The 288,358-nt window shown below is 34.7% G+C and overlaps 2 long non-coding RNA genes across 2 annotated transcripts in view; one reads left to right on the top strand and one right to left on the bottom strand.

Moving 5' to 3' along the window:
- On the top strand, positions 23,213 to 156,680 carry LOC110255493. The gene is made up of 3 exons (XR_002335879.1): positions 23,213 to 23,459; positions 51,637 to 51,688; positions 153,874 to 156,680. It is a non-coding gene; the product is annotated as an uncharacterized LOC110255493 (long non-coding RNA).
- The window catches only part of LOC106504978, a 122,677-nt gene continuing 52,080 nt past the window's right edge, over positions 217,762 to 288,358 (bottom strand). The window contains exons 2-3 of the long non-coding RNA XR_001298990.2: positions 238,352 to 238,471; positions 217,762 to 217,867 (exon numbers count right to left, since the gene is read on the bottom strand). This is a non-coding gene — a long non-coding RNA (uncharacterized LOC106504978). The remainder of the gene's footprint in view (positions 217,868 to 238,351; positions 238,472 to 288,358) is intronic.

Consider the following 288,358-nt stretch of genomic DNA (forward strand, 5'->3'; position numbering starts at 1 on the left):
AGCCTTATACTTAATATATTTTCCATATGTCTTATTTTGTCAACTGTTTTTGAATATTAGCATTCATAAGTCATTTAGGATGGATAAGCACTGAGGTCCTATTGCATAGCACAAGGAACTATATCCAATCACTTGTGATAGAAGAGGATATGAGAAAAGAATGTATGTATATGTATAACTGGGTCATTTTGATGTACAGCAGAAGTTGACAGAACATTGTAAATAAACTATAATAAAAATAAAAGTCATTTAGGGGTATTGATTAAAAATTCAGATTCCTAGTCGCCAACCTGGAGACCCCAAGGGAAGGAATCTAGACATCTATGGCATTTTTTTTTTTTTTTTTGTCTTTTTAGGGCCACATTGCAGCATATGGAAGTTCCCAGGCTAGGGGTTGAATTGGAGCTGCAGCTGCTGGGCCTACACCACAGCCACAGCAACTTGGGATCTAAGCCGCATTGGCAGCCTACACCACAGCTCATGGCAATGCTGGATACTTAACCCACAAGTGAGGCCAGGGCTGGAATCTGCATCCTCATGGATCCTAGTTGGGTTCATTAACTGTAGAGCCATGAAGGGAACTCCCTGCAACTTTTAAACAAACTTTAAAACTTTTAAACTTCATTGCCTATTCTGTTGTAAAAAATTCTGGCTCTCACTTGAGGAATTGTTCATTTCATTGTGTTTACTTTCAGATGTTTTGGGACCATGATGTACACTTCTCAGGTGTTTGGAAGAGAGTTGACTGGCTTTTGCTTTCATCCCCTTCTGTAGGTCCAGAGCTGCCCTTAATTAGGAGTCGTTCATCACTTGTACCCCGTTAATTTTAGGGCAATGTAAACTTTGTCTCTTTCCCTAAGCATTATACTTCTTCCCTTTGTCTCTGTACTTTATATCCAAAAGGTAAAGCCTTTAATGTTAATGAGAATGAAGGCTTAAACTAGAAATATCCATGAGAAAAAAGCATCATACTGAAGTGTAAATGAAAGGAATCTTTTCTGGAAAAAAGAATTGTTATGGAAAAAGAAATGTAAGGGTGTAAGGGCATAACACAGGACATTGAGAAGGGATGGGGCTGCCTAGAGATAGGTAAAATGGCTCAGTAAGCAAAGTCTACTGATACTGAAAAAACAGAGCCTCCAACACATGTACTCTGTGTTTGAGCTCCTTATTTCTAAGTTCTGGAGAACAAGGTCTATGTTATACCTTGAATTGTTCTGATCCTATTTTTTGTGTTTGACACTTAAAAGGAAGACAACATTTACCTGATTTTAAATGGTAAAGCCTTTGGGTCACTTCAAACTTCCTTCTCTCCTTCATACTCCCTACCTTTAAGCTGACACCATGTTGTTCTTTCTCCTAATGATTTTATTGTGATATCCCACTACCATTTCCTTATTTAGTGCTTTAGTCATTTCCTGCCTAGTCTCCCTAATTGAGCCATTTTTTTTTTTATTCTCAGATTTGTCTTCCATATCAAAAGCAGAGTTACCCTCCATGGCTTCCAATAGCTTTCCTTCAACTTTGTTCCCTGAGGACACTTATTTCCAGAAAGTGGAACTCCATTTGAATTTGCCTATTTAATTAAGTTTGAAAAATGGTTTCTTTTCATCATGATCTCTTAGAGCCATTATTCGCAGCGTAGTCTCCAAGGAGATGTGCTAGTCAGCACTTCCCAAGCTTATTTGACCAGCAATCCATCTTTGTGGAGCATTTCTTGGCCTAAAAGAAGAATTTTACATTTCTTACCATGGTGCACAAGCCCTTCCAAGACCTTCCCACTGCACTGTGGTGTCTGTGCTGTTTCCCCACTTTCTCTCAGATGTTCCACAAACAGCAAAACTGACATTCCTTTAATTTCTGAGACAGGCTGTACTCATGTGCCTGTCCATGATTTGCAAACTCCGGTTGCTCTGCCTGGCATGTTATCTGCCTTTAGCTATCACACCAACATTTTCTCTTCTTTTATGTCTTAATGTTTTTACTGCTTATGAGAAGATTATATGTATTATGTCATCTATATTATCCTTCCTTTTTCACCACATTTTCATTACACCTGCAATGCACCTTCATTAGAGCACACAACACAATCTGTTTTTTATGAATACTCGATCTTTTTAGGGTGAGCATCCTAAAGCCAGCAACATTTATCTTGCATCTTCCAAGAAATGGTCCTCAATATGATACACCAAATTGATAAAATAATGAACAAATAAATTTTTAGCTGAGCTGAAATTTCTTCACGGACCAGAAATCCTGAATTAAAGTGAAGTTTGCCTTTATGAAACCTCCAAATTCCATTCGCATCCAGATTAATATGAATAGGAAGTTTGATTCCAAGTTATTTATACCATCCACTTGTCTCAACCACTGTCATCTCCTGGGCAGTCCTGGAGTTCCCACTATGTTCCCCCTGCATATAGATAATCTTGGAAGAGTGTGCTGTGTTTGAGAACAAATTGTCCTCTAGAGGATGCTGAAGTGGAACACTGTAAGGTTATTAGGAAGCTTTCCTTCCTCTTTTACGGTTTGGTTTCTGAAGAACAATACCCATCTCAGAGAGTTCTTAACCTCTTTATTTTATTCTTATTTAACAAACATGTATGGTATATACTATGTACTAGAGTCTAAGCAACCTAGAGATACTAACTCATTTAATTTTTATAAAAGCTCTATGAGGTAGATACCTTTGTCCATGTTTCACAGATGAGGAAACAGAGGCACGAGAGGTAAATTGCTAGTGTGATATCATTAAGAAGTAAAAATAGGGAGTTCCCATCATGGCTCAGCTGAAACAAATCTGACTAGTATCCATAAGGATGCAGGTTCGATTCCTGGCTTCTCTCAGTAGGTTAAGGACCCAGCGTTGCTGTGAGCTATGGTGTAGATCGCAGACACGGCTCAGATCTGGTGTTGCTCTGGCTGTGGTATAGGCCAGCAGCTACAGCTCTGATTTGACCCCTAGCGTGGAAACCTCCATATGCCACAGGTGTGGCCCTAAAAAGACCCCCTTTCCCCCCCGCCAAAAAAAAAAAAAAAGAAGTAAGAGTAAAATTTGATCCCAAGCAGGCTGGCTCCAAGGGTTGGCACGCTTGAGCACTCAGCCATGCTGCCTCTCACTGTGCTCAAAGTTTGCAATATTTTTCAACTTTGTGCCAAAGAATCACCGAGCAGGTCTTATGAGCTCATATCATTTTACTGAAATTGCTTAAATGTTCTGTGAAAAAAGTATTTTTTAAGTTTAGATAGTTTCTAAAAAAGGATATAAATCCATAAAGAAATGTAGGGGTTATTAATAGGATCGAACTTAAATTTCCAAATGTAATCATATGGATTTCTAATGTCAAGAAAGTAAACAGATTTTAAAATGTGGATATTTCAAGTCAGTTATAACATTTATTTAAAGATTTGAAAAAATATAGCTGGTTTTGCTATATTAATATGTTTTATCTGAGATCAGTAATCTTAAAGAGATTAAGCCAAGGCCAGAAACCCTTTCATGAAGAAGATGGACCGCTCTGCTGGCTACAGACTATTTCTATGCTCAATAAATCTTTCAAATGATAAAATAATCAAGGCAGTACAACCGCAAAAATTCAGAGTACCCTGGTGGTGAGGAAGAATGGCAGAAAGTAAAGCAGTAGAAGGAGGGGAGAGAATTATATGCCCTAAGAGTACTGGGTTCCTTCTGCTCATTCACCTCTTGTCTATGTAATAGCAGTCTCTCTGTAAGAACAAATAGTTGCAGTACAGCATATATATGTCTTGAAAGAATGCTTAAAGGGGAAATGGAATAAATTGATGTAAAAAAGAGGACAACAGGAGAACTGGCGTGGAGAATGTCAATGTAGGGAAGAAGGTAAAGAATGGATAGTAAAAGCAGCTGCAATCATAAAACATGAAGTATCAATGAAGAACTTTAAGTTATCAGCTCATTTAATTACTACCATTACCTGTGGGGTAGATGCTATTATCACATGTTACTACTTATGGAAGTCAGAACAATGGCTCACATTTATACATTGGGCTTCAGGGTCACTGCTGTTAACCACAATGCTCTCTTACCTCTGAGAGGAAGGAGCTTAAGAGGCAACCATATGTGAGTAGAAGCCAAATGACGGCATCTGTCTTGATGTTCGTTATTGTACTAGTTACTAATTACTTCAAAACATAACGGCTTAAATCATAAAATATTTGGTATCCCACAGAATCCATGGGTTAGGAATCTAGACATGGTTTAGCTAGGACACCTCAGGGTGTCACGGGAGGTTGCAGTCAAGCTGTTAACCAGGACTGAACCCATCTCAGTTCCCAGCTGGAGCTAGAACCCTCACCACACACACTTCCATGGCTGCTATACACTTCCTTCAGAATATCTTTTCCCAGTTCACTCCTGTGGGCACTGGTGGACTTCACTGCAGTGCTCACCCGGTGGGCCTCTATACAGGCTACCTGAATATCCACAACAGGGTGACTGGTGACTCAGAAGAGACATAGGGCAAGACTGTGCCCAGGAGGGAAGCCACCTTCTTTTTTCAGCCTGTTCTTGGAAGTAACATTTCCTCACAATTGCAAGTTTTATTTGCTAGAGTAAGTTGATAGGCTACTCCACAGTCAAGGTCAGGGAAGTGCCCAAGAGAGAGGATTCCAGGAGGTGGAAATCACTGGGGACCACCTTAGTGTTTGTTGACCAAAATTGTATTGGGTTTATTAGATATTGTTAGTTCTTCCTTGATCATGTTTCTGGTACCTTCAGGATTCTGATAGAGGCTGCTAGGAGTTGAAAGGGTTAAAGTTTATTACATCGAAGTTAATTACTTTTAAAACTAGAGAAGTATTCAGTGTGGTTTTTCTCCGTGGTGTCATTTTTAACTTTTGTCACAATAAAAGAATGTAAGGATTTGTCAGGTATCTCAAGATTAAAAATAGGATAAGAAGATTACAAAAACCTGGATGTACTATTCTGTGAGGCTGACAGGTTTTAAAAAAAACAGAAAAAAAAAAATCATGTGTCTTTTGGTTAGTACAAAGAAGCCACTTGCACCAAATAATTTACTGAGTTCCTTTTCATAAAGAAAATTAGCACAAAATCAAAGCTGGAAACCTAGGAATATTTATGTAGGATGAGTCATATAGTTTGGAATTTGGGTAAAGTATGGTGAACTCAATCACCTTAGGAGATCCTTGATCTTTTTTTTTGAGGCCCTTTTGTGTATAAGGCACTGTGGAAATGTCAATGAGATCACCAAACCCTCACAGGTTACAATTCTTACATTCATATTTACTCATCAAGATACTAGTAGAGAGCCTACTATGTGTGCAGTATTATCTGCTGTAGTCATGGTAAGGTGGACAAAGATGTTTAAAATTCATCAGACTAGAAGGCAATCTGTTCTGCCTTCCAGGATTCCACGCTCTCAGACTTCAGTCTGAGTCATCTTTGTATATTTTATAGCTCAGTGGCTGCACTTTGTTCCTGGTGGAATTTTGATACATCCATGCTGAATTATCTAATAAGCTTCTTTTAATTCATTAATATGTCATAATCTGAGTACTTTGTCCCACCCTTCTGGTAGATGCCTACTTTCAATTTTGTGTTTAGAATTCATTTCCTCTGGGAAGTCTTCTCTGTCCACTTCAGGCTATTGCCCTTCCGTGCTCTGCTAACTGGATGGACTTGTTCTTACGCTGTTCAGTGCCCATTTGCTTTTCAGATTCATGAATCTCCTTCTTCTTGTCATTCTCATCTTGTTATCACTGCATCCCCACCTACTCAACAATATTTATTTAGTGTCTGTCAGAGGCCAAGCTCATCTCTAGGCACTGGGGATGTAGCAGTGAACAGCACATAGATCCTACTTTCATGGGGTTTATGCTCAGTGAAATGAGACGGACAATAAATATACGTTTATTAATTTGAGTAGCTCTAAGTGCTCTGAGGACAAGGGTAAGTGGATAAAGGGGTGGATTTAAGGGAAGGCAGGGCTCTCCTGGATAAATGGGTTAGATATACTCTTTGAGGTGATAATGAGAACTAGAGGAAAGGATGGTGGAAGACATGGGCAGAGTCTTCCTGGAAGAGGGAGAGTGAGTACAAAGGCCCTGAGCTGGGAGTGCATGGAGGTACTGACAGAGCAGCAAGTTAGCCTTTGTGCCTGCAGCTGAGTGTTTGTGGGTAGATAGGGCAGAAATTGTTAAGACGTGAGGTCAGAAAGATTTCCAGATATCAGGTCACATAGGACCTTGCAGGCCAGGGCACCCCCAGTACACAGGATTGGTATTGAATGAGCATATACTGAATATTGTTAGCTTAAGGTTGGAGTATAGGGGCTGTATTCTAATTATGTATTGTTACATTTACTCTCATTATTCAATCAGTGGATTGAAACTTTGTTGCATGTTAGAATCACCTAGGGATTTTTTAAAAAAGCTGATTCTACGTCACAGGGCAGGCACATGACATCAGGATTTCTCTGGGTGGCATCTGCATTTTTAGAACTTATTTACAGAACAGAGATAGACACACAGATATAGAAGGCAGACTTATGGTAACCAAATAGGAAGAGGGGAGGGATAAATTAGGAGGTTGGGATTAACACATACACACTACTACATATAAAATAAATAGGGACCTAGTGTTTAGCACAAGGAACTCTACTCAATTACTTGTAATAAATTAGAAAAGAATCTGAAAAAGAAATATATATTATATATATTTTTTTTCAAATTGCATTCATGCACACTTTTAATTAAATTCTCCCAAACATTCCAGTAAGTGAATCAGAGGTTTCCCAGAGACAGCATTAATACGTTGTATTCCAAAACATCTAGAAGCCAGGAGCAGAAGGGAGTGGGAACTCTCTTTGCCTTGTTATATATATAAAACAGATATTATAGATATATATCTGAACCACTGTGTCGAACACCTGAAACTAACACAATGTTGCAAACCAACTATTCTTCAATAAAAATTTTTTAAAATAAGATAATATTCCTTAGGTAATTTCAGATAAGCACAAGAATCAGGAACTTAGATCAATGGTTCTCAAAGTGGGCCCACCAGCCAGCAGCATTGGATAAATCAGTCTTCAGCCCCATCTCAAACCTAGTGAATCAGAAACTCTGAAGTGACTAGGCAATCTATGTTTTAAGAAGTCTTCCAAGTGCCTTGGCTATATGCTGAAATTAGAGGACAGTAGTCTTAGAGCAATGAGCCACATGTAGGCAAAGACAAATCAGAGGATAGCCTGTGATGCTGACTGTAGAAGGCTATGTTTCCATAATAGGTGTGCCCTGGCAAAAATGCCTAAAATTTTTACCATTTGAGAATTATTTCTTTGGATTAAACTTTCTCTCATAGCCCTTGGAGGAAACCATTCCTCTGGTTTACTTCAAGCCATGGTTAGTTAGTAGCACTTTCATGTAAATGAGCATATTAGAATGATTGAGCTGACAAAATGAGCCATTTGAATATAAGAATGGCTGTAGCTAGAAAAGGTTTCTAGAAAAGGTTTCTGGAAAAGGATGGAGACAGGATGATGGCATAAACAATTTTCCTGTAGTCTCAAAAGTATGATTGGTAATCTGTATTTCATAAGATTCAGAAAGTGTTTAATAAGATTAAGAAATAATCTAAATATAATTTTCTAGTATTTTCTCAGGGATCTTTTAAGAAAAGTATTTACCTCTCTTTTATCTGGTTGTGCATCTAATTCTATATTACCTAAGTCTGGAAATGATGTTGTAGAGATTTGCCAATTTGAAATAACACCAATGCTTGTAATAATTTAAGAAGAGAAGATTTGCCTGGATGCTTTTTTTTTTTCTTCCCTTGAAGAAATCAGAGTCTTGCTGCCTACGTTTCTCGCTGTCTTCACTCTTCAAGAGATTTCCATATGGAAAATCTCATCATCATTCATCCAGAGAAAGTTACATTTTCTTTCAAAAAACTCCAATTTTAATATGTACATTAGAGTTTCTTCTCCCTTTCTTTTTATCTGAGAATGAGAGGAAGTGAATTATATAGCTCTGGGGCACTGCTGAAAGGGGGGTTTGAGCAAAATGCTAATTCTCGTTCTCCTGTTCTTATCAATCCAGCAGGTTCATTCAGATTTAAGAGTGTGGTGGTGAAAGTCTTTTGTCGTCTTGCTACACAAGTTTTCTCTTTTATAGAAATAACTGCTTTTTCGTAAAGGCTTAACCAGAGGCGATACCACATATCGTCAGCAAAGTGCAAGCAATATATCTTTGAAGCACTTGAATAATATTAGTATCTTGGTTGAGAACAGGAGAAAAAAATAATCTGTAAAAAGAAGGATAATGTAATTTTAAAAGAGAACCTTCACATGCCAGAGGATGTCATTCAGCTTGATAACAAAGGACTCTGGCTATTAAGGAGTGCCTGAGTTGGAGAAAATGTAAATTCACAAAGTATGTCTTGATATTTCCAGTTTGTGTCCTTATATGTTCCTTGACCGATCAAGACATTGCTGAGATCTGCAAACGCATATCAAAAACTGTTTCCAGGATTTTTAAATGAACAGTTCCCCTCGGTATCATTCAGCTAAGCAATGCGTGTTCTTAATTTTCCCTCAACTATCATTATTTTGTTAAGAAATCAGCACCCTTGCTGGGGAGATGAATGTAGCCTTTGCAATGTTACCTTGTCCTCCTGGGAATCCTCCTCTGACAAAACAATGTTCCCTTAAATGTCAAATTCCTCTTGTCTACTGCTTTTGCATCAGAAACCAAATCTAGCAAAACTGGAGTCTTTTTTTTCTTCCTGTAATTCTTTTCAGCCCACTTAAAGCAGTGTCATTTAGCATAGCACGCTATAGTTTGATGACTTAAATCTGAATTCTACCACTATAAGCAGCATAAAACTGTCAAATTTCTTTTCTCCTTGGCACATTTAAATGCTGTTACTACATTTTATCACTCTGGCATTTATTAGAAGCCATCACTGGCCTCATACTCTTCATTATTAGATCATAATGGATGGACGCAAATGTGTCTCCATACTAATAATTCCTCCCAAAGTTAATGTAAGCTTTCCTCCACACCATATAAAGGTAATTTATAAAAAAAATAAAAACCAAAATAATGCAAAAAATAAAAGCATTGTACAATTGATTGGAACTACAGTTAATGAAATAGTGAAACAGCTATATTAATTCATAATCCACAATTATTTATCTGCACTTCCTATGTAAGACTAGACCACACATTCTTGCAGACTGCATAGAACATAACATGATACACCTACACAGAAACACACATTTTTTTTCTCATTTTTTCCTCTTTCTTTCATACACATTGTGGATAAAATGCATCAGTGCTTAATATCTGTTACATATTATCCAGATACATACTCATCATTATTTTTTTGTTTGGCAAGTATTTATTGAAGACACAGTTCTATGCTGTGGATATAGATGTCTGTGCATATAGATAAGGTCCATGTGTTCAAGGAGTCTATTTTTTAGTGGATAAGGCAGAAAATAACCAAGTAAACAAATAGATAAACAAGATAACAAGAAGTGCATAAGTGTTAGGTAGAAAATAACAGAATAATGTAATAGAGATGGGTTGTGGCTGCTACATTTTATTAATAGATACACACAGTCTATAAATGGCAGGACAATTGAGGTAAGACCTAAATGATGACAATGAACCAGTGAGGAAAAAGCTCTGAGAAGAGGGAACACATTCAAAGTCTGTAGTGGGGAAGCGACAGGCATATTCAAGGCAAAGAAAGAAGGCCACTGTGGTCAGGGTGTCATGATCACTGTGGGAAATTCTCGGAGATGATGATGAAGAGGTAGCAGGAGCCAGATCCTCCGAGCCTTGTGGGTCCAATAGGATTCTGGGTTTTATTCTATGAGCAACAATGATTATTTACAGGGACCTATTAACTGGCCTGGTGATGGAAGGTAAAGGCTTGAAAAAGAATTTTGAAAACAAACATACCAAAGCTATATTTTAAAGATAGAATAATATTGACTTCAACAGTTCTCATATTGATTTACTTAATTATTCCTTTTAGGTATGGTAAACATAGCACAAACGGTGTTTCTTTTGGATATCTAAAATATTACCTTGGGACAAAGATGACTTAACCCTCAAGGAAGTCTTTTTGAGAAAATCACTTATTTAATAAAGATAGTAGGAAATGGGACAAATATACTTTAAGAACAGATATTTCACATACACTTATTAAGTTTAGTGTCCTGTATCATGGTAGAGGTTAAATATTGCATCAGGCAAGATACAATTTCTCTCTCTCTCTCACACACACACACACATACACACATATACCTGTGTTTTATATCTACCTCATCTTTATAAAGGGAAGCATTATCACTTGGCATTTTGGCAATATCAGGAAGTGCTATATTTACCTTGGCTATGGACTGAATATTTGTGCCCCCCAAAATTCATGGTGAGATTCTAAGTAAGCCAGAAAGAAAAAGACAAATACTATATGATATCATTTATTTGTGGAATGTAAAATATGGACCAGATGATCCTATCTGAAAGTAAAACAAACAAACAAACAACAGCAAAAAACAGAAACAGATCATAGCCAAGAAGAACAGATTTGGAATTGCCAAGGGGGAAAGGGGAGGGAGTGGGGTGGATGGGAATTTTGGGGTGTTTTTGGACGCAAACTGTTATATTTGGAATGGATAGGCAATGTGATCCTACTGTACAGCACAGGGAAATGTGTGTGATTGGGTCATTTTATTGTACAACAATGAATATTTAGAGGGACCTATTAACTCTCTGCTTTTATTCATTGTAAATCAACTATACATTAATAATAAAAAAAGAAAAAGCAAAGGTCAATTTTTAACTGAACATATATTAAAGCAGTTATCAGTTTTATAAAAAAAAAGACAGTGATTCTTTTAAAAAAAGCAGGAAATTCTAACTCCCATGATGATGGCATTAGCAAATTATTTCTTTGAGAGATGATTTAAAGTCTTCTAAAAAACAAAGGTCCAGGACCAGATGGCTTCATAGGTGAATTCTACCAAACATTTAGAGAAAACACCACTTTTACTGAAACTCTTCTAAAAAATCACAGAGGAAGGAATATTCCCAAGCTCATTCTATGAGGCCTCCATCACCCTGATACCAAAACCAGACAAAAACATCACAAAAACGAAGAAGGCCAATATCACTGATGAACAAAAATGCAGAAATCCTCAACAAAATACAAGCGACCAAATTCAACAATACATTAAAAGGATCATACACCACGATCAAGTGGATTTGTCCCAGGGATGCAAGACTTCTTCAATATCCACAAGTCATTCAGTGTGAGATACCACTTCAACAAACTGAAGAATAAAAACCATATGGTCATCTCAATAGATGCAGAAAATTCTTTTGACACAATTCAACACCAATTTTGATAAAAACTATGCAGAAAGTGAGTATAGAGGGAATCTGTCTCAACATAATAAAGGCCATATATGATAACCCACAGCTAATATCATTCTTTTTTTTTTTTCCCACTGTACAGCAGGGGGGTCAGGTTATCCTTACATGTATACATTGCAATTACAGTTTTTCCCCCACATTTTCTTCTGTTGCAACATGAGTATCTAGACATAGTTCTCAATGCTATTCAGCAGGATCTCCTTGTAAATCTATTCTAGGTTGTGTCTGATAAGCCCAAGCTCCCGATCCCTCCCACTCCCTCCCCCTCCCATCAGGCAACCACAAGTCTTTCCTCCAAGTCCATGATTTTCTTTTCTGAGGAGATGTTCATTTGTGCTGGATATTAGATTCCAGTTATAAGTGATATCATATGGTATTTGCCTTTGTCTTTCTGGCTCATTTCACTCAGGATGAGATTCTCTAGTTCCATCCATGTTGCTGCAAATGGCATTATGTCATCCTTTTTTATGGCTGAGTAGTATTCCATTGTGTATATATACCACCTCTTCCGAATCCAATCCTCTGTCCATGGACATTTGGAATGTTTCCATGTCCTGGCTATTGTGAATAGTGCTGCAATGAACATGCGGGTGCACGTGTCTCTTTTAAGTAGAGATTTGTCCGGATAGATGCCCAAGAGTGGGATTGCAGGGTCATATGGAAGTTCTATGTATAGATGTCTGAGGTATCTCCAAACTGTTCTCCATAGTGGCTGTACCTGTTTACATTCCCACCAACAGTGCAGGAGGGTTCCCTTTTCTCCACAGCCCCTCCAGCACTTGTTATTTGTGGATTTATTAATGATGGCCATTCTGACTGGTGTGAGATGGTATCTCATGGTAGTTTTGATTTGCATTTCTCTTATAATCAGCGATGTTGAGCATTTTTTCATGTGTTTGCTGGCCATCTGTATATCTTCTTTGGAGAAATGTCTATTCAGGTCTTTTACCCATTTTTCCATTGATTGATTGGTTTTTTTGCTGTTGGGTTGTATAAGTTGTTTATATATTCTCGAGATTAAGCCCTTGTCCGTTGCATCATTTGAAACTATTTTCTCCCATTCTGTAAGTTGTCTTTTTGTTTTCTTTTGGGTTTCCTTTGCTGTGCAAAAGCTTTTCAGTTTGATGAGGTCCCATGGGTTTATTTTTGCTCTACTTTCTATTGCTTTGGGAGACTGACCTGAGAAAATATTCATGATGTTGATATCAGAGAGTGTTTTGCCTATGTTCTCTTCTAGGAGTTTGATGGTGTCCTGTCGTATATTTAAGTCTTTCAGCCATTTTGAGTTTATTTTTGTGCATGGTGTGAGGGTGTGTTCTAGTTTCTTTGCTTTGCATGCAGCTGTCCAGGTTTCCCAGCAATGCTTGCTGAATAGACTTTCTTTTTCCCATTTTATGATCTTGCCTCCCTTGTCAAAGATTAATTGACCATAGGTGTTAGGGTTTATTTCTGGGTTCTCCATTCTGTTCCATTGGTCTGTCTGTCTGTTTTGGTACCAGTACCACACTGTTTTGATGACTGTGGCTTTGTAGTATTTCTTGAAGTCTGGGAGAGTTATGCCTCCTGCTTGGTTTTTGTTTCTCAGGATTGCTTTGGCGATTCTGGGTCTTTTGTGGTTCCATATAAATGTTTGGATTGTTTGTTCTAGTTCTGTGAAAAATGTCATGGGTAATTTGATAGGGATTGCTTGAATCTGTAGATTGCTTTGGGTAGGATGGCCGTTTTCACAATATTGATTTTCCCAATCCAGGAACATGGAATATCTTTCCATTTCTTTACATCTTCTTTGATTTCTTTGATTAAAGTTTTATAGTTCTCGGCATATAGGTCCTTTACCTCCTTGGTCAGGTGTATTCCGAGGTATTTGATTTTGTGAAGTACAATTTTAAAAGGTATCGTATTTTTGTATTCCTTTTCTAATGTTTCATTGCTGGTATACAGAAATGCAACTGACTTCTGAATGTTAATCTTATATCCTGCTACTTTGCTGAATTTTTTAATCAGTTCAAGGAGTTTTGGGGTTGAATCCTTAGGGTTTTCTAGGTATAGCATCATGTCATCTGCATACAGTGACAGTTTGATCTCTTCTCTTCCTATATGGATGCCTTTTATTTCTTTTGTTTGTCTAATTGCTGTGGCTAGGACTTCCAAAACTATGTTGAAGAGCAGTGGTGAGAGTGGGCATCCCTGTCTTGTTCCAGATTTGAGTGAGAAGGCTTTCAGTTTTTCCCCATTGAGGATTATATTTGCTGTGGGTTTATCATAAATGGCTTTGATTAGCTAATATCATTCTTAATGGTGAGAAGATGAAAGCATTTTCTCTAAGATCAGGAACAAGACAAGGATGTCCACCCTCTCTGCTTTTATTCAACCAAGTTTTGGAAGTCCTAGCCATAGAAATCAAAGAAGAAAAAGAAATACAAGGAATCCAAATTGGAAAAAAAGTAAAACTGTTATTGTTTGCAGATGACATTATACGATACATAGAAAATCCTAACGATGCTATCAGAAAAACTACTAGAGTTCATCAATGAATTTGGAAAAGTTGTAGGATACAAAATTAATACACAGAAGTCTCTTGTATTCCTATATACTAGCAATAAAATATCACAAAGAGAAATTAAGGAAACAATCTCATTTACCATCACATCAAAAAGAATAAAATACCTAGGAATAAACTATCCAAAGAAGCAAAAGACCTGTACTCTGCAAACTACAAGGCACAGACGATAGAAATCAAAGATGACACAAACAGGTAGAAAGATATACTACACACTTGGATTGGAAGAATCAATATTGTGGTTTCAACTTTTGAAAGTTGTTGATAACAGCACATATCTAAACTAACATGGAGATGTGAGAAAAATCATACATGTCATTGCCCAAGGGTGACAGGCTTGTATTACATCCAAATGATCTCCTGGGAACACTGGCTTTGATTGACAGTTCAGGAAGAAGTATACTAGGTGAAAGTAAAGGAAACACAACTAGTTGTATTAATTTGATAAATAAATATGACTGAAAAGAAAAAAAAGGATAATGTGAAATAGATGAGCACACTGGATTTGGGCTCAAACAAACCCGAGTTTTATTCCTGATTCAACAACCTACCTACTGACTGTGTGGTTTTAAGCAGGTTGCTTTACCTCTTTAAGCATCAGGTAGGTTATTATACCCTAAAACTGTGGGAGAAAAAGAGTACACAAAATTGCTAGCAAAGTTTAGGTGAAATATCTTCCAGATGACCTTTTATAAGGTTGTAATTCCTTCACCTCTCGCAGTGTTCTCGTTCCACCTCACCTTGTTCTACTATCTCTTTTTTTTTCCAATATAGCACCTTATCACCTTTTAATACGCAATCCATTTATTTACACGTTGTATTCATTGTGTATTTTATCTCCCCTGATACTGTAAGCTTCACAGGAGAAGGGATCTTTTTTCGTTTTATTCACTCTATATTCCAAGACTCTGGAACAATGCCTCACACATCATAAATGCAAGCGGATATATTTGATAAACATAATAAAGTATAGCTAATAAATAATAATCAGTGTTGACTTTGAATTCTACTCTCTTGGATTCTCACTCTTCTCACACAAAGAATCCAACTCCCTGTACAGGAGGAAGAGTGAAAGGAGAAAAACTAAAGCAGGGAGTTCCTGTTGAGGTGCAGTGGAAATGAATCTGACTAGTAACCTTGAGGACATGGGTTTAATCCCTGGCCTCGCTCAGTGGGTTAAGGATCTGGCATTGCCATGAGCTGTGGTGTAGGTCGCAGGTACGGCTGGTATCCCACATTTCTGTAGCAGCTGTAGGCCAGAAGCTGTAGCCCGGATTTGACACCTAGCCTGGGAACTTCCATATGCCACGGGTGAGGCCCTAAAAAGCAATCAATCAATCAATCATCAGTGGTTCTCAGTGGTACTACTGTAACTAATAATAAGGGAAATGTGATTTGCTGAAATTCATGTTGTCAGTGGTAGGATAATAGCTATAGTATAAGCCTTTTGTTGAAAGACAAAATGATGTATTTAATTCCACGTCCATAAATTGTAACATCAAATATTAGATGCAGCATTTTACCTAGTTCCTATCTCTTCATCATTACCATCATTAGTAAGGTATATCACCAGAACCAAGTGTGACAAAGATTGACTATGTTCACCAAACCAGATTCTTCCTTGTGAGCCTGTAGATTACATTTCCCAAATAGATTTGATATTAATAAGCCCACATGACTAAGTTCTAGCCAATAAGATGTGAAGAAAAGTGATGCAATTTCCAGGGTTCACCCATAAAAACTCCAACACACAGTTCATTCTCTTTGCCCATTCCTTAGCCAAATGCATAGGACTCTGAAGCCCAAGAAGAGAGAGAAGCCATAGGATAAAGGCTCTAAAGTATGACTCCTTGGAAGGATGGCCACCAATCAAGGGATATATGTTTGGACTTTCTGAGAGCAAGGAATAAGCTTCTGTTATGTAAAGCCACTGAGATTTGGAGGTTTTTTTTTTAAATTACATTCACTTGTCAAAGAAATTAATATTTATAAAAATATATTTTATTCCAAGGAGTTCCCTGGTGGTGTGGTAAATTAATGATCCAACATTGTCACTGCTGTGGTGAGGGTTCGATCCCTGCCTGGGAACTTCCACATGCCACAGCTGCAACCAAAAAAAAAGGAATGTATTTTATTCCCAATAATGGTTACACATTTTTAAGAAGGCTCAGTGGAGCTTAACGATAAAAGCAGTCCCTTCCCTAGATTTCTTATATTACACTATTCTCTAACATTTTACTATTCTGTTATTTCTTTTTCCCCCTACTCTTCAATTCTCAATGGAGACAATCTCCAGAGAAATCCATGGTTGTCTGTTCTTTTTTTTTTTTTTGCTATTTCTTGGGCCACTCCCGCGGCATATGGAGGTTCCCAGGCTAGGGGTCGAATTGGAGCTGTAGCTGCCAGCCTACATCAGAGCCATAGCAACGCGGGATCCGAGCTGCATCTGCAAACTACACCACAGCTCACAGTAACACCGGATTGTTAACTCACTGAGCAAGGGCAGGGATCAAACCCGCAACCTCATGGTTCCTGGTCAGATTCATTAACCACTGCACCACGACAGGAACTCCAACCTCTTCAAGATTCAAGAACTCAAGTAATCTTTCTACTAATGCTTCACAAATCTACTGTGTCTAGCCAACCACTCAGCCAAGATTTATTCACATGTTTTGAACTGCCTGCAGATAACACCCACTTGGGTATTCCTTAATTATATTATATGTTATCTTTGAATTCTGGTTATAATCTGCTCCCAATATTTTTCTAAAACCGCTCCCCTTCTTATGCCTCAAATTTACTTAATGGCATTTTTTTTTTTCTGTATTCTTACAGTGCTGAAAATTTGGAATCAAATTTAACTCATATCTCCTTTATAAATATCCAGTTTTTCATCTATGTATCATTAAATTATACTATTTTTTCAGTCAAAATACATTTCAGATTTGCCCTTTACTCTCAAATCCTATCACTACCATCTTAATGAAAGCTCCTATCACTGTACAAATGAATACATACATTTCTTAACCCACTAACTCTCATCTCTTCTCCCATTCGTTTATTAATTAACTGGGATGCAATTCAATTTTTTTGCATGCTTTACTCAAGAACTCTCACATTTATTAACTTTACATTAATTTCAGAATTTAACTGCCTGAAATAATTCTTACATAATTTTATGATTAAAAAAATTGGGGGGGTTCAGTTTGTTTGGGCACTGCATTTGCTCATGTTTCTCCCTGCTCTCTCCTCTTCTACAACTATGCAAATTTTATTTTATTATCAGAGGTACACATTTTATACATTCTTCTAAGTTTCAGCTCATGTTCCAATTTCTCCTTTAGTAACTTTTTTTCAATATAGTCAGTACTTACTGTGAATAAATCATGAAATTTTCTCCATCTAGATAGATCTCCGAGGGCAGGGGCTCAGTGTTACAGTTTTTTGGTTAATAGAAAGTACAAACACATACACATAATAGAAGTAACAACACTAAAAGTCTAACTGCTTTGATATCTTTCCTTCCTCAAAAGCTTTCATCTAATTCTCAAGGTCTATATTTTCTTTCTCAGAACAGCCCCTGAATTGATATGCTCTGCATCTTGAGTGTAACTTGATCTTGAAGTCATCAAATACTGGTTTCTTCGGTGTATACAATAAAAATACTTATAAATTAAATTGATTACACTTTACTTTCAGCAGTATATTTCACAAATAATACTAAATTGTATTAGTTTTTCATAAATCTCTAGACTATAAATATTTTCTACTCTTATCCCTTCTTGAAGTCTCTGTGGGAAACTGGATTTTTTACTTCCTAGTTATAACTTTGAAATATTTTTTTTGAGAATAAACCTCAATCTCTGCAATTAAAACTAATGTAAGTTTTATTTCCTTATGAGCTCACAGAACTAAAATAAATGGATTTCCTAATGCTCTTCTGAAGTTATGTGGTGCCAAAACATCAGTTTCCTTAGAATCATTTATCTAATTTAAAAGCTATATCAGTCTCTTTCTAGATTATATTGGACAGAGTTAGCATGGCTCTGAGCTTAAGATAATTATCAAAACACGTATTTGTAAGGTACTCTTCTGGATAAACATATCCTTCGCTTTGACTTCATGAATTTTGAAAGAATTTGTTCAGTGGAAGAGGTGAAGAGTTTGTAGTGTGAGGAGTTTATTTTAAAAGTTTTGTAATTAAGGGCATGACCTCAGCTAAGGATCAATAGTAGTTAAGCAAAAAATTAAGTTGCCTTTAGTATGTTATCAATTAATGCCTGTTGAGGATAAAAGTATAATCGAAAAACTAGAGAAGTAATTTTCAGTCAGTTCTGTTTCATCAGCTTTTGGTGCTACTGAGGCAAGATCCTGGGTTGATCCTTGTATGGGACTCATGAGCTCTACAAACCAAGAAGATGTCCCCAACTAAAGTTTATTCTTTAAAACACTTTTAGTAATAAGGAGATTCTGATGGAAGGGCTATTTACTAAGCTCAAATTCGTCACAAAGACTGGACAATCAAATGAAGTCCATTGGGTCTCTAGCATAGTACCTATCCTTTAAGAGGCCCTCAAAATGCTTCATTATTTGTGAATTCATTATAGAATGTCAGTAGCTTGATCACCTCAAATAAAAAACATAGCTCAAAGTAGGAAACACTGGCTGAATAAAACCTCCCTTTAGTAGTGTGTTAAAAAAATCTGTTTTAGCAAATCTGGAAACTAGATACAGAGATTCACGTTAGGTAAATGGGTATGAATTTTTTTTTAATTGAGCTTCTTCCTACATTATTATATTATTATTTATTTGCTTACATATTCTTTCACTGAAAAGGGTGCTGAAATAATCATGCGTGTCACACTGAGTGCTGGACAAATAATTATTTGAGCCTCAAAATTGGAACACTGCCTTGCAGTGACATATAAGGCTCAGATTAAGGTCATTGCAGACTTTATGTGATGGGAACTAGACCCCAGTGACACTAGAGGAATTTGATGGATGCTTTATTATTGAAAGACATAACGAGAAGCTAAAGGAAAGCAAACTAAGAACAAGACATTCACATTGAGGAGAAAATAATTTATGGACAGGTGAAATGGAAGTGCAGTTTAGAGACCTTGCTAATTTGACATTTCTTTTTAATTAGTGTCCAGCTTCCATGAAATTTATACCAGAGTTTTTCTGAATGTTGCATAGGTTGATTTCATGGTTCAGCTTTAATTCCTGAAAGCATATTAACTGTACCTTCACTTTCTGCTGTGTCTAACAAAAAAATATGCAGAGAAAAAAATACCTAAAACATGCAAAGTTACACTAGGTTAAAAAGATGTATTATCTTTCTCCTCAGTGTGTAAAATTTTTGGTTTATTAGATAATTATGACTGACCCCCACTTTTCCTTGTCTATTGAAAGTGGAATTCATTTCAGAGTTCCTCTTGTGGCTCTGTGGGTGAAAAATCCAACATAGTGTCTGTGAGGATGTGGGTTCCATCCCTGGCCTCAGTCAGTGTGTTAAGGATCTGGCATTGCTGCAGCTGCAGCACCAATTCGACCCCTAAACTGGGAACTTTCATATGCTACAGGTGCAGCCCTAAAAGAAAAAAAAAAAAGGAATTCTTCATTTTGTTTTAATAATACTGAACAAAGCACTTACTAGAATATCGGGACACTTAAAAGATAAGTGAGACACAAACTCTGTCCTCTAGGAGTTGACAGTTTAGTGGGAGCTGAAAATCACTCCTCAAATTGAATGATATATACTGTGCTTGTCAAAAGGGGAGGTTGTACAAGATTGTATGGGTGGGGAGACTGTTCAGATGATGGGGGATCAGCCTGAAGGGGGCAGTAACATTTAAGATACATCTTGAAAGAGTAAGTGAAAAGCCAAATGAGGGAGAGAGAGGTCAAGGCAAAATGTCTTGGTAAACACTAGCTATACAAAGGAAATCGTTCTGTTTTAGAAGATAGCCTGAAATACAGAGTCTCATGTTTATTTTAAAAATATGAAAAAAAATATTTATGGGTTTTATTTTGCTTGTTTGTTTTAAATATTGAAGTAAGTATGGACTCACAGGAAATACACAGTACAAAATCTCACATACACATCACTCTGTTTCCCCCAGTGGTGATGTCTGTTAAAGAGGTCATAGAGAGGATGTGACCAGTGGTTGATCTATGAAATGGATCTGGGCATTCGGAGCCTCCTCACTTCCCTGTCCTTGGAATGTGCCCCACCTACTGTCCCCACAGTGGGAGCTGTTCCAAGAACAGTCTTGCAGTTGCCTAAAACAAACCTTGTCAGTGCATACCCTTGCTCATTAAACCTGCCACCTACCCACCTAGAGGGGTCTGCTTGTTTCTTTTGTTTCTCCTTGTCATGTGTGTACAGGACCTAGTTTGTGAAACTACAACATGTTATACAGATACAGTTTAATGTCAAAACCAGAAAATTGACTTTGGTACATTACTGCGAACTAGAATACAGACCTTATTCAATTTTTACTATTTTTTTTTAACTTGCATTCCTTTGTGTGTGTGTGTGTGTGTGTGTGTGTGTGTGTGTGTAGTGTAGTATAGTGTTTTTACTTTTTAATCAGGGGAATAGTATACAGTTGACCCTTTAATAATGCAGCGTTTAGGGGTGCTGACCTTCCCTGCAGTCCAAAATCTGAGTGTAATTTGTAATTGGGGAGTTCCCGTTGTGGCACAGTGGAAATAAATCCTACTAGGAACCATGAGGTTGTAGGTTCAATCCCTGGCCACACTCAGGGGGTTAAGGATCCAGCATTGCCATGAGCTGTGGTGTAGGTCACAGCTGTGGCTTGGAACCCACGATGCTGTGGCTGTGGTATAGCCCGGCAGCTACAGCTATGATTCCATTCCTAGCCTGGGAATCTCCATATGCCACGGCCCTAAAAAGATAAAAAAAAAATTGTAGTTCTTCATATCTGCACATCATGGTTGTACATCCCTGATTCAGTCAACCACAAACCCTATATACTGTAGTATTTAATATTGATAAAAATGTTATTGTAGGTAGACCCTTGCAGTTCAGTCCTGTGTTGTCCAAGGCTCAAGTTTAACTGGAGTTAGATTTAAGAAAATTGTCTGGCAACAGTATACAGGCAAGCTGGGAAGCAAGAAGACCGAATCAGAAATAATCACACTGAAACAGAAGAGGAAGAATGGGACCCTGTAATAGATGATGCCTGGCACAGTGTCAGATACAGAAGTGCTCAGTGGGTTAGTAAAGAGTTATATTTTCAGACTGCAGTTTTCAGATGTAAGAAAACAATGTGACCCCTTTTCAATTTGACATGGTGTGTGCACAGGCAGGAGTCAGACATAGAGATAACACATAGTCAGAACCCAGGGTGGCTTTCAGTCCAGCACAGTCAATAATATACTGCACAAGTCAAATATAAGGAGACTGGAAAACCAAGACAGTTCTCAAGTGGAATGAGGTGAATAGTGCAAGTTAGAAAGAGATCAGAGCAAGAATCCCAAGTCGTGGAGTTCTCATCGTGGCTCAGTGGTTAACAAATCCAAGTAGGAACCATGAGGTTGCGGGTTCGACCCCTGACCTCGCTCATTGGGTTAAGGATCCAGTGTTGCTGTGAGCTGTGCCGTAGGTTGCAGACGCGGCTCGGATCCCGCGTTGCTGTGGCTCTGGCATAGGCCGGGGGCTGCAGCTCCAACTGGACCCCTAGCAGAGGAACCTCCATATGCCCCAGGAGCGGTCCTAGAAATGGCAAAAAACCCCGCAAAAACCAAAAAAGAACCCCAAGTTTTAAATTGGCAACTATAGTGATATTTTGAGAAAAACGTAAAGGTATGTGTTTCCTGCCCTAATTGCTAGCAGACTGGTCATCATTTTTTCTATCTTAGCTTGCTAATAGCTTGTGGAAATTTTAAGATAAAAAAATCTTCTTTTTAAATGCAACACCTCTAAAGATCATACTTCCAGTTAAAGGTGCAGCTGGGATTTAATGTAGGGGGTTGGGCTACAGAGCCTGGTGATACCACTCTACGTTGTATGTCACTTCTTAGATCGACAAAAAAGCCCTGAACAGTATTTTTTGAGTTAAGCAGCAGGCAGTGGTTGAACATTTTCTTGGCAACCCTCAATAATTTGAATGGACTTCTGACTTTAAGCACTATAAGTTTTTCAAGTACTATATGTTCCACATTTACTTGCTGTGCAAGAAGGTAGATTTCTCCTGAGAAGTTGGAGAAAAAAAGAGTTTATATCTTTGTGAGTTTTCTAGGAAATATGGACCTGGTTTTCATGATTTTTTCAGCTATGGCCTGTCTTCAACAGTATACATTTATAAAGCAGAATGATTTAATTCTGTTTATGCCATTAAGTTGTTATATGATTTTGTGTAAACAATTCAGTCCTCAGATATTAGTATGAGAAAACCAAGTTTTTATTTAATAAAATAGTTGTATTTTGGGAGTGCTCTAGCTGTCTTTTTCTCTTTCTCCTCAAAGAATGGGTAAATTATACTATATGGACCATTTGGTTCTTAATGGTATGTAATAGAATACTGAGTAGTTTGTCTTGAATTTGGATTTAAGTAATTGGCATAGCCTGCATTCAACAGATAGCTTAATTGTAAAACAGTTTTTAATAAAGCATCTGAGTAAAGAAAACAAGTACCATTACATTCACTTTCCCCCCTAGAACATTAAATCCCAAAAGCCTTACCTAGAAAAATAATTCCTTGGGCTTTTAATATTGCTCCAAAAAATTTGAAATGCTGGTTAAATAAGGTTGATCTGATTTCTCTATTACAGAACTTTGTACTGTCTTTAGCATCGAATGTATTTAATTAAATGCTTTCCAAATCTAATTTTACCATTATTGAACATCATGGGCATCATTTTTCATGGAACCATGATAACAACTGAGATCAGTAGTCCTCAAAGGAAGCTGGACATTAGAATCACTTAGTGAGTTTGTGAAGCATATCCCTGCCAAGAGCAATTAACTCTGGGTCTTTGGAGGGTGAAAGGCTGCAGTAAGCAGAATAATGACCTCCCAAAGATGTTTATGTCCTGATTCCTGGAACCTATGAAATTCCTTACATGGCAAAGAGGAATTAAGGTAACAGATGGGATCAATGTTGTTAATTGGCTGACCTTAAATTAGATTATTACAGAATATCCATGTGAGCCCAATGTAATCAGAGGGGTCTTTAAATGTGGTTGCAAGGAAGCAAATGAGTCAGTCTTAGAGTGGCACAGTGGGAGGAAGGCTCAACCCTTTCCAGCTTCCCAGAGCGGAGAAGGTGGCTACCAGCCAAAACAATCGAGGCAGCCTCTGGAAGCAAGAGAAGACAAGAGAAGGAATTGTCCCTTAGAGAGTCTAGAAAGGAGCAAGACCATTTGAACATTTTGAGGTTTATCCAGTGAGGCTCATTTTGGACTTCTGACTTTAAGAACTGTAAGTAATAAATTTGTGTTGCTTTGAGCTGCTGAATTTGTGAAATTTGTTACAGCAGCAATGGGCAAGGAATACAGGGTCCAAGTACTGGTGATTTTTTTAATGTTCGTAACTAGTGTTTATTAAGGAGGTATTATAGTGGATACCGTTATCTAAATTTCCTTTACAACTCAAACTTAGAACTGTGTGGAAAATAATATTTCCATTTTACAGAGGAGAAAACTATGATTCAGAGAGACAAAGTTTTCTTGATATAAACCCATCTACTATTATTTTTATAATTTTTGTCCTTCATTTTCTTTATTTTTTCCCTAAAATTCCACTGATCTTAATATATATATTTGGCCACACCTGTGGCATATGAAAGTCCCTGGGCCAGGGATTGAATCCAATCAGCTGCTGCGAGAAAAGCTGGATCCTCAACCTGCTGCACCACCACGGGAACTCCCCATCTTAATATTTTCTTTTATGCATTGATTCAATTTGTCACATTTTTGATCACTTTTTCACCTCTTTAGCTCTAAGTGTTGGGAAATTTCTTTGGCTTTGTCTTTCAGACTCTTCTTTAAGCTTCTTATATGGTTAGCCATGTTACTAATTCCCAAGAGCTTCTTTTTTCCTGATGTTCGTAATCTTTCAGAGGTACCAGGTGATCCTCATGTGCAGCCAGGTTAAGGGAACTGAGTTAGAGGGATTATTGGTCATTGGAATCACCAAAGAAGTCTTTTATTAAACACTAATATCTGGCATCCACTACAAGGGATTCAATGAACATGCAAAATATTTATTTAATTTCCATAACATCTTCATAGGATCAGAAACATTATCAGAAGCAGAGATTTTTTTTTTTTTTTTGGTCTAATATTAGCCAGTTGGTGGATTTCAAACCAAGATGCAGGATGGATCCCAAAACCTCCATCATGAACTTAAACTCTTGTGAAGAGCCTGGTTAGTCCTCTTTGAAACATCATCATTAAACTTACTGGGCTATTTTCTGAGTTTCTTTTTCACAGAAAAAGCAGGAAGTTAGAAACAAAGGTGCTAATAAGAATAAAAACATAGATGGCAATAAATGAATGATTGAATGATCAGCAAACTAAGAGTGATGGCCGAGAATAAAGAATATAAAACCCTTCAGGGTTTAAAAGCATAAAAACATGAGGGTTTTTTGGTGTAAATGTTAGTAAATGCAGCTATATTTAGTGCTACCTGAAGTATTATTCCTTTGGAGTAGAATTCACTTTAATAACTGATTTAATAAGAAATCCATTTTTGTTCCATATATTTCATTCATGAGAAGAGGTATATATTTAACATTTCCTAATAGTAATATAAATAAATAAATGTTAATACTGGGAGAGAGAAGCATCAGTTGAGTATTTAATAGGTCAGTCAGGAGTTTTCAGAAATTCAATAAAATGTAGTACGGTGTGCATACATGTTAGGTAGCATATGGAAAGGATGCCTGTGTGCATACCAGACCTATTCAATTTGTAAAAAGTTAATGGCCATTCAAAATCAGATGAAATGTCAACGTACTTTGACATTTTGGTGACAGATTTAGGAGAAGCACAAAGACACCCAAACAAAGCTATAAAATCCAGTGGAAGATTTATTTATAAAGCTTGCTGATTTTAACAGCGAGAAAGGCAAAGATAAACAGCAAAACCAATTCCCTAGTGATCAGGTCCTTTCCATTTCTCTTCTTCCCCATTAAAGACCATAATCCTAGCATATGTTAAATCTTGAAAAATTTCAGCTCTCTGTTCCTCTGAGTGTTGTAATGAAAAGAGCACTGAACTAAAGGCAAAACACTAGCTACTTGTGTGACACTGAGTATAAACCATTACAGCAGAGCAATTTCTCCTACCTATAAACTGAGTATTTCACTTGTGTTCTCCATCACAAAGGATTGTAAAAAATAATGCATGGGAAGGTGATTTTTGAAAATAGTAAACCAACATGTAAATAAATATTTGATTCAATGATTTATAGTCAGTCTGGTTATCTATCCCTGAATAAAAAGTGACCCCAAAACATAGCTGCTTCAAACAACAGCATTGTGATAGCATCTTAGGGTAGAAATCTGCACACAGCTTCATTCAGTCTTCTGCTTCAGGGTCTCATAAGTGTGGTCCCAAGGGTCTGCTGTGGTTATGATCATCTCAGGGTTCAACTAGGGAAGGATCTGCGTCCAAGCTCACTCACACTGTTGTTGGAAGGATTCAGTTCCTTTCAGCTTATTCTCAGTTTCTTATCTGCTGTTGGCGTTAGGCTGGCCACAGTTACTTAGTACATGGACCTCTCCAATATGGCATTTTGCTTCATCAATATTTACAAGCCTAGAAGACAATAGAAAGAATACAGAAAGATGGAAGTTAAAGTCATTTATAGCCAAACTGTGGGAATGACATCTCATCTCTTTTGCCTTACTCTATTACTTAGAAACAAGCTACTAGGTCTATCTTACATTCAAGGCTTTGTAACCATATTATAGTGCAAACATTAGGAGGTGAGGGTCATCTGAAAGCTGCCTCTCAAGTGAACTATTTCCTATTCCTTAAACATAACCTGGGCTTGGCTCTCCCTGAGTTTCTTTCTTTCCTTAAAAAAAACCCTCAAACCCAGCTCAACCTTCAAGGTCCAACTCAATTATGATCTCTCTTGTGGGTGGGTGTGTGAATTCTCTTGACTCTTCAGTTAGATGGGGGTCTTTCCAATAACTAAATTCTCAAAGCATTTGGCCTTCAACTCCTGCTTATCTCACATACTTGCTCTTGATTTCTGTAACACAGTTGTAGCTTTCAGACCTATCTATTTATAAAGGCACTAAAGGCCTTATAAATCAGGCCTTAGACATCTTTGTATTCTCCCATGGGGTAAAGGACAATCAAGACTGCAAAATGAATCATCCTTACATATTTATTTAATTAAGGTCCTTTTTTTAGTGAAAAGATTAAAATCAGCCGTGTTTTGATCTTCTTTCTGATAAGGGGCTTACACAAAGCCACCAAGAGTCAATCAGTAATATCATTTCTAAAATAGCTGAAGTCCAGGGATTCCTGATACTTTTTTTTTCCTCCAAAGGAACTGTGGTCTGCCCTTCTAATGGCTTCATTCTTTGAGCATGAACCTGAAGAAAATCACGGGACCAACTGACCTCAACAGGATAGTCCTAGATTTTGGGTGCTTGTTCATGATATGTGCACACTTTTGTTCTAAGAGTTTTTCTATGGCTCCATACTTCCAGTTACTAAAATATTCTGTAACAAGCTTAATTTTCAGGCAGTCTTTCCCCTGAGTAAGACGTTGTAATAAGAAATTTTTCTTTTATATTAACTTATTAAAAAAACTTATTATATGGGTAATATTTTTTAACTATACCCTGTTTGTACATAAATAGACCTACACTCCAAAGAAATCACTTAGATAATAGCCTGGGTAAAAGTGTGTCTGAGGAGCCATAAAGTTAAATTGGTACAGTAGAGTCTAAGTCAAGATTTGTACTTCTATGGGATATTTATTTTTATAAAGTTTGGTCCAACATTCTTAACATTATTATAAGCTAATGGAAATTAATTAATTTCAGTTCAAAAGATTTCAAAAGTTTCACTGGCTTTTACTCCAGAACACTTAAGTGGCTTGATAATCTGTTGATACTGGCCCCCTGGGGTTTTGGTTTAGACTCAATCTACTTTGAGCTCTCTTTTCTAAACTTAATCCAAAAAAGGCTTGGAAATAGCATATTTCAAGGCAACTCAAATGTTAAACTCTCTACAAATCCCTTCTTCAGCATCTCTCACCACACTTGCTGCTTGTCATTACCATTTATTATAGGGGAGAATTCCAGAAGGTCTGGACTGAGTTTGGCTTTTCTCCAAGGCTTTTCCCCATCAACAGTCCCTGTGTAGGAAATGGCCAATGTTCAGAGTTAAATTTTTGGCTAAGTAACTAGGACTTCATCCATTTGTTCAGTGGTCCATGTACTCTAAAGCATCATGGGGTTTGATTCAGTATGCTGAGCGCCAAGTCACAGGAAGAATCTATCTTTCCTGTGATATTTCACTGCATTTTATGCTTCATTGTGTGGGAGAGAGGAATTGTGAATTGATGGAAAAATAAAATTGGACAAAAAATTGGGAGATAGGGTTTTAGTTCATGCCACTTTCATTATACCATTGGTGAAGTTATTATCCTTTCATTCATCTGACAAAAGATATTTGCACATGACTGAGTCTGGCACCATTGTAGGCAATGAGATTAAGTAGTGAACCAAAAATGTTCTAGCTCTCATAGATCTTATATTTAGTCTGGAAGTAGGTAATGAACAAATAATCAAGCAGACCTACATTATGCCAGATGATGATAAGTGCTATGCTAAATAAATAAATAAATCTTATAAAGCACTAAAGAGTAGAATAAAAATTGGAGGTGGGTGTGTATGCTGGCATAGATAGGACAGCATATGAGCAGTGACGTGAAGAAAGTGAAAGAGGTAGTTTATGCATTTTTGGAAGGAGGAAGTTCTGAAAGCATAGAAAATATGTAGACACTAAGGTAGGAAAATTGTGTGTGTTTGAAGAAAGTCAAAAATGTAGGGTAGAGATGGAGAGAAGAGTACGAAATGAAATGGGGGGGTTGGGTGTGGTCCTATTGGAATAAGTAGGCCATTATAGTCAAAATCTTTGATTTAGATTTTGAATGAGAAAGGAAGTCATTAGAGAGTCTTAAACAAAGAGGCGCTTTGTCTATTATTTTAAAAAGGATCCATCTGCTTGTCATATTGAGAACAGACTTGGGAACAGAGAAGGAAGAAATCAAGAGGCTATAGTAATAAAGTAGGGGAAATCATGGTGTCTCTTGTATCAGGAAATAGCGATTGGGATGGGCCAAAGAGTCACATTATTGCTCTAGTCCCTGGTGTCAAGTGATAGGACTTCTGGCTGGTTCAGACGTAGGGCGTTAAGAAAAAGTGAAGAGTTAAGGATGGCCCAAATGCCATAGTTGCAAGTATGACATTGCCATTTGTGTAGGTGGTTAGACTCTGGGAGGGACAAATAGTGGGGATAGATAGGGGGATCTGTTTTATACATTTTCATTATGAGATATGTTATTAAATTGGAGATAAATTCATAGTTAAGTATACAAGTCTGAGTATATGAATTTCAGGGACTGGTTGAAATCATCTAAGAAACAAGTCTATCAATAAAAAAGAAGATGAAAGACTGAGCTCTGAGGCATGCAAACATTTAGAGATAAAGTATGTATGGAAGTCTCCATGAAATAGGGGAAATGAGACAATGTGTAAAGAATTTTGAAAAATTTATTGAAACTAATATATATAGTAGGTACTGTGATAGATACTGTGATTCAGTGATGAATAAAATAGTTTCTGCCCTTGAGGATTTCACAGTTTACTGGAGCTTTAATAGCTATTTATATAGAGAGCTATATAGAATGGCCTCTGGGCTCAGGGAAGACTGAGCTGCTATCTCTGCCTTTGAACATTGGAAATGCTTCAGAAAAGAGGTGACATTTGAGCTGGCAGAAAAACATGAGATTGCATTTTCCAGATAGATAAGGGAGTGAAGGATAATCCAGGTATGAGGAATGGTGTATACGAAGGTGCAGATTTGGACCATGTATGTGTAGGTGTGTACAAAGAAGAGGCATGAGAGGCATAGTCGTAGAAATAAACACAGACATTGGAATTACAGTGAACTGGCATCTGCCCCCCAGTGGCTGTGTCATTTGGGGCAACTTATTTACCTGCATGATTTTTTGGTTCCTTATTTATAAATCATGGGAATACTGTCTTCCTTGCATGATTGTTATGAGGAGTAGGAGTCAGTGTCTCTAGCCCTCACCTCCATGATTACAGTACAGTAGCTGCACAGTATTGGGTACTAGACAAGGTTATTACTGCATTTCCCAGGCCCCAGAAGAGTTACCTTGAGAGCTAAGACTGAAGGAGTTGGACATTTATTTTCACTTCGCTGGGAAGAATTTGAAAAATTTAAACCATGGTTCTTATGTGCCTTTGTTATGTGAAAACAACTGTTACAACTGAAAAGAAAGGATTAGAAGGGAAAGGAGGAAAAATGAGAAGAATAGAGGAAGGGAGAAAGAGGGAAAAAAGAAATAGTCAAGGAAAGGAAATAGTGAAAAGGGAGTGGAAGGAAGGGAGAGAGGCACAAAAGAGAGTAAAAGGAAAAGAATATTAAAATGGTTTTGATATGCCACCATCCATTATGCAAAGTATCTTAACAGACATTACCAGTTATTCCGGACAATCATACTTGAATACTAGACTGGATCGTGATGATATCAGCCATTTGATAAAACTGGGAAGAATGTTGAGGAAAGTGGCAACTTAAAAAAAACAAACTATTTTTGATGGCCCAAGATGACTAATTTACATCAATTTGGTCAACTAGGCTTTTTGTCTATTAGCTCCATTAAAAATCTGATATCTGGACCCCTGGAATTTTGAGTTAGACTGTAAAATGCAGAATGCTTTTTCTTCAATTTACTTACAACTGAAAAGACTCAGAGCCCCTGGAGTTTATTTAAAACTCTGCAATGTCTCAGAATTAGTCTTTGAAAGCAAGTTTCCCCCTTTCGCACCCCTCCACACAACCAAAAATAGAAGCTGTACCCAAAGGTAGTTCTCTCCAGGAAAAGAGGGCACAGAAATTTAAATTCTGAGGATTAGCAGGATGCGAGGGAAGATAAGGCTTAAGCAATAAAGTGATTACAATAATTAAAACCAAAAGGCAATTTAAAGTTTCTGAAGCTTGAAGTTGGAAATTTTCCTACAAAGCTGAAGTTTTAATGCTCAGACCCCTCTCCTGAGTTTCAGCCCTGAATATCTTTCTATTGGGAACCTCTATGTGAATGATCCCCAGGAAGCCTGCATGCCTCAGAGGTGTTTAAGCTCAAAGTGTTCAAAAGTGAATTCATTATAGTTTTGGTAAGATTTCTCCCTTTTTTATCCCAAAAGCAGTGAAAGGTAGCAAGATCAAGGCAGGTCAAAAGCCTTCAATTGTTCCTTGATGGTTCCATTTGCCTTAACTTCATTTTCCACATCCAATCAGCTGTCAAGGTCAGATTCTAGTTTTCCTAGCACATGCTTAGCTTTCCTAATTTATCCAATTCAGGACGAACCCCTGTTCTCCACCCTCATCTTGAGAATGCTGGTCACCTGTGTCCACGAGTGATCTATAGAGTCTACATTGTGTTTGTGTGTGATGGGGGTGGGGTGAGGTGGACCCTCACATATTTTGTGTGTACCCTACTTAGGAGAAGAGCTATTACTGTTTGAAGATAAATAGGTTTCTTATAAATCCACTTTGTTCTTTCCATAAACTGTGGGAAAGAAATTGAGGTGATCTTTAGGGTTAACTGGAAAAAAAGGAAAGGCCCTTAGATGCTTATCTTTTTTCTTCTGTTAAAAAAAGAAATTATTGGAGTAGAGTTGACTTGCAATCTTGCATTTTTTTCCAAGTGTACAGCAAAGTGAATCAGTTATACATTTACCTAAATCCATTCTTTTTTCCCCTATAAGGTTTTACAGATCATTGAGTTGACCTCCCTGTGCTATACATAGGTCCTTGTTAGTTTTCTCTCTTATATACAGTAGTGTATATGTATTAATCTCATCCTCCCAATTTATCCTTCCCTCCTCATGGTTTCCACTTGGGTAACCCTAAGTTTGATTTTGAAATCTGTGTGTTTGTTTCTGTTTTATAAATAAGTTCTTTTGTGTTATTTTTTATTAGCTTCTACATATAGGTGATCTTATGCAATATTTCTTTCTCTGTCTTACATACTTCCTTAGTATGATAATCTCTAGGTCCATCCATGTTGCTGCAAATGGCATTATTTCATTCTTTTTTTCTGACTGAGTAATATTCCATTATAATATATACATACCACATCTGCTTTATCCATTCCTTTGTCCATGGACATTTAGGTTGCCTCCATGCCTTGGTTATTGTAAATAGTGCTGCAGTGAACATTGGGGGTACATGCATATTTTTGAAATAGGGTTTTCTCTGGATATATGGCCAGGAGTGGGATTATTGGATTATGTGGTAGTTTGATACTTAGGATTTTAAGGAACATCCATACTATTCTCCATAGTGGTAGCACCAATTTATATTCCCACAAATAGTGTAGGAATGTTCCCTTTTTTCCACACCCTCTCCAGCATTTATGTTTGTAGACATTTTGATGATGGCCATTCTGACTAGTGTGAGGTGATACCTCACTGTAGTGTTGATGAACATTTTTCTAATAATTAGTGATGTTGAGCATCTTTTATGTGTTTTTGGGCTATCTGTAAATCTTCTTTGAAGAAATGTCTATTTAGATCTCCTGCCCATTTTGTGATTGGGTTGTTTACTTTTTTGTGATACAAAGCTTCTTGAGCTGTTTGTTTATTTTGTAGATGAGTCCTTTGTCAGTTGATTCATTTGCAAAGATTTTCTCCCACTCTGTGTGTTGTCTTTTGTTTTCTTTAATGGTTTCCTTTGCTGGGAAAAAGCTTTTTTTTTCCCTTCATTTTTTTAAAGTATTATTGAATTATAGTTGAATTATTATTGAATTATAGTCACAATGTTGTGACTGTCTTTTCTCCATTGCATATTCTTTGCTCCTTTGTCATAAATTAGTTGACCATAAGTACATGGATTTATCTGTGGGCTTTCTATCCTGTTCTCCTGATGTATATTTCTGTTTTTGTGACAGTACTATACTGTTTTGATGATGGTGGCTTTATAGTATAGTGTGAAATAGGGGCCCTGATGCCTCCAGTTTGGTTTTGTGTATGTATGTGTATGTTTTCAATATTGCTTTTGCTCTTTGGGGTCTTTTGCGTTTCCGTATGAATTGTAAAATTTGTTGTTCTAGTTCTGGGAAAAATGCCACTGGTAATTTTATGGGGATTACATTGAATCTGTAGATTGCCTTGGGTAGTAGAGCCATTTTGCCAATTTTGATTCTTCTAATCCAATATCATGGCATTCATGGCATATCTTTTCATCTGTTTGTGTCATTTTTTATATCTTTCATCAGAGTACAGGTCTTTTGCCTCTTTAGGTTAAGTTTATTCCTAGGTACTTTGTGAAGCAATGGTAAATGCTTTTATAATTCTTCCAGGCTACTCAGAGTTTCTGAGATATGAAGTGATTTTTATGCACAGTCATGCATTAAAATACTATATTTGGCTTTTTATTAATTGATTATTATTACTAATGTAATATTTGTTATAGACTCACCAAAGTAGCTAGAATTACACTTTTAAGGTCTGGGTTCTCTTTGTTCCAAGGGAAGTAAAAACAACTTTTGGAATTTCTGAGACAGAGGAGTTTTCCATATCATGTATGGGAAAATCAGGCAGATACTTGATCCATGTATTCTTTTGCTTAGATGGTATGAAGCATTCGTCCCTTAAGCAAGATGTTTGAATTTTAAGAGGGAGAGATGAAGGAAAGATTTCTCTGTGCTTTAAGGTTTAGAGGGAAAAGTTGCCTGTTGCCAACAACTGGAATTCCTGAAACTGGAATATGGGAGATGGGAGAGGTAGAACCTTCTGAAATTTTGAGAATTGACTCTTGAATCATGGAAGCATCCCTGAACTGACAGAATCTTGAGGCTGATAGCTGTGTGGGTCTCTGAGGAGACTGACATTATTCAGGAGCCTTTGAAAAGCTCCATGGTAAGAGCTGAAACTGACCTGAGGACTGTAGAACCCCTGGCTCCTCATCATCCCTCAGACCTGAGTAGCAGCTAAAGTCTCCAATTAATGACGTGGAGGAGCATGGGGGAAGAGGCTGTGGAGAAGGGCTTCCTTTACCCAAACTGTGGAAATGTCAATATTGTCCTCTGATCAGTAGTTGGGAGCAAGGATTGAACATGGATTGATAATGGCTTTGTCAACTCTAATGACTGGCAGCTAGAATTAAGTTTTGATTTGATGGAAAAAAAGGAAATGTGAAGTGTCTGGCACTCTGAATGTTGTGAACTAATTCATGTTTTTACACACAAATTCATAGTGATCCTTAGTTCAGCTGAAATTTGATATCTAGAAAAATAAATGACTCATTTTAAATATTGATGAGATATTTAAAAATATGATCTCTTGAATGGTGGTAGCACCTAAGATTGTTTTACAGCTTGCAGAATAGTGAGTGCAAGTTTATGATGCTAGAAAACAGTTAATCCCGGATATTGGATACTGAATTCTTTCCAATTTTACTTCATTTTTGAACCTCCATAAATCAGTTTCATCAGTGCAGATGAATCGGTTTTCCTACTTTATGCTCATGGCTGAAAATTCCAAGTACTATCTCTTAAAGGTACCTCTTTCCAGAGGCAGTTAATAGAATAGAAAACCAATAATTTGCTTTACCTCATCTTGGAAATGAGGAAATAATTTAGTTCAGTTACACAAATATATATTGAGTGCCTACTATATGTATTTAACAGACAAGGCAGTGGGATCCAGTGGAAATAGCATGAGAGCGAAATATATTGGAAATGATAGTATCTTGTTTTATAATCTGAGCCCAAATATCTACTAGATGAGTGTCTTTCTGAAAGTCATTTGACTTTATCCCCTTTATCCCATGTCTGCCTCACAATGTTATGACAATTGTCAAAGTGTAATTGTGGCTGCTTATTTGTTCAGTCTACAGAATGAGGAAAAATTATCACCTCTACTAGTCCCTATAAATTTTGTGATGCCCAAAAAAAGAAAATCCTTTGAAAATTCAAGAAAGAGGTAGTTCTGAGAACAATTTATTCAGGAGATAGAGTCCTTTCAATGAAAGTATGTTTAAGCTTAACTCATTGCATATGAGAGTTATAATGATAATCTAGAAAAAATGTAATGGTTGTAAATGGAGATATTAACAAGTAAATAATTTGTTTAAAATCATAAAAAAGTTCACAAAGGCAAGATTGAATTCATTATATCATGACCTACATAAGGCCAAGGGTCTCCTCTGTTACCATGTTTTCAAAATAGTAAGCATTTGATAAATTTTATTAAGTGAATCCTCAATTTTAAACTTATTTTCAGAATCAATCAAACATTATCTTCTGTGTGATTCTGCATCACCTGGAATGGCCTGTTAAAGTACAGATTTCTGGGCCTGTCAGAGAATTTCTGATTCAGCTGGTCTGATTATTTGCATTCCTAGCAAGCTACCAGGTGATGCTGTCCATGCTGCTCTGAGGAGCACAACTGAGAAGCAGTTCTCCTGAAACACCAGTTCATGCACTGGGGAGATAGGTAGGAATTACTTAGGAAGCCATTAAAATAGATTCTAGGCCTTAACCTCAGATTCTCTTTCTGCAGGTCTTGGCTGGGACCAAGGCATCTATGTATTGTAAAAGCTTCCAGGTCATATTAGTAATCTGGGTTTGGAAAACCCCTTCTCTATATAGAGCTAAAGGCTTCCTGAGTTGTTACACTATACCTGGGCTTTTCTTAGGTTTGAAGTTTCAGAATAAATCTAATAAAAATAATCAAACATTGTTCTGATATAATGGGAGCAAGAAATAAACAAGAGCTAGATTCTATTTAGAGCAATACTGGTTTATTTGTTTTTGATTAAATTTAAGCATTTATATAGAATATAAATTTCCTTCAAAAAGATGATGACATTGCTTTGGGTTTTATGTCTTTAAAAGCATTTGGAAGCTAGGTTGCACATATATATGTATATAGATATAGTGATATGCATGGTATAATAGCTCATATGATTCTTTCATCTTTTTTAAAACTTTTTAAATGGAGTTATTGCAGAAGGTATTTTGTTGATTCTAAATTTATCAAAGTTATCTGCTGAACAGTACGAGAGATGAGCCAGTGAACTCTCAAATAAGATTTTAGTGATGGATGGTACTTACCTACCTGCTAAAGAGTGTCACACTTATTCATTTTTCATGGCACTTTCAGCCTTTGCTGTTTATACTTCTCCATATCAAATGTCTCATCTATATGTGAAGGTAATTTTTTTATATAACCAGTAATTTTGTAAACCCCCATGGCAAACTTAAGCATCAACCTTTATCTTCCATAGAAGATCCTTGGAGAAGAATTCTAAGCCAGGATTTAGTTGCAAGCTTGGCAGACGATGAAAGAAAAATCTAAGCTGACGCTTCATCACTATTTCGGTTATGTAATACAGAAATGAGTAAATATTTATTTTAGTCTATTAAGCGAGCAGGTGTGGCTTGAAGATAGGCCAGGGTGAGCTAAATTAAGTAAGAGGTGGTAATTTTACAAAATTACTTTCCTGACCACCATGAAAACTTATATTGCACCTTTGAGATTAAAGGTTTTTCACAAATTGAAGTCTAATCCAGGGAAATTTATTTTCCAAATAAAGTATATATACTTTCCAGTTTTATTTTTCATTTCACATATTCAGGTAGGATGAAACTTGAAACGATGTTTAAAATCTCTTTAGATTTTCTTTTACAATCAGTCTAAAAAATTCTAGCACTATTCAAGATAGCATTCCTTCTAAGACCAAAGATCCCAATTTGCTCTGTATTTGCCATAATGTACTTTAATCATATAAAAACACTGAAAAATCTGATTTATGAAGCATTAGGAGACCATGCCTGGAAAAATACTCAGTAAATGCTTCCTTAATTTTTATAAAGTAATTGTGCTAAATTAGAAATGAAACAACCCTTCTAAAGGGTCACACATATCAGTACACACAAGACATCAATAAATTTTTTTATCGGCTAGAGGCACAGTAAATGCTGAAGCAATACAAAGATGCAAAGGTAAAATCCTTGCCTTTAATGAACTTAGCTTCTAGAAAGTAAGGCAGGTGTGCAAAATGTCAGAATGGGATCAGCTATATGACCAAGTGCCAAGTGTCAAATGGACTAGGAGTTGTGCAGGCTTCATGGAGACATAATTATCAAGTTAAAACATGTATGAATACTCAGTGCAGACAAGATGAGTGAGGAAATTATATACCAGAAGAATTCATAAGAAAGTCTGGTGCATTTGGGTTACAACTTGTTCTTTATGAAGGCCTACGGTGGCGGGTAAGATGGAGAAAAAGGCCTCTGGTGGGGGTAAATTGGACAGTGGCCAGGGAGAGATCAGATCGTGAAGGGAGTTGTCTATATATCAAATATAGGAGGTTTGTGTTTATCTTTTAAAATCTGGGTAATTTAATTTTCACTTGGTAGGAAGTGATTTGCCAAGATTTTGCTGGCCATTCCCAGCATCACTGTTTTCTCTGCAGATGTAGGCAAAATGAACACATGTAAATGCTGCCAAGTCACGTGTGAGAAAGTAACCGCTAGGTGGCAGAACTGTACCATAATCTGCTGCCAGGACCAAAATGCTGATCCCAGAACACCTTCCTCCTACTCCATTTTCAAAACCAGGGTTGGCTCCACACTGAAGCTAGGAGTCTAGGTCTGTCTAGAAGCTTCACTGGATATTAAACAGCTAATTATAAGGCGCTCTTGTCACCACAGACAACCTGCAGCCCCCAGCCCAGCTCCTTTGTCCTCCCTGTGGTCATCAGTTGTTGTTTGAATGCAGAGTGGAAATATTCTTTAATTATTTCTTTGATTTAAAAACAAAATCAAGGCTCATATATCAGCAGACACACCATATTTCACATATAATTAGCTCAAAACTAAATTTAGCATTGTGCAAAAATAAAATGTCAATCTAATAGCTTTTCTAAAAATTTTCCTGCTGCCAACATAGAATAAATCCATTGCCATATGACCCATCAATGCAGCAGAAAACATGGGGTCTCATGGTATTTTGTTAGCAAACTCTTGTAATTGATTTATTTTTCTAGACTACCGGCTGGGTTATTGTGTGTTTTTAGTTATACTATCAGTAGATATATTGAACTACTTTGTTGTTGTTGTTGTTTGTATTTTGAAGAATAGGCATTCTGAGTTTAAATATTCTCCAATTTAGATCTGCCACTTTAGAATGGGAGAATGCTAACATGTTGACAGTATTAAATATCTTAATATACCTCTTCAATATAATGTAAACATTTGTCTAAATTTAGTTATGGATCCAGTGTTGCCATGAGCTGTGGTGGGGGTCTCAGACATGGCTCAGATCCCGCATTGCTGTGGCTCTGGTGTAGGCCAGGGGCTACAGCTCCAATTGGACTTCTAGCCTGGGAACCTCCATATGTTGCGGGTGCGGCCCTGGAAAAAGACAAAAAGACAAAAATGAAAAAAGAAACCAGCCTAAGATCATGACTATATCATCAAAGGAACATGCTGATGGATTAACCAAATTAAAAATTTGATTAATGGAATTAATGAATAAAGTTAATCAATGTACCATTAACTAAAAAATAATACATACAGATCATCCATGACTAATTATTGTCTAAACTCATGGCAACACTGGATCCATAACCCACTGAGCAAGGCTAGGGATCGAACCCGCAATCTCATGGTTCCTAGTCGGATTTGTTAACCACTGAGCCATACAGGGAACTCCTTAGGCTGGTTTTCTATTAACTGACTAATGTGGAGGTAAATAATCCCCTGAAAAAGTAATTAATTACCTCCTGCTTCTCCAAGTAATATTCAATTTAGTTTTATATCTACGATACAAAACTGTGTATAGGCCTTTCTAGCGTAGGAAGGGGATTATGGAAGCGTGAGCTTATTTTGTGTGTGTGTATATAGGCATATAGGTGTGGGACGTTCAAGTATTCTTCTTGAGGTGAGACAGATGTTAATATTTTAAATACATCTTAACAATAAATTCTGTAAAAACCATAATCTAATTAGACTTTATGGATGGAGAGACTTCTAGATTCTGAACAAAGACAGTTAATTTGTAGTAACCATTTAAAAAAGCCCACATATGCATGCATACCAATCACATACATTTTAAGTACAATATTCCCCAAATCTTCAGGGCCAACCAGGAATTCCCAATGCAGACTTTCAAATTACATTTGTTTCTAAAAAGGACTAGAATGTGTCATTGAAATATAAAACTCATTACAACATTTATTCTGTTGCTTACTACACCTGAATCTATTTTTCAGGGGCTCATTATGTGTAGTTAGAAATAATTACACAAAGCTTAGGTATTTCTCCATTTATGAGAGAACTAGTGAAGGTCAAACTGCAGGTCAGCATGATCTCCTATAATAACCTTTTACTTCTTTCTTTGCCTTTTTCTATCACTTGCGTCTCCCCTTTCTACTTTTATTTTCTACTTTTTACAATAAAAAAAAAAATGAAGAACTCAATTGGAAAATATACGCATTCCAAGTTTTTTCCCCCTTTACCCCTAGATAAAATACGCTGAAAGTTTTATACGTTATTAACAAGAAAACTAGTTATTTTAAACTTATTTTAATAAATGCTATGTGAAAAACTAATCTTGTAAGGCCGTAAAATAACAAAATTTCATGAATTCAGAGTCTTTATAGGCTGGAATTTTGGTCAGCTGAACAAAACTATAGGCCTAAATGATTTTAATAATAATGTATTTCTAGTTGACTGTGAAGACTTTTTTTTCACCTCTTTTTTTGATCCTATACCAAGTAATAAAAATTGGCATGTTATTTTAGGGAAGATAGAAACACATTTGTACACATCCAACTGACTTTAAAATAAAGTAGAATGCAATACCAAGTCTCCAGTATTGGCTAGCTTCAAATTTCTCCATATCACTTTAGGGAAAAAGAAAGCTACATATAACATGTTTCTGGAGGATCAAACACAATTTAGCTGTAGATCTGAAGTTGCTTGGGTAATACAGTCTGAATGGAAACATTTGAGTTTTAGCTTTATTAATTGTGCAAGTTCTTCTCCTCTCAGCATTTTCAGTGTTCACAACCTGGTTTTGTATCTTTCCACTTACATTATACATGACCTTGTCTGTATCTGGTGAGATTCTGATTGGGTTTTTAAATGCTTTCAGTGCATACAAGTGCTCTATGCTCCTGCTCACAGCCAATAACACACACCATATTTCTCAGTCACCTTTCATTGCCCCTGGAGTCAAAACGAGAAATTTAGGTTTACAGGGTAAAACCTACATGTGGGATAGATAAGAAAGAACCTTAATGCTCTGAGGATCTTGACAGTCTATCTGCATGGAGCTCTGCTATGCATGTGTACACATTTTTGGAAAAAGATTTTTAAATTTTTTCATCCTATGAAATATATATCATATACAAATGTAGAGGAATAAGGCTGTTGTACCATCTCCAGTGCATAAAATCTTGGATTTCAAAGACATCAACATATTTAATGTCTTTATCCCATAGTACATTTAGTGACGGTTAGGTTATTCATTTCTCTACATAGCATAATAATAAAAATTAATGTTGCTCCTAAAAATATAGTTAGGAGTTCCTGCCATGGTGCAGTGGGTGAAGAAATCTGGGCGCAGTGGCTGGGGTCACTGTGGAGGTGCCATTTGTTTCCCCGGCCTGGTGCAGTGAGTTAAAGGATCCAGCATTGCCGCGCCCACAGCTTGGAATAAATCCTTGGCCCAGGAATTTCCATATGCAGTGAGTGTGGCCATAAAATGAAAAAAGTGAAAATCATTTAAGCATTTAAGATGTTTCTAGACACCCTCTCCTTTTTTATTTTGTTTTGTTTTTTTTTTTTTGGCTGAGAGTATGTCCCATTTGGGATGTATAAAAACGTAACTTGGAATAGTTTCTTTGGGTTTTATGCCATCAACTTAATATATAGTTAGGTTATTTATTTCATTGCACATCCAAGTTTTTGAGATTATTTAAATTTTTTATCTTGAAATTATGTAAAATATTTAGAGTTTCCATATTAAAGTCTATAAAATAATGTATATTTAGAGAAGACTAGCTTTTGTGACTATCTGGCATACCCTATTCTTTGCCTCTATTTTTAATTCAAAAGTATAGTTTAACCTACTATAAAATTTAAATGTATATATACATGTGTATCCTACTTTCTTAAATACTAAATTTTCTCCATCTTTTTTTTCCACATAAATATGTATCTTGGAGATCATTCAAACATAAAGGAGATATGCCTTACTTATTTTTATTTTATAGCTGCATAGTCCTGCACTCTGAGAACAAAACAATAGTTCGTTCAACTAGTCCCCATTGTATGAAAATCCTTGAACATAAGCTTCTTAAAAATCGTTGCCAGCATACCTTTAGGGCTGATTCCTAGAACTGCTGGATTATAGGGTCGATGTATTAACCAACCACATTCATTTGTCCCACATGCACAAGCCAAACTCTGAGATGCTGAGGTTTTCAGCAGGAAATGATTTATTAATAAGGCAGGTGAATGAGGAAGTAAGAGAACAAATCTCAACTCTGCTTCCCAGAGGTGAGAGGCTCAGGAATCTTATGGAATAAAACTGAGGCATGGGGAGCCTGGAGAGCCATGATTGGAGATAAGAAGAATGTGACTATGGAGAACAGTATGGAGGTACCTTAGAAATCTATACATAGAACTACCATATGACCTAGCAATCCCACTCTTGGGCTTATATCCAGACAAAACTTTCCTTAAAAAAGACACATGCACTTGCATGTTCACTGCAGCTCTGTTCACAATAGCCAAGAGTGGGAAACAACCCAAATGTCCATCGACAGACGATTGGATTAGGAAGATGTGGTATGTATACACAATGGAATACCACTCAGCCATAAAAAAGAATGACGTAATGCCATTTGCAGCAACAGGGATGGAACTAGAGACCCTCATACTGAGTGAAATAAGTCAGAAAGAGAAAGATAAATACCATACGATATCACTCATATCTGGAATCTAATATACAGACAAATGAATGTTTCCACAGAAAAGAATATCATAGACTTAGAGAATAGACTTGTGGTTGCCCGGGGGAGAGGGAAGGAGTGGGAGGAATTGGGAGCTTGGGGTTAATGGATGCAAACTATTGCTCTTGAAATGGATTTACAATGAGATCCTGCTGTGTAGCATTGAGAACTATGTCTAGATACTTGCATCGCAACACCATAGTGGGAGGAAAAATTATGTATACATGTATGTGTAACTTGGTCCCCATGCAGTACAGCAGAAAAAAAAAAAAGAATGTGAGGTAATTGTCTCTCTGCACAGGTGTGACTAAGCTACAGGCTTCTTCCTGGGACATGTGTTCCAAAAATGGATGGTGTTAGCATGTGGTAATTGTGCAGTTTGGGACCCTCTGACTTCAAAAGGGCATTGAGTGGACACTCACACATGCCCAGTGGAGGCTCTGTGGTCTTAAGCAGTCTTAACCCACTGGAACTAGGACTAGTCTAGCTGACTCTAGAACAACTTGGGTGAATGTCTTTACTGCTTAGGCAAACATGGAAGATGACAAAGTGTTATGTATTAATTGCAAACTGATGAGTACCCTTGGTTTCAAATGCTTACGTTATTTTGCTAGGCCTCATCAAATACTTTATCAATATGAGATTTCCTACTTTGCATCCTTACCAGCACAAGCTGAGAATGACTATTTAACCAACCCTGCCAATAAAGCATAATATCAAAAGTTTTGATAATTTTACAATCTGTAAGTGAAAAATGTAAATTCAATTAGGATGAACCAGGTTGAGTATCTTCTTATATAGTTAAGGGATATTTATATTTCCTTATCTGTGAGCTATCCTTACACTTTACTATTTTTTTTTTATTTTTAGAAGCTTATACGTTTTAATGACTTCAGTATTTTATACAAAGTTGGACATATGTTATTATGTAATTGTAGTGTTTTATTTCATACACCACTATGGTGGGCTTTTTTTTGATATGAAACTTACTTTTACATAATATATTTTTCAAATTTAACAATTTTTTCTGTTGTGCATCTGGATTTGAGTCTTTGGGAAGTATTCCCATTGCTAAAGTTACAGAGGAATCTACCCATGTTTTTGATTAATGTTTATATACTTTGCTTTTTTTCCTATTTAAATTTCTGATCCCTTTGGGATTTATCCTTCTGAGTGGTATAAAGAATAGATCTTCATTACTTAATGAGTATAGCAATATTAATTAATCTTTGTATGCTAAATTTACATATAAAATTGGATCCATTTAATTTTAATCAAATAAAAGTTGTAAGATAAAGTGTACAAAGTAATGCTTTAATATATGTATTCATTGCAAAATGATTCCCCATTGGGTTAATTAACTTATCCATCACCTCGCGTTCTTCCCTCCTCCTTTTACTCTGTATTAATATTTAGGTTCTACCCTCTTAATTCTCTTTGAATAGTCTATTTATGCATGTGCTAATACAGTTTTGATTATGGTGGTGGATTCATATTTATTAATAATAGGTAGAGCTACTCATCTATGATTGTTTTAATGGGGTTTATCTCAGGAAGATAAATATTTAAATTTTTATTATTTTTAACTCATGATACATATTTTCAACTCCAAATCCTAGCCACTCTTAACACACAATGAAATCCTTTAATGGAGGTGTTTATAGTTCAAGGTGTGCAGTTCTAGTGGTTTCTTCTAGCTTTTTTACTCTTGCATGTTTGAAGAAATAAATTTTTCTTGCTAGTTCTCTGCTTTAGGCTTTTTCACGTATTTGGAAATATGTCATGGAGAGTTAAAAGATCTGGATTTCAGAATTGGGTCATTAATTAAGAGTGGAAGGAGGAGTTTCTATGTGGCTCAGTGGGTTAAAGATCCAGTGTTATCACTGCTGTGGCTTGGGTTGCTGCTGTAGGTTCGATCCTTGGCCCTGGAACTTGTGCATGCTGCAGACATGACCAAAAAAAAAAAAAAAAAAAAAAAAGAAAGAATAAATAAGAATTAGAGGTGTAATATCCAACAAGATAAACATAACTAAATACTTACGTATGTTATATATGAGCGTAAATCCTAAGAGTTCTCACCACAAGGAAAACATTTTTTTCTATTTCTTTAATTTTGTATCTATATGAAATGATGGATGTTTACTAAACTTCTTGTGGTAATCATTTCATAATGAATGTTGAATCATTATGCTATACATATTAAATTTGTACAGTGGAGTATGTCAATTATATCTCAATAAACCTGGAAGGAAAAATAATGTAGAGGGAGAACTTATTGAAGGAAATCACTTAACTTCCCTTACTTCTATTCTCTAATCTATAAAAAGAAATTTTGTGGAGAGAGAACATCATCATTTAGGAATAAGTTCAGTGGTCCATAAAATTCATTTTAATCCAAGAAAGTATTTTTTTGCATAACAAAGAATTCAGATTTAGAAAATACAGGGTTGACTTGGTAGCTCCAGGAAGACATCAGGGCTCACTTTCTGCTCTACCAACCATAGAGTTGTTTTTATGCTTTTGGTCTTATCTTTTGTTTGTTTGTTTGTTTGTTTTTTGTCTTTTTGTCTTTTCTAGGGCCTCACCTGTGGCATATGGAGATTCCCAGGCTAGGAGTCTAACCGGAGTTGTAGCCACCAGAGCCACAGCAATGCAGGATCCGAGCCGCATCTGCGACCTACAACACAGCTCACAACAACGCCGGATTCTTAACCCACTGAGCAAGGCCAGGGATCAAACCCACAACCTCATGGTTCCTAGTTGGATTCATTAACCACTGAGCCACGATGGGAACTCCGGGTCTTATCTTTTAACCTGTGTTTGCAAGATGCTTTCACTGACTCTTCTGTGTTTCTATTTAAAGGAAGGGGAAGAGCATAGCATAAAAATCATATCCAATCTTCATTAGCCTTTATTAAACATTTTTTTATAAGCTCTGCTCAGTCATTCCTACTTACATTTAACTGACCAAAGCTGTGCACTGTGGCCATTCTTCATTTCAAGGGAGGTTATTGTATTTGTTAATGTGTTAGATTTTCAACTGAGAGCCATGACATCAAGCAGAATTATGATTCTATACATAGAGAGAAGACGGAAAAACAGAACAGTTTGCCACAATGGACTACATGAAAACTAAAAGCCCCTCTATAGATATCAAAATAAATATAAACAAACTATTTTCCTATTTTTTCTCTCCCTCTAATATGTCTTATCTCATTTATAAAAGTTATTTCCTTTTTGTTTGTGTTTGTTTTTGTTTTTTTTGTCTTTTTGCCATTTCTTGGGCCACTCCCACGGCATATGGAGGTTCCCAGGCTAGGGGTCCAATCAGAGCTGTAGCTGCCAGCCTACACCAGAGTCACAGCAATGAGGGATCTGAGCCATGTCTGCAACCTACACCACAGCTCACGGCAACGCCGGATCCTTAACCCACTGAGCAAGGGCAGGGATCGAACCCGCAACCTCATGATTCCTAGTCAGATTCGTTAACCACTGAGCCAAGACACCAACTCTGATTTTCATTAGATTCTAAATATAAATGATATCATGATACTTGTCTTTGAGTTACTTCTCTTAGTACAATAATCACTAGGTCCGTCCATATTGCTGGAAATGACATTACTTCATTATTTTATATGGCTGGGTAATAGTCCATTTTATATATGTAACACACCTTTTTTAATCCATTTCTCTGTCAATGGACATTGCTTGGCTATTGTAAATAGTGCTGCTGTGAATGTTGGAGTGTATGTATATTTTCAAATTATGCTTTTCTTGTGATAGATGCCCAGGAGTGGAATTGCTAGGCCATGTGGTAGTTCTAGTTTTAGTCTTTTAAGGAATCTTCATACCATTCTCTATAGTGGCTGCACCAATTTACATTTCCACCGACAGTGTAGGAGGGTTCCCTTTTCTCGACACCCTCTTCAGGTTTTATTGTTTGTAGACTTTTGCTGATGGCCATACTGGCTGGTGTGAAGTGATACCTGATTATGGTTTTGATTTACATTTCTGTAATAATTAGTGATGTTGAGCATATTTTCTTTTTCTTTTTCTTTTTTTTAAGTCTTCTGTCTTCTTTGGAGAAATATCTATTTAGATCTCCCCAGTTTTGATTGGGGTTTTTTTAAATATAAAGTTGCATGAGATGTTGTATATTTTGGAGATTAAATCCCTCGTTGATGGATTTGTTTGTAAAGATTTTCTCCCATTCTGTGGATTGTCTTTTCATTGTTATTTATGTGTATGTGGTTTTATCTCTGGGCTATCTATTGTGTTCCACTGATCTATATTTCTGTTTTTTTGTGCCAGTACCACACTATTTTGATGGTGTAGCTTTGTGGTATTTTTGAAGTCAAAGAGCATAATTCCTCTGGTTCTGTTTTTCTTTTTCATGATTGCTTTTGCTATTAAGGATCTTTTGTGTTTCCATATAAAGTAAAAAACAAACAAACAAACAAAAAACTAGTAACAAATGCTGGAGAGGGTATGGAGAAAAGGGAACCCTCCTGCACTGTTGGTGGGAATGAAAATTGGTACAACCACTATGGAAAACAGTATGGAGGTACCTTAGAAAACTATACATAGAATGTGATATGACCCAGCAATCCCACTCTCAGGCATATATCCAGATAAAACTTTCCTTGAAAAAGACACATGTATCCACATGTTCATTACAGCACTATTCACAATAGTCAAGACATGTAAACAACCTAAATGTCCATTGACAGATGATTGGATTAGGAAGATGTGGTATAAATATACACAATGGAATACTAGTCAGCCATAAAAAAGAACAAAATAATGTCATTTGCAGCAACATGGATGGAACTAGAGACTCTCATACTAAATGAAATAGTCAGAAAGAGAAAGACAAATATATATGATATCACTTATATCTGGAATCTAATATACAGCTCAAATGAACCTTTCCACATGGAGAACACACTTGGAGTTTCCAAAGGGGAGGGGGAGGGAGTGGGATGGATAGGGAATTTGGGGCTAACAGATACACATTAATGCCTTTGGAATGGATGAGCTATGAGATCCTGCTGTATAGCACTGGGAACTGTATCTAGTCACTTAAGATGAAGCATGATGATGTGAGAAAAAAGAAGGTATACATGTATGTGTAACTGGGTCACTTTGCTGTACAGTAGAAATTGACAGAACACTGTAAACCACCTATAATGGAAAAAATAAAAATCATTATAAAATTATAAAATTCAAAAAAACTTCTAGTTCTGTGAGGAATGCCATTGGTAATTTGATAGAGATTGTATTGAATATGTAGACTGCCTTGTGTTAGTATAGTAATTTTGACAATATTGAGTCTTCCAATCTAAGAGTATGGAATATCTTTCTTCAGTTATGTCATCTGTGATTTCTTTCATCAGTGGCTTACAGTTTTCAGAGTACAGGTCTTTTGCCACTTAGGTAGGTTTATTCCCAGGTCTACCCTGAATACTCCTGATTTCTTCTGTCCATGCTGTTGTTGTATCAGTGGTCCAATCATTTTATATTGTCTAATACGATTACACTGTACACACAAAAAAGCCACAGTTGTTTTTTTCTGCTTATATATTAATGGACACTTGGATTCTTTTCCATTTTGAGCTGTCATATTTAAGTTGTTATGAACGTTCACATTCATTTTTGTGTGGACATATTTTTTCATTGTTAGATAAATGTGATTGTTAGGTCATATGGTAATTGGACACAACAATTTCTGATGCTGACAAATTCTTTTCCAAAAGAGCAGGACAATTTCTCCAGGAATGTATGGGGTTCTAGTTGTACTACATTGTCACCAGTGCCTAGTATTGCCAGTCTTTTACATTTTAGTGACATAGTATTTAGTAGAATGTTCTGAGTTATAAAGGCAGTATACTTACAGTTCTCTCCTGAAGATCTGTCTTTCAAGAGCAGCTTCCTCTTGTCTCTACCTAACTTCCCACCATGCTTCATGAGCTCTTCCCTATGAGTGAGGAATTTTGTTGTTGGTCAGTGACTGGGCGGTGTTTATACTTAGATTGTTGAGCTCATTCCCTCAATTCTCTTGCTTTCAGTATTTCTTCAAATTTCCACCTATTCCTACAGCCCTGAACTGCATTAACTGGCATCTTGAATTGGTGAGGCTGAGGTTTCCCACCTCTCCTTTTCTTACCTGTAGCTGTGATGGTTGAGGGGACTTCTTTTGTCCTTATCTTTGTAAACGACTTGGAATTTTAACATTTACCCAGTTTGTTTTGAAGCTATGCTCATTTTTCTCCATTCCAGTTGCAGTTTATAAGCTCTTCTCTAGCTTCTGCCAACTAAAAAAAAAATATTTTCTAGTGACTTCAAATAGACATTAAGTACACATTCCCAGAAATGTCTCCATAATTAGGTTTGAAAGCAGTGTCCAGAAAGAAGCTTGATAAACTGATAAAAAATGTAACAAAAAATAAAGGATTCACTTAAATATCTAATCCAAGTTCTGAGGGCCATGCAGTTGAGAATAAAATTATAAAAGAAGAGTTTCTTTACTTTCTCAGGTCAGGGATGATCCAAAGAGATAGTTAAAATTTAAGCAAAACTTAACAGTGGTACTTTATTTTCCTTTCTGCTTCTTTCTCCTACTGTGCTATTACATACCCATGGAAACTATTCTGTCACTCTGTGTCTTCATTAAACCCATGTTTAGGTCTGACTTGCCTCCTTGAATTATTCTTACTTTCTTACTTAAAATTTTTCTTACTTAAAAGTTACTTACTCCTACCCTGCTTTGATGAGAATTCCAATTCTCCGGTGCAGTTCTTCTGCTGAAAGTTGAGCTGGTAAGTTTCTTTACTATCTTAGAGGCTTTTTCACTTTGTAGAAGTAGATGTTTAATATCTCAAATTTTGAATTGTGAACATTTAGAGGATATAACAGGATATAGTAAATTGCTCAGTTTGCAGGACACAATGTATTGGGGGCAGAGGGCAAACTTGTAGGCAGTTCCTGAATGGGGATATTTTCTAATGGTCAGCAATTCTGGAATATTTTAAATTTTTTAACCTGTTTTTAACCTATTTTCATCTTTAAATCTAGAGATTTGTTTGAAGCCTCTTACATTTGGTGTGCGTTTGATTTCAAGTAGCAGCCCATGGCACTGACTCTAGGGATTCATGGGTGGTGGATGGCAGGTAGCCAGAGAAGTGAAGACTTTTTTTTTTTTTTTTTAATAGATAAGCAGTTGTCTCTGCAATTTTCCTATATTCTACTCTGTTCCCTTTCTGCAGTCTTCATACCTTTCTCTCCAGGTTCTCTGTGGATTGATTTCTCCTCATTGAAATGAGTTTTAACAACTATACTTCTACGTGATCACATCTCAACATTTCTGGGGAAAGGGTCTCTTTCCAAGTTTAGTTTGGTTCTTCAAAATTGTACTCTCCAGTGTCTCGTGCAGTTAAATCAAGTTAAAACAGAGCTATGAGCTCAATCATATTCTTTGTCTATAATAATTTCTAACTTTTGCCTAAATTACTTTTGCTTTTCAGACAGCTTCTAGATCATTGTATTTGATCATTGCCATCCACCGTTTCTAATCTATTGAGCAATTTTTTCATTAAGTATGATTTTATTTTCTAAGTTCTTATGGTATGTTACCCTCTTTGGTTCTGAGATGTCATTTTTAATTTACATTCTGCCCTAAGTGCTCTAGCCTTTTCTTTTGCAGTTCCCCACTTTATGCAGCTGGTGGATTCTACCTGCTTTGAGAACTTAGCTATTTAGTCACAAGAAGATTGAATGCCATGCCAAACACATGCTCTCCTTGTAGCTTCATATAAATCCTATTTTCTCATATCTTAAAGAATACGGTGACAACGAATCCCTTATTGCCACATATGATACAACAAAATATCATGTTTCACGACAAATAAATGAATTACAAGGATATTTCATATATAATAGAATGTGATGGGCGTCCTTTTATACACTTAGTATCCATTGCTTATTTAATCATATGTGTAATTAGGTGGTTACTATAATTATTCCTTTCTTCTGCAATAGAAACCTAAGCAAGAGAGGCAAGTGAATTAATGGGATCCACAAAGCCACGAGTTAACAGAGAGAGATTCAAGTTCAGGAACTTTGGCTTTGGAACTTGACCCTTAACTCTTAAACTACTTGGTATAGATGAAGCTCATGGATCTAGACAACTACCCAATGAGATGTTGGTATTAACACCATTTGTACTCGAGGAAGTAGCTACAAAGTGAGGTTAATATTACTTCCTGTTGTGTGACTAAAGTACACAAACAGGACTAGAATGTGAGGCATTAATACCTTTGGAAAAGCCTATTACTGCCAAGAATTCATGTTGCTTCTCTCTCTAAATATCCTGCAGGAGACAAGAGAGACAATAACATCAAACCAAGGTTTTCTTGTTTTAAGCCGTGGAAGCAACAACATTTAAAGGGTACAGAAAGAAAATTAGAAACATGACAAATGCATTTATTAAGGACTGAACCAAATTCCCTCCGCAAACACTGTTTTACCAAGTGTTAGAGCAACTGCTTCAAAGCCTGCCAGTAACAATCACTGAAAAAAAATATACTGTGTAGCATAATGCCTAGTTGTCTGTTTGGACTAAATATCTTTGACTATTTGAAAGCCATGACCTGCTGAATGAAGCAAGTGGGGCATTCAGCCCCAGTGTACTCTCTCAGAAAAGTGCTGCTTAGCGTAGAAATGTTACCTTAGAAAATCCTTCATTAATTAAGGATGTTTTCTCCTGCGTAAATATGGGCACTCCTTGGAGGGAAAGTATATTAAGTCTCACTCATTATTCAGGCTCTGATGGAACTAGTTAATTCAATCCAGTTGCTAGCCAACTGAAAGTAAGTCTGGATAAGGAGGCAGAGGGGGAGTCAGTGCACTGCACTGAAAAAATACATGCTTTAAAGTCAGATAGAAATAATCTGAATCCAGACCTCTCACTTACACGCTGGTTAACAACGAATAAGTTTGGAAACCTCAGCTTCCTAATCTGTGAAATGGGTATGATGGCAATCAGAAAATTATTGTGATTACATAAAATAGCATACATAACACATCTAGTGGATAATATCTACTAAATGTCACAATAAATATCTATTAAATATAATATCTACTAAAATGTTAGCTCTATTTTCTGCTAGTGCTTCTCTGGAACAGAGGTCTCCCTCCTCTGTCTCTAATTCTCCTATCATTTTTTTCCTTTGTATAATTCTCTATTCAAAAACAGTACATCAAGTCAGGATCCCCACAAAATTATTCTCAAAAGTTCAGCTTCTTATTTGCTTTATCACTAGTATTTTGCTATTATAGAGATACAAGCTAAACCCTATTCATGAAGTTGTATTTACAGGAATGGTTAGTTGAGTTCCTTCCTTTTGGAAGGAAAACTTTTGTGTGTATGTGTGAAGGGGATGGAAACTATTTTAAGTAAAAAATTGTAGGTAAAAATTTGTGGCATTCTGTTTCAAGTTCTGGAAATGGTTGAAGGTTATATATATTGGACTTGTAATGCTTATTTACTATGAAATTCTCACACCTATCACCTTTTAAAACAGACATGATTGCTGTAAAGAACAAAACAAATGAAAAATCCATATGTATCCCTAGCACTTTCTTGATTGTTTGACTTTTGAGAAAGGAAAGAGAATAAATGTCAATGCATTGTGAATATTAGAAGTGGTCTTTTTTGGAGAACAGGCTTGTAGTTGCCAAGGGGAGGGGGAGGGAGTGGGATGGATTGGGAGTCTGGGGTTAATAGACACACATTATTGAATCTGGATAAGCAGTGAGATCCTGCACAGAGGACTATATCCAGTCACTCTTGATGGAACATGATGGAGGATAATGTGAGAAAAAGAATATATTAATATATGTATTACTGGGTCACTTTGCTATATAGTAGAAAGTGACAGAACATTGTTAATCAACTCTAATGGAAAAATAAAAATCATAAAGTGGGCTTTTAAGTGTCTTTAGCCATTGTATTTTATAATTAATCCTCCCAGTTTTTCTTGTTGATTCCTTCCTCTTCCATAAATAAAATTAATCAGTCAAATTAGGGTCACAGTTTCTCCAGAGTATTCACTACTATGGACAGGAGAAGAGACTAATAGGAATGAAAATAATAGCTGCCACAGATGAGGATTATCGAAATGATGGGGAATTTTGCATCAGGGCTTCTATGAAATTCCCATCAAAAAGGCAGCAGTCATTTGCTCCTGTGTGTGCTTTGTGACTGGTTCTTTAACAGTTGACTCACTGCTGCTTCTGTTTCAACTTTCCTTTCCCTCTGTGATTCTCTGAAATTTCCTTTCCCCTAGGAAGCTGAGCAACTGCATAGAGAGCCAGGTCTTCCCAGAGGATTTCTTGAAGGTAAAACTTCTGATTACATTTAGGAATTTAAATGTTAAGTTGACATAAATGATATCCAGTCTAAATGTTATTTTTCTTTGATTTTTGAACCTTACTATATTTACGACTTGAGTTGTATTTTTGACAAATATTTCTGATACTGTTTCATTTAACTGAAGAAAAGCCGCTAAGATAAGTTCTTTAGAGAAATGGGCAGTGCAGTTTTGGAGACTTTCTTGAACAGCTCCTGAGGCAATCAGGGTCAGGTTTCATTAGTGCTATTGGGAAGATACTCCAGTGATGTTAAAATGATAATAAGTGTTGGAGAAGACAACCTCTCAAATGGTGCCCAAGCCTAACCTACTCCACAAATACATATCAAAACAGACATTGTATGCCTGGTTCCCCAGATAGATGGGTCAACTCAGAGACATTGAAGATGTCACACAGAAGGAATATTTTACTGGGTGATAAAGTGATGCATTTGTAAGTTTGCTCCTTGTGATTTTTAGGATTGTTAGAATGACTTAAATGGATTTTTTCTTTTTTTTGGCGGGGAAGAGATAAAATAAGGTTTACCAATTCAGTCGAAAAGGCTTACATTGAAAAAATTCTAACTGAAATGTGGTAAATTTACAGGAAGGTAGCCAACTATTACTCATTCAAGAATGACATGAGCATCTTCCATGTGGCAGGTTGTGTTCTGGGGCTGGGATGCAGGGATGGATAGAGCAGATGTCTTCTCCTTCCCACAAGCTGATACTATTGGGGGAGAGAGGAGCAGAAACTAACCAGCTAACAAGGACAGAAACGATAGCATTACAGATAAAGGGACTTAAAAACAAGAAAAATGACAACAACATGAAACCTAAAGAAAGTAAAGGATGAAGTAACCTCTCCCTGGAGGGGGGGAGCTACTATTTTAAATTGGGTCATTAGAAAAGGTTTCTCTGAGAAGATAAACAGAGAAGCTACATATAAGGAAAGTGTCACAAAGAATTGTTCAACTTTACAAAATACAGGGCAACATTGTTATCATTTATATGAATTACTTAAGCAGTTATTTTGAATTGATCTTGATACAGGAAGATAATACTTTTTGGACCATTTTAAAATGAATTTCTTAGACATTTGCCTGCAATCTCTGAATTCATTACATAGCTGTTGTATGCAGTGTTCTCTGGCCTTCTTCTGTGCAGACCTCAGACTGCTACATCCCAAGTAGAAAAGGTTGTGGAATACTGCTATGGGTACCAAATTATCAGCCTTCTAGAGTGTCTACATGTTGTGGTTGTGTTTTAATTGGGCAGAAAAATAGAAAAGCAAGCTAGGGGTTTAGAACTTAGCTTTTCAAAATCACTGTCAAGTAGATTCTGCATCTGGGATGCTTTTCTGACTTTGGCTACTTCTTTTTTTATACCAGGTGATAAGAATTTTTCACCATTTTATACCTTCTATTGTTCTCCTTGAGTTGATATCTGAAAAAGACTCTCTGATCTCTTACATGCTCTATTTAGTTGACCTAGCCATTAAAATACTCATCTTAAAATAGCTGCCTGGTCTCTCTTTATGTTAATTATTGCAAAAACTAGAGAATAATTTGCACAAAAGATTAAAGACATTATAGATGGCATGGCTAGTATAGTAACAAATATAAATTCACACAATGTTGTGCTAAGTGATAAAAGGCAGTGAACTGGAACTTTCTCATTCAGGTTAAATTCCACTGAGACTTCTTAGTATCAATTGTAATGGCGTATTTTCTTTATGTGGACACTTACCTGCTATTTTAGATGGAGGCTACTGATGCATTACACACAGGCTGTGGGGGAGCTGTGCATAAGTGCTTACTTTTTCTCCCAACTAGTAATTGGTCAAATGGTTCCTGCAAGTCCGAAGCTATTTCAGAGACTAGATTAAGATGGTGGCATAGAAGGACTAGAGCTTAACTTCTCTCCTGAAAACAACAAAATTGCAGCCAAATGCTGAGCAGTCTTCAACCAAATGGACTGGAAACTTTCAAAAAGATATCCTACCCCAGAAAACAAAGAGGAGACCTAATCGAGAGGTATGAGGGGTGATTATGCCATATAAGCAACCCCATACCTCCCAGAGAAGCCCCACAGACTGGAAAATAACTGTATCACAGAGACTCACCTCCAAGAGTGAGATTGCTGAGCCCCACTTCAAGTACAAATGCCTGGGGATCTGGCATTGGGAGAAAGAATCCCCGGAGCATCTGGCATTGAAGGCCAGTGGGGCTTGTGTGCAGGAGCTCCACAGGACTGGGGGAAATGGAGACACCATTCTTAAAAGGTGCACACAGACTTTCACATGCACTGGGTCCCAGGGCAAAGCAAAGTCCCCAAAGGAATCTGGGTCAAACCAGACTGCAGTTCTTGGAGGATTTCCTGAGAAAACAGGGGGTGACTGTGGCTTGTTTTGGGGGAAGGGTATTGGAAGCAAAGCTCTTGGGAATATTCAATCAGGAGGCATTTCTCCGGAGGTGGCCATTTTTGGAAAATCTGCCCAACCCATCAGGGCTGAGAAACCCCAGACCAAACAACAATCCTGGTGGGATCATAGCCTCACCCATAAGTAAACAGGCTGCCTGAAGATGCCTCAGGCACACAGCCACTGCTAATCTCACCCAGAGACAAAGCCTCACCCACCAGAGGGGTAGGAATCAGCTCCACCTACCTTTGGGCAGGCATCAGCCCCTCCTCCCATCAGGAAGCCTACAGCAAGCCCCCATACCAACTTCAGCCACAAGGGAGACAGACACCAAAAGCAAGAGAGGCTACAACTCTATTATCTGTAAAAAGGTCACCCCACCAAAAACCTATAAAAATGAAGAGACAGAGAACTATAACTCAGATAAGGGAGAAAGGAAAAACCTCCAAAAAAACAGCTAAGTGATCAGGAGACTCTCAGACTCCAGGAAAAAGACTTTAGACTGTTGATGCTGAAGATGATGCAAAACATTGGAAATGAACTGGAGGCAAAGATGGATAATTACAGGAAACACTGAGCAAAGAAATACAAGATATAAAACTTAAGCAAGAAGAGACACAAAATACAATAACTGAAATAAAAATTCATTAGAAGCAGCCAAAAGCAAATATAGGAGTCAGGAGAACAAATAAGCAAGGTGGAGGACAGATTAGTGGAAATCACAGATGTAGAACAGAAAAGAGAAAAAAGATAGAAATCAAACGAAGAGAGTCTCAGAGAACAAAGAATCTCTGGGACAACGCTAAATGCAAAAGCTCTGTGATGTCTGCAAATGTTTCCTTACGGGTAATGAAGCTTTCTGATCTGAAAGAGAAATTAGGGAAGCAATCCCATTTACCATTGCATCCAAAGTATAAAATACCTAGGAGTAAACCTCCCTAAAGAGACAAAAAGACCTGAACTGTGAAAACTATAAGACACTGATTAAAGAAATCAAAGATGACACAAATAGATGGAAAGACATACCACACTCTTGGATTGGAAGAGGCAATATTATCAAAATGACTATACTACCCAAGACAATCAACAGATTCAATGCAATCCCTATCAAATTACCAAGGATATTTTTCACAGAACTTCAACAAAATATTTTAAAGTTTGTTTGGAAGCACAAAAGACCCAGAATAGCCAAAGACATCCTGAAGAAGAAAAATGGAGCTGGAGGAATCAGGCTCCTGGGCTTCAGACTATACTACAAAGCAACAATCATCAAAACAGTATGGTACTGACACAAAGACTGACATATAGATCAGTGGAACAGGATAGAAAGCCCAGAATTAAACACATGCACCTAAAGTTAACTAATCTATGACAAAGGAGGTAAGAATATACAATGGAGAAAATACAGCCTGTTCAATAAATGGTGCTAGGAAAACTGGATGGCCACATGTAAAAGAATGAAATTAGAACACTTCCTAACACCACATACAAAAATAAACTCCAAATGGATTAAAGACCTAGATATAAGACTAGACACTATAAAACTCTTAGAGGAAAACATAGGCCAAACCCTCTTCGACATAAACAACAGCAACATCTTCTCAGATCCATCTCTTAGAGTAATGACAGTAAAAACAAAAATAAACAAATGGGATGTAAAAGATTCTTCACAGCAAAGAAAACCACAAAAAAAATGAAAAGACAACACACAGAGTGGGAGAAAATCTTTGCAACTGAATTGACTGATAAGGGATTAATCTCTAAAATTTATAAAAATCTTTTGTAGCTCAATACCAAAAAAACCGAAAAATCCCATCAAAAAATGGGTAGAAGATCTAAACAGACAATTCTCTAAAGAACACATATGGGTGGCCAAAATAAATGCAAAGATGTTCAACATTACTCATTATTAGAAAAATGCAAATCAAAACCACAATGAGGTACCACCTTATACCAGCCAGAACGGCCATCATCAAAAAGGCCACAAAACAATAAGTGCTGGAGAGGTTGTGGAGAAAAAGGAACCCTATTACACTGTTGGTGTGATTGTAAATTGGTGCAACCACTATGGAAAACAGTATGGAGATTCCTCAGAAAACCAAAAATATAACTACCATTTGATCCAGCAATCCTACTCCTGGGCATCTATCCGAGAAAGTGACTTGCAAAGACACATGTACTTAGATGTTCATTGCAGTGCTATTTGCAATAGCCAAGACATGGAAACAACCTAAATGTCCATCGACAGAGGAATGGTTCAAGAAGATGTGGTATATATACACGATGGAATATTACTCAGCCATTAAAAGGAACCAAATACCAACAATTTTAGCAACATGGATGGACCTAGAAATTATCATGCTAAGTGAAGTCAGTCAAACTATGAGACACCAACATCAAATGCTATCACTTACATGTGGAATCTGAAAAAAGGACGGAATGAACTTCTTTTCAGAGCAGGTACTGACTCACAGACTTTGAAAAACTTACGTTTTCCAAAGGAGAGAGGTTGGGCAGTGGAGGGATGCTGGAGGTTTGGGATGGAATATAAAATTGAGTTGTGATGATCATTGTACAACTATAAATGTTATAAATTCATTGAGTAATATAAAAACAATCAAACAAAAAAACCACAAAACTGTTTCATCTGTTTCTGCAGCTGAGTAACAAGAATAAATTAAAGTGATGCAGCAGGAATAAAGGGAAAAAATCAGATTTGTAAAGTTCGATGAAAACTAAAACTTAAGCATCAGAAGCATTGGTGTTTTTTTTTTTTTTTTTTGTTGATTTTTTTTTTTTTTTTTTTTTTTTGCAGTGTTTGGAGTGTCTTAACATTAATCAGAGCATAAAAAAATGTGCTTATTTTCCCCTGGTGGTAGGAACATGTTTTTGTTATTGTTGTTGTTTTAATACAAATCAGTGATTGAAGGGGAATAGAAAATGCTTTAAGAATGTTGTCATCCACTTGATTGTGGAACTTGTTTAAGCATTCATATAGCAAGGATTTTTGATGTAAATATGTACACATAGTTCTTAATGAAAAGATATGCAAAATTGTTGCAAAAGCAGTGGATTCTGGGGCTTTTTACAAAAATTTATATTACATATCTAAGAAAATAAAGTCCAGATTAGTAGAAAAATTCAGCACAATATCTCAAAAACATAATACCAAACCTAAGTGCTTGTAACAAAGCATGCTCCAATCTAAAAATCCAAGGTCATAAGGTATTCTTCTAATACAGTTTTAACTATTTCTTAGGCAAAAGGAATGTTCAAATTCTCTAGAAACTTGGTATAAGGAAAGATAGTTTTAATTAGAAATAATGTTGAGCTCTTAGAAATCATATTCCTCCAAAGTGATATATCATAGCTAGCTTTTAATTTTATTTTATTTTTTGGATTGTAAATAGATTCATAATTATACATAGAGAATATCTTTTGCTAGGGCGACCATGTGCTTTGTAATCAACATGTAACAAACTAATTCAGAAAACATATAACATACTGGGGCTGGATCCTGATTTGTTAGGTCAGCTTAGCAAAGGGAAAATTAATTTCAAAGGAATTAGGTGACTCTGGTAGGGAAAGCTCATCTACACCCACAAATATCACAGTTTGGGAACAAAAAATAAAAATATGAATAAATGATATTACCTCTTTGTGCCTCTCCTTGCTTCTGTTTCTTTCAAAGATTTATTGTGGCTTGTAGGAAAAAAAAAATATATATATATATTTGCATGGTTTATACATTGTACAGCCCTTCACATCATTCAAATATGACTGTATATTATTCAGGCTTTTTAAAGTCAGTGCATTTTGTGTTATCACATGATTTTGTCAGAGATTCTTGGTGAAATTGTATTAAAAATCCTGTTTTGAAATGCAGGTTGGAATATGATACATGCAGCTCTGCTTCATTTCCATGAGAACAATCTCATGGTTTTTTGGTCTTGTTTTCTTAGGAAATCAACAGATGTGCTTTATAAAAGGTCATCTTTTATGTACCATCCCACTAATATCAAGTCTGTAGCATACTTCTACTTCTTAGCACTAGTCTCATTTGAAACTCGTTGTGACAAACTGTAACTTTTTCCCCATACTCCTCTTCCTCCACCAGCAAAATACTACTGTTTCTCCGACTCCATTTCTAGCTAGCATTCCACTGTCTGAGATCTCCCCTCTCTTAAAAAGAATTACCTTTTCTTCCTGTTTTTAAAGCTTTATTGAAGTATGGTTATTTACAATATTGTAATAATTTCTGCTGTACAACAAAGTGATTCAATTATACATATACACATATCCATTCTTTTTCAGATTCTTTTCCCACAAAGATTTTCACAGAATATTGGGCAGTGTTCCCAGTGCTGTACAATAAGTATACAACCTCCTTGGTCAGGTTTATTCCTGGGTGTGTGTGTGTGTGTGTGTGTGTGTGTGTGTGTGTGTGATTTTTAAAAGGGATTTTTTTTATTCCTTTTCTGATATTTCATTGTTAATATACAAAAATACAATTTATGAATATTTAATCTTGTATCCTGCAACTTTGCTGAATTCATTTATTAGATTGAGTAGTTTTTTTTTTTTATCTTTTTGTCTTTTTAGGGCTGCCCCCATGGTATGTGGAGGTTCCCAGGCTAGGGGATGAATTGGAGCTACAGCTGCCAGCCTACAGATACAGCCACAGGAGCACAGGATCCAAGCTGTGTCTGTGAACTACACCATAGCTCACAGCAACGCCAGATCCTTAACCCACTGAACAAGGCCAGGGATCAAACAAGTATCCTCATGGATATTAGTTGGGTTCATTAACCACTGAGGCACGACAGAAACTCTTAAGATCTTTTGTGTGGAGTCCTAAAGGATTTTCTGTATAGTATAATGTTATCTGCAAATAGTGACAATTTTACCTCTTTCCCTCCAATTTGGATAACTTTTTATTTCTCTCTCTGGTTTGATTTCTGTGGCTGTGACTTCCAAAACTATGTTGAATAAAGGTGGTGAGAGTGAGCATCCTCATCTTGTTCCAGATTTTAGCGGAAAGGCTTTCAGCTTTTCTCTGTTGAATATTATAATGGGAGGAAATATTTGCAAATGGTACACCTGACAAGGGCTTAGTCTCCAAAATATACAAAGAACTCATACAATTCAGCAACAAAAAAGCAGACAAATCAATTGAAAAATGGACAGAATACATAAATAGACATTTCTCCAAAGAAGACATATGGATGGCCAGTAGGCATATGAAAAGATGCTCAACATTGCTAATTATTAGAGAAATGAAAATCAAAACTACAGTGAGGTACTACCTCACATTGGTCAGAATGGCTATCATTAATAAGTCTACAGATAAATGCTGGAGAGGGTGCAGAAAAAAGAGAACCTTCCTACACTGTTGGTGGGAATATAAGTTAGTACAACCACTATGGAAAACAGTATGAAGGTTCCTCAGAAAACTAAATATAGAACTACCATATGAGCCAACAATCCCACTCTTGGACATATATTTAGACAAAGATATAATTCAAAAGAAATACATGTACCCCTACATTGATAGCAGTACTGTTCATGATAGCCAAGATGTGGAAACAACCTAAATGTTCATCAACAGAAAAATGGATAAAGATGTGATACATACATGTAAAATGGAATACTACTAATCCATAAAAAAGAATGAAATAATGGCTTTTGCAGTGACATGGATGCAACTAGAGATTATCATACTCTAGTAATAAAGACAAATACCATATGATATCACTTATATGTGGAATCTGAAATATAGCACAAATGAACCTATCTGCAAAACAAAAGCAGACTCAGACATAGAGAACAGACTTGGGGTTGCTAAGGAAGAAGGAGGAGAGTGAGATGCACTGGAGGTTGGGGTTAGTAGGTGCAAAGTATTACATTTAGAATATGAATAAATAACAAGGTCCTACTGTATAGCACAAGGAAGTATATCTAGTCTCCTGGGATAGACTATGATGGAAAATAATGTAGAAAAAATAATGCACATATATATGTATATATATGTATACATATATATATGCATGACTGAATCAATTATGCTGTACAGCAGAAATTAACCCAGCATTGTAAATCTACTATACTTTAATAAAATATTTAAAATTGCAGTGGTATGGGATTAAAATTGTTATTAAAGGTTTCTTGCAGAAAAATCATTTTGCAAGATGCATTACCATAGGCAAATGTAAGGAAAAGTGCAATGAGAATGGCTTAATGCAGAGTTTGAATACACTCTGAAATGTAGGTAAAAGTAAGTTCTAAATTTCTTCTGGTAGTTAAAACAAATATTTTCATAGAAAACTTAATGATAAAGTTCTCATACTTTACACCTGTTGAAGTCTTTGTAACTGGGGTTGTTCTTTGTTCCTCTTACTTCAGGCAAAATGCAAACTCCCCAAGACAGAGGTAACTTTTTAGATACTGAATTTTATGAAATATGATGTTCATTTCTTTAGCATGTGAATAAAGTACTCATCATTGTTCTATTGTGAAGAGTTGGGCAAACTTCCAGAACTGAGACCTGAATTTGCTATTAATAAAAGAACAGTGAAACATTAGGTGCTGGGGGTGGTTCTGTTTTATTCTGAAATTAAATGTGTAATTACAAATCAAGATTTTAGATTTTAGTAAATCGAAGCTCTCTGAAATGCTAATTTGCCCTAGGTAACTCTGTGGAGTCATGATAAATTAACTCATGAATTAACTATTTGTTCATCAAAAACGGTATTGAGTCTGTGGATAGAAGATATAAGGCCTCCCCTTCATGGAACTTATATTAAACTTAGGGAAACATGTCAGTTCAGTAGCCCCTCCCTTATCTAAGATTTTACTTTACTTGGTTTCACTTAACCACGGTCAACCATGGTCTCAAAATATTAAATGGGAAATTCCTGCAGCAAATATTTCCTAAACCTTAAATTGTGGTCCATTCTGAGCAGCATGATAAAATCTCTCAGTGTCTCTCTCCATTCTGCCAGGGGTGTCAGTTGTCCCTTTTCCCAGAAGATCTTGCCCATTAATCACTTAGCAGCCTTCCTAGTTGTCTTGTCAGCTGTTTCAGTATTGCCGTTCTTGTGTTCCAAGTAACCCTTATTTTACTTAATCATGGCCCCAAAGTGCACTGATGCTGGCTGGCAATATGGATATTCTCATGCTGTGATAAATTTATAAATTAAACTTCATCATAGGTATGTATATACATGAAGTAACATAGTGTATATAGAGTGTTTTTTACTCTCCATGGTTTAAAGCATCCACTGGGGGACTTGGAACCTACCCCCATTCATTTATAATAGATAAGAGACATTATTATAAATGAATGTACAATTAATAAATATATTAGTGCTAAGTGTCAGGAAGAAGATTTTCTAAAAGACTAGTTGACCTGTTCTGGTCTCTTTAAGAAAATGATCGAATGGACAGTAGAGGGATAAATATGCATCAGTAGGTCAAAAGGACAGGGACAATGTGTGGGTGAGGGAGCTTTCTGGAAGGAGAGAATCATAATAATGAAAGTGAAGAAAGCTCAGTTGCCTGGGGGATCTGAAAATGTTCAGTCTATGAGAGAAGTGGGGGAAGATGTTCACCAGCCTGTGTTGTACTTTATCTACTGATCCTGAAGGGCCTTGTAGTTCGTGACGGTGATCTTGGATTTTATTCCAGGGGCCTTGAAAGTCTTTTTTTATAAAACAAAAGAGAGACATATTCAGTTTGGTGTTTCACTAGCTTATTCTGATGGCTGTGGGGAGAAAGAATTAAGGAGAAGTTGAAGTGGCCATGGCATTTACTGCAGTTCAGGTAAAGGATTGCCATGGCTGGGGATGAGAATGGAAAGACAGGGATGAAGTACAGAGGTACTTCAAAAACAAAGGCCAAAGGGATTCATGGTTGATTAGATAAATGCAGAAAGCAAAGTTGTAGATAGATCTAAGATGAATGCAAGATGTTTGGCTTATATAACTGTAGGGTTTAGAATAACCATTCACTGTGGAAGAATTTTGGAGGCAGACCTGGTTTATGAGAGAATATTTTGATTCTGTACAGTTGATATATATGCAAAGGCATTGCTATTATAGGCACTGGCCTTGGGTAAGTGCCAGTTCCATTCAGCTCAGAAGCAAGATCTAGAGACTGTCTATTTTTTTTCTAAGATCAAATTTTCAGAATCTTAAGGAAAATCAACTAATTATGAAGGTCCATTTTATAAGATCAAGGTACCCATTCTTGGCCTATTTTTATACAGAAAATACTTAAAGGCAATATTCCAATTGATTAGGCCATTTGGCTTTTAGGAATAAACCATTTAGTACTAAGCATTTTTTGTAGCCAATCACCTGTAAATTTATCCGAGGCACACAGTAAGGATGATGATGATATTTAGTAGTCATTGAGTCCTTACTATGTGCCACATGCTGTTCTATGTGCTTTATGTATATTAGTTCATTTGTCTTCCACCACCTTAGGGACTGTTACTGCCACTATTTTACAGGTGAAGAAAATGAGGCTTAAAATTCTTCCATACTTGCCTCTTAACTAGTACATGAAAGAACTAAGATTTGAATACAGACAGTACAGTCATGCAGTATAAGCTCTTAGACACCTCATTATATAATTGGCCGGTTGTGAATTCTAGGTCTCAGAGGCCATAAGAATTTGACGGAAAAAGGCAAAGTTTGGAGGGGAATGGAGTTGTGATTTGGGGACAAACTGCTTTTAAAAAAGCCAGAACTTTCTTATAAAGTATAATCCTAGGTCCCTTAGTCAAGCTGATGTTTCCCAGAGTGAGTGACCCTGGGTGAGAGGTTGGTGATCCTTATTCCCTGGGAGTCAGAAAGAGTCCAGTCCCTCAGGGATCTCTACACTAGGGATTATGTGAAAACTATATCATATTCATTACTGTATTTGCAATGTCCAATAGAGGGCTTGATGAATGACACATATTAAGTGTCTAGGGGATACACCAATGAATCAATTATTTGTTCTAATAATTAGAAGTAGTTCCCAGGTATCTTTTTTTCTTTCCTGGTAAAGTGTTGAGGAAGAAGATAAACTGTGTTAGGCTGAAGACTGAGTCTTTAATTCTCACGAGATAGAAAGTTAAGAAAAAGGAAAAAACAAACAATAGCAAAACATCAGGTTATGATGAGCTTGCGGTGGATTCCAAATAGAGTTACTAATTTCTTAATGACATGTAAAGATAAAATTCGCTTTTGGAAAATTACAACATTTTTGTAATTATTTATACATAATTCACCCCTAAATTCTTCACTTAAGCCTTCTGTCATCTGCAGAGGAAGCTGAGGTTATCAGCGATTTATAAAGGAGGTAAACAGAACAAGCAGAGAAGCGATTTGCTCACTTGGTGAACTGAATGAAGTGGAGTGGAATTCCTTAATCTCATGACCTTTTATCAGTGTTTTAAATTCCTAGTTGACCATGCTGAATCTTGAGTAAAAGACACTTCCCACTGTCATGCACTATAAGAAAGCTATTATAGTGCTCAGTTTGGTGTAACTTGTCACTTTCATTTTTAAGTGCTTCAGGCCTGTTCATTTCTCGCTTTACTAGCTCTACTCAGTATGCCATAGATTCCGGGGACTGTTGGACAGTGCCTTCTGAGTGAACAGACACTTTGAATTTTGTGAGTTGGCCAGCCTTCATATTAGGGACTACGTATTTTGAAGTACAGTCTTACAGTATCAGTTTGGTATTTTAAATATAAGAATTCCATAGTATTTATCTAGTGTGAGATTATTACTTAACTGGAATTTGTAATAAGACCAAAAGTAAAAATATTTCTTCAAATATACCTTATCTTGTTCCAAATCTTGTAATTGCTAAAGAATTTTACCAAAGTTACCAGGTTTAGTTTCATGTATTACTCTGTGAGCCTTTTAAATACTTTACTTTTCAATGAAGTCACATAATGCAGCTAGAGTACTTATTTGATCTTACTTGGGAAACAGCTTTGTCTTTCTGCTGATGCAGATTTATTGCTGTATCTTACTTTAAATTTAATCAATTTTAAATTCAGTTACTTATAGATTTCCTATTGAAAGCTTTCTACAGGACTGGTGCACTGCTTTGTTTGAGGCCCTAAAAGAAATATTACACCTATAGGCAGACAGAAATAGAGGAAGAGAGAAGAGAAAATCAAAAGACAAACAGGAAGTAAAGTATATTTTCCTAAATGTAATTTACCTAAATACACATTAAATGATAGATTTCATTGTATATCATGTTACAAAGTATAAATTTGTTTAAGTTTAAAGAAATTTTCTTAAGTTCAAACCTGCATGTGTTGGATGTTGACTTATAAATTGAGGCAATTAGGATATGATTAATTTATCATACACTCAAGTTGTTTTTATGTTTTTTAAAAATGACATAGCAGTTACATCTGCAGAGGGAACAATATATGCATTTTTACAGAAAAATGGAAGATGAATTCTTTAATCGACATTAGGATTTTCTGATCATTAGCATGGAGGTGATATGAGGGATAAATTGGAGAAAAAGGTGAGTTAAGGTGATAGAGACTGATTCAAAATATCGATACCGTAATATACCATTTGTAGTGAAATTGATTTCTTGGTCTAGTATATTTTGCTTATACACCTCATATTGATGTGTGAAGAAGCATCCTGCATTCTGTGACTATAATTTCTTACTCAAAAACTTTAATAAATAGAAAAATATATCTTGTGACCCATTTCTAGTTTTCCCAATTACTTTAAAATACCTGGTTTAGGAGACAACGAGAATATTGTTTCTTTGCTCAGGAAGCAATCCTTTTGAAACTATGGGGAAAAAAATGAAAGGAAAAACTAAACCATTACCTGAGATCTGTGAATTTTCATAGTGTTAAGCAAACTTTAAGAAAGAAAACTGAGAGGTTTGGGAAATAAAGACCAATTTAACAAGAGAATTTTTACCTGGCAGTACTGTTTATTTCACCGATATAATGGCCCAGTTAGAGTTTTATTTTAATAGCCTATTTATTTTAGCAGTACTTATACCCTGAATGGATTTGAAAAATGAGTACATAGATTTTTTTAGAAATTCTAAAAGTACGTAAAGATTTAATGATGTGTTAAAAAGTCAAAGAGTCTTTATAATTCACAAAAGTCTGTTCACAGTTGAAAAGGGAGGAAGGCCTCACTACCTCTACATTTGTTAAATTATAAGAAAACCTGTACATTAATCTTTGGAGCAATTTTGGAGGAACAAGGAAACTGCAATTTATAGTGGTACACTTATATACCAAGAGATGCTATGTGGGACTTTACTAAAAGGTGTATGGTTTTGTTTTAAATCGAACAGTAATTTTCTGGTTGTTTTCCCTTTTAACACTCAGCTCTACTAAGGAGTCAGATTGTGTTCTGTCTATGATGAGGTGGTAGGGGAATGGGATAATTTTATTCAGAGATGGATATTTGCTCCTGACAAAATGATCTTTTTTAGCATGTATCAATGTACTCTGAAAATTGAGTATTAGATTGCATGAGCACTGCTTCCAATATATTTTTTTAAATAAGAGTATGCGAGAATTGCAAACAAACAAAAAACTTAGAACTTTGGTATAAAGTGGCCTGAAGAATGAAAGCTAGAGAATTTCAAACAGGTTTTTGAAAATGAGGTTAGGATCAGGGGTATCATTATAGTTTAGGGTTGGCTGGAAGCACATACTAAAATGGACTTTCTCAAGCAAGTGGTTGGATAGGAAGTACTCTCGGGACTAACATCTGTGAGGGAATGAGAGGAACAGGGCTGGGCAGGGAGAGGGGTTGAACTGTTGAGATAGTTGCAGCAGAAGCTTCATCTGGCACAAGTGAAACTCTGGGTCTGGGATAAACACTTCAGAGATGTCCCTGATTGAGGTAAGGTGGTGCATGCTGCTCCTTAAAAGAAGGTGTAAACTTGGGTCAGGCAGAGACCTTCTTCAGAGGGCAATTTGGCCAAGACCTCAGCCCTTGATCTTTTAAATACTGAACTAATTCTTGAGATACAATTGAGGTATTTAATATCTTGGCTGGGAGTTTCAGAGGCTCCCATTTGGCTTTCCCCACTGTGATAGCTCTTGCCTCACAAACTATGGAACCCATGTGGGAATTCTGACAACTGTACTGTATATCCACTCCAATAGTACATTTAGGGACCAAGGAAGTCACCACTGAAGCCAGCCAGGCCAGGATATTACTTCCTGGCTTCCACATTCCCTCATTATAACAGCGCTGGAGACAGGGAGGAGACATGCTGATATTTTAGTTTCCTTGGTGTAGGTGTCAACTCAAGCACTGTGTTAAGAATCATAAAAAACAAAACAGAACAATAACAGACAACTACCTCTTCCTTTTCTCTGTGCTTGCTTTAGTAAATGGTCACAGGTTCCTTTGGTAAGGAGTTGGAGGAAACTTTACAATATACCCATTTCTCTAGTTAAAAAAAAAAAAAAAGAATCCTTCTTCTTGGGGACCTGATTTGTCCTTTAGTCAAGGGATCCTGAATCTACAAATTGTCTCAGATCTGGGTACTCTACAGGGGATTATGAGTTTTACCAGGGTAGCCACTCCACCTCCTGATAATCCATCCTTCATTTCTTTGTCTGTGTTGATGGACACTGTATTCTGTTAACCATTTCCAAGGCATTAGGAGTCAGGCCACCCATATTGCCAATTCAACCTTGCTGCTTACTAGGATAATTTCTCCAAAATTGCCTCTGATGTTTAGGTGACACCTCTCGCCTTTACTATTTGGGCAACGATGTCATCTTCATTGCTATCAGGGAACTCATTTATGTAGGAGCAAATCCTACTGTTATGCTTATCTGACAGGAGACAGCCCCTACTGAGCTTCCTAATAATGTTGGTGCCCTGATCACAAACACATTTCCTATCACTGATAAACAGAGGGTCCTCCATATCTTCTCTGTGCAACATTGTTATCTTGTGGGTTTTTTGACTTTCCTGACTTTGTGTAGTATACTTCCTCTAGCATATCCAATCCCTGAGTCTTTTGAACTACTCTACAATTTTCCATGGAGTTTTTGTCATTTTTTACTTCCCTAAGAATAGGCCATTGTTTTCTCCTGATTCTATGAGCCATCCTAATAGAATGTTAGCATCTGTCTCTGAAGGTGCTTGCTAGGAATGGAAATATTACATCATAAATAATGCCCCCATTTAAATAAATTCTAGGTTTATGTTCTGGAAAGTAGAAGGAGCACCAGCCATTAACAAAGAACAGTGAGCCACTTTTGCAGGACTAGAGGGGTCAGGAGCATGTGGGGATTTGAGGCTGTAGAGGCAGATTTTCCAAACTTAGGTTCTCACTTTTTCCCAATAATGAATCTGACCTTGGCCTAGTAGACTTGCTGAAAGTGAGAATTCAGTCCTTCTTGGGAGCTTTTCTGCTCTGAAGTTCTGAGGATGATCCTCAGCCTTTACTACCTTCAAGATGCAGGAGATAAGATACTTGTATATTTTACCGCGAGGATCTTCTAGCTTTCATACCTTGCCTTGAATTAGTAATTAATCATCCTCTAATTTTTTTAATATTTTTCTCCAAAACATCAATAGCATCCAGCAAGAGCCCTTTGATTCTATAGGGATTATAATGGTAGCTTCCCTGAAGTTCTGGGAATGTGTGAGAAAGTGCACTCACCAGAGCATTCCCTTCTGTGAGATCCTATCCTAGTTCACTGGTGGAGAAAACCACATGCCATAGTCTAATTGGTTGTATCTAACACCACTGATGCATGATATGTGGACAGTAGATTGTGTAGTTCCAAAATCTCATTTTCATGCCCATTTTCTAGCACTAATTTTTGTGGGCCATTTCCCCAAGAAAACAGATTCCAAGATAGACATTTACATGCTGCTTACTAGGATTGAAAATGCCAGAAATTCCTGTAAGAGAGTCAGGGAAGTGGGGGTGGGCAGAGGGGGAGTTGGAAAAGTGTTGTATTTTCAGCACAGGCATCACCAGACCCTGGTGGAAGTCTGACACTAGTCTTTTGAGGGTATTTAAAATTATGGCAAGGAGGTTGAATCTTCTTAATGCAAAGGGCAAAAAGTCCTTGCATCTGAGTGATGAATGCTTCAGCCCTAAAGAGAAGATCGAGGTGGCACAGCAGATTACTTTCTCTGGTATCTGAAAAAATCTATTCATACAGACATTATGGTACAATCACAGAATTTTATATTTTCCAAATTATAAGTGAGAGCAATTTCTCTAATAGTGAGCCTGTAAACATTTCAAGACTAGACTTTGAAATAGGCATTATATTTCAGTACACTGCCATTTTTCAAAGGAAAATACCCAAGGAAGTCATTATTGTATATATATTCAAACTGTCATGAGGTTTTTATTTCTAGAACATCAATATATTGAAGTAATAATTTATATACATAAAAATAAAAACAATAAACTATTAGGGACTAATCATTGCTATGTAGTAATTTAAACATTTCTGGGAAAGTATCTATTAACATTGTTTAAAGGCAAATTATAAAAAAACTATGTGAACAAGACAGGTGAAAATTTTATAATATCAGGATAATACAATTTACATATATAATTTATTTAATGTTTTATGGTAATTAAGATTCTACTGGCTATTTTCCTTCATCTTTGAAATAGAGGTCTCCTGCACTATTCAGAGAATCCAGTAACAGCAAAAGAAAAAATAATCAAGTGTCATGATAGCCAGAATATTTCAATGAATAACTGATAATGAAATGCTAAGGATACCTCATTAAAATTATAGATGTCACATTTGTCTAAAGAAGTCAAACATGGATAAAATTAAATTAAGCACAAATGGATCTTTTTTTATATATACCACATTTCCAGTGTGTCCAAAAAACTTTCTGCGCTGTTCCAATGTGCCTTTTTGATGTTGATTGAACATCACTAATTTGTTCTGCCAAGTAACACTGTTATCAAACATAACACATGCCACTATGAGTTTTCAATTTCCAAGGGTAAATTCAGGCCAGTTTTTATGCTTTCAGCAGGTATGGCTGTCCTTTAGCAGTAACTACTGTGAGTGCAACTCTTGTAAAAATGCTTGGGTTCTCAGGAGCAGTTTATTTTTAGTATTGAAAAAACCTGAGAAATAGCTTTTGTAGCTGGTTATTAAAAACAGACTACTTCTTTTAATGGAAAATTCCAACTAGTGTTAAATGTTTAAGAAAAATCTATTCAGAATTTTGGAGCACATGATATGCTTTTCACAAAACTAATGAACATATTGACCATACTTAAATCCCATTTAAGAGAGTCTCAATATAAAAGTAAAAATGAGTCTCGCTCTCTATCATGAGAAATATCCCTGTCTCGATGTTACTGTTTTCATGAATTATCTTTATTTGTTCCTTTATTTAGTCTTTATACAGCCCTTCCTTTAACACTCTCCATAGTTTTTAACTTTATCTGACTTTCCAAATGTAGTAGCTTCCTCAATTCTATTTTGCTACCACACATGTTCCTTGTTAAATTTGATGATATTGGGTATGAAGTTACCAATTGGAAATGAGCTGAGTTAATGGGCTTAGGGGTGGGTGTCCTCTGTTACACGTGAAATCTTACACCCTCCATATTTCCATGTGGCAGAGGTTTTGCTGTTAACACTCAATCTGAAAGTCACTCTTCCCAACAAAAGAAGTAGGATAAAAAAGTTTTTTTCCCCTCCATCTCTGCTGTGTAGGCAGAACCCAGAGACAGATGGCTAGAGAACACAATGTCCTAAGATTAGAGACAGAAAAATCCAGGTCCCCCCAAATAGAAAGAAGTCAGTCCACAGTACCAAGAATGCAGGCCTGGCACTTTGTAGAGCAAAAAAGAGAGGAACAAAACTAGCTTAACCATCACTTTGATTTAAACAAACAAACAAAAAAAACCCCTTAAAGTGACCTTAAAGCAGAGTCTGGAAGAGTTGTGCAATGCAAAGATGCAAACACTCAGCACAGGATGGTATAGCATGAGGACAAAGTACAAGAGAACAGTAAAGCCCAGAGCAGAGACATTCCCTTAGAACATGAAAGATTATTAATGTTAATAATCCATGAACAAGGCATTTCTCAATTCTTCATCAACTGGGAATATTCTGTTCTTCTTGATGCATGATTATGAAATGATAGTTCGGTTGATTTTATATAGCACTTACTGTAAAGTATGAATCCAGTCATCCTTAATATATCCATTTATTATCTCTATAAAGTGCTGAGGTAAGGGAGGGTCATGTGGATTGAACAGACTCTCTTGATACTTTAAAGTACTCAGAAAGGACAAAGCTGGGTGGCAGTAGCCATTGCACCACACTGTCTGAACCATCTTCATATTGACTGGCATGTACTCTGCTTTCCTCCCTATGACTGGGTTCAGGGTGTGTCATTCCCTGGAACAATCTGTCTGCCATTTATGCAAGTCATTACCTTGCCTGTCTTTTTAAAGCCTATTCAGATGTCATATATTTATTTTCATCCTTGAGATGTTCACTGAATACCTCTTATATGCTTAGGAATCAAATGATAAGGACCATAGAGAAATAAGGGAACATAGGTAAAGGCAGAGGTCATTTTAAAAATAAACTACATATGAAGCAAAAAGAAAAAAAAAATCCAGGGTTTATATTGCGTATGAATCAGGAGGGGAGGAAAAGGAATCAGAGAAGAGTTTTATTTTCTGCAGGAGATGACACCTGATCTTTGTCTTAAGAGATAATATTAATTATTTGGAGGGAATAGAAAGTATAAATGAGTAAAGAAAACAGGAAGAGACATTGGAAATAGCCTGATGTTTGTAGAGAACTACCAACAATTGAGTGTGAGCAAAAAGTGTGAATGAAGAAATGGTGAAAGCTGAAACTGGAGAGGTAGACAACATTTATTATGTGGAAGTCCTGGAAGATAGAATTCAAACTCCGTAATACTAACTTGTAAGTTACTGGGATTCACTGAAGTATTTAAGCAAGAGAATGGAAATGTTGACTTCTCATGGACAATTGCTCTTATGGCTAAAGCAGAGAAAAAATGAGTATGCTAGACAGTAGTGGATAAGTGAGAGTCAGTTCTGTACCTACTAAGGTAAGATATAGGAGGAGAAAAAGTAAGAGAGGAAGATGACGAGTTATGGTTGAACAGGTGGATTTATTGTCTATCCTACAAAATATGGATGGATATCTCAAGTAAGTAGACTTACATCATTTGAAAGGAAGGATTTTCTGGAAGATACTTATTTAGAAGTTAACAGTTTAAAGATAGAAGTTAAAATAATGACAGTCAATGAGATCACTGAGGCTGAACAAAAAATAAAAATTTAAAGTAATTGTGGAAGATGTTCCTAATCAGTTAAAACATTTACATTCAAGAATGCCAATAGGAGTTCCCGTCGTGGCTCAGTGGTTAACAAATCCGACTAGGAACCATGAGGTTGCGGGTTTGATCCCTGGCCTTGCTCGGTTGGTTAAGGATCCGGTGTAGCCGTGAGCTGTGGTATAGGTTGCAGATGTGGCTCGGACCCTGCGTTGCTGTGGTTCTGGCGTAGGCCGGCGGCTACAGCTCTGATTCAACCCCTAGCCTGGGTACCTCCATATGCCGCAGGAGCAGCCCAAGAAAATGGCAAAAAGACAAAAAAAAAAAAAAAAAAAAAAAAAAAAAAGAATGCCAATAGCATTTTGTCAGGGAATAAAGGACCCTGCCACAGGTCATATGGCTGGTAAAAATGAAAGTGAAGTTCAAATACAAGACTTGACATTGCCAACATTTATGGTCCCTCTTGTGTATCCATGCACATACTAGAATCATAGGAAAATTCAAATAAAATTATTTTTAACTAGAATATTTTTGGAAAGATAATTACAACTTTTTATTTTACATTTAATTTCCTAGTGTAGAGAAAGTCAAACATCAGGACTTAAGGAAAAATTTAACATTCTAACCTTGGTTCTGAATTCAGAGCCATACTGTTTATTTCATGTTGCATAATATTTTTATTCTTTTCAAATCACAATAGTCATTTGAATGACCCTGAAAAGATAATAGATCTTGTTTGCTTCAATTTAAAAAATGTAAATGGTTAATTGGATCACAAGTGTTATATTTATTTTAAAAAATCAGCATGATAGAAAGATGCGGTTGAAAAAAATACATGTAAATTGTGGGGAGAGATGTTCTCCATGTGTTGATAGTAAGATCATATTATTAAATTGATTTTGTTCATAGTTTATTAAAGTTTGAAGGAATCATGGAGTAGAGTGAATATGTGGATTGATAAAGATAAAAGATACTTATTACCCATTGGATTTATATACTTACCAAAGAGAATGATATATTAAGATAATGCTGTTTCTGTGTGTGTCTGTGTGTATTTGTTTGTGTGTTTCAGTTTAGCTTTAAGTTTTTCAGTGATGATTGGGTCATCTATTAAAAAACTCCATACAAGGCACATAAAAATATCATGCCTGCAGTGGAAATGAATCCTAATAGGAACCATGAGGTTGTGGGTTCAATCCCTGGCCTCACTCAGTGGGTTAAGGATCTGGCCTTGCTGTGAGCTGTGGTGTAGGTTGCAGGTGCGGCTCAGATCTGGGCTTGCTGTGGCCATGGTGTAGGCCAGCGGCTACAGCTCCTACTCGACTCCTAGCCTGCGAACCTCCATATGCTGAGAGTGAGGCTCTAAAAAGCAAACAAAACAAAACAAAACAAAAAAACATGCCTGGTAGTAGGATATTTTGAGCATGTCCTCAAAGAATTTGTCAACTATTTAAATACGTAAACTATATAGAGGAAATAACTGTATCCCTTGTTAAGACAGCAGATGTGCTCTGTTGATTCAGATCAAAATACAATCCTATAGCTCAATTTGGCTATCAGAAAAGATAAAGTACTATTACCTGAAATTCATTAATTAAAAAAAAATTGTTCTAAGACAGTACCAATAATATGTCATGCACTGCTCTGTCAAGATCTGCAGTGCTGGGTTTGTTTTGAGTTCATGTGTTATTAAAACAAAAAAACATTTACACAACAAAGATAAAAGACTGGAATTGGAAAGAATTAAATGTAATGCTAACTCTACTATTTGAATTTTGGGGAAAGAATTAGTGATATGTGGTTAGAATTGACAAGACTACTGAAGAGCTGATATTTCTATCTACCAATAGTGAAATGGATTTTACTTAGAAGATATTATACCTTTTCTTTATCATCCTGGAATCTAGATCCAAAGGCTAAGAGTAAATGTTTCACCCTAGAGTTAAGCAAAGATCTTTTTAATTCCAACACTGACACAAATTCAGATTAGCTTTTCTAGAATGTATTTAGGGGCTAACCCCTTGTACCTGCTTCTGGATACATGCACCTCTTTGCATTTTGTGTAGATTCACTTTTGACATTTTGTCCCTGTAAGTCCACCTTGGCTATTTTCCCTTTTCATAGCTGGATTACTTTTTTGCCTCTATGCCCTTGAACTTTTCTGTCTGATCAGAAGCAGCAGATACAGTTCTTTCAGATTCCTATAGAGAGGACTTTGTGAAGATGTATTTTACTTTTCTCTGTATCAGATAAATATGTCATGTGACCCTAAGAGAGAGTTGAAGGTTGAATTTCTGTTCCTAAATCATTAATAAAAATCTGATATTGTTACCTCAAATTCTGGTTTAATAACATTAGCTTCAGATATCTTACATTCAGCCTTAAATAAATTGTAGGTGAAACTGGAAGGCATCAACCTCAATGGCACTTGAAGGGAAGGTCTATGTAGCTGAGTAACAAATTCTGGTTTACTTATTAGACAGTCATTGTTTAGATAAGAAGGAATATTAGTGTCTATATAAATTACTGGAAAATTTAAGTCAGTATTTTTCATCGAATCATTATTAGGTAAATAGATGAAAATTCAACTTAACACGGGTAAAGAACTTTGCAGTAGTATTAAAGTACTTGATGTACTTTATTGAATGAATTTTGCCCTGTAACTCTTAAACTTTAAATACTTGCTAGGGGGAAATCCTTTGTTAGAACATTGGTTTTAAATGATGGGGTTCTTACACTTATAAACATTTCTTTTTGTCACAAGATGCTTATTTTATAATCCAAACTTAATGAACTATTTCTGGCTTCATTAGCCAGCTCTAACTAATCCAACTCATATAAAGGGGTACTCTTAAAATAGAAAGATGAAAAAATTATAAATAAAAACATTTTGCTTGTGCAACTAAATACTACTTTAAAAGATTTCAGTGGATTTACTTTAAAATACAAATGGGAATCTCAGTTTTCCCCAACAGAGGATTTATTTTTCTGTCTTTTAACCAGGAATACAGAGTTTTTATTTGTACACCAAAATAAAATATCAGTGATCATTTTACATGCAAATGATTTACTCATTTCCTTAAACTAAAGAAGGTAACAGTAGCTATTGCTTTCTTTTGATGATCATATGTCTGGGTCATAAGATAGGTGAGAGGAAATTTTTGTATTAACATATAGATTAAATTTCAGGTCTTGAAAAAATACGTTAATTTCTGTCTTTGTGATGAGCAGGGATTCACAAGAGCATTATTTTGTCTTAGAAAAAATGGACAAAATAGAATATATGTGGAAAAAAATTAAATTTTAAGACAATAACAAACTAAACAGTGAGAGTATGGAAAATATAAAAGTAAACAGTAAAATATACCTCATGGAATGGTATTACCACAGCAATATATCTTGAACATTTGGATAAAGTAATCTAGAAAAGTGACTACTGAGAAGGATTTTAATGCCAACCAATATGCTGAGTAAGACTGGATAACTCCTAGAGCTTTGATTTACTGAATTATTTTTACCCAGTACTATTTTAGTTACCAGATATCATCATTATTTTAGCAACAACTTGCTTTTCCCACTTGGATAAACACAAAATAAATTAGGCATCTGAGAGTTCCAAGCTGTACCATCCAGACTATTCTGATTGGTTAAACCGCCTTTTCAACTAAAGAAGTTCTATGATTTCCAAATGAGGACACCTTGAAATTTATCTTGAGAATCTGATTCACTTTGAATTGAGTAACTTGTTGAGAAAAAATTGTATTTCCACAAAATGTGCAAAAAGATATTTTATTTAACTTCCAGTAAAGAGAATGAATTGAAATAGCATTTCCTAGCTTTTGTCATCAGTGTAGATAGCTGTATTTTTTTGGAAGCTGGAGACTTACAAAGGTGTAGAAGGGTCAGCATAAAAGTTTTCTTTAAATTTAACAGCCTGTAAGGTGGGGTTTTTTTTGTATATTTTTTTAAGCAGTTGGCTTTTAAAATCTAAATTAACCAAAATCCTTTTTAAACATTTGGATTTTATATTTTATTTCTCCTCATGGTTTAAATAAAGGTCTCTTGCTCAAATTGTAAGACCCAGTTTTAGATCCTAAATGTGAAGAAATGTTCTATCATGTTAGTCTATATCTACACCCCTTGACACATTCACAATCACACAGTTTAAATTCACACTTAGACTTGTGAATCCCTCATACTTATTTAATAGCACAAAATATTTTAGTCTATCCACATATATTAATCATCAATATAGTTCTGAAATTCCTGAATAATTTGTGTGCAGATTCAAACCACCATGTTGCTTTTCAGTACTCCAGTCTAATTGTTTAGAACTTCAAATTATGACCCACAATTTATAGCCTAGTATACCTCAAATTTTACAATTGTTATCCCAGTTAAATTATTGGAAAATGTATGATGCCAGGTAATTGAAAACTACAATTTTGAAATCATATAATTCTTCCTCAGGCATCATTTTTCCTTTAATTTAGCTATACTTTTGCCTAAAGTCTAAAGATTTTATGTTGTTAATGCCAAACGTTAGCACAGAGTTGGATATTCCAAAGACTTAAGATAATAAGTATTGAGTATTTATGAGTCTTCAAATGGCTTAAAGCATTATTTTCATTTTAATTTTTATTTAATTTTTTTTATTAGAGTATAGTTGCTTTACACTGTTGTGTCAATTTCCACTGTACAGCATAGTGACCCAGTCATACATATATATTCTTTTTTTCATACCATCTTCCTTTGTGTTCTGTCCCAAGAGATTGGACAAAGTTCCCTGTGCTGTGAAGTAATACCCCATTGCTTATCCATTACAAATGCAATAGTTTGCACGTACCATTCCCAAACTCCTCATCCATCCTACTTTCTCCCTCCTCTCCCCTGGCAGTCACAAGTCTGCTTTCCCTGTCTGTGATTTGTTTCTGTTTTGTAGGTAGGATTTAAATTTTAACTAATACTAGTTTACAACTTTACATAAAGTCCATGAAAGCATAGAATGACATTTTATTGCAACTCACAGCTATATGGAGTACTAAGGAATCATGAAGAAATTGAGATGAGTAGTAGGCAGGGCTGTTTTTCCAGGACCTAAATAATTTTGCTATGTCAATATTGCTAAATTCTTTAGATAACTTTTCATACTCAAATATTATTTGCCTGTATTGGTCTTGATTTTTGGATAGAAAAATCTGAACCCCTTTGGAACCAAACAAAATTACTGTACCAGAACTTCTCACTACATAAAGTAAGAAACACTTTTCTCTGTTCAGTTTGAAGATTTACTAAGGGTTTAGGAACTCTAGTATAATGTCTGATAATATTATTGAATAAAGAGTGTTGTGTTGCCTTAATGCTGAAAAGAGAGCCTAACTGTATTGTGGTTGATAATGGTTCAATAAAAATGCAGGTCAGTAATCTCTCTTAGGAGTTTACTTTTCCACCAGAGAAGCAACTCATCATTCCAGTGTACTAAATATACTGTGGATATGAATAAATACCTTTAAGTCAAAATCCAATCCAATTATGAAGAATATTCTTGACAGAGTAGATAGTCAATCTCAGCCACAGGCAAATATATCACATCCTGAGGCCTTGGTCCCTGGTCTTGACAATATTCTACATGATCCTCTGTGGTAGAAACTCATTGAAGGATGACGTTTTAACAATGTCTTCTCTTTCTCTTTACTGCTGTTTCTCTCCATACCCTCATGCTTCTCCTCTACATTCACCTTAGAATGAAAATGGGCTATTGTGAATTGATTATCTTTTACTTCATATAGATCAATAGAGCAGTCTGCATGTTTTTCCTCTACCGAATTACTTCTCTTAGACTTCCAGGAGAAGAGATTTGTATTTTACTACAATAGAAGTGATACTGTTTCAATGTATACTTTTACCTATTTTTGGTACTTCAGTAAACTCTCCAGTTAGGAAGCACCTGCCCTCTTCAATTTCTGCCTCAGAGCAGGAATTTGTTTTTATAAAGTCCCATGTTCATCAACTTCGGCCACTGTTTTTCACCTTAACTTATGAAACAACTCAGGGATGACTTGAACTTGCCTTAGAAATTTAAACTACTCAAGTCACTGGAGACAAAAGGGAGCCTGAACTCTCATGTTTGAGACCATATTTTAGGAATTGTGTGAAGAGTTTAGAAGGTACTCATTATTATTCAAAGTCTACCTTGATTACTACATGTGGATAGAAAATTATAACTTCATTTTTAAAAAGACTCATTATAAAGCTTGCAGTTACTTCTGGTGCTAATTTGTGTCTCCAGAATAAAAAGTCTTCTTTTATTTTGAAATGGTACTAAAGTTTGTCTAACCTTAAAATCTTTATGTATTATTAGACTAAGTTTTACATAATCTCTACCACTCCCAACTGTACATTTTAATTAAGGATTTCAAAGAGTGTTGAAAAATAGCATCATACCTCTTCTTTCTCAAGGGGAAACACATATGTTAGGTTAGGCATGCACCGAAACATCCCCTAATGCAATTTCTAACCAATTAGGGGCAAGTCAGGAGATGAACTCAAGATTTCAGACTGTGTGCCCTATTTATATAATTATGCCCTGGGCTGTTATCAAAATTCAGGGCCCCATTCCATTTTCCTAGTCCCTAACGAGGATTGGAGAATAGGAAAAAGAAAGAAGACTCATTGCCATGGATTATCATTGTGTTTTTTAATTTAAAACTGCAAGTTCACATTCTCCTTTGAATATCCTCCACCACAGAGTTTTCACACAGACACTTGGGGAGTTTAAAATGCTGGCTATGCTTTTCTAAAACACAGTGTACTGAAATAAACATTGGGACAAATTGTAAGGACTTGGTGATGAGAAACTAATAAATTCTTTCATTTTCAGCAAACGCACAGAAGATTGAAAGTTAAGACTAATCTATAATAACATTATTCAGTCAAAGTGGGTTCCTAACATTGTGATAAACTATAGAATGAAAGGAAAATACATCACTGAATATGTGAAATTCAGAATGTGAAGTTTTTTTGTTTTGCTTTTTTTTTTTTTTTTTTTTTTACAGATTTTGAGATTATCAGCCTGTCAGAGTAGTTTTTAGATAAGAAAGAAGGATTCAACATCTTAAAGATGTATAAAATTATTTTAAGATCTATATAATGTTACTTTTATTTGTATACTTCAGAGACATTTTTGAACAGATATCTCCACATATGCAATCTCAAAGTGTAAAGTGCTTTACAAAATAAATTTTAGTCTCATCCATTTTAATTATTTACTTCTACAGGTGTGGAAGTCTTTATTGTTTGCTCATAATTTGTTGGTAAAATAGAAAAGTTGAATTAGGAGGAAATTAATCATATTTTAATACTAAAAAATGCCTTTTTGCCAAAAATGAATAATGCTTTTTAACAGTCTTGGTATACAGGATATTCTAGATTACTTTAAAAGTTTCTCATAAAAGAAAGCAAAATATAATGTTTCTCCATTATGTTAGTTACTAACTGTTCATGTGCCGAATATAACTTTTCATACATTTAGGACTGGAGAAACTTGGCTAGAAGTCAGGAATTTTGTGTCAACATGTTTATTATTAAATGAACAATACGAGATTCCAATAATTATGATGTACTCTACTGGGCAAGCAAGTGTTTCCAGCTCTGTCCCAAGCTTGTGACCCCATATCAAGCCAATGTATATTTTAAATTTTAAAAACTAATGGACAATAAACACAAGTGCCAAAGCAACCATGACCAAGCATAATGTCCAATCAAATGTGGGTTTATCTAATCAGTTTGCAATGCAGTAAAAAAAAAAAAAGCACAATTGCAGATTGAATTGCAATCTGATGTTTGCAGAAACAACTGGACTTTTCAAAAATATATGAATGTATTAATGCTGCTGTCTAGTCACTGGAAGATAGATAACAATAAACTTCCTAGTATAATCTTTTGCTTAATTAAATGAGAGCCTCTATGTCATGATGATAAAGAGTCTTGGCATCAAAATCAGACCACAAGATCCATAGCACATACAGTAAAACTCACTGACTGTGACCTTGGCAATGACTCAGTGACTTGTTAAGGGCATTAAATGAGATGATATATATTTTTGGTTTTGTACAAAGCCTGATCCCTATATAGGGCTCAATGTATGTGCTTTTAAGATGTCTATCCACCTCAAAAGTAGGGTGTAGTTCCCTACCTTGAATCTGGGCTAACTTACTAGGGACTTTTCACCAGTAGACGAAAGCAGAAGTGATGCTATATGTCTTACCCACTTGGGCTATTGTAACAAAAATACCACTGACAGAGAGGCTTGTGAATATCATTTATCACTCACAATCCTGGAGGCTATGAAATCCAAGATCAGGGTGCCAGCAAGGTTGGATTCTAGTAAAAGCCCACTTCCTGACTCATAGATTGCCCTTTTTTCACCGTACACTCACATAGTGGGAGGTGCCTGGGAGCAATCCAGGGTCTCTTTTATAAGGGCACTAGGTGCTAATCACATTCATAAAGGCAATGCATTCATGACCCAATTATTTCCCAAAGGCTCTGCCTCTAAATACCATCACACAGAGCATTACAATTTAGTATACATTCTGGGGGAAAGGAACACCCAGTGGATAGCATTATGCTAGTTTCATGCCCAGCCTTTTAGAGGACCAGCATCTGTTACCTTAATCTCTTGGAGCACTGACCAACCAAAAAGGAAATCCAAGTACCTTCTAAAGATAGAGGTCACAGGACGTGGCACTTTGTGGCCAGGAATATGAGTGAAGACGTCACATGCATACACCTATTGGTTGAATATTGAGATAACTCTAGCCCAAATTTTATCTCATGTTAGCACTGGAGACCCCCAAGCACCACAGCACTATTCCAGGGATTTAGCTGGAAATAAAACAAAATTGCTCCCCTCATGAAGGTTGCAGTCTGGTTGGGGTCACAGCAACATGAGAACTCTCTCTGTTTAATATTGTATTATAGAAAGACTTGACTATGATAATAAGTTTATTTATTCTTGGATGGAGATTCAGGGTAGAATGTGAAGGTGATATGTCAAAGGTCAGCTAATCCCTGAATACTACAGGTGATTCAGCTATAGAACAATAGAAAAAAAAATAAATGAATCTTATGTTGATATGCTGTTGAAAGATAGTTCACCTTTATATTTTCAATTATATTTATGTACAAAAGACTTCTCATTAATTATACTTTTAGTAAGAAAAGTATTCAGTACTCTTAAAGTGACATGAAAAATACAGTTTTAAGAGTGGGAACCAATCCTCTTGGTGAAAAAACTGAATGTGTTCTACTAAGTTAATATAGGGTGGACAATAAGCTCTTGAAGAAGCAAGGTGGGAAAACATAGGAAAGATACATAAATACTAAGAAGTAAATGTAATTCAGCGGTAGAGGTAAGTGAATGAGAAAAAGGGGAAACAAATAGGAGAAGAAAGCTCAGCCAAGGGGTAAGGAGATGAACTTGAGGAAAAGGATGCCCACTATGGATAGGCAAGAGGGGTGTAGAAATGCAGTATATATTGTTCTAAGTTCTTTCATCTCTGGAGTGTATCCCTCTGTTGCTTATGTTACTCATTTCAAATAATTTTTTGGTATAGGGATCAACACAGAGTTGAGAGAACCACATGATAGCAGACAGTGAAATGCAAGGGAACTTGAGAGTTCACTGAAGCAGAAACTAGCATCCAGACATAACCATGAATGTAAGCTTTTGGGAACTGGCAGAAATTTTAGAGAGGGCATTGGATTTTACATAGAACATGATAGAGGAAATTGAGGTAATTTTATCTAAATATCCAGTCAGCATGTAATTAGCTGATACCTGTCATATATCAAATAATCAAAATATAATCCTCAAAAGAAAAGTTTGGTATTAGGGGTAGGAGTGGTGGTCAGGAAACTAGTATTTATTGAACACCACCAGGTACTAAGCTCTGTGTTAGATGCTTTGCATATTTTTATCATTTGAATTTAACAGTGACTCTATATGTAAATTGTGGTAATCTCCACATGGCACGTAGGAGCTAAGAGACTGTGCCATTGCTAGTAAGTGATAAAAATTGGAGTGTTTGCCTTCAAATCTTGTGCTTTATCATACCTCATTCAATAAGTAAGAATGTGACTGCCATTCCATGAGGCCTCTGAATGAAGACTCACCTAATTCTAGAAGAGTATTCTAAAGTTTATCCTTTGATCAGATGCAGTATCAGATAACAAATAGTGATATTACTGGTATTTTTTCATGGCAAAATCTGTAGTGACTCTTAAGTAAGTGGGCTTACTGCCTGGCTGGATGTCCTCCTTGTGTTCCTCTCTCTAATGCCCTCAACAGAAGCCTTAAAGAGACTGCCATGAGCAAAAAAACACAGTGGATATAATTTTATTAGGTTTTTTTTTCCTTCAAAATCTTCACATCTCCTCAGGAATGTACTTTCTTCTTTATCCACTACTCCAGTAGTGCTCTCACCATCACACTTTATCATAGTCTGCCCTAACATGAGTGGACCGAATGTGGCATTTCAGTCATCCTACGGTGCTCTGGGATATTGGGGTGATCAGGCCTCTATGTGGTGCACACACAGTCCAGTTTAGAATTACCAAAAATGATTAAGTGGAAATTAAATTATAAGTGCTAGAACAATAGGGAAGAGAGAATATTCATTAAAACATAGACAGCACAAATATGGAAATAGAGGTTAGTCATTTTGCTGTTGATATTCTCTTTGTTTTCATCATAAATTTTAGGAGTATTCTCAGAAAGGCTTCAGTGACACAGTATAAAAATGAACAATAGACCACATTACAGGAAATGGAGTGTGTGTTTCTCTGAGCATCTGGCACAGGCATCTGTTGGAGATGGGACACCAGCTCATTGCTCTTTTCCTGTGTGGAAGGTCTAATTAAGTAGCAAGACAATCCAAGAAGCCCTAGAGTGTAGTTCAAAGCAGTATCCAAAGGTTTACATGTGTTCACAGACCTTTTAGATCAGTAATACTGAAGTGTGAATCTCAGCAAAACCAGCTCTGACTTTCATGCCTAGAATATGCACAAGTTGAAAGAACTTTTATGAGGTACTAGCTCCAAGACATGATAGAGAATGGCTAAGACAGAAGGAACTTCAGTAAGTCAAGTTCCAGCTCAGGGTGCTATTTAAGTACATTTAAACTGGCTCAGAAAGAAAGCTGTTTATGCTTTAGAAGAATTCCCAGTGACTGAGATTTTGCACTAACATCTCAAAATTTTTAGAATTGAAGAGCTTTTATCTGTTTACTCAATTCCCTTCCTGTCTTTGCAATATCACTTTATCTGCTGTCTTGTCCTCTCTTTCTTCTCCATTCTTTTTTCCCTTCCTCCCTCCACTTCTCCCTCTCCACATCCTTCCCCTCTTTTCCTTCCTTCCTGTTTCCTTCCCTCCCTCCTTCCTTCTTCCCTCCTTTTGTCCCATACTTCCTCCACCTCTCCCTCTCTTCAGTCTTTTCTCCTTTATTTTCCCCTCTCTCTTTCATTTTTTCTTCCTTTTTTCCTCTTTCCCTCCCTCCTTCCCTGTCTCACTCCTTTCACCCTCCCTCCCTTCTACTTCCCTCCACCCTTCCTCCCTCCTTTTCCTCCTTTTTCCCATTCTCCACCCCTCCCTCTCTTCATCCTTCTCTCCTTTATTCCCCCTCCCTCTCTTTCCTTTTTTCTTCCTCTCTCTTTCCCTCCTTCCCTTCTTTCCTTCCTTTATTCCTCCACTGATACTGAATTGCTATTTAGAGAAATGTATATTTGACTTCGTATCTCCAATCGTCCTTTTCTCAGCCCTCACTATTAGCTCATCTCTTGTCTAAGGAGTTTGTTTTCAGAGGTTTCAATCCTAAGGTCAACTTTCCTAATCTATTTGTTCTTTTTTGGGTAGAGACTCATCTGGTCTGTCTCCTACTTATCTATGAGACACAAGACCTATTATACCTAGACAGATACTTTAATGTTCAGAGTTAAATCTTCTGTCTGCTCTTTCTTCCCAAACTATCACTCTCTTAGAAATTGGCTTGAAAATTATTTTTATTTTATGTTTTATTTTTTGTCTTTTTAGGGCCGCACCCATGGCATATGGAGGTTCCCAGGCTAGGGGTCAAATTGGAACTGTAGCTGCTGGTCTATGCCACAACCACATAATGCAGGATCTCAGCCACATCTACAATCTACACCATAGCTCCTGGCAACACAGGATCCTTAACCCACTGAGTAAGACCAGGGATAAAATACACATCCTCATGGAAACTCATTGGGTTCATTAGTGCTGAGCCACAGCAGGAACTGCCTAAATCCCTATTTCTTAACTTAGAGTAAGCCTGTTTCTTAACTTAGAGTTTGGGGAGGTTAAGGTGATGGAGGTAATTTCAAAATTACCACACAGAGAAGGATGTGCAGGAAATGAGAGGAGAAGGCAAGAAATGATAAAACAAAGAAACAAACCTCTTCTTTTTTTAGAGGGAATTTCTGTAAACCAAAATTCTAATACTTACAAAGACCAACGGTCTAAGGATATTAACATAGATATTTTAATTTTATAAATTAATATGGAGGGAAAGATGAAGAAAGAGCATACTAAGTAAAACAAAATCAGTAACCAAAAGATAAATTTTGGAACATGTTGAGAATGTTCAAAACATATAATAAATCACATCTATAGAATAAATTGTAAAGCAAATAAAAATGAAACAAGAAAAGGTGGGTAGGAGAGCAAACAAAATAAGTATTTCAAAATGAAACCAATACATTCATTAAAATAAAAAATTTAAGAGGCAAGAAAATATCTAAACTGAATATAAAACAGGAAATAGGAAAATGTTCCTGATGGATTCACCCCAGAACACATCACTGATAAAGGGGCAAATGGAAAATGAGAATCATGAGAACTATATCAAGATTCTAAGAGATCCATAAATAGAAACTGAGAAAATGACAGTGTTTGAAGAGGCAAGAGCTGGGCTTTTTCAAATATTAAAAAGGCTAGATCTTCAATTTAATATATTTCCTAGAGTTCTGAATAAGATAAAAATTAAAAACATAGAAACAAACACAGCTGAGGTACATCATAGTTGAACTGCCAACTATAAAGATTAAAGAGAATATTTCAGAAGCAGCCAGATGACTGACAAGATAAATGAGAGTTAAACAGACAACAAAATTCTCTTCAGCAACAGAGAGATGATGGAATGCAGTAAGACAGTATTTTCAAAGTTTTGAGGAAATATAACCTAGAAATACATGCCCAGCTAAATTATCATTCAAGAATAAGAATAAAGACATACTGAGAAATACTATGATATTCTAATAACCATAAAACCTTGTTAAAGAATTGTTTTAAAATATACTACAGTGAAAAGGAAAATGAAGATGGAAGGAAGATGTAGTATATACAAAATATCAGAGTAACATGATATTTAACATTTTTTTGTGAATTTATCCTTGACTATAAAAATACATTGTCTGTAAAAGATAAAGCTAAAACTAAGAAAAAAAAAAAAAAGTGAGAATATTCAGTGATTGGCCCAAAAAAGCAAATATTTTGATGTCAAAGAAGAAAATAGTTTGATTTTTTGGGGGGCAGGGATACCTATAGAATGTGGAAGTTCCTAGGCCAGGGATTGAACTCGTACCACACTAGTGACCCAAACCACGTCAGTGACAATGCCAGATACTTAATTTTTAGGCCACTATGGAACTCCCCATGACTCTAAACAAACAAACAAACAAACAAACAAAAAAACAACCAGAATCCCATATACTCCCCACTGTAACAGCAGGGCCAAAATGGCACTTTGCTTATCGGGATATTAATATCAACTTACATCTTTTTTCCAATATTCCTTGAAATATGTGGATGTTTTGTTTTTCCTGAATGACCAAGTGTAGGTCTGGGCTAGGACTAAGGAAATATTAGCATGTATTGTTATGGTTTTGCAGGATCTTTCTTCTGAGGAAGATACAAAGTTTTCCAGGTGTGAGAAGGTTTCAGCTCAAGCAAAGAGTTGTAGGTATAAAAAACAATTTGGGTCTGTAGACTGGGTCAAGTGTCAGGACTTCTTACGGGAGTGACTGGTCTCAGGTTCTCTTTCGTTCTTGTTCAAGATGAGTACTCCTCTGGTTGGATGCCCATCCATTTTGCCCCTGGGAATGCTGTGGTTTTGTTAGCCTACTCAATAAATTTCTAGATGGCAGGCTTCTTTGTCTGCAACTGTACTCTTATCAATCAACTGGACACTTGCTTACAGCATTCAAAGATAGCTCCTTAGCTTCTACTGTTCCAGTGTCTGTAATCCTGCTCACCATCAGCAAGCCAAGTTCTGTAATGGCCTCTCTTACCTTCAGCTTGTGTCTATAGAAAAGAACTACCAATGAATTCCTGAGTTAACTTTGTAATGCCTTTCTCCAGCAGCATTTCTTTCGGCCGTTGGTCTTCCTATAGAAGAAAAATCATCTGGTGGGTGTTCTGAACACATATAGTATATCTATTCAAAAATGCCCAGTTATCTGAGCCTTTTAATTTTTCTTTCACCATCTGCCATGGCAATTCAACTTTGTTTAACATAGACCTTCTCTTTACTTTTTTCAATGTTATGAGGAACTGTTTCATGAAGTCTTTGCTTAAAATCCTCTATCTTAGGAGAGTGCTAAGGATTCCCATGCATGTTCCTTCAATTTCTGCAGGTACATGCTAAATGGGTCTTGTGGTTCTTTTGGGATATATGATTTTTCTTTCTTTAACAGAACTGGTAAGTTTCCAGCTAGTCTATGCTGTGACTTAGGTCTAGCTATGTGGCTAACTAGTCAGGAAGGAAGATGGGATAAATCCTTAAGGAGAGACAACTATTTCCTCGATGGGAAAGCCTCTGCATGGCAGGCCAGCATGAGGGAACTGCTAGCTCTTAATAGGGGCCAGTCACTACTGTAGGCACAGAAGGTTCAGTGAAATGTGGAGTACCTATAATCATAGAGGATTTATCCCAGATTTCTCCATTCTGTATGTCAGACTCCTAGATTTTCCCAATCAGGCCTCTGATCTTTACCTAAAAGTCTTTCTTGTCTAGAATATTTACTCTTTTGAAGCTGAGCCACTCAAACTATTTTTTTCCTGGGCTTGGTCTTTTGCCCAGGACACAATATTTTGTCTGTATTTATGATGTAGCAAATAGGGCTTTGTATGCTACCAAAAAGATCCTCTGGCTTTCATATCTGGGTTTCTAAATGCTTGATGACTGCCTTCAGCAATTCATTATCTTTCTCTACGGCATCAATGCAGTTTAGCAATAACCACACAGTCCCACTGCCCTTGTAATGATTCCCTCTCTGTTTCACATGCCAGCTAAGGCATTCCTTTGACCAGTATTCTAGCCCTGTTCACCCTAGGTGAAGTTTAACACTGAGAACACCAGGAGCTGTTGGGGCTCTACCCATGATGTGGAGGGGAAGGGGAGACTCCTTATATAGGCAGAGAGTGATCCAACCTCAAAATATTTATTTATTATCTACTCTTTTGAACAAATCCTAGAACTCAGCTTCAAGGAGCTTAGGCACTTGAAAAGAGTTTTCTCTGTCACAGACATTTTGAAAGATTCATTTAATTTTACAAAACATTTTTGCCTTTGAAATTTGGTTCTTCCTGGCCATGGGGATAAATACTCAGTCTGGAAATTCTGAAGAAAAGAGCAGTGGGATCTTCACGGAAGCCAAGCCTAAGTCCTGTATCCATCCTTCCTGTTGATGTTCTAGAAGGAACATCATGCTTTAAAGAGGGGTTTTGCTATTCCATTTGTTTGCTACCCTGACTGCCTCCTGTACCAAAGGTGATGATCAGAAACAGTCATTTTATGGTTCAAAATCTAGATATTGTTGAGAAAGCTCTGAAGATTGCCAGCAGACACATGATATGTCTCAAGTGAAATTTAAAAAAAAGGACATTTGAAAGTATTTTAGATGTTCTGGCTGAATTACAACTTTCAAACAGCAGGTGATCTTTGCTACAGCTGACAGAAGGTCTTTAAATGGGTTCTGGAGTTTTATTTTCTTCATCTTGCATGTGGATGATTGAACTGCAGTTTGCTAACTGAGACAACACTAGTTGGTGTCATGTGTACCATTCTGACATTTTAAAGGCATCTTGGGTTTCTTTAGCCACTGAAAAATAGGATACTAAACTGAGAAGTTTTCCAGAAAGTGTATTTTTAGGCTGACAAAATATTACATCTTCCGGGAAGAGAAATAAGCCTCTTTAAAGCTCTTCAGTGTTCTGCAAATCAGTTTTCTCTTTTATTTCTCTAGAGTCTTGATGATATGCTCAAAAGCCTTGTTTTTATTTTAATAGTAATATGGCAATAGTAACAATTTATTGAACACATACCGTAGTCCATACTCCATACCCCATGCATTCGTTAGAATAGGATATCTCATTTAATCTTGTACTAGAGGAAACTGCAGCTTTGACAATTTGAATATTAGGCCTATGATCATTTAGGAGGGCAGGGGTGGTAATGGATGGTGAACCCAGGTCAGCATGCAGTAAATCCAGTGCTCTCAACTGTTGTGCTAAAGTATTCCACATTGATTCTATTGCCTTTTTAAATTATTAGCTGCTAGCACAATATCTGACACTTAGGGAATACTCAATAAAGTAGAAAATAGATGTTCATAAAATTAAGCGGTATCTTAATTATGAGGAATGGCCATTACTGTGTGTAATGTATGAAAGGAATTATTTGGTGACCTTGAGCCTGTTCTAAGGAACTTTTCTTCTACTTATCTCAAAACTGTTTTTTTTTAAATGTTTTTTCCCCAATTTTTATTGAGTAAAATTGACATATAATACATCAAACATATTAAATAGCATCATTTAATAAACTTTGGCCTATGTGTACACTCATGAAACTATGACTACATAGTTTCAAAAAGTGGACCAAACTGGAAAGTTCATCTGGACTAATTTATAAACCATCTATCCCACCCCTCCCCACCCCAAATGGCCAATGATCTGACGTTTGTTACTAGATTAATCTGTATATCTAAAACTTTGTACAAATTGTATAATATAACAAATTCTTTTTGGTTTAGGTTCTTTTACTCATCACGGTAATGTGGAGATCCATCCATGTTGCTGCATATATCAATTTATTTCTTTTTGTTGCTGAATAGTATTTTATTGTATTAATATGCCACAATTTCTTTATCCACTTACCTGCTTATGGACACATGGACTGTTTTTGATGTTGGCTATTACAACTCAAGCTGCTATAAACATCACTGCACACATGTTTGTGTGGATATGTGTGTTCCTTTTCTCTTGGGTGTATCCCTAGAGCTAGAAGGAATAGATGATATGATGTGATATGATACCTGCATATTCAACTTTTAAGGAAACTGCCAGGTTGTTTTCCAAAAAGTTGTACCATTTACATCTAGAGCAAATATGTTGAGAGTTCCCATTCCTCCATAGCTTCAACAGCACTTGACATACTTAGGCATTAAATTTTAGACATTCTCATAGCTACACAGTGTTATATAGTGTTTTTTTTTGTTTTTTGTTTTTGTTTTTTTTTTGGCTTTTTCTAGGGCCACACTCACGGCATATAGAGATTCCCAGGCTAGGAGTCTAATCGGAGCTGTAGCCACTGGCCTACGTCACAGACACAGCAATGTGGGATCCGAGCTGCATCTGCGATCTACACCACAGCTCACAGCAACACCAGATCCTTATCCCATTGAGCGAGGCCAGGTGTCAAACCCGCAACCTCATGGTTTCTAGTTGGATTTGTTAACCACTGAGCCACAACGGGAACTCCTAAAGTGGTTTTAACTTATATTTTCTAATAAACTATGTGAATAACTTACATTTTGTAATATGTATGTGGGTCTTTTCATAAGCTTATTTGCTGCTATAAAATACCTTTGGTTTTTGAAGTCCATTTTAAAAAGTTTGACTGTTTTAAAAACCTTGTCGTTTCTTGTTATTGAATTTTGAGAGTTCTCTATACATTCTGAATACAAGTCCATCCAATACATGCTTCTCAAATATTTTCTCCCAGTATGTGTCTTCTCCGTTTATTCTTTTAATAGTATCTGTCAGAGTACAAAAGTTTCTAAGTTTAATAAATTTCCACATAACAATTAGTTCTTATGTGGAATGTACTTTTTAAGGTCACAACTAAGAAATCTTTCTCTCACCCAAGGAAACAAATATTTTATCCTGTGTTTTCTGCCAGAAGTTACATAGTTTTAGGCTTTACCCAATACCTATGAAATAGTTTGACTTAACTTTTGAATATATAATAACATTTTATTTTTATGTGTATAGATATCCAGTTTTTCCCCATCATTTTTTGAAAAGACTACTGTTTGCAACTCCATTACCACTGCATGTTTGTTGAAGGTCAGTTGTTCTTATAAATACAGGCCTATTTCTGGATTCTTCTTCCTGCTGTATTGATCTCTTTATCTACGTCAATACAGTGTTGTCTTTATTATATATCTTTATACTAAGTCTTATTTTTTTGTCCCATGGCATGAATAGGTTCCCAGGCCAGGGACTAAACCTACTTCACAGCGGAGACTTGAGCCACAGCAGTGACATCACCAGATCCTTAACCCACTGAGCCACATGGGAACTCCAAGCCTTTAATATATAGTGTAATTTCTCTATTTATTTTTCTAATTAATTTCTAATTTATTTTTCTATTTAAAATTGTTTAGGCTACTCTAGGTCTTTATATTTCCATGTGGATTACTAAATAATTTTATCAGTTTCTTCAAAAACTAGGATTGTATCAAATCTATAGAAGGATTTGGGAGAATTGAGATCTTAATAACAGTAAGTTTTCTGGCCCATAAAGGTATGAATGATCTCTCCATTTATTTAGGTATTTAAATTCTCTTAACAATATATTCTAGTGTTCAGCAGAGGTTTCACATTCTCATTTAGATTTATCCCCAAGTATTTTGTATAATGATATTATTACAAATGGGATTGTTTGTTATTTTCAACTCGTAATTGTTTGTTGCTAGTAAATAGAACTACAACTGATTAATGTATATTGATAATTATATTTTGCAAATGTGGTCAATTTATTAGATTTAGTGGTTTCTATATATAGTATCATGTCATGTGTTTAAAGACAGTTTTCCTTCTTCGTTTTCAACCTAGATGCATTTTAAAACCTCCACTAAATGTTATGTCAGAATGGTGAAAGCAGACATCATAATCTTGTTCCTGAACTTAGGGGAAAGCATTCAATCTTTCACAGTTAAATATGATGTCAACAGTAGGATTTTGTAAATGCCCCTAATCAGGTTGATGAAGTTCTCCCCTCTTCCATGTTTTCTGAGAGATTTTATCAGCAACAGATTTGGATTTTATCAATGCTTCATAATTTCCTATTGATAGGATTATGTGATTCTTCTTCTTCAGCTTGAGTTAATTGCTTTAATTTTTGAAAAGATGAACTACATTTCAGACATTATATGTTATGCAATTCAATGGGTTTTGACAAGTGCTTATAATGTTACATATCCAGCATTATAGTATCATACAGAATAGTTTCAATGCCCTAAAAATCCACCGTGCTCCTTCCACATATCCATCCCTCCTCCCCTCTTTCTGACCTCTGGCAACGACTGATCTTTCTACTACCCCATAATTTTGCCTTTTCCAGAATGGTGTATATTTGGAATCATATTGCTTATGGCCTTTTTGAACTCATTTAATCTAGTAAAAATGCATTTAATGTTTCCCCATATGTTACTAAGGGTATATAGCTCATTTCTTTTTGTCATTGAATAATATTACAGTATTTGAACTACAGAGTCCTGCAGTTGATTTATCCATTCACTCACTGAAGGATATCTTGGCTGTAAGGACATCTTACAAGTTTTAGAAAATAAATACAGCTACTATAAACATTTGCGAGCAAGATTTTGTGGCTATCACCTTTGTACTTACTTGGGTAAATACTTAAGAGTGTAATTGCTAGATTATATGGTAAGATTATGTTTAGCTTTTTAAGAATCTGTCAAACTGTCCTCTAAAATGCTGTACCACTTTGCATTCCCACTGATAATAAGTGAGAATTCCTGTGCTTCATATCCTAGTCATCATTTGATAGCATTACTTTTTTTTAGGGGGGGATTTCAGTCATCCTATTATGTTATCTAATTGTTTTAACCTGCAATTCTCTAATGATATATGATGTTGGACATTTTTTTTCATAAGTTTATTTGCCATCTGGGTATCTGCTTTGGTGAGGTGTGTGTTCAGATCTTTTGCACTGTTTAAGGCTGGCTTGTTTTCTTATTGTTGAGCTTCAAGAGTTTTTTTATGTTTTAAATACAAGTCAGTTACTGGATATGTGCTTTATTTTTTTTTTCAGTCTACAGTTAGTCTTTTCATCCTCTTAACAGTGTCTTCACAGAGGAGAAAATTTTAATTTTAATAAGGTCCAAATTGTCATTTTTTTTCTTTCATGGATGATGCTTTTGTGTTGTATTTAAAAACTCATCCCCAAACCTAAGCTCACTCAGATCTTCTTTTAAGTCTTATCTTGATAGAATTTTTATAGATTTACATGTAGTTCTATAATCTATTTTGAGTTAGTTTTAGTGGAAAATATAGCTATGTGATAGTTATTTTTGGCATGTGAATGTTCACTTGTTCTGGCACCATTTGTTGGAAAAACTAACCTTTTTCCATTGAATTGCTTTTTCATTTTCATTTTTTTTTGCATACTTATCGCATTTTATTTTTTAATGATTTTTATTTTTTTCCATTATAGCTAGTTTACAGCGTTCTGTCGATTTTCTATTGTACAGTATGGGGACCCAGTTACACATACATGTGTACATTCTTTTTTCTCACATTATCATGCTCCATCATAAATGATCAGACATAGTTTCCAGTGCTATGCAGCAGGATTTTCATTTTTGTTAAAGATCTGCTGACTACTTGTGTTGCTATATTTCTGGCTTCTCTGTTTGATTTATCTATTTGTCTGTTCTTTTGCCATTACTACATTGTCTTGATACCTGTAAGCTTGCAATAAATCTTCAAGTTAGCTAGTGTCAGTCTTCCCACTATGTTCTTCTGAATTGTTTTGCCTCTTCTGGGTCTTTTGCATCTCCACATAAACTTTAGAATCATTTTATTGACATATACCAATAACTTGCTGGAATTTTGATTGAGATTGTGTTGAACCTATAGATCAAATGGGAAGAGCTGACAGGTTAAAAATAGTGAGTCTTCCTGGTTTTGAATATAGAATGTCTTTCCATTTATTTAGATGGTTGATTTCTTTCATTTTATCATTTTGCAATTTTATCATATAGCTCTTGTACCTGAAACTGACAACACTAATATGAAGAACCTAGTCGGAACACAGATTGGGACTTGAACTCATGTGTCAGGACTTGAATCCACTACCCAGATTTGGGACTTGAATCCACAGTTTTAAATTAGAACCACTCACCTGGTGTCGGGACTCACTAAGGTTCAGGTTCTTCATGCCTCCATGCAGAAGGAATTCAGCCAGAGACAGTGATAGGCAAGAAATAGATATATTAAGATAGAAAGCTTGTGGGAAACACAAGTTGGCAGGCAAGGAGGCTCTGCCCTGAGGATTATATGGGCTACAGTTTTATCATCCAAGGAGAGCGGGAGTGGGAAAAGACTGCCTCTTCTTTTCCAGGAGTAGTAAAGAGTAGTAGCAGCTCTTTCTTGGTATCCAGTATTCAAGTCAGCAGAGGGGTGGTCTTTAAACTCTGGCCTTTGGTCTGAACCTGAATGCAGGCCTCATCCCAACCCTCACCCAATAACCTGAGGCAAATCTTGTGCATCCACTAGTCTAGCAAGCCTGCCTTGTTCTGATAGCTTTCTTGAGCAATTATTAACTTACAGTGATCTCCCAAAGTTCCCTAGGTTTCTCTCTCTGTGGTCCCTTATTGGGACTTCTACAACTAGCTGTGCCTATTCCATCCCTATCATACCTCCTTTGTTAGATTTATACCTTGTCCCTGTTACTTCATTTTAGCCAGAAGTAGAAACCAAGAGATTGGTTCTTTAATGAGGGAACTTACAGCAGCTTTTGAAGAACTCGTGGAGTTTTAAATCTGAGTCTAGGTCAAACATCAACATGATTTCATTCTGGCTGCTATGATTATTAATTGACTCATTCATTTACTCATTCAGGCTTTTAGTAAATATTTGAGTTTCTATTATAAACTAGGCCTTTAGCTACACCTTGGTGATTCAGCAATGATACATCATCATTAAATTATATAATTTGATTATTAGTTGGATTACATAAATGGCAAAAAAAAGTCACCTTCAGGAAAAATAATATATTTAGAATGTTTATCTTTGTGTCCATCCAATTAAATGATTTTTGGCTTTCATTCAGATAAATTATTGTGTGGCTCATTCCTGAGAGTATATTAAATGGATGCTTTCAAAGGGAGTCTATAAATTGTACTGAATTTGGCTGTCAACTCTCAGGGAGGTGAACGGCACAATCTGAGATTTGAATATATTCAGAGAAATAGGAAGAATTTTACCAAAGCTTTTAAAATAAAACTGTAATGGCTAGCTAATAAAATAAAAGCTCTCTGCCATGCAAGTGAGTTATGCAGGCACACTGAAAAAATTCAGCATTAAAGGAAGAAAATAGGAGTGACTTCTGTGAAGTCAACTACTTGTATTTACAATGTCTCCTTGATGCTTTACATAAAGTAATCTCCTTGAAATAATCTTCAATAATCTTAGGTACCCAAGTTTGACTGGCAAGTAACAGTTACCATCTGGAATAACTATTCCCCTTTAAGTCCAGAACATAATTCAGAAGAGTCATCTGTGGTGTCTAGGAAAGGTGGCAGCACAATAAAGGCAGACGTTGATCTGATGATTGCATTGACAGCTTCATTAAACATTTCAGTCCACACCACTGACTAGCAGCTAATTTCCTCTGAGGTTGGAAGGTACCATTGGACTTTGATAAAAAGAAACTTGATCTTCTGCCCAGCTCTCTACATGCTGCTTCTACCCTGTATGCTGCCACTTAACATGGAGATTAGAATTGCCTTGAAACATTTTGCTAGGAAGAGTTAACTTCAGCCCAGGAAGTGAGGAAAATGTTGGCAATTATATTTCAGGAACTTCTAAAACTCAGAAGTATCTGTATCAACAACCATATTGTAGGTGCATAGGCTAACTTAGAGCCAAAGTGTCTGCCTAGCACTCCAGTTTTAAATGGATTCCTTGTGGCTCTGCCAAGAACCACCATCCATACCAACCCTGTTTTCTTCTTGAAGGGTCTGGCTACTGTTGATCCTTTTCACAATTTTTGCTAACTCATTAATGCCTGGGATTCAGGGAGGTCACAATGTATGGCTGCCCAGTTGCCCTGGAATTGTGTCAAGTGGCATCCTTCCTGTGCTCTACTGTGTTCTATGTGAAAGGAGCCTGCCTCACCCTCTGTTTGTGTTGCACTCTCAGAAACAGGTACATGCCGATGTGTCTTTGTGATCACAGCCTCCCAGGGTTACTAATGAAAAAGACATTTCCGATTTTTCTTTCTTGCAGCCCTAATTTTAAAAGGAAGATAGGCTAAACCTAAGCCCGAGAAACTTTACTGCATGAGTCCTAACATACTTTCGAATTTATTTTTTCATTTTGTATATTCCTTCTTAGAAGCTTCTTAGTCCTTTATTGAATGTCTAAAGGATAGGGTTGACATTATTCACCTATATAGTTACTGTCTCTGATGATGGATATTGGCAACCATAATGTGCAGTTCAGAGTAATTGTTCATTGTTGCATCCTTCTGAATGATGTGATTTAGGAGTGCAGCTTCAGTGATTAGAAGTGATAGCAGAGTTCTTTGACTTGGCCTGTGGATTAGCCATTGTACTTGGTATAGAGATAGTGCTAGTTTATCTTTTAACATTTGACCATATTCTCCAAGAGGTCAAATAAAATAGAAAACCAGAATGGTAACAACACCAGTGTCAGTGTGACCAAGGCACCAGTGAAAAAGAAAGCTAAATAACTATGTTATTTTAATGACAGACTGTCAGACATATACATAACTAGGTTAGGGAGAACAAAAACAGAACATTTGTGATTGGACATGGTGCAAAAGGAGAGGTGATAGCACATGTGGAGACAGATTTATCACAAGCCTTGGATAAGACAGGCAAATACATCTAAATAAATAAATGTTTTGTCTCTCCCAAAGACACCAATGCTCAGTTGAAAATCACGGCTATTGAACTGCTTGGAAATACCCTGCTAATGAACATGCTGTATCCTACTGTTCCCTGGATTCTAAGAGTATCTTGGAAACTCTGTGAAGTTACATTTCCTGATTAAGAAACTGGAACTGAAATGCTCTGGGGAAAAACAAAAAGGCGAATTTCTAATCATAGATAGGTTACCCCTTCACATGATAAATTTCATTCTGTCAACTCTTACTAGCTAGTTTCCTTTTTAACACTGAGAATATAATGATCATGTTTTTCTTTCTTTAGTTGATTTACAATGTTTTATCAATTTCTGTTATACAGCAAAGTGACCCAGTAATACATGTATATACACTCTTTTTCTCATATTCCATCAAGTTCTATCACAAGTGATTGGATATAGTTTCCTCTGCCGTACACCAGGACATCATTGCTTATCCATTCTAAATGTAGCACTTTCCATCTATTAACCCCCAAACTCCCAGTCCGTCCCACTCTCTATCCTTCCCCTTGGAAGCAAAAAGTCTGCTCGCCATTTTTTTTTCTTTCGTTTTTTTTTTTTTTTTTTTTTTTTTTTTTGGTCTTTTTAGGGCTGCACATGTGGCAACTGGAGTTTCCCAAGCTAGGGGCTGAATTAGAGCTGTAGCTGCCAGCCTATGCCACAGCCACAGCAACACCAGATCTGAGCCGCATCTGCAACCTGCACCACACTCACGGCACCATGGGATCCTTAACCCACTGAGTGAGGCCAGGGATTGAACCTACATCTTCATGAATACTAGAATAAGAGTCAGATTTGTTTTCACTGAGCCACAACAGGAACTCCCTGCTCTGCATTTCTGTGAGTCTGTTTCTGTTCAGTAGATAGGTTCATCTGCGCCATGTTTTGGATTCCACATATAATTTCATATGGTATCTGTCTTTCTGACTTGCTTCACTTGATATGAGAATCTCTAGTTCCATCTATGTTGCTGTAAATGAGTAGTATTTCATTATATATATGTACCACATCTTAATCCATTCACCTGTTGATGGACATTTAGGTTGTTTCCATGTCTTTGCTATTGTGAACAGTGCTGCAATGAACATATGAGTGCATGTATCTTTTTGAATGAAAGTTTTGCTGGAATATGCCCAGGAGTAGGATTGCTAGATCATCCAGTAACTCTATTTTTAGCTTTTTGAGGAATCTCAGTACTGTTTTCCATTGTGGCTGCACCAATTTAAATTCCCACCAACAGTGTAGGAGGGTTCCCTTTCATCTGCACCCTCTCCAGCATTTGTTATTTTTGGCCTTATTAATAATAGCCATTCTGACCAGTGTGAGGTGGTATCTCATTGTAGTTTTGATTTGCGTTTCTCTAATAATTCAGATGTTCAGCATTTTTTTGTATGCCTTTTAGCCATTCGTATGTCTTCTTTGGAGAAATGTCTATTTTTCAGTTGTATTGTTTGTTTTTCTTGCTGTTGAGTTATATGAGTTGTTTGTATATTCTGGACATTAAGCCTTGTCTGGGTTTATTTCTGGGCTCTCTATTCTGTTCCCTTGGCCCATACGTCTTTTTTTGTACAAGTACCACACTGACTTGATTACTGTACCTTTGCAATATTTCCTGAAATCTGGGAGAGTTATGTCTCCTCCTTGGTTTTTTCCCCTCAGGTTTGCCTGGGCAATTCTAGGACTTTTATGGTTCCATATACATTTTTGAATGGTTTGTTCTAATTCTTTGAAAAATGTCATGGGTACTTTAGTAGGGATTGCATTAAAGTTGTAGATTGCTTTAGGTAGTATGGGCATTTATTTTTTATTTTTTATTTTTTTAGGGCCACACGGATATGGAAGTTCCCAGGCTAGGGTTGATAGGAGCTGCAGCTGCTGGCCTATGCCACAGCCATAGCAATGTCAGATCCAAGCTGTGTCTGCAACCTACACTGCAACTCAGAGCCAAGACAGGGATCAAACCCGAGTCTTCATGGATACTAGTTGGGTTTTTTACCACTGAGCCACAATGGGAATTCCAGTATGGCCGTTTAAATATTAATTCTTCTAATCCGGAAGCATAGTATACCTTTCCATTTATTTGAATCCTCTTTAATTTCCTTCATTAATGTTTTATATTTCTCAGCATAGAAATCTTTCACCTCTTGGTCACGTTTATTCATAGGTATTTAATTTTGGGGGGTGCAATTTTAAAAGGTATTGTTTTTTCTATCCTTTTTCTAATATTTCATTGTTAGCATATAGAAATGCAACTGATTTCTGAATGTTAATTTGTATCCTGCTACTTTGCTGAATTCCTTGATCAGTTTGAATAATTTTTTGGTGGAATCCTTAGGGTTTTCTATAAACAGTATCATGTCATCTGCATACCGTAACAATTTTACTTCTTCTCTTCCAATTTTAATACCTTTAATTTCTTTTGTTTGTGGGGTTGCTGTGGGTAGGAATAGTATGTTGAATAAAAGTGGTGAGAGTGGGCATCCTTTTCTTGTTCCAGGTTTTAGTGGGAAGGCTTTTAGCTTTTCTCCATTGAGCATTATATTGGCTGTGGGTTTGTCATAAATGGATTTTATTGTGTTGATATGTTCTCTCTATACCCACTTTAGTAAGAGTTTTATCATGAATGGATGCTGGATTTTGTCAGATGCTTTTTCTGCATCTATTAAGATGATCATGTGGGTTTTGGCTTTTGTTACTGTGGTGTATCAGGTTGATTTATTTGCATATGTTGACCCATCCTTGTGAACTTGGGATGAATCCTACTTGGTAATGGTGTATGCTCTTTTAACTGTGTTGCTGGATTCTTTTTTTTTTATTTTTCCACTGTACAGCAAGGGGATCAAGTTATCCTTACATGTATACATTACAATTACATTTTTTTCCCCACCCTTTGTTCTGTTGCAATATGAGTATCTAGGCATAGTTCTCAATGCTATTCAGCAGGATCTCCTTGTAAATCTACTCTAAGTTGTGTCTGATAAGCCCAAGCTCCCAATCGCTCCCAATCCCTCCCACTCCCTCCCCCTCCCATCAGGCAGCTACAAGTCTTTTCTCCAAGTCTATGATTTTCTTTTCTGAGGAGATGTTCATTTGTGCTGGATATTAGATTCCAGTTATAAGTGATATCATATGGTATTTGTCTTTGTCTCTCTGGCTCATTTCACTCAGGATGAGATTCTCTAGTTCCATCCATGTTGCTGCAAATGGCATTATGTCGTTCTTTTTTATGGCTGAGTAGTATTCCATTGTGTATATATATCACCTCTTCCGAATCCAATCATCTGTTGATGGACATTTGGGTTGTTTCCATGTCCTGGCTATTGTGAATAGTGCTGCAATGAACATGCGGGTGCATGTGTCTCTTTTAAGTAGAGTTTTGTCCGGATAGATGCCCAAGAGTGGGATTGCGGGGTCATATGGAAGTTCTATGTATAGATTTCTAAGGTATCTCCAAACTGTCCTCCATAGTGGCTGTACCAGTTTACATTCCCACCAGCAGTGCAGGAGGGTTCCCTTTTCTCCACAGCCCCTCCAGCACTTGTTATTTGTGGATTTATTAATGATGGCCATTCTGACTGGTGTGAGGTGGTATCTCATGGTAGTTTTGGTTGATTATAAGAGAAATGCTGTTGGATTCTGTTGGCTAAAATTTTGTTGAGAATTTTTGCATCTATATTCATCAAATTTGGTCTATAGTTTTCTTTTTTGGTAGTGTCTTTGCTTTTGGTACTTGGGTGATGGTGGTTTCAGAGAATGTCTTTAGGTATGTACCTTCTTTAATCTTTTGGAAAAGTTTAAGGATGGGTATAAGTTCTTCTTTGTATGTTTGTTTAAATTCATCTTTTGAAGCCATCTGGTCCTGGACTTTTGTTCACAGGGAGTGTTTTTATTACATAACTTAATTTATTGTGTTTGGCCTGTTCAAATTATCCATTTCTTCTTGATTCGGTTTTGGTGAGCTGTCTCTGGAAAGTTGTCCATTTCTTCTAGGTTTTCAAATTTGTTGGTATATAATTGTTCATAGTATTCCCTTATGTTTGTTAATTTGTTTTGTATTTCTGCAGTATCCATTGAGATTTCTCCTTTTTCATTTCTTGTTTTGTTTATTTGGCTTCTTTCTCTCTTGGTGAGTCTGACCAGAGATTGGTCAATTTTGTTTACCTTTTCAAAGAACAGGCTCTTGGTTCTATTGATTTTTTCTATTGCTTTCTGAATCTCTATTTTACTGATTACCTCTCTGATCTTTATGATTTCCTTCCTTATGCTTACTTTAGGTTTTGTTTGTTGTTCTTTTTCTAATTCTTTTAGGTGGTAGGTTAAGTTGTTGATATGAGATATTTTTCTTATTTTTTGAGGAAGGCCTGTATTGCTAGGAACTTCCCTCTAAGAACTGCTTTTGCAGCATCCCATAGATTTTGAATGGTTATGTTTTCATTGTCATTTCTCTCAAGGTATTTTTTAAATTTCCCTTTTGGTTTCCTCATTGACCCATTAATTTTTTAGTAGCATGTTGTTTAGTCTCCATATAGTCAGTTTTTTTCCCTCATTTCTTTTCCTGTGGTTGATTTCTAATTACATATCATTGTGGTCAGAGAAGATCCTTGAAATAATTTCCATACTCTTAAATTTGTTGAGGTTGATTTTGTGCCCCAGTATGTGGTATGACCATGTTTTTGACATGCATGTATGAGCCAAATCAAAAATATTTTTCTCTTACACTGAAGAGATTAAGTTCATTTTCATTTATTTTTAGGACTGATTGATTTAGTTTCAATGGCATTTTAATTTGTAATTTTGTGCTTTTGGTTGTATTTTCTGTTAATCTACATGATGTGCCTGTTCTGTTCGTTCATATAAAAAACTGGATATTGTATAAGCTTGAATGGTTTGTTCAGGGGCTACCTTGGTAGTTATATATCCTCTAGTGACTTTAGTTCCCTGTTTTCTTAGTTAACATTTTTACTATGTGCTTTATCATTTTTGGGGTGGGGTGTCATCCTTCATCCTTAAACACCTATTAATTATGTACAAAAAATGAGCTTTTTGTGTTTTTATTATTTCCTCTGCCTTCTCCCAATTTTTAGTTATATTATTTCTGTTATAAAATATATAGCATAAAAGTAATCAAAAGGTACAAGCTTCCATTTATGAAGTAAATAATTCTAGAGATTTAATGTATGGCATGGTGACAGTAGTTAACACTGTATTGTATATTTGAAAGCTGCTGTGAGTAAATTTTGGAAGCTCTCACACAATGAAAAAATGTAACTCTGTGGTGTTGGATGTTAGCTAATCTAATAGTGGGGATTATTTCATAATATATGCATATGTTGAATCATTACATTGTATACCTGAAACTCACTCAGTGGGTTAAGGATCCAGCATTGACATGAGCTGTAGTGTAGGTCACAATGTGGCTCAGATCCTGTGTTGCTGTGGCTGTGGTGTAGGCCAGCAACTTTAGCTCTGTTTCAACCTCTAGCCTGGGAATTTCCATGTGAACAGGTGTGGCCCTAAAAAAACCTACATATATATAGTATTTATACAATCATCTCCCACTCATCTCTCTCCATTTGTGGATATATTTGTACATTTTAAAAAATACTTGCTTTCTATCATTATTTAAAAATTTAAGTTACAATTTAGTTGGGTGAAGCCTGTGCTTTTTAAAAAATACCATTTTGATTTTTAGTTCTTGATTTCTGATCCATAGTGGCTTTTCATATGTTCAAATGCTTGTTTCAGTATTTTTAATTCTATTCAGTGTGTAGATTTATATGCTTCTTTAGGCTAATGCTGGTTTTGTATATGTGGGAGTGGAAGGGAGTTCCTTATTTAAGTTTCATATAATTTTTTAAACAGATTTTCTGTAATAGATTTTTGTGGAATTTACTTTTCTTGTTTCATTTTGAATGATATCCAGATATTTTGAATGATTCTTACTTTCATGGCACCATTTTCTCTTAGTCAAGTGAAGAACAGTAACTTAGCAGAGTTCTTTGTTGTTGGGGTAGGGTTGTGAAGGAGAGGTTGACAGCCTTTAATCTTGCAGAACTCTACATTTTCCACTTTCTCTTGCTCTTTTCCCTTTCACCACCCAATTGCTGGAGCTCACTCTTTCCTTTTTAAACTTTTCCTCTTTAGAAGCCATGTGTTTGGAAGACTGTTTTTTGTTTGTATTGTTTTCATTTTTATTCAAAATGTGGTTTTTTTTGTCTCATCCCTGCTTCCCCCAAGCCTCGGATGAGACAAGAAAACACAAATAAATTAAAAAAATACTTTGTCTCCCCCAAAGACATCAGTGCTCAGTTAAAAATAGTGGTTGCTGAACTAGTTTGGGAATACCCCACTAATGAACAGACACTATCATGTTGTTCCCTTGATTATCCCATGAAATTTGGTAAAGTCATATTAGCTGATTAGGAAACGTGGCCCACTAAACAACTTAGCTTTTTAAACTGGATGCCTGAAATAGAGTCCCACTCTTTAAATCCTTTAAATTCCCTTTAAAGTGTTTGGCTCTTTAAGAGCAACTGTTTTGAGCAACCCCTTCCCTGAGGTTTGTAGTATGATCTGCTTTTTGCTTTTTCTCCTTAGGACCTCCAAATTTAGTGTAGATTTCATCTTTCTTTGGTTGCTTCAGCTCACCTTCAGGCCCCTCAGCTCATATCCCTCCTCTATGTTTCTTGTGATTTTTGTCTTCCTTGACTTGCCACAAGGCACTGTGGTGCATGGAGACATTTAGGAGAATTTGGTGCTTCGTTACAGATCACCGTGTGCTCTTTCTCTTTTTATCCAAAGTAAGTTTGAGTTCTTTGTCTTCAGGTAACATTAAATGTATGATTTTGCATAGACTTTTTATAGGTGAACAGTGCAGGTAATCATGCCCTCTAGGAAAAGATTCGGAGTGATTTTTACTACATAGTCTAAATCGTTTGTAGATACTCCAAAGCTTTCTTCATAATCTCCTTGGCAATACAGAACCCTTAAAATTTAGTTAGCTCTTAAGCTTGTGTTTCCAGCTAGTTCAAGTTTGCTTTTTGGTCCCCTCATCCTCCTTTAACCTAGCAATGGCCCTAAAGATGCGGATATGAAGGCCACACTTTTACTCTGGTTTTGTGATCCCTGATTTCCTTTATTCAAGTGAGGATGTTTCTTATTCTTGATTGTTCAAAGCCATTTTAAATTTAGTCTGTTTGGTTAGAATCTGAAAATATTCAACTTTTCCAGTTCTTCAGATCTGTGATATTTTTCCTTTTTACTTGCTGAATGACCATTCTTTATTTTTTGTGTGTGGCTCTTCTCAGTATTAGCGAGCACAACCTTAGTGCTAGGATTTTAAAATAACTTATGGTAGATCTCCTAACACACTAGATACATGGTTACCTTTCAATATCATGGTGGCACCAGTTTGGCTGGATGCTTTGCTGCTTTATAACAGGGATCACAACATCTCCAGCCTTGATTAACAGCTTCCTTTTCACACCGTAAGCCAAGGTTCAGCAAATAAATACCTGTGGGCCAAATGTGGCCTTTGGCTTGTTTTCGTAAATAAACTGGTATTGGAACACAACCATGTTCATTCATTTACGTATTATCCATGACTGAATACAGGGTGGTTGAGCGGTTACAACAGAGACCATTATAAGCTTCAAAGCCTAAAATATTTATAAGTTGGCCCTTTGCAAAATTTGTTAACCACTGCCACCTACATTATGGTTTTGTTACAGAAGAACATCGCTTCAAAATACAAATTTCTGGATTATTTCGAGTGAATGAATCATTCTTCTGTAACAAATAAACTCTGAAATCTCAGGGGCTTAACATCATAAACATATATTTTTCACTAATGTGAAGTCCAGTCAGTGCCAAGTGGATTCCTGGGAAGTCCTTCTCCAAATGCTGACTTGAAGATCCAGAGTTTTTTGATCATGTGACTCTGACATTATAGAGTTTTTCCCTATCAGTCACACAGGGGTGAGAGAACAAGGAAGAAGACATAATGGATAATTATTCACATTGACATAGAAAATATACCCATTGCTTTCATTCATATTTTATTGGTCAGCAAAGTCACATGATGAACCTTATTGCAAGAGAGGCTGGAAAATGAGTTCATGGGCATATTCCATAATGATTCTCTAGGTTTGTTTAATAGTTAGATACCCAGGACAGCTCCTTTACCTCTTTGCTTTCAGTTTTTACTTTGCTCTGGGCCACATAAGAGCTCCTACACTTGTGTTGACATCAGCCATAGTTTTAAATGTTTGTGTAATGGTTTTGAAATATGTCCACAAATTCTTTGGTATTCTTTTTCTTAAAAGGTAGAGCTTAATTCCCATCTACTTGGTTGTTGGCTGTGTGTATTATTATAGGTATCTCCAATATTTGGACAGTGTCTGTTATGTAGCAGATGTTTCTTTTTGGTGAATAGAAAACAGCAGAATTTTGCATAATTTATTGGAAAAGCATATTGCCAAAGAAAGAGATAAATACTGTACTCAAAGTAAGCTTTAAATAATTGCAGATGCAAAACTAAGACAATTCTAGAAATAGGAATAGATAATCAGAAACAAAAAAATATCAAAAATGTACAACAAGGAACAAGATGGCCATGAAAAAGGGGAGAGGAATAGATGACCTTGACAAACAGGAATCCAGAAATAAAAGGAAAATGATGGTTCTTTTTTCATGCTGAATAAAGAATATCAACATACCCCAGAGAGAAACTAAATACTGACATCCTAGTGCATTCATAATTTGCTGCATATGTTAATATTTAATTTGTCTCCTTCATAAAACTCCAACTTGAAAAACACAAGTGTTTTTCATGTTGGCTTGTATTAAGCATAAAGCAGCATTTATAATGTGGGTGAGGTGGTGTATAATTGAGATCAGAGCTATTTTATATAAAGTGATCAGGAAAGGCTTCTCCAGTAAAAAGTACTTTTGAGTTTGAGTTCAACAGGAACTGAGGAATTGAGTCTCCTGAGTCTCTGGAAAAAGAGTGTTCCAGCAGAGGGAAGAATATATACAAAGGTCCTGAGGCAGGGATGTATTTGTCATATTTGAGGAATGAAAAGGGATCCAGAATAATGGATGGAGTAACCAAGGAGAGATTGTTTAGGGTTATCCATTGTAAAGCTATGGTTAAACAAACAAAAAATTTAACTCTCAGTGAGATAGGAAATTTGAAAACTTTACAGGGTTTTGAGCAGAACAGGCAAAATATTTGGCTTACATTTGAAAAACACATTTGGGCAGTTTTGCAAAGTCTGTAAGAGAGTCTTTGAATGTTATTGCAATCGTCAATGTAAAAGATAGAATTTTCCACTAAGGGGATAGTAGTGAAGCAGGAAGAAAGTTAGATTTTTATGTACTGTCTTACAATTAATTTGTATATGATGATACTGTATTTTGTTCTAAAACACAGAGTTCATAGGTAATCCTGTAATGCCAACAGATTGTCAGTTCCACAAGAAAAGGACCTAGAATAGTTCCTATCATGTGTGTGTTCTGCAATAAATGTATATATGGAATATAATGAATGACTGAAAGAATAAATAGATAAATAACATATATTTTAACCTTGTTGCAAGCAATTATAGTATGATCATGACCTAGGCTAGCTCTGTGTAAAATTACTAAAAAATATTTATTTCCATTTACCAACTCCGCATTTCTTTTTGCCATCTTGGCTGTGATCTTCATAACTAAAGGTTACAGCACCCTTTGATAAAGAAGAAACTGCATAAGCCTTACTGAATTTTACTTAATTGCTTAGTACCTCACTAGATCTTACAAGCAAAATACTTAATCTTTTGAGGAGACACTATTCCAAGGACACTGTACTATGAGTTGTAGGTGAGGTTTCCTTTCTTGTACTGACTCACATAAAACTCATCCAATCCCTTGAAATCATTCTAGAAACAAGACAGAATATAAATCAGTAAGCAAAAATTATTAATGATAACTGCTCATTTAAAAGACTTTTATGTAATGAGAGTAAATCTATTCAAACACAGATATGTATCCATAAAACTTATGTTCCTTTTCATTCTTTAGCAGCTCCAATCTTGGGAAAAGTTTTTATTTTTTATTAAAAATTAATAAATTAAAAATTTATTTATATAATTTTCATGACTGCCGAGGTTCTTGATTATTTGTAGAAAGAATATTATGCTTTGCATTGATTCCATATCCCATGTCAATGTTTTAAAAAGAGTTATTTAAAATCAGGAGTTCCCATTATGGCTCAGTGGTAACAAACTAGTGTCCGTGAGGATGTAGGTTCAGTCCCTGGCCTTGCTCAGTGGGTTAAGGATCCAGGATTGCTGTGACCTCTGCTGTAGGTCATAGACACATCTTGGATCCTCTGTTGCTGTGGCTGTGTGTAGGCCAGCAGCTACAGCTCTGATTCCAGCTCTAGCCCAGGAATTTCCATATGCTGTGGGTGAGGCCCTAAAAAGACTAAATAAATAAATAAATAAATAAAATCAATATGAGGACCGAACAAAAGATTTTTAAGGACAAAATGGCAGGATTATAGTGATTTTATATAGTTCAGCTGCAAGTTTCTCTTTGTCCTGGCAATAAAATTATGCATTGTGGTTTCACGGATACTGAAATTTTAGGCTTGTTGCAAATAGAAAGCAAGTCGAAGCCATAACTGATTTCTGGTCTAGCCCATCCTTTATTCTACACTTTAGATACCATAAGGTTACTAGAACAGGTCAGAGTTGCAGAAATCCTGGGACTTTAATCTAGAACCAGGCAGAGAAAACTGAGGAATTCTCATTATATTAATTATATCCCCTCAATTCCTATTTACTTCTGTGTCAGCCAGGATTAATTTTCTGCTGGGAGGATTGATCTTGTCTTGATTTATGATGTATCAATGCTCTTTTCTATTAAATATTAAATTAAAATAAAAATATCCATAGTAAACCATTGCCCCAGTAAAAAAATAACTCTCTACCAAACTGAAAATACCTATTGAATAAGCATTTACTCTTTTTTCCTGGAACACATTGTTGTAGTATTCTGCAAGGTCTTTTATGTCAATATAGGGCTAAGTGTTGAGTTCTTTGAAATACTATAAGCCAAAAGTTTATCAGGATGTGCAGATTTCTATTGGGTAAATAGAGTATGTAAACTATAAAGTAAACATAAACAAACAAAACAAAAAACAACTAGTGTAACAATTGCTAAAATGTGATGAGAAACCTTATAGATATCAGAGAGTATGGATAGATGTTCTAAGATTTACATTTTACCAATTCAATTGTAATGGTTTGTCTGTTTTACATTTCACATAATAGAAAGTGCTTATTCATAAAGGTATTGGGAGAGACTATCAAATATTGTGGTGGATATTTTTAGATTTTTCCAAGTGAAAGTTCACGTAGAGTATTTAATTAAACTAATATTCAACTATGTTTAAGACATTTTAGTTGATGCTGTGAGAGACGGAAAAAGATTATTTCCCTCAAAGAAATTATAAAAAAATTTGGAAGATGGGCCCAAAGCACAGAAGTGAAAAACTACAAAAACTACAAAAGTACAAAAACATTTTAAAATACTTTTTAAAAAAGTACATTAAAAATTTTTTTTCAGGTGTATTACATAGTAGTAATTAACATAATTAATTTTCCAAATAATAAGTCCCTAAATAGATCAGCATTGGGACAATTTACTTGAGGTGTGTGGTCAGTTGTGATAGAAATTATGAACCATAAAAGAATATTATATTTGCAATATATTTGCCATATATCATCCTAAAGGTATGGCTCCAACTGACTGGGAAAGCATGGGGAGAATTTAATAAAATGGTATGGGTTTTTTTTTTTTTTTTTAAGCACACTCTATATTCATATAATTTTTCAGTGCCTTCAGAAATTAATAAAATTGGGCTTATCTTGTTATCTATACTTGAATCACTGATAGGGAAGAATATGGTGGGGCAATTGATCCTACTGATTTGAAGATTTTCAGCATTCTTCTCAATCTTCTAGAAAATTGAGGTGTAAAAACATCTAAAATAGTGTCTCCCTTTTGTTCCTCAGTGCTGAGATCCTAATTTAATTTAGAGGATAGGTGATCTACTCTTGATCAGTGTTAATTTAAAATTTTCCTTCCATAGCTCATGCTTATAGTTAAGATTTCATGTTTTGTTTCATTTTAAGTAGCCTGACCTATTAAATGTTTTTCCTTCCTTCTCTGATGAATGGCACGTAAACCTGAAACTCTTTTAACTATATTTTTTATTTTGCTATGATTTCATACCTACTATGGATGTAAATACACAAAAATGTCTTGAGGCAGATTTTCAATCAAATTATAATAGTTTCTATAAAAAGAGACCTCTACTCAAGCTGAAAACTTTACACGAATTTGAAGGCAGTGGAATTAAAATAGCCAGGGCTGTGCAATTGATTTCTATCGCCCCAGAACAAGAAAGATCATGATCTGAATGCTATACAGATTCAATCAGATTCAGGAGGCCACTCTGTCTCCAACTTAAATGCCCTTCCTACTGGTAGCTAAGGAAGGTCATTTCAGTTTTTTACCACTGAAAATTATCTTTAAGCATTCTCTCATGAGAATATCACAGAAAATCACTTGTAAAATCTCTATATGAGAACAAACTGCTCTGGAAGCTTTTGGCTTACCAGACAAAGCAACACAATAGAGGAAAAGAAGGTCTTCTGCACGTCTTTGTCTCTTTTGCTTGCTTCTTCTAACTATACTTCCCAGTATCCTTTGTGACGAAACTGTGCACACGGTGATGAATTTCTTTAAGCAGATGCTTCCTTTGAGACTTGAAAAATCCAAAATGAAAATAGTATGTTCTGTTCAGGAAGACATATATTTCTGTAGCAGGCAAACTTCAGTCTGTTCCCTGACTTTAAAATTGTCTAGCAGTAAGTAGCATAAGTAGAATTCTTTGAAGTATGAATAGTCAGAAAAGATACACTAAAGACAATTTTGCTAGCTACTTGGCTTATCAGGATTTCAGCCACATTTACATTTGTCCAGACATTCTCTTCAAGTAGTGAAGCTTCATCAAAGTATAATTAGTTCCAGCATAACAATAGTTCTCTCATAATAGGAACTAAAACAATGATTATACTCAGTTATAAACACTCAATGTGCCTTGCGAGGGCTAGTTATAGAAAATAGGAACTTATACTTTACAATATAGTTTTCATTTTATATATTTAAATATAGCTTACTAAGAGATTTCTAGGAAGATTCATATAAAAGTAATTTTAAAAATCCTAATCTCAGGCATAATCCAAAAAGATATAAATATATGGCTTTTATACTTGGCTATAAAAGCCAAGTAATTTTATGGCTTCTTGGTGAGGTATGGTAATTTCCACAAAGAGAGAACCTTATCACATGGGTCATGAACTCTGCAACTTGATTGAAGATGGATCAGAGTAGTGAAAATGACACAAGGACAGTTATAAGGAAACAAGGCAAAATAGAAAATGGAGTAAAATCCCAGAAAATCATACAAGCAGCCCCAAACTTGAGGGCCAGAGATAAAAATGAACAGTGGGGAAGATGTTCATTAAACATGGAGACCATTTTATTTCTGGGAGTAGCAGCAGAGATAGCAAAATTTGTAGAAGGGAGGCCATAATGGTACTGTCTGACCTGGATCCCCAGTATGCAGTGGGGGTGGGGAGTAAGGGCAAGTCAGGAAAACAGAGAGCCCACTGCTAATAAAACACTTTTAGCCTACAGTTTAACAATCAGAGATTTCTCTATATGTGGTGGCAAAAACAAAACAAACAAACAACAACAACAACAAAAATGTATGGACTGGGATTTGGGGCTACTAAATGTAAACTATTGCATTTGGTGTGGATATGCAATGAGATCCTGCTGTACAGCACAGGGAACTATATCTAGTTACTTGTTAGTCACTTGTGATCAAACACGAAGGAGGATAATGTGAGAAAAAGAACGTGTATGTATATATGTGTGTACGTATATATACATATCACATATGTATGGCCGGGCCGCTTTGCTGTGCAGCAGAAAATGACAGAGCATTGGAAATCAACTATAATAGAAAAAATAAAAATTTTAATGAAAATGTTACAACTTAGGGCCATAAAAAATCAATAGATAAAAAAGCATGCTGTTTGATTTTTTATTATCAGAGTTCCTTTAAAAAGGGAAGTTTGGGAGGGTAGGAATAAAACATACACACTACTGAATAAAATAGATGATTAAAGAGAACCTACTGTATAGCACATGGAAATCTAGTCAATAGTTCGTAGTAACGTATATGGGAAAAAATACTGGATATGATTATGTATGACTGAATCACTTTTCTGTATACCAGAAACTAATACAACATCATAAATCAACTATACTCCAATAAAATTAAATTTATAAAAAAACCCAAATCTAAAGAAGTCTGAATAAAGGTATGGGCTTTAACTGATCAAAAAAATGGAAGCTTTACATTAACATATAAGAAAACTTTCTAGAAAAATATTGATACAATGGGCAAAAATTAGAGGAATGTCTAGAAATATCTGTGATATATATGTGCAGAATAGATAATTCAAAACAGATATGGAAATATGGCAATTTGAGACATGTGTTTAAGGAATAAAATAAATGTGTATAGAAACAATATTCCTTTCCTATGAATGTCTAAGGACTTTGCTCCTTCTCAAAACCCATCAAGAGACTAGTAGCTGAACTGATGGTACAAAATTGCATCACCAAGATCTATACAAATGTTTCCAGTTGCCTGATGCCTATGTTGTATCTAGAGGAGAAGAGACTGCTAAATTCTGACACCGTTATCCCAATTCACCATCTACTCCCCTGTGAATATGGATGAGATTCATAAAAGGAAGCAAATAAGCACAGCACTAATTTTTCCTGAGAGAAGTGGAGACTTGGGAGGGTAGGACTGTGGACTCACTTGCATCAGGAAACATATATTAGTTGTAAGGGTACACAGTATCTGAAAAGACTAAATGTGCCTCCAACAAAGAGGAGTGAGCTGTGTGTAGTAGTTGTAACAGCATTAAAAAGAAGATATGTTACTGCTGGGAAGATGAAAGAGATATTCTTTCCCTTATTCTTCCAGCTAATGACAACTAAAACCCCTGGGCACTCACTATATGTAAATCAAACCTAAAAGACCAAAAAGAGGGAAGAAGATGTCAGACAAGGTAGGAACATCAGGGCCCAAGAAACAACATGGTGAAGGGATGTGTCCATGGAAGCGTAGAGAGGAGCTGGGACTCCCACGAAAGATAAGGAAGACTGTGACTGTGAATAAAGCACTGAGAGCTTGTTTATTTGAGAGGGCTTCTTTCTGTTGTTTCAGTAAGTTTAAGTAATAAATATTACTTAATATATTAATAATATAATAGTATATTATAGTATAGTATAATATAATATAATTAGTAATAAATAATATAACATAATATAATTAGTAATAAATATTATGCAACTGCATACCCATGTTTCTCACTCTTCTTTTCTTCAATATAACTTTGGATTTGGGGTTCTCCCAGCAAGCAAACTAGAACAAGCTTCCAGCATCCATTAGGCTGTCAGCACCCACCATTGTTAGAAAATTATTCATATCGGAATATTTCCTGAATTTTCTGAACATCATGAGAAAGGAATACTGTCATGAATGTCACAGCAAAAAAAGTATTTAATGTAAAAGAGAAAAAAAAATGAGACTTCCGTCTCCAATGCAAAAAAAGTTGGTATGGGAAGATTTTAGAGATAGAAGAGGTCCTGGCTGATCACCTGGATGGCCAAGCATATTCACAAAAACTCTTACCTTCTGATGTTCACGGTCCATGACTCCTGTCCAAATGCTGACCCTTTTCCTTGACCTGTCCTGCTTAAGATTAAAGTGACCAGGAATAAGGCAAAACTTAAAATGTAATTTAACATATATAGAAATTCTGGGTGGAAGTGATTTTTCTCTGGGAACAAGAGGCAGCACAAATTCTTCAAGCATATCATAGGAAATGATTACAAGCAGGACTTTCCTATTTTCAAGCTTCAATTCCCAGATCTACGTATTCAAGCTACTGGACTATGTAGTCAGTATTCAGTATTTGACTCAGAATATAGATGACATCCTGGAGGACAGTGTACCAAGAAGGATGGTAAAAATCACAGGCAAATGTCTAAACTGTTCTTTAACTGCACTTTCAAAAGGCAGTTCATCACTCTGTCAAACCAGCAGTCTATATCCCATTGTCTGATGCACCTCTCTATCTTCAGATTGGGGGCCTTGTATTTGATTTATGCAGTATGTCAGGTTCATGGACAAAACACTGGAGGCTCTGTATGTAGGAATTTTGCATATGGACCCATACTCAGAATATTTTATTAAAGAAGAATCACTGCTACTTCCACTAAAACACAAGGCCATGTAATCAAAAGACTCCCTCAAGTGATGGTCTCACATTATGGGGGCTGTGTACTAGGCATGTTCAACTTTTATCAATAGTAACAACTATATCAGCAAGACAAGCCATGCTATCCCTTACTGGCTACACCTTAGATGTCTATAGTATAGAATCCAACTCAAGGAACTGACACTGATACAAGGTGTCTGTGTAGTTTCAGGTAAATTTATCACATGTGCAGATCCATATAATCACAATGGCAATCAACATAGAGAATTATTTTATCACCACAATGATATCCCTTGTAATACCTATTTAGAGACATACCCACCTCCTCTCCACCGTTTCTAACCCTTGCAATCACTAAAATGTTCTCCATCTCTCTATTTTTGCCACTGTGAGGATATTATATAAGTAGAAGCATACAGTATGTGACCTTCTGTACTATTAATATAATAATATGTAACCAATAAAGGATGCAGGGAAAATTTCTGTACTATCTTTGCAATTCCCATTGCTCTAAATTATTTCAAAATAAAATAATTTTGATAAGAAATTTCTGATAAAAATAAATAAATTAACCATCTAAAGCCTTATTTCCCAGTATAATTTTAACTGAATAAGGTTCTTGGGCATATTTGGCAATGTTGAATAGAATTTTTAGAAACTAAAATAAATAAAAAGTTAAAGATTATTCATTCTTAACTGATTTCCACAAATCAGTAAGTATGATTCAACTAAAAGACAGAATGGGGCTACAAATGGAAAAATGTTTTAAATGTTCCATACTTGGTCCTAAGGAACAAAAATAAATATTTCCAATGCACATTATAGGCTCTTAGTGCTTTTTAAAAAAATATTAAATGAAAGAGATGTGAAGTACATGTTGGTAAAATACACTCCTAGTAAGTATAGTATAAAACCCTTAAGCTATGGAAAAACCTAGATTAATTTAAAAATTAAAGATGGCTTTCCAAATAATGTTCAATCATCTTGATAAATCTTGTAATGATATACATTTAATTACTTGCAATCCTGTTGGGTGGGTCATTTTTAAGCTGCAAAGTCATAGGATTGGGAAACTAGGCTGTATTTGTTTTTTCAAAAAACAAACCCCAAAAACTCCACAAAATGCTCTGCTATGTATTAAATAATTGATTGTTACCTTTACTATTCACTCGAATTTTCAGATTTTTCCCCTCGGAATGTATTTGTTTTGATATCTGAATCCTTGTAGGTTTTGTGCAAACAATGGCAAATGTACAAGCAGTGTTGTTCCTTGAAGAAAATTTGGGCATAAGCAGTAGCAGAGGGTGTATCAGAGGGAGATACACATCTGATACAGGTGTAGAGGGAGGAGGGAGAATCCCTAATATTTGGGTTTTGGTTCTTTTAACACATATCATACTGAAACATGCAATATATTATTTAAAATTATAAACAGAATTTTTAACACTTTTCTATAATTCAATGGGTCATCTTATATATCTTTTTGGGGTACCATTTATTTCTTTTATGGTATGATTTGTCCTTTGTTGCCTGTTTTACTTCCTGTCTATCTGTTGGGATAATAATAACAATCTGACATGAACACTCACATACATATTTTTGAAATTTAAAAATCAGTTTTAGATATGTTTTATAGCTTCACATTTTATTTCAAATGGTATCTGATAGAAAAAATAAAATGTAAACTAGACATTTAGATCAATTTTATATTCCAATTCAAATAATTACTGAGCAATAATAAAGAGATCGCCACTGTATTAAGCAAACCACATAATGCATTTTAAACAATTCCCTTTTTTCTTTTGCTTTTTAGGGAAGCGGCATATGGAGGTTACCAGGCTAGGGGTCAAATCAGAGCTAGAGCTGCCGGCCTACACCACAGCCACAGGAATGTGGATATCTGAGCTGCATCTGCAAACTATATACTATAGCTCACGGCAATGCCAGATCCTTAACCCCCTGAATGAGGCCAGGGGTCAAACCGGCATCCTCATGGATTCTGGTCTGGTTCATAACCCCTGAGACACAAGAGGAACTCCTAAACAATTCTTACAGTATCTATGTGAGCTAGATATTACTAGCATCTGATTTTACATATAAAGAAAATGATGCTGAGAGAGATTAAAGAATGTCTACATATCCTAAACATGAGAATAAAAGCACCTCTTTTCCAATTTTATTGATTCCTGAAATGCATTTGACTGCATGTTTATGTAAACCTCTAATTTCTTCATTACGCAAGACATAATTACCCCTATGCAATGAGACTGATTTGTGGCTGCCATTTATGGAAATCAGCCTAGTTTATATTTGAACCACCAGCTGGAGAAAATTATAAAAAGAAATATACCTATTTGTTTTGACTTATGATTTACTCACAAAAGGCATCTGATAGAAGGATATCGCTATCTGTATCTATATCTTTATCTCTACATCTATATCCATCTGCAAAGTGATGGAAGTTTCTTTCGGGTGGGTCTAGAATTAGTCCTATATCTATTGTCGCATAAACTTGTGACTACTCTTATTCAGAATTGGTCCATTAAAGAATCATCAATCGTACTAGCTTTCAGCCTTTAAACTATGTAACAATTGCCTTAATCTCACACTCAAAGACTCCCTTCAGATTCTTGGGCATTTCATTTCATCTCACTCTCATCAGTCTTGCTTTAATTTTTCTGTAGTAGAGCTCTTTCATCTGTTTTTTTTTTTTTTTCAAGTGTTAAATCCACTTCAATCTTATTAAATTCAATCATGCATTCTCTTTGGTCAAGAAAGATAACTAATAACATTGGTTTAAAAGAGATTAAAATGAGGTAGAGAGATTTTTTTCAACATTAAGTGTTATTACTAACATTTAATGAGAGAGGTACCAAAAATTAAATTCTTTTGGCAAGAATTGTTTTTAAAAATGGTATCATAATAGAGAGTCTGGAACTTTACACAGATGACTGAAATTGAGTGTATGCAATTTTTTTCATTTATTTCAAACTTGAAGGAATGGCTAGTAATTAGAAGAAAGAAATATTACAGATATATAAAAGATGTAACAACTATTAAGAACACAGCAATATAAAATAATTCCTTTTTCTTTTTAGAGCCACATCCATGGTATATGCAAGTTCCCAGGCTAGAGGTCAAATTGGAGCTGCAGCTGCCGGCCTACACCATAGCCACAGCAATGTGGGACCTGAGCCGTGTCTGCAACCTACACCACAGCTCATGGCAACATTGGATCCTTAAGCCACTGAACAAGGCCAGGGATTGAACCTGCATCCTCATGGATAGTAGTTGGGTTTGTTACCGCTGAGCTATGACAGGAACTTCAAATAATTCCTATTTTAAAGTACAGGTATAAGAAACCATTTTCTTAAAAATACTTATGTCCCAATTAAAAATGGGAAAAATGCATTTGGTACCAGAGAAACCCTTATGATAACTCCTGTTTTGAAGACGAGGCTGAGAAACTAAGGGTAGAGCAGAATTTTTGGCAGGTTGGCTAGAATTAGTAGACAAAAATTAGTTATCAACACACTACCATGAAGGTGTCTGATTTACTACCCATACTTTAGGTTGGTTTGCAGAAGGATTATACTCAAGAAATAAGGGTGAGGAGTTCCCGTCGTGGCGCAGTGGTTAACGAATCTGACTAGTAACCATGAGGTTGCGGGTTCGGTCCCTGCCCTTGCTCAGTGGGTTGACGATCCGGCGTTGCCCGTGAGCTGTGGTGTAGGTTGCAGACTCGGCTCGGATCCCGCGTTGCTGTGGCTCTGGCGTAGGCCAGTGACTACAGCTCCAATTCAACCCCTAGCCTGGGAACCTCCATATGCCGCGGGAGCGGCCCAAGAAATAGAAAAGAAAAAAAAAAAAAAAAAAAAAGGTGAATTTAGAAATACAGTGCCCTGAAAGTCTCATTTTCATAGTATCTCAAAACTTCTTTTAAGTGATTTTCTACTAAAAACCACCTAAAAAAATGTAGATCATATTTCTAAAGATACTAAACATAACCTCAACCTTCAAATCACTGCCTTTATAAACAATGCTCAGAGGTCAATCAAGGAGTTTCCATTGTGGCTCAGTGGGTTAAGAACCTGATACAGTGTCCACGAGGATGTGGGTTCAATCCCTGGCTTTGCTCACTGGGTTAAAATTCTGGCATTGCTGTGGCAGTGGCATAGGCCAGCATCTCCAGCTCTGATTTGACCTCTAGCCCAGCTCCTTCCATATGCTGCAGGTGAGGCTATAAAAAGAGAAGAAAAGAAAAATAGTCTATCAAAAATAATCAGATACACTTAAATATATGATGGCTTATTCATAAAATAGAATATTAGCTATAAAAATGAAAGCAATAATATAGATAAATCTCACAGGCAAAAGGCTGAGATTTTAAAAAAATAGAAATAAGAAAATGCATGTATTATTCTATGTATATGAAGGTAAAAAGAGCAGTCCAAACTATGGTTAAAGATATCAGGCTAGTGGCAAAAGTGTAATGAAGGCATCACCAGAGAGACTAATGTTGAAGTTCTTTCTACTGTCCTTCATAAGATCAAATGCCAATTTAATTAAGTCAATGTAGCTTGTTCCAATTTCTCAAGTGCTACTAAAAGAATAGTTTGAAGAACTCTACTCAAAACAGGAAAATTACATAAATGGCAAAAGCATAGATATTAATAAATGTAGAATAAGGTGGACATAAGTTGGACATATGGAAAGCAAAAGACACAGTTGATTTAAACTCAAATAATAGTAAATCACATTCAATTGAAAAAATGCTCCATTTAAAAGAAAAGCTTTTCTGACTGAATCAAAAACAAAATATATGCAACTTTTAGGAATTACTACCTAAATACAAAATACAGGAAATATGAAAGTAAAATATTTGAATAAATATATATTGTACTAATATTAAACTGAAAATTGAGTGTAACTCTTTCATAGCGATTAAAGGGGTTCAATCCCAGGTAGATATAACGCTTTTAAATGTGTATGTCTGCCCTAGCACCATACCCTCAAAAAGTAATTAACAATTGATAGAAATAAAAGAAGAAAATGGTGAATACTGAATCATAAAGAGACTTTATTATACCTCTCCAAGTAAATATTCAAATGAGAAATCAAAAACTAAGCAAGGATATAGGCACTTTGAAAAAGAGGTAAAAGCTTAGCGTATCAGATGTATATAGAATAAGCTCTCACATCTACCCTCTCCTGCCAAAGTCCAAAGCATATATTCTTTTCATGTGCATATGCCATTTATGCATTTATGCAACATGCTAGGCCAAAAAGAAAATTCTTAAATAATTAAAAAATTACACAAATAAGTACATAGATTATATTTTTAGTTACATGGAAATTAAGGTAGAAGTAAGAAATATAAAAGATAAAAAAATCTCTATTTTTAGAAATTAGGCAATATAAATCTATATAATTACTGTGTGAAAGAAATGTAAGGGGCAAAAGCAGCAAATATAACCTTGGAGGAGAAAAACAAAATGGAAGGACTTATTCTGATATGTATCAAGAATTATACAGTGTGTCCTCCCAACAGGGACACTGGATTTAGGAAAATCAGAGGCACTGAGGAGAAATGGGGAAAGAGCAGTTTAAAAAATTACAAGGTAACCCCAAACTCCCAGTCCTTAGTAGATACAAACTATTGCATTTGGAGTGTTATACAAAAGTACGAATAAAATAAAAATAAAACTTGAATATACATATTAAGATGTAAATGATGCTTAGGTACATTAATAGAGGTAAAATAGACTAAACAACTTTTTTTACTTATTATTTTGAAAACAGACATTTTGGTAAGGTCCAATATGAACCAGAACATGGGTTAACACCCAGCAAAGCATCGTTGGTAAGAATGTGCCTTTGTGCCATTGGTTTGGAAAATCATTTAGCAATAGCTAGAAAGTTAAAAATGCATATATGTTTGATTAGGATCTCCACCTGTAGGAATTTTTCTATGGATATACTTACACATTTCTATGGAGTCCTTATGCACATTACACCATTGTTTTAAAAAACAAATGACATTTTCTTAACTTCACAGGTAACAAGTTTAACACATTTTAGGTAAGTATCCTATATCACTTTAAAACTATGAGCATAATGAATTTACATGTCTATGTACACATATGGAAATCAAGCATATGTATGTATCTTGTACACACAGAGAAGGAAAAAGAGCATAGGTGTGAAGGTAGAGGTGGGGTTGGAGGGAGAAGTGGGAAGGAGTAGTGGGAAGAAGGGAGTGGGCATCGGAAAAGGTCTTTTTGGTTAAATACATAAAGCATCCAAAAGTGTATCCTCCCAAAAAAAAGAAAAAGAAAGGATAAATATGGTTGTCTCTTAGGTGGTCTTACTGTAGTTTTGTGGAGAGGAAGAAAATTAATTTTAGTTATTATCATCGATACTCAAAACATACAGATTTTTTACTTGCTTAATCTCACTATTTTTAAAGTGAAAAATGAATTTCAAAAGTACTCTAGCTCCCCTAATCCTACATGGTTTTTGAGATAACAAAACTTTTCTATGAGAAAGTACATATTTGTACTTGGCCATTTTTTCTGACAGGTCCTTGACTATGCTTGTGAAAATAGGAATGAAAAACAAAGTTACAGAATGTATATTATGAATAATTTCAACTACAATTCTGAAGGACAAAGGAATAAAATTAAATATATCACAACAGTCATTGTGGTTATATTTTTATTATATAATATTTATAATTTTAATGTTTTCCATTTATATAAAGCAAACCTGTCTAATTTTTATATTTTTTAAAATGAAGTGCTCAATTTCTCTAAAAATAAAGGAAATAGAACTTTCCATTTGACTTATTTTCAGAACTTTTATTTTGTTATATTCAGGTTAAGGACTGTGTAAGAACATCTAGTATTCTGTATATAAATTCCTTGATCTTCAGGTAAACAAAAGTAAAATACTGATTTTATACTATTGTGTACTTTGTCAATGAGATAATACATATTAAAAATAATGAGCTAACATTTAGCTGGAGTTCGTTCTCTTTAACTTGTAAATTGTTTGATTTGGTAAAATAAGTAAAGTCTTATATTTTGCATTTTCTGGCATATTGTTCTCATTGCTGATAACACAGTGGCATTTTCAGTGATACGGGTTTAGAAAGATCTAGTAAATTTAAGCTCTATAAAAAAGTAAACATAGTGTTACATTCTTGAACATTTAGGATTTTGTTATATGCTCTCATAAAAATTTCTGAGACTGAGGCAGTAATTGTGATTACTTCTTTTTATTAACATAGCAAGTGGATATAGTCTCTTAGAGATGTTTTTTAATATATATGAATTGTTATATATCATATATATGTAATAAAAGCCCAAGGGAAACACTGTCTGTCACTTGGGTTCAGAGCTGTCATTCATCCATTCAAGCTTCAGAAGTGTCTTAGCTTTCTTTGTTCAGCAAGAGGCTTACCGGAACCACGGCACACTGTGTCAAACTATAGGCAAATCCTTTATCAGCACATCCCTTTGAAACTGTCATTGAACTGCATGGACCGAAGGAGTGATAAGCATTAATAATACCCTGTTCCTTTTATCCCTTCTGCCTTTCAGCTTTATTGCCAGATTCTTTATCTAAACTTAGGTTTTACAGTCCAGAAAAATGCAATTCTCCTTGCCTTCAAAAGTGGTACTTAACCTCGCTTGCATAGATGTAGAATTTTTTTAGATACTTGCTTTCTAAAATAATCGATACTTTCCTGTAAATCACCTTGAGCTTTACTTGGAGTTTCAGGACCATGGATAACAAAATATTTGATATGAAACACATCATATAAAAATGCTCTCATACTTCCATAAATTGCTGGATGTGTTTTTAAGATATGCATGCTAAATCGCTGTTCCACGTGACTCTTTTGGTATGAAGTATGGACACATACATGCAGACACCAGACACACATTTACAGGCTTAGTGATATGAAGTGCAAAGTGAATTTTGAGTTACCTGAATTGCCTGTGGAAAAATGGTTAAAGACTGAAACAGGTGAGAACTATGCCTTTTGAGGCTTTTTGGTTTGGGAGAATTTCAAAATTGTAACTTTATTTTCATCTGTATTTTTACATTTTAGGTATCTTAAATATAAAATATATGTAATACATATATTCAAAACAACAATATACAAACTGCTTTAGTTTCTACAATTAAAAGTATGTGAGGCATATCATTTTATTTTGTATATACTTGGAACAGTAAAGACGGTTTGATAGAATTTTTTTGTTTTCTTTTTTGATTTTCAAATTAAGATGTATAAACAATTCTAAAAAATTTATAAAAATATTTTCCCATCCTTTTCAGATATTTTTCATGTCAGACATGAAATAATTATGTATAGTTATGAAGTTGAATGAATTATATTAAACAGTGTGACAGTGATAAGACAATGGATTTAGTTATAAATCAGAAGACTATCTAAGGGATCTATTGCCCTCAAATTTTTATTTATATCTTTTGTTGCTTATAGGCTAGGATTAAATAAAAGGCTTTAAGCATTTCTAATTTATATATATATAAAATAGGTAATTTAAATTTAATAAGCTCAAAGTACCAGTGATAGCCTTTGAGACAACCTTTTTGTCTATTCCATATCTTTATGGATTTTCCTCCTTTAGCATATGTTTAAAAAGGTGTTTCCTTTGAAACTGTCTTCGCCTAAGATTAAGTGTATGCATGTGTTTGGCAGAAGCAGGGATTGTATTGCTGAGAGATAAGTAACTCTAACAAATAGTTCTTTCCTGAACTCTCTCTCTTACTTGTCTTGGATCCCACAAATGATCTTCTGAAACAATACTTTCCCTAAAATCATTACTACTTTTGTATCTCTTTAGCCACTCCATCCAAGCAAAACTCTGATATCAATGCTAAAATCAAACTTTTTTGCTTTTAAGGTATCTGTAAGACTACACTTGTTAAAAATTGAGGGATAGTTAATATTTAAGTTTCAAGTATACAGCATAATGATTTTATATTTGTATATGTTATTAAATCATCACCACCAGTAGTCTAATTAACATCCAAGAATACACTTTCTAAGTGTCCTGTCAACTTTATAAATCACATGGTTTGTAACTTCATCAACACCGCTAACCCTGCCCAGTCCTTTTCCTGACCTTTCTCAGGTATAGATCAAACTGATTTTCCTCCCTTCTGGCTACAAAACTTCACTTCGCAGGGTGACCATTTATCCCCCATTCTAACTAAATTTCCTTGTTTCCTACCGTATGAAGAAAACTGAGAAAAGCACCATCTCTCTGATCGTCCTGACCTACCTACACTGTATATACAATCGTATCTATTGTAATTTCCCTTTTTCTAGTTGGGATGAGGGATCACCAAGGACCACCATCTCAAATAAGCTTTCAGCCTAATACTTCCCCATCATCTTTCTCTTTTCCATCTTTGCTAGGTTTCTCAGTGTCTTCTACATTGGAATATTTTCCCTTTAGCCTTTGTGCTTATTTCTCTTGCTATGCAATCTCTCCCTCCCTCATTCAGCTCAAACTTTTCAAAACTCTAGCATATACTTACTGTTTCCTTACTTCTCACGTATGTACTGCCCACTAAAAGCTGACTTTTGACACTACCACTGTGCTTAAACTTCTCTTGATAAGATAGATCATCATGGCTTCCTATTGTTTTCAACCCTGTCTTAAGGACCTGGGAGCATTCGACAAAATTAGTTAATCCTTCCAAACATGGATACTTTCTAGTTCATTATTTTAATTTTAAATATGCATAAACATAAATTTTCATAGAATAATATTCAATCATTTTGGATGTATACTTTCATGATTTTTAGTAATTATATGTATCTTTAACCATCACTGCAACAAATGTATATAATAATTCTAATTCTATCTCCTCTAATATTTCTGCCTCTTTTTTTTTTTTTTTTCCCACTGTACAGCAAGGGGGTCAGGTTATCCTTACATGTACACATTACAATTACAGTTTTTCCCCCACCCTTTCTTCTGTTGCAACATGAGTATCTAGACATAGTTCTCAATGCTATTCAGCAGGATCTCCTTGTAAATCTATTCTAGGTTGTGTCTGATAAGCCCAAGCTCCCGATCCCTCCCACTCCCTCCCCCTCCCAACAGGCAACCACAAGTCTCTTCTCCAAGTCCATGATTTTCTTTTCTGAGGAGATGTTCATTTGTGCTGGATATTAGATTCCAGTTATAAGTGATTATCATATGGTATTTGTCTTTGTCTTTCTGGCTCATTTCACTCAGGATGAGATTCTCTAGTTCCATCCATGTTGCTGCAAATGGCATTATGTCATTCTTTTGATGGCTGAGTAGTATTCCATTGTGTATATACACCACCTCTTCTGAATCCAATCATCTGTCGATGGACATTTGGGTTGTTTCCATGTCCTGGCTATTGTGAATAGTGCTGCAATGAACATGCGGGTGCATGTGTCTCTTTTAAGTAGAGTTTTGTCCGGATAGATGCCCAAGAGTGGGATTGCGGGGTCATATGGAAGTTCTATGTATAGATTTCTAAGGTATCTCCAAACTGTCCTCCATAGTGGCTGTACCAGTTTACATTCCCACCAGCAGTGCAGGAGGGTTCCCTTTTCTCCACAGCCCCTCCAGCACTTGTTATTTGTGGACTTATTAATGATGGCCATTCTGACTGGTGTGAGGTGGTATCTCATGGTAGTTTTGATTTGCATTTCTCTTATAATCAGCGATGTTGAGCATTTTTTCATGTGTTTGCTGGCCATCTGTGTATCTTCTTTGGAGAAATGTCTATTCAGGTCTTTTGCCCATTTTTCCATTGATTGATTGGCTTTTTTGTTGTTGGGTTGTATAAGTTGTTTATATATTCTAGAGATTAAGCCCTTGTCAGTTGCATCATTTGAAACTATTTTCTCCCATTCTGTAAATTGTCTTTTTGTTTTCTTTTGGGTTTCCTTTGCTGTGCAAAAGCTTTTCAGTTTGATGAGGTCCCATGGGTTTATTTTTGCTTTTATTTCTGATGCTTTGGGAGACTGACCTGAGAAAATATTCATGATGTTGATGTCAGAGAGTATTTTGCCTATGTTTTCTTCTAGGAGTTTGATGGTGTCCTGTCGTATATTTAAGTCTTTCAGCCATTTGGAGTTTATTTTTGTGCATGGTGTGAGGGTGTGTTCTAGTTTCATTGCTTTGCATGCTTCTGTCCAGGTTTCCCAGCAATGCTTGCTGAATAGACTTTCTTTTTCCCATTCTATGTTCTTGCCTCCCTTGTCAAAGATTAATTGGCCATAGGTGTCAGGGTTTATTTCTGGGTTCTCTATTCTGTTCCATTGGTCTGTCTGTCTGTTTTGGTGCCAGAACCACACTGTTTTCATGACTGAGGCTTTGTAGTATTTCTTGAAGTCTGGAGAGTTATGCCTCCTGCTTGGTTTTTGTTTCTCAGGATTGCTTTGGCGATTCTGGGTCTTTTGTGGTTCCATATAAAATTTTGGATTGTTTGTTCTAGTTCTGTGAAAAATGTCATGGGTAATTTGATAGGGATTGCATTGGATCTGTAGATTGCTTTGGGTAGGATGGCCGTTTTCACAATATTGATTTTTCCAATCCGTGAACATGGAATATCTTTCCATTTCTTTACATCTTCTTTGATTTCTTTGATTAAAGTTTTATAGTTCTCAGCATATAGGTCCTTTACCTCCTTGGTCAGGTGTATTCCCAGGTATTTGATTTTGTGAGGTACAATTTTAAAAGGTATCGTATTTTTGTATTCCTTTTCTAATGTTTCATTGCTGGTATACAGAAATGCAACTGACTTCTGAATGTTAATCTTATATCCTGCTACTTTGCTGAATGTATTAATCAGTTCAAGGAGTTTTGGGGTTGAGTCCTTAGGGTTTTCTATGTATAGTATCATGTCCTCTGCATACAGTGACAGTTTGATCTCTTCTCTTCCTATATGGATGCCTTTTATTTCTTTTGTTTGTCTAATTGCTGTGGCTAGGACTTCCAAAACTATGTTGAAGAGCAGTGGTGAGAGTGGGCATCCCTGCCTTGTTCCAGATTTGAGTGAGAAGGCTTTCAGTTTTTCCCCATTGAGGATTATATTTGCTGTGGGTTTATCATAAATGGCTTTGATTATATTCAGGAATGTTCCCTCTATACCCACTTTGGCGAGGGACTTGAGCATGAATGGCTGTTGGACTTTGTCAAATGCTTTTTCTGCGTCTATTGAGATGATCATATGATTTTTGACTTTTCTTTTGTTAATGTGGTGTATGATGCTGATTGATTTGCGTATGTTGAACCATCCTTCTGAACCTGGGATGAACCCAACGTGGTCATGGTGTATAAGTTTTTTGGTATGTTGTTGGATTCGGTTGGCTAAGATTTTGTTGAGAATTTTTGCATCTATATTCATCAGTGATATTGGGCGATAGTTTTCTTTTTTGGTGGTATCTCTGTCTGGTTTTGGAATGAGGGTGATGGTGGCCTCATAGAATGTCTTTGGGAGTATTCCTTCTTCTTTTACCTTTTGAAAGAGTTTAAGGAGTATGGGCACCAATTCCTCTTTATATGTTTGATAAAATTCACCTGTGAAGTCATCTGGTCCTGGACTTTTATTTGTAGGGAGTGATTTTATGACCTCTTCAATTTCATTTCTAGTGATCGGTCTGTTCAGTTGGTCTGTTTCTGCTTGATTCAGTTTTGGCAGGCTGTAAGATTCTAGAAAATTGTTCATTTCTTCCACATTGTCAAACTTGTTGCCATACAGTTGTTCATAGTATTCTCTTATGGTTTTTTGTATTTCTGCTGTATCTGTTGTGATTTCTCCTTTATCATTTATAATTTTGGTTATTTGGGTTCTTTTTCTCCTCTTTTTAGTGAGTCTGGCCAGGGGTTTGTCAATTTTGTTCACCTTTTCAAAGAACCAGCTCTTGGTTTTATTAATTTTCTCTATTGTTTTTTGAGTCTCTATTTTATGGATTTCTTCTTTGATCTTTATAATTTCCTTCCTTCTGCTGACTTTAGGACTTTTTTGTTCTTCTTTTTCTAGTTCATTTAGGTGGAGGGTTAAGTTGTCAATTTGGGATCTTTCTTCTTTTTTGAGAAAGGCCTGTATTGCTATAAATTTCCCTCTGAGCACTGCTTTCGCAGCATCCCATAGATTTTGAGAGGTTGTGTCTTCATTGTCATTTGTTTCAAGGTAGTTTTTAATTTCCTTCTTGATTTCCTCATTGTCCCATTGGTTTTTTAGTAGCATGTTGTTTAGTCTCCATGGAGTAGGTTTTTTCTCATTGCTTTTCCCATGGTTGATTTCTAATTTCATGGCATTGTGGTCAGAGAAGATACTTGAGATAATTTCTATGCTCCTAAATTTATTGAGGTTAGCTTTGTGTCCCAATATGTGGTCAATTCTTGAGAATGTTCCATGAGCATTTGAGAAGAATGTGTATTCTGATTTTTTTGGATGTAGTGTCCTGAAGATATCAATTAAGTCTAACTTTTCTATTGTTTCCTTTAGGATCTCTGTTGCTTTATTGGTTTTCTGTCTAGAGGATCTGTCCATTGATGTGAGGGGGGTATTAAGGTCTCCTACTATGATTGTATTCTCATCAATGTCTCCCTTTATGTCTGTTAATATTTGTTGTATGTATCTGGGTGCTCCTATATTTGGGGCATATATGTTGATGATAGTAACATCCTCTCCTTGGATGGATCCCTTAATCATTAAATAGTGTCCTTCTTTGTCTTTCTTTATGTCTTTTGTTTTAAAGTCTATTTTGTCTGATATGAGCGTTGCGACTCCTGCTTTTCTGTCATGTCTATTGGCGTGAAATATTTTTCCCCACGCTTTCACTTTCAATCCATATGTATCTTTTGTCCTAAGGTGAGTTTCTTGTAGGCAGCATATTGAAGGTTTTTGCCTTTTTATCCATTCAGCCACTCTGTGTCTTTTGATTGGGGCATTCAGTCCATTGACATTTAAGGTGATAACTGATAAATGATTATTTATTGCCATTTGAACCTCGTGTTCCAGTTGATTCTATGGTTCTCCATTCTTCCTTTCTTTTTTTTTTTTTTTTTTTTTTTTGGTTGGATGGTCTCCTGTTATTATCTGTTTGAGTGTATTTTTTTTTTCATTTTTTGCAAATGCAATATTTGGTTTTGGCTTGTGGTTGCCCTGTTTTTTAAGTATGCTAACCCCTTCCCATAATTGTGTGTTTTAGCCTGATGGTCCTGTAAGTTCAAACACTTCATTACTATATTAAAATTTAGAAGAGAAACATACAAACAAAAAGGGTTATTTACTTCCTAACATCCCTTGTCCACATTTTATGGTTTTGATGACTCTTTTTTATTTTTTTCTTTTTAATTTTATTTTGTTTGAAGCATGTTCATGATTAAATCTGTATGCTGGCTTATTTGAGTGACTGCTCTCTGATTGCGGTTTCCTCAGTCCTAGTTCTTCCTTTTCTTCTTCTTCTCTCTTTTTTTTCCTTTTCTTTTCTCTTCCCTTTCCTTCTTTTCTTTTTGGTTTAGAGAAGCCCTTTCAATATTTCCTTTAACCTGGGTTTTGTGTTGCTGTATTCTTTAAGTTTTTGTTGGGAAAAATTTTTATTTCCCCTTCTATTTTAAATGATATTCTTGCTGGATAGAGTATTCTAGGTTGCATATTTTTTCCTTTTAGCACTTTAAATATCTCTTGCCATTCCCTCCTGGCCTGTAGTGTTTCTGTAGAGAAATCAGCTGATAATCTTATGGGGGTTCCCTTGTAGGTAACATTCGGTTTTTCTCTTGCTGCCTTTAGGATCCTCTCTTTATCACTAACTTTTGCCATTTTTATTATGATGTGTCTTGGTGTGGGTCTGTTTGGGTTCAGTTTGTTTGGGGCCCTCTGTGCTTCTTGTATCTTGAATCCAGTATCCTTTAGATTTGGGAAGTTTCCAGCGATAATTTCTTCAAATATATTTTCCATCCCCTTATCTTTTTCTACTCCTTCTGGAATTCCTATTATGCGTAGATTGGCCTGCTTTATATTATCCCATAGGTCTCTTATATTGCTTTCCAGTTTTTTGATTCGATTTTCTGTCTTTTGACTGGATTGAGTGATTTCCATTATTCTATCTTCCATATCACTGATTCGTTCTTCTGCATTATTCATTCTGGTTTTTACTGCCCCTAGTTCAGTTTGCATCTCTGCAAATGAATGTTCTAGTTTTTCTTGGCTCCTCCTTATATTTTCTAGTTCCTTTCTGAGGGTATCTGCATTACTGTTCATATCTTCTCTTAATTCCTTCAGTATTTTCACTATTTCTCTTTTGAACTCCAGGTCTGTCTGACTGCAGAGATCTGTTTCATTGTTGACTGTTTTAGGTGAGTTCTCCTGTTGGTTTGACTGAGGGTGGTTTCTCAGCTTCTTTATCTTGCTTGTTGTTTTCTTTCTCCTGCGGGAGTTGTACTCTCCGTTATCGGGCAGTGTTTGCCTTGTCACTGCCGTGGAATATTTCCTGAGGGCTGGCATTGTTGGTCAATCTTTTTTGAGGCAGTGTGGCTTTTCTGGAGTGTTGATGGGGCTAACAGTGTTTCTTTGAAGCAAAGGAGGACTTCCTGAGGGCAGACAGGACTGGGAGGTCCACCCCACGATGGTAGCAGATTTCACTTGATCATGCAGAGCTTGCTCTGGTGTTTTTAGGCTGTGGGGTTCTTGCAGGGGGTTGGTGGTGTTGGGCAGCTGTTCCTCAGGAGTGCATCACCCCCTGGGGGCTGGAGCAGCTATCTGGGTCACTGAGAACCTAAGAGGCTCTTCCCTAGGGCAGCCCAACTCAGAAGGACAGCCTGAGAATGTAGATGGATCTTTTCACAGTCTGGCCGAGCTTGTTGCAGCTTTTCTGGGCTGCAGGGGCTCTTCCAGGGGACTGGTGGTGCTGAGCAGTTATTTCACGGGAGTGGGGCACCCCCTGGGGGCTTGGGCAGGCAGCAGGCCCGTTGGAGACCCAAGAGGCTCCTCCCCAGGGCAGCCTGACTCAGAAAAACCATCTGAGATCTTTTCCCGACTCGGCCAGGCTTGTTGCAGCTTTTCTGGGCTGCAGGGGGTCCTGCCTGGAGCTGGCAGTCCTATGCAGCTGATCCACTAGAGCATCCCCTGGAGGCTTGGGCGGGTAGCAGGGCTGTTGGGAACCTAAGAGGCTCCTCCCCGGGGCAACCCAACTCAGAAAAACCATCGGAGAATTAGGCCGATCTATTCATAGCCTGGCTAATCTTGTTCTAGCTTTTCTGGGCTGCAGGCCTTTTCTCGGGGGCTGGTGGTGTTTGGTGCTGCTCTGCGGAAGTGTAGCCCCTCCAAAGGGCAAGCAGGCCTGTGCAGGGACAGCCCCTGCGGTGGTAGGCTTCAGCAATTGTTGAGGCCAGCCCTCCTGGATGGCAGGCAGTCCCAGGTCTGGTGAGAGCATAGGGGGTGGCGGGGGTGAGGGGAGGGGATGCACTGGGAAGCACAGCTTTCAGCTAGCTAGCAGGCCTGTAAGCTTGCTGTGGCATGGGGGGTATTCTATGGGGACCCACCCCTTCTTCTCTCCCCTCTCCAGCATGGGCGCAGACCAGGCTCTTCTCCCAGGTTCCCTCTGATGTGGCTTTCCACTTCCCCGCTCCTAGAGTATTGTTCCCTTCCTCTGCGACAGCTTTGTTTTCTAGTCTCCCAGGCAGTCTCTGCCCCATCAAATGGTTTCTAGACCTCCCAAGCAGTTTCCACTCTGCCCTGCCCCCCCAGCCCGGGGACTAACCTCTGGAACCTAGGTCTCAGTGCCCAGCCCCCACCCAGGCATCGCCTGGCCCTTTCTTGGGGATTAACCTTCGGAGGAGAGGTCTCGGTGCCCAGCCCACACCCAGGCGTCCCCCGGCCCTTTCCCAGGGACTAACCTCTGGAGCCGAGGATTCGGTGCCCAGCCCCCACCCAGGCGTCTCAATTTTTGGTGACTGTGCCAGTAGTTCAGATGGTCCGTTGGGTTCTTGATCGGCTTTTCGGTACTCCAACTTACTACTACACTCTTCTCTGCATCTGGAGATTCCTCCAGTTCATTTGATCTTTCCCCCGGTAGGTGACTTTCCAGGGTGCAGGATCCCTTTCTCCTCCGCAGTTCCCTTTCGGGAGGGCCCGTCCTGCTCGGATTCACCTTCTCTCACTCTCCTCTTTTCTCCCGTTCTGCCCAATAATGTCACGAACTTCTTGCCGTTATTGGAGTTTAGGTTCCTCTGCCAGCAATTGGTTGCTGTTCTGTGCGAGTCATTTATTCTGTAGATGTGCTTTTTTTGTTGTGTTTGTGGGAGAGGGCGAGCGTGTCCCCCTACTCCTCCGCCATCTTGTCCTCTCTCTCTGCCCCTTTTGTATTCCATGTACTTTTTGACCCCGATGCCAGGGAACTACCGATTCAACTTTTATCACCACATTTTTGCATTTTCTGGAATTTCATATAAATAGGCTCAAACACTATAAAGCCTTTTATGTTCACTTGTTTTATTTAGGGTAATGTTAGTAAGATTCACCCTTCTGTGTATATGTTAATATTTTGTTGCTTTTCATTGCTGAGTAGAATTCTATAATATGGATACCAAAGTTTGTCTATCCATTCATTTTGTTATTTCCAATTTATTGATTATTACATATAATGCTTCTATAAGTATTCCTATACAAGTTTTGTGTGAACATATGAACATTTTTATTTCTCTTAGGTAAATATTTAGAATTAGGAATGCTGGATCATATAGTATACATATTTGAGGCGTCCTCTCGCTCTATATCAGTTTGAACAGCAGTGCTACTGACATTTTGGCCTGAATAATTCTGTGTTGTAGGGGAATTTCATATGCATTTTAAATGTTTAATAGTATCCCTGGTCTCTATCCATAGCGGATGCCAATCTCCCACTTGTGATGACCAAAACTGTCTCCAGATTTTGCCAAATGTTCCTTGAAGGCAAAAATTACCACCATTTGAGAACCATTGCTCTATATTCTTGCTACCACTTGGAATTTTGGCCATTTCAATTGATCATTTTAGTGTATGTATGTCATAGTACCTCCTTGAGATGATAATTTGCATTCCCCTAATGATTTCTCTGGAAATAAACAAAGACCATCCAAATGAGGAGGAACAAATCTTATTTATTCAAGATTTTCTCTAAAAAGGAAATAGTAGTTACCATTTCTTGAATTAGGCAGAGACTGAATTGCAGGCAGAACAGTGTAATAACTTTAGAATGGAAAAAAGGAAGGCTTCAGGTATTCCTTGATCTGAGGTTACTGGCATGTGGAAGAGAGAGGTGGGCTATTTGGTGGGGTATCCACTATGGATGGTTAGGAGAACACACTTGGCTTTCTCTGGTTGGTTCTAAGTTGGAAATAGAGGCAAAAATTAGGGAAGCTGGCAGGATTTGATTAAATCCTCACCCTTTTGGGCACACTGATAGATTTTGGTATGATTTCCTGGACAGGTCACTGGAGATAGTGGGTCAGAGTTCTATTTTAAAATCTGGCTAAGTTTGCATATTCAGTCTCTCACTATTGACACTGAACATCGCTCACTAGTGTGCTTTATTGTCTACTCCTGCACATTTTTTTGTGTGAAATAATTGTTAAAAAAATTTGCTTGTGCTTTTTGAGGGAGGTTATTTGTTCTCTTATTGTTAAGTTCAAAGAGTTCATTACAGATTCTAGATAAAAAGTAATTTTTTAAATATATATTTTACAATAATTTTCTCTGTAGCTTGTCTTTTCATTTTTTGAAGAGTAGATCTTTTAATTTTAATGTCCAATTTTTTAATTTTCAAAAAATTTATACTCTGGTTTTTCATCTTAAATACTTGAATAACAAATATCACAAATTTCTAGTATTTATTTAAAATTTTAGTAGTATTTGTTCTTATGTTTATATCTATGATCCATTTAAAGTTACTTTTACATATAGTGTGAGGTAAGAATCAAGGTTCATTTTATTCTTCTATTTATTGCCTTATTTGTTGAAAAGGTCATATTTTCCCCATTGAATGGCCTTGTCACCTTTGTTAAAAATTGATTGAACATGCATGACTTTATTTCTGGTCTCTCAAGTCACTCTTCCTCTATATATCTATCTTTATATCAATACCACACTTTGTTGATTATTGTAGCTCTAGAGTAATGTTTGAAGTCCAGTAGTTTATGCCCCTCAACATTGCTTTTCTTTTTCAATATTGTTCCAGATAATCATTTTCATTTCCATTTTAATTTTAGAATAAGTTTGTCAATTATTTCTTTTTTTAAATTTAATTTCTTTTATTTTTAAAAATTATTTCCCCAATACATTTTTTTTCCACTGTACAGCATGGTGACCCAGTTACACATACATGTATACATTCTATTTTCTCACATTATCAAGCTCCATCATAAGTGACTAGACATAGTTCCCAGAGCTATACAGCAGGATCTCATTGCCTATCTATTCCAAAGGCAATAGTTTGCATCCATTAACCCCAAGCTCCCAATCCACGCCACTCACTCCCTCTCCCCCTTGGCCACCAGAAGTCTATTTTCAAAGTCCATGATTTTCTTTTCTGTGGTAAGGTTAATTTGTGCCCTATATTAGATTCTGGATATAAGCAATATCATATGGTATTTGTCTCTCTTTCTGACTTATTTCACTTAGTATGAGAGTCCCTATTTCCATCCATGTTGCCGCAAATGGCATTATTCCATTCTTTTTTATGGCTGAGTAGTATTCCATTATATATATACACACCACATCTTCCTAATCCAATCATCTGTCGATGGACATCTGGGTTGTTTCCATGTCTTGGCTATTGTGAATAGTGCTGCAATGAACATGGGGGTGCATGTGACTTTTTTAAAGAAAGCTTTGTCTGGACATATGTCCAAGAGTGGGATTGCTGTGTTATATGGTAGTTCTATGTATAGCTTTCTAAGGTACCTCCATACTGTTCTCCATAGTGGCTGTACCAGCTTACATTCCCACCAACAGTGCAAGAGGGTTCCCTTTTCTCCATACCCTCTCCAGCATTTGTTATTTGTGGACTTATTAATGATGGCCATTCTGACTGGTGTGAGGTGGTATCTCATGGTAGTTTTGATTTGCATTTCTCTAATAATTAGGGATGTCGAGCGTTTTTTCATGTGCTTGTTGGCCTACTGTACATCTTCCTTGGAAAAATGTCTATTCAGGTCCTTTGCCCATTTTCCCATTGGGTTATTTGATTTTTTGCTGTTGAGTTGTAGAAGTTGCTTGTATATTTTAGAGATTAAGCCCTTGTCCATTGCATCATTTGAAACTATTTTCTCCCATTCTGTAAGTTGTCTTTTTGTTTTCTTTTGGGTTTCCTTTGCTGTGCAAAAGCTTTTCAGTTTGATGAGGTCCCATGGGTTTATTTTTGCTTTTATTTCTGATGCTTTGGGAGACTGACCTGAGAAAATATTCATAAGGTTGATATCAGAGAATGTTTTGCCTATGTTCTCTTCCAGGAGTTTGATGGTGTCTTGTCTTAGATTTAAGCCTTTCAGCCATTTTGAGTTTATTTTCATGCATGGTGTGAGGGTGTGTTCGAGTTTCATTGATTTGCATGCAGCTGTCCAGGTTTCCCAGCAATTCTTGCTGAACAGACTTTCTTTTTCCCATTTTATGTTCATGCCTCCTTTGTCAAAGATTAATTTACCATAGGTGTCAGGGTTTATTTCTGGGTTACCTGTTGTGTCCCATTGGTCTGTATGTCTGTTTTGGTGCCAGAACCACACTGTCTTGATGACTGTAGCTTTGTAATATTGCCTGAAGTCTAGGAGAGAGATGCCTCCTGCTTACTTTTTGTTCCTCAGAATTGCTTTGGCAATTCTGGGTCTTTTGTGGTTCCATATAAATGTTTGGATTGTTTGTTCTAGTTCTGTGAAAAATGTCATGGGTAATTTGATAGGGATTGCATTGGATCTGTAGATTGCTTTGGGTAGTATGGCCATTTTTACAATATTAATTTTTCCAACCCAGGAGCTTGGAATATCTTTCCATTTCTTTACATCTGTTTTAATTTCCTTGATTAAAGTTTTATAGTTCTCAGCATAAAGTCCTCTACCTCCTTGGTCAGGTGTATTCCCAGGTATTTGATTTTTTGGGGTGTGATTTTAAAAGGTACTGTATATTTTTATTCCTTTTCTAATATTTCATTGTTAGTATACAGAAATGTGACTGATTTCTGAATGTTAATCTTACATCCTGATATTTTACTGAATTTGATGAATAGTTCAAGTAAATTGTGGGTTAAGTCCTTAGGGTTTTATATATATTATAATTTCATCTGCATACAGTGACAGTTTTATCTTTTCTTTTCCTATTTGGATGGCTTTTATTTCTTTTGTTTGTCTGACTGCTGTGGCTAGGACTTCCAATACTATGTTGAATAGCAATGGTGAGAGTGGACATCCCTGTCTTGTTCCAGATTTTAGGGTGAAGGCTTTCAGCTTTTTTCCATTGAGGATTATATTTGCTGTGGGTTTGTCATAAATGGCTTTAATTATGTTAAGGAATGTTCCCTCTATACCCACTTTGGTAAAAGTTTTGATCATGAGTGGACGTTGGATTTTGTCAAATGCTTTTTCTGCATCTATTGAGATGATCATGTGGTTTTAGACTTTTCTTTTGTTAATGTGGTGTATGATATTGATTGAATTGTGTATATTGAACCATCCTTGTGAACCTGGGATGAATCCCACCTGGTTGTGGTGTACGATCTTTTTGATATGTTGTTGCATTCAGTTAGCTAAAATTTTGTTGAGACTTTTTGCGTCTATATTCATCAAAGAATATTGGCCTATAGTTTTCTTTTTTGGTGGTATCTTCATCTGATTTTGTAGTTAGGGTGATGGTGGCATCATAGAATGTCTTTGGGGGTGTTCCTTCTTTCTTCAACCTTTTGAAAAAGTTTAAGGAGGATGGGTATAAGTTCCTCTTTGAATGTTTGGTAGAATTCACCTGTGAAGCCATCTGGTCCTGGACGTTTATTTGTAGGGAGTGTTTTTATGACCTATTCAATTTCATTTCTAGTAATCAGTCCGTCTGTTCAGTTGGTCTATTTCTTCTTGATTCAGTTTTGGCAGGCTGTAAGTGTCTAGAAAGTTGTCCATTTCTTCTAGGTTGTCAAATTTGTTGGCATACAATTGTTCATAGTATTCTCTCATGGTTTTTTGTATTTCTGTAGTATCCATTGTGATTTCTCCTTTTTCATTTATTTTGTTCATTTGGTTTTCTTCACTCCTCTTCTTGATGAGTCTGGACAGATGTTTGTCAATTTTTACCTTTTCAAAGAACCAGCTCTTTGATTGATTTTTGTCTTTTTTTGAATCTCTGTTTTATTGATTTCCTCTTTGATCTTTATGATTTCCTTCCTTCTGGTGATTTTAGGTTTTTCTTTTTCTTCTTTTTCTAATTAATTTAGGTGGTGGGTTAAGCTGTGGATTTGAGATTTTTCTTCTTTTTTAAGGAAGGCCTCTATTGCTATGAACTTCCCTCAGAGAACTGCTTTTGCGGCATCCCATAGATTTTGAGTGGTTTTGTCTTCATTATCATTTGTCTTGAGGTATTTTTTGATTTTCTTCTTGATTTCCTCATTGACCCATTGATTTTTTAGTATCATGTTGTTTACTCTCTATTCAGTAAGTTTTTTCTCATTTCTTTCCCTGTGGTTCATTTCTAGTTTCATGTCATCATGGTCAGAGAAGATACTTGAAATAATTTCTATATTCTTAAATTTGTTGAGGTTAGCTTTGTGCCCCAATATGCGATCAATTCTTGAGAATATTCCATGTGCACTTGAGAAGAATGTATATTCTGATTTTTTTGAATGTAATGTCCTGAAAATGCCAATTAAGTCTAACTTTTCTACTGTGTCCATTTAGGATCTCTGTTGCCTTATTGATTTTCTCTCTATAGGATCTGTCCATTGTTGTGAGTGAGGTGTTAAAATCTCCTACTATGATTGTATTCCCATCCATTTCTCCTTTTATGTCTGTTAATATTTGTTGTAGGTATCTGGGTGCTCCTATATTAGGGGCATATATATTGATGATTGTAATATCCTCTTCTTGAATGGATCCTTTAACCATTTAATAGTGTCCTGTTTTGTCTTTCTTTATGGCCTTCGTTTTAAAGCCTATTTTGTCTGATATGAGTATTGTAACTCTTGCTTTCCTGTTTTGTCCATTGGCATGAAATATCTTTTCCCATCCCCTCACTTTCAATCTATATGTATCCCTTGCCCTAAGGTGAGTTTCTTGTAGGCAGCAGATTGAAGGTTTTTGCTTTTTTATACAATCTGTCACTCTGTGTCTTTTGATTGGATGATTCAGTCCATTAACATTTAAGGTGATTATTGATACATATGTATTTATTGCCATTTTAAGCCTTGTTTTCCAGCTGACTCTGTGTTTCTCTTTTCTTCTTCTTCTTTTTTTTTTTTTTTTTTTTTTGGTTGGATGGTTTCCATTTATTTTATACTTGAATATTTTTTCTTTTCAGTTTTTGTGAATGTAATGTTTGGCTTTGACTTGAACTTGCCCTGTTTTTTAAGTATGTTAACACCTTCCTATACATGCTTACTTTAGCCTGAAAACCATAGGCTCAACACAACATTAAGATAAAAAAAGAATCTATTTTTTCTTACTTTCCTTACCCACACTGCGTGATTTTGATGTCTTTTTTTTTTTTTTTTTTTTTTAATTAACAGCAGCACTAGGAAAAGGCACTCAGCTCTCTGTGATCCAGTGGGCAAGCATGCACACTGGGGCCCAAGGAGTTTTCTATGGCAGCCCGCTCCTCCTCCTGTCCCCTTCCCAACAGTGGCAGCTTGCCTCTCCTGCAGGTCTAGACCTTCTCCTGGGTTCCCTCTGCTGTGGCTTTCCACTCCCCAGCTCTTAACATACTACTCTCCCCACCAGCAGTGCACCACCCCCTAGTCCCTTAGGCTGTCTCCACACCACCAACCCAGCCGGCTCCCTGGGACTGACCTCTGGAGCCTATGTCTCAGTGCCCAGCCCCCACCGAGTGTCTCAGTCTGTGGTGTCTGTGGTGTCTGTGCCAGTGGTTCAGATGGTCTGCGAGTCTCTCACTCTGCTTTTTGGATCCAGACCTGCTGCTGTGCTTTTCTCGGCTTCTTGGAGTTCCCTCCAACTTGGCTCATATTTCCGTTGTTTAGGTGGCTTCCCAGGGTGTAGTTCCTTTTTTCCTTCACAACTCCCTCATGGGAGTGTTAGACCCATCCTGATTCCTTTTCTCTCTCTATTTTTTTCTTTTGTTCTACGCAGTTCTGTCAAGAGTTTCTTGCCCTTTTTGGAGGTTTAAGTTCTTCTGCCAGCATTCAGTTGATGTTCTGTGTGAACATTTTATATGTAGATGTGTTTTTTGATGTGTTTGTGGAAGAGGGTGAGCACATTCTCTTACTCTTCCACCATCTTGCCAGCCCCCTTGTCAATTATTTCTAAAACACCTGCTATGATTTTGAGTGATTTTGTCTTGAATGTATAGATCAACTTAGGGAGTTTGTTAGTCTAAGTCCCAAGAAACAGAGGCCAAAAGAGGATTAAATTTGTAAGAAATTCATTAGGAGGCATACTTGGAAGAAAAATGGGAAGGGAGTCTGGAGAGGTTGGGAGAGCCATAGAATCATGATGCCAGAACGACCTTTGAAGTAGAGAGAGAAGCCAGGAAGGAAATGTGATTGAAGCATCTTAAACTGTTGTGACGATCTGAGGAACATTTGCAAGGCATTTGTTAGGTCTTTGAGTAACCATAACTCATAAGAGCATTCTGGGTCTTTCAGGAAAGGTCTAGCCTTAGTTTTTCTGCTGTACTTAGTCACTGGCTATGAATATCCCACAGGAAGTATTGCATTGGTACAAATACAGTCATAGATTTCAGAGCCATGGTTATGACCCTAGATGAATTATGGCTTGTAACGTTGCATCTGAGAGGTGGATTCTCATGGCTGCCCCAGGAAGAACCTCCATCTTAATGATGCTAATTCTTCTTATCAATGAACATGATACATTTATATGCTTACTGGATTCTAATTATCGCTGGTGATCTTTGATAGTTTCCAGTTTACAGGTTTCGTACAATTTTGATTAAAGTTATTAGTAATTTCTGAATATATGGTGAGTGTAATTATATTTATTGTTATACATTTGATTTGATTTTTATATTTTATCTTGTAAATGTGCTTAATGTATTTATTATTATTCTATTATTCTATTGTATACTTATGATTCCATTATTGTATCCTATAATTACTTCTTATAGATTCTGTAGAGGCTTCTACCTACAGAATTTTGTTAGATGCCAATACCACAAATACAATTTTTAAATTTTTTTATTATAGTTGATTTATGAGGTTGTGACAATTTCTACTGTAAAGCAAAATGACCCAGTTATATATATACATATATATGTATGTGTATATATATATATATTCTTTTATATATTCCTTTTGTATTCTTTTCCATATTCCTTTTGTTTTCTTTTCCATCATGGCCTATCCCAGGAGATTGGATATAGCTCCCTGTACTATAGAGGAGGACCTTCTTGTTTACCATTCTAAATGTAATAGTTTGCATCTACTAACCCTAAACTCCCAGACCATCACATTTCCTCCTACTTCCCCCTTGACAACCACAAGTCTGTTCCCTATGTCTGTGGGTCTGTTTCTGTTGTATAGATAGGTTCATTTGTGCTATATGTTCTATTCTGCATGTAAGTATCATCATACAGTATTTGTGTTTTTTTCTGACTTCCTTCACTTTGTATGGCAATCTCTTATGGCATCCATGTTGCTGTAAATGGTATTATTTCATTCTTTTTTATGGATAAGTATTATTCCACTATATATATATATATATATATATATATATATATATATATACCACAACACATTGTCTTAATCCATTCATCTGTCAGACATTTAGGTAGTTTCCATGTCTTGGCTATTGTGAATAGTGCTGCTATGAACATAGGAGTGCAGGCATCTTTTTGAATTATCATTTTGTCTGGATATATTCACCGAAGTGGGATTGTTGGATCATATGGTAGTTCTATTTTTAGTTTGTTAGGGGACATCTCTACTTTTTCCATAGTGGTTGTATCTGTATACATTCCCATCAACAGTGTAGGAGGGCTCCCTTTTCTCCATACCCTCTCTGGAGTTTGTTATTTGTAAACTTCTCAATGACAGCCATTGTAGATGACCTCATTGTAGTTTTTATTTATTTATTTTTTTTTAGGTTTTATTGAAGTATAGTGGATTTATAAGCTTGTGATAATTTCTGCTATACAACAAAGTTATTCAGTCATACATATACACATACCCATTCTCTTGCAGATTCTTTTCCCACATAGATTATCACGGAATACTGGGTAGGTTTCTCTGTGCTATACAGCTTATCCCTGTTGGCCAATCATTCCATATACCTCACTGTGCATATGCCAATCCCAAAACAGCAGTCCATCCCTCCTCCTCCTCACACCTGTCCCCTTTGATAACCATAAATTTTTCAAAGTATCTGAATCAGTTTCTGTTCTGCAAATAAGTTCATTTGTATACTTTCAAGATTCCATATAAGTCATATCATATGTTTGTATTTCACTGTCTGACTAGCCTGAGTAACTTAATTTAGTATGATAGTTTCTAGGTCCATCCATGTTGCTGCAATTGGCTGAATAATATTCCATTGTATCTATGTACCACACTTTCTTGATCCATTCCTCTGTTGATGTGATTTGCAATTCTCTAATAATTAGCAATGTTGAGCACCTTTTCATGTGCCTACTTGCTATCAGTGTGTCTTTGAAGAAATGTCTATTTAGATAGATCTTCTTCCCATTTTTTAATTTGGGTTGTTTCTTTTTTGTTGTTGTTGAGTTGGATGAGTTGTTTGTATATTTTGGAGATTAAGCTGGTATTGATACATAACTGTTAATTAAACTCTTATTCTTTTGATTTTCTTAGTTTTTACCTAATGAGCTAGTTTTGGAGGAGTCCTGGTCAGATATTTTGCAGAATTTTCCTCAGTTGGAACTCTCCAATGTTTTTATTATTTATTTATTTATTTATTTAGTCTTTTTGCCATTTCTTGGGCAGCTTCCGCAGCATATGGAGGTTCCTAGGCTAGGGGTCGAATCGAGCTGTAGCCACTGGCCTACACCAGAGCCACAGCAACGTGACGTCCAAGCCATGTCCGCAACCTACACCACAACTCACAGCTACATTGGATCCTTAGCCCACTGAGCAAGGCCAGGGATCGAACCTGCAACTTCATGGTTCTTAGTCGGATTCGTTAACCACTGAGCCATGATGAGAACTCCTCTCTAATGTTTTTATTATGCTTAGACTGGGCTTATGGGTTTTGAGGAAGAACAACATAGAGCTAAAATGCAGTTCTCGTCACATACAGGTTATCAACACAATTTATCACTGTGGATGTTAAGTTTGGTCATGTGATTGAAGTAGTATTTGTCAGGTTTCCACAAAGTAAAGTTGCCTTTCCCCCTCTCTTCCATACTCTGTTCTTTCGAAGAAAGTCACTATATGAAGCCTGGTTTTAAGGAATATGGACTTATGCCACAAGTCCTTGAGGTGGCACTACCTATATAGATGAATTTAAATTCTTTTGCTTGAGATATATGTCCATTCTTATTTATTTTTCCATTTAATTTCAGTATGGACTCATGAATATTTATTTTCTTATTTGAGTTGTAATCACTTTATTTTGTTTTTAAATTTTCATCCCTGACCATTGAGAATTTATCAGTTGGTCCCTGTGTCTTTTGGCATATTTAACTTTATTTTGTTTTTCAGGCACTTCCTTAGTTTCTGACACTAAAAGGTACTTTGGGCTCTTCCTGTATATTCCCAGTCTTAGCACTGCAGTCTAGGTTTCTTTTTTTAGAGAATGGTATTTTAAACCTAAATCTGAATATGGTGTTGCTAATTGCTATGGAGCATTGCTGCACTAGACACTCAGCTGACAATGCAAAGAAATATATGTGTATATACAAACCAGTGGATACTAACCTATCTACAAGTATTTATTTTTTCTAACTTTAACTTTAAGGTGTACCATGTGATGGCTTGATACATATAAGTCCTGTAAAATGCTTACCACGATTTAGTTAGATAATACCTATGGAAGGTAATGGAGGTTTTCTTTCTTTTTGTAGTGAGAACTTCTAAGAGCTATTATCTAAAAAAGTATACAATACAGCATTGTTCACAGAAGTCACCATGTTGTACATTAGATTCAAGGAACTTATAACTAGAAATTTGTAACCTTTGATCAACCTCCCATTTTTCCCAATCCACAGTCCCTGCCAATCACCATTTCAATATCTGTTTCTATGAATTTGGATTTTGCATATAAGTGAGATAATATGATATTTGTTTTTCTGTCTGATTTATTTCACTTTACATAATGTGCTTAAGTTCCAACAATTGTCACAAATGGCAGTATTTACATTTTTTAATAGCTGAAAAATATATATACATACACACATATATAGACATATCACATTTTATATACATTGATGAATATCTGTATCAATATATACCTAAGTTCTTTCCATGATTTGGCAAACATGAATGAATTTGCAGTGAAGATGGGAATGCAGCTATATTTTTGAGGTGCTGATTCCATTTCATTCAGTTATATACTCAGAAATGACACTGCTGAATTACATGTAGTTGTATTTTTAATTTGAGAAAGCTCCATACTGTTTTCCATACCCCCAACAGCATACAAGGTTCTCTTTTCTAACCATACTTGTGAACAGTTCTTAACTATCATCTTTTTGGTAGGAGTAAAGTTAGAGTCATTGTGGTTTTGATTTGCCTATTCCCCTGATCATATGGATGTTGGGCACGTTTTCATGTACCTGTTGGAAATTTCTATGTTTTCTTCAGAAAAATGTCTATTGAGGTTTTCTTGCTCATTTTTAAATTAATTATTCAGTTTTTGTTGTTGTTGTTGAGTTGTATGAGTTCCTTATATATTTTGGATGTTAACCTCTTACCCAATAAATGGTTTGCAAATATACCCTCCCATTCTGTAGATTACCTTCTCATTTTGTTGACTGTTTCTTTTTGCTGTGCAGAAGGTTTTTGGTTTGGTAAGTACCACTTGTTTTTTTTCTACTTTTGCTACCTGTTCTTTGGCATCATATCTAAAAACATCATTGCTATGATCAAAGTCAAGTAGCTTTTCTCTGTGTTTTTTCTAGGAATTTTATAGTGTCAGGTCTTAGACTTAAATTTTGAATCTATTTTGAGTTACTTTTCATGAGTGATATAAGAGGGGGCCCAATATTATTATTTTACATGTGATTATTAAATTTTCCCAATACTATTTATGGAAGAGACTATATTGATTGATTATCCTTGGCTCACTTGTCAGACATTAATTGACTATATATGTGAGAGTTAATTTCTGAGTTCTCAAATCTGTTCCATGAACACATTTTACATGTATACATATATTTTAAAAAACACATTGATTTTAATGATTTTTAAAAATGAAATATAGTTAATTTATAATGTATTAGTTTCAGGTATATAGCACAGTGATTATTATACACACATACATATGTATACATGTGTGTTTACATAGACTTTTTCAGATTATTTTTCATTATAAATTACAAGATAATGAATATAGTTCCCTGTGCTATATGTGAGGTCTTTGTTATTTATCTATTTTATATATAGTAGCATGTATCTTGTTAGTTCCAAACTCCTAATTTATCCTACCTGCCTCTTTCTCCTTTGGTCAACGCAAGTTTATTTTCTTTGTATGTCAGCCTATTTATGTTTTGAAAATAAGTTCATTTGTATCATTTTTGAGATTCTACATATAAATGACACCATATGATATTTGTATTTTTCTGTCTGACTTCACTTAGTATGATAAATTCTATGTCCATCCATTTTGCTGCAAATGTCATTATTTCATTTTTTAATGGCTACATATTATTCTATTATGTATATATACTACATCTTTAGATTTTCCTTTGTTGACTGACATTTGGGTTACTTCATTGTCTTAGCTATTGTAAATAGTGCTGCTATGAACATTGGGATTTAGGTATCTTTTCAAAACAGAGTTTTCTCCAGAAATAGCTCAAAGTGGGATAGTGGGATTGCAGGATCAAATGATAACTCTATTTCTCATTTTTAAAGGAACTTCCATACCATTCTCCATAGTGGCTGTGTCAATTCACATCCCCACGAACAGTATAAAAGTGTGCCTTTATAGCAGTAGCACAGAAGGCTTTTTTTTTAAAGTAGATTCCTTTTTCTCCATAACCTCCACAGTATTTATTATTTGTAGACATTCTGATGCGGCCATTCTGACCTGTGTGAGGTGATACCTCATTTTATTTGGATTTGCATTTCTTTAATAATTAGCAATATTGAGCATCTTTCCCTGTGCCTGTTGGCTGTTTTCTTTGGAGAAAGGTCTATGTTTTCTTCCATTTTTGACTGAGTTGTTGCTTTATATTAATCTCTATGAGCACTTTGTATGTTTTGGAAATTAATCCAATATTTACTCCCATTCCATAGGTTGTCTTTTTGTTTGTTCATTGTTCCCTTTGTTGTGCAAAAGCTTTTAAGTTTAATTAGGTCCTATTTGTTTATATTTGTTTTAATTTCTACTGCTGAAGGAGACAGATCCAAAAAAAATTGCTGTGATTTATATCAAAGTGCATTCTGCCTATGTTTTCCTGTAGGGGTTTTATAGGATCTGGTCTTACATTTAGGTATTTAATACATTTCGAGTTTGTTTTTGTGCCTGAAATTAGATAATATTCTAATTTCATTCATTTATAGATAACTATCTTTTCTCCGTTATATAGTTTTGCCACCTTTGTTGTATATTAAATTACCATAATTGTGTGAGTGTATTTATGAGATTTCTATCCTGTTGCATTGATGTATATTTCTGCTTTTGTTTCAGTACCATACTGTAGCTTTGTGGTATAGTGTGAAGACAGATATCCTGAATCCTCCAGCTTTATTCTCAAGATTTTTTTTGATATTCAAGTTCTTTGTGTTTCCATACAAGTTTCAATTTTTTTGGTTCTGGTTTTGTGAAAAATGCCGTTGGTATTTTGGTAGGGATTGCACTGAATCTGTAGGTTGTTTTTGGTAGTATGGTCATTTTACAATGTTGATTTCTTCCAATCCAAGAGTACAGTATTTCTTTGCATCTGTTTGTGTCATCTTCAGTTTATCAGTGTTTTAGAGTTTGGGGAGTACAGGTCTTTTGTCTCCTTATGTAGGTTTATTCCTAGGTATTTTATTCTTTTTGATGTGATGGATAAATGAGATTTCATTAATTTCTCCTTATGATAGTTCATTGTTAGCATATAGAAGTGTAACAGATTCCATTATATTAATTTTGTATCCTCAAACTTTACTGAATTCATTAATGAGCTCTAGTAGTTTTCTGATAGTGTCTTTAGCATTCTATATATAGCATCCTACCTGTAAACAGTTAAGTTTTTTTTCTTTTTCCAATTTAGATTTCTTTTATTTCTTTTTATTCTCTTGTGACTGTGGCTAGGACTTCCAATATTATGTTGAATAAAAGTTGCAAGAGCTTTTCACTTTCAGTATGTTGTTAGCTGTTAGTTTGTCATATATGGTTTTTATTATATTAAAGTATATTGCCTCTGTGTCCGCTTTCTGAAGAGTTTTTACCTTAAAAACATGTTAAATTTCATCAAAAGCTATTTTTTGCATCCATTGAGATGATCATAATTTTTTATTTTTTAATTTGTTAATTTGCTGTATGACATTGTTTGATTTGTGGACACTGAAAAACCCTTGGATTCCAGGAATAAATACCAATTGATCATGTGTTAACTCTTCTCTAAATATTTGGCAGAATTCACTTTGGAAGCCATTTGGTCCTGGTTTTTATTTGTTGAGTGTTTTTAAATTACTGACTTTATTTCAATAATTGTAATTCGTCTGTTCATGTTTTCTATTTTTTCCTGGTTTAGTCGTGGGAGCTGGTACCTTTCTAAGTATTTGTCTGTTTCTTCTAGGTTGTCTATTTTATTGGCATATAGTTGCTTGTAGTAGTCTCTTATGATCCTTTGCATTTCTGTGGTGTCAATTATACCTTCTCCTTTTTCCTTTCTGATTTCATTGATTTGGACCCTCTCTCTTTTTTTTTTTCCTGATGAGTCTGGCTAAAGTTTGTTTATATTTATGATTTATCTCCTTATACTAACTTTGACTTTTGTTTTTTCTTCTTTCTCTAGTTGTTTTAGGTGTAAGGTTAGGTTGATTATTTGAGATTTTTCTTGTTTCCTGAGGTAAGCTTGCGTTGCTATAAACTTCCTTCTTATAACTGCTTTTGCAGTGTTCCATAGGTTTTGATCATTAATATTATTTTTTTTTGGAGAATAGACCAAGAGGGAGGGGAAGGGAGTGGGGTGGATTGGGAAATTGGGGTTAATAGATGCAAACTATTGCCTTTGGAATGGATTAGCAATGAGAGCCTGCTGTGTAGCACTGGGGACTATGTCTAGACACTTATGATGGAGCATAATAATGTGTGAAAATAGAATGTATACATGTATGTGTAACTGGGTCACCATGCTGTACAGTAGAAAAAAAATGTATTAGGGAAATAATAAAAAATACATAAAAAGGAAAAAAATATCATTATATTTTCATTTTCATTTGTCTCATGGTATTTTGTAATTTCTATTTGATTACTTCAGTGATCTATTGGTTGTTTAGTAGCATACTGTTTAGTCACCATGTGTTTGCTTTTTTTTTTGGCACTTTTTTCCTTGTAGTTGTTTCCTAGGTTCATAGCATTATGGTAGGAAAAAACACTTGATATGATTCCAGTGTTCTTAAACGTATTGAACCCTGTTTTGTGACCCAGAATGTGATCTACCCTGGAAAATCTTCCATGTGCACTTGAAAAGAAGGTGTACTCTGCTTGTTTCAGATGAAATGCTCTATAAATATCAATTAAATCCATCTGGTTTTAATTATATCATTTAAGGCCTGTATTTTCCTATTGATTTTCTGTCTGGATGATCTGTCCTTTGAAGTAAGTGAGGTATTTATTTTTTTTTGTCTTTTTGCCTTTTCTAGGGCCACTCTGGCAGCATATGGATGTTCCCAGGCTAGGGGTCTAATCGGAGCTATAGCCACCAGCCTATGCCAGAGCCACAGCAATGTGGGATCCGAGCTGCATCTGCAACCTATGCCACAGCTCACAGCAATGCCAGATCCGTAACCCACTGATCAAGGCCAGGGATCAAACCCGCAACCTCAAGGTTCCTAGTTGGATTCGTTAACCACTGAGCCATGATGGGAATTCCAAAGTGAGGTATTAAAATTCCCCACAATTATTGTGTTATCATCTATGTGTTAACATTGGCCTTATATATTGTGGTGCTCCTGTGTTGGATGCATATGTAGTTACAATGGTTATATCTTCCTCTTGGAGTTATCTTTGTTCACTATAGAGTATCCTTCTATGTCACCTTACTCATCCTTATATTAAAGTTTACAAAACATATTTTATATAGAAATATGCATGATGTATATATTGTATATATAATGTTATATATGGTATTTATATATGGGTTTGTATTTTATATATCTTGCTATACATGTACACTTTGCCAATCCATTGACCTGTGAGTAGTAGAATTTGAGTGGGAGTAACATTAACAAAAATTAATTTTAATATAAATGGACTAAATTTTCCAATAAAAAGACAGAATGGTAGAATACATTTTAAAAAATGAGACCAACAATGTGCTGCCTACAAGTAACTTACCTCAGCTTTATGGACACACATAGGAGGAAAGACAGTCCATGCAAACTGAAACCAAAAGAGAGCAGCAATAGCTATACTTACTTGAGAAAAACATACTTTAAGTAAAAAATTGTGAAAAGAAACAAATACAGTCATTTTACAAATAAAGGGGTCGATTAATCAATAGGATGTAAAATTATAAGTAATTTCCATTAAATAATAGAACACTTAAATATATATTAAGCAAGTAGTAACACACAAGAAAAGAGAAACATAGGATATAATAGCAAGGGACTCAAATACCCAATTTCAATGATGGATATATCATCCAGACTGAAAATCAATGAGTAGGAAGATTCAGAACTGGAGACTAGAAAAAAGACTTTTGTATAACCAATGCTGTGAGAAAGAGTCACAGGTAATAAGGCAGAAAGGGAAGAGAAGCAATCAGGTCATGACCTATACCACCTGGAAGGAACACAAAAGAGCCAGAGGATCCTCTCTGGGGAGTAAATGCTATGAGGCTCATACTGTGCCTCAGCCTCGTGTCAAGCACCAGGAAGACAAGTACACTTAGCTGTTTAGAAAACCAGTGGGACCAACAGGAGGGCTATAAAAAACCTACACTGTTAGCGAAGGGTGTACACCAACGTGCTTACTCTCAAAACAAGGCAGAGGAAGCAGATTGAAACTGCACTGGACTCAGGTGTTTTTGCTGTATTAAAAAAGATAATGCCAGCAAGGCAAATAAAAATCAATAAAATACTTATGATATTTTTCAGAGAACTAAAACAAATAATTCTAAAATTTATATGGAACCACAAAAGATTCCTAGCTGCGAAAGTAATCTTGAGAAAAAAGGACAAAGCTGGAGGAATCATACTCCTTGACTTCAGGCTATACTAGAAAGCTACAGTCATCAAAATAATATGGTACTGGCACAAAAACAGACAAATAGATCAAAGGAACAAAACAGTGAGCCAAGAAATAAACCCACACACTGATGGTCAATTAGTCAACAACAAAGGAGGTAATAATTGACAATGGAGCAAAGAAAGTCTCTTCAATAAGTCATGCTGGAGAAATGGAATAGCTACTTCTAAAAGACTTAAATTAGAATATTTTCTTATACCATGTAAAAATAAACTAAAAAATGGATTAAAGATGTAAATATAAGACCAGAATATATAAAATTGCTAGAAGATAATATTAATAAAAGACTCTTAGGCATAAATTATAGCAATTTTTTTTTTGCATCAGTTACCTAAAGCTAAAGAAACAAGAGCAATAGCAAAGGAAGCCACTTGACAGAATGAAAAGCAACCTTCTGAATGGAAAAAAAAATTGCAACTGATATGACTTACAAAGTATTAATATCCAAAATATATAAACAGCTCAAGTGACTAAATATCAAATAAACAACCTGATTAAAAAATGGGCAGAAAATCTGAATAGATATTTTGAAGGAAGTAATATAGATGACCAAGAGACACGTGAAAAGATGCTCAACATGACTCATCATAGGAAAACTGCAAGTCTGAACCGTGAGCTAGCATTTCATACCTGTCATAATGTCTATCATCGAAGAATCTACCAAAATCATCAATGTTGGTAAGAATGTGGAGAAGAGGTAACTCTACTTAGTACCCTGTTGCTAGGAATTTAAAATTTTGGCATCCACTATGGAAAATACCAGATGATACATCAATTCCATTACTTGGTATGAACCCAAAGAAAACAAAAATGCTAATTTGGCTATTGTAAATAATGCCACTTATTTTCAATCTAGATTAGCAATCTAACTGTCCAAGAAAAAATAACTTGATAAAGAAGAGGTGAAATATATACACACACGCATATGCATATACACACACACACACACACACACACAATGGACTATTCCTTAGCCATTTAAACGAGTAAAATTCTGTCATTTAAATAATAAGAATGGAAGTGATTACACTGAAGTATATTACACTTAGTGAAATATATAAGAAAAAGATAAATACCATGTTATCACTTATATATGGAATCTAAAAAATAAAGCTAAGGAATGAATACAACAAAACAGAGACTTTCAGATATAGAGAAGAAACTAATGAATACCCATGTGGAGATGGAAGACAAAGGGGAAAAATAGAGACAGGTGATCCAGAATACAAATAACATGTATGAAATTTGTATTAAATCATTATGTTGTACACCCGAAACTAAAATCTTATAACTATACTTCAGTTAAAAAAATTCAGTATGGAAACCCTAGACTTATCCTATATCCTACACCAAATGGACCTAACAGACACATACAGAAAATTTTATCCCAAAGCAGTAGAATATATATTCTTCTCAAGCATGCACAGAATATTATCCAAGATATCTCATATCTTAAGTCACAAAACAATTTTAGCAAATATTATCTGGTATTATTTCAATACACTTATGTTTTCCAACCAAAATGGCATCAACCAAAAAATCAGTAACAGGAAAAGAAGAAAATTAAACCATATGCTTCTGAACAATCAAGAAACTAAAGAGAAGTCAAAATCTTGAAAGTAATGAAAATGGAAACATGAGCTATCAAACTTAAATGATGTGGCAAAAGTAGTTTTAAGAGGGAAATTAATTTTTACATTAAGAAAAAAGATCTCAAAAACCTAAATTCATACTTCAATAAAACAAAGTCCAAAGTTTGGAAGAGTAAAAAGACATGACAAAAATAGAGCAGAAATAAATGAAATATAGCATAAAAAGACAATAGAAAATATGAATGAAAAAGCTAGTTTTTTTTAAATATAAGAGAAAAAAAGAGTAAGAAAAATGGGAAGACTCAAATCAGAAATGAAGAAATGTCATTACAAGAAATAACAGAAAAATAAAGACCATCTACTACTATAAACAAATAACCTAAAAATGGATAAATTTATAGAAACTTGAGTTATCAAGTAGGAATTATAAAGGAATAGAAAACCTGAAGAGACAATATTGAGTGAAGGAACTTAAACTTCCCAGTAGAGAAAACCCTTATACTGGATAGTTTCACTGGTTAATTGTACTAAACATTTAAAGAAGAATTAATGCCAATACTTTTCAATCTTTTACTTAAAATAGAGGAGGGACCATTCCAAACTCATTTTATGAGTCCAGCATTTTCCCAATACCAAAATCAGATTAAGAAACTACAAGAGTAGAAAACTTTAGGCCAATATCCCGATAATGAATATAGATGCAAAAATTCTCAACAATACTAGCAAACCAAATACAATAATACATTAAAAGGATCATACACCATGATCAAGTGGATTTTCCCTGGGATGCAAGGGTGGATCAATATGTGAAAATCATTAAACATAAGATCCCATGTTAATAAAATTAAAGGTAAAAAAATCATTTGATCATCTCAATAAGTGCAAAAAGACATTTGGTATGAGTGTACATTCTTTCATAATATAAAACTTAAACAAATTTTTTATACAAGGACTGTGCCTGTTCATGAAAAAAGCCATATATGGAAACTCACAGCAAACATGCTCAATCATGTAAGATTGAGAACTTTCCCACTATGATCAGCAACAAAACTAGGGCATTCACTCTTTACTCCAGTTTGACATAATAGTGGAAGTCCTATCAAATCAATTAAGCAAAAAGGAAAAAAAAAAAGAAAAAAAGCATCCAAATTAGAAAGGAAGAAGTAAAATTCTCTCTGATGATAATATGATCTTATGTACAGAAAATCCTGAACACTCTACCAAAACTTGTTGGCAATGATCAACAATTAATACATAGTATACAAAATCAACATAAAAATCAGTTGTGTTTCTATATGCTAACAATTAACTATCTGAAAAATAAAGAACACAATTCTATTTACAGTAGCATAAATTGTTTAGAAATAACTTTTTAAAAAATGTATTATGGTTTATTTACAGTGTTGTGTCTATTTCTGCTGTACAGCATAGTGACCCAGTTATACATGCATATATATATATATACACACACACACACATTCTTTATATACATATACATTCTTTATATACATAATATATATACATATGTGTATATAACATACATGTATAGTGTATATGTATATTTTATGTATACAATATATACTTATATACATTCCTTTTATATTTTATATACAATATATATAAGTTCAAAATTATATATATAATACAAATATATTATATATATACACACAAACATACATTCTTTTCTCATATTATCTTCCATCATGATCTATCCCAAAAGACTGGATATAGTTCCCTGTCATACAGTAGGACTTATTTTCTTATCCATTCTAATGTAATAATTAGAAATAACTTTAACCAAGGAGAACATTATTCTAAGTAAGATAAATTAGATAAAAACCAATACTGTATGAAGTCACTCAGAGGTAAAATGGTGGTTACCAACCACAGGATAGGGAGTACTAATACATGGTATAGTGAATATAGACAACAATATTGGATTATGTACATTAAACTTGTCAGGAGACCAGAACCTAATTATTCCAACCACTAAAAAGAAGCGACAATAATGTAAAATGACAGAGGTGTTAATTGTCTCTACAGTGACAATCATGGCATATTATTCAGCCATGAGAATGATGGAAATCCTGCCTTTTGTGACAGCATTGGTGGACTTTGCGGTTATTCATGATATTATGTGAAACAAGAGAGCTAGAGATAGACAAACACTTAATGTAGCCAGAGTCTGGGAGTAGGGAAATTGGGGAGAATTTGGTCAGAGTGTACAAACTCCCTGCTATAAAATCAATACATTCTGGGGATCTAGTGTACAGCATGGTGACTATAGTTAACAAAACTATTATATATTTGAAAATTGTTAAGAGAGTTAAATGTTATCACTCCCTCTTCCCTCACTGTCAATGGCAAGTATGTTTGGGAATGGAGGTATCATCAACCTTACTGTGGTAGTCATTCTGCAATATGTGCTTGTATCAAATCATCACTTTGCACTTGAAACTTATGTATCTTATATAGTAATACCCCAGGAAAGCTGGAAAAAATAAAGATTTAAGAAAAGTAAATATAATTGACTTTAAAATAATTCAATTAAGGGCAGGATAAAATGAACTACTACATAGTAGAAAATACTCACTGTTTCAGTTACTGATTACATCCCGCTGGACATATTGTGTATCACCTCATTCACATGAGGAAAATGTCCTTATTTGATTTAAGGATATAGCTGATTTGAACAAAATTGGAGTTCTCTATTAAAGAAAACAAAGGTTATTAATGATAGCCTCAGAAACTATTTCTCTTTTTATTTCTTAAATATTTTGGAGACTTTAATTTCCATCCAAAGAGACTTTGGAGAATTCCCATTGTGGCTTAGAAGTAACAATGTAACTGACTAGTATCCATGAGGATACAGGTTTGATCCCTGGCCTCACTCAGTGGGTTAAGGATCCAGTGTTGCCGTGAGCTGTCACAGGTCACAGTTATGGCTTGGATTCCACATTGCTGTGGCTGTGGCAAAGGCTGGAACCTGCAGTTCTGATTCAACCCCTAGCCTGGGAACTTCCATATGCTGCAGATACAGCCCTAAAAAGACCAAAAAAAAAAAAAAAAAAAAGAGTTTGGAACTGTTACATTAAACAATTCATTATACTTTCTTCAATGAAAAATTTTCTGTATTCCTTTAGTGTTAAAAAAAACTCTAAACATAACCCAGTAATTATAAGGTGATATTGTTCCTTAAATGTATAAGTTTTAACTGACTATCCAAATACTCTCTTCTGAATGAGATACTTTACTAGCTCAATTTTTTATTATAAAAGTAATGTCATTGCTAATGTACCTTATTCTTTATTCTCTTTGATGATACTTAATTGAGCACAGTAGCAGTGTAACTATATTTCTAAGCTGAAATAGAGGGCACTAATTATCTTTTTTGAAGATTACACTGGGATTAATCATTTAGTAAGCCCATAATTGTTTGGTCAATGTAGTATTAGATGTGCTGCATAATTTAATTTGAGTGAACATTGGGGTTATGTCATTTAAAGAAACTATTGATTATCTACACAAGTCATTCAGAAAATGCTACTGGTGAGTTTTAAGCAACAATTGTTTTGGAAAACTTTAGCATTTAGCAGAATTATATTTATATAATTAAAAAGTGTGTAAGTGGCAGGAGTTCCTGTTGTGGCTCAGTGGTTAACGAATCCGACTAGGAACCATGAGGTTGCGGGTTGGACCCCTGGCCTTGCTCAGCATGTTGCCGTGAGCTGTGGCATAGGTCGCTGACATGGCTTGGATCCCGCGTTGCTGTGGCTCTGGCATAGGCTGGCAGCTACAGCTCCAATTAAACCCCTAGCCTGGGAATCTCCATACGCAGTGCGAGCAGCCTAGAAAAGGCAAAAAGACCAGAAAAAAAAAAAAGTGTAAGTGGCTAGCTCTCTAGGAGAGAAGAAAAGATCATTGTGATTTATTCCTAGTTCTTTGATTCACTTAACATTATTTTATAATCAATCACATCAAGAAAATTAAATCCAATTGTCATTTTATTTTACAAGGATATTAGAGACATAATGTCATGAGATATATAATGATACCAAACTATCAGGCAATAAAGTTACTTTCCAAAAGATTTGTTTGCCTTTTCTTTCTATTTTTTCCCCATTCATTTCCCAGTTTCTGCCCTATAAATATTCTGTTTTATGCTCATACAACATTCTCTTGGACATTAGTTGTAATATATTTGAACATTTTTTATCAACTACCCAAAATTTGATAATCTATATGATTTTTATCAAGAGATATTTCTTTTTAGTGTTTGTGAACATCTTGGTTTCCATGTTATATGTATGTCATTTTCTTTTCCCTACAATTTTCAAGTGCTCTAGTAGTATATTCAGGGGCTACATGTTATGCAGTTAGAAGGGGGAAGTGTCTCCAATCATGATTTTCCTGTCATAGTATTCTTACCTTTAAATATTGTGTTTAATTTTCTGATTAGGACAGTAATAATGCCTATTACATAAGCTTTAGCAAATAAAAAAGCAAAATTCATATTTTTAATACTTCTCTTATAACCCTTAACATATTACTATGATTTCTCTCTTTATGTATATGGAATACCAACAATTTTGCTGAACACTCATTGTTTTCCTAAATTTTTTTCCTAAGTATCACAAGCACTTTAACAGTTTCATATCATATTACTAATTTTTAAATATTCATTTATTCATTTAACACTTTTGAGTACCCATAATATCAAGAAATATGTTTATGCTAAAATGGAGTACTAATAGGACAGACACTCACACTTGTGCAGGTTATATTCCAGTAGGAGACAGATGATAAAAAAGTATCAATCTGATAATTTCAAATAGTGATAACAGTAATAAAGATAATGAAAATGGTTAGTGTCATAGTAACTGGAGTGCAACAGCTGTGACATAGTAATAAGTACAGCATGTTCAAGGAACACAATGAGTATCGATGTGGCTGGAACTTCGTTATCAGGGTTGGAGCAATGCATTTATTTAGAGTTTGCAAGCTTTTGCTTCTGATTTTAAAGTCTTGACTGAGAAGATGAAATAGAGATATCAGTTTTGCTTATCTCTGCACAACTGAATGCATAGTAGAGAAATGTAGAATTACAGTATTAGTCCCTTATTATAGGATTAGCAGTTTATTCCCGATTGTACATTAAATAATGCTGAATTTCCATTTACACTTAAATCCTCACCCAAGTTTCTGCTTTCTTAAGATAGAGTTCTAGAAAGAGAATTACCACATCAAAGTTTACAGACTTTTGATTACTCTGACACTTATTTTCTGATTGCTCTTTGTTTTTTTCCTCCTAGGCTTCCAATAGCAACTTGAGAAGAGATAAACTCACTGAATCTGGAAGCATTTCATCATTTTTATATGCTACCTTGTTAAATGGGTTAAAACTGAACTAGAATTTATTTCATGGACATAAAACCCACATCCATATAAAGAAAGTCATCATGAATGACATATAAATATGTACATTTCCAAGTAAAGCATAACACATGCTCATTATATATTTGCTGAATGAGCAGAAAATATATTAAAAAAGGGCATAGAGAACAAGTTTGCAGCTCAAACACCACTGTTTTTTTCTAATTTAATTCTTAAATAATGTGTAAGACATTCAAAAATCCTGAAAGAAATAACTCTCAGCTCTCTTAACTGTTCAGGCCTATGAATATTCCCACCCTGGTATCAATAATTAAGGAAAAAATTAATCCTCTTTATCTGAATTACAATCAATAACATATGTACTGCTTTAAAATGATGTTGGATTTCATAGTATGGTAGGGTATTGAGCATTCTTCATAAATTTGAAAATACTATTCTCTGATTTTGAGATGCTCTTTTGACCTTGACTGGCTCAGAAATTACGAAGAATTTTTGCTTTGAGACAGTGGTATGTGTTGATCGGAAGATGCCTTGAGCTACGAAAAAGGTTTTGTGTTCTCTGCATAAAAGTATTCCAGGAAAAGGATTTAGAATTTCCTGGCACATCACATCTCTGGTTGTCATAAGGAAGAACATTTTCCAATTGAATTAGGTGGGTAGGAAATTAACACTGAAAGTTATTTTTTAAACATCAACATTTAAATACATGCATACAAATATGACAATTTGATCACTGAGTTTGTTTTTAATGAATTAATACAAAAATATGTATTAGTCGTCAGACTGGGTATTACTCATCACTTCTTTCATATTTCAGAAACAGGAAAATAAAATAACTGACATTTAAAATCATCTGCGTTAACATTCTCAGCTAGCAAAGAGTATTTCAGTCATTCTGTTTTAAAGTTCTATAAACTATCAACAAGATAGTATATCTACTCATTATTACTTGATGTCTTGGTGCAGTAATGAAGAGATACTGTCTAAAACAATGGTCTGTCCCAGATGAGACAGTAGTATAAGTGAAAAACACTCATTTCAATACATTAATTTTTAGCACTGTGATCAAAAATGTTTCAATAAAAATTTATGTATCTTTTTTATGTTCAAATTTCAAAAATGTACGAAAGAAAAAAAGCAGACAAAAAAAATGCTTTCAAAATGCTACCCTCCGTAAAGAGCTGAATTGAATTTCATTGGAAAATCTACCAAACATTCAAAAGCAAGTCATTCTAATGCCCCTTAAACTGTTACAAAGAATAAGGAGGACAAGACAACATTCAGAGCATTTTTATGAGTGAAGATATTCATATTATACTCAATTCTGTCAATTCATTTTACAAGGATGTTAGAGATATAATGGCATAAATGATAGGTAATAAAAAAGGAAAAGTATAGACTGGACCTGCTTGGTAATGAATAAAACAGTATCAGTAGAATCTCATACTAAAGGCACACCAAAACAGTATATCATGATCAAGTAGAATTAGTCTAGAAATTCAGGGATGATTCAATACAAATCATCAACTAATATAATTCATACCACAGATATAAAAACTTTCAAAAAGTCCACTATTTGTTGATAAACAAAACATTTTAAAAAATATAATGACTTACTAATCTTGATGAGATTTACATGCCTCCATTGCAAAACCAGTATCTGACAAACTGCGAATAGATTAGCAACACCCAAATCAGGAAAAGACCTGCTATCCTCGAATCTTTACTGATATTTATGGTTGAATTACAGTTCTTATTCAAAACAATATGAAAAGAAAAAAGAATTTGAGGAAAAAAGAACTGGAAAAGAAGAAACATGCTTAATGTCCTGATTTTATGATACAGTGTATGGACAATTTAGAGGAGGTTTTAAAAAAGTAAAAACCAATACAAGCAGTTCAATAATAGACCAGACTATTAAAAATTAGGAAATTCAAAACATTAATATAGTCAAACAATGATCACAGAGATGTTCAAACAAACACAAAGAGTAAAAGAGACTACCTAAGGTTAAATGTGCAAGACCTATAGATGGGAAATATTTAAATACTGAAGAAGAACACAAATACAGTCTTAAAGAGATGAAAGGAAATGCAATTTTTTATTATAACAATCACACACGGTAGGGATACTGATCTATACTAAGTAAAATAGAAACTTATCATGGTCCCAATAAAATTACCAACAGACTTTCACTGAATGTAAAAAGGTTATTAGGAATGTTGTATGGAAAAAAATAACAAACATAGGTAGATAAGAAAACCCTAAAAAATATCAACAAGGAAGAGTAAAACTGGCCCTACCACATATTAAGATCAAGGGAAAAAAAAAAAACTTTCTCATAATAGCAGTATGCTATTTACACATGAATAATCAGAAAGACCACTGGCTCTAAAGAGTAAAATAGGATCCAAGTACCTATAGAAGTATAGTATATGATAAATTAAGTCATAGTAGAAAAGAGTTTTTGATTAATATTTTGAAGACCATTTGATAAACATTTTTTAAAAAGCTAAAATTTAACCCCATTTGTCATAACTTTCACTAGGATAAATGCCAAATAGATCAGATATAAAATATTTAAAAAGAAACTATGCAAGTCCTAAAACATTTATTAGTTATGTTGGAATTGGGAAGCCTAAGTAATATGTCTCAAAATTCAGAAATGGCAAAAGAAAACATGAATAAATTTTACTATAAAAAAAAAAACCTTGGGCACGGAAAAACAAACACACACACATACATACTCCATACTAAAACTAGAAGACATGTACACATTTTTATCAGAGATGAAGTTTAATCCCTCTGTTGGGTCTCTTTTTCTTCCTCACTCCCTTCTTTCCTCCCTCCCTTTCATTCCTTCCTGAAATATCTCTTTTTATGAAAAGCAAATTCTTATAGAAAAATTAATAACATAAAAATACAGTCAGCACACAAGAAAAATAGGAAAGATTACCCTTAAATCTAGGGAAAATATACGCACAATTAAATTTTTTTCAAATTACAGCCCACAATTAAAATTTTTCTCACATTTCAGATCTAATTTAAAAATGTTGACAAGAAATACTATTGGCTTTGCAAGTTTGCTGGGGGGAAAAAGCCATTGTCACAGTTTACTGGTCTACTGGCAAAATTACACAGAATTTAAAGGGGGAAACTAACAACACAAAATGCTAGATAGATTTTTCACTTTGACTTAGCCAATTAACTTCTTGGGATCCAACTATATATAATCATTTGCAAATAAGGGGAAAAAAAGACAGCAATGTTATCTGTTGTAGCACTGATTACAGTAAAAATTTAAAACAAGGCAAATGTTCAAATTAAGGAATGGTTTAAATTTTTTGAAATGGTACATCTACAAATTGGAGTACGATGGCACTATAAAAATTAATGAAGGGGATTTATATGGATTTATACTTTTAGAGACTGTTAAATTAGAAGAGCAAAGTATAGGTAAGGATAGATGGTATGCTACCATTTGCGAAAGAGGTTAGGAAAATATATAGATAAATGCATACATACATTTTAACACACATATCTATGTGTACATATCCTCAGATGTTGATTTCATTTCTAAAAGAAGTATTGGAAGGAAAACTAAATATAAATTTATCTGTATAGGAAGGGGTGATTAGAGTATAGGCATAGAATCAAAACCAAAAATTTTTGAGTATATTTTTATATAGTTTTATATTTTTAGAAAAAAATTTTAAACATTCAAAAAACTTGACATAAAGGCTAAATCTCAAATAGAATACAACTAGAATAATTAATCCCAACCCTATGTCAAATATTTAACCAGATTGAAGAACAGTCATTTTATTCTACTTCCTTAACGACACTTATTCTAAAGACAGAAAAAAAGCTGACAGAGAAATCGTCATTCACTCATCATATCAGCAGTAGTATTACTATGTTATGCACTGAAAATTATTACATAAATATTTTAAGATAAGCATGTGGTTTTGTCCACTGAAAATGCCAAGAAGCAATGATATTTAGAAGCAACACACTTCATAACAAAGTATAATGGATTTGAAATACCATTCTCTTCTAAAAGGAAAATAACTCCTTGTAGAAATGCATGATTCTGTGGTACAGAAAATACATAAGCAGAACATTAAAATAGTTATGTCTAAATGACACAAAAGTTAACTCAAAGGGGTTCTGACTATTCAACTCTGGGACAACTTAACTATCAAAATCATTCTGCAATTTGTTGTAACATCTATTTTTCTGTCCATCTATTAGCACCATCTGTTTGTGTGTGTTTGCAATGTATCTAAAAAGAGTAGGAATATTCATTTGTTACTACTGATGCATTACACTAGCTTTTACTTATAAAATTGATAATTAAATGAAAAATTAAGCATTTTCCCATGACTCTACTGGAGTAACAACTATAATTCATCACCAGTGGATGAAAATATTTCTTTTCAAAAGAACAAAATAAATAAAAAAAGATATGTTTGAATTAGAAAATCATCATTTTTCAATCCTCAGTAAAATAAATGTATTTGTTCAAGGATTATTGAGGACTGCTAAAACAATTAGGTAAACTTCTCTTGGGGAGAGAAGGACTGTGCATTTCTATGTTATCAAAGCATTGTTCTACAGCTGAAAAACCTTACCTGTAAAATAGAGAATGTGGTGACTATCACATTAACTAAGAAATCAAATGTGGAAATACAAGTGCAGATCAACCTAAAAATATGGAGTATGCACCACAAATATTCACCAATGATGGATTTTTGAAAAATAAATGAACATTTATACTGAATCTAATTAATTAAGCCTCCAGACCTAAATTCTATCTTAATGCTGATACAGGAAATAGAAAAAAAAACACTTTAAATGATACACACAAAAGCAACAAGATAAATCTCAATCATGGGACATTCTCAGGTACCTGCAAGGTATCAACTAAAACTCAATGTTATGAAAATAAAAGAGTTTCAGACCTCTTCTATGTTAACTAACTAAAAACACATAATGCCAAATTTAAGGAATAATTCTTGATAGGAATGTTTAATAAGATATGTCCTTACATGGCATACACTCTGCAATACTTTGAAATAAACTGTCATAATGTCATTGGGTTATTTTGAAACTATGTTTATACATATATAAACACACATATAAATAGGTACATAAATATGATGCCTTCAGGTATACACACATCCATGTGGCAGTGTGTATATGTGTGTGTGCAGAGAGAGGGAGTGAGAAGAAACAAGTGCAAAAAAGAATTATTGTTGATCTAGGTATGGGTCATGGTATATATTATATTATTCATTCATGTTGCCTATCTGACTTGACATTTGTTTAGGAAAGTTTAAAATAGTAAAACGTATTTTGGTACATTTTTTAGAAGCACTGAGGCAGACTATGTATTGCCCAAATACCTTTGTAATTCAATACAACTTGATTTGGCTTATTAATTTCATGCACAGAATCTCAATAGCAGAAAATGATTTTCAATTGGAAAAGCTAAATAATTGCTTACGAAGTAGATTGTAGTGTTTGCATAAATGAAAAGTGCCTCAGGAATGCTTATATTGGAAACAATCTCCATTTGGATATAGTTCCTTTGAGATGTTTATTCACCACGAATTCAATTTGAAGATTCTAAACTAGGAATGCCTGGGGTATGGGGACTAAATTTTCTCTAAAATAATAACTATTTTCCCTGTAAGACCATCTGGTAAATTAAGTCTTGAGAAATGTCTCTGCTAGATACATTTCAGGGCAGGGAGTTAATGGTAGTCATATTTTAAATTTACATTTAATATCTCCGTTATTATTCAGGTGTTAATACTCTCAGGTTCCCAGAGTTCAATACACTCAAGTTCCCAGAACATGGTCATTAGTTGATGAACAATAGGAATCAATGAAATTAGAAACAATAAACATATGTCCATTTGCAATAATGATATTCTGATAGGAAGAAATAGAAAATATTTTAGAAGTGAATAAAATAACTAAATACACAATGGCCTAAGATAATATAGAGGTAAATAATCCCATATATGCTTTACTTTAAAAAATAATGTACGTAATAAATGCTGCACACACACACCCTGAATCATGAACTTTAAGTACGGGGCAGAGTGGGGAAAAAATGTTATAGGAATAATTTTAAAAATGGTATTTGTCATGATGCAACTTGTAAAATTATAATTAAATAGACTAAATCTAGAAGAGTAAAAGAACATAGAAGGGTCCAATTAAGTCAATTTCCCTAACACTTTATCTTATGGGTGTGGGTACTAATGGCATGACATCAGATAATTTTATTTTTAAGTTCTTTTCTAGATTGCTTGTATTGCTAGGAAAAATGCCCATTTGTCTTTATGGTTGCATATGCTGATAACATCTGGGGATTAGAAACACCTGAATATTTACTTATTCCACCCCTTAACAAAATCACTTAACTATTTCCTATTTAAAAATATACTCCAAAAAGGTGATTGTGACATATGCTTCTAATACTTAATATTCACATCATGAAAATTCACTTTTATTTCCAATTAATTTTACCATTCTGCTGCTTATCTACTAGGCTCACCATTTTTAAATTAGTGTTTTCTAGTTTCTCCTGATGCAGTCTCCCCCATTTACCCCTCTTAGCAAATTAAGAACATTTAAAACTTGGAAGACAATTATTTTCAGATAACACATTGGTAGACCTGTCCAGAAAATCATGAGAGAATAAATACAAATATCTAGCGCATATTGGAAACATTTTTCTTTAAACTGAATAAAAAACCTAATTCAATACTCTTGTATTTTGGCTAATAAAGTATAAGAGATTTTAAGGCAATTACTATTTTAGCAAAGATATAGTGAAATAGGTTTTTCTATAACGAATTAGAAAAGGAAACGAGGCAACATTTCTGAAGGGTGATATGTAAAATGAAAATTACTAGTGTTCACATTTGCTAATTTGGTAATTCTAGCTTTAAAGAATTATCTGTGGAAAATGTATTAAGAATATTATTCATTTTTTCTTTTTTATTATTAGAAGTTGAATCCAGGGTTATTTATGGGAATAAAATGTGGAAGTTGACAACAAGTTCAGAAATAAAGAAATAGATATATTATAGTGGTTCCCAACATAGAAAATTATTTAGTGAATAGGTAAGCATTAGAAGCATCTTTGATAACAGAGCAAATGAAGACATCTAAGAAAAGTTAATCCAGAGCATGGAGAAAATTACTGGTGTATGTTAAAAATAGAAATGGAATTATATCTGAATAATGAGAACAAGATTAATGCTAGAGTTTCTTATTATTTTTTATATATTCAGACTTTTGCTATATAAAAATAATTCTGTGCCTTTAAAAAGCACTAATGAAAGAAATGACAAAGTCATATGGTTTAAATAGATGTATACAGAACATTCTATGCAACATCACCAGAATGCACATTCTTCTCAAGTGCATAGCAATATCCTCCAGGATAGATAATGTGATATGTTATTAAAAAAAAACCTTAGCTAATTTAAGAAGATTGAAATCATACCAAGTAGCATTTCTAACCAAAGAAGGATAAAAGTAGAAATCAATAACAGAAGGAAAGCTGGAAAATTCACAAACATGTGCAAATTAAACCATACAATGCTGAAAAAACATGGGTCAAAGATGAAAACAGTGCAAGAGGGTTCCCTTTCCTCCACACCCACTCCAGCATTTGTTATTTGTGGACTTATTAATAATGGCCATTCTGACTGGTGTGAGGTGGTATCTCACGGTAGTTTTGATTTGCATTTCTCTAATAATCAGGGATGTCGAGCGTTTTTTCATGTGCTTGTTGGCCATCAGTACATCTTCCTTGGAGAAATGTCTATTTGGGTCTTTTGCCCATTTTTCCATTGGGTTGTTGGCTTTTTTGCTGTTGAGTTGTAGAAGTTGCTTGTATATTTTGGAGATTAAGCCCTTGTCCATTGCATCATTTGAAACTATTTTCTCCCATTCTGTAAGTTGTCTTTTTGTTTTTTTTGGTTTCCTTTGCTGTGCAAAAGCTTGTCAGTTTGATGAGGTTCCATTGGTTTATTTATTTGTATATTTATTTTGTCTTTTTGCCTTTTATAGGGCTGTTCCTGTGGCATATGGAGGTGCCCAAGCTACAGGTCTAATCAGAGCTGTAGCTTCTGGCCTATGCCAGAGCCACAGCAACACAGATCTGTGCCATATCTGCGACCTACACCACAGCTCATGGCAATGCCAGATCCTTAACCCACTCAGGAAGGCCAGGGATCAAAGCCACAACCTCATGGTTCCTAGTCAGATTCGTTAACCACTGAGCCACGATAGGAACTCCCCAACTGGTTTATTTTTGCTTTTATTTCTGTTGCTTTGGGAGACTGACCTGACAAAATATTCATAAGGTTGTCAGAGAATGTTTTGCCAATGTTTTCTTCTGGGAGTTTGATAGTATCTTGTCTTATGTTTAAGTCTTTCAGCCATTTTGAGTTTATTTTCATGCATGGTGTGAGGGTGTGTTCGAGTTTCATTGATTTGCATGCAGCTGTTCAGGTTTCCTAGCAGTGCTTGCTGAAAAGACTGTCTTTTTCCCATTTTATGTTCTTGCCTCCTTTATCAAAGATTAATTGACCATAGGTGTCTGGGTTTATTTCTGGGTTCTCTATTCTGTTTCATTGGTCTTTCTGTCTGTTTTGGTACCAGAACCACAATATCTTGATGAATGTGGCTTTGTAATACTGCTTGAAGTCTGGAAGAGTGATGCCTCCTGCTTGGTTTTTGTTCCTCAGGATTGCTTTGGCAATTCTGGGTCTTTTGTGGTTCCATATAAATGTTTGGATTGTTTGTTCTAGTTCTGTGAAAAATGTCATGGGTAATTTGATAGGGATTGCATTGAATCTGTAGATTGCTTTGGGTAGTATGGCCATTTTTACAATATTAATTTTTCCAACTCAGGAGCTTGGAATATCTTTCCATTTCTTTACATCTTCTTTCATTTCCTTGATTAATGTTTTAACCACTATGGAGAAAAGTATGGAGGTACCTTAGAAATCTATACATACAACTACCATATGACCCAGCAATCCTACCCTTCAGCATACATCTGGACAAAACTTTTCTTAAAAAAAAACACATGCACCTGCATGTTCCCATTGCAGTGTGTTCACAATAGCCAAGACATGGAATCAGCCCAAATGTCTATTGATAGATGATTGGATTAGCAAGATGAGGTGCACACCCCCCCCCACACACACACACTGGAATACTACTCAGCCATAAAAAAGAATGGCATAATGCCATTTGCTGCAACATGGATGGAACTAGAGACTCTCATACTGAGTTAAGTACATCAGCAATAGAAAGACAAATACCATATGATATCACACATCTGGAATCTAATATAGGGCCCAAATGAAACTTTCCATAGAAAAGGAAATCATGGACTTGGAGAATAGACTTGTTGCTGAGGGGGAGGGAGTTGGGTGGATTGGGAGTTTGGGGTTAATAAATGCAAACTATTGCCTTTGGAATGGATAGGCAATGAGATCCTGCTGTGTAGCACTGGGAACTATGTCTAGTCATTTATGATGGAGCATGATAATGTGAGAAAATATAATGTGTACATGTATGTGTAACTGGATCACCATGCTGTTCAGTAGAAAAAAAAATTGTATTGGTGAAATAATTAAAAACATAAAATAAAATTAAAAAAATTGGTATAGCCTCTATGGAAAATACTATGGAGCATCCTCAGTTAATTAAAAATACAACTACTCTATGATCTAGTGGTCCCACTTCTGGATATTTATCTAAAATAATTAGGATCTTTAAGAAATATCTGTACTCCATGTTAATTTCAGCATTATTACCAATAATCAAGATTTAGAACTGTTCATCTACTGATAAAAGGATAAAGATGTGGGGTGTGTGTGTTGTGTGTGTATATATATACACACACATAGTGTGTGTATGTGTATATATACATATATACATTCCATTGTGTGTTACACAATGGGATATTGTCCAGTCATGAGGAAGAAGGAAAAATCCTATAATACATGGATGGACCTTGAGGGCCTTATGCTGAGTAAGATAATCAGACAGAGAAAGTCAAATACTAAATATCACTTTAGTAATATTAGTGAATACCGATATCACCTATATGTGGAGTCTTAAAAAGCCAAACTCCTAGAAACAGAAATGATTGGTGGTTTTCAAAGGCTGAGAGTTGAAAGAAGTAGAAGATGTTGGTCAAAGGTTTCAAACTTCCAGTTGTAAGATTAATAAGTTCTAGGGATCAAATGACAGGATGATGATTACAGTAAATAATACTGTATTACATATTTCAAAGTTGTTAAGAGAGTATATTGTAAATGTTTTCAGCACACAAAAAATGTAATTATGTGACGTGACAGATATAGTAATAATTATTTTGCAATATATTAGTGTATCAAATGAATGCATTGTACTCCTTAAACTTCATTGAGGTGTTATATCTCAATGAAGCTGGAAAAAACAAACAAGCCAATCAACCAACCAACCATCTAAGAAAAAAATAATGGAAGACCAAAAATAAAAATATTGCTGTGTTTGTATTCTTAAAGAAACTTACTAAGTTACTTAATTTCCATTTGTTTTCTCATATAGGATTTTAACAATACTTGGAGATCCTGGTTGACCATAGCACACTTCTGACTTGTAATGTAATTCAGTATTTCAATTGTGAATTGACATCACCCCTTTAAATTTTAGTTTTCTTTGATGTCAATGCATCATTGAGGACATAAACAAGACTAGTGAGTTGCTTCAGTTAAGAAATAACCTTTTAAAAAATTTCTGAACTGACTTGAAAACACACACACACACTCACACACACATTTCCTTCTATAGAATAGACGAAGATACCTACACAATTCTTGACATCAGAAATTTGTATTTTATGGATGTAGGATAAACAAGAGTTGACATCTAAACTTCCTTGGGAAATATTTAATTATTCTTTATTCTTATGAAACCAAATTTAAAAAGTAGTTATTGCAAGGAGGGGTTTGAACATTAATTTGTCCTTATTCACCAAGTTGGGAAATCTCTTTTTTTTTTTGAAAAAGGGTCTGTGACATTGCACAACTTTACAAATTTTCTTTATGTGAAAGTTACTGAGATTTGCAATTCATTTCTTTCTGGTAGCTTCAAAAGCAGTAGTTTCATCAAAACTACCAGCAATATGATTCTATGTACAGAATTGACTACTCAAAGGAAGTAGAAATCAGATTATGTAGACCAATATACTTCTACTGACTCAAGTTTATAATAATAAAGTTCTATTTGCAAAATATTAGCAACTTTGCCCAAAGTTCATTGTTTCTTTCTTTTTTTACTTTTTAGGGCCACACCTGAAGCATATGGAAGTTCCCAGGCTAGGGATCAAATCTACAGCTGCCAGCCTACACCACAGCCACAGCAACACCAGATCTGAGTTGGGTCTAAGACCTACATCACAGCTCATAACAACACTGGATCCTTAACCCACTGAGAGGGGCCATGGATTGAACCCACATCCTCATGGATACTATTTGGGTTTGTTTTCACTGAGCCACAATGGGAACTTCCCCAAAGTTCTTTCTTGAATTAATTTTCCTGAATAAAAATTTTTGACCATAGTAATAAAATTTTGATAATGCTGTTTACAGAATTAAAGGGTATTTCTTTGCACAAATCTAATACCCACATTATTGTAGAAATGTATGTTTTTTTCTATTCATGTCCAGCATTCATAATAATTATTTATTAATATATTAAGCAATTACTATTAGGGCTTTACCTTTGGCATATGAAAGTTCCAGGCTAGGGGCTGAAACAGAACTGCAGGCCTATTCCAAAGCCTCAGCAACGCACGATCTGAGCCACATCTGCCACCTATACCACAGCTCATAACAATGCCAGATCCTTAGTTCACTGAGTAAGGACAGGTCTCCCTGCACTTATTACCATTTTCCATTTTTATTTCTCCTAAAATGCATATTACCTAATCCCTTTTATCAGTTTTTCCATGTACAATTATCTTAGATAATGAAATTTCCATGTTCATTATCTTAGGCTATCTTTAAAACTCTTTTCATTTTGGCTGCTTCCATTTTCACATCACAAAAGTACTTTTATGTGATATTCTTCCAGAAAAATTCAATGACCTTTTCTAAATTTTTTTTCTTTTTTTTTGGATCTCTCAACATTTCTTGACACAGGCAGTTAGTTTCTTCCTCTGAAACTATTTTTATCTTTAGCTCTGTGCATCTAAGCTTCCTGATTTTCTTCTCTTTTCATGTTGCTCATGTCCTTTGTGGTTCAATCCTTTTCCAGGCCATTGATCTTAGTAGCACTCCAGGGTTTTGTCCTAAAACATCTGCTAATCTCTTGCTACACCAACAATTAGGGAGAAATTATCCAATTGAAACTTGAAAACCTCTAAATCTGTATTTCCAGACTTAACCGCTGACTCTCAAGGCCTATCCTTAACTCTCTAAAATAATCTATAGGACATATTTATTTGCATATTTTTATGATCCTTAAAGATCTGTCAGAACTAAAGGCAGTACCTTACTACGCAAGTCCCCAAGCACCAATTATACCTTCCACCCCAGTTTCTTATTCCAATCTATGTTACTTCTTAATTGCTCAATGTGTTTCTTTTTTCTTGATAACTCCATATTTAATCATTTCCTTATTTTACTAATGCCATATTATAGAATACTTATTTTTATATATTTTAAATCTGTTTCCACTCTTACCTACATTTACCATCCAAATATTTTTTGATTATATTCTTTTCTTCTTCTTCTTTACTTTAGAAGTTCTTAAATATAGCTGTGCATTAGCATCATCTGGGGAAGTTTTGATTTTTTTTAAAGTTTTTTGCATTATAACTTACATAAAATTAATATACACTTGAGGATATATCTTAGTGAATATTTATAGTGTTTACCCATGAAATCATTCTCCTGTGGAAAATATACAACATTCACATTATAGAATGATTTTTATGTCACCTCTTAGCTGATAAACATTAAAAATGCCAAAGCTTTAGTACAAGCAATGGAATTTTGAGTTAATTGATTTGATGTGGGTTTTGAATATTAGTATTACTATACCACACAAAGGTATTTAATCACATTAAAATACAGAGGAAAAAGAAATATACTGGATACATCTTGTTAACTATAGTTGAGAATTGGAGTATGTGTGAATGAATCTGAGAGAGAATAAAACTCTCAGAACATTTTGAGAAAAAGGCAGGGATAGAAGTAAATATAATTTTAGGTGAAGATAGTGTCATTTTATGCCATGTTTCATAAAACACTGCTGTGATTTTGTTATTTAAAGTATTTTTGGTAAATCTTTCAGAATATTTTAGGTTGGAATGGAAAGAAAAATGCACCTATGTGCATAACAAAATCTCTTTAGGGGATTATTAAAACTCTGTTGCCATGCCTATTTCATACCTTATCTGAAGAATTTATACCTGTCTGGAGTAGGCAATCCAGTAGAGTTATTTACATAACAGACACCAGATAAATATATTTAATAAATTAATAACAATTTCAGCTCACATTTAATGCATTGATATATATTTAACAATAAATTTACCACCTTAAATATTTCTCATTTGTCTTTTTAATATATATTTATATTACTCTTCCTTGCATGTCTTTTTTTGGATGAACTACTATTTTCTCATTTTCCTGCTCTACTAACTTGTTAGTAATCCATTCTGCTACTATTTTTAGTAGTGCCTGTTTAGAATAAAACATGCATGTAATATGAATTACATCTTCTTGCATTTCCCTGCAACCTCACTACATTTAGATTTCCCTACTGCCTTTTTTAAACACTTGAATTTTGACACTGTTGTATTGTTGTATGCATGCAATGTATTTTAATTTCCAATTCATTTTAAACTCCACAAGCTTAACTATTATCGTTCTACATATAATTCTATTAATCTATAATTAGCCATTCTTGTTCTATGTTTCTTCCTGAATTTTTGTACTTTTATTTATTATCGCTTTCCTTTTGCTTAATGAACACCCTTCATTAAGTGTTGTCTTTAATATAATTGTACTGATAACAAATTATTTGATTTTTTTACTGTACATTTTTGGTCTTTATTTTTGATGAATATTTTCACTGCATTTAGAGTGCAAAATCAGAAGAAAATATCAGTCTATTAAATTCTAGTCTCCATTTTATTTATTTATTTTGAATTTTTTTATTTTTATTTTTAGGGCTGAACTTGAAGCATATGAAAATTCCCAGGCTCGGGGTCAAATCAGAGCTGCAGTTGCCACCTAAGCCACAGCCACAGCAATGCCAGATCCAAGCCGCATCTGTGACCTACACTATAGCCTACAGTAATACTGGATCCTTAACCCACTGAGCAGGGCCAGGGATCGAACCCACATCCTCATGGATACTAGTTGGGTTCATTATTGCTGAGCCACAATGGGAACTCCTAATCTACATTTTAAGTTGGAAAGTTAGTTACCTATTTTATTACGCCATTTTATAAATGTCTTTTCTTAGTTGCTTTTAAAATTTCTTTTTATATTTGATTTTCTGCAGTGTTCTATGATATACTAGGTATAGATAGCTTTCTTCCTATGTATGTTCAATGGAATTTATAAAACTTTAAATATGTGGGTTGAGGTCTTCCATAAAATTTAGAAAATTCTAAGTCATTATAGTTTTAAATATTGCAGTATCTCTCCTCAGTTTCCCGTTCTCTAATCACACATGAATTAAGCTTTTTTGCCATAACTATACGTCATTTACTATTTTCTGATTTTTCATCTTTCTCTCTGTGTCTCAGTCTGTGTTTGACCTATCTTCTATTTCAATAATATTTTCTTCCACTGTGTCTAATCTGCTTTTGAATCATATATTACATTCTTAATTTCATTTTTATAGTTGTAGACTATAAATTCCACTCTATTATTTTTACATGACCAGTTCTATTCTGTAATTATCCACCTTATAATTTAATTTCTTATATGTGTTATTTTAGGATTATATCTAAATCAGTGCCTATAAATTCCATGAATTTATTTTAATTGACTTGTTCTTCCTCTTCATTTTAGTCAATTATTTATTTTTTAAGATTGTAATGAAACTGAATGTCAAGTATGTGTGTAAAAACTTGTTCAGAGAGTTTGAGGACCTGGCTGGTCCTATTTTCTTTCAGAGAGGATTAACTTTGCCTCTTCTAGGCAATTAGGGCCAAAGTATATGTTTTTAACCTTATCGTGGATTGTACTGATAAAAAGTTGGGGACAATATACGACTTCTCTATTTCTGGCCTCTCTATATCTATTCTCTTATGAGTTTAACATGAGTGCTCATTCTGAATATCTGGAATAGCAAAGTCTGGGCCCCAGTTTTTAAAAACTATTGAATGTTCCACCCAGGTTCACAGATGCTTCTCTAGATTCACTGAATACTCTATAGCAGTCGTTCTCACCTGGGGGAAATTTTGTTCCCCTCTCCAGAAACATTTGTCAATGTCTAGAAATATATTTTGTTATCATATCTATCACAGTGTTTCACGCATCTAGTGGGTGGAGACTAAAGATGTTCTTAAACTTCTTGTAATGTACAGGACCACTCCTGAAAATAAGTAATTATTAAATTTGTCTGTATTGCTATGGTTAAAACACTGATATTTGTAGAGGAAATGCAGCATTGCATGTGTGATGCACAATTTGGGGCATTTCATCTCAGTAGGTAGGAGTAGGAACAGAGAGGAGGATTGTACAAGGAATAGATGATAGATTTAATCCAGAGCTAGGTTTAGCAGATATTAAGGAATGATCTGTGTGAGAAAGAATATCAGATTGCAGTGGTGATTGAGCTGACCCTGGATTGCAGGATCACAAAAATAATTCATAATGATCAAGAGAGTAGTCTTTGGTTTTAGGAAAAAGGTCAATTTTTTTAATGATAGAATTGTCTCGCTTGTAAATTGGAAGTCATCCCTAAATAACAGTGGATTGTGGTTTAAAGCCATTAGAGAGGTTTTAAGTTCTGAGACACAAGACATTCAATTTATTTTTAGCTGGCACTCAAATTTAAATTTAGTTATTTTGCATTCCTTTCAAAAGAACACCATTAGATATTAGTCTCTCAGGAATAGTACCACCTGGATAACATAGTCTATCAGTGTCCTTACATGGATTCACTGCTCCAAGAAAGGTTAGGTGGTTAGGGACCAATTCCACTTCTCCCATGTTTCCTTTTCCAATTTTTAGGACTAGATATGAGGATTTGAAAGCCAAAGAATACAAAATATCCACAAGTGGTGGGGTGCATATAAATCTAATCTTAATCTTAAATGTGGGTCTAATAGAAATTGCAGACATCAGAAATAGCTGATGTTATCTTGCGACCCATTGATAAGAGATAAAGATTAAAAACAGACTATTGCAACCAACAAAAATTATAGTTTGAATTAAATGGAGAACACTGTGTTAAACATTTACTGTGTATTAATTTTTTTGTTAATAATAACAAATATGAATTACTATTGGCCTTATGTTAATATTAATAAAGTGGTCAAGGGTATATGATAACGTAGGGTTCACTTCTTTTTAGTGCTCTCTCATACTCAGTAAAAGATGATGAATTTGAGAGCTAAGGTAAAAATATCTATATACTACAAAATACTTTTTTTTAGTGTTGGTTTAAAATAGCAGTGCTTAAATTGCTTTTTCTTTAATTGTTTTAGGTTAACAGGGAAGCAAACATTGTAAACACACATGGGAATGTTATTTAGAAATTTTTGGTCAATATTGAGTGAAGTCATTTAAACCAATGTGACCAAAATAGGAAATTTATAACAAGTTATGTAGAAAATAGGCAATGAAAACATGGATTTAGATCAACTCTCATTTCTTGTGTTATCACAAGAGTATTATCACTCTGGTATGGTTTTCTCTCTATCACCCCCCCCCCATTTATTTTCCTAAAAGTGTCCCTTTAATGCTTTAATGTTCCATATAACTTCAATTTAGTTGACTGGTCATATATAATTAGGTATATCAATAAAATAGATGGGCTTTTGATGTTTTTACAGGATATTTAGTGCTGAGGTAATATTAAAGGACATATTTTTAAATGAAAAATGTTGCTAACCAAACAGAATAGATCAGCAACATCTGAAACCTCTAATGCATATTTTGCATGCATTACACTACTTACTTTATATCCACTGACTTACTAAATGTATACTAAACATTTCTCTACCAACATTTTAATAGGGATTATTTCTGAGGTAATACTTAGGTGACTTTTAAATCTCCTGTTTATGATTTTCTTTTCAAAACATTTCTACAAGGTTGTCTTTAAAATTAAAAAAATTGGTTGAGAATAGGTGTACATTTTATTAGAAACTCTTGTTTAAACTATATTTGGAAGGAAGTTTAATACAAAGGAACAAAAAGAATTACTTAACTTCTGTATATCACTTTTATTCATATTTAAGTACCTCACAAAATATAACACATAAAAACTGGACTATTGTTCACAATGAACTAAGTTGAGAGTTAAAAAAAAAAGAGCCCCTATTTAGAAAAACTCTTCATCAAAATATCTATCACTGAAAGTAATCCTTCATTTTTTTTGTCAGTTTTTTCTTCATTGATTTAGCAAGAGCTCTAGTTCAAATAGTACGAATTTCTTTTTTCATAATCTCGCAGTTATTTTTACTTCATTGAATAAAGTGAAATACTCTACGTTAAGCAAACAAATAAACATTAAAAAATAGAGGTATACAGTCATTTTTTGTGCATATGTATATATGGAAGTAATTCAGATATTATGAAAAATTGCTAAATAAAATAAGGTTCTAGTGGTGATAGGAAGTCTCAGTAAGAGTAAAGAATTTAGTGAGCCAGCATTGTGTTCAGTGCCTATGACACGCCAAGATGATTGGAGTGGTTGGGGTTTACTGAATCTCATTCATCTAAAGGGGTTGTGTTTGTATAAGCCCTAGCTCACAACAAATTAATGGGAGGCTCTAGTCCTCCCCTAATTACTGAAGCATCAACTGTCCTTGTTTCCATTTCAAGTATCCCTGTGTGGTCTGTCTCTGAACACTTCCTGGCTCTGTATGTCTCTGCTTGTGTGCTTGTACACCCAACACCAAAGGCAATCATAGCTATGAGCAGAAACTAGAATTTCAGAATGCTATTCTCTGCAGAGCTGTGCTTGTAACAATGTCTGTGGTGTGCAATGTTATCAATGAATGAAGTTCTCTCAACATTCAATTGTGAAAATAAAGGATCCCAAACTCTTTATGGGGGCATTGTGGTTTCAAAGTGTCAGATGCTTTTAAGCTGCTCATGACAGTTAGCTACCTGGTATGTGGAGATAGAGCCCACACAAACATACCTTTGTAAAGCACACTTAACTGCCTGACTTCATGGAAATGAAGCATAACGGAATTCTTGCCAGACATTTTATTACTATTGCCTTTGTATAAGTATTTCAATTGGAATAGGCAATATACCAACAAGTCTATACTTCCCATTGAATACTGAGTGCTAAATTTATATACCTTTTTATTTAGTGAGAGAGATTTCCTGGCATAATTTGTTCAGTAGGGGTATTTCCCACATGTTTTCCCTTTCTGAAGAGGACAATCCTATTGTTGGAGGGATGTGGTTGTTAATTAATCATATTCTTACCAAGCCTTTTATCGTGTAGCTCCGTTTTATTAGAAAAGTATAATTGGGATTGAAATAGGGGAAGAGTGAACATTGAAAATAAAGCTCAATATTTAATGACAATATTGAATATTTAGGCAAAACATTTAAAGGTTTTAGTCTGTTTTCTGCTGGTAATGTTATATGGTTCATTAAAGCTGTCAGAACAGCATTCAAATTAAATGCAGTTGGAGGTCATTCAGCAATCAAGAAGTATGTGCAGCCAGCCAGTACCTAGCACTGTTGCAATGCAGTCCTTCCTGAAGCTTGGTAATGTTGTTTTATTTTTATATATAAATATTCAATGCATATAAATATATATTTGGTTTTCATAATTAAATACCATATTACAGCTGTAATTTCACTTTTAACTGGTAGACAAAATATCCATGATAAAAGGAGAAGATTCTTTCCACTAATTCTTAAATTATGAAGATTAAAATAATTTAATATAAATGGTTATGATAAACAGCTCCCATAACATCAATTCCACCCAAGTTCCCACATCATGATAATTATAATTAATAAGTGCATATATATTTTTTTTCTTGAAAACAAAATGAGCCTTCATTGTTTTCCATGGCATCATTATTCAAATTTCTCTCTGCATTGAAATCCTCATAGAACAATTCAAGCTTTTAAAGGGCTGTCATATTACAGCAATTGTTTTTACAATGTCTGGCTCCTAGTACTTGAATCAGCATACTGCAGTGTAGTAGGTGTTTAATATATGTTTGTTTGAAACTGGGGTAAGTAATGTTAATACTAGAGAATGATGGATTTTATATCTGTAATGCAAGGAACTAGGACTACCTAAAGATGAGTCAGATTGCCTGCTAGGAAATTTTCAGTCAGTTACAACTCAAGGCCTCCATCAAATATCAAATGCATCAATGATATAAATGACTTCATAAGTTTCCTACTGGCATCCACGTGGAGAAAACCATAATTTGAAAAGATACATGGACCCCTATGTTCATAGAAGCAATATACACAATAGTAAAGATGGAAGCAAACCTAAATGTCCATCAACAGAGGATTGGATAAACAAGTCGTGATACATATATACAATAGAATATTACTCAACCATAAAAAAGGATGAAATCATGCCATTGCAGCAATATGGATAGACCTAGAGATTGTCAAACCAAGTGAAGTAAAGTGAGACAGACAAATATATGAAATCACTAATATGTGGAATCTAATAAAATAATACAAAAGAATTTATTCAAAAATAGATACAGACTCAAAGATTTCAAAACCAAACTTATGGTTATTAAAGGTGAAATGTTGGAGGAAGGGATGGATTGGGCAGTTGAGACTGGCATATACACACTGCTATATACAAAACTGATTGGTAGCAAGGACTTAACTACATAGTTTAGGGAAATCTATTCGATACTCTGTGATAGCCTATATGGGGAAAACATCTGATAAAGAATGTGTATATAAGTATATATATGTGTGTGTGTGTGTATGTATTCATTTTATTGTAATATGAAACTAACATAACATTGTTAGTAACCTGTACTCCAATAAAATTTATTTTAAAAAGTCTCTTCCACTATAGAGAAGTTCTGAACACACACACAGGTTAAATGATGTATTTATAAAGTTATCTAAATTTATCATATCAATTTACTTTGTTTTCCCTGGCATTCTTAAAGGTCCACCAGAATATATTTTCTCTCTCTCAATCTTTCATCTTTTCCCCTTTGTTTAGTAGTGTCTATAAATATTTGTGCTTCTTTAACAAAAATACACAGGATATTTAGACATATTCTTACCATAAGAGTCCAATGCTTTATTTGGTATTGCCAAGTCACAATTTTCAAACTCTTAAAATAGTTGACTTTTTAATTACAATTTCAGGCTTAGATATTTAGAATGCAAATTATTGTCTAAAATCTGAATAACTGGCAAGTGGTTTAATTCAAATTTCTTTTTTTTTTAATTTAATTTAATTTTTTTTTTTATTTTCCCACTGTACAGCAAGGGGGTCAGGTTATCCTTACATGTATACATTGCAATTACAGTTTTACTATGTCTAGATACTTATGTTGCAACAGAAGAAAGGGTGGGGGAAAAACTGTAATTCAAATTTCTAAGTTGATTTTGTACCCTTAGAACCAGCTTTCATGTTCTGGTCTCAGTTCTGGGCGTAATGTATAAAGACTCTATATCTGTTTCCTGGTGCCATTGTGAAAATATCCTGAGGATACCTTCTGAATCTACTGTCTTGATGGCTCTCTATAGTAGACCTTTCACCTATAATTAAAAACTCTAACTCTCACATTATAAATAAATAAAAATCTGTCTGTTCACATCAACTAGTAAATGAAGAAGTGATAAAAGAGAGACTTTCCTAATTCTATCATCCTCACTACAATAATTGATTCAGGCAAGGATTTTCCTAAAGACATTTGGGGAAACGCAGTATTTGCACAGTGTCAAAATATAACACAACAGATTACTTATTTTTTTCCAAGGAAAAATTCTGTGTTTATAATACAGAGTTCTGGAAGTGACTACTTTAATCATCATAGCATGACCTATAGGGAGACAACTAAAATTATTCTCCATATAATATGATAAGAAGTGCATAAAATTATTCTTGCCAAAAATATTTAAACCAAAACTAATAAACCTTTAAATAAATATCCATGTTTAAGGAGATACAAGGGATAGAGGGATAAAGGATGGTGAGGGAACAATTAGTCAAATCCCAGTCAGTGGGACACTGTAAAGGACAGTAGATTTGCACATTTCAAAAAGTCATGTTAGAAATAAGCTTCTAACAGAAGCCTTTCCTCAGATAAAAGAATAAAATCTGGATAACTTTCCAAAATTAACATTATGTCTCTAGAAACTGAACAAATACATGAAGGATTTGGACGGGAGTTAAAACTTGGAAAAAGACCACCTGTATTGAGTTATCGATTTGTGTATATTTAAAATGAGAGTAAACCAAGATTCATGATGGTGTTGGGTGGCATTAAGAATTGGGGAGGACAGTTTATGGTGGCAATAGCCACCACAAAGTGATATGGCTGGGGATCCTTGAAATGGGGAGGGCCAAGAAGGGCAGTCCCAAGTTCTGCAAGTAATAACTACTAGAATTTTTTCCTACCTCCTGAACCATGTATATGTGGGACATATTCAAAGTAGTATACCTAGAGGAAAATGAATTTGAGATTTGGGCTGCTGCCAAAAAAAAGAATTTGAAGTTAGAGTTTAACGAATTTAGAATATAAGACAGTCTCTAAAATATAAAATTCACAATACCCAGGAAATTTCTAAATTACTGACACAAGAATAACTAGCATCATATAATAGTGTGTGTTTTGAAAAGCTAAGAATATATATATAATGCCCAGAGCAAGAATTAAAAAAAAAAAAAAACATGGACCAGATGGCTATACAGGTGAATTCTACTAAACATTTGGAGAAGAGTTAACACCTTCTTAAACTATGGCAAAAAGTTTCAGAGGAAGGAACACTTCTAAACTCATTCTACAAGCCAGCATCACCCTGTACCAAAACCAGACAAATATACCACACACACAAAAAAAGAGAAAATTATGGCCCACTATCACTGATGAAAATAGATGCAAATTTTATCAATAAAATGTTAGCAAATTAAATCTAACCTTTCATGGATCATCACCATGATCAAGTAGAATGTATCCCTGTGATGCAAGAATATATCAATATCCACAAGTCAATCAGTGTGATATACCACATAGATATATTGAGGAAGAAAAACCATATGATCATCTCAATAGATGCAAAAAAACCTTTTGCAAAGTTCATTTACGATAAAAATTCTCCAGAAAGTGGGCATGGAGGGGACATACCTTAATACAATAAAGGCTGTGTTTGACAAACACACAGTTAATATCTTACTCAACAGTGAAAATATGAAAGCATTTTCTCTAAGATCAGGAAGAAGATAAACATGCCCACTTTGCCTCTTTTTTTCGATAGAGTCTTGGAAGTTCTAGCCACAGTGCTTAGACAGGAAAAAATAAAAGAAATCCAAATTAGAAAGGAAAAACTAAAACTGTCGTTGTTTGCAAATGACATGATAATATACATAGAAAATCCTAAAGACACTACCAGAATACTACTAGAGCTCATCAATAAATTTGGTAAAATTGCAGTATACAAAATTAATATGCAGATATCTGTTTCATTTATATAGTCTTGCAAAAAAAAAATTAGAAAAAGAAAATAAGGAAATAATCCCACTTACCATCCCATCAAAAAGAATAAAATACCTAGGAATAAACCTATCAAAAGGAGGTAAAAAGTCTATATTCAGAAAACTTTAAAACACTGATTAAAGAAATTGAAGATGACACAAATAGATGGAAAAATACACTGTGTTCTTGGATTGGAAGAAACAATATTGTCAAAATTACTATACTACCCAAGGAAACCTAAAGAAAAAGGAACTCCCCTATACTATTGCTGGGATTGTAAACTTGTTCAGCCACTGTGGAAAAAGCATGATGGTTTCTTACAAAACTAAAACGAACTACCATATGACCCAGTGATTACATTCCTGGTTATATATCCAAAAAAAAAAAAAAAAAAAAAAAACCAAAAAAACTAATTCAAAAAGATACATGCACCATAATGTTTACAACAGCATTATTTACAATTGCCAAGGCATGAAAGCAACCTAAATATCCATCAACACATGAATGGATAAAGAAGATGTAAGATATTTAAATAACAATGGAATCTACAAAGTCATAAAAAAGAATGAAGTTGGGCCATTTTCAACATTATGCACTTGAGGGATATTTTGCTTAGTGAACTAAGTCAGACAAGGGAAGACAAATAATGTAAGATAGCACGTATATGTAGAGTCTAAAATGTAATACTATTTCATATAACAAAAAGAAACAAATTCCCAGATATGGAGAGCAAACTAAGTGGTTGCTAGTGGGGTGAGAGGCAGAATGGAGGTAAGAGTTACAAACTACTATGTATAAAATAAGGAGTTCCTGTCGTGGTGCAGTGGTTCCCAACTAGGAACCATGAGGTTGTGGGTTCGATCCGGCTCAGTGGGTTAAGGATCCGGCATTGCCGTGAGCTGTGCTGTAGGTTGCAGACACGGCTTGGATCCCACGTTGCTGTGGCTCTGGTGTAGGCTGGTGGCTACAGCTCCAATTAGACCCCTAGCCTGGGAACTTCCATATGCCCTGGGAGCGGCCCTAGAAAAGGCAAAAAGACAAAAAAAATAAATAAAAATTAAAAAAAAATAAAATTAATAAAATAAATAAGCTACAAGGACATAAAGTACAACACAGGAATATAGCCAACATTTTATAATAACTACAAATGGAATGTAACTTTGAAAAATTGGGAATTACCATGTTGTACACCTGAAAGTTATATTTTATATTAACTATACCTCAATTTCAATGGAACAGAATATAGAACCCAGAAATAAACCCTGACACCTCTGGTCAAATAATCTTTGACAAAGGAGGCATGAACATAAAATGGGAAAAAGAAAGTCTGTTCAGCAAGAATTGCTGGGAAACCCGGACAGCTGCATGCAAATCAATGAAACTAGAACACACCCTCACACCATGCATGAAAATGAACTCAAAATGGCTGAAAGGCTTAAATCTAAGACAAGACACCATCAAACTCCTGGAAGAGAACATAGGCAAAATATTCTCTGACATCAACCTCATGAATATTTTCTCAGGTCAGTCTCCCAAGGCATCAGAAATAAGAGCAAAAATAAACCAATGGGACTTAATCAAACTGACAAGCTTTTCCACAGCAAAGGAAACCAGAAGAAAACAAAAAGACAAATTACTGAATGGGAGAAAATAGTTTCAAATGATGCAACAGACAAGGGCTTAATTTCTAGGATACGCAAGCAACTTATACAACGTAAAAACAAAAAAGCCAACGACCCAGTGGAAAAATGGGCAAAAGACCTAAATAGACATTTCTCCAAAGAAGATATACAGATGGCCAACAAGCACATGCAAAAATGCTCGACATCCCTGATTATTAGAGAAATGCAAATCAAAACTACCATGAGGTACAACCTCACACCAGTCAGAATGGCCATCATTAATAATCCACAAATAACAAATGCTGGAGGGGGTGTGGAGAAAAGGGAACCCTCTTGCACTGTTGGTGGGAATGTAAGCTGGTATAACCACTGTGGAGAACAGTATGGAGGTACCTTAGAAATCCATATATACAACTACCATATGACTCAGCAATCCCACTCTTGGGCATATATCTGGACAAAACTCTACTTAAAAAAGGCACATGCACCTGCATGTTGGTTTCAGCTCTATTCACAATAGCCAAGACATGGAAACATCCCAAATGTACACTGACAGATGATTGGATTAGGAAGATGTGATATATATATGTATACACACACACATATATATACATACACACACACAATGGAATACTACTCAGCCATTAAAACGAACAGCATAATGCCATTTGCAGCAACATAGATGGAAGTAGAGACTCTCATACTGAGTGAAGTAAGTCAGAAAGAGAAAGATAAATACCATATGATATCGCTTATAACTGGAATCTAATATATGGCACAAAGGAACCTTTCCACAGAAAGAAAATCATGGACTTGGATTATAGACTTGTGGCTGCCCGCGGGGAGAGGGAGGAAGTGAGAGGGATCAGGAGCTTGGGGTTAAGGGATGCAAACTATTGCTCTTGGAATGGATTTACAGTGAGATCCTGCTGTGTAGCATTGAGAACTATGTCTAGATACTTACATTGCAACACAACAATGGGAGGAAAAATTATGTATATATGCATGTGTAACTTGGTCCCCATGCTGTACAGTGGAAAAAATAAAATAAAATAAAAATTCAGTTTGGAAAAAAAAAATAATTGACTAACTATTCCATAAAGAAGGCATAGAATATAAGAATGAAGAAAGCAGGGTCAAGTTCTGTGCTATCTAGAAGAAACAACATGAAGAGCCTGGTGGTTTCAAAGTAAACGGATAAAAAAGCAATAATGTTCAGTCATCCCTCAACATCCTCAGGAGGATGGTTCCAGAACCATCATGGATACCAAAATTTAAGCCTTTTCCGGTGCCATATATCAAATAGCATAGCACAGCTGGCCCTCTAAATCCCAGGCTGCAGAATCCAGGGATACGGAGGACCAACAGTGGCTTAAATAGTCTAGAAAGTTCTACCAATTTTAGATGAAATAGACATTAAGACAAAGAGTATTTTGTTATTATTGCGTCTGTGACTCGTTTTATTATTTTTAAAGTAATTTTTAGATTGAACTATAGTTGATTTACAATATCAAAGAGTATTTTTCAAGATACAATTTTACATTGTTTTATGATAAAGGAGTCAATTCTTAAGGAAGATGTGACAATCCATACTGTGTATATGAATAATAATAGAATTTCAAGATATATGAAGCAAAAAATTGGTATTAGGAAATAGAAACACAGCTACAGTAAGATATTTAACATAGTTCTATCATCAATTGATGTAAATCAATAAAATAGGTGACTGGAAAAAACTATCAGCTACAGTGATCTAATTGATTTTCAAATGACTATATCCTACAGCTGCATTATTTTCAAGTACACATAGAATATCTGCCGACCTGCTGGATCAAAAAAAAAAAAACCTGCATCAAGGAATTAAAAACAAACAAACAGTATATACTGTACGCCCACAACGGAATTAAATTATAGATTTAAAAAATAACCCTAAGATACCCAAGAAAACCCTAAGTATTTAAAAATTAAACAAGAAAATTTTAAACTCATGGGTCAAAGAAGAAATCACAAGAGAAAGAAAGTATTTCAAACAGAATGTTGAGGAATATATAAAAACATCAATAAAATATATCAAAAATTATGGGAGTTAAAGTATTGCTTAGAGATAAATATAAAATTTTAACTGATTAGATGAGACAATAATTGAATAATAATTGAAATCAAAGCTTGGCTTTCCATCCAAAAGAGCTATTAAAAGAAAATCAAAGTGATTTACTTCAAATAAAAAGAAGTAAACAATAGTGATAAGGGAGGAACTGGTGAAATAGAACAAAGACAAGCAAGTTTCTGAAAAGGATCAGGAATTTGATAAAACTCTAGGTAGAGTGAACATACAAAAAAGAAAAAAAAAGTACAAATTACCAATAAGGAATTAAAGAAGGTTGTCAATATAGATTCCATAACCAATAAAAGAATAACGTGATTTATGAACAATTTTGTGTCCAAATAGACTAACAATGATGAAAGGGACAACTTAACTCAAAATCTACAACTTAAAATTGATACAAATAAATGAAAAATATAAATAGCTTGATGTCTATTTAAAGCTTAAAATTCTACCCAAAACTTTTTCCAGAATAGCAGTATCAGGACCAGATTTTATACTGATTAATTCTATGAAACTTTCAGAGAAGAAATATTATCACTTCCTTACAAAGTCTTTCAAAAGAAGCCAGACTTATCCTGAGAGCAAACCTGAAAGACATTACGAAAAAATAAAATGATGGGTCAAGATTGCTTATGAACATAGATTTCCAAATAAACCAAAGTTAGCAAATTGAATTTGACAACATAAAACATAAGATTTTGGGAGTTAATTTAACAAAAAATGAAAAGTCTTCTAACAAGCTAGTTATTTCTGAAGAATATTGAAGTCTAGAAAATGCTGACAATACCATGTTCATGGATTAGAAGAATTAATACTTCAAGCTATCAATTCTCACCAGATTGACCTATAGATTCAACAGAACCCTCCAAAAGATCCTAGCTTGCTTCTCAAAGATATCAATAATATGTTTCTATTATTTTTTGAAAACTATAAAAAACAAAAGTTATTAAAAAAGAGGAATGTTAGAGGGCCTATAAAATTTGATTTTAAGATTTACTATAGGATTTCCTGCTTTGGCGCATGGGTTAAGGATCTAGCATTGCCACAGATGTGGTGTAGATTGCAGCTGCAGCGCAGATACAATCCCTAGCCTGGGAATTTCCATATGCTGTATATGCAGCAAAAGAAAGAATGAATGAATGAAAGAAAGAAAGAAAGAGAAAGAAAGAAAAGAAAGGAAGGGAAAGTTTACTATAAATCATTTTGGTAGCTTCTTAACAAACTTAATTATAATGTGAACCACATGCCCCAGCAATTCCACTATAAGATATTTACTTAGGAGAAATAAAGTCATAATGCTTAAAAATATTCTTCTGTGAATGTATAAATCAGCTTCATTTATAGTAGGCCCAACTGGAAATACATTAAATTTTATCAATAGGAAAATTAACTAAAAAATTTATGGTACATTCATTCAATAAACTCTACTTCGCAATTAAAAAGGAACAAAATACTATGGACCACCCATGCATAAATCTCAAAATTGCTTTTTAAGGAAGTCAAATACAAAATATACTTATTGTATAATGGCATTTATATGAAAATCTAGAAAATGCAAAGTAATCTATAGCAATGGAGAGCAGACCAGTGGATGTCTAGATCCAGGAGAAGAGGGAGAGGCTAAACTGCTAAGTGATGAGGAAACAATATTGAGGATGATGGAAATATTCTGTATCTTGATCGTGGCTTTTTTTCCACATACTTTTTTTATCTGTCCAAACACAATAGTTTGTACAGTTAAAACAGTTGCAGTTCATTGTGTTTTGATTTTTAAATATAAAGGTAAACACAATTAGCTTAATTTAAAAAATACTGAGTCACATTTTATTTTGGTCTAACCAATGCTTTTTTATGCTTTACAAAATCAATTTGGATTATTTGAAACTCTGATGATTTTTTTTTTTACACTAAGCACAAGAGTTAGGTTGAGTATATGAGTGGATGAGTAGCTCTGGGTACTTTGTTTTCTTAACTAGTCAGGTTGAAGTCAATTTTTCCTCTGTGTGTGCATGTGTGTGTATCCTAAACTATGGCAGAAGGAGACTCCTTAAACAGTCTGCCTTTTAAATCACTTGCAGTGTTGAAATAAAATTTTAATACTCTTAGGAGAAATACCTAATAAGGTGTACCTGTTTTGTTTGAACAATACCACTGTTTCTTTAGATGTCTCTTATTATGGAATTCTAAGAATAATGCTGTATTCTCTTCATAGCTGATACCCTAAGAGTTGGTATTCCTCATGGTATACACTGTCACATGTGTAGGGTAGTCTGTTTTGTAAAAAGCCTTCTGTGTAAGGTTCATGGAATCTTGTACTTATACACTATAAAAGAGTAAAGGAGTCATATGCCTGTAAAGGACCATTCTTAAGATTTTCACAGAAGCTTTTTATAAGTTCAAATAGAGTATAAGAGAGTTCTTCCTAAGGAGCTATACAAATAAACATTTTTATTAACATTAAGATTATTGGACTGTTGTTCTATTAATCTTAATTTTTGCTCTACACTTTTAAAAGTCGAGGCTGAGTGAATTGGTTTGAAGGGCCTAAGAGAAATAGCTTTAGACTAGAGCAGAGTCTTAAATCATTAATAGGCAGGTACAAAAGATTTTGATTTTTCATTTTAGGAAAATTACTTTTTTGAAAACTTTTTATACTACCTTGGCTATAAAATACAAAATAAAAAGCTTGGGGTTCAAAGGACTCTGATTTCTGCCATGCTCAATTTAATCTTGCCTTCAGAATTCCAAAGAACTTTCTTCTTTTATCATAAAAATGTTCACAATCACGGTATAACATTTTAATATATTTTCATAATACTCTCTTTCAGTTTATTTCTTTCTCAAAGGAGAATTATAAAAGGGCCAGCTTCTTTAAAAACAAACAAACAAAAACTTGCTTCTAAATATACATCTAATCTTTTATAAAATACAGTTTGTAGATTTTCCAAATTGAAAAAAAAAAAAAAAAGAACAGCAGTAAGTTGCATGAGAAGATAATGAAAATGAGTTCCCATTGTGACTCAGTGGTAATGAACCCAACTGGTATACATGAGAATGCAGGTTTGATCCCTGACCTCATTCAATGGGTTAAGGATCCAGTGTTGCCATGAGCTGTGGTGTAGGCTGTTGCTGTGACATAGCCTGGCAGCTGCATCTATGATTTGACCCCTAGCCTGGGAATTTCCTTATGTCACAAGTGCAGCCCTAAAAGGCAAAAAAGAAAAAAAAAAGTAATGAATATTATAAATATTTAAATATTTTTGAAGATACTTGATTGCCACCTTAGGTGATTTTCGTTCCTTTTGGGAAATTCAGGGTCTTTTTAAATTATGTATTTATTTAGCATGTTTCAGGAATGTCAGATGCAGATCATATTGCTATTTTAATAGGTAGTTCCAACTCTTTTTTTCTGGGATGATTTATAAATAGCAGAATTATCAGAAATAGGCATGCTCCAGATAACAATGAATATTCACAAAGAGATGGAACATGGAACTCTTCAGTTTACTTTGAATTTTGCAAAAGTATATCTGAAGGGCACTTAGTCTTTTGGAGACTTGAAATTCTCAAGATACAAATAAATAAGCTCAGGTTATCAATCTGTTAAATTTGGTAGGAGGTAAACCATATATTACTTATTCATTCATACTCATTAATTTAGGCATATTCTATTTTATTGTGTATCTTTTGTGACTACTCTGTGTTAACTGAGTAAGGTACTGAGGCCATGAAGATGTCTATGACTAGACTCTGCCTCAAAGAGCTTGAAATATTGAGGGGCAAAAAGGATGTGACTGTACCAGGAGGCTTCAGGCCAATTGTTTAGACCTGGCTGCAATCAAGGATCAGCAAGCCTCCTCTTCATTCACTGAAAGGCTTTCCTGGCCTCAAAATATGTTGGTTTCAGCCTGGAAAGTCAACGCAGAGGGTTCTTATCTCCTGACTTTATTAATCTCTTCAAATGATCATACAACTTTCTATTTTTTTTTGTTTGTTTTGTTTTTGTTTTTTAGGGCCATACCGGTGGGCATGTAGAAGTTGCCAGACTAGGCCTTGAATCAGAGCTGCAGCTGCTGGCCTACACCATAGCCACAGCAACGCCAGATCTGAGTCACATCTGCAACCTGCACCACAGCTCAGGGCAATGCCGATACTTAACCCACTGAGCAAGGCCAGGGATGGAACCTGCATTCTCATGGATACTAGTCGGGTTCCTTACCACTGAACCACAATAGGAACTCCTTAAATTTTAATGAAACACAAATCTGTGGCTTGAGATGTGCAAGGTATCTGATCTTGTTATTAATCATGTATGCTCTTGTAACAGCTTTGTCTTATTCTTAGTGACACTTTTTTTACCTAGTCAATTCCTTTCACTATTTTCCCTGTCTTTCTATTACAAGATCTATGGATCTATCTGCCAAATGTATCTACACATTTGTTTTTATCATATTTAAATATTTTGAGTACATGTAATTTTTTGTGGGAGTGAGGGACTCTATGATTAAACTCTTGCCCATAAACAGGAAAATATGCATTTAGTATTTATTTCACAGGGAATCTTTGAAACTCCTGAGATATATTTATCTTAATTTCTATATTGCCTTGACTTTGCTCCTAAATATAATCTCTCTGGGAAAGTTCTTAGTTGTGCATGTAAGGTACATGGACTATTAATTGGTAAAGTTTAACATGTAAAAATGAACCCTCCCACCTAATGGCTTAAGCTAAGGTATTTATGGACTCATACAACTGGAGAAGCCAGGGACGGGACTGGATTTCAAATAAGGCTTGATTTGGGGACCTAAATAATGTTATTTCTCTTTTCTTCTGTGTACTAACTTGAGGATTGGGAATAGAATTTGGTTAATATTTTACATAAACCAAGTCCTACTCTGGAGCTGAGCGAACTTATCTACCACAAAACTGTAAAGACTGAGAGGGGAAGATAGGTAGTTCCTTTTTTATTAGAAAAAGTGTGATAGTTGGACACTAGGAGGCAAAAATGCATATCACAATTTTGCACCAATCTGCCACGTTTCTCTACTTATTTTTCTAGTAAAGTATTGGAGTAACAGGTCAAATTAACAGAACAAAAATTTAAATCCTTAACATGGATGAGTACAACTACTGGAATCATATTTTATTGTTACTGTTTCTAGAAACACCTAATCCATAGATGTGTAAAATTATGAGTGGAAATATAACCTAGCAGGACACTATGGAGCCTTCCTGGGACAGTCCCTCTACCCCCATATCCCCTACTTGTCTCTTATTTATAGAAAATCTGTAGTCTTCCATGCCTTCCCTGAGTCACAAAAGCCTAGCTTAAGAATTAATGATTTAAAGTTAGTGAAAATAGAGGCTGAATGAGGAAAACTGGTAACAATTTAAACAATAAATCAGCCATATGGTTGTCACACAATCTTTAGTTCCTCTCTGAATTACCTATATAATAGCATCCGATGCACATTTTCTGAGTTGTTTTATGGATGCTAAAACCCCACCAAATGGAAGAGGTTGACTACTTGATGGCCATTAGCATGTAACCCCAGGCCCTTGGCAGTGTGAGGATTGGTGATGTTAACCTCTGTGACATTGCCCTGTCACCTCATCATTGTCCAATCAGAAGACTGCACATGAACTGATCACATACCCTGTGACTCTCTCCTCATCTGGCCTTTAAAAATTATTCCCTGAAAACCATTGGGGAGTTTAGCTTTTTTGAGTCTTAGCTGCATGGGACTTCCTGTCTGGCCCCGCAGTAAACACTGTACTTTCCTTCATTACAACCTCATGCCAGTGGATGGGCTTTACTGAATGCAGGCAAGGAGACACAAGTTTGGTTCAATAACAGAAATCATGATTTCTAACATGAATTCTCTTTTAAGTCAAGACTCTAAATCACTTCACATGATGGTCTGGTATCAAAGGGAATAAAATATTCATTTAGGAAAGAACACCAAATGTAATCTTGCTCCTGGCTTAAATTTCACAAATAAACAATTAGAAACTTTTCATAGTATTCTTTAGAAGGAGGTAAAAGAGAGCATTTCAAATAAGGTTGGAAAATCTCTTGCAGGCCAATTATTCTTAGCATATATCTGAGTTAACTGATGTCCTTCCTATCAGAGAGGACTGCAAAAGGAAAATAAAGTAAGTGTTCCCTCCTATCTTGTCTCAATAGAAAAGTCAAAAACATTTCTCTAGGGTAGAGCTCTTGTTAGTTAGGTTATGTTTCTAAAAACGATAGACCCTGTGACTCTCCTTTGCAATTAGTACTTAAATTGCATTCCAGGGTCCTTTGAGAACAATGATCTTTAATGCTTTCTGAATATGCCAAGCTCCAGGTTCTCTCTTGAGTACTCAAAGTCATTAGAGAGTTTGCTAATCCTACATCAGACAGTATGAGATTATAGAATTCTAAGATCCAAAAACTATCTTTACCTCCATCAAATTGTTTTGAGTGTTTCATTAACTCAACAACTATTAAGTATCTAGAGGACCTGGTTCTTTGTTAGGCATTTGAGGTATAGTGGTCTTTGTTTTCATGGAGTTTACACACTATGGGAATACAGACAAGAATGAAGAGGTAATTTCAAAGAGATGAATGTTTTGCAAAAATTAAAACAGGGTGCTGTACAATGAAGAATAACTGAGTAGGAAATACTAATTTAGAATAGGTGTTCATGAAGTAATTTTTTAGCAGGTGACGTGAGTCAAGACATGAATAATACAAAGTGGCCAATAATGTAAAATTTGGAAATTAAATATCCTAGGTTATAGTTCACAACAGATAAATATCATGCCCAGGGATTTGGCAATAAAAAGATATAGTTTAGACTTCTATTCAAGCATCAACACTGTTAAATGAAAACTCATTTTAGGAAAAAAACATCTTCCAATTCCAATATTCTAGGCTCTTTTAAAATACAGTATTATAAGAAAATGACTTAAGTAAACACCAGTGTCAGATAGCTGATGCTATTATGGTCAAAGCAGAGGATTAGTTCCTCAGCTATACTTGTTATATAAATTTATTTTTCCAAACTCTGTTCAAGATCTCTGATAGATTAAGCTGACATGTCTCAATCAGTATCTCCCTCTTACTAAGAAGCAACTTCTCTTTCAAATGCCTGTTTCAATTTTACGCTTTTGCAACTTTGGATATTCTCAGAGCTTGAGCTGTCTTAATAATTTTCAGAAACATTAGGGTATATAATTTAAACTGGTTTAAAAGAGATAAGTTCCCTTTTAACTGACTCAGACTGTCAGTATTATTTTCACTAAATCTGACTCTCCCTATAAGGGAAGAGATAACATGGCTGATAAGTTTAAGAAAGAACAAGGATGTCTGCAGTTCCAATGACAAAGTTCAGATAATTCTCATCAATCCTCTCAAAATGAGTTTTTGGAACATTAAAAGATATGCTAGCATTTGCCTTTGTGTTATTATGTCTGAGCAATCAGTGATTCAATTACCAATCCTTAATATGCTGAAATCTCCAATAACCTCAAATACCAAACTCAAAAAAGTCAGAGTAGTATACTTCAAAATGTAATGAGATGCAGTCACACAGAAACAAGGAAAATTATTTTCCTTTTTTTTTAAAAAAACCTTCCTTTGAAAAATTGTAGTTGCATAATATGTCAAGAGGAGGTTTTACATTAAACCATAAACCTAATAACAAATGTAAATTAGGGAGTTTCTGTTGTGGCTCAGCAGATTAAGAACCTGACTAGTATCCATGATGATGTAGGTTTGATCCCTGACCTAGTTCAGTGGGTTAAGCATTGCTGTGAGCTGCAGTGTAGGTCACAGATATGGCCCAGATCTAGTGTTGCTGTTGCTATGGCTGTGGCGTAGGCTGGCAGCTGAAACTCCAATTCAACCTCTAGCCTGGGAACTTCCATATGGCACAGGTGTGGCCCAATAAATAAATAAATAAAATAAGTTAGGAGCTGTGACTGCCTCTGATATGATAACTTTATAATTTTTTTCATTTCATTTGTTTCTCAAAAAATCCTGACTAGCTCCACTTTATAGAAAAAACTGAGATTTAAAGGTTATACAAGGTCATTGTGGCTGGCTAAAAAGTCTTTGGGCAGACCCCTAAATACCAGGTTCCAATCCCTGTATGAAGACAAATTATTCCCTGTAGCCTCTAGAGGAGTGAAGTCCTTCTAAAACCTTGATTTTGGCCCAGTGAAACTCTTGCTGAACTCAGAATTGTAAGAGACTAAATATTTTTCTAAGCCACCAAGTTTGTGGTACCTTGTAAGAGCACCTATAAGAAACTAATACAGTCATAAAAATAAACATGTCATGTCCAAATGGGAGCTAATCTGTGCCCTTAATATCTTTCTAATACAGCACCTTGTTGTGTTGTTTTCTAAAAGAGATTTACAGTGGCAAATATATATATGTGTGTGTGTGTGTGTGTATAAATATATAAATGTATCTATATATATAAATATACGCACATATAGAGACATATATATATTATATATATTTGCATAGAGCAATTCATTGAATACATTCTTCATTTCAATTTACAGTTTCATGAGATTATCTTAATTGGAGGATCTGGTAAATACATCCAGATCTTTAAAATATTGACTCCTTTATCTAAAATTAGATTCTTTATAATGTTTTGAAAGATGGAACCCAAGCCTTGGCAAATATTAACATTAGTGATCTCCTCAGATAGAGTTTTTTTTAGGAGAAATTTAGAGATTATAGACCCCTTAATTAATTAGATAGGTATAATTTCCAACCTATTCAGTTTCTCTTGAATTTTTCATGATGCAACATTTCATAAATAAAATTTAAAGTTTAAAAATTGATAAATCTTTAGCCAGACTCATCAAGAAGGGGAGAAGGCTCAAATCAATAAAATAAAAAAAATAAATTAAATAAAATTAAAAGTGAAATAGGATAAATTACAATGGACAACACAGAAATACATAGGATCATAAGAGACTACTACAAGCAATCATATGCCAATAAAATGAACAACCTAGAAGAAATGGAAAAATTCTTACAAAAGTACAATCTTCCAAGACTGAGCCAGGAAAAAATAGAAAATGTTAATAGACCATAAGTCCTGAAATTGAAACTGTGATTTAAAAACTTCTAAAAAGGAGTTCCTGCCGTGGCACAGCAGAAATGAATTCAACTAGGAACCATGAGGTTGTGGGTTCAGTCCCTGGCCTCCCTTAGTGGGTTAAGGATCCAGCATTGCTGTGAGCTGTGGTGTAGGTCACAGACTTGGCTCAGATCTGGCATTGCTGTGGCTGTGGCAGAGGAGGCAGCTATAGCTCCGATTAGACCCCTAGCCTGGGAACCTCCATATACTGTGGGTTTGGCCCCAAAAAGCAAAGTAAACAAATAAATAAATACAATTTGAAAAATAAAAACTTCTAAAAAACAAAGTCCTGGACCAGATGGCTTCACAGGAAAATTCTATCAAACATTTAGAAAAGATTTAACACCTATTCTACTGAAACTCTTCCAAAAAACTGAGAGGCAGTAATACTCCTGAGCTCATTCTAAGAGGCCACCATCACCCTGATACAAAAGCCAGACAAAAGATTACAGTAAAGAAAATTTTGGCCAATATTATTGATAAACAAAGACACATAAAACCTCTATAAAACATTGGTAAACAGAATTCAGCATTATTTTAAAATCATACATAATGCTGAGGTGGGATTTATCTCAGGGATGCAAGAATTCTTCAATACACACAAATCAAACAGTGTGAGACACGATATTAACAAATTGAAGAATAAAAACCATACAGTCATCTCAAAAGATGCAGAAAAAGCTTTGAAAAAAAATTCTACATCTACTTTTAATAAAAACTCTCCAGAAACTGGGCATAGAGGGGACCTGCCTCAACACAATAAAGGTCATATATGACAAACCCATAGCTAACATCATTCTCAACAGTGAAAAGCTGAAAGCTTCCCCACTAAGATCAGGAACAAGACAAGGATGTCTACACTCACCTCTGTTATTCAACATAGTTTTAGAAGCCCTAGATACAGCAACGAGAGAAGAAAAAGAAATAAAAGGAATCCAAATTTTAAAAGAAGAAGGAAAAATGTCTTTGTGTGCAAATGATATGATACTGTACATGTGCTACTAGAAAACTTAATACGCTACCAGAAAACTATTAGAACTCACCAATGAATTTGGTAAAGTTGCAGGATCAAAATTAATACAAAGAAATCCCTTGCAGTCATACATACTAAAAAAAAAAAAAAATCAGGAAGAGAAAATAAAGAAATAATCCCATTTACTATTTTTTTTTTTTTTTGTCTTTTGTTGTTGTTGTTGTTGCTATCTCTTGGGCCGCTCCCGCAGCATATGGAGGTTCCCAGGCTAGGGGTTGAATTGGAGCTGTAGCCACCGGCCCACGCCAGAGCCACAGCAACGCGGGATCCGAGCCGCGTCTGCAACCTACACCACAGCTCACCGCAAGGCTGGATCATTAACCCACTGAGCAAGGGCAGGGACCGAACCCGCGACCTCATGGTTCCTAGTCGGATTCGTTAACCACTGCGCCACGACAGGAACTCCCCCATTTACTATTATATCAGAGAGAATAAAATACATAGGAATAAACCTACCTATTGAGGCAAAAGAATGATACTCTGCAAACTATAAGACACTGATGAAAGAAATCCAAGATGACACAAAGAGATGGAAAGATATACCATGGTCTTGGATTGAAAGAATCAATATTGTCAAAATAACTATACATTCCAAGGCAATCTACAGCATCAACACAAACCCTACCGAAATACCAGTGGCATTTTTCAAGGAACTAGAACAAAAAATTTTAAATCTGTATAGAAGAACAAAAGACTGCAACTAGGAAACAATTTTGAGAAAGAAAAACATAGCTCTAAGAATCAGGTTCCCTGACTTCAGACTTTACTACAAAGCTGCAATCATCAAAAACAGTATGGTGCTGGTACGAAAACAGAAATGTAGATCAATATAAAGCCCAGAAATAAACCCATACACCCATTATCGATCAATTTGTGACAAAAGAAGCAAGACTATACAATGGAGAAAACAAAGTCTGTTCAATAAGTGGTGCTGGGAGGATTGGACATCTTCATGGAAAAGAATGAAATTAGAAAACTCTCTAATATATACACAAAAATAAACTCAAAATGAATTAAAGACTTAAACATAAGACTGGATACTGTGAAACTCTTAGAGGAAAACACTGACAGAATACTCTTTGACATAAATCTCAGCAATATCTTTTTTTTTTTTTGTCTTTTGGCCTTTTCTAGGGCTGTTCCTGTGGCATATGGAGGTTCCCAAGCTAAGGGTCTAATCGGAGCTGTAGCCACCAGCCTATGCCAGAGCCACAACAACATGGGATCTGAGTTGCGTCTGCAACCTACACCACAGCTCATGGCCAACGCCGGATCCTTAATCCACTGAGCAAGGCCAGGGATCGAACCCACAACCTCGTGGTTCCTAGTCAGATTCGCTAACCACTGCGCCACAACGGGAACTCCAAGCAGCAGTATCTTTTTTGACCAATCTCCTAGAGTAATGAAAATAAAGACAAAAATAAATAAATGGGACCTAATTAAGCTTAAAAACTTTTCCACAGCAAGGGGAAACTGTAAACAAAATGAACAGACAACTCGTGCAACGGGAGAAAATCTTTGCAAATGAAGTGAAGCACAAGGGTTTAATCTCCAAAATATACAAACAACTCATATAGCTTTATACCAAAAAAAAAAAAAAAAACACACACACAAAAAAAACTCAGTCAAAAAAATGGTCATAAGATCTAAACAGACATTTCTCCAAAGAAGACAAACAAACAAACAAACAAAAAAACAAAAACACATAAAAAGATGACTTCACTAATTATTGGAGAAAAGCAAATTAAAACTACAATTAGGTATCATCTCACATGAGTCAGAATGACCAACATTAGACAACCTACAGACAGAGTTCCCATCATGGCTCAGCGAAAAGGAATCCAACTAGGAACCATCAGGTTGTGGGTTTGATCCCTGGCCTCGCTCAGTGGGTTAAGGATCTGCATTGTCATGAGCTGTGGTGTAGGTCACAGATGTGGCTCAGATCTGGCATGGCTGTGGTGTAGACAGGCAGCTGTAGCTCTGATTAGACTTCTAGCCTGGGTACCTCCACATGCCATGGGTGCAACCCTAAAAAGAAAGTAAAAAAAAAAAAAAAAAAAAAAAAAGAAGAAGAAAAAAGCCCACAGACAATAATGTCTGGAGAAGATGTGGATAAAAGGGAACCCTCCAAACTCTTGGTGGGAATGTAAATTGGTGCAACCACTATAGGGATCAATATGGAGATTTTTAAAATACTAAATACAGAACTACCATATGATCCAGCAGTCCTATTCCTGGGCATATATCCAGAGAGGACCTTAATTTGAAAAGATACGTGCACACCAATCTTCATCTCAATACTGTTTGCAATAGCCAAGATATGGTAGCAACTTAAATGTCCACTGACAGAGGAATGGATAAAGAAGATGTGGTACAAATGTACAATGGAACATTACTTGGCTATAAAAAAGAATAAAATAATGCCATTTGCAGCAACATTAATGGACCTAGAAATTACCTTATTAATGTAAATCAGACAAAGACAAATATCATATGAGATCACTGACATGTGTGATCTTAAAAAATGACACAAAAAGAACTTACAAAACAGAAACAGACTCAGAGATTTTGAAACCAAATTATGTTAGCAAATGGGTTAATGAGGGAGGGCATAAATTAGGGGATTGGGATTTACATAAACCCACTACTGTGTATAAAATAGATAAATAACAAGGACCTACTATATAGCACAGGGAAATCTACTCAATACCATGTAATAACCTATATGGGAAAATAATCTGAAAAGGAATGGATTTATGTATATCTTTAACTGATTTAATTTGCTCTACTGTTGAAACTAACACAACATTGTAAATCAACTGTAATCCAATAAAATTTATTAAACAAATAAAATTTAGTGGCATAATTATTCTACCAATAATCACTACTCTGTTTTACTTTGGGAATATGTAAGGGGTTGTGAAGAGTAGCATCTTTTATTTACTACTCTGGAAAATACTATAAAGATAAGAATAAGGAGTTCAAATATACAATGGAAGGAATAAAGGGCATAATGTGAATAAATTGAATATAAGAATTTATCAAGTTACTGATTGCCATTTTGGAGCTGAGCCAAAACAAAACCTAGAATAGCCATTTTAGGGGCAATGCCCTTGTTCCAGAAGAGGGAGCAACAATAACATAAAGTATAAAAACAACATATAGCCTCACACATAGAAAATATCTACTTATTGGTCAGCTTCCTGAAAAGGAAGAATAAAATAGTATTCAAAGCTGAAAGTCGTTGATAAGATTGGATATTTGAACAGGGTGGGTGGATAGGGATGGGAACTTGTAATAAAGGGCATAGAGCTGAGGGATGAAGAACTTGAAAATGAGAGCTCATCATAGGTAAAGATTGCATCTTATCACTTAAAAAATAAGTATTTTAGTGCCTGTGATGTGTCAAGGACTTATCAAGGTAAAATTTTAAGCTGTATATAGTCAGAAATGAAACAGTATCATGTTTGAGTGAGCAGCAATGACAGGGTTGAGCACAAGGAGATGAGGTGGTTAAATCCTTCTATTTCAGGTCAAGTTTGGTCATAGAAATTGAGGTCAATCTGAGCCTGCATTGATACTCTACAGTATGATTCTAATGTTAAAAGCAAGTTCCATTTCCAAAGGTTAGGAATTCGGCTGATTCAGAAATGCTATGCTGTTTCATTGCACCAAGAAATGGCATTTAAATTAAAAATTTATTGAATGCATGGATAGTTTAGTTTTATAAGTCAAACTATAAGCTTCCTACATAAAACTAAGGTCTTAAGACTTCTTTAAAACCTGTAAAGCAGGGACTTGATGTGTTTTATCAACATCAGAAAGCCTGCATGTAGGAATGGTCGAAACAAAGGGAAGTGGTATAAGGTAACATTGAAGGGATGGGGAAAAGTTTGGACATTTATCTAAGTAAAAATGGATGCCACTGGAGAATTTTAGGTAGCAGAGGTACATTACATGCCCACATTATTAAAGATCAGTTTGATTATCTATGTAAAATGAACTTAAGGGGGCAAGAGGAAAAAGAAAAATCTCTCAGGAGGCCATTTCAGTGCTGTAAATGGAAAATGATGATGACCATGGTAATGGGAGTGGAGTTAAAGATAAAAATTTATGATATTATGATATATTTTAAAGCTGAGGCACCAGAATTTACCACTGACAAGTTACAAATGTGTGTTTGTATGAATATGGTTGGTAATGAGAGGGAAGAATTTAGATTAAAATAACCTGATGGCATGTCTAGGAGTTCACTAAGATGAAAAAGATTAGTGGAGAACAGTATTATTAATTGACTGTTTGACTTGCTGGGAAGATAGAAAAGAGAATCAAGAGGCTGTTTTGTTAAATTTGTCATACATATAAGACATTTCAGTGGAAAGAATCAAGTAATCAATGTAATTCAATGAGATATATAGCTGGGAATTATTATCCTATACGTGGTATTTAAAACCATATAAATTTATAAGATCATCAAAGGAGAGGATATGGCAGGGAAGAAGATACAGGAAGGCAGCACATCCTAAAGAATCCCTTTGAGAAGAAAGAAAATGCCAACTGGGAAAGAATGAAAAATAAAATAGGAAAAATACAAGAAGAGTGAGACAACAGGAAACCAAGGGAGAGGGTATTTTAAGAAGAATTCAGTGGTTAAGTGTAGCACAGGATGAAAGGTTGCCTAAGGTGGCCACAGGAAAGTATCCACTAGAATTGTCCAAAGGAAGGTTGTTAATCATGTTGACAAGATAAGTCTCAATGGAATATAGAGATTTGCAAGCCATATTGAAATAGATAAAAGAGTGAATGTGAAAGGAAGTACTGGAAAAGTGTTTATACAATATTGTTGAAGAATTTAAATGGTTTCTGGAAAAATATGCTTCTCATAAGGAAGAATACGTTTTCAAGATGGGGAATATTATAAGATATTTATGTACTGATGAAACAAACTGGTAGAGAGGGAGGGATTGATAATGCAGGAAAAAAAAAGGTCTACCTAAAAGAGGTAAGACATTGAGGAGACAAGAGTGATATAGTACTGAATCTGGAGCATATACTGGGGAGTTGTCCTGTGTCCTTAACAGAAAATGTGATGGCATCCAAAGGCTGTGAACTCTGAATTGAGCCCTTGCTGGCACTGGAAGACAGACATTGCTTTAGAGTACAGAGAACATCTAAGCAAAAAGTGCCCAAGTGAGAACAGAAAATATATTTTTTTTTGTTTTTATTTTTCATGTACAAAGTCCTTTTCATACAACATAATAGATTTCTGTGCAAAACCTGTCATTACTGAGTAGTGCCAAACATCCATTGTATTTTTTCCCTTGATGTTTGAATTTATGGTTCTAGAGGTCCTTGCAATTTAGTGCAGTATTCACATATGCACATGATAACTGGGAAATACTTGGCTATATTTAACAATCTATACTGTAGTTCTGCTTGTAGCAAATAGTGAATGGCACTGATTCATTAATGACAGATGTTTGATGAAAGGAAGAACTCTAAATAGTTTTAATTATTGAAATTTATTTGGCAAAATCAAACTAATTTTACAAAAAATATATAATTTTAATAAACTTTATTTATTCTATTTTGTTCCCAAATATCCAATCACAGTACTTAGCTAATACCATTCTAGATATGTGGGGGAAAAAAGTTAATTTATTATACCAAATAGCTGCCTTAATGTATTAGGGCTTAATTTTCTCCTGTGAGCCTAGCTGAGAGTGGCTGAAAGAATATAGGTTTTCATTTTTTTTCTTTTTAAAAAAAAGTCTTTATATATATATATATTTTTTTTTTCTAGTGCACAGCATGGTGACCCAGTTACACATACATGTATACATTCTTTTTTCTCACATTACATGTTCCATCATAATTGACTAGACAGAGTTCCCAGTGCTACACAGCAGGATCCCATTTGCTAATCCATCCCGAAGGCAACATTCTGCATCTATTTACCCCAAGCTCCCAGTCCCTCCCAGTCCCTCCCCTTCCCCTTTGGCAACCACAAGTCTATTCTCCAAGTCCATGATTTTCTTTTCTGTGGAAATGTTCCTTTGTGCCATGTATTAGAATCCAGATATGAGTGATATCATATGGTATGTCTTTCTCTTTCTTACTTCAGTCAGAATGAGAGTCTCTACTTCCGTCCATGTTGCTGCAAATGGCATTATTATGTTCTTTTTATGGCTGAGTAGTATTCCATTGTGTATATATATCACCTCTTCCTGATCCAGTCATCTATCAGTGGACATTTGGGTTGTTTCCATGTCTTGGCTATTGTGAATAGAGCTGAAACCAACATGCAGGTGCATGTGCCTTTTTTAAGTAGAGTTTTGTCCAGATATATGCCCAAAATGGGACTGCTGGCTCATATGGTAGTTGTATATATGGATTTCTAAGGTACCTCCATACTGTTCTCCACAGTGGTTATACCAGCTTACATTCCCACCAACAGTGCAAGAGGGTTCCCTTTTCTCCACACCCCCTCCAGCATTTGTTATTTGTGGATTATTAATGATGGCCATTCTGATTGGTGTGAGGTTGTACCTCATGGTAGTTTTGATTTGCATTTCTCTAATAATCAGGGATGTTCAGCATTTTTTCATGTGCTTGTTGGCCATCAGTACATCTTCCTTGGAGAAATGTGTATTCAGGTCTTTTTCCCATTTTTCCATTGGGTTGTTGGCTTTTTTGCTGTAGAGTTGTATAAGTTTCTTGTATATCCTAGAGATTAAGCCCTTGTCTGTTGCATCATTTGAAACTATTTTCTCCCATTCTGTAAGTTGTCTTTTTGTTTTCTTTTTGGTTTCCTTTGGCCATAGTACACAAAGCAATCTACAGATTCAATGCAATCCCTATCAAATTACCCTTGACATTTTTCAGAGAACTAGAACAAACAATCCAAAAATCTATATGGAACCACAGTACCCAGAATTACCAAAGCAATACTGAGGAACAAAAAGCAAGCAGGAGGCATCTCTCTCCCAGACTTCAGCAATATTACAAAGCCACAGTAATCAAGAGAGTATGGTACTGGTACCAAAACAGACAGACAGACAAATGGAACAGAATAGGGAACTGAGAAATAAACCCAGACACCTATGGTCAACTAATCTTTGACAAAGGAGGTTAGAATATAAAATGGGAAAAAGACAGTCTTTTCAGCAAGTATTTCTGGGAAACCTGGATAGCTGCATGCCAATCAATGAAACTAGAACACACCCTCACACCATGCATGAAAATGAACTCAAAATGGCTGAAAGACTTAAATCTAAGACAAGACACCATCAAACTCCTGGAAGAGAACATAGGCAAAACATTCTCTTACCTCAATTTTACAAGTGTTTTCTCAGGCCAGTCTCCCAAAGCATAAGAAATAAGAGCAAAAATAAACCTATGGGACCTAATCAAACTGACAAGCTTTTGCACAGCAAAGGAAACCAAAAAGAAAACTAAAAGACAATTTATAGGTTTTCATTTAATGAAAAGAATAATGCATTAATCCTATAAGAGCTTGTTAGAAAGCAAATTATAAATTAACTTCAACAATCACCAAAATATATCAGTTGAGATGCTTATTATTCACTAAAGAATACACTACACTAACTATATTATTATTTAGTATATTACATAATATATAAGTATCAACAGAATTATAAATTTAGATTGTTATATTAGCTCATATAGAAATATCTTCACTCCTTTACAATACATATTTAGCCCGAATTATTCAGCTCTTCATGTATCTATGCCTTTGCAGTATGTCTTTACTACTCCCATCAAAAAGAGGCTATTTTCCTAACCCTTGTAATAGGACTAACCTTGTGATTTGTTTTGGTTAATAGAATATTGCACAGAAGAAGGGATAATTATTAAACAAAAATTAATGCTCATTCTTGTACGTATGTCCTATAACTTGAATCCCCTTGTAAAAATTAAGCAGTAGATATTTTTAAAAGAAAGAACCTGAATTCGGAGGCTTTTATCTTCCTATGTATGTTAAGCAATTTTTTACTGAGTGGTTATTTTTGCTATTTTTTTTATCATCTACTACTACCTTGTACCATTCTTCCCTCCTACAAAACACATTCAGAGTTAAAATATCTATAACTGCTTTGTCTTAAAATATATCTTACTGTAACTTCTTTTCCATCTAAATTTTTTGCTAGAGTTTTTCAAAAATTGTCAAGTCAGCAATTGAACTACATGTACTAAAACCAATAAACTTGAGAAACTGAAACTCTTGATCTGTTATCATAATATTTTGAGACATATTGGCTAAGACCAATTACCAAGTAAGAAGATTATTTTTCTCAGCGATGGCAGTAAAAATTTTTTTGGCATTTTCAGGTTACAACCTGACAATATTTAAGTATAAAAATAAAAGCTTATTCTTTGTGCTATGAAAAAGCCTACTGTTTTATCAAAACATTGCCTAGAAACAGTGAGGGAAATGTTTATTCGGAAACATAATTCAAAGTTTATTTTCATTACTAAGACATATCTTCATTTTTTGAGGATGATTCTATCTGTACAACACATATACCTTGCCTTCAATGTTTAGTGTTCTCTACATGTAAACATTAAAAGTTAATGTTTTAAGATATAGCAAATACCTATTCATTTAGAAAAAGCAAAATGCTTATTCTAAAAGTAAATTTTTAATCTAATTTTAGTCATGTGGGATATCTTTTTGGGTGCAAATGGATAAGTGCACTGTGTGTTTACAGAATTAAAAGCTTAAAATTCAGTGGAGGAGTTCCCACTGTGGTGCAATGGTATCAGTGGCATCTCTAGAGCACTGGGATGCATCACAATGGCCCATCACAATGGGTTAAGGATCTGGCATTGCCACACCTGTGGCACAGGTCGCAACTGCAGCTAAGATCTGATCCCCAGTGCAGGAACTCCATAAGCCACAGGGCAGAAAAAAAAAAAAAATCAGTGGAGAATCTCAGTCTGCCCTTCAGAAAAGCACCACAGCAAAATAAATGCGGACCATTCAAATGGTGGTAATGGCAACAATGTTTTTGCTATTTAAAACACATATGAATTCTGAGAGCCAGAAATTCAAGAAACCGGGAAGATTTACTTCATTGCCTGTACATGGTCAGTTCCAAAATTAAGTAAAAAAAACATTCAGTATAACTTAGTACAAGAATCCTATTAAATAAAATTTTTGCAAATCTGAATTTGAAGGAGGAGTTGTTCAGTAGGACAAGGAGTCAGGCAGAGGGATTTTCCCAGCATTAATACAACCATCCACTCCCACTTGTGGTCTGAGATGATTTAGGCAATCAATAAAAAATTTATACATAGAAGAAGAGGTAACTTCTTCCCCGGTTTCTTAAGCAAGTACCTCGATAAACTTTGTTAGGCTTTTTGTGGAAATTTTTCAGAGCAAATATGGAAATGTCCCAAATCAGTTACCCTGGATATTTGCTTTAACAGGTTAAATTCTTAGTCAGGACTTCTCCATTCTATCAAATCCTCAACAGCAACTAGTAAAACAGATAAATACACTGTGTGGCTTTTCTTGAAAAACTGATTTATCACCCTGTATTCAAGGTCCACATAAAATACCCTATACACTGACAAATATAAAACCATAAGATGTTTTGCAACTGATTGGATTAAGCATTTCAGCATTACTTATTATGTAAGAATTATAGATATAAAATAGTATATTACATATAGTTTATATGTATACATATGTGTATACATACATAAATATATGGATATATGTATGTACAGTTGACCCTTTAACAACATGAGGGTTAGGGGTGCTGACACACATAGCTGAAACTCCATTCATAACTTTTCAGTTGTCCATCTGTATTCTATGATTCTGTATGCTAAGATTTGACCAACTACGTAATACTGTAACATATATTTATTGAAAAAAATCCACTTTTAAGTGAACCCTTGCAGTTCAAACCTGTGTCGTTCAAGCACCAATTCCTTATATCAATATGCATATTGTATACAATAATGTATATAAACATATACTACTTAAACATTATTCTGAATTGCCATTGATACAATTCTTGATTTTGTAATATATGTTCATCCAGATGAAGCCCTACATTAAGTTGTGGTTCTTTATATTTCCTAGTGACTTACAAAATGTAACCTTCTCCCACTTAATATTGAACAATGATCTCAACTGCCTTTTCCCCTTATCCCATTACAGAGAACTCTCTCATCAGTAACCTTCCTTGAAAATAATAGTGATTTATTTAGGGGTAGGAACTGACTGTTCTACAGAAGGGAATTATACAAATCCTAGGAATAGCTTCACTGAGGGGTCTAATCATTTTTATTTCTCACTTTATTACAACCACTGATGCATATTTTTAAAACTCAAAAAATGTAATTATAATTTATTAGAAATTAAAATGTTAAGGTAAAATATTAATTTATTATTATTTTTTATTTAGCCAGATCTGTGCCATGTGGAACTTCCCAGGCCAGGTATGGAACCCATGACACAGCAGTCACCCAAGCCACTACAGTGACAATGCCAGATCCTTAACCTACTGTGCCACAAGGGAACTCCTAAACATATTCATTTACTGCAAAGGAGGGCAAATGAGGCAGAACAGAGAAATAAAAAATAATGATGCACATAGAACAGAAAAAACAAAGAAACATAAATGCAAACTAATAGTCATACAAAATATAAGTGGATTAAAAATGAAATCAAAAGGCACAGATCCTCAGATTACATTTTAAAAAAGGAAAACCCAGTATCCTATTTTATTTGTCTATAGCAGGCACAATTCAGATTGTTAGATACAAACAGAATGAAAGAAATAAAGGATGGAAAAATAGATCATTTAAACAGCAATCAAAACTAATCTGAAATAACTATACCAATAACACACACAAAAAAGTTCTTTAAGTCAAAAAATATTACTAGAGATGAATAGAGATAATTTTAATGTTAAAGGGTCAATCCACCTGGCATATCTGACAATTATAAACAAATATGTGCATAAGCATCACAGTCCAAAGTGCATATAAAGTGATAGAACTGAAGGAAAAAATAGAAAAAATGAACATAATATTTAGGACTTTAATAACCTGCTTTCAATACGGGACATATATAACAGGCAGAACATAATAAGGAAACAAAACTTAACGCTGACTTAACACTTAACATTGACTTAACACTATAAGTCAATTAGATATGAAAGTTATTTACAGAATATATCATCTAACAGGAGGACATGTATTCTTCTTAAACATGGGACATTCTCAAGGACAGACCATAAACTGTAAAACCAGCTTTGATAAATTTCAAGTGAAATTATACAAAGCATCTTTTTTAATCAGAATGGAATTAAATTAGGAATCAATAACATGAGGAAATTTAGGATATTTGTAAATACGTGCAAATTAAACAACATATTCTAAATAACCAAGGGAGAAAGAAAGAAAAATAAGTTATACATGTCTCTGAAAAATAAATAATAAATATAAATAATAATAATAATGAAAAATAAAACCCAACATTCCAAAATTATAGGATGCAACTAAAGCAGTGCTCAGAAAAATTTTGTTGGTAAGTTTATATTAAAAGGAAGAAAGATTTCAGATAAAAAATTTTAATATCTAGTATCAGCTTTAAGAAAATAGAAAAAAGGAGTTCCTATTCTGACTCAGCAGTAAATGAACCTAACTAATATCCATGAGGACACAGATTTGAACCCTGGCCTCACTCAGTGGGTTAAGGCTGTGGTGTAGGCTAGCAGCTCCCTGACTTTACCCCTAGCCTGGGAACTTGCATATGCTGGGGTATGGCTTCAAAAAGACAAAAAGAAAAAAAAAAAGAAGATGTATATATATATAATGGAATACTACTCAGTCATAAAAAATGAAATCATGCCATTTGCAGCAACATGGATGGAACTAGAGACTCTGATACTGAGTGAAATAAATCAGAAAGATAAAGATAAATACCATATGATATCACTTATAACTGGAATCTAATATATGGCACAAAGGAAACTTTCCACAGAAAAGAAAATCATTGACTTGGAGAATAGACTTGTGGTTGCCTGGGGGGGGGGAGGGAGTGGGAGGGATTGGGAGCTTGGGGTTAATGGATGTAAATTATTGCTCTTGGAATGGATTTACAATTAGATCCTGCTGTGTAGCACTGAGAACTAGGTCTAAATACTTACAACACAGCATGACAATGGGAGAAAAAAATATGTATATATGTATGTGTAACTGGGTCCCCATGTTGTACAGTGGGAAAAAAAAAGTGTGTTGGGGGAAAGAACAATAAAAAATAAATTAAAAAAAAGGAAAAAAAAGAAAAAAAGGAGAAACTAAACTCAAGTAAAGCAGATAAAAGGAAATATAAACATCATCGTTCATTAGGAGCTGCAAATTCAAACCACAGTGATGTGCTACTTCACACATACTAGGATGGCTATAATTAAAATGATAGGAATTAACAAGTATTGGTGAATATGCAGAGAAATTGGAACACTTATGTATTCCTGGTAGGAAAATAGAGCGATACATCTGCTATGGAAAAGTTTTTACAGTTCCTCAAAATGCTGAACATAAGGTTACCACTGAATCCAGCATTCCACTCCAAGGTATATTTTCAAGATAAATAAAAATATACGTCCACACAAAACATACATATATGCAATATTTTTTGTATAACATCATCAGCAAAAAAAGACAAACTTATTTCTCCCTTTTTAATTTGATCTGTATTTCTTTTTCTTGTCTGACTGCTCTAGCTAGGACTTTCAGTACTATGTTTATTAATAGTGATAAGAGTAAGGACCTTTGGACTTCCCATTGTGGCTCAGTGGTTAATGAATCTGACTAGTATCCATGAGGATGTGGGTTCGATCCCTGGCCTTGTTTGGTGGGTTAAGGATTCGGAGTTGCTGTGAGCTGCTGTGTAGGTCACAGATGCAGCTTAGATCCTGAGTTGCTGTGGCTGTGGTGTAGACTGGCAACTGTAGCACTGATTTCACCCCTTGCCTGGGAACCTCCATATGCTGTGGGTGCGGCTCTAAAAAGATGAGAGATAGGAAAAAAAAAAAAAAAAAAAGAATGACTAAGCATCTTTGTCTTGTTCCTGATCTTAGGGAAAAATCTTTCAACATTTTTACCATTAAGTACAATTTTAGCTGTGGGCTTAACAAATGGCATTGGGAAAACTGAATAATCACAGGTAGAAGAATGAAATTAAACCCTTATCTAACAACACTTAGAAAAATTAACTGGAAATGGATTGAAAACTTAAACATAAGGCCTGAAATCATAAAACTCCTAGAAGAAAACAAAAGGGAAAATTCTGTTTAACACTGGTCTCAGCCATAATTTTTTGGACATGCTACCAAAAGCACAAGGAATAGAAGCTACACTTAATGTGGATCTCCATTAAACTTGAATGTTTTTTCAGAACAAAACAAAAAGGCAACCTATGGAAAGGGAGAAAGATTTGCAGGTTCATTTATATCTGAAAAGGGGTCAATATCCAATATATATAAAAACTCCTACAACTAAATAGCCAAAAAAAAAAAAAAATCTCAATCTGATTTTAAAATTGGCAGTGGAACTGAAGAGTCATTTTTTTTTTTTTCAAAGAATGCCTACAAATGGTTAACAAGTAAATGAAAAGATGCTCAACATCACTAATCATCAGCGAAATACAAATCAAAACCACAATGGGATACCAGCTCACACCTCTTAGAATGGCTATCATCGAAAAGATAAGGAATAATAAGTATTGGCAAGAATGTGGAGGAAAGGGAATCCGGTATACTGTTGATGAGAATGTAAATTAGTACAGCAACTACAGAAATCAGTATGGTGTTTCCTCAAAAAATTAAAGTTAGAAATACCATATGATCTAGCAATCACACTCTGGGCATATATCCAAAGGCAATGAAAACAAAATCTCAAAGAGATGTCTGTAGTCTCAGGTTTCTTGCAGAATTATTCAGTTATCAATATGTATCTGTGCCCATCAACAGATAAATGGATAAAAAGGTGATTTATATTTATTATATATTAAAAATATATAATCAATAAATATAACTAGGGAGTTCCCGTGGTGGCTCAGCAGTTAATGAACCCAAATAGCATGCATGAGGATGCGTGTTCAATCCCTGGCCTCACACAGTGGGTTAAGGATCTGGCATTACTGTGAGCTGTGGTGTAGGTCACAGATGCAGCTTGTATCCTACATTGCTGTGGCTCTGGCATAGGCCAGAAGCTGTAACTTCCATTGGACCCCTAACCTGGGAACCTCCATATGCCATGGGTGCAGCCCTAAAAAAAGACAAAAAAAATAAATTATTAATAAATGTAAATTTATAATTTATGTAATTTATAAATTATAAAAATAATATAATGTTTATTTATAATAAATATGGATAAATATAAAAAGGAAATCCTGTAATTTGCAATATCATGGATGGATCTTTAGGACATTATGCTAAGCTAATAAGTTAGTAAATAATAAGAAGAATAGTAAGTAAATAATTAAATAATAAGTAAATAACAAGTAAAATAAATCAGACAGAGAAAGACAAAGACTATATATCATTATCTGTAGGTGGAATCTAAAAAAGTTGAACTCAGACACAGAGTGGAATGGTGGTTGCCAGAATCTGGGGGAATGGAAGAAATGATGAAATTTTGGTTAAAGTAAAAAGACAAATTCTGAGAACTTAATGCATAATATAATGGTGGTTGTCGATAATAATACTGTATTATATACTTGAAAGTTGCTAAGAGAATAGATCTTAGATGTTCTCATCATAACAAAGACATGGTAATTATGTAAGGTGATGTAGGTGTTATTCAAATCTGTAGTGGTAATCATTTTGCAATATATAGTGTATCAAATCCACACATTATACACTTCAAACTTATGCAATGTTGTACGTCAATATTTCAATAAATCTTGGGAAAAATTTCTATTTTATATGCCCTGCCCCTCACGTTGGAAAAAAAAAAAAGAGTCCTATACCAATGGATGCTATTTTGTTACAGGAAACTCTGGCTCCATTTCTCCTTGTTCTGCATTTGCTGGTCTCCCTAAACTACTTCCCTGAACACTACATGCTAAGGTCCAGCTTTAAACAAGGCCTCAGACTTGACATTGTAATATTCCATTCCCCATATGTGAGCCCCAGCAGCACAATCATTTTCAGTTTTGTGAATATCCTCTTACTCCCCTGTCCTTTCCTGCTTCTTTCACATTACCATGTCCATCAGTAATGGTCATGTGCTTTTTTTCAACTCATGAATTCTTATTCATCTTATAATCTATAAACACTGCAGCCTTTTCTCTTTCCCATGGAAGTTAATCTAATCTTTACATGTGGCCTCTAGGGCACATGTTTGTGTCTGAGAGAGATACAGGGTTGCATCCCTGATTCTTTAAGTTATTGGTGTCTTGAAGGATGGAAGTTTGTCAAATATCATGACTTAAGCTTCTCCAAAAAGGCTAGAATAGCATGTGATTTATGATTATTTAATACAAATCTATGATAGGAGACTAATTACTACAGGGGTTCATATATGTCAGAGATTTAGAACCTCTACATGGCTGTGATTAATAGAATTCAAGTTTTCATTTTGCACCAAAATGACAGTCTTGGGCATGGGGTTTCATCAAAGCCCCTTCCACTTCCTGAAAAAGATAATTTATTTCATTTTTTAATCCTCTAGTAATTTTTTTACATTTCTTATTATTGTTTTTGTTCTGTGTACAAATTTCAAACAGCACAAAATTGATTTAATCTTCTTTTTCTTATAATTCATGTTTTTATACATTTTGTAATTCTCTAATATCTAAATAACATCCAAATAATAAACACTTTTATAGATTAAATGTGAAAGATCCCACTGATAACCCTATACTCCAAATCTCACCCTTCCTCCAGATTTAACTCTGTGGTTGATATACATATATTTTCAGCTAAATGCCAATTCAAATAATTAATTGTCCAGTTCTCTCACAATTATAAATCATTTCAGTCAGCATTGAATATTATTGGAATATTGTCTGACAAAAAGTTTTGTAAGACTGAGACCCTGACAATAATTTTACAAAAGAAATATCATAACAAGGAACATATGTCAATATTCCGTAATACCAATGATGGTAAGAATGATCAAAATTTAAGAATGAATTTTAAGATGTATTCATGTATATTTTAAATGAGATTAGTCAAATATCTAAGAATTTCAGATTGGACAGCTAAAAACTTTCTTTTATCTATTCTATTGTTTTCATGTATTTAAATTTCCTTAGCTTTTCTAAGAAATATTTTGCATGTTAACATGTACCTTAGGTTGTATAGAAATTGACCCAAATAAAAAAAAATTGTAATTGTTTTTTAGAAATAATGCTTTACTCTATGATATCACTTATATGTGAAATCCTAAAAATACAACTACATGCAACTTTACATCAAAAAAAAAACAAACTAATAAAAAAATGGGCAGAAAATCTAGAGACCTTTCTCCAAAGAAGATATATTGCCAAAAAAACACATGAAAATATGCTCAACATCACAAATTATTAGAGAAATGCAAATCAAAACTACAGGACGGTATCACCTCACACCAGTCAGAATAGCCATGTTCAAAACGTTTACAAAAATAAATGCTGGAGAGGGTGTAAAGGCAAAGAAACCCTCTTGCATTGTTGGTGGGAACATAAATTAGTGTAACCACTATGAAGACAGTATGGAGATTCTTCTGAGGCAATATGAATAAAAACAAAAACAGCCAAATGGGATCTAATCAAACTTACAAGCTTTGGCACAGCAAAGGAAACCATAAAAGAAAACCAAAAAGACAACCTACAAAAGGGGAGAACATAGTTGCATATGACACAACTGAGAAGGGCTTTGTTTCCAAACTATAACAACCCAACTGAAAAATGAGCAGAAGACCTAAATAGAAATTTCTCCAAAGAAGACAAAGAGATGGCCAAGAGGCATGTGAAAAAATGGTCAACATCACTAATTATTAGAGAAATGTAAATCAAAACTACAATGAGGTAGCACCTTACACTGGTCAGAATGGCCCTCATTAATAAGTTAACAACAAATGCTAGAGAGGGTGTGGAGAAAAGAAAAACCTTCTACATTGGTTGGTGGGAATATAAATTGGTACAGCCACTATGAAAAATAGTATGGAGGTTCCTCAGAAAACTAAATATGGAACTACTATATGATTCAGCATTCCATTCCTGAGTATGTATCTGGAGAAGACAACAATTCAAAAAGATAAATGCACCCCTATGTTCATAGCAGTACTATTCACAATAGCCAAGACATAGAAACAACATAAATGTCCATCGACAGATAAGTGGATTAAGAAGATGTGGTACATATATACAATGGAATACTACTCAGCCATTAAAAACAAATGAAATAATGGCATTTGCAGCAACATGGATGCAACTAGAGAATTTCGTACTAAGTGAAATAAGTCAGAAAGGGAAAGGCAAATACCACATGATATACTTGTATGTAGAATCTAAATTGTGGCACAAATGAACTTATATCTACAGAACAGAACCAGACTCACAGCCATGGAGAACAGATTTGTGGTTGCCAAGGGGGAGGGAGTGGAATGATTGGGAGTTTGTGGTTGGTAGATGCAAAGTATTATCTTTGGAATGGATAAGCAATAAGGTCCTACTGTACAGCAATGGGAACTATGTGTAAGGTACTATGAAAAAAAGAATGTGTGTATATATATATATATATATGTATATGTGTGTGTGTGTGTGTGTGTGTATGGCTGGGTCTCTATGTTATACATGAGAAATTGATACAACATTGTAAATCAACTCTACTCTAGTAAAAACAAAATTTAATTAAAAAAACTAATCTGAAGTGACTATACTAGTAAGAGAAAAAAAGGTCTTTAAGACAAAAACTATTACTAGAGATGAATAGAGATAATTTTAATGTTGAAAGAGTCAACCCACCAGGCATATCTGACAACCATAAACAAATATGATGATGCATATAAAAAAAGGAGATCTAAATGCAAACATAATAATAGTCATACAAAAGGTAAGTAGATTAAAGCTGCAATCAAAAGGCATAAATCTTCAGATTTAATTTAAAATAAAGCCAATATCTTGTTGTACATGTCTACAGGAGACACAATTCAGATTGAAAGACACAGAGTGAAAGTAAAGGATGGAAAAATATATCATTTAAATAGCAATCAAAACTAAGATAGAGGGTGGGAATCATTGTAAATCAACTATACTTTAATAAAAACATAATAGATATTAAAATATAAAGTTTCCAGAAAAAATTAAAAGCTAAATATAGAACTACCATGTGATCTGTTAATCTCCTTCCTGGGCATCTATCTGAAGAAAGCCATAATTTGAAAAGATACATGCATCCCAATGTTCATTGTACCACTATTTACAATAGCCTAAACTTTCCACTGACAAAGGAATGGATAAAGAAGACTTAGTACATATATACAATGGAATAATACTCAGCCTTAAAAAAGAATGAAATAATGCCATTTGCAGCAACATAGCTACACCTAGATATTATCATACTAAGTGAAGAAAATTGGACAAACATCACATGATATCGCTTATATGCAGAATCTTAAACAAGGATAAATATGAACTTATTTGCAGAACAGAAAGAGCCTCACAGGCTTTGAATACAGACTTATGGTTTCAAAGGGAATAGTTAGGTGAGAGGGATGGACAGTAGGTTTGGATCGGCCTATGTATACTCTGGTATATGGAATGACTGGCCAACGAGGACCACTCCTGTATAGCATAGGGAATTCTACTGAATCTTCTATCATTATATGGAAAAGAATCTAAAAAAGAATGCATGTGCATATATGTATCACTCAATCAAGTCACTTTTTTTGTACAGCAGATATCATCTCAATATTGTAAATCAACTATATTTTTTAAACCTTAAAAATTGAAAAAAGGAAATATTAAGATTTATTCTGGAGTTCCCATAGTGGCTCAGTGGTTAATTAATCCGACTAGGATTCATGAGGTTGTGGGTTCGATCTCTGGCCTTGCTCAGTGGGTTAAGGATCCAGCGTTGCCCTGAGCTTTGGTATACGTTGCAGATAAGGCTCGCTAGACCCCTAGCCTGGGAACCTCCATATGCGCTAGAAAAAGAAAAAAAAAAACAAACAATAATTAAGATTTATTCTTTGTGCTTTGAAGTTTTGCTGTTTTTGAAAATGCCTAACAGCTTGTATTCTATTCAACTATCATACAAGATAGTTTTCCAACCCTTAAAAATAAACTATGCTTCACCTGTTTACTGCCCTCCTCAAATATCTTGCAAATACTGATCTACTTATCGTCTCTAAATCTTACCTTTACCAGAATATCAATATGTAAAATTATGTGGTAGTACCTTTTTCAGACTGCCTCCTTCCACTTGGTAGTATACATTTAAGATTAATTATTTGTGAATTATATTTCATTGTACTGATACACTAAGATTTGTTCATTTATTCACCTCTTGAAATGTATATTGGTGCTTCCAGTTTTTTAGTGATTATGAATAACAAACCAATCTAGTACCTGTGAGGTGGCACTGTATTATTGTTTTAATTTGTAATTCTCTAGCGATGGATGATATAACAGCATTTTCCAAATGATTTAACTATCACTTGGGCAATGTGTCTGTTCATATCTTTTGTCAATTTTTAAAGGCAGTTGTTTTCTCCTTGCTGAATTTTAAGAATTCTTTGCATATTTTGGTTACCAGTACTTTACCAAATAGGTGTCTTAAAATATTTTCTCCTAGTCTGTAGTTTGGATTTTTACTCTCTAAACTCTGTCTTTTGATAAGCAGGATTTTTAATGTTAAGTCTAGCTTATTAATGTTTTATTTCATGGATCATGCTATTTTTTATTTTAATAGTCTTCAGTTTTAGAGGAGTTTCAGAAATATTCAGAACAAAGTACAGAATTCCCATATACTTGCTCTCTCCCCTTTATATGATCTCTGTATTATTAACATTCTACATTACTGTGTTACAGTCATTACAAATGATGAGCCAACACTGATAGATTATTATTAACTAAAATCCAATACTACATCAGGGTTCACTCTTTGGTTGGATACTCTACGAATTATATCCACCATTAGACTATCATACATTACATTTTCACTGTTCTAAATATCCCCTGTTCTCTATCTATATATTGCTTCCTCTTTTCTCCTGACTTCCAACCTCTGGCACAGTAGCTAGATCATATGGGAAGAGTATGTTTAGTTTTGTAAGAAAGTACCAAACAATCTTCCAAAGTGGCTATATCAATTTGCATTCTCATCAGCAGTATATATTAATTATATTTGCTCCACATCCTTTCTAGCATTTGGTGTTGTCAGTGTTTATATTCTAGCCATCTAATATGTGTGTAGTGGTATCTAGGTGTTTTCATTTGTAATTCATGAAGTATATATGATATGGAACATCTTTTCATATTTTCCATTAGTATATCTTCTCTGGTGAGGTGTCTGTTTAAAGCTTTTGCCATATTTTAAAATTGGGTCTTTTCTTATCACTGAGTTTTAATATTATCTTGTGTATTTTGGATATCAGTTATTTACCATTTACATGTTTTTGCAAATGTTTTATCTCAGAGTGTGGCTTGGATTTTCATTCTTTTAACAGTCTTTCTTAAAGAGAAAATTTTAATTTTAATAAATTGCAATTTATCACATTTTCCTTTGTGGAGTGTGGTTCTGGTATAGTACCTAAAAAGTATTTGCCAAACTCAAGGACATCTAGATATTCTCCTGTGTTATATTCTATAATTTTTATAGTTTTGCACTACATTTACACCCATTTTGAATTAAATTATGAAAGCCATAAGGCCTATATCTAGATTCTTTTGTGTGTGTGTGTGGGATGCCGTACACCATTTGTTGAAAAGATTGTCCTTTCTCTATTGAATTGCCTTTGCTATTTTTCTCAAAGATCAGGTGACAATATTCGAGTGGGTGTATTTTATGGCTGTGTTCTATTCTGTTGACCTATAGACATTTTATTTTTATCAGTATTATACTATCTTAATTACTGAAGTTTTAAAACAAGTCAAAGTTGTGTGTGCCAATTCTGTGAGTTTGTTCTTGTTCTTAATATTGCGTAGGCTATTACGGGTCTTTCGCCTTTCATACAAAGTTTAGAATCAGGTTTTCAATTTACACATAATAACTTACTGAGATTTTAATATGGATTGCAGTCAATCTATTAATCAGTTTGTAAAGAACTGACAACTTAGAAATATTGAGTTTTCCTATCCATGAATATGTAGCATTTTCCATTTATTTAGATCTAATTTACATTCTTTCATTTTAAGTTTGTTTTCCCCACATAGATCTTGCACATATTTTGTTAGATTTATACTTAAGTATTTCATTTTTGTTTTGGGGCTAATGTAGTTTTAACTACAAATTCCATTTAACTATTGCTGGCATGCAAAAAAAGCAATTGACTTGGTAAATTAATTTTGTACCCTGAAACCTTACTGTAATTGTTTATTAATGTTGGGAGGTTCCTTTAATTTTGTTTTTCTGGTGATTCTTTGGGATTTTTTCACATAGAGAGGAATGTAGCTTGTGAACAAAGTTTTATTTCTTCTTTCTCAATATGTATAAATTTCATTTCCTTTTCTTATCTTAATGTACTATGTGGTGAGAAGGGACATCCTTGCCTTATTCTAGCACTTGTCTTGAATGTCTATCTCATGTTGGTATAGGCAATGTTGCCCTCACAGAATAAGTTAGGAAATATGCTCTCTGCTTCTATTTTCTGAAAAATATTATAGAGAATTTGTATAATTTCTTTCTTAAATATTTGGTAGAATTCATTCCTGAATTCCTTTAAACCTGCTGCTTTCCTTTTTGGAAGGGAATTAATTATTGAATCAATTTCTTTAATATGTATAGTTTTATTGAGAGGATCTATTTATTCTTGTGTGATTTGGGGAGGGGGTTGTCTTTAACTAAAGAAATGTGAAGCCCCTGGTACCTATAGTTATAATATTAAACAAAGCTCAACTCTCAGCCAGACAAACATAAATCCTCACAATGGAGGCCTGATTACCTCTGCTCCTGTTAACCAATAAAGCATGTCTAACTTTAAACAAACAAGAAATTAAATACAACAGATGGAAGACAAAATAAAATTTGAAGTAAAAAACCAAGCATCAGAACCAGATTCAGATATGACAGAGGTATTGTAATTATCAGACACAGAATTTAAAGCAAGGATTGATAAGTTATGATTTCTGATGGGGAAAAAAAGGATCACATGAATGATATAAACAGAGAAATGGAAGTTCTGAGAATCAAAAGGAAATACAAGTGATTAAAAACATTTAACAGGATAGAACAAAAATGAACAGTACCTTTGACAATTCTCAGAAGAAGCTACCAAGAAAATAAAACAATCAGCTTGAAGATAGGTCAATAAAAACTTCTAAAATTGAAACTCAAAGGGGAAAAATGATGAGGAAAAAAAATGTAGAATGGAACATCCAAGAACTGTTTGACAATTTTAAAAGTTGTAATTTATGTATAATTAGAATGCCAAAGGAAGAAAAAAAAAAGAGGATGGAGGAGATGAATATCTGAAGTAGTAATGGCTGAGAACTTTCCAAAATTAATGACAGCTATCAAACCACAGTTATAAGAAGCTCGGAGAATGTTTTCATCATTAGCTAGTGTTAGGGCCTACATGGGGGTTGACTGTTAAAATGGCTCATTGTGCTGACCTCACGAATAAAATATGAGGGCACAATGACCCATGAAATTGACCCCCTTGCTCAAGAGACATCCTGACTTTGCTGCTGGTGCTGACTTTCCCAAGACTACGAGACCCCCCCCCCCTACCATGGGACATTACACACCTACAGATTTCTCAGGATTATGAGACCACCCTACCATGATACACCTCTGATTTTCTTATGACTACATGACCACCAGAGTACAGCTGCAGGTGAAAGATAAATTAACCTGCCCCCTGCTTCAGAGAATCCAATTTCCCATCTGCAGGGTATAAGAAGGCCCTGCCAGAAGGGCAGGGGGCTGGCTCTTCTCAAGGGTCAGTCTCTCTCTCCTGTCCCTTTAATAAATTTTCTTCTTTTTTCCTGGACACCTGGCTCATTCTCTTTATCTCCACACTTGCATTACAGCTAGGACTACTAGATTACACCAAATGGCATTACTATGAGATTAGCAAGATGAGACCAAGCAAGGCCCTGTGAGCACTCCTGGGCACAAAAGCATTTGCATCCTCCATTTCTTGTCAGTAGCAAATAGGCCTCATTTAGCCTCCATGGCCCTCCCTGATTTCCAAAAGTGCAGGTTCAGACAGTTGCTTATCAGGGAAGGGAGGGGATGCAGGGACAAATGAGGAGCAGTCAAGAAAAAATTGTGCAGTTTGGGACAGGATCCTGGTTCCTCTGAAAAAAAATATACCTAACTATATTTTTGAGCTCTTTTGTAGAACTTCACCACCAACAAATGAAAGATGTTAACTACTTCATGAACCATTCTTTTTTTTTTTTTTTTTTTTTTGTCTTTATGCCTTTTCTAGGGCTGTTCCTGCAGCATATGGAGATTCCCAGGTTAGGGGTCTAATTGGAGCTGTAGTCATTGGCCTACGCCAGAGCCACAGCAATGAGGGATCTGAGATGCATCTGCAACCTACACCACAGCTCACGGCAATGCCAGATCCTTAACCCACTGAGCAAGGCCAGGGATCGAACCTGCAACCTCATGGTTCCTAGTCGGATTTGTTAACCACTATGCCACGATGGGAACTCCAAGATGAAGCATTCTTCATTCCAGAAAGAAAGAAGACCTCCAGAACTTGTCCTGGGGCTACTAAATACCAACTTTGAAGAAGAATGGAAGCTTGCATCTACCCCAATTCTTATCTGTGTCCCTATTTTCCAATTCCAAAACTATAAACCTAGCAAAGCAATAAAAGCTATTTTTTCTTCTCCTTCACCCTAAACTCTGTCTCCACATTTCTATTCAGTACTGGTGGACAGAGGCCAAGTTGAGGCAATGAAGATACTAAATTTTCCATTAATTGCCAGTTTTGAGGTAAAGTTATCTTCTAGATACCTACATGGTGACTGATAAAGTGTTTTGTTTGGTTATTTACTATTATTATTGTCTTTTTAAGTATCCTTAACTCAATGTTTTAAAATATATATTCCATGTTCATTAATCAACATAACCTCCTTTTATATTTGTTGCACAATTTTTCTCATCTTTATGAGGGTTCCTTCAATTTAGTCCCAAAGTCCTTTTGATGTAACACTATCAGACATTTATAACTTCTTGGCTGTGATACAATATCACAGGCTAACCTTGAACATTTCATATACCAGTCTTGGAAACAGCCAATAACTTAAGATAAACTAGTTGCTATAGTGTATCAGAGTTCATAGTTTTGGGGACAGAAGTACCTCTTCCACCTGGGTTGTTATTATTTCTAGGTCTTTTTAGTGACCCAAACTAGGATAGATAGTTGGATAGACAGATAAATGTATAGCATTTTAAAAGACTTAGCAAGACTCAAACAGATCACCGTCTTTACCACTTAATGTATTAACCTAACCAAAAATAACTTTGTTACAGTTATAAAAAGCACATTTTGCAGCCTTCAAAGAAAAATAAAATGGAATAAAAGACACCAATAAAGAGGACAACTGAGATGATCTTGTGTTTGTTGTCCAAAGGAAAGGAAATCTTGGCCAACGGATTTCACATTTGACAGCGTTGATGACAAAGTTAAAACTCGAGGAGAGATGGTTGTAGAAAAGTTTAAGCAGCAGACCATGAGGATTCCAGAACCTACAGCAAAATTATACCATAACCTATTGCCATTAACATTTGGTTTACTAGAAGTCCTTTTGTTCTAAATCAATGACCTTTGTAGGACAATGTCCTTCTGATTCTTATGTATTCTGATTACTGGGACAGACTTGTTTTCTGGTACTTATTTTTTGTGAATACACTTTTTCCTTTTAAATAAAAATACTGTCTTTTCATATATTTGGCTTCCCTATAGTTTGACTAAGAGAAAGAATATGCTGATCATGCCAATGTAAGTATATTCACAATCCCTTTGGCATTTTTTTCTTCTGTTTCAAATTAATGATTTGGCACTCTGGGGTGTAACTTAGTATGAAGGGTATTTTGGTTAGCATTAGTAATTTTCTAAGCCATGGTCAGTCCTGGGCCTTTACAATAGCATATCTTCAAAGAAAGGACTAGATAATAGCAAGTGCTAATAATAGCAAGACGTCAAAGAAAGAAACAACTAGTTAATAGCAATGCTTTAAAGAAAAAAAGAATAGAAAGTCATTCTTCCTATGACCAGACCAGCAGATTGAAGCATAATAAGAAAGGACCAGCTTAAAATGAAAAATTTCTTTAAAACCTCTTATTTTGTAACAGAAATATTTGGTTCTTATGAATTCTACTTAGTAATAGGCTTATTTTATAAGCTTTTTTGCATCATAATAATGACATATTTATTGATACTCAGTATGTTCCAGGTATTGTGAAAGGGCTTTACACATTAGTTCTCATTGAATTCTCTCAGTTCAGGGAACCAGTGCTCAAAGGGGCTAAGTAATGTACATCTCTCAGTGACAATGTCAAGATGTGAACTCATGCTTATCTGACTACATATCCTCTGAAACATTCATTACTTGTCAGAATTATATGATAAGTTTATACTACAGTTTTCAATACTCCCTAGATCAGTGTCAAAAAAAGGTATATAAATATTTCATACATAAATATTTCATTTTTAGAGACTGCCTTAAACCTGTTAGGGATGGGGAATGGGGAATTGGACCTGCAGACTCAGAACAGACCAGTGATCAAACAATAAGAACATGCATAGACACAATACCAGGGACTCTTCAGACCACTTCCCTATAACCTGTTCCCCAGGCAGATGAGGCATCCTGCCCGAAACTGGCTGAAGGATCAAAAGGCACCCCCACACAGAGATCAATCAGTGCTCAGCCTTTATGCACACATGCAGGTTGCCAGGGCAGGAGAAATTAGTGGGCCTGGGGCAGGAGAAATCAAGTCCCAAATCAAGTCCACAGCATAGGGATATAAAGAGAAACCCAATTGTGAAGAGGACCAGGCCCTACTCCCAGGGCAGCCCACTCTCTCTCTCAGAATGTAAATAAATCTGCTGCACCCTTCTGTTCTGGCAAACTTGATTCTACAGGATTGTGGTCTCCAAGGCAACCCACAGTGGCAGTGTTTTGGTTCCAGCAGAGGTGGACCAAGACGCCCCCTTAAAGCACCCCAACAAGAGCTGTAACTCCATGTGTATATGGATTTGGCATCTAAATTAACCATAAAAGACCACCTAGATTATACATGTCTTAATTAGATACTTTTAACAATAAAATTATTTATGACTTACCTTTCAGAAGACATGCAGTAAATCAGCCTGGAAGTTATGCATATCTTAGCAGTACTTAAGCAGTCCAGAAAAAAAAAGTCAACCTCTCTTATTAGAAAATTTAAAAATAAATCTAGTTTAAAGCCTCTATTTCTGTTGACCACTGAGCTGCACAGCAGCTTTTATAAAATATGTTTCTCTGAGGACCCAGAATTGGAATGGTGTTGTTATAATGAAATTTACTCCCAAAATTTCTCATGTGTAATATTTAAAAAGCATTTGGAATTTTCAGAGTGGCAGGGACAAAGTCTAATTTTTATGTTAGGATGACCAACCAAAAAGAGGTACTAGCTTTTAAGTTTGCTTCTCTTTCTTCCTGAGTGAATTAAAGTTTGGCCTTCACCAGAATAACTGTTAATCCTGTGCTGGAATGCAATAAAATGACTCTATCAAAAGGATTACCTCTATGAAGTCTCTGGAGCCGCACACCTTGGCTGAATATTAGCTCAATCCTTGTTTGCTGTTTCACATTCAATAAGTCATTTAACCTCTAGATGCCCAAATTTCTTTGTCTGTAAAATAAAAATGATAAAATTATTCAATTCAAAGTGTTTTACAAGACTATCTGTGTTAACGCATGAAAAGGGTTTTGAATAATTCCTGGCACACAGAAAATGCCATTTTTGCCATGTACTGCTTGATTTATAAGTTTACTATTATAAATTTATTATCATTTTACTTAAGAGTGTCCCTTTAGGACTGCATATTAACATGTCTGAAAACATTATAGTATCATATAGGCAAATAATCTCAAGTAAGTTTACCATATTTAGCAGATAAAAGTGCAAAACATGTGGTTAAATTTAAATTTTAGATAAATAATGACATTTTTACTTTTTATCTTTTTCAGGCTACACCTGTGGCATATGGAGGCTCCCAGGCTAGGGGTTGAATCGGAACTATAACTGCCAATCTACGCCACAGTCACAGCAATGTCAGATCCAAGCTGCATCTGCGACCTATACCACAGCTCATGGCAACGCTGGATCCTTAACCCACTGAATGAGGCCAGGGATTGAACCTGCATCCTCATGGATACTAGTCAGATTTGCTTCGGCTAAGCCATGACAGGAACTCCCAAATAATGAATTTTTTTTAGTGTAAGTATAGCCCAAGTATTTCAGGTGCAGCAAGTGATATTCTAACAACTTTTCAACCTCCCATTATTATTTTCTTCTGGACTTGCAGAAAAGATCCCAGATTATTCTTTATTGACCGGGCTTGGAAAATGATCTTGTCAGTGAGCCAGGTACTATAACCGGCTATATGAAGTACTTTCTTTTGGTCCACAACTGAGTCATGGTATGGTAGGTCCCACCTCGAAGTCATACAATGAGGTTAAAGTTTATATCTCAATTTCTCTCTCAAGCCAGGTCAAAAACAAACCATCAACCTCTGCTAAAACTTGATTAAAAATAGAAGCAATCTCTCCTCCTCTTTCCTCTGATGGTTGAAAAGCTGTTAGAATGTAACCCAGAAGCTACTGCAAGAGAAACTATGCAATAAATAATGGGAAAAAATACAGAAGAAGGCAAAGAGATGAGAGGGAGAAAGGTAAGATTATGTTCTCAATGGCACTCTAAGCCCCTAGAGTCAATTGACCTGATTTGATATGCCACCAGCCTTTTCATTTATAGAGACTATTAAATTTTCTATTTAGCTAACACCAGTTTACATTTGATTCTCCATATGTACAGCTGAAAGATTCCTAGCTAATAAAGCAAGTAAAAGTCACCAGCAAGGCTTGAGAACCAGAGAATAGTCCAAGCCAGAAGTCTGGGAATCTTATAGTTAGTCTTCATATGGGTCCTAGCATAGGTCAGTGGTCAATAAATAAAGGTCATTTTTAATAGCATAATTATCACTTAATAATATCTAAGAAATAAAATGTAACTAATTTGGTATGTGAGATCAAGTTGCAAACCTCCACTTTCCATAAAAGGGTATTTAAAGCAACTCATGTTATTTCAGCTTTTCTTACAGTCAATACACTTCTATTTTCTCAAAGAATCATCATAAATATTCTACAACAGCACATAGCCCTTAGAAACATTTTGACAAGTTGAATTAGACAAGTGAGGATTTTAGTTCCATAGATATATAAATACTTTAAAGAATAAATGGATAAAATTTTCTGGGGCAATTTGAGTTTTGGTTTTGTCAAATTTTCAATGCTCGTAAAATTGTTTGAAGCATCAGATGACCTAGAACACAGATTTTTTTTTCCTCTGTCATTTGATTAATATCATGTTAGTATTGAAGCACAGCTGAGATATCTTTCTGTAATACTCTCAAATACCTCTAATTTTTTTTTAATGCTACAAGGAATGGATTTTTGGTGGTTGATATCATTATGTTCAATATCACAACTGCTATGACCTTTTCAATCAGTAAATAATAGGACTTTGCATAGATCTTCATATTTTATAAATTGCATTTTATACTTCTGAGGCCAGATGACCACAGTGGTCCACACTCAACTCTGCTAGTTAATATGTGAGTATCTTTGGCAAGTTACTTTACCTTTCTACAACTCAGTTTTCTTGTCTCAAAACTGGACTTTATAACACTTTTTGTTTCATAACATTGTTGTGAGGATTAAATACATTAACATGTAGAGAAGTTAATCTGAGGTGCATTGGAAGCAGAATGTTAAGTGTAAGGTATTATGATTATGATTATCATATATTGATCCAAATTTGCAATCTTCTGAAAGAGCACATTTTATTATTTATTACTATGTCCTGTAAGTGGGTAAAATCAAGGTCAGAGAAAATGAACTGACCAGCCAAGATCACATATCTCTGTCTAAGGAGCAAGTCTGAGTCTTAGCCTCAGGGCTGATAATTTATAAATGATGTGAAGAATCAGGAAATATTTTTTGTGGAGATGCCAAATTGTTTTTTTCAGCATTCTCAGAATCCATGGTCATTGTTCCCAGGAATGTGGTCCAATATGAAGTGCTTGGTTTTAAATTCAGGATATCCATCTGCATAAATCATTTTTCCTTTTTTGGCCAGACCCACAGCACATGGAATTTCCTGGGCCAGGGATTTGAATCTGAGCCACAGCTGAGACCTACACCACAGCTGTGCCAACACTGGATCTTTAACCCACTGCACTAGGCTGGGGATCAAACCCACACTGTCACAGAGACAATGCCGAATACCTAACCCACTGTGCCACAGCGGAAACTCCATAAATCATTTTCTTTAATTGAAAGTATTATTAGCTAAACCATATATTTTTAATTGTTCTCCATTTCTTGGTGCTCCCGAAATGGAGAACAAGTTAGGGAGATTTTCTTTAAAAAAAACTTTATCTAAGCTTGAATTTTGACTTAAAAGCTTTTTTTTGTTTTTTTTTTTTTTTTTTTTTTTGGGCCGCAGTGCAACATATGGAGCTTCCCAGGGTAGGGGTCGAATTGGAGCTGCATCTGCAACCTACACCATGGCTCACAGCAGCACCGGATCCTTAACCCACTGAGCGAGGCCAGGGATCAAACCTGTGTCTTCATGGATGCTAGTCAGATTCGTTTCTATTTTTTTTTAATTTCTTCTTTTTATTTTTGGTTTCTTTTCTGTTTTTGTTTTGTGGTGATAGTTGTTGAGTTGTAGTTTATCTCCTATTAATAATAATGCATACTGACCTAGATAAAATTTTTCTCTTTAGAAGGTAGACTGGCATGCAGTAATTAGAGACCTGATTCTATTAAAGCCTACTTACAGCAAAATATGATTTACTATACTTTTCAGATAAAGGTTTCACTTTGGTCTCTGATGAGGCAGCACTTACTACATCATCTCCAAAATTCAACAGCATATGTAAGAATTGTAACAGAATTTGCAAGCATCAGGATATCCAAGCACAAATTTTATGCTTATGTTTAGAACTTTATGTCCAGGCTGAAAATCCTAAGACAGCATTTACACTTTAGAAAGTAATGATACAACACAGAGACACTGTACAAAGAAACTGCAAAAGTGATTTTTTACCCCATTACTATACTTGATCAATAAGGGAGACAAACAGCTTTAGCTCTGTAAAATAAACTCTAATTAAAAAGGAATAATGAATGTACATGATCTAATTATTTTCTATAATGCTAGGGGTTAATAATATACTATCGAACTTATTAATAACTGTTCAACTAATAACTACTTTTTGCAGTTAACTCTTTCTGTTTTCTTTCTAGTTGGTAAGCATCATCTTGGACCATGTAGTACAGATAATGAATTCCTACTGGCTGATTTTTAAAGTGTTTAAAACTCACCAAAAATGTATGAGATAAAAAGTTATGATAAATTAGGCAAAAAGTATAGAGGACATACTTTCAATAGGAAAAATATACACATATTGTAATAATTAAAAATATATATTTAACCCTACTCAAATAGGTTTAAAAACTAGGGCTTTTTTTTTTTGCAAGATATGCATTGATAATGAAGTGTAATTTTGTTCTTGTTCCATCAGTAATTTTCATTTGCCATGGAGGCAATGAACAGGGTGATCTAATTTACATATTTAATTTTTTTTTCAAGTAAGAGCTGAATACAGGTCATGAGTTTTTTCATCAGAAAATGTTTTGTTTTAACCTTCTTTGGTTATTACACACTAGGGAATCTAAAAAATCTAGCTTACCAATTTCTATCTTATAAAAAGTGCTTTATATTTACTTGGCTTCAGAGACACAATGATACATATAAAACTATGAAAATCAATGTAGATTTTATGGGAAAGATACTAACCTGATTCCAAAATGGATATACAGAGAATATATTAAGCAGTATTAGAGATAATTTAAGTGCAAACAGTATAACCACACTTTATTGTGCAAAACTGCCTAGAGTCCTTTTTTTTTTTTTTTTTTTTTTCCTTATTATCTAGCTTAGATGCCAACAACAACCACTTGCTTCACTTTCTGGAAAATATCCCTAACTACCCTGCCCAGTTCTTTTCACTTTGTTAGCTACTTGAGCAAAATCTTAGCCATAGTAAATTCTCATACTACAAGAAATCACAACTAAGAAAACTTAGCCTACACAAAAATTCACGATCACTAGTTTCAAGTGGGAACTTAATTCTCCCTTTCAGTCCTATAAGATATTTTCACCTTTCCAACTCTCTTGCTCACCTAAAGAATATAAGATAAAGGAATCCAACTAGTAAACAAGAGGATATGAGTTTGATCCCTGGGACCCTCCATACGCCACAGGTGTGGCCCTAAAAAGACAAAAAATAAAATAACAAGTATAAGGTGACATGTCATTGTGTTTAAATTCGAATTTCCCTAATTACTAGTGATGTTGACCATCTTTTTATATACCTGAAATCCTTTCCTATATCTTCTTTGGAGAAATATCTATGCAAGCCCTTTTCCCATTTTTAATTTTTTGCTTTTGTTTTATAAGTTCCTTAAACATGTTGAATATTAGCTCATTAAATATATGTTTTGAAAATATTTTCTCCATTCTGTAGGTTGTCTTTTCATTTGCTTGATGCAGACATTTTTTAATTTTTCATTTATTTATTGTTTTTTTTTAGGGCCAGACCTGCAGCATATGGAAGTTCCCAGTTTAGGGATTGAATTGCAGCTGTAGCTGCCTACGCCACAGCCATGGCAATGCCAGATCTGAGCTGCATCTACAACCTACGCTACAGCTCATGGCAATGCCAGATCCTTAACCCACTAAGCAAGGCCAGAGATGGAACCTGCATCCTCATGGATCCTAGTCAGGTTTGTTAACAACTGAGCCACAAAGGGAACTCTCCCATTTAATTTTTTTATAGAAGTAATTTACACAAAATATTCTATTAGTCTCAGGTGTATAACATAGTGGTTTGACATTTATACACATTATAAACTGACCACCATTGTGGTGAAGTAGCCATCTGTCACCATATATAGTTATTGCAATACTGTTGACTATATTCCCAATGCCATACATTATATCCCCTAACTAATTAATTTTACAACTAAAAGTTTGTACATCTTAATCCCATCACAACCCTATATACAAATTTAGAGTCAGTAAGATTTAGATCTGAAAAGAAAGACACAAGTAAATTTTCTAAGAGAATACCTTGCTTATATTCATCATCCTTTATTTATCTTCTTGTGCAGTATTCTCTGACTTCTGCTAAGCATTTGCCAATCAGAGCATTTGGTTTCTGCTATATCAGTCCACTGATAACATTAGTATCATTTTCACTTTTAAAGATAAGACAAAAAAGTTTCCTTTTCCCTCTTAAACAAATCCTTGGTTTTCATAATCATTTTCCTTTGATCATCACTGTCTTTGCCAGGAGCTATTTGATTGTAATATTAAATTTTGAATAAAAATGCCAATTGGGAGAATCTTATTTTGCTTTGGGGCTAAAAATCAGTCAAGATTTTAATTTGTTTTCTTCCCTTTAGACAAGAAGAAATGTTTTCAAAGGCACTGCATTCCTATAAACACTGCATATGGGTTAACAAGCCATAGAGAAAAAATATAGTTATCTTTATTGTTGTAGTGGAGTTTTTTCTCTCAGAGTTCCGAGAAAGCAGAGACCTAGGCTATGGTCCTAAGCTGCAACATGCTAATAAGAAGTTTTATTTTATTAATGAGGGATAAAAGGGAATATGTCATATTTTAAAGTCTTGATTTGGTCTTTGATTGGTCTGAGAATATGATTTCATGGCTATTAGGTAGCCTGAAAACAGCACTTTCTTACAATGATTGATGTTTCCTTTTGCACAATGTTTCAGCATGGAATAAATAAATCATATTTGCCCTGGAAATCCATGTTATTCCTGCATAACTGATATTACAGTTGATGTTTCCATTTTAGATGCTGACCAAGTGTCATGCCCTATTCATTCGATTCCTTGAACTTTGCAACCTCTTGCTATATTTTTCCTATACAAAGCTATTTCTCTTGAAGGCTTGAGTTTTAGCACAGCCTTGTTTGGTGAAGATATATGACTGTTAAAATGAAATTTGTGTCAAAAGAATCTGGTCAAACTGAACCACATACCTCTAAGTCACTCTCTACAGGCATACAGTGAATAGAGGCAGACACAGGTTAGGTCAAGTAGGATTGAAGACGTTGGGTAAAACTTAAGCAAAACACATCCATAGGTTTCTTTCTTTTCTTTCTTTCTTTCTTTCTTTCTTTCTTTCTTTCTTTCTTTCTTTCTTTCTTTCTTTCTTTCTTTCTTTTTCTTTTCTTTTCTTTCTTTCTTTCTCTTTCTTTCTTTCTTTCTTTCTCTCTTCCTTCCTTCTCTTCCTTTCTCTCTCTTTCTTTTTAGCATTTATTGTATTGTAAAACAGATAATACTGAAATTGGAGCCTTTAATGAGTTAAAAGAAATAAAAACTAAAAGCATATGGATTTAAGTATCTTTTCATAAAATTAGTGGATATCAAAGATCACCTCTATGTTATAATTCCAAAATGTGAATATTAGGTGTGGGATTTTTTTCTTAATTCTTAATTTATTTGTATCTGCAAAGTCCCTTCTGCCATATAAAGTAACATACACCTTGGGGATTGAGACCTGGAAAATTTGGAGGCCACTGTTCAGTCTGCAACAATCCACCTTCTGGCCCCCAAAGATTCACACCCATCTCTCATGTAAAATCCATTCACCCAATCCCAACATCTCTAAAAGTTTCAATGCATTACAGCATCAATGCAATTTCAAAAGCTCATCTAAATAGAAAAATACGTGTTTTTCACAATAATGAAGCTAAATTAACTGCTCAAAAGTGAGTCATTCTTCTTCTTCCCATTCTTAGAACACTTTTGACATTATGCACATGCAAATTTAATAAGCTACTTCTGCACTCAGAGACATTTACCTTTTAGATACTTCCCCTGGAAGCAAATACTGTCACTAAGTATGTGGTAAACAGATGCCTAGATTCTATAAATCTCAAACTTCACTCTCTTTTGTTTCCTCATCATCATGTTTATAAAATTTACTAATTCTGCTCACTAGAGTATAAAATTCATTTGTATAACCATCCCAAAAGAGATTTATCAATTCTAATATTAATGAACATTTGGCTTGTTTCCAGTTTTTCTATACTAGTGCAGCAGTAAACATCTTATACATTGACTTTAGTGGATTAATGTACACACTAAGTTGGGTCAAGGACAAAGAATGGAATTTCAAGAGTTATGCTGGCTTCTTACTCCTGCCCAGGTTTTTTATCTGGAATCTCCAATTCTTTCCCTCATAAAGTACATAGAATATATCTCCTTTATAATTTTTTAAGTAACTGCGTAGATATGCAACAATGCATGTTAAAAAACATTCATTTCTTCCAACAATTTCAAATGGAACATTACCATATGGTAAAATTTTGTGTGTACTTTGGTGTCTTCCTAGTTTTACTATTCATTCCATTCCTCCATGTACCATATGCCATTATCAAAGCTTTTAATGATAAATGATTTACAGTATGTTTTAAAATCTGTATGCTAGAACATTATCAGCTATTCACTTACACCCACCACATACATACTTCTTTGTCAGATACTCCTGAGTATTTTGATTTTTGCTCTTCCAAGTAAATTTTATAATCAACTTGTCTAGATCTGGAAAAGTATGAATACTGGGATTGCATTATATTTTATGAATATATAACATCTTTATCATGTTAAGAATTTCTAAGAACATTATACAATTTTCCTTTTTTTCAAATATATTTCTAAATCTCTCAGGACACTAGAGGTTTCCTCATATAAGATTTTGATGTTTCTTGCTAATTTCATGCTTATGTATTTTTTTCTTTTTGCTGACATAAATGTATATTATCATCCACTATGTATTTTACTTGACGTTTATCTGTTTATAGGAAAGCTGTAGATTTTTGTGTGTTAATTATCTGATCTGCTGTATTACTAAATTCTCTTAGTGTTTGTATTCCTTTTTCCATTGGTACTTTTCAATTTTCCAGATATAGACTATTTTTTTTATTACTCAGTGAATTTTATTACATTTATAGTTGTACAATAATCATCACAACCCAATTTTATAGCATTTCCATCCCAAACCCCAGGTGTGTACCCCCACCCCCTGATATAGACTAATTGGAGATATACTTTTATCATGCTAAAGAAATATCCAATAATTCTCTTGCATTGAGGATTTTAACATGAATATTTTTAATGCTATTTATTCTCAATGGAAAGGTTCATATAATCAGTCTGCCTGAATCTAACTATATGAAAGATTTTATTAATTGATTTCCTAACACAAACTACCCTGCTCTCCTGGAAATAATTAATTTGGTCATGATAGGATATTATTTTAATACAATAAATAATTTTTTCATGACTACTCAATGAATAAGTTTGTTTTGTAGTTTCATTTTTGGTACAGTTTTTAGTAATTATGTTGCATAAGTGCCAAATAAACAAATTTTAAAAACAGTTTTGATGCTCTATAATAATTCATGTAGTTTGGGATGATCTGTTTCTTAAAGAAGTGGTTTAATTGTCCTGTAAGTTTCCTCCGTGAAACCCTGTGATGTCTTCTGTTGGATTCTCTTTAATTTTTTTTTTCTTGGCATGGCTTTGTTTGCTCTGTCTGTCTCTATTGTGATGGATTTTGATGAGGAGCATTTTACGGAAAAAAGTACTTTACTTGTGTTAACTTATTGAGAAAAAAGTTGAAAATTATCTGTTGTCTATTTCATCTATGTTTTAAAATTTATCTGCATGAAATTCTGCAAATTGTAACTTCATTTGGACTAATCTTTTTCATGGAAATTTTGCATAACTAATTGAGCCAGATTTGGTACATGTCCTGTTAGCTACTGAGACAGGCGGAACAGGATGCATGGCCAGAAATAAGGGTTCTCCTCACCTCTCAACATTAGATCAAGTCCTATTAAACACCACAGTCTAATCTCAGTCTTATATTAGTGACTTGGAGATAAGATTATCTTTCTCCTCAGGATAGAATGGCAATGTCAGAAGTGATCTTAAGTGGAAGAAAGTTATGCCCACTTGTTGGCAGAAAAATGAGAAAAATGTTCCAGATCAATTATCAAAAAATGACACTTGCTTAAAGATGTATCACCAAAGACCCAGAAGAAAGAGTTCCCATTATGGCTCAATGTTTAATGAACCCAACTAGTAACCATGGGGTTGTGGGTTCAATCCCTGGCCTGTCAGTGGGTTAAGGATCCCATGTTGCTGTGGCGTAGCCCAGTGATTACAGCTCCGATTCAACCCCTAGCCTGGGAACCTCCATATGCTGCAGTTGCAGCCCTAAAAAGACCAAAAAAAAAAAAAAAAAAAAGACCCAGAAGGAGAGAATTAAGACAAAACCAGACTACTTGGGTTTTATTTCCTGGAGTAAAAAATGGATGACATAAATTATGTTGCTGTAGCCTGAATCATTCCAGTGCTACATCAAAGTCTGAAAAGGTCAATCTGTAATATTCCACATCTTCAACAGAGAAAATATATTGATGTAACGCTTTTAAGGACAAAGAGGATTTTAAATTAAAAATAGTGTATTGTAATAACAAACCAAAATTAAAGGAATTTTTCAAGGCTAACAGAATATTTACATTTTGTTCTGTGATTAGGTGGGTGACTTGGGTGTATGAGGTGGAAGAAATATTAAAATTGATGTCAAATAGTTAAGAAGGAAAAACAATTTTCATTATTCTAGTTTGGCTATTTGCTTAGGCAGTAATGGAATAAAACTTTATAGCATTAAATGGTTATGAAAGACCTTAGAGATCATTTGGATTAGTAGTTTTGTTTTGTTTTTTTCTTTTTTTGGTCATACCCACATCTTATGAAAGTTCCCAGGCCAGGGACTGAATCTAAGACATACCTATGGCAACAACAGATCCCTTAACCCACTGCCCCCAGGATGGGGATTAATCCCACACTTCTGCAGTGACCCGAACTGCTCAGATTCTTAACCTACAGTGCCAGGGCAGGAACTTCTGGATTAGTAGTTTTTAAACCTTTGTGAAAAATGTAAATCATATGAAAGTCCAAACATAAAATAGCTAAAAGCAAACATGCTGTATTAAAATAGAGGTTCCATATACTCTTATCTTTCTCCTGGTTCTCTCCAAATCACATCATTAGAGATGTTTCCAGAAAAGTTCAAAGAATCTCTATGGGTTTGAAAATTTATGATCTGATGCAAGCCTTCATTTTAGACATGGGAATGGATCTTGAGGCTACCTAGTGGAAGAATAGGCATGAAAATGGTGCTGCTCCTCCTGGCTCTGTTCTCTGCATCCCCAGTGGACCCCAAAGCCCCCTATTCTCTCCCACTCCCATAGCTTTTGCCAACTTATTCAATACAAGAATTTCAGCTCTATCAAGGTAAGGGATCTCATAAGAAAATCAAATGGAGGAAGCACAAAAGACCCAGAATTTCCAAAGCAATCCCAAGGAACAAAAAACAAGCAGGAGGCATAACTCTCCCAGACTTCAGGCACTATTACAAAGTCACAGTAGTCAGGACAGTGTGGTATTGTTACGAAAACAGATATACAGACCAATGGAGCAGAATAGAGAACCCCAAAATAAACTCAGATACCTGCAGTTGATTAATCTTCAACAAAGGAGGCAAGGATACGGAATGGGAAAAAAACAGTCTTTTCAGCAAGTGGTGCCGGGAAAATTGGACAGTTGCATGTAAATCAATGAAACTGGAACACACTCTCACATCATGCACAAAAATAAACTCAAAATGGCTTAAAAACCTAAACATAAGACAAGATACCATCAATCTCCTAGAAGGTAATATAGGCAAAAAAATTTTTAACATCAACCTTACAAGTGTTTTCTCAGGTCAGTCTCCCAAGGCAACAGAAATAAAAGCAAAAATAAACCAATGGGGCTTAATCAAACTTAAAAAGCTTTTGCACAGCAAAGGAAACCATAAAAAAAAGAGACAACTTACAGAATGGGAGAAAATAGTTTCAAATGATACAACTGACAAGGGCTTAATCTCTAAAATACACAAACAGCTTATACAACTCAACAGCAAAAAAGCCAACAACTCAATGGAAAAATGGGCAAAAGACCTGAATAGACATTTTTCCAAAGAAGATATACAGATGGCCAACAAGCACATGAAAAAATTCTCAACATCCCTGATTATTAGAGAAATGCAAATCAAAACTACCATGAGATACCACCGCACACCAGTCAGAATGGCCATCATTAATAAGTCCACAAATAACAAATGCTGGAGGGGGTGTGAAGAAAAGGGAATCCTTCTGCACTGTTAGTGGGAATGTCAACCGATACAACCACTATGGAAAACAGTATGGAGGTACCTTAGAAAACTAAATATAGAACTACCATATGACCCAGCAATCTCACTCTTGGGCATATACCCAGGTAAAACTTTCCTTGAAAAAGACACATGCACCCACATGTTCATTGCAGCTCTAGTCACAATAGCCAAGACATGGAAACAACCTAAAGACCCATCAAGAGATGAATTGATTAAGAAGATATAGTATATATACTCAGTGGAGTATTACTCAGCCATAAAAAGAGCAAAATAATGTCATTTGCAGCAACATGGATGAAACTAGAGACTCTCATACTGAGTGAAGTGCATCAGAAAGAGAAAGACAAATACCATATTATCTCCCTTATATCTGGAATCTAATATATGGCACAAATGAATTTTCCCACAGAAAAGAAAATCATGGACATGGAGAACAGACTTATGGTTGCCAAGGGGGAGGGGGAGGGGAGGTAGTGGGATGGACTGGGAATTTGGGGTTAATAGATGCAAAGTATTGCCTTTGGAATGGATAAGCAATGAGATCCTGCTGTATCGCACTGGGAACTATGTCTAGTCACTTATGATGGAGCATGATAATGTGAGAAAAAAAATGTATATATGTATGTGTGACTGGGTCATCTTGCTGTACAGTAGAAAATTGACAGAACACTGTAAATCTGCTCTGATGGAAAAAATAAAAATCATTCTAAAAAAAGGAAAAAAAGTCAATTGGAGGGACTTTCAGTTTGAAAAAATCAGAGTATAGTCCATAATGGACAGTTGGTTGGGTATAATCAGCCTCTCTGGTTATCTAGTTATGGTTTTGGTGTTGTTTTAATGCATAAATGTAACAAACGATTATTGATAGAGGCCACATACAATTTTTTTTCTTTGAATTTGCTAGAGGACATAATTTATGTCTTCAAGCTACTCTGTATGCTGATCTATGTTCATTCCATAGTAAAAAGATTTTCTCTGAAATGGTATTTGTTTTTTGATCTCGTCATTTAACTTTGAAAGTAATTCACAATTTAGAACTGTGTAAGAGGAAAAATAAGAATGTTTCCACAAAGTCTAGGGCCTATTTTGTGGAGGTCAAACTTGCTAAAAGCCTCATTTTTCTGTGTGTATGTATTAACATAAGTATCCAGGAATACTTCTGCCATATACATCTAAGCAAAATCCTTTGGCCCTTCAAAATCGATAGAAGTGCTGAAGTATTTTGAAAGACTGCTATTAGCATTGAAATTGTTTAACACTGAACAAAGCAAACTCACTAGAGGAAACTTGAGATAATTTCTTTGACTAGAGATTAGTAGTCAAAGAAAACTACAGATTTATTCTGCTTCTCAGAATTTAGATTATAAACATCACCATGTTTAATATATTGAAATGGTTTTTCAAAGTGTAGGAAGGGCTAATGAACTGATATTTCAATCTACAATAACCACAAGTAGGGTGTAAAATAATTTTTTAGGCTCTATGAGTGTGTATCTCTCCTATAAAGATAATGCTAGCTTCATAGAATGTGTTGAGAACCAAGTATAAAAAGAAACAGGAAAATATGAACTTTGGTGAGGGGATCTGTCAATCAAAAGTGACGCATAACTGATGGAGATAGTGTAAATCAGCAGAAAGGACATTAAAAATCATGGTAACTTCAGAATATATGTTCAGAAACACCTTACCCAACCTTCTCTGAATCCTGTGGTTTTCCAGCATCACTGATGAGAACTGCCATCACTCCCAGCTCTGTGTACATATCAATTACTCTGATTTCTCATGCTTTCAGGTGTTTTTAAATTTTTCTGGTCTTGATTTGTTTCCTCACATGTAGGTTTAGTAAGTACTTGGCTGGATATTCGAGGGAACCTTCTACAGATTTCCAGAATTCTCTCTTTACAGAGCTCTTTCCTTATTAGTGCTCTGAGTTGTGAACTCTCTCTTCTTTGATTCCCCCAAGAGTCTCTGCCTCATGTGACTAGTGCAGCATCTGCAGGGTTGTCCTCCTTATGCCCCAGACTGAAAATTCTATTATTTCTATAAGCTTGGGTCACCCTAGGGCTCTTTTTTTTCATTCCTAAGGGATGTGTTTATTTTTTGATGTCCACTGTCTTGAAGACCATTTTGTTTTCATTATTTTCCTAACTTTTTGATAGTTTCATTATTTTACCTTTTTGATAGTTTCATTAGAACCAAAAGTCTGGTTCCTGTTATTCCATCTTGGCCAGAAGCAGAAGTTCTTTATGTACAATTTATTTTGTTTTTTATTGGTACCTTTTTTACTTTTTATCAGAGCCATTATTCATTTAAGTCAGGTTGTAAGCACTATTGTCTCTTAATACTGAAAAATGTTTTCATATTGCTCTCATTCTTAATGTGTTCTGAGCTAAATACATAAAACAAGATTTATATATTTTTTTTACTCCTAGAAAAACAAAGATGTATTTACAGTGACCCTTGGCCTTTTATTTATTGGTCTACTGCATCTAGGTTTCATTCCTTTTGGTCTTAATTATTATATTTCTTGGGGTTTTATCTGTTTCAGTCTTGTGATTCTTCAGTTATGCATTTGGGTCTTTATTTTGGTTCTTCAAACTGATAAAGTTCTAGTCCATCTCTTTTGCTATAATATTTCTCATACTCTGTCTATTTTTTCATCTGAAAGCTACCATTATACATGTGTTAGAATTCTCTATGTCTCTCTTTCTCCTTCCTATTCCCTGTATGTTTATCTTTCTGTGCCTAATGAATGCATATATCCTCATGTCTGATAGTTCTCTAATTTTTGCCACTTGTTTTTAATCCTCTCATGCTATTATTTCTAAAACCACCATGTGTATTTTTTACTTCTAGACATCCATTTTGTCCTATGAATAAAGTTTTAAAGTGTTCTGTCTTAAAACAGAATAACACTGTTTTTACAAATTCTGTCTTACGGAATTCTGATTCCTTCTCATGTTTGGTTAAGTATTGGGATTTTGAGATTGTATACATCTTTTATTTTTTTTCCATCCATGGCATAAATAAACACCTCATTCTGTAGTTTTTCTCTTCCATTTTCAAAGACTATACATCATGTCAAGTGTCCTGGCTTTACTAGTGGCCTTAAATATAACTTTCAGCTTGTCTGCACTCAAGGCCAGATCACTTTTCTCCATATTCCTGACAAAAACAAAACCCCTCAGTTTGGTTAGAATCTGTGTCTTCCGATGATTGGCAATTGTCATCTGTATCAACTTGAACTCTACTTTGGGATTCTTTTTTTTTTTTTTTTTTTAATTTGAGACAGAGTCATTCTTTTGTCATTTTTAAAAAGTTAGATGTATAATAATTTTGCCACATTTTATCTATAGTTTTTAGGATTTTTTTTTTGGCCTGGAGAGTGATCTATGAACATAAGGTAAGCTTGTCAGAAAAATTCATGTAATTTTTCCATACCTTAGTTAATATATTTCTCTCAATGATTCAATGAATATAGATTAGTAGAGAAAAAAAATGAGCCTTAGACATTTTCAGTGACTTTACCAGAATCACATTATTAGTAAATATTTTAACTAGGATTCAAATCAATCAATGGCCTCTCTTGGCTTTGTACTTAGCCTTCAATGTATATAATAGCTTTAAGAAACAAGGTATTTGGATATCCTATATATATATGTTTTTTCTAAATGGAGAGGGGACCTCAATTATATGACCTACACTTTACAGTTGAATCTGAGTATATTCTGTGTTCTCAGCAATTTAAACATCTTGTGAAACCTGATCAAATTACTGGGTTTGGTGAGAAAGGGAAAAGAAAGAATAATGCTCTAATATTAGATATTGGCAGGTGAATCAAGCTTCTGTCTTTCTCTTTGCTTAAAAATTATAGTCTCCTAAACCCCAGGGATGGCTAGTGGAGAACTTCCTCTCACAAAAATTCTTTAACTTTAATTTGTGGTGTGCTAAAATCAGACTATTTGAAGTTACCTATGATTAGTGCTTGATATTGACTGTGCTTTACCTATTAATCTTGAGTTATATAACTTCCCTTGAGGTTTATTATCCTCTTGATTTAGTTTGCTATCTCAGTACCAATTCTGTCATTTGCATTTTAAAAAACAAATCCTTTAAGCTCTCATGAGCTTATTCTTTTAGTAGTAAAAGGGTTAGTTACTCAATTAATTAAATTAAGTAGATAAATAAAACTGGTTCATAATTAATATTTTTATCACAACTTCATATGAAGGAAACAAACTTCAGTTAACCTCTTTCAATACTGATGTTGCCTCTATGGTGGCTCTCTTTTACTCTGTAGAATTTTCCAAAGAATTTTTCACATCACATGAATTTCAGAAACACTCCCTGAAGTTATAGATACCTAAATATTCATGGCTCTGATTTACTCACTGATTACTATTTATCTGAACTGAAGTTCTAAGTCAGATTGAATCCTTTTCTTACTTTCTCATCTACTCCCAATTTAGAAGATAACACTGTTCATGCTATAAACAAAATGCACTAATAAAGACAGAAATGTCTATTCTTAAAAGGTTATATTCTAAGTATTTTCCGATTCTCTTACAGCAATTATTAGAGTTGCACAGTATACTGTCTGTATGATTATCAGGAAACATGATTATATCATTAATAGAAAGATCTGAAGGACATAGGGGATGAAACTTTTCATTTGTAACAGAAGTTATGGACAGTTACAGAGATCATTATATAAAAAAGAAATTTTTCCAGAGGTCAGCTTCTAGGTCTCCAAAATATCTCACCTGAGGTGTAAGTGCTATGTGATAGATAAATGATTCCAATTATTCATGGGGAAGTTTGACCAAGTTTTAGGAGCTTGCTTTTAAGATTTTCTATTTCTGTTCTCTGTCACTATCCCCTAACAACTGCTGCCTGACTCTGTCTTAACTACTCTAGAGACTTGAATTTTTTTTCTGTTTAACTAGGTGCTATGCATAAGGCAAATCAAAACAATTATTGGCTATTCTTTCTGAGATTGAATAAAGTTAAAGTCAATTACCCCAAAGCATTTCTTAGTAGGTCCTGGCTCTGGATCTTTTTTAGGTTCATTTCCTGTACTGTTATATGGAGTGTCAAAACTTTAACTAATCAATTCCAGTTGCAAGCTTAAACCCCATACCAATTGGCAAACATTATACTGATTACTTCTCAAATCTAACAATACTTTAAAGTGATAATACACCATGATCAAGTGAAATTTATTTTAAGGGTGCAAATGGTTTAAATTTCCAAATACATTGCATTAAAAAATGGAAGATAAAAATCCTATGATTCCAATAGATGAAGAAAAAAATTGACAAAATTCAACATCCATTTACAATAAAAACTCTCAATAAAGTAAGTATAGATGGAATGTACCTCACCATTATAAATGCCATATATGACAAACTCACCACTAATATCATACTCAGACAGCTTTTGTTCTAAGATGAAAAGCAAGAAAAAGATGCCCACTATTGCCACTTTTATACAACACAGAAGTTTTAGCCACAGTAATTTGGAAGGGAAAAGAAATAAAAGACTTATAAATTAGAAATGAAGAAGTAAAACTGTCACAATTTGATTCTATATACAGATCCTAAAGATTCTACAAGAAAACTGTTAGGACTAATAAATTGAACTCGGTATTCAACTCAGTAAAGGTGCAAGGTATATAATCAATATGCAGAAATCAGTGACATTTCTATACACTAATAATGAATTATCAGCAAAATTATGAAAACAATCCTACATACAATAGCACCAAAATGAATAAATACCTAGAATAAGTTTAACAAAGGAGGTGAAAGAAAGATATTCCATCTTCATGCACTGAAGGGTAAGTACTGTTAAAATGTCGATACTATCCAAAGCAATCTAAAGGTTCAATTAACCCCCTGTCAGACTTCCAATGGCTTATTTCACAGAATTAGAACAAATAATTCTAAAGTCTGAATGAAATTACAAAAACTCTGAATGGACAAAACAATCTTAAGAAAGAAGAACAGAGCTAGAAGAATCATGCTCACTGATTTCAGACTGTATTACAATGTTAAAGTAATCAAAACATTACGGTACTGGCAGAAAAACAGCCACATAGATCAATGGAACAGAATAGAGAGCCCAGAAATAAATCCACACAGTTATGGTCAATAAATCTATGACAAAAGAGGCAAGAATTAGAATATACACTATGGAAAAGACAGTCTTTAATAAGTGGTACTGGAAAAATTGGACTGCCTGTAAAAGAATTGAATTCGAATATTCTCTGGACTTCCCATCGTGGCTCAGTGGTAACAAACCTGACTAATATCCATGAGGATGCAGGTTTGATCCCTGGCCTTGCTCAGTAGGTTAAGGATCTGGCATTGCTGTAAGCTGAGGTCTAGGTCACAGATGTGGCTTGGATCCCACATTGCTGTGGCTGTGGTGTAGGCCATCAGCTGCAGCCCCAATATGACCCCTAAATTGGGAACTTCCATGCACCACAGGAACAAAGAAATAAAAAGAAAGAATATTTTCTAACACCATATAAAAAAGTAAACTCAAAATGGATTAAAGACCTTAATTTAAGACTGGATACTCCAGTCTCAAACCTCCTAGAAGTAAACATAGACAATAAATTCATTGACATTGGCCTTAGCAATGTTTTTGTAGATGTGACTCCAGAGGCAAGGGAAACAAAAGCAAAAATAAACAATTGGTACCACATCGAATCAAAAGTTTTCTGCACAGTGAAGGAAACCATCAAAATGTAACCTACTAAATGAGAGAAAATGTTTCAAAATCATATATGCAATAAAGGGTAAAATATCCAAAATATCCAAAGAATATAAACAACCTAAAAAAAAAAAATCCACAAATAATCTCATAAAAAATGGGCAGAGGATCTGAATAAATTGTTTTCTAAGAAGACATAGAGATGGGCAACAGGCTCATGAAGAGATATTCAACATCACTAATTATCAGGGAAATGCAATTCAAAAGCACAATAACATACTGCCTCATATCAGTAGAATGGTAATTATGAAAAGACAAGAAATAACGAACAGTGGAGAGCATGTAAAGAAAACGGAAACCTCATGCACTGTTCATAGGAATGTAAATGGGTGTAGCCACTGTGGAAAACAGTATGGAAATTTCTCAAAAAATTAAGAATAGAACTACCATATGGCCCATACATTGCACTTCTGGGTATTTACCTGAAGAAAAAAAACTCACTGATTTGAAAAGATCTATGCACCCCTATATTCACTGCAGCAGTATTTAAAATAGACAAGATATAGGAAAAATCTAAGTGTCTATCAATATATGAATTTATAAAGAAGATGGAGAATAGATATACAATGGAATACTGCTCAGCAGTAAAAATAGAATAAAATCCTACCATTCGCAACAACTTGGGACCTTGAATGTACTGTGCTTAATGAAATAAGTCAGGGAAAGACAAGTAACATATGACTTCACTCATATGCATATAGGGGTACACATATTCACTCGTATGTGAATCTAAACAAAATAAAGCAAAAACACATTCATATACACAGAGAACAGATAAGTGGTTACCCAAAGGGAAGGGGGTTGGTGGGAGGGAATAATGGAAGAAGGGAACCAACTGTATGGTGACAGCAACTAGTCTTGTGATGATCACTTTGTAGTATATACAGGTATCAAATCATAATGGTGTAACCTCAAACTTATGTAATGAATATACACATATGTTGATTACATTTTCAGAGATTTACGTAAAGCTTGATTAGTCCAACCAATCATGTGTCACCATAATCCTTGTCAGTGTTTATTTGCAGACAAAACCAATGAGCAAAGAAAATGAGATTTAAATCTGAATTCATTTTTTTAAAATCTGAATTCTTAATGATATCATTGAACCATGAAATTAACTAATGCTGAATCTCTGTATTTTAATATATTTAATTTTAAATATTAAGTCATGTTATTAATTCAGCACTCTGCACTGGATCCTCTGTTACTTGCACTTAAGTATAATTTATTGGTATATTTCCCAAATATTTATCATTACTTATCCTATTCTTAAATATACTTTTGGTGGTATTCTTGGTGTCATAATTTCATAAGTATAAATTTCCAGAAGTAAAGATATGTGGTCTGTGGTTAGGAAATATATATATTGTTACAGATCTTGGTATTTACTAAACGAGTACCCTCCAAGAAGTTTGTATTAATAAACTCAACAGCTTTCCATAATCACCAATACTGGAATGATGATGATGTTAACGATAATTATATTACTACTACTACTTTGTAATCTTGGTAGTGGGTAAGGCTCCAGGCCCCTTAAAAAAGCTTTTGCTTCTGAATTTCAACAATAAAGCCTATAGTAGATTGTTTTTTCCTGACCACACTGGATCTAAAAACATGATTGACAAAATTATTTTTAAAATAAAAATCAAATAGAAGACTTTAAAATTTAACTATTGACTAATGTAGACATGAGAAAAGAAAGAACAAAAATAAAAGGAATTGATTGGGAATCCAGTCACCTGTAAATAAAAAACTCACACAGAAATATTGGAATAGATCAAAGAATGTAAAAGCAGAGGGAGGATGCAAATGAGTAATATCAATTATTTTAGAACTCTGTTTAAAATGAGTCAACATATACTTACATAAGCAGTCAAAGTGTTAACATTTTAGGTAGTAGAATCAAGACACTTTCAAACAAAAAAGATTCACAAAATTTACCTCTCATACACTTTTCTTGGGATGTTGCTTGAAGTTATGCTCTAGCAAATTCAAAAAAACTCAGAAGTAATAAGGGATGGCGTTTAAAAGACAGGGGTTTGAGGAAAGAGTGGATCCAACCTAAGAAAAAAAAGAAGAGACATTCCAGTTAAGTCAAGAATTAGTAGTGTTAAGCATTTATTTTGAGGCAGGATGGAACCAGTCAAAGAGAAAAAGAAAAAGTGTTGATAGTCTCTGAGGAGCATAAAGGGTGGAGTAGGATGTGGCTCTTTTTTAAAATTAATCTCCCAGAACTATTTAATTTTTGTTTACTAGATATATACATCACTTTTACACAAATGAAATAAATTTCAGGAATAAAACCCATTTTATTACCAGTGATATTTCTTAATACCATGTGTTCAAAATAAAAGAACACTGCACATCATTAGAAGTTTCTAAATCATAAGCAAATGTATGAGTGTACAATACTTACTAATTGTCTTACTCATCAATAAATATTATGGGAACTCAAAACTTTTGTGGAATGATTGAATAAATCCCCCCATTCACTGAAAACACTGTGGATGTTCCCCTTAGTGAATTCCAATTTCCTGAAGTATCTTTGCTTGGAGGACAACTTATTTGTCAAAAACTCTTGAGAACACATTGTAATTTGAGAAGAGGAGTACCCCAGTGTCATGCTAGATCCTTATATGGCCTCATGAAACTAGGCTTTTGTCTGAGTTTCAGACAAGAGTTTGTTTTAATAAGGCTCAGACTACCACTCTCTCCTTTCCAGACTCTCTTCCACCCTGCTCATTTGTCTTTTCATTAGCCTTATGCATAGCAGACCAAAAACAAACAAACAAACAGAAAAACAAAAACAACAACAACAACAACAACAACAAAAAAAAAACCAGAAATTACCTCACCATGATGAGGCAAGGGTAGAGAATGCATCTGTACAATAATTTAGATTATGGAAGAAAGTCCAGCTTGCTTCTAAATATCTGCTCCAATCAGTCCTAAGTTTGTATTGTAAGAGAAGAATATATTTTAACAAACCTCAATTTTAGGAAGGCACAGAGAGGAACTTCAGCCACTTCACATTATCTCTAGCACAAATATCTGTTTCTTAGTTTGTTAGGCAGAAAACAATGTAATGTGAACTGGAATATATATAAGTAGAGTGATTATTTCTGCTGCCCAAAATGAAAGTTGAGGAGGGAGTCCAGTCAAGCTGGTGGTGGTGAGGGAGGGGTGCAGAAATCTTTAGATATGTCTATCTTAAAAAAGTACTGTGATAAGTAAAGAGAGGAAAAGAAACACAAGTAATGCTTAATTTCAAATTTCTCAGGGTTCTAGCACTTGCCCAGGAAACTTAAGTGTAAAATTAAAAAAAGAAAATATGGGGGGGAAAAAACTGCAACTGCAATGTATACATCTAAGGATGACCTGACCCCCTTGCTGTACAGTGGGAAAATAATTAAAAAAAATATATATGAAATGAACAGCAATAACTGGAATTCCCTACAAACATTTGGAGAAAAGTCCAAGGATTGATTTTTGGAAGGGATATATTGGTTCTAGCTTAAAAAAAAAAAAAAAGAAAGGACAAAAAACCAGGATTCTTGATTTTCTGGTACAGGACTTCTGTGAAAGGAATATAAATAAATAAAACATTAAAATAAAAACTCTTCCCACATGTGACACACAGCTTAAAGATTTACCTTGCTTGGTTGAAATAAGCTCTGTGGGAGATCAGATTGTAAGGGCATTAGGAGCTGAAGTGGGAATATCTTGGGAGCTCTTAATCACTTAACTAGAAAATTAAACTAGATGGAAATGTTAAACTTATTAGTGGGAAAAAAGAACTCAATGCCGTCTTGCTTATTAAAATAACATGCTCAACAAAATAAACATTTGCAATCAGAAAAACTAGTATTTAATCAGCAAAATAAGTTGCATTAGCACTTTGTCAAAAGTACAGATGGTGTCTTTCTTCTATTTGCATGGTTCTTTACTTGTGTTAAACACTTTCACTTTTGCCAAAGGCATTATTTTTCCCTTTCTATTTAGTCACAAGAGAATATGATTTCAAAAGAGTCAGAAGTAAGGAAAATTCATTTTGTTCTTAAAATAATCGTGTTGTTTAATGATGCTGCATGATGTGCTTTTACAATGCAAACCTCAAAGATCACTCTGTGTTCCAAGCAATCTGATAAGTGTCTTTGAGAATTTTTTATAGGCCAATTTAGTGACCTTTCACCAGGTGTGTAAATGGTACCAATAAAAATGCTTTTGTTGCTTTCCTGAGTTCAGCAGTACACTCATACTTCCAATGGGGTATTTCATCATTGTAATGAATTAACATCATACAACATGATGGGTTATATAGAGAAAATTGGCTGGAGTAAAAGAAGTCAATAAACATTTACTATTAGAACCATGTTAAAAATATGACATGAGAGAGTCTATCCCATAAAAGCCATAAAGGAGAAGTCTTTACAGGCCTGAGAGACCTTTGAAATCTGCTGTTCTTTCTTTTTTATACTTTTCTATCTACTGAAGAAGGATGGGAGTTGTATGAAATTACATGGAATTATTGGCAAACGAATTCAGAGAAGAGGAATGCAAGTCTTTTTTATAAGGTATGCAATATGTATTTGGGGAATTACTTTCCAAAAATAGTTTATCTTTGAGAGATGTAAAAAGTGATCTACAGTTTTTTGATGAGTCTGAATATTATTAAAATCCCAAACAATAAAATCAGTAGCTTTTAGGGAGAAACTGCACTATAAAATTTTCCAGGAATCTAAAAAACTGCAAATATCCTTATATATAGCAGCCATCAATAGAAAATCGTAAGATTTTTGAAATACAAAGTAACTCAAAGATCATTAAATTCAATTTTCTTCTCCCTATACCATGCTGTTTTATTCACACAGCAGGGACACCTGATTCTCCACTAAAGGAAAAACCACAGAGATGCATCTTTTTTTCTGTATTAACCTCTCCATTCCCAGCGTCCAATGGCTATATAATGATGTAAAGCCCATTACTTATAATTTAATGTGTTTGTGGGTTATAAAAAGAAAAATTAAAACTACTATAGTAACGATTCACTTTTTGCTGAAAAATAACACTTTTATTCATTTCATTATATGCAAACTATTTCAATATTCCAAAGTATTTGCTTAAACATTTTTGATATTTAGCTGAAATATACTTTTGCATCAATTTTGGCTATTGGTAGTTTGTATGGCATTGCCGTGACTGATTGATATTGATGGCCTGTATAAATGATCAGTATAATTTTATTACCCCTTATATTAAAAGTAATCATGACTTCAAATATTATCTGAATGTTGATGTACTATAAAAGTATTCTCCATGTCTGAGCTGGAAGCAACCTAAATATCCATCCCCAGATGAATGGATAAATGTGTCATACATACGCACACACACATAATGGAACACTACTTAGTCATAACAAAGAATGAAATAATGTCATTTTTAGCAACATAGGTGGACCTAGAGATTATCATACTAAGTAAAATTTGTCAGAAAGAGAAAGGCAACTATCACATACTATCACTTATATGCGGAAACTAAAATACAACCCAAATGAACTTACAAAGCAAAAAGACTCACAGACATGGAAAACAAATTTACGGCTACCAAAGGGGAAAGGGAGTGGGGGAGGGATAAATTAGGAGTTTGGGATTAGCATATACAAAGTACTGTGTGTAAAATAGATAAATAACAAGATCCTATTGTATGGCATAAGAAACTATATTCATTACCCTGTAATAAACCATAATGGGAAAGAATATGAAAACAAATAATATACACACATAAAACTGAATCACTTGGCTATACACCCGAAACTAATCTAACAAGGTAAATCAACTATACTTCACTTTTAAAAAAGTATTCTTCTGCCTGGACCTCTCCCCTAAATCCTGAATTTATCCTCAAGAAATACCACCCACTCAGTAGTTCTACCTAAGTATTCAAAAGGATTTCAAACCTAACATTTCCGAAACAGACTTGCCATATCCTGCAAAGCCTGCTTCTCTTGAACTTTCCTCCATCTTAATTACAGCCATACCATTCTTTTGATGTTTAGACTAAAACTCCTGTTGTCGTCCTTGATTCTTCTCCTTCTTTTATAACTAACACTAAATTTGTCAGTAAATCCTGTCAACTCCACTTTCAAAATATATTTAAAATTCAATTAATTGTTAATACATCCACCAGAGTGACATGGTCCAAACCCACATTATTTCTAATCTGGATAATGCATTGACCTTCTAATTTGTTCCCTGCTTCTGATCTTGACCTGAATTTGTATTCCCCACTAAGCTTCTGGGGGGAAAAATACCCACATTTATATATCTATTGAAATCAATATATAGATAGATATATACTTTTAAAATTATCAGTCATATAACACCACTTCTATGCTTCAAAACCCAGTACTGGCTTCCGATACCACTCAGAGTGAAAACAAAAAATCATTGCAACATCCTACAATGTCTTAACAAGCCCTATACTTTTCTCCTCCAACTAAATGACCTCTGTGAACTCCTATCCTATTATTATCATTCCCTTTATTCATTCAGTTTTAATGCCACTGGATCTTTGCTCTTTAAACACACTTAGGCAATGTGCAACTAAAGGCTTTTACATATATAGGTGCTTAGTTTGTGTTTGTTTTGCCTAGAAAGCTCTGCTATCAATAACACCTGCACTCTCCTCTATAGGGTTTGTTCCCCAGAGACCTCCTCTGATTAGACCTTTCCTAACCAACTTCTTTAAAATTGAACATCATCATTCTCTTCAGTAATTCCTTTCCCCATTTCTTGCTTTGTTCTCACCTATGACACTTACTGATATAAAACATCATGTCTTTTTACTGGAGTTTTTTTCCTCAGTAAAATGTAAAATTCATGAGAGTTAGAGTTTTTGCTTTTTATTTTTCTAACTTCACAGCAGTATGGAATAAATGCTCAGTGAGTGAAAAAATGATTGAATTTAATGAGTCCTGTTTTGCTGAAATCACTGGTGAATAAAGTAGCCATCTAGTAAAATGGTCAAAGCAGATTTCATCAAAAAACAGGAGGAAGGATATCTGTACTTTTGGAAACTTCAGACATAGTTACACCTCAATGTTTTATGATTTGGTGGAGATAGGGCTTATGTTAAGTAAGAGGAAGAAATTATAGAAGTGCTTTTCTCTTCTCCTCCAAGTGATGATAGCAGGAAAATAGTTCCGCCTTACAGAGGACCATTGGCCATAGGGAATCTGGCACACTAAAGCCTTAGGTATGTCCTCCTAAAGGGTGAGTGATAACCATCCCATAGGACCCAGGCTGTGTAGACCTAGGGCTGCCTTTGAAAAACCACGATGCTAACTGATAACCAGAGTGATTAATTTCATGTATTAAATGTAAAGTTTGATGGCAGGACGGTTTGGCCTTGTGGGTAGTATTTGCGAGGAGATTATCTATTATCACTGAGTGCTGAAGTCTATTCCTGCCAGAAGCTGTGCCCACATATTTTTCACTAAACACTTTGAGGATTTTTAATGTTATCAGTCTCAGTGCAGTTTTTATCTGCTGTGTACAGAAAAGGATTTGAAACAGCAAGAGTATGTCCTCTATGAATGCTGGGGAACAAAAGCAGCAAAGAGCTTTGTGTGTGTGTGCGTGTGTGTGTGTGTGTGTGTGTGTGTGTGTGTTAAAGGAAGAATCTATAAAAGAGGAAGTAGGAAAATACACTTGACTTCTCATTTTCATTCAAAAATATATGTTATGTGAAATTTGCTTGTTTATGTAGAGATTTTACATGTCTAGATTCTCAACTGCTTTGACATTTAAAAATACCACCATTACAGTACAACTTTATTAAAAGACTAAAAAAAGATACCTCATTTCCTATCAAGTCATAAAGGTTAAGTAAGTAGATAAGTGTGTAACTAAGTAAAGATTTGACAAAAATTGGAATTCATAGGAGTGAATAATGAATATTTTTTCACTTTGATGCACTGTCAAATAACACTTGTAAGCATTGCGATGGGAAGCTAGCTGATGCACAAATAGCCAGACCTGTATTATGTGGTTGATCTTATTCCTGCCTTAATACCATAACATATTTAACTCCACAGTTCTTTATTAAAAAATAAAGTAAATAGAGAACAATTCAATATCAATGGAAAGAAGCTGATCTAGAGTTCAAATAGTCATGAATTAGGAAAATGTACAATAACTGCTGTGCTTTGCTTCTTGCTTTTTCATTAAAAAACAAGCAAATATTTGTTCCCATTGTAGCTCAGCAGAACCCGACTAGTATCCATAAGGATGCAAATTTGATTCCTGGCCTCTTTCACTGGGTTAAGGGTCTGCGTTGCCATGAGCTGCAATTTAGGTCACAGACGTGGCTCAGATCTGCTGTGGCTATGGCATAGGTTAGCACCTGTAGCTCCACTCTGACTTAACCCCTAGCCTGGGAACTTCCATATGCTATGTGTGTGGCCCTAAAAAGCAAAAATCAAACAGTGACAACAGAAAAAAACCAAAAAACAAAAAAAAAACCCCACATGTCTGAGAAGAGAAATGTTGAATTTGAGACCTCAGTGTGATTGGCAGATAATAGAGTAGGATGTCCAGATGGTGAGGTACCTGGCACAAGGTTAAAACAAACAAACAAACAAACGAAGCTAGGCCAAGAGACCTTGTACTCCCAAACAAACTCAAGGGAATAAAGAAGCAAGGGGTTGTACACAGATGATAATATAGAGGACAGCAAAATAGCACAATCAAAACATGATTAAAAATGAATATGCCCAGCAGGAAAACCACGGTGGCTCAGAAAATAGAAAAAGTGAAAAAGTGGTTGTAAGGATCAGTATATTCCCTATAAGGTACTAATCCATCCTCTCACTGAACTTAAGCTATAGGAATGCTGCAGTTTTTTTAAATTGAAGTATGGTTGATTTATAATATTGTGTTAGTTTCAGATACACAGTAAAGTGATTCCATTATTTTCTATGATAGGTTATTATAAGATATTAAATATAGTTCCCTGTGTTGTACAGTAAATTCTTACTGCTTATCTATTTTATGTATAGTGGTTTTTAATCTGTTGTGCTCATACTCCTAATTTTCCTTGCCCTCCTTTCTTTCCCCTTTGGTAACCATCAATTTGTTTTCTAGGTCTGTAAGTCTACTTCTGTTTGTAAATAGATTCATTTGTAGTATTTTTTTAGATTCCTCATTTAAGTGATATCACATAATATTTGTTTTTCTCTGACATTTCACTAAACATAACGTTCTCTAGGCCCGTGCACATTGCTGCAAATAGCAGTATTTCATTTTTTATGGCTGAGTAATATTCCGATGTATATACATAACACATCCTCCTAAGCCTATCATCTATTGATAGACACTTGGGTTATTTCTATATCTTGGCTATTGTAAATAGAGCTGCTATGAACATTGGGGTACACGTATCTTTTTGGATTTCTGTTTTCACCTTTTCTGGATATATGCCCAGGAATGGGATTGTTGTATTACATGATAGCTCTAGTTATTGTTTTCTAAGGAACCTCCATACTATTTTCCATAATGGCTGTATAAATTTACATTTCTACCAACAAGGTAGGAGGGTTCGTTTTTCTCCACACCATCTCCAGCATTTATTATCTGCAGACTTTTTGATGATAGCCATTCTGACTGGTTTGAGGTGGTAACTCATTGTGGTTTTAATTTGCATTTCTCTAATAATTAGTATGTTGAGCATCTTTTCATGTGCCTGTTGACCATCTATATGTCTTCTTTGGATTAATGTTTATTTAGGTCCTCTGGCCAATTTTTTATTGGGTTGTTTGCTCAGTAAAATATTTTTTATTGTCTTATCCTTGATATTTTCATGCTTAATAATATCCAAACCTAGAAAAACTCATTTCTCTTGATAAAACTTTGATCACTGTTGCTGTCACTATTTTTTACTCAAAGTAATTTCATAAAGAATCCAGAACCTCATGAAATGCATGTTGAAAGTGTGCTAAGAACATGTGGACTTACCTACAGGGTGTGTACTGAGCTTCTTATTCATAGATCATATGATAAAATGGAGTCCTTAATCTAGCACATTAGTCCAAGACAGAATTTTGATAACTTTGTTCAACCATAATATGTGAAATATTATACTTGCAGCAGATTCATGAGCCCTTTCTTAGTCAATGCTTTTATTCTCTTTTGCATCCAAGAAATTCACTAAATATGTGCAGGTATCATTTTTTTGCATATTAGACTCCAACCTGTTAAATAAATAAATAGGAAGAAATAAACAGAAATTAGGCGCTCATGTTGAGGCGCAGTGGAAACGAATCCTATCAGGAACCATGAGGTTGTAGATTCGATCCCTGGCCTTGCTCAGTGGGTTGGGGATCTGGCGTTGCTGTGAGCTGTGGTGTAGGTCACAGACTTGGCTCTGATCTGGCACTTCTGTGGCTGAGGTGTAGGCCGGCCGCAAAAGCTCCAGTTCAACCCCTAGCCTGGGAACCTCCATATGCCGTAGGTGCGGCCCTAAAAAGGCAAAAGACAAAAAAAAAAAAAAAAAAAAAAAGAGAGAGAAAAAAGAAATTTTATCCTCCCCTCAAAAAAAAAGTGAACCCCTAGTTTCTGAAAAATATGCTATGGTCAGACAGAGGAGCCTCATCCTGTAACCTCTCCCTTCTAAATTTTGCTGCCACTTTAAAGTGATACCACACACACACACACAAAAAAGTCTCTTGGTTAAAGATCATGGCACGTAAGATAGCCCAGAAGTTAGCAGAGAATTCAAAGATTTGAAACAAATCAAGTTTGGGGTTTTATATGTTCTTTTGGTTTGTTTGTTTTTTGTCCTGGAATAGTAAAAGTGAAATAAAAAAAAAAAAAAAAAGAGAGAGTAGAGATGTGGCCATTTTATTGATACATGGCATTTCTAAAATGCTCTATATTTTTCAAAGATCTACCAAATTGGCCATCTCCTTTGACTCAGTTTAACACTTATTGCTAAGATAGGTGGAACAGTTAAAATTATACTCTTCTACTATTGTGCAACCTGAGGCTCATATGATCTCTGAAGGTCTCAAGGAAGTTAATGCCAGAATGAGAAGTAAAATTTTTATCCCTTAACTGAGTTCAGTTAGTGTGCCATGTTGCCTTCTCTCTACTTGTCTTTTAGAGAAAGATAAATGGCTGATCCTGATTTATCTAGATTCTCTCTTTGCCAATGAAGTACTGACAAAATTGATAATAATTTAATGCAACTAAAATGAAAGGAGGAAATAACTGTAATGAAGCCTCTAAAGGAACTATCTTATATTCCTCTCTATCAGTGTTTGTACATGAGGTATTGTAAGATAGTATGCAAGGCAAACTCATGGTCACTCCTTGAACTGGGAAAATCTTTAATTTTTCAGCATAATCTATAATTTGCATTTGATTTTGTAATTCTAGGATGAACTAATTATAGCATGTTGTATACAATTAAGGCTGAGAAATAATTTCATTTTGCATACTAACAAGGTACAGATAGAAAAAAATGTCAATCAAAGCCACTCTGAGAAAGTTAGTGACAAGTTGGCAGGAGAAAAATGGGATTTTAGATCTGAGGTATGGAGAAATTTCAGTTTGATGATGATGCCAGATGTTGAATATGAGAGGGAGGAAATGAAGAATACTAACAAGTTTTTATACAATATCTTAATTTAGAATGGAAAGATTAGTTTCTTATTTTGGCTCCATTAATCTACATGAACATACCATGTAAGCTCATCATATACTACTCTTTGAATCCATAAAAGGGGAGTGGGTGGGTGTGGTAGGAAATGACACTCTTTTTTTAAAATGTTTTAAATTTAAAAAATTTTTTAATTGTAATTAATTGTTATTTCCCCAAAACATTTTTTTTCCCTACTTTACAGCATGGTGACCCAGTTACACATACATGATGGAGCATAATAATGTGAGAAAAAAGAATATATACATGAAAATGACATTCTTAATGCCCAAGGAGACTGGGACTGAGAAAGGAATCTCTTGGAGCACTTCTAAATAGAAAGGATATACGAATCACAAATTTAAAAACCATTAGGAGAATTTGGATGAAGGACAGGCCAGACAAGAATCACCCCATCTGGACTAAAAGGAAAGAGATGGAAAATAAGGTTTTTTTTTTTCTATAAAAATCTTAGACATTAATTTCTACTTAACTTGCGCTTTAGCTTGCAACTTTTGGAAACTGAAATTTCATCTTAGTACCTCAGAGTATAGAAAATCATCAGAATAATGGATCTGCCAGATAATATTTTGTGTTCTTCCTATATTTTATGACTTTTATAGTATTGTGTATTGCCATTTTGCCGGTGTTTAAGTTCTTAAGTGTTCTTAAGGTCGCCATGTGACTCTGTTTCAAATTTATTTGTATTTGTTCAAAAAAATATTCTTGTATTTATTGAATTTAGTTGTATTTCTTATGCATTTTCATGGTTTAAAGAAAGAACAATTAAATTGTTTGTAGAATACTGGCATATATTTGGGGTATAAAAAAATAAAATTTAAGAAAAACTGATAGCGGCCTCCATTTAATTCATTAACCCTTCATTTACAAAAGCAAATTAACGAACAAAGAACACTAATAAAAATATTCATGATTATTCCTAAGTAAAGCTGTAATATATGGCATTTTTCATGACTTTCTCAAGATAGCTTATCACAAGACTTATGAGCAATTCTGCCACACAAAAACTGACAACTACAGTCTATGTTTGGTTACCCCTCCACTAGTCTCACTATTAAAACTTCTATATATCATTTGTGCTCCTTACCTAGCCACTATCAACTCCATGCCACTATTAGTTTCTTCCTGGACTTTTACTTCCTTCATTTTACTTACTGTGAGAGAAGTCTACCTCCCTAATACTTTATTCAATCTTTGTACCACTATTCCATTAATTTGTTCGTCATCCTATTCTCATATTCATAGATACTACTGGGCTTTTCCAATGAAAATCATAGTAAGAGTATACTATTAAAATATATTTTCTAGTATTGTCTAATATTTCTATAGGCAATAATTGAACTCCTTTCTTTTTTTCCCCAATACATTATTTTTTCCTACTGTACAGTATGGTGACCCAGGTACACAAACATGCATACATTCTTTTTTCTCACACTATCATATTCCGTCATAAGTGACTAGACATAGTTTCCAGGGCTACACAGCAGGATCTCATTGCTAATCCATTCCAAAGGCAATACTTTGCATCTATTAACCTCAAACTCCCAGTCTATCCTACTTCCTCCCCTTCCTCCTCCCCCTTGGCAACCACAAGTCTATTCTCCAAGTCCATGATTTCCTTTTCTGTGTAAAGTTTCATTTTGGCCATATATTAGATTCCAGATATAAGTATGGTATTGGTCTTTGTCTTTCTGACTTACTTCACTCAGTATGAGAGTCTCCAGTCCCATCCATGTTGCTGTAAATGGCATTATTTTGTTCTTTTTTATGGCTGAGTAGTATTCCAGTGTGTATATATACCACATCCTCCTAATCCAATCATCTATCAATGGCCATCATTAATAAGTCCACCATAACAAATGCTGGAGGGGGTGTGGAAAAAAGGGAACCCTCTTACACTGTTGGTGGGAATGTAAGCTGGTACAACCACTGTGGAGAACAGTTTGGAAGTCCTTAGAAAACTATACATAGAACTGCCATATGACCCAGAAATCCCACTCTTGGGCATGTATCTGGACAAAACTTTCCTTAAAAAAGATACATGCACCTGCATGTTCATTGCAGCACTATTCACAATAGCCAAGACATGGAAAAAACTCCTTTGTTTTCATTGAAATTTTACTCTCTCTTTCAGCTCTCTTCACTGGAGTATTCCATTTTCTAACTTTCCCAGACATTAAAATACTCAGTAGATTTCCATGCTAATTGTAGACCACACTTACCACCCCAAGTAGCAATCATTTTTTTGGAAATTCTTCACTAAAACTAACTCCAGCTTCATCACATGCAGTGTCAGTGATAGACACACAAAATTCAACCCCTCTCCTTGATGACTTCATCAGGAAGCTGACAGCTTCCACTGCCATCCTGCTGAAGTTTTTTACAATTTCAATATCAGCAGCAATGACCCTTCTGCTACCTGAGATCAGACTTCCTCAGTCATTTCTACATATTTCAAGGTCATTTTTATATCATTTAATTCACCTTTTACTACAGATGAGCTATGCTTTCATCATTTTTGCAAATGATCCATCTTAATGAGCTGACATTTGGTACCCAAAAAATCACATACTTATTAAATCTATTAAGTATTAATATACAAATCTACTTTTACTGCAATTTTATAGCCTATTTTTCCCATTCCTCAATTAATTAACTTGCTCACCTCATTAACTGATGCTTGTTTGATTTATTCATTTAATTATTATTAATTCATTGTTGCTCTTAGACACTTTACTAGATATTAGGATTTGTGGAATTTCAGACAGAAATAAAGATTGATAAACAGACTACATTTCAATAAGTTCTTGGAAATAATTTCACTACCTGGACATTCAATATATAGTAAAACAAAAATGTCCAACAATGCCAGTGGGGTTCAACAGTGAGCCTAAGATATCTGTCTTAAATCCCCAAAAAAATGTATGTGGAGGATAGAATAAGATCTAGAAGTTTCAGTGTGGCAATGAAGAGGTTACAAGGATTACAGACAGGCTGAAACAGTTAAAAGGAAAGATTTAATGACTAGGGACAAACAGTTTGTACCATGGCATCTAGAAATAGATGCCAGAATACTGCCCATGGAGGATAAGCTGGGAAGTCGTATCTCCGTGGTCACCAGAATAGAATCTGTACTACACCATCTATACCACAGGTCAGATGAAAGGGGTATTGAGAAAAAAAAAAAGACTCAAGGTCTTCTTCTCCACTGTCACCATGAGGACATTGAAGAACTCAGTATGTCATGAGGTCATCCTGATGAAAATCAGAACAGGATGAGGGCATTTGAAAGGCAGAATATTAATTCAAAAGTGACTAAGACATTAATATGGATGTTAATATTTGTAAAGACTGTGACATCATATATTAGCGTTAAAATATTTTATTTCTCCATTTAAAATCCAGAAAGCTATAAAGTTGTGAGCAAATTTGGGTATCTAGAGAAAACAAAATTTATGCATTTATAAGAGGTATTATGAGTAAATGTGCAGTTCTCCTATTACTATATATTTTCTCTTCAATATGTATTTATATTATCAGTAATATGAATATAAAATATTTTCTAAGACATACCAAATCTTAAATTATCAAATGTATATTGTCTTTCTCAGTCATCAGCTACATGACACTTCTTGATGGATGACATCTCTTCAGTGTAGCAGCTCATTTGGAATTAGCTATAAAGTCATTTTATAAGTGCCCTAAGGGATACAGTTATATTCTTCTGTGGCCATACCTTGGATTTCTCATAATGTCATATCTTTCAGCCTAACTATCTGTCTGCTGTTGACATTTCTGCAGCCAGGCATATTTTTAGCTTGAAGGGAGAATTAGTGATATCACATCTGTCAACTAATACTCCAGAAAAAAACAAAAGCTCTGTTGAGAAAACTGAAGTTTGCAATGATGATAAAGTTTACCAGAACCATCAGGGGCAGCAACCACAGCATGGCCCTACCATGAATTACAGACTTAATCTGTATCAGGAATAGTGCAAAACCATTTACATGTAATGTCATATACGGAAGGTAGAAATGATTAATACTATTTCCCATATGAGGAAACCATAAAGGGACAGAATAAATACTTGCTCAAGACATCCCAAGTTAGGAGTGGAATTCCAAGCTAACTCAGGCTGACATCAGTCCATGATTTTGAGAATTTAGCTTAGTTTAGTTTGGTTTATTTTTTGGCCATATCCATGGCATATAGAAGATCCTGAGCCAGGGATTAAAAAATTGCCACAGCAGCAACCCAAGCTGCTGATATGACAGCTGCTGTGCCACATGAGGATGCCAACAATTTAGTTTTAAAATTTGCTCTTGGTGAGTTCCCATCATGGCTCAGTGGAAATGAATCTGACTAGTAAACCATGCGGACGCTGGTTCGATCCCTGTCTTCGCTCAGTGGGTTAGAGATCCTGCGCTGCTGTGAGCTGTGTGTAGGTTGCAGATGCGGCTCAGATCCAACATTGCTATGGCTGTGGCATAGGCTAGTGGCTATAGCTCTGATTCAAGCCCTAGCCTGGGAACCTCTATATGCCACTGGTGTGGCCCTTAAAAAAATAAAAATAAATAAATTAAAAAAAATTGCCCTTGGGATATCAACAGATGCCTGAGTTCTATTAACACACTACAGGATGATGTTAACAAGTTTTTGAGGCTAATGCAAATGAAGTAACAGTGTTTTATTTTTATTTTTTGATTTTCTGAAAAACTTAAACAACTGCCTTCATTTTTCAAGGAAATTTTGAATGTTCCACAAGGAAATGCCATGAATCTGTACCTTGAGGACTGTTAATGCCTTCTAGCTTGAAGTTGGAATGACATAAAATGTTATATAATAAATTTTTTAAAAAACAAATCAAAATATAAAAACAGCTGGCATTTGTATCCTAAAGAATCAGGCACAAAAATAAGACTTTATGTATAGCAAAACAGTGTCATTTGGGTTTTGAAAAGACATAGTGAGATGTGATCCAGAAAGTCATTCTAAGTACTTTATTTATTGTTATTACAATTGTCCATGCTATTTGCCACTATTTATGATACTGTAGTTAGGAGTATCAACAAATATGTTATGAAATTGATTATATTAATAATCACAGTATGAAAAAATTGGTTTGAAAATTTATCAAAAAATAATCTTATATGTGCTTAAAAAAAGCAGTAGGAATTTTAACAAAAAGTGAAATTCCAAATTCCATGCCTGCTTTTAATTCTATATTTAAAAACTGAATGCTTATGTGGTTAATTTTGACTCATTGATTTTCTCTATGGTAGAGGTGGTTTATTTCTCAAGACATAATCAACTCCTTCACTCATCTTTCAATTTTTTTTGTTTTTTGTTTTTTGAGGGTTTTTTTTTTTTTTTTTGTCTTTTTAGGGCTGAACCCACTTCATATGGAAGCTCCCAGACCAGGGGTCAAATCAGAGTTGCAGCTGCCCACCTACGCCACAGCCACAGCAACACAGGATCTGACATGTCTGTAACCTACGTCACAGCTCATAACAATGCTAAATCTTTAACCCAATGAGTGAGGCCAGGGATCAAACCCACATCCTCGTGGATACTAGTCACGTTCATAACATGCTGAGCCACAATGGGAACTCCTCATTTTCCAAATTTAATTATGACATTATTTTGAGTTAAATCAGGACACAGTGTTTATCTTGATGTAACATCATAAATTATCTTCTCTGCCAATTCAGAAAGTGTTCAATAATTATTATTTCTAGTATAGCTTTTTCTCCCTGAAATTACTTTCCCACACTTCTCTTAACATGCAATACCTGTCTTAAATTGTTCTAGAAATTTGAAAAAGATATGGCATCTATTGAAAACTCATTTTTATTTACAAAACCCTCAATAATGCTATCAGCTGATTTCTCTACAGAACACCACAGGCCAGAAGAAAGTGGCAAGATATATTCAAAGTTCTAAAAGGAAAAAAAAAATTGTAGTGTAGAATACCTGATCCTATAAGAATATCATTTAAAATATAAGAAAAAATAAATAATTTCTTTGACAAACAAAAACCAAAAGCACCCAGCAATTCTAAACCTATTCTAAAAGAAATACTGAAAGTTCTCCTCTAAATGGGAAAGAAGAAAATATAAGATGGAGGGAATCACAATTGCAAAGTAATCACTTAAATAGGCTAGTATACTGATCTAAAAGAAAAAAAAATCTATTTGTAAAAGTGATTATAAAAACACAGGGAACAGAAAAAGTATAAACATGAAAATGTAAAAAAAAAAAGACCTCAAAATCATAACATATGTGGAAGGAAGTTAGAAAATCTAGACTTTTTTTAGAATGTGTTTGAGGCTATATGACTCTCAGGCTAAATCAAGCAGATATAGGAAGGGGTTAAGATACTTAAATACAGGGAAACCACAAATTAAAACTAAATAGACAACTTACAGAATGGGAGAAAATAGTTTCAAATGATGCAACTGACAAGGGCTTAATCTCTAGAATATATAAGCAACTTATACAACCCAACAGCAAAAAAACCAATCAATCAATGGAAAAATGGGCAAAAGACGTGAATAGACATTTCTCCAAAGAAGATATACAGATGGCCAACAAAAACATGAAAAAATGCTCAACATCGCTGATTATAAGAGAAATGCAAATCAACTACCATGAGATACCACCTCACACCAGTCAGAATGGCTATCATTAATACATCCACAAATAACAAGTGCTGGAGGGGCTGTGGAGAAAAGGGAACCCTCCTGCACTGTTGGTGGGAATGTAAACTGGTACAGCCACTATGGAGAACAGTTTGGAGATACCTTAGAAATCTATACATAGAACTTCCATATGACCCTGCAATCCCACTCTTGGGCATCTATCCGGACAAAGCTCTACTTAAAAGAGACACATGCACCCGCATGTTCATTGCAGCACTATTCAAAATAGCCAGGACATGGAAACAACCCAAATGTCCATCAACAGATGACTGGATTCGGAAGAGGTGGTATATATACACAATGGAATACTACTCAGCCATAAAAAAGAACGACATAATGCCATTTGCAGCAACATGGATGGAACTAGAGAATCTCATACTGAGTGAAATGAGCCAGAAAGACAAAGACAAATACCATATGATATCACTTATAACTGGAATCTAATATCCAGCACAAATGAACATCTCCTCAGAAAAGAAAATCATGGACCTGGAGAAGAGATTTGTGGTTGCCTGATGGGAGGGGGAGGGAGTGGGAGGGATCGGGAGCTTGGGCTTATCAGACACAACCTAGAATAGATTTACAAGGAGATCCTGCTGAATAGCATTGAGAACTATGTCTAGATACTCATGTCGCAACAGAAGAAAGGGTGGGGGAAAAAACTGTAACTGCAATGTATACATCTAAGGATAACCTGACCCCCTTGCTGTACAGTGGGAAAATAAAAAAAAAAATAAAAAATAAAACTAAATAATATATTCACAAAAACTAAAAAAGAAAAAAAAAAAGACGCAAGCATAAAATAAAAGGAAATCATCAACCAAAAAAGAAAGGAACAAAGGAGAATCATAGAATCAGCTGGAAACAGGATTTAAAATGGCAATAAATACACATTTATCAATAATGTTCTTAAATGTAAATAGATTGAATACTTCAATCAAAAGACAGAGTGGTAAACTGGATAAAAAAACAAGAGCCTACAATATGCTGTCTACAGGAGACTCACCTTAGGGCAAAGGACACATATAAATTGAAAGTGAGGGGATGCAAAAAGATATTTCATGTGAGTGGAAGTAACAGGAAAGTAGGAGTCACAATACTCATATCAGACAAAATAGACTTTAAAACAAAGGCCAAAAAGAAAAGACAATGAAGGACATTATGTAATAAAAGGATTAGTTAAAGAAGAGTATATTATACTTGTCAACCCATATGTCCCTAATATAGGAGAATTCAAATACATGCAACAAATACTAGCAGACATAAAAGGATAAATTGATGTGAGTACAATAATAGTAGCAAATTTTAACACCACATTTACATCAGTGGACAGATCCTCTAGAATGAAAATCAGTAGGGCAACAGAGATCCTAAATAACACGATAGAAAAGTTAGACTTAATTTATGTTTTTAGGACATTACTTCAAAAAAAAAAACAAAAAAACAAGAATACACATTCTTTTCAAATTCACATGGAACATTCTCAAGGATTGATCACATACCATAGCACAGAATCAACCCCAACAAATTTAAGAGTATAGACATTATTTCAAGCAACTTTTCTGACCACAAAGATAGAGCAATCCCACGCCTGCGCATATATCTGGACAAAATTTCCATTTAAAAAGATACATGCACCCCTATGTTCACTGCAGCACTATTCACAATAGCCAAGACATGAAAACAATGTAAATGTTTATTGACAGATGAATGGATTTTAAAATGTGGTATGTATAACAACGGAATATCACTTAGTCATAAAAGGAACAAAATAATGCCATTCGTAGCAACATAGGTTCAACTAGAGATTCTCTCTCTTTTTTTTTTTTTTTCTCTTTTGTCTTTTTTTAGGGCCACACCCACAGCACATAGAGGTTCCCAGGCTGGGAGTCTAATTGGAACTGTAGCTGCTGGCCTACATCACAGCCACATCAGATCCAAGCTGTGCCTGTGACCTATACCACAGCTCACGGCAATGCCGGATCATTAACCCATCAAGCAAGGCCAGGGATAAAACCCACAACCTCATGGTTCCTAGTCAGATTCATTTCAGCTGCTCCACGATGGGAACTCTGCAACTAGAGGTTCTCATACTAAATAAATAATAAAAAGAAAGACAAATACCATATAATATCACTAATATGTGGAATCTAAAATATGGCAAAAATGATCCAATCCACAGAACAGGAAAAAAAAAAAAATCCATGGACATTGAGAACAGACTTGTGGTTGCCAAAGGGGAGAAGGAGGGAGTGGGATGAACTGGGAGTTTGGGGTTAGTAGACACAAACTATTATATTTAGAATGGATAAGCAATGAGGTCCTACTATACAGCACAGGGAATTATATCTAATCATTTGTAATAGAACATGATAGATAATGTCAGAAAAAGAATGCATATATGTGTATGATTGTGTTACTTTTCTATATAGCAGAAATTGACAGAGCATTGTAAATAAACTATAATAAAAATTAAAAAAAAGAAAAGATACATGTATCCCAATATTCACTGTAACACTATTTATAATAACCAAGACATGGAAGCAATCTAAAAGTCCACTGACAGAAAAAATAAAGATGTGGTTCATATATTCAATGGAATATTACACAGCCATAAAAAGGATGAAATTTTGCAGGAAAATGGATTGACCTAGAGATGATCACACTAAGTGAAGTAAGTGAGACAGAGAAAGGTAAACATCATTTGATGTCACTTACATGTGTAATCCAATAAAAATGAAAAGAACTAATAAAAACAAAATATAAAAAAATCTAATAAAAACAAAAAAATAATTTACTTATAAAACAGAAACAAACTCAAAGTTTTCAAAATCAAACTTAATGATGACCATAGGGGAAACAATCAGAGAGAGGGATAAATTAGGAGAATGGGGATAACTTATACACAGTGTACATAAAATAATTAGCAATAATCTACTGTATAGCACCAGGAAGTCTATTCAACAGTCTGTAACAACCTATATGGGAAAAAAAAAAAACAACAGATACATGTATATGTATTACTGATTCACTTTACTGTACACCTGAAACTAATAAAACACTATAAGGTAACTATGTGTCAATAAAATAAAAAAAAATAAATTTCCAAATATAAAATGTGTGGGAGGAAGTTCTCTGATTCCTCTCATGTGTGAAAATATTATTCTGGATCAAACTTAATTGAAGATATTGAACACTATGTTAAATTCTGAGAGACAATTTTAAACCAACAATCCTTCATTGTCAACTACAATCTAGTGCTTATGATGACTATACCAACATTTTTTCAATTCCCATTCCTTTACAGGTAACTCTTTCTTCAGCCTCATTCCTCCTCACTCCCATTCCTCTTGACAAAGGAAAAAAAACTTCTAAATTTATTTATTTTCAGTTTTCTGCAATTTCACAATTGTTGATCGCAAAATCAAGATTTATATTTCCACTTGTATTCCTGGGTTTTGAGATGCTCCTTCTAACGAAGACACCCTTATTCATTTTGCCCTTTCTAAAACCCCTATTAGACATATGTTCAACAGCATACACTGATTTTCTGTGTTCTTTATCATCTCTCTCCTTATATTTTCTATCCATTACTAATTTCTTCTTTCTCAACATATTGTCTATTTGCCCTTTTTACTACCTGATTTTCAGTAACCATACTTTCATTTTTCAATTTTCAATACATCTGTCTCAATATCATTTATTTTATTTTGAATAATATCACTATTTATTTGCATATAATATTTTCTAATATTTCTCTAAAAATATTCTCTAAAAATATTCACTAAAAGACTTAACCGTTTACATATCTTGTTCTCTCTATGCCATGTTTCAGAGATGATGAAAGAAGGACCCAGGAACACCATATATTTCAGTGTGGGGTTCTTATGAGGTTACAATGCTCCAGTGTGTGACTGGAGGATGAGGCTGGTTTTTATATATGGGGAGCCTAAATGCCAATATGTAGAGTTTTTTCCCTGTGACCACTAACTTTATTTCTTTTTTCTTCTTTTTACTTATTTCTTCTGGGTGGCAGAAGTCAGTTTTCCGTGCTAAAGGTTTTTCATCAGTGTTAGAGAGGAGAAGTTTACTATTCCAGACAGTTTCATTGATATTTGTTTTCTTCCCTGACTCACATCTAGCCAGACTTCTTCCTGGCATTTTTGAATACTGACCTTCTCCAAGGTTATCCATGAGAGAATGTCTTAATTTTGGCTTGATCCATCTAAGTACTTAGGCTACGTCTTCCTCTGCCCTCAGTCTTTGGTTAACTCTCATTGACCAGTTCTCTAGGATTAAAATCATGTTGAAATGTTTATCCCCTCATGGTACCTCATTGTTCTTCCTTATGTTATGATATTATACCCTTCTACTTCATTTTCTTTGATTTTAACTATATGTTCAGAAGGAGGAAAAGCAATATGCACATATAACAATTATTTCCTTGAACCAGAATTTTCAATCCTATCAGTTGGAAAATTAGTGTAAAACTTTCCATAGAAAAAATATGTAGCTTATGACTTTTCAGATTTAATATTACAAAGATCTAACTTATTTTTCTTTATCTAAATAATACTTGGAGTTCTTAGAGAAATGTCAAAGAGCACAGTTATTACCTGAATATGACTGGCACTGATATGCAATAGATTCTTTACTTCCAAAATTAAGGTATGATTGTGTGAACATCTGAATGCATGCGTGTGTTTGTGTTTTTCATGGTTGTGATGTTTAGTGCTCTGGATTCTTCTGAGAATCTTTAGACTAAAATATTTTAAAACTGGGAAGAGCTTTTATGTTTATTTATCTCTATCTCTTCATCTTAGTAATAGTATTAGAAAAGATGACTACTCCAATTCACAAGACATCAGTGATAGTCCCAAAACTTACATTTTCTAACTTCTAAATATATTCCCTTCTGTTTTACAAAAATTCACTTTATAGGAATATGAAAATTATAGTTTCATCATAATTTAATTCATTAATAAAAGTTTAAATCATATCTGGTCAAAATTTTAGTAAGTAATAAACTATTTTTAAGTTCCTTCTTTAGTGATGAAATGATTTTTTAAAGCACAAATATGTTAATGCATACTTTGATTAAATAAATAGTATGCACTTACTGTGAATTAGATTCAGTGCTTCACAACAACATACAATGGGTAATGTCTGACCAGATGTAAAAATTAAGTATTATAAAATATTATGAGGCTGTGGTAAATGGATATTGTAAGCATTAAGGAGGATGATCGAGGTATCAGTTATACATTTTTAATACTGGAGGTGATTCTTAATTGATTAACTCAAAAATACCTATTTTTAAAGATCAGTGTGAAAATGTAGAAGAACTTATGTCTTTAATTATGCCCTAACATACTTAACTTAGGAAGTAATATGGTTATACTTAGGAATACTACAAAAGTAATAGAAGTATTAGTTGTTTTCATGTGTTATACATGAAGACTTTCTATTTCTTCTGAATTTTAATTATTTTTTCATTTTTTGATGCATTGGCTTTATTTTTTCTATAGTCTTATTTTTAAGGGAAGTTTAGTTTTGCAGCAATATGGAACAGAAGGTACAGTGATTTTCCATATACCCCCTGCCTCAAGACATGCATACCTTCTCCATGACCAATATCCCCCACCAGAGTGGCACAAGTTGTAGCTAGTGAAGCTTCATTGACATATCTTTACCATTCAACTGCATAGTTTATGCTAAATTTAACTTTTGGTTACTTGTGGTACATTCTATATAATTTTTATATAAGTAAAAACATAAAGTTTGCAAATGTAATATAAAATATGTCCATATACTTTTTTCCAGATTCCTCCATTATTTACATCTTGTCCATTGGATTTAGTATCTTTCTCTCTCAAACCATTGGCGAGTGAGTGGCAAACACCATGCTCTATTACCTCCTACATACTAGCCATTCACTTACACAATTATCTAACCAATATACAATTTAAAAAAATCATAAAGGGAGTTCTCCTATAGCACAGTGGGTTAAGGGTCTGGCATTGTCCCTGACGTGGCTTGGGTTGCTCCTGTGGTGTATGTCTGATCCCTGACCCAGGAAATTTCACATGCCACAGATATGGCCAAAAAAAAAAATCATCAAATTTTTATACTATTTTTTTAAAATAGTTGCAACATTTATTCCAGGTTCTCACGCTCTCTCTTTTTTGCCATATCTGTAGCATGTGGAAGTTTCCAGGCCAGGGATTGTACCTGCACCACAGCAGTGACCAGAGCCATAGAAGTAAAAATTCAGGAGCCTTAACCTGCTAGGCCATTAGAGAACTCCCTCAGTGATTTACTATTATTATTTAATCCATATTGTTTTCCTCTTTCTCTGTATATATACACACATATATAGAAATGAACACATACATATGTGGTAATATATGCATGCATAGTAATATGATATATAAAGTAGTGATAACAATCACTTATATATAGTTTTACATGTACACCTGAATAACAACACACATAAATACATTGAGGCTTTCAAATGTAGTTTTGTAGAAATCTAGGATGTTATGAAATGTCACTATCAGTTTTTATGAGAGATAATGGTAGAGGAAAAAATATCTTACGTATTTTTTTTTAACTTGGAGCACCACGTGATGTTAAAGTCTGCAGTAATGAACATGAATCAAGCAACTCTGCTAGACAGTTCACTGATGGTCTTTCAGGACCACGGGAGAATGCTGTGTTCGTGTAGTTCAATTTTCTCTGGGACATGAGGTGAGAATTTCATAGAATCAAGTGGAAAACTGTGTATAGTCTAATGTCAACATTTTCTTTTCTAATTATCTTCCTCAGTTTCCCTTTTCATGCAGATTGATTTGTGGGTAGGAACAACAGGTACAAGGTAATATAAAATAGGAAGAGACTTTTACTCTACTTAACACAGGAATTCCATATACCACAACTCACTTGCCATTCCTCATACCACCATATTTGCTGGGGTTTTTTTTAATTGCAAAATATGGATTATGTAAGTCAGATATGAGATGAATTGTGAATTTTATATTCTTCTCATTTGTAATTTATTATGTCCTGTTTTATATTCTATGAATATATGTTTACATAGCTTTGCCAATCCAAAATTATTTTTAAATATGGCTTTTGATATAGCAGAAAAGTTAATGCTTAAGCTATGTTCTGACAAGATTAGGATGAAAATTTATAACCTTTTTTTTTTTTTTTGGCCATTCCCACATCCTGTAGAAGTTCTTATGCCAGGGGTCAAACCCATGCCACAGCAGGTACCCATGCTGCTTCGGTGGCAACATAGAATCCTTGATCTGTTGAGCCACAAGAGAACTTTCAGAAAAATTATAAACTTCTAAAGCGTATCTATACACTCTTGCAAAACAAACAAACAAACCCACAAAAGAAGTTTGCCTGTGTAATGAAAGCTACTTGCACCATTTTTTACATGGGTAGGTTAACCCAAGCTGTCCTATTCCTTTTGCAGGAGTCTCCGAAAAAAAATTTACAAATAAAGTAAAAGATCCATGAAAATTGGAAGACATCTTTACCAAAAATCACACTTAACAAGTAAAAATACTAATTTTTTAAAGCACCACTATAATCTTAGAACATATGAAAATAAAATTTTTATTTTTAAAAGTCACATTTAATAAACATTATCATATCATTATCAGGAAACAAGTTACTCAGTAAAAGTAATTAATGCCCAGGAAAGGAAAAGTGATACCATTGGAGAGAATTTCATAACATCAGCATGTACAATTACACAGAGTAAAATTCTGGGACAAGTTACACTGTACAAAATTTCGAAGATTGCATTCTCAAACAGCAGGAAAAAATATGCTGAAATGGTTTTGCATAATAACTGAAAAACAGCTGTTTCTCTATTCCAATGATGAATAAAGAGATTTTAGCAATAAGTATCATGCTGTACAGCATTTTCAAGATTTGTAAATGATGGTAAAATTAAAGAAAATCTTTGTTCTGTTGCCAAGTACTGCTGAGACAAAAAAAAATGTATAGATGTCCTTTGCATTTTTGCCTTTATACCTAGGAATGAAAGATGTGTCTTGGAGGGACTATATTGGTGTCTCTATTTATGATCCCCCATCAATAGTTTTGGTTAGCTATTTCCTCAACTGTTAAAAAAAATAAAGAAATCTTAACTAACAATACCGAATTGTATTCTTTACAGAGAGATGCTATTGTCAACAATTCTTTACTTCTTTATTCTAGTGTTGAAAACTTTTAAGATCTACTCTTTAAGCAAATTTCAAAATATGCAACATAGTATTACTAATTATAGTCACTATTCTGTCCATTATATCCCCATTACTTATTTATTACTAGAATTCTGTACTTTTTTATCCCTTTCACCTATTTTTCACAAACCTCTGGCAACCAAATCTGTTTTCTCTATCTATGAATTTATTTATTTATTTTAGATTCCACATGTCAGATCATACGCTATTGGTCTTTCTTTTGTTGTACTTACTTCACTTAGCATAATGTCCTGAAAGTCCATGCATGTTGTCCTAAATGACAAGATTTCCTTCTTTTTTTATGGCTGAAAATATTCCCTCGTATATATATATACACTACATTTTCTTTATTGATTTATTAATAGATGAACACTTAGGTTGTTACCATATCTTGACTATTGGAAATAATGCTGCAATGAGCATGGGGTGCATATATTTTTGAGTAATATTTTCATTTTTTTCCAGAAATACACAAAAACAGAATTTCCACATCAACAGTTATTGATGATAGTTTTTTTTTTGTTTTGTTTTGTTTTGTTTTTTTTTTTAAGTATAGGCTACCAAATAGATAGCTCTGTTGTCAAAGACCAGTTCACTCCAGCATATTTAAAAATTGTATGAAAATGTCAGAGTTCCCGTTGTGGCTCAGTGATTAACGAATCCAACTAGGAACCATGAGGTTGTGGGTTGAATCCCTGGCCTTGCTCAGTGGGTTAAGGAGATGGTGTCGCTGCGAGCTGTGGTGTAGGTTGAAGACATGGCTCGGATCCTGCGTTGCCTGTGGCTGTGGTGTAGGCCAGTGGCTACAGCTCCAATCAGACCCCTAGCCTGGGAACCTCCATATGCCATGGGAGTGGCCATAGAAAAGAAAAAAAAAAAAGACAAAAAATTTTTAAAAATTAAAAAAATAAATAAAAATTGTGTGAAAATGTGGACAAAGAGAACATAAATCCTCTGCTAAGTAAAGAAATCTGATGGTTTAACAGAAGCAGACTTTGTGACAAGACACTTTAGCTGAGAGATGAATTGAAGAATTTCTTTCAAGAATTTTTTTTCTGAAAACTTTGAGACTTTGCTTAGTGTTTTTGAAGATGAAGAATAAGCTCAAAAACTAGTCTGCTTAAGAAGACAGTTTTCAACACATAAACCACTGGAATCGTCTCTGCAAGGCCTTGGAGAAAATCTTTTGATTCCAGGTAACAAGATCCTTGGATTTAAAGGGAAACTAAATCTTTGGGAAAATCATGAACAGAAATAACAAAAAACAAACAAACAAACAAAACCCTATCAAATCTTACAAAATTTCCACTGCTGGAAGTTAAATATTGAATGAGGGAATTTCTTTTGTGGCTCAGCACTTAACGAACCCGACCAGTATCCACGAGGATGCGGGTTCAATCCCTGGGTCGTTCTCAGTGGGTTAAGGATCCGGCCTTGCCATGACCTGTGGTGTATGTTGCAGACACAGCTTGGATCCAGCATTGCAGAGGCTGTGGCACAGGCTGGCAGCTGCAGCTCTGATCAACCCCTAGCCTGGGGACCTCCATATGCCATGGATGAGGCACTCAAAAGACCAGAAATATAGAATGAGGAAGGGAAGAGCTGCAGAACAAAATTAACAGCATATACCTTCCCTTCCTAGACTGAATGGATGTGATCCCTTTTCTGAACTTTCTGCTTAGCCAGAGAACTGAACTTAGAGAAGCAAAGAATGCAGCGAGCTGTACTGTGATTATACTTGAGTTGAGATTTACTGTTCTGTTCTAGGCAAGTTATAAATCTCTTCGCAATCATTCATAAGAAAGCAGTAAGTATTTTGCTAATGTTTTCAGCTTCCTATATGTGTGAGCAAGCTGTTTTGTTTTGTTTAACAAGTGTCTTGAGCAAGATTAAGTTCATTTAATTTTAATTGAAAATAAATTTCTTTGTATTTATCTCAATTTTGACTGAGAATTATTTTCTGCAGCAAAACCTAAGCACAAATTTCACATTAAAGAAGTTTTATTCTCTATTTTTAGAATAAAAAAAATACTTTTTATTCTTAGGCCTATGAAAAGAGTTCAATGAATCAGTGTCATAATATGGTAATTTTTGTAATCACTATGCTTACTTATTAACCCCTATGATATCATGCAATAAAAGAATGTTTGGTCAAAGCATAAATATATATAATATAAATATTTATGTTTTAAACTAGTTTGTATTCATGTTACTTTGTATTTATGGTTGAGTAAATTTGAATGGAAATCAATTTACAACTTTTATTTGAATTAAACATATCTAGTATACTTTAAAAAATTAAATCCCACTTTACTTTAAGCCATAATTTAACAAAAAACTTTTTAAATTTGCCTTATAAGTTTTAAAAATTTATACAAAGAAATAAAAGTCGAGAGATAAGCTCTGCTTAACTACCTTTTCTTTTTTTCTTAGAAAAGTTTTCTTTAGTTTTAAAAAGGAAGAAGCTTAAAATAACCCTTAATAAATTATATATATGTATATGTACTTTATATATATGTCATATATATACTTCATATATATATACACACACACACAAATACATATTTCATTAGGAACTTGTAACGCAGAAATCTGTGATGAGTATGAATTACTTGGATACAAAACAATTTTTTAATGAAAAATGTAAAATTTCCTCTTCCTACCTTACTGACTTACATTAAAGAGGCTATAATTTATGGCGATGAGGAAACACAAAAAGCATAGACTAATGAATTGGCCAAAGTAATCACACCCCAAAGGAAAACATGTTCTCAGCTTAAAATAGAACTTAAAGAATTATTGTAATATAATATCTACAATTAATTGATATCATTCAATTACTAAGAGCCATGGATTTGTGTGCATATGTGTGTATGTGTGCTCATGCACACAAGTGCATAGGCATAAGGGAAGGAGAGGAAACCTAAAAATTATTTCAAGGATTTCCCCAAGGTAAAAAGATTGAGAAATATTGTTCCCTCTTACAAATTAGATAGATCACTATATAGAAAAATGGAAGGAAGAAAAGGAGGGAGGATGGACAGACAGTAGATCAAAATAAGAATTTTCTGTTATAATGACCCATCACTCTTAACATACTCTAGCCTGTATCTTCTAGAATTGACACTCTCCTATGTCACCATCATACAACCCTTCCATTTAGGAAGTCAACATTCATACAATGCTGTCTTCCAATCCCTTGAACAATTTTAATTTTGGCAAAGATTGCATCAATGTATCCTTTTCACTTAAAGATCAGATACTTGTCCAGAAAGTAGTACTGCTTCTAATCTACATGTGTCACTAAAATATTCAATCTGGAACAGTTGTTTGATCTACTTCTGTTTCTTATGGCCTCAATAGTCTTGAAAGTTTGCACACAATTTATGCTGTAAGATGAATCCTTCCTGGGTCTGCAGGATGTTTCCTCATTATCAGACTTGGGTTTCTTGAAGGTAAAGTCATCATTGCATTGACATTTTAATATTATACCAGCATACTGTTCCTTAGCAAAACCTCAGTCACCATTATTATTTTCCAAATTATGACTCTCTATCATTTACTTATTTTTAATTATTTTATTAAACAAGATTTGTTTCCTTCTGTTATTTATTTATATCAGTACAGACTTATAGGCTCCTGTTTTATTAAGCGGGGAATCATCTGATACTGTCATTTATGTTGATGTTCAAACTGTTCTAGATTTGTTCAGTGAGAGAACAATCAGGTAGGCTCTCAAATACTTTGATACATCTTTATCATTTTTTGAGCATGTCTTCTTTACTTCCTGGAATAAGGTATTCCTGGACAAAAATTTTTGTTTGGTTGGTGCAGATGCTATTTAGAAACCAAGAACATTGCCAAGTGGATAGCTATGAGACTATGCCCATCTGTGAAAATAATTCACGTGCACTCACTCACAAAGTTGATTCTCATAATCCATGGTAGTTACAATCTATAAAGTCACTGCAAACTCCAGATTAGTGAATACTGAACCATTGCCTCTAAGATTATAAAGTTAGTTTCCTGTGACTCCCTGGTCACATTTTCACCAGCTGATCAATACATAACCTTGGAGTTTTATGTGTGTTTCTGTTTAAAAACACTATACTCAATATATATCATTGGTTCATTAGCACTGAATTCATGACCAACAGCACTCTAATTCATACATGAAGAAAGCACATCTAACACACATATTTTCTCTATAAGGCATATCATAGCCTTCTTGCCCTTAGCAACACTAGACCAACTTCTGCACTATGTTTGGTAACAGCAAAATCGCCTAGAAAAAGCACACAAAAAATGTGAAAACAAAGGCCCTAAATAGACTGAGAAAGGAAAAGTATTGAGAGTTGAAACAGAAGACAAAGCATTGCCTCATCTGACCTCAGCTGAGGACATACAAGTCAGGCAAATCAAATTATTCACTGTCTGTCCACGTCCATGAATGACTGTGGGGATGCTGTATTTATTTGGGGTTATAGATACAGTTTACCAAGCATGTCAATTCTCAAATAATGAATCAATGAATAATTGGGAAAAAGTTGTAAATTCTTTTAAAAAGTGTTCATACCCATATTTCTAATTGCATTTGAAAACCTCAAAGCCCTAACTAGTCTTTCCCCTTCCCTTGTTTGTAAATCATTTCTCATGTAAGCTAATTATAAATCCAGTTACTTCTAGTGTATTGTCTTACCTGCCTAATCACCAAACTTATTTACTCAAAATATCCAAACTTCCTATCACCCTGATCACCTCTGCTTTTCTGACCACAGGACTTTCCAGGCTGCCAAGACTGGCTATGACACCTCCTTGTAGCTCCTCCTCCCTATCACTGCCTTAAAGCCCCTGAAGCATGGAACACAACCACCTCAAAGTCTGGTCTCCTTGGGCACCTGAGCTTAATGCCTCTACTTAGACTTTCCAGAAGAATTCTTTCCCTTTCACCATCTGCCTCCTGGCACAGACGATTCAGGCTGAGTAAATAACCAGGAATAAAATTCCTGGGTAGTAGACAATGTATACACTGAATCTTATTTTAAAAACTGACAATTATTTCTCAATAACAGTTTATCATTATCATCTCCATATTGCCATCAACATGTGATATCATTACTCTTTTTCATTTTAGCCATTCTGGTATGAGTGATGTCATATTTCATTGTAATTTTAATTTTTCTTTCTCTGATAACCAATGATGATGAGTGCTTTTTATAAAGTTTCTGATCAAGCCTTTTGTACATTCATTTTATTTTTTATTAAAGTGTAATTTACCTACAGTGAAATGTTCAGATCCTAAAATTGCTTGACAGTTGGACCGTGAAAATCCATATGTTCATAGCGTCTGCATTACTCTCAAGGCATAGATCATTTCCATAACTCAAGAATATTTCCTTATGTCTCTTCATCAGTCACTCTCCCACTGCCAAATACCCAGAAGGAAATACCTATGTTATTTGTATTACTGCAGTTATAGTTTTACCCATTCTAGAGGACTTCTCATATGTATACATATATTTTTTTGTATAAACCTTCAACTGAATATGATTGTTTTTGAAATTCATCCTTGTTGTTGCATGCATTAGCAGGCCATTCTTTTTTATGACTAAGTGGTATTTAATTTTATGACTCTGCTGCAGTTTGTTTACCCACTCTCCAATTGATCAACATCTGTGTTATTTCCACTTTTGGACTACTGTGAATAAACATGCTACATAAACATTTTATTACAAGATTTTTAATGTACTTACTTTTTCAGTTCTCTGGTATACATAATTAGGAGTGGAACTGCAAGGTCAGAAAGTAGATATTTGCTTAACTTTCAAAGAAACTGATTAAAGTTTTCCAGAAATTTTCTACATTTTGCCCACTGTAAGTAGATTGTCTTAATTGTATTAATTTTGTTGTAGGAGGGTTTTTTTTAATTAGAAAATTTTTGCCAAAAAATCAGTTCCTTGTGCAAATAAAGTAACTCAGCAGTCCAGATATCCACAAGGCAATGAAATAAAACAATGTATTGAGATAATGAAAACACTGTCATCCTAGAACTTTAAATCCAACATCAACAACGAAAAACTATCTTTCTTAAATAAAAGCAAAAATAAATAAATAAATAAAGGAAGAACTAATCCATACTTAGTTCAAAACTTAAGGTCTCATTTTTGGCAAGATCTGTGTATTGCCACATACATATGTAATGCCAAAATGTAAAACTTGTATTCATTATTTTTCATCCCCTTGTATTTATACAATAAAAGGAGGCCTTGACTTTCATTGCTTCTTAAGATTTATAACTCAGAACTCTTGGATTCTGTTGTTGGGAGGAAAGACATCCCCTCTAGCCTCTAAGGTCCATAGCTGAGTAAATAAGTGACTAACAGAGGAAAAGGTACACATATTAATTAATTTTTAATATCACATGCACAGATGATCATAGGAAAAATATAATACCTCAAAAGATGAAGATATTTGAGAGTTTATATGCTGGCATAATAAGAGAAGGGGTAGAGGATATAGGTAGCTCATGGGAGAGTAAGTGATTTTTAAGAAAGATGAATGAGCCTTTAAAAAAAATCAATGTGAAAAAAAAATAGTGTGTCTATGTGGTGTAGACTTCTGCTATTCTATCTATTTTGAGTCAATCTCCAGCTGAAAAAACTCCTATGGATGGGATTTATAATGACAGTTCCATCTGGGGGAACTCCCTTTAGGGAGGTGACGGGAGTTCAGAGAGCGCCTTTAACTCAAAATAATCACTATAACAAAATTGCAGATATTGGGACGGCAAGTCCTGAACTCCTTCACCATCAACATAAAGTAGTTAATTCAGATTCAAGTTCCTACAGAAAATATGGGAGAAAATCAACCTAAAGGCAATGTAAAATAAGCAACACCATACTAATACTAAAAAGGAGTCTATAATTAAAAGATAGGAACTATACTTGTAAAAATAACAAATTTTCAAGTCTTTGTTAAATGTCAATCTCCAACCTATGTGCTACCTTAGGAAGGCAGAAAGCTACCATCTCATTGGTTTGCTATGTTAGAGAACAGAGTTTGAGGATGGGTGAAAATCTACAAGTTAGATGAAAACACTGGAAGGAAGGAATAAAAAGAAGGAAACACCAAAATCAGCACATAAAACCTATCCAGATCCTTTGGTTACCACTAAAGTATACATCTAGAGGGAAGGTCAAAGGCATCTGACAAAGAAAAAGTAGCTCTGGAAAACTAAAAAATCTCAGCAGAAATTTCAGCTACTGTTTTCTGCAGGCAAATCCAGCCTGGGGTTTGAGTTTATTCAAATTAACTCTCTGCTAGGAGAAAATCATTCTTCAGAGACATAAAAGAATTTCTAAATATATTTTCCAAAATTTCAATTGAAAAATAATCAATATAAGAAACAGATGGGAAAATTTGGCCAAGACTCATGGAAAAAAAATCAGTAGAAACAGAACTTGAAGTCATCGAGGCATTACACCTAGTAGAAAGGAATTTAAACAAAATGTTTTGAATATATTAAAATATGTAAGGGATATTTATATTTAATCACAAGAAAAATATACATTAATAAAAAGAATAAATAGAAATTTTAAAATTCAAATTTTTATTTTTTTTTAAATTCATCCAATGGGCTTAACAATAGATTAGAAAAAAGTATTGATGAAGCCAAAGACAGACTGGTTATAGAAACTATCAATTTTGGAGAGTTCCCATCATGGCTCAGTGGAAACGAATCTGACTAGTATCCATGAGGATGCAGGTTTGATCCCTGGCCTTGCTCAGTGGGTTAAGGATCTGGCGTTGCCATGAGCTATGGTGTAGGTTGCAGATGCAGCTTGGATCCCACATTGCTGTGGCTGTGGTGTAGACCAAAAGCTGTAGTTCCGATTTGACCCCTAGCCTGGGAATCTCCATATGCTATGGGTGTGTGGCCCTAAAAACACAAAAAAATAAAAATAAAAATAAAAAAAGAAAATGTCAATTTTCCAGATGTGAATTTTTTAAAAAGGATTACCAAAAATTAACAAGTAGAATTTCAAATTAAAACACAATGCCATTTACATAGACATGACAAAAATGAAGTACTTGTGTATAAATCTATAAACTATGTACAAGATACATAAAAATAGAAGTACATAACTCTGTTCAATGAAATTAAAGAAGTAAAGCAATCAATAGATAAGTTGACATATGTAGAAAGCCTCAATAATGTCAAAATGTCAAAACATCAGTTCTTCCCAACATTATTTACAAATTCAATATATTCTGAATCTAAATTCCCAGAAGTTATTTTATGGATATTAACAAGCTAATTCTAAAATTTATACGGAGAAGCAAAAGATTCAGAATAGACAATAAAATATTGAAGGAGAAGAACAAAGTTGGAGGACTGAGAGTAACTTAAAGATTTACTATAAAACTACAGTAAACAAAAAAATAAATAGAATATAGAGCCCAGAAACAGATTCACATAAGTGTAGTCAACTGACCTCTGCCAAAGATCCAAACACAATACAATGGACCAAAGTCAGTCTTTTCAACAAATGCTGAAACAACTGGACAAACACATGCCAAAAAAAAAAAAAAAAAACTAAACAGAAATCTTACAACTTTCAGAAAAAAAATCAGCTCAAAATGAATCAGAGACTGATAACTATATAACACTAAGATGTAAAACTCCTAATGGTTAACATAGAAGAAAATCTAGGTGATCTAGTGTTCAGTAGTAGATTTTTGTTACAACACAAAATGCATAACCATTAAATTTTAAAAATCTGCTTTGTGAAATACACTGTCATACAAATAAAAAGCTAAGGCAGACTGGGGGAAAAATATATCCAGAATATATATATACATAAATAAGGAACAGATATCAAACATATAAAGAATACTAAAACTCAACAAGAAGTAAACAATCTGATTAAAATAAAGATCTGAAGAGATACTTCACCAAAAGCATATAAATATAGCAAGAAAATACATGAAAAATGGTCAATATCAGCTCTTTTCAGCGAATTGAAAATGAAAACAATGAAAAACCATTATATACCTTTCAGAATGGCTAAAATCCAAAATTCTGACAACATCAGTTGTGGTGAGGATGTGGAGCAACAGCAATTCATATTCATTGTGAAAACTGAAGGTCTTCCATGGAAGACAGCTTGATTTTCTTACAAAACTAAAGACACAATCCAACAGTTGTAAATCATGGTATTTACCCAAATAAGTTGAAACCTTAAGTTTATACAAAAACTTGTACATGAATGTTTATATCAGCTTTATTCATAATTGCCAAAACTTTGAAGCAACCAAGATGTCCTTCTTTAGGTGAATCTATAAACATTAGGTGAATGGATACATCCAGAAAATGGAACATTTTTCAGTGCTACAAACAATGAGATATTGAGCTATGAAAAGACAAGGGGAAACATTAAATACGTATTGCTAAATAAAAGAATCCAATCTGAAAGGATATACATAATAGGATTCCAATTATATGACATTCTGGAAAAGACAGAACAATGGAATAATGAAAGCAAAATCAAAACCTAATTGGAAAAGACAATAAAAGGATCAATGGTTGCCAGAGGCTTGAAGGCAGGACTATAGGAAGAAATAGAGAACAGGGTATTTTTAGCAATTGAAACTATCTTGTATGATACTATATTCATGGATAGGCATATTCATACATTCATCAAAATTCACAGAATGTAAAACACAAGACTGAACCCTAAGTACTTTAGTTAATAATAATGTCACAATAACAGTTTATCAATAGTAACAAATGTACTACACTAATACAAGATACTAATAATAGGGGAAACTGCATGAGTGAAGAGATGAGAAAGTATTTGGGAGTTCTCAGTATTTTCACTCCATTTCTCTTTAAATCTGTTTTAAAGTAGTCTATTACTAAATGATAGGACAAATAAAAATTAACCAGTAATTACAACTAAGTACATACTCAGAAAAAGACTGAGATTTTCAAGCTAGATGGAAAAATCTAAAATTAAGCATATACATTTTCCAATGATATGTTAAATATAAAAACACAAAAACATTAAAATTCAAGAAAAGAAAATTATATGCTACACATATTGAATCATAATAAAGATAGAGTGACTAAAGTAATTATCTAAATATAGGAACAAATAGATATCAAGACAAGGTTTATTACCAGTAAGTAAAAGTGATATTCCATGATGAGTATAGGCTCAATATATCAGGAAAACATAACATTTATAAATACACATCCCCCAAGTAATAGAAATAATGGGACTGCAAAACACATGAAGTGTGATCTGACAAAACTACAGGGCAAAATCCACAATCGTAACTGTAAACTTTAACATCACTCTCAGTAATTGATAGACCAACAGTAGTTGACAGATCATATCAATAAAGATAAGGAAGATCTGAATATCATAATCAATTACTTTATCTCAAATGACATTTATAGAACCTACATTCAAGGCCTAGAGAACATAAATTCTTCTCAAGTGCACCAATATACCAAGTTACAAATATAGATATTGAGCTGTGCCATGAAACAAGCGTCATTCAATTTAAAAGAGAGAACACTTACAGACTATATTCTCTGGCCACAAGAGGGGAAAATAAGTCAAGAAAATTAGATACCTAAAAAAGCACAAAGTATTTGGAAGTATTTAAAAGTTCACATTTTAATAACACTTGGGTCAAAAAAAATATAGATGAAATTAGAAAATATTTTAAAGAAATCAAAATGAACATATTATATACCAATATTTTTAGAACACAACTAAAATTATTCTCAGAGAGAAATATATAACTTTAAAATGTTTGTAATAGAAAGGAGTAAAGGCCCCAAATCAGTTTCTGAATACTTATAAACATTTCTTTCTAGAAAAGAAGAAGTAAATTAAATGCAAAGGATGTAGAAGAAGGAAAATAATTAAGAAAAAAAATCAATAACAGAAAACTAACAGTAAGCCGCCAAAGTCAAAAGTTTGTTTTGGAGTTCCCATTGTGCCTCAGCAGGTTAGGAACCTGACGTAGTGTCCTTGAGGATGCAGTTTCGATCCCTGGTCTCACTCAGTGGGTTCAGGATCTGGCATTGGTACAAGCTGTAGCATAGGTCGCAGATGCATCTCGGATCTGATGTTGTGGTGGATTTGATGTAGGCTGGCAGCTTGGATTTGACCACTGGCCTGGCAACTTCCATGTGGCACAGGTGCAGCCCTAAAAAAACAAAAAACCAAAAAAAGTTCTTTTTTTACCCAATCAACACAATGGTAACAACAACCTGAAACAAGACAGATACAGGACAAGAGATAAACATAGAGATAGAGATACAGAGGGAGAGAGAAACAGAGATAGAGAAGCAAAGAGAGGAAGACAAATTAGCCTTATAAGAAGGTAAAAATGGTCTACAATTATAAGTCCAAAGATATCAAAAATAAGAAAATATATTTTTATTCCTCTATGTGTTAACTTAGAAAAATTTTCCTGAACCCTCTCTCATTCTTAATGTTTTAGGATACATAATTTCACATAAAAAGGAGGAAGTAAAAATAGGCCAAACTTCATATAAAGTTATTATAAGAAAAAAAGGAATGAAGAAAATACCTTTTTTACACACAATGGAAGTATTACTTAGACACATACTCATAAAGCAGATAAAAGTTTTAATTTACTACTTTAAAATGAAAATCTCAGATATGAGGTGCTAGTAATCAGAAAAGAGTTAGTAAAAGAAAAACATTTCAAAACTGAAAAGTAAAGTGAAAGAAATGTGAGTGAATAAGCTTATCTATAATTTCTTAAGGCAAAATAAGTTTACATTTTTGCATCCTAATTGTAAAGGGCTGTGTATTTTTTAATTAAAAGTTAAATTAAAAGCAAATATATAATAGGAAATTTCAACAAAGCCCAAAAATTATTTTATAAATGTTATATTTGATAACCCCTGAAAATTTATTTGAGGAAATTAATAGGAGAGGAAAAATAACACAAATTATAACTATCATGACTGAAAAGGGCTATCATGACAAATTTAAAAAGAGAAAATATGAATTATCAATATAAAAATTTGCTAATAAATCTGACAGTTGGGTTGAATTGAGCAAATTCCTCAAAAATAATACTAAAGCTTTTAAATAAAAATAAAATCCCAATATCCCTAGAGTTTCTAAACTGTGTGCCAAGGCAAATTAAGATGACATGGTGAATTCAGAGGGGTGTTAGAATATATTTTAAATGTGTATCATATGTATATGAAATTTAACATTTAGAAGAAAATTTAGGTGACTCTCTTTATAATACAAAGACCAAGATTTAAGTACCAGATGCAAAAACTGTTAACCATTAAAGTATTATAGTAAAAATAAGAACTTCTGTTTATAAGGTAAACTATTAAGAGAGTGAAAAGTCATGGATAGAGTTGAGTGATATCTTCCCAATAATATTTCTGAGAAAATACTAATAAACGGAATGTATAGAGAATATGGAGAAACATACAGTAGAAAATCCGACAAGTTTTTCAGATCATTTGGTAAACAAAACTTAAAACACCATGGTATATCACTGTAAATCCACTAGGACAGTTAAAGTAAATAATAATAATGACAAAATGCTAAATTTTGGAGAATGATAACTCTCTTCACTTGAAGTATAAATTTGTACAACTTCTTTGAAAGTCTCTTTTGCAAACTCTACTAAAAATGTACATAGACACATTTCCTATTCTCTAAGAATTCTACTTCTAGGTTTATACATAAAATAAATATACACAAGAGTCTACCCCAAAATATGTACCAGAATGTTCATGGCAGTAGCACTATTTTCAATAGTTAAAATCCTAGAAATTTACTGAATACCTATCAATAATAGAATGGATAAATAAATAGTGTTATAGCCACACAAACCAAATAGCAATGAAAAAAAAAATCCTAAGTCATGCAACTGTATGGCAAAATTCCATAAATTCAATGCTGAATGAAAAATAATAAGGATATAAGTACATTATGCATTATTCAATTCACATATAGCACCAAAAAAAAAAAAATGACAAGTGGTTTAGAAGTCAGAATTATGGTTCTCCTATCACAGGGTGGTGACTGGAAGAGAGCATGACAGGTAATTCTGAGGCGTGGACAAGATCCCATTTCTTGATTTCAGTGCTATTTATTCAGATATATTCGGTCTATAAAAATTCACCCTAATATCTCTACCTCCACCTTCTTTTTTTTTTTTTTTGTCCTTTTGCCATTTCTTGGGCCGCCCCTGTGGCATATGGAGGTTCCCAGGCGAGGGGTCAAATTGGAGCCATAGCGGCTGGCCTATGCCAGAGCCACAGCAACGTGGGATCCGAGCCGCTTCTGCAACCTACACCACAGGTCACAGCAACGCCGGATCCTTAACCCACTAAGCAATGTCAGGGATCGAACCCTCAACCTCATGGTTCCTAGTTGGATTCGTTAACCACTAAGCCACGACGAGAACTCCTCTGCCTCCACCTTTAATCTCTAGGGCTGTCAAAGGAAACCATCTAACCATCTAAAATTCAAACCTAACCATATCAGTGCCATTTGTACACCTTTGTTCAGGATGTTTCTTTTGTCTGGATGACCTCACCAACACCTGACTATAACTTTTCCTCCTTCCTGAGACTTAATTCAAATGTCAGCACTGACACAAGTGACCATTCATGTCCAGAGATGCTCCTGGGCTCACCTCTGCTATATCACATTGAATGTAAAAATCCCCAGTCCCAGGTAGAAAAATAATGGACTCCCTATCAATCAGTACAATAACATACCTATCTTTTTTTCCCCTTTCTTTTTAGGTTTTGCATCTGTGGTATTTGGAAGTTTCCAGGCTAGGAGCTGAATCAGAGCTGCAGGTGCAGGCCTACGCCACTGCCACAGCCACAGCAATGCCAGATTCATGCTTTATCTGTGACCTATGCCACAGCTTGTCAAAATGCTGGATCCTTAACCCACTGAGCAAGCCAGGGATCAAACCCACAAGCTCATGGATAATAGTTGGGTTCTTGAGCTACAAAGGGAACTCCAGAGTAACACACATATCTTTAAGAATACATTCTGTTACCACCTCTCATTTATTGAAGATTTGTATTTGAACCTGATACCAATATTTCAAGTATTGAGAAATAGCATGAATATTATTATCTCTATTCTTTGACCAGAGAGGATGACTCAATATTTTACAGTCTTGCTTGCTTTTGCTGTTTACCTACTTTCTTGAAACCCAACTTGTTTGCAGAGTTGATCTATTATAACTGGATTGTGTCTGTGTTCTTGGTGATTGATTGGGAGTAATATGTACTATCAAAGTGATTTCTGATGGATTTATTTTTAAATCTGAGCTATGAGCTCATTGATGTTTCTATGAGTTCACTTATATGACAATAATAACTTGTACTAATACCTAGAGCCTATAACAAGTCTATCTCAAGGTTTCTCAGGAAGGAAGAAGCATATCAACATATGTAAATTAGAGAAATGTTTCATTTTCAGTAAAAATTTAGGAAAAAACAACAACATATCTTCAGTATGAAGGCTGTTCTCTAGTATATTGAACCCTGTTTATGACATATGTTTCCACCTCTGTTAATTAAATAAGTAAACAAGTGTCTACTAGTTGGCTACTTTCATAGAGGTCATGTTAATTTCTGGAAATATAATCATGAACAAAAAAATCATAGCCTTTGCTTTCATGGAGAGTACAGCTTAATAATTGAATAAACAAAAGAAAGAAATCAAATGTAATAATGATTTTTAAAAGAACAACAACAACAACAACAAAAAAAAACGATACTAGGAGCCCATTAAACAAGAATTTTTACCTCCTCAAATCAATGCTGACGGAAAAAGTCAACTCTCTCTCACCAATCTGTGCTCACCATGTTCTTGAGATTCTTGGCTGAAGAAATGATTTCTCTAAGAAAACTTATTTGATGAATTCTATTACACTTTGAATATATCCCTTTAACTTGAATCTGCTTAGGCACTTGCACTGTATTAGGATATACTTGCTTACATACAACCTTTTAATGGTGGTTTAGTATATGTATTTTATGACATCTATCAGATCACTAAATTTCTGGAATATTTTGTTCACTTTACTTTTGATTATACCCTTTGATCTTTCATCCCCACAGAATTTCCTAAGTGCTTATGCATAGTGTTTAATGAATATGCATTGTGTTAGGGAGACTAAAGTTGAGTAATAGAGGTATCCTTTACATGTGAAATGTCCTCAATTCTAGGAATATAGCAGTAAATTATCAGGGATCATTCCTTGGAATCATCTGATGTAGAAAATTGCCTATTTCATTTGTTCAGTTCAAAATTCATTCTTTGAGTTCCTGGCTTCAGTAGATATTTTAGAGCTAGGCAGAATCTTCTTATCCAGAGGAAAGAAGTTTAACCATCTCAGTTATTCAGATTTCATGCTTATAATGAGCCAAATCTGCAGGTGTTAAATTAGCCAACAGGGAGACTACTTGCTGGCCCATAAATGTCAGAGAAGCCTACTGAAACAGATAAAAGAAAAGTAAAAAGAATTTATGTAGGTGATATAAAGCTTAAACCTCATTTCACATATGAGAACTGCTTCAATCTACTGAAGAATTAAAAAAAAAAAAGGTTTATTTTCTGCAAGTTTTCCAAAGAAAAAAATAATAAATGAAGCAGGGTTGTTTCCTTTTTATGTTGTTCCACTAATTTTCACTACACAAAATATGATGCATGAATTTAACTACATTTTTAAAGGCCATAAATTAGCACCCCATGGGCCTTAATATTCACATCTCTTGTATAATCATCTACTGAGTGAATGTGACTCTTAAGTGTGGGTTTCTTGCTCAGTGCCTTATCTTCACTTGATGCCACAGTCCCATAGTGTTAAACAATTTAATTGCAGACTTTTGTTTGCTGATCTTTCTATTGTTATTATTATTATTATTATTATTTTGTTTTTTTAGGGCCACAACTGAGGCACACGGAGGTTCCCAGCCTAGGGGCTGAATCAGAGCTGCAGATGCTGGTTTATTCCTCAGCCACAGCAACGAGGGATCTGGGCCACGTCTGTGACCTATACCAGAGCTCACAGAACTCCTTAACCCACTGAGCAAGGATTCTTAACCCACTGAACAAGGCCAGGGTTTGAACCCACATCCTCATGAATACTAGTCAGGTTCATTAACCACTGAGCCATGACAGTAACTCCATGATCTTTCTAGTAATTTGTTTTAAAGTTTACTCCTATTATGAATTCTTGTCTTTTGAAGCAGAACCTGATATATTTTAGAATTTCAAAATATGAGCTCAGTAATGTGTTTTAAAATAACTAATGCAAGAAATATAAGGAAAAGAAGAGAATTGACTTTGGAATAAATCTATCTATATTTTATACTACTTTTGATATGTAGGACAATTGCCTTTTACAATAGTTGAGTTTTAAGAGCAGGAAAGTTTAAAAGATAATCATTAAGTGCTCACTCATATGGACAGTGGCAAATTTTTTTCAGTACACACAAGAGTGGGAACAAATAAATTATGTAATTATAGTTATTTTTCAAGCTTGAAGATTTTCTAATGATTCTTGTACAACAGTGACAGAAGTATGTATATGAGATTGAAACATGTGGGGTATAGGACCTTGTACCCATCACAAGTACATGTCTGTTGTACAAATGACAGCATTACTCTATCAAGTAACAGGTTATTAAAACAAATGATCATATACGCTCAAAGAATGAAACATCATATTCATGATAATTTCAATCTGAGTATTTGTGACCAGTTAAATAAATTATTGCAAGTTTGAAAATAAGACTTGTAGGGAAAGAAGGGAATAAGACAACAGGAAAAATGAACAAAACCTGAGAAAAAAATTGAGCCTCTTTATTTATCCTTTAATCAGTATAAACACATGAAACATCAAAGGGCTTCCTTGTTTTTATCAAATTATTTTCAGTATATTTTACCAAGAGATATAATACCATGATTAGCACCAGCATAAGGCAGAATATGATAAATATTTTCAGTATTCTCTGTTATAAAGTGCTAGTTTAAAGTAAAATTATAGTTAGATTTCATATTGTTTCTTGATCTTTCATCACCTTTCCACTGGTGCTAGATAAGTATTGCTTTAAACTGGGTGAGAAAATAGGATTGGGAGAGTGGAAATAGTAGCAGAGTAAGAATTCTTTAAATCTAAATCTGTAGCCTGCCAAGAATGCTGACCAAACTTCCTTTAGTACAGAACAGCTTGTGACACTCAAATACATAAGGAAAACATAAATAATAAAAGCAAAGCCAGCTTTTAAAAATCCAAACAAAAATAGTTTTCAATGAAATGTAAGAGTTTCATGATCTTAGAAACTCTCTGCCAGAATTTGCTTTTGTGCTGCCAGGATTCACGAGAAGTGAATATAAATTAGTATTTTTTTTTTTTTTTTTTTTTGCTTGGGACACACCTAAATCAAGTAAGTGACTATTAAACTTCACCTTCTAGAGAAGATCTTTTCTCCTGTCATCAAATTTTAATTAACTCAGGTTTTCCAGTTTTAAAAGTCACCTTTTTTTTTGTTTGTTTTGAATGAAGCTGCTAATTGGGCATTAGTTCTTAAAAAGAGTTGACAAGGCCTGGGCTCATCTGACAAATCCAAAGCATACAAAAGAGGAATAAACCATTTGCCATCATCAGAAAACTGACTGTGTCACCTACAACTGTGATTTTTACTTCCAAGTGAATAATTATTTATACTGATTCTACTAGGGCTGTACTGAATTTTTACTTAAATGTTGGGACTTCTACTGACATATAGAATACACTAATGCAATTATTTTCAAACTGTGTTCTTCCACGTCAGGGATGGTGAAGTTGGGGTTGTACAACTGTTCATGCCCTCCAAAATGAAAACCAGGACATTATTTTCTATTCATTTTACTATATAATAAGCTTCCATTCAAGTGTTATTTCCTTCAAGGAAAGACTTGCAATCTAAAACAGGTTTAAAAACCAGTGGAATTAGGTTATCATTCAAATAGTTATTTAGCTGTCAAATTTCATATAATTATTTTTAAATCAATAATATAATTGTATCATGAATTAAAACATTATGACTTAATTTTTCATGTTGCAACTTTATGGAATTCATGAACTGAAGTAGTTTTGTGGTGATTCTTTAGGATTTTCTTTTTTTTAATTAATTAATTTATTTTTTTCCACTGTACATCATGGGAACCAAGTTACACATACATGTATACATAATTTTTCCTCCCATTGTGGTGTTGCAAATGTAAGTATCTAGACATAGTCCTCAGTGCTACACAGCAGGATCTCATTGTAAATACATTCCAATAACAATAGTTTGCATCCTTTACCCTAAGTTCCTGATCCCTCCCACTTACTCCTCCTCCCCCTGGGCAACCACAAGTTTATAATCCCAGTCCATGATTTTCTTTCTGTGGGAAGGTTCATTTGTGCTGTACATTAGATTCTGGATATAAGTGATATCACATGGCATTTGTCTTTCTCTTTCTGACTTATTTCACTCAGTATCAGAGTCTCTAGTTCCATCCAGGTGGCTGCAAATGGCATTATTTCATTCTTTTTTATGTCTGAGTAGTATTCCATTGTATATATATACCACATCTTCCTAATCCAATCATCTGTCAATGGACATTTGGGTTGTTTCCATGTCTTGGCTATTGTGAATAGAGCTGCAATGGATATGCATGTGTATTTTTTAAATAAAGTTTTGTCAGGATATATGCCCAAGAGTGGGATTGCTGGGTCATATAATAATTCTATGTATAGATTTCTAAGGTACCTCTGTACTGTTCTCCATAGTGGCTGTACCAGCTTACATTCCCACCAACAGTGCAAGAGGGTTGCCTTTTCTCCACACCCCCTCCAGCATTTGTTATCTGTGGACTTCTTAATGATGGCCATTCTGACTGGTATGAGGTGGTATCTCATGGTAGTTTTGATATGCATTTCTCTAAAAATCAGGGAGGTTGAGAATTTTTTCATGTGCTTGTTGGTCATCTGTATATCTTCCTTGGAGAACGGTCTATTTAGGGTTTTTTTTTCCCATTTTTCCATTGAGTTGTTGGCTTTTTTGCTGTTGAGTTGTATAAGTTGCTTGTATATCCTAGACATTAGGCCCTGGTCCGTTGCATCATTTGAAATTATTTTCTCCCATTCTGAAAATTATCTTTATGTTTTCTTTTTGGTTTCCTTTGCTGTGCAAAACTTGTTGGTTTGATTAGGACCCATTGGTTTATTTTGCTTTTATTTCTGATCCTTTGGGAGACTGACCTGAGAAGATATTCATAAGGTTGATGTCAGAGAATGTTTTGCTTATGTTCTCTTCCAGGAGTTTGATGGTGTCTTATCTTACATTTAAGTCTTCCAACCATTTTGAGTTTATTTTCATGCATGGTGTGAGGGTGTGTTCTAGTTTCATTGATTTGCATGCAGCTGTCCAGGTTTCCCAGCAATATCTGCTGAAAAGACTGTCTTTTCCCCATTTTATTTTCTTGCCTCCTTTGTCAAAGATTATTTGACCAGAGGTGTCAGGGTTTATTTCTGTGTTCTCTATTGTGTTCCATTGGTCTGTATGTCTGCTTTGGTACCAGTACCACACTGTTTTGATGACTGTGGCTTTGTAATATTGCTTGAAGTCTGGAAGAGTGATGCCTCCTGCTTGGTTTTTGTTCCTCAGGATTGCTTTGGCAATTCTGGGTCTTTTGTGGTTCCATATAAAATTTTGGATTGTTTGTTCTAGTTCTGTGAAAAATGTCATAGGTAATTTGATAGGGATTGCATTGAATCTGTAGATTGCTTTAGGTTGTATACTGTTCTATCATCTGTAAGCAATGATGTTTTTACTTCTTCTTTTCCACTTTAGACTGCTTTTATTCTTTTTCTTCTCTAATGATTATAGTTAGGACTTCAAATACTATGTTGAATAAAAAGAATGGACACCCTTTCCTTGTTCCTAATCTTAGAGGAAATGCTTTTAGCTTTTCACCAGTGAGTATGCTGTTAGCTCTGAGTTTATCATATATGGTCTTTATTATGCCAAAACAGGTCTCCTCTATGCCAAATTCCTGGATAGTGTTTTATTTTGTTTTTTTGTTGTTTCTGCTTTTTTTTTTTTTACCATAAATGAGTGCAGAATTTTCTTAAATATTTTTCCACATCTATTCAGATGAGCATATGGATTTTAATTCTTCAATTTGTTAATATGGTGTATCACATGGATTAGTTTGCAGATACTGAAAAATCACTGCATCCCTGGGATAAATCCTACCTGACCGTGGTATAAAATGCTTTTAATGTATTGTTAGATTTTATTTGCTAATAGTTTGTTGAGAATTTTTGTATCTGTGATCTTCAGTGATATTGGCCTGTAATTTTCTTTTTTTGTGTTTGGGTGTCTTTATTTGTTTTTGTTTCCAAGCTGAAGGTGGCCTCATAGATCAGTTTGGAAATATTTCTTTCTCTACAATTTTTTTGAATAGTTTGAGAAGGTTAGAAGATATCTATTCTCAAAATGTTTTGTAGAATTCACCTGTGAAGCCATCCAGTCCTTTTGTTTTTTGGGATTTTTTGTTTGTTTGTTTTTGTTGTTGTTGTCTGTTTGTTTGCTCATTTGTTTTTATTACTGATTCAATTTCATGACTGATAATTTGTCTGTTCAAAATTAATATACAGAAATCTGTTGCATTTCTATACACTAACAATGAACTATCAGGAAGAGAAATTAAGGAAACAATTCTATTTAGAATTGCCTTTAAAGAATACAATGCCTAGGAATAAACCTACCTAATGAGGTAAAAGACTTGTATTCTGAAAATTGTAAGACACTTAAGAAAGAAACTGAAGATTACACAAACAGAAAGATATACCATGTTCTTGGGTTGGAAGAATTAGTATTGTTAAAATAACTCTATTACTCTAGGCAATCTACAGGCTCAATGCAATTCTTATCAAAATACCCATGGCTTTTTTCATAGAAATAGAACAAATAATTTTAAAATTTGTATAGAAACAGAAAAGATCCCAAACAGCTAAAACATTCTTGAGAAAAGTAGTACAGAGCTGGAGGAATCACACTCTATGACTTCACAATGATTATACTACAAAGCTTCAGTAATGAAAACAGTATGATACTGGCACAAACATATGCAGATCAATAGAACAGAATAGAGAGACCTGAAACAAATCCACATACTCCTGAATGGGATAAAATATTTTCAAATTATACAACCAATAAGGGTTTAATACCCAACATACTTAAGCAGCATATTTAATCATACAAGTCAATATCAAACAACAATAACATCAACTTGATTAAAAATTGTGCATAAGAACTAATTAGAACTTTTTTTTTCTAAAGAGGAAATGCAGATGACCAACAGGCACATAAAAAGATGCCCAAGATAAATAATCATCAGAGAAATGCACATAAAAACTGCAACAGATATATTGGCAAGATGTGACTGTTGATGAGAATGTAACTTTGTGCAGCCACTGTGGAAAACAGTATGTAGGTTTCTCAAAAAAACAAAAATAGAATTACTGTATGACTCAGCAATTTCACTCCTGAGTACACATCTGAAAAACACAAAAATTCTCATTTTAAAAGGTATGTGCTCCTCAATGTTCACAGCAGCATTATTTACAGTTGCTAAGATATATATAAGCAACCTGAATGTCCACCAACAGAAGGATGGTTGAAGAAGCTGTGGCATATATATGTATATATAATGAAATACTACTCAACCATAAAAAAGAATGAAGAAGCTGTGACATATATATATGTGTGTGTGTGTATATATATATATATACATATGTATGTATATATATATACACATATGTATGTATATATATATATATACATATGTATATATGTACACACACATATACATATATATAATGAAATATTACTCAACCATAAAAAAGAATGAACTTTTGCCATTAATAAAAACATGTATGGACTTGGAAGGTATTAGGCTGAGCAAAATAAGTTAGACAAAGATAAATAGTGTATGATATCAGATATTATATGTGGAATCTTAAAATACAAAAAAAAAAAAATCCCAAACTAATGAGCATAACAAAAAAGCAGGCTCATAGATACACAGAACAAACTAGTGGTTACCAGTGGAGAGAGGGAAGCTGAGAGGGGCAAGATAGAGGGAGGAGATTAAGAGGTACCAACTATTATGTTCAAACGAGCTACAAGGTTATATTTTAAAACGAGGAGTATGGTCAAAATTGTATAATAACCATAAATGGAGTATATCCTTTAAAACTTGTGAATCATATTATATGTCTGTAACACATAATATTGTCAATCAACTATACTTCATAAATGTTATAAAAACATTGTAACTTAAAATAGTACCAATTAGTCATCAGATTCATTTGTTCATTTGTGGCCAGAGATAGGAATAGTTTAGAGAGATGAGAATTTTTCTTTTTTTGAAAATCAAACTTAGTAAACATTACACAGCACTTATTAGGAACATATTTTAACTCTTATCTTTAAGACTCTCTTAGGAAACAACAAAGGAATGTAGCTGTCTATGAAATGAAAAATGATATTAGTCAGCCAAAACCATAAATACTGTGCTTGGTGCTGATGATAAGTTTTTGTGTTTGTTTTTTTTTGCTTTTTGTGGTTTTTTTTTGGTTTTTTTTTTTTTTTGCTTTTGGTTTTTTTTTTTTTTTTTTGCTTTTTTAGAGCCACACCCACGGCATGTGGAGGTTCCCAGGCTAGGGGGCTAATCAGAGCTATAGCTCTTGGCCACAGCCACAGCTGCAGCAACGTAGGATCTGAGCCACATCTGTGACCTACACCACAGCTCATGGCAGCACCAGATCCTTGACCCACTGAGCGAGGCCAGGGATCCGACCTGCAACATGGGTCCTAGTTGGATTTGTTTCCGCTGCACCATTATGAGAACTCCAGATAATAAATTTTATAGTTCTCTATGTAGATTATTAAAAGATAGCATTAGTAAGCCTGGTTTTAGAGTTTTCTGACTAGTGCTAAAGATGAGCTGGGGTTAAGTTAGAACGTGGAAACTCAAATTAAAAAAAAATCAAAATTTATCCAGTACATACATCTTGGGAAAGTTATACAGAAATACCACTGAATTACCCTAGTAAGACATATAGCCTCTCATTTCTTCCTTCCCTGTCCTCTCTTCTCAATGTTCTTCTCTCTCTTTTAACCATTATTTGTTAGATATGATAAATACAGGGAGAACAGAGAATTTTATAGCTTAGTGATATATCACAAAGCATGTTGTTAACCAAAGCAATCAAAAAAATAGAATATGTCTAGTACACCATACTCCCTCTCAAACTTTCAATCATGATCTTCCTACTTAATGTTACCACTATCTTGACATTTAAAATAATTATTTATTTGCATTTATTTATACAGTTAACTTTCCTATACACTATGGTTTAGTTTTGCATTTTATTTAAATGAAATAATTTGAGGTGTATACTTTGATGTCTGGCTTGTTTCATTCAAATGTGGTTGTGAGATTCATTTGTGTTTTGGATAAAACTGCAGTTTCTTGATTTTTTATTTTATTTTCTATGGATGCACCTGTGGCATATGGAATCTCCTGGGCCAGGGATTGAATTCATGCATGAGGAGCTGCAGTTGGATTGTTAACCCACTGCACCACAGCAGGAACTCAGTTGATTGTTTTTTAATTGAAGTATAATTGGTTTACAATATTGTGTTAGTTGCATGTGTACTGAAGTTTCTTGATTTTTAAATATATGTCATATTCTATTCTATAAGTAAAACAATTTATCCATCCTACTGTGAAGAGGAATTTGGGTTGTTTCTAATTTTTGATAAATGAGCACAATGGAGTTATGAATAGTTCAGAACACATCTCTTGCACATAGAACAGTTTATCAAGTTTTAAATGTCATCTTCAGTGCTTATTTTTAATTTTTAATGCCCTACTGCAAGACCATAAAGATATTTTTCTATATTAACTTTTGAAATTTAATAGTTTTGCATTTTACATATTGATTTACAATGGTTTTTAATTTTGTCTATGATGTTAGGTACACATCAAGTTTCATTTTCTTCCATTAGTTAATCCTGTTCATCTAGCACAATTTACTGAAAAGGACAATTCTTTCCCAATGCTTTGTAATGCCAATTTTTCCTAAATCAAGTCCTAGGCCTACTTCTAAACTCTCCTTTGAGTTGCATCAGTCTATTTCTCTTTTTCCGGATCAAAAATCTGTGTTACTAATGACTAGATTTTTATCAAAATGTTAGTATCCAGTAAATCATATTTCTCATTATCTTCTATTTCCCAAATGTCTATTCTTGGCCTTTCAATTTTCATATAAACTTAAAATCATTTGTCAAGTTTACAGGAAACATACAATAAAGTCTGGAACATTGTGATTATGTCGAATATACAGAAGAGTGGTGAGTGATACTTATGTATCAAGTTTATTCTGGCCTCAAAAATTATTCTCTATGATCATCTACATAAGTTTGGTGCTACTCGTTATTTGTTAAGTAAAATTGTCTTAGTCCAGAATTTCCTTTGAAAGAGGATTTGGAATTTGGGATTACATTTCTTTGATAGTTGTGGTGATATTAGGTATCATATTTTTTTTGGTTGAATTTTGATAAGCTGTATTTTTTCAGAAATTTATAAATGGCAGATGCTTTTATAGTTATTGACATAAAGTTATTCATAATATTTTCTTACAATTTTTAAGTATATTCACAGGTTTGGTATTAACTGCATCTTTTAAAATCTTGCTATTTTTTGCCAATTTTAGTAGGTCTATATTTCTTCTCAAATTTATTAGTAATTTTTTAAAAAACTGACTTGGCCATTCCATGAATTTTTGTTTCCAATATTTTAAATTGCCATTCATAGCTTTAATTTTTCTTATTTTACTCTTTGGGTTTATTTCTTTTTCCCTAAGAGGTGCATATTTAATTTATTTCCACTATTTCCTTTTCTAATATGTTAATTTAAAGTTATAATTTCCAGAGTTCCCATTGTGGCTCAGTGGAAATGAATCCAACTAGGAACCATGAGGTTCTGAGTTCGATCCCTGGCCTCACTCATTGGGTTAAGGATCCAGTTGCTGTGAGCTATGGTGTAGGTTACAGACGTGGCTCGGATCCTGTGTTGCTATATATTATATCTCAATATAAATTGAGAAGT

Source organism: Sus scrofa, chromosome 9 (assembly GCF_000003025.6).
Source record: "Sus scrofa isolate TJ Tabasco breed Duroc chromosome 9, Sscrofa11.1, whole genome shotgun sequence".
Taxonomy (NCBI): domain Eukaryota; kingdom Metazoa; phylum Chordata; class Mammalia; order Artiodactyla; family Suidae; genus Sus; species Sus scrofa.